The 240962-nt window shown below is 32.7% G+C and overlaps 7 protein-coding genes across 16 annotated transcripts in view; 2 read left to right on the top strand and 5 right to left on the bottom strand.

The window, feature by feature from the left end:
• fws (four way stop) overlaps positions 1-8878 on the bottom strand; it is an 11445-nt gene extending 2567 nt beyond the window's left edge. Inside the window, exons 1-3 of one of the 2 annotated variants that reach the window (XR_005869207.2) lie at positions 8312-8860; positions 4750-6487; positions 1-242 (exon numbers count right to left, since the gene is read on the bottom strand). The exon at positions 1-242 is cut by the window's left edge and continues 181 nt beyond it. Coding sequence is in view for 1 of the 2 variants with exons in the window: in XM_040727361.2 (XP_040583295.1) it covers positions 1-242; positions 4750-6487; positions 8312-8731 (2400 nt within the window). In the remaining variant the exon portion in view is untranslated. Of the gene's footprint in view, positions 243-4749; positions 6488-8311 lie in introns of both variants that reach the window. The other variant, XM_040727361.2, reaches the window with a different exon arrangement.
• A 319-nt stretch (positions 8879-9197) lies between these two features.
• LOC121131953 (serine/threonine-protein kinase PLK4) lies at positions 9198-12050 on the top strand. The gene is made up of 2 exons (XM_040727362.2): positions 9198-9895; positions 10081-12050. The coding sequence occupies exons 1-2, from the start codon at positions 9540-9542 to the stop codon at positions 11699-11701; spliced, it is 1977 nt and encodes a 658-aa protein (XP_040583296.1). The 5' UTR covers positions 9198-9539; the 3' UTR covers positions 11702-12050.
• Positions 12051-14545: 2495 nt separating this feature from the next.
• On the bottom strand, positions 14546-18934 carry LOC121131951 (polyubiquitin-A). Its single transcript, XM_040727358.2, has 3 exons — positions 18873-18934; positions 18525-18809; positions 14546-18234 (listed from the first exon to the last, which is right to left on the bottom strand). The coding sequence occupies exon 3, from the start codon at positions 18225-18227 to the stop codon at positions 14802-14804; it is 3426 nt and encodes a 1141-aa protein (XP_040583292.1). The 5' UTR covers positions 18228-18234; positions 18525-18809; positions 18873-18934; the 3' UTR covers positions 14546-14801.
• Positions 18935-29925: 10991 nt separating this feature from the next.
• LOC121131954 (uncharacterized) lies at positions 29926-32610 on the top strand. The gene is made up of 3 exons (XM_040727363.2): positions 29926-30253; positions 30340-31562; positions 31719-32610. Exon 3 carries the CDS (start codon positions 31756-31758, stop codon positions 32266-32268), a length of 513 nt encoding a protein of 170 aa, XP_040583297.1. The 5' UTR covers positions 29926-30253; positions 30340-31562; positions 31719-31755; the 3' UTR covers positions 32269-32610.
• A 7836-nt stretch (positions 32611-40446) lies between these two features.
• LOC121131955 (uncharacterized) lies at positions 40447-45033 on the bottom strand. The gene is made up of 3 exons (XM_040727364.2): positions 44897-45033; positions 44478-44683; positions 40447-40844 (listed from the first exon to the last, which is right to left on the bottom strand). Exons 1-3 carry the CDS (start codon positions 44951-44953, stop codon positions 40724-40726), a joined length of 384 nt encoding a protein of 127 aa, XP_040583298.1. The 5' UTR covers positions 44954-45033; the 3' UTR covers positions 40447-40723.
• Positions 45034-52224: 7191 nt separating this feature from the next.
• Positions 52225-182134, bottom strand: LOC121131956 (band 7 protein AGAP004871). Of its 6 annotated transcripts, none has more exons than XM_071894081.1 (10): positions 181861-182132; positions 123369-123450; positions 113036-113185; positions 94105-94131; positions 76308-76408; positions 70441-70507; positions 69164-69252; positions 65144-65403; positions 56701-56866; positions 52225-52645 (listed from the first exon to the last, which is right to left on the bottom strand). In XM_071894081.1, the coding sequence occupies exons 2-10, from the start codon at positions 123397-123399 to the stop codon at positions 52469-52471; spliced, it is 1068 nt and encodes a 355-aa protein (XP_071750182.1). In that variant the 5' UTR covers positions 123400-123450; positions 181861-182132; the 3' UTR covers positions 52225-52468. The 6 variants fall into 6 exon arrangements, with proteins under 6 accessions (XP_071750182.1, XP_071750183.1, XP_040583299.1 ...); XM_071894082.1 differs by lacking the exon at positions 94105-94131 and adding an exon at positions 127733-127846 and having other exon boundaries at positions 181861-182067; XM_040727365.2 differs by lacking the exon at positions 181861-182132 and adding an exon at positions 127733-127849.
• A 31593-nt stretch (positions 182135-213727) lies between these two features.
• LOC121131957 (N-fatty-acyl-amino acid synthase/hydrolase PM20D1) lies at positions 213728-237508 on the bottom strand. Of its 4 annotated transcripts, none has more exons than XM_040727367.2 (4): positions 237188-237508; positions 215491-216528; positions 214944-215430; positions 213728-214433 (listed from the first exon to the last, which is right to left on the bottom strand). In XM_040727367.2, the coding sequence occupies exons 2-4, from the start codon at positions 216424-216426 to the stop codon at positions 214258-214260; spliced, it is 1599 nt and encodes a 532-aa protein (XP_040583301.1). In that variant the 5' UTR covers positions 216427-216528; positions 237188-237508; the 3' UTR covers positions 213728-214257. The 4 variants fall into 4 exon arrangements, with proteins under 4 accessions (XP_040583301.1, XP_040583303.1, XP_040583302.1 ...); XM_040727369.2 differs by lacking the exon at positions 237188-237508 and adding an exon at positions 222973-223306; XM_040727368.2 differs by lacking the exon at positions 237188-237508 and adding an exon at positions 223070-223302.
• Positions 237509-240962: the final 3454 nt, after the last annotated feature.

A 240962-nucleotide genomic window follows, 5' to 3' on the forward strand; every position in this document is an offset into this window, starting at 1 on the left:
ATTTAGCATGACTGGATATGGATATGCGTAGGATTTATCATTTCTTTGTCTCGTGGAAGCGACATAGCTCTCCAAAGCACCTTGTATCAATTGGAGTCGATCCTTTTCTGAGGGATGATCCTCTAACCATTTAGAGTATCGTGTAATACTCCAATCTGCACTCTGATGAGGGGATTTGATATCGGAAGGGGCTTTGGAAAAAAGATGATGAAGAACCGTGCTTGCTGGAAGGACTTCACTCCCTGAATGAATAAATAATTGTAAAAGTTAGTTAAAAATTAAAATCAATATTAATATAAACATAAAATATATTGGACAAATAAATATCATAATCATTCGTGATGGACTCGAGTATTAATCAAAACTCGAAATATACGAGTATGGATTAATCACATCTTTAGTTGTAATTGCGTCGAAAAGAAGGGATATAATTGGTAATGATACAGCTAAGATTTTTTTTTACAACACATTAGTACAGTAATTTCTAGAGATGTATGAAATATGTCCTAGAGAGTGGGAGCGGCTTTTTCTTGTTGGCAATCTGAACTGATTTTTTATTTTTCAAAGCTGCTATCATTAATATTTAATTCTTGAGAAGTCTAAGTATTAAGTAGTATCTACTGCATGTGTTCATAAAAAAAATGAGTAGTAGACTCGGAGTAGAATTGAGGATCAACATCGGAGTGATTCCAGCCTATACCGGGCCAATTGTTATATTATACTCATCTCTATAATACAAATTTTGAAAGGTTTAGAGCTATTTTTTTTTTTACAATTTTCCTATGAGCAATGTTGTAGAACTAACTGTCGATTGCTAAGAAAAACATTGTCCTAGTCGCCACCATGAGCACAGAGTAGGAGAAGAGGATTGGATAGCAGCGCTACTCCGCGCAGGATTGTCCAAGAAGGCCATCGGGGAGAAGAATGGCGCCTCGAAGAAGATGATCTAAATATATCTCATGCATGGGGATGATTTACAATACCTCCCATGTATGGATAACAGAAAGAAAAAAAAATAAAGCAATTTTTGCCCTTAGCCCTAAATTTTTTTGGTCATTTGACTTTTCTTTTCCAAAATATTTAATATTCTGTAAATAATTATGATTTTTTTTCCCAAAAAAAAACAACAGTTTCTCAAAATTTTTGTAAACAGCTATGGATTTTTGAAATAAAAAAAGCAAAAAATATAATCTTTCAAATTTGTTGTGAACAGCTATGGATTTTTGAAAAAAAAAATTTTTTTAATTTGTTGTGAACTATGGATTTTTGAAATTTTTTCCCAAAAAATTTAATTTTCTGATATACCTATGGCAATTTGAAAAAAATTTAATTTTCATTGAATACCTATGGATTATTAAATTTTTTGTGAATAGCAATGGATTTTGGATATTTCTTTTTAAATTTAAATAAAAAAAACCAAAAATCAAGCCCCCCTCAAAAAAAAAAAGGGTCTATCACAGTCTCATGATGGCAGCTCTGAGAGAATCCAAATTTAGATGAGAGGTGAGGCAGACACTCATCTCCAAGACACCCTCAACGGCAAAGAGGGCTGTGATCAGAACTAGAGGAGGGCCACAAGGAAGCAGGCCAGAAATCAGCCTTATTGCTACTTCAGAAGTTTTGGTTCTTCTTGGCTGTATGGGCTATAATGGACTTCTTGATGTTGTAAGCAGTCCAAATGGAGATGCCAACAGACTCTACAGCCTTCTCGGGACTGATACCGAAGCGGAGTCACGAGGGTGGGCTGGAGGGTCTAGCTCTGTACCACCAAATTAAGGAATGTTTTTTTACTAGATTTTTTTAAAGGAAAAAAATTTACGCAAAAATAGGGGTCATAATTTTTTTAAAGATTTATTTTCTTTAAAAAAAAAAAAGGTCATTCAGGCAAATTATGCAGCAGAGCAAAAAATTTAATATTGGAAATTTTTTTCCAAAAAATTTAATTTTCTGTCAATAGCTATGGATCTTATAATTTTTTTCCAACAATTTTAATATTTGAAATTTGTCTTCCAAAAATTTTTGAAATTTAATTTTTTTTGAAATTTGTTTTTCCAAAAATTTAATTTTGGAGATTTTTGCTAATTACTATGGATTTTTAAAAGCTTTAAAAAAAATAATCTAAAAACTTAGTCCCTCCCTCTTTATAAAATATAAATACGGACACCCCTGGGTGGAGATCGTGAACTGTTGCCTTTTTTGTTGTAGCTCCGGATATTTTTACACTTAGAGCCATGGGATAAAAACAAAACTAGTATATTTTTGTTTCGACTATCGTTTGGTTGCGAAATGTAACTCTGTAATTAAAAATAATGGGGATAAAATCATAATGAAAATGCATCAGCAAGTTTTGGGTTCCCACTAAGTACAAAAACCCAATTGTAGGATAGATTCCTTTTAATCTTAAGAAAATGATAAATGTATTGTTTAATTACGAATCATTTGAAGTGAAAATTTGTGGTTGTACGTGTGTACAAAAAATAAAAATATTATTCGAACTCGATAGTTATAATTCGAATCCAACACGAATAATTATTCTTCTCCCCTCTCCCCCACGACGCAACATTCATGAAACTTTATATATGTATATGCGAAGGTACATCATATTTGAACAATATTGGGACAGGTGCAAAACAGGGATGAATATTAAAAACATACATACATTTAGTACAATAATAACTCCTATTCAATTGTAAATAAATATGTATATTGATGTTTGAACGGTAACGTCAATACGAGAATATTGAATATTCAATCCTCCTAGATAGTAAACAAAAGGTGGATTCTAGAATAGAAATTTGACAAAAGGGGTTAAACACAGTCCTGTTTAAAATATGTCTTGCCGGTATGTAAAAATAAAAGAAACGGAAATTGAACGTAGTCTAATCCGGACAATTTGAAGCTTAGCTTCCATGACGTTTAATTAGATCAGCTGCAATGAGCCGTGAAAGGAAGGAAATAAACACCAATCTCACACCATAGGGATAAATGATATAAAAAGGAAATTAAGCGATGTCGATCCTCAATTCTTCTCCGAATTATACAAGGACTTATACTTACAACTAGTGATGAAAATCGTGTGTATTTGAACATTTAAAAAAAAAAGAAACCGAAAATCAACATGGTAACCCTGAAAATTTGAAGAATATTTTGGAGGAGAGCAGCTACAATCAGCTGTAACAAGGAAAGAGGAGGATAAGAAAATAAACAAGGTCATTGGCAAGAATTACTCCGATGTCGATCCTTAATTCTACTCTAGGTCCAACAATGACTTAGAATTATAACTCTGCAAGGAATCCTTTAGGTTACTCTCCGTCTTTTATGAGCACACATTAATATTCAATCAGGTTTGGAATATAATTGAATGCAGTAGGATAATAAGTTTACTAATAATGACAATAGATGATTAATGCATTCTTTAAATTACCAATTCCAAAAAGCGGGCCAGCTAAAAAATACGCACGATTTACATCATACGATGTCTCCTTGTCAAGAATTAAATAAAAATAAAAACCCCTGTTGATGTTCAACAACAAAAAGTCGCTCCCGCTTTCTAAGACATATTTTATACACTTCTATCACACACAAAAATTGGAAATTTTTTGTCTTTCCGACATAAACACAATATTAAAATAAACGTATTCTAACCTCTTATTATGAAAAAAAAGAAAAAGTGCTCTAAAAAACATAATGGTTGTATAATAACAAATGATCAATGAACATATCCTACGCCAGAGTTGCATAAAATATGTCCTGCCGATATGTAAAAATAAAATAAATCTAAAATGAACGTATTAATCCTGATAATTCGAAGAATATTTGGGGAGAGAGCTGCTTAGCTGTCATGACGTTTCATTAGAACAGCTCCAAGCAGCCTTGAGAGGAAGGCTATATACCCCCATCCCACTCCTTATATAAATGAACGTATGAGCTGCAATTTGTTTGATGTCGATCCTCAATTCTACTCTGAGTCCCACAAGGACTTACAATTATAACTCCGCAACAAATCCTTAGGGTTACTCTCCCGACTTTTATGAGGACACACAAATGTTCAATACGGTTTTGAATGTAGTAGAAAAGGATATTCACTACTCAGGACTTAAATAATAATGACAACAGCTTAGGAAAAGAAAAGAGACTCTTCAGTTTGCACACTCAAAAAAAAAAAAAAAAAAATTGTTAGCTAAAAATGCTAACAATTAGTATCACTAATTATCTTATATATTAATAAACTAAATCTATATTATTAATACATCGTTTCTCTGTTCGTTGACACTTATTAATTCCGAGCAAGAGCCTAAAGCTCCGCTCTGGAAGAATCTTTAAAAAAAAGACAACTAGGAAGAAATGAATATGTAAAATACCATTAAAAAGTAAAAATTAGAAAAGGATTATTGACATTATGTTTAATACAAAACTGAAAATATTTTTTTTTTAAATCAAATTTAAAAAAAAAATAAAGAATGAAAAAGGCCCCTCACATTTATCTTTGCTCCAAGCGCAGCTCACGATAAAACCGGCCCTGCCTATTTAAGTCAATCATTCTTTTCTTTATATTAATTAATGTTAATAAATTGGATTTAATAATCATTTCATTGAATAGACCGTTTAAAAGTAGTTTTATGAAGGTTAATCATTTTGTTTTAATCGACGGTTGAATCTGATAGTAATCATTATCATCAAATAAGTTTTTCAATGAAACTGGTTTTTTTTTTGCAAATTGTTCGCATATGGACAAAAAATGATCCTTACCTATTTGTGGAAGAGAGTTGACCATGTCTTCGGGTTGAATGTAGAGTAGAGCTCTAAAAGCTCTCAAACGATCGTAACTGAGTCCAGAAGACTTAATTTTGGGACTCAATGGCTCTAATGTTAACTCTAGTTGAGCACAGTCTGACGTAAGGGCATGTTGAGCCTCTTTTGAAAGAGGTCGTACCAGAGAGGCATGAAGAATAAAGAGCTCAATCGTTTCGTCTACAAGGGGCTTGATATTGGAGGAAATGAATTCCTTACATAAAAAGCCATTCAAATAATCCACAGAGACACGAGAGATAAAAGCTTGAAGTTCCTTCATATAGAGAGATGATGTTGAGCTCTGCTCCGTTCCTCCTCCAACACCTTTTTTACTCAGTTCTGAATGAAGAGTTAAAATAATGGATTCAACGGCATCTCGGATAGAACTGAATAGAGGTGCAACGGCAGCATTGGCCACGACATCAATATGTGAAAGAGAGCTTTTAACAGTAGATGAATGATCCCAAGATCCAATTGTATTAAATATCCCAGACTTAAAGGTATGGAGCGTATTCACTATTTTTACATTTCTCTTTTGGCCACTTGTAGGATATCCAATGACCTGGGATGCCTCTCCATCCGTGACCAACAATGTCTCACACTTTGTTGCAAAAAGATGAACTCCCTGAACAATATTTTTACTAATAGCTTGACTGAGTCGTTCATCGATGGCTGAGATTTGCAATTCACTCGAAACAATTCCACAGAGTTCTGCAATATCTTCCTCAGTGGGTATATCTATATCAATACTCTGTGGAGTAGATCCTTCTCCATCCATGGCTCCACTATTACTCTTGGAAAACATCAGGTCAATTGGATCAAATAATCTGGACAAGGATCTCGACAAATAAGCTCTTTCAAATGATGTAAGAGTGTCACGAAGCGCAGTTGAGGACATTGAACTATCAAACGGATTTTTAAGAGGGACGGGTAGTTCACCAGGATGCATACTATAGGTTGCAGCAGATTGACAGAGTCGATTCCACAATCCATTATAAAGCTTTAACAACTTAGGATACTCTCCTTCCAGAGACTGTTTAATGAAATGAGAATGTCCAGATGCTGACACAAGGTTTTCACGGAGATTCTTGAGATTGGCTTCCCAAAAATCAGCCACTATGTTTCGAGACCCTTCCGACATGGTTTCAATAAAAGACACATGAGTCAGTGCATCTCTTTTTTTACAAAGAATCCTTTGAGTTGTGATTAGCTCAAGGGTCTTTGTATATACTGTCTCACTGATTCCCTCTACATTGTTCCAAAGAACGGCTCTAAATGCAGGCATATTCCCAGTGGGAAGCAATGAAGACGCTCGAACAGCCGAACCAGCTTGTTGACCACCACTTCCACCATTATGTCCTTGAGGAGCTGTATCATAGAGGGATTCTGTAATTTTTTTAGCATTTAGAGAATCATTGATTTTTTCTCCCACGTCCTTAATAGCTTTGGTAAGAACTTTCTCTCTCACGGCAGTTTCAAGAACACCCAAATTGTAATAGACATGAAGAGCAGTTCCTATGGAACTTTGATTTTGAGAACGAAGCCCTGTTTGGAGGAGACCATCCGCAAGACGCTCTACTTCATGACGAGCGCCGAGTACAAATCGTTCCTTTTGATCTAGGACTTCTATTCCTTCCAGATCAGGAGTCCAGATTTCAGACAATTCTGCTAAAGCCGCTGCAGCTCCCGCTATCTCCTATAAATACAAACATAATTATTATAAATCTATAGTCAATCAATCAAGTTGCTTGTTTTTCATTTGACTATATCTAAAACCATATAACACCATACACCTATATCATATTTGATAATTGAGTTTTGGAATCCTGAGTTAGAGCCGTTTGACAATTTTTTGGATCGAAAACTTCATGGATGCAATTCCAAATATGTAAGCAATGGATCATTAAATAAAAAAGAAATTGCAAATTCCTTACTGTTGACCTTCCATTGCCTCATTAAAAAATTGCTAAAAACATGTGTTTTTGAAAAAGTACAAATCAAATTTTAGAGGTAATGTTTAATTTTTTTATAAACAAAAGCAAAAACACTCAATCAGTTACTTTGAACAAAAAAAAGTTATCAATTTCTAACGAAAATCTTAGTTAAAAAATAAATAAAAAATCTTCCATTTTGACCGATTAAAAAAAACAAAATTTTGTTGTTCCTTTAAAAAATCCTTGATGGTAAAGGTTTAGATATACATATTTGATGAAGGAGGAGTGGCCAACCTAGATTATGTATAGGACATTACAGCCACATAACTTAATATGCCTCTAAACCGATCTATATTCGTCTCATAGAAGCTATTTTCTATTACAAGTCTGAAAGTTTTGGCACTCTAAACTTATTTCCCCAAGAAATATAAAAAACAATTATCATATCTTTAAATAATATTGATCTAATTTTTCCTTAATGATATTTTACAATAGTTATTTCATCAAAAACTAAAAAAGACAAATTGTCTGCACTTCTAGGCAGCTTACTTTATTGTAAAATCATTCAAAAGCATAAAAAAAGTCAACATATAAGCTATACAAACTAAAAATATTAATAGCCTTTTATATTCATTGATCATGAAAGGGGAATATTTTATCTAATTTTATAGAAGCCTTCTTATTTATACAAGGGCTTGTTTTTAAAAAAATGTATGGGTAAGAAATGTTGTTTTTTTCTTTGTTTTTTTGCATAACAATTACTAGACGAAGATGAAATGAAACAATTCTTTTCTTCTACTGACAAAATAAAGATGAAGCTGAATATGACAAAAAATGACCAAACCTAACATTGGTAATTGTACTTAAGTCCTATAATTTGGTACATATACTAAGGTATTCATAAAATACGAGTACTGATACTTGTGTTATAAAAATAGTACTAATGAATACTTATGTACTTTTGACATAAAATTATGAAAAATATTTCACTTATTTTGTTTAAAAATGTTTTAATAACAATACATATTTTCATCAATTGTAATAATATGTACTTATATCTAATAAATTTAAAAACTTAGGTAGCCGTTGACTCTGAACCTATTATTTATTTACGTCGGTTAGGAAATCGGCTTCAATCTGACAAGGAAATTTTTCAATTTCCGACGATATATGTTTTCTTTGCAATTAATTTCTAAGCATACTTCCAGTAATTTACTTCCTATAAAAGTAGGCTAACTCAAAAAATGGGAGCGAGAGAAAACAATAAGTAAATATATTATTGATAATACTTGCATTTCTACTTAAATACACCGTATAAAATAAGTCTTATACGTGTGCTTAAAATTGCAATGAAGTATTTGATTTAAGTACATTATAATTTACTTGGTCACATCCCTCTTTGGAACATGATTGTCAATACAATTAAAGATATTCTTTATGTACCAAGATGGACATATGTATACAAAGAGACGGTCACATATATAAAGATTGTATGAGTATTTTTGGGGGTACATTGTAAGTCAAAAGTCGTCCACTCCACCTATAAAACAATGAAAGATTCAAAAGTAATAAAGATAAGTATGCACCTTGGATGACTCAAGTTTTCCTTGTAGTTTAGTAATGAGCTGTAAAATCCTTATAACCCTCCGCAGAGAATCACATGCATTTTGCATCCGAGTCAAAGTTAATGTTTGATCGCGTATTCGAACATATGGATCCGATATTTTGGCTTTTATTCGATCCCCAGAAGCTTTTAACATGGATGATCGGGATTTAAGGGCCTCTGCAGAGGCTCTAAGATCCTTCAACTTGGTTGCAGAGTCTAATAATGAATCATAGCGTGAGGAAACTTCATTACGAATCCGACTTTCCACAGATTCGGAGGCTTTTTCTAACTCGGATAATGTTAAACTTCCTTCACGTCCTAAAATGACGTCGACAGCGGTTTTTTCGGCATCAAAGTGTGCTCCACCAATGATGGACTCCACGCGGCTTAGATTCACCATAGTAACTCCAATCCAGGGCAATCGGGATGTATTTAATTACTTATTTATTCCTATTAATAATTACAGGCTACACATCCTAGGATTGAAATATCAACACGCAACCTCTTGCGTCAACGTCACTTGATTTCCAAAAGCTAGGGATGCACTGAAAATAAAGTTTGTTTCATTATAATATTTCACTTGTCATGGGGGGGAGGGGAATAATAGAGTTTTAAATACAGCTAAGTCATAGATTTATCCATCAGTAATTAGATTAAAAGGAGCGATATATATAAAATTATAATTATATATACTAATATATAATTATAATTTTAAACTCGACATGCTATTCAATTGATTATTTTCTTTCTTTAATCTCTTATTAAGAAGTAAATCGATATTACATACGTCTTCCTTAAATATTAATAAATATCATGACTGATGGATTATTGATGTATTTTCCTCATCATTTAAAAAAAATATATCAGGAACTTTCCAACAGAGAGAGATCCAACCCGCATAAAAAAATAATTATTTAGATGATAAGATAAATCCTGTATAAATCATTCCTAGCATTTTGTTCATGAACGTGAATCAAGGTAGTCTAAAAAAGTAGATGAACTCATTGAAATGTGTTTATTTGATCGGAGACCCCACTTGTAGATTGAATCCACAAATAGTTAAAATTAATAAGTGTTGGATATATGAGTCAGGATCGAAGGAAAGAGAAGAAAAAAAAAGGGCGGTTGACGCTTGTGACGTCATGAAAATGCAAGTTTGATATTATTAATATTAATAAATATTCCCCCAATTTCAAATTTACAATGCTATGAATTTGATCGACTCGGAGGGCGGCCATCGTTACGAGATCCTTAGCCTCTTGGGCCAAGGTGGATTTGGAAAGGTATATCGTGCATTGGATGAGAACGGTCAGGACGTGGCCATCAAGGCCCTGGACATCTCCATCCTTCTCCGAACGCCTCATTTGAAGGAACGAGTGAATGAAGAAGTCCGGATTCACTCCAAGTTGAATCATAACTCCATTCTATCCTTTAAAAACGTGTTCCAAGACTCGACTCATGTCTATATTATCCTGGAATATTGTCCACATGGAGATTTGGCCGCGCATTTACGGAAAAATCGTGGGAAAGCCTTTGCGGCCCAGGATTGTCTTCGGTGGTTTAGGCAATACTCAAGCTTCAACCCTTTAAGCTCCATTCTTATTATCCAGTTCCTTTTCTTTCACTTTTTTATAAGTCAAATACTTCAAAAATGAAGTTTCATCTATCATATAGTTAGTAATTAATTAATATTCTTGATATGAATGGAGCTTAAACTAATTTATGATATATTCCCAATTCGACATATAGACAAATATTATCTGGAATCGAGTATCTTCATCGCAACTTGATTGTCCATCGAGATTTGACACTCGCAAATTGCCTCCTTGATTCAGGTTACAACGTTAAAATCGGAGATTTTGGCCTTGCGACTCAACTAAGGGCAAAGAATGAAGTACATAATACAATGTGCGGTACTCCAATATCCATTGCTCCCGAAATTGTGTCTCGAGTTCCTTCTGATCCTGAGCCTGCGGATGTATGGGGCTTAGGATGTATTCTCTATACGCTTTTAGTAGGAACGTCTCCATTTGAAACAGAAGGGATTCGTAGTACTATGAGGAAAGTTGTATGTGAGGAACCCGAGTTTCCTTCATCTTTATCAGTTGAGGCCAAGGATCTTTTGAGTCGAATGCTTAAAAAGAATCCCTCTCTAAGGATTTCTCTTAAAGACATTGGGAATCATCCTTTTATTCTGGGAGAGAAACTCACCTCTACTATAAAGAACTCAACCGCTTCTTGGGATAGTGGAATTGGAACGACGGGATATTCTGTCAACAATGCTTCGGATGTACGTCGCTCCTTTAATAAACTAATGAATAACCCCACTTCATCGCTTATTCGCCAGAGAAGCTGGTCGGAAATCTCTAGTATTCCAAAAGTGGATCAATCTCGAGAGCCTCCCTCGACACTGAGCATAGCTTCAGCACCTTCATCTAGTTCAAGACCCATTAGTATTGCATCCCCTCTTAAGGCACATCGCTTAAGACCCACTTCTAAGAAACATCAACTCAAAGTTGGAACTGCCTGTATTTTGAATGGGGCAGAAGTTCAATTGGAGTTTCCTCAAAAGAAGGAAGGTCACATCATTGAAACCTTCCTCGTCTCTCCGGATGGTAAAAACATTGCTATTTCATCAATAAAAAGGAGGGAAAACTACACCTATGAACTTCTACCCAAAAAATATTGGCAAAAGTACAACTATGCTGCTCGTTACATCAAATTCGTGCGAGAAAAGACTCCAAAAATTACCTATTGGAGCGATAAAGCTAAATTCCAATTAATGGAAAATGGACCTGCTGCTTCTTTTGAGGCACAATTCTATGAACATTTAGACTCTACAAAGATTGTATTTACCTCGCAAACAGGAATTCGACTTTCTACCAAGGATGGGGAAAGTCTGGGTTCCTACAGTTATCCCCTATCTCTAAAGGCCGATGACCCCAACGGAGAGAAGCTTAGGCATTTTGAGGAATTTCATACTCGTTGTAAACGCATTGAAGATCTATTAGAATCCAACGAAGCAACCATTGGCTCATCTTTTCCTTTAACAGTTGGTAAAAAACCACCTAGTCTTGAATTTGTAGATTCCATGAGTAATAATCCTCAACCCCCTATTATGAGAAGCAGTGTTTCGAACTTTTCTGTAAGAAGCCACGGAATACGATCCTTCTTCTCTGATCGTACAACACGAGTGGACTTTGAAGACGACACAAGAATAGAACTAGGCCCCGATGATGAAATTAAGTACTATAAAAATGGACGACTCATACCCTTATCCAAATATGAGTTACCTCATGAAGTCAAAATCAAATTAGCAAGGATTGATTCCCACATAAAGACCCTTCGCTCTAATCCTACACCTTCCTGACACACTTTCATTGAGGAAATAGGAGTGAAATAAATCAAGTCTTTGTTATTTTTCTAAAAGCATTAGAAAACTCAAATAATATGTACTTTGTTAAGACTCTTTTTATACAGTTTTTTAGCCTTACTTTATGGATTTAATGATTATTGATCAATGTTGAACTACTGCATATTATTATATTTGTTAGCCTTCGAACAAAAAAAAAGTACACCACAACAAAAAAAATATATATTTATATTATATGATTTATACGTCTTAATATGCTAATTAATTATGTTCTTAATAAGGGGATGACTGAGGAGTAAGGAAGTAAAAATTATTGTATACGTAAATATAATTTAAAATTGTTAAACGGATTATTTCTTTCCTCATCATAAGCCATAAGAGAGGGATCAAAATATTTCATGTGCAATATGATATGAGTAATACTTTATATAATTAATGATGTATTGGGAATTTCCTCTCTTTCTCCTGGAGCTATATTTTATACAAGTTCTATATCATATTTTAATTGTACGGGTCTGAAGTTTTTATATCCTTGCATTCATTGCCTTCCTGTGTCGTCATTAAATTTGATAGTTAATTATTTCGAATATTATAAATATATTATTTGTTTACAAGGAAAAAACGATTCTTAGTTATATTTACTTCTTACAGTCCACGTAAATTCCCAGTTACACATTCAAGCTGCTTTCTAATAATATAATATATCTGAGCGCCGTCCAAGGATATTTGACACACTTTCTTTTTACGTAACAAGGAGTGATAGTCACAATATCTAATTTATATTTACATTCCGAGTCTAGCTTTGGGTACTACTACCCCTCCTCTTATAACAATTTTGTAAGCCATGAATTTCAACACAAAAACAAGAATGTTGAACGAAAATCTGTCAATATATATTTGTACTTCATATATACATAGAGCCCAATGTTTCAATGACGTATTTTAGTAAAATATCTGCTTTATATTCAAATTTCTGGGATGTTTTCACATAACCAAGGATGTTAGCTACAGCGTAAAGGTTTCATATGATTTATGAGATTTAAGTTGACTTCGATCATATGGTTTTTCAACTGGTGCTGAAAATCGGCACAAACAAAAGTTAGTCGTCTAGGCCAGGGATTATTAACCTTTTTTTAGTGATGTACCACTTGTAAAATATTTATTTAACCAAAGTACCCCCCTTACCAGCACAAAGCATTTTTACCTTCACTGATGTACCACTTTTAAAATATTCAAACAAAATCTACAAAGGATCCGCGTACCCCCCATTTGAGAACCACTAGGCTACACCAAAGGTTCGCAAATAAATTATATTATTTGCCTCTGGGTTGAAGTTTATAGGGTTGATACGACCTTTAAGTCATTTATTTTCATAAAATTCAATCCAAACTTCATATTCATCTCTGAATGAAAGGTGCATTCTCTAGCTACATATTTTCGAACTCAAAAAATTTTGGGAACCATTCAAACGGGGGGAATTTTCTGGGGAAAAAATCCAAAAATTTGAAAAAATATATTATTGGAAAAAAAATTAAAAAACTGATTTAAAACATTACATTTCTTTAAAAAAATCAAAGCTATTAACAAAAAATTTCAAAATTTCACAGCTATTCCCAGAAATTTAAATTTTTTGGAAAAGAATTGTGTAGCTTAAATTAAATTTTTTTTGGAAAAAAAATTCAAAAACTAAATTTAAAGTATTACATTTCTTGAAAAAAAAATCACAGCTATTAAAAAAAAATTTCAAATATTAAGTTTTTTGGGGAAAAATTTCAAAACTCACTTATTCCGAGAAAATTTAATTTTTTGGAAAAGAATTGTGAAGCTTAAATTTCCTATATAAAATTTTTTGAAGAAAAATTTCAAATACTAAATTTTTCAGAGAAAAATTTCAAAAATTCACAGCTATTCCAAGAAAATTAAATATTTTGGAAATAAATTTGAAAAATTAAACTAAATTTTCTAGTAAAAATTCCTTGAGTAACATCCGCTTCAGCCCACCCCCTGCCACTGGTCAAGGCCAATGAATACTAAATATATGGAATCCTCTCAAATTTGTAGGATGATTTGAGGTACACCAAGATGTTTTAAATTTTCTTTTGATTTATGAGATTTGGATTGTAATCCTCCGAAGGATTAATCAGAATAATTTGATACTAGAAATATAATCTATACACAATTCAGAGAAAAATATTTCCAGTTTGCTTTAGTCTAGACATATGTTTAGATAAATCGTAATGTCTTTTCCTTTGCGTAGCTCATGTGAAATATCATCCACCACTTGCAAATCTGACCATTGTAAATCTTCATGTATTCCCAAAATGGGCATGATTAATTTTTTAAATGTAATTAATATGAAGAGTTTGGCATCTTTTAAAAATGATAAAAGTAGGAACCAAAATTGAAAGAGCATAACCAACACATCACAAATCAACATCCCACGACAGCAAAAAAAAAAAAAAAAAAACTTCAATCGAATCGATAGTAATATCCTACAAATGTACTTTTTCATTGTTATAATTATTTAAAAAGGAAAAAATATTCCTTATAAAATGAATTTGATTCGAGATATTTATCAAACTAAAAATAAAAGTAACATCTTATAACTATTAATACCTTTTAAGTAATGAGTGTAAGAGAAATGAAAGGAGTAACTGAAGGTCATGGAACAAAGAAAAATCAATTGGAGGGTTTATTAAAGGTTCTGTCATTATTTATTCAGTTGTGACTTATAAAATTAATATTTAGAATAAAAAAATTTAAGTCCTTTCATTCAGAAAAAGTTCCCTGATCAATTAGCGAAATGGATTTCTCCCAACGAATAATAAAGCTGCAAAAATATTTTCTGTCTTGCGATTATTTTTATTTCATCGATTTACTTTAATAACAATAATGAAGTAAAAGAGTAAAGAATCCATAATTAAATTTTATTTGTATCTAAACAATAAATAAAGATGTATCTATGAATATGACTTCGTCTGCAAATTCTTTTAATGAACCTAAGATTTTTACAATTTCAAAATAATAAAATCACAATTTGAAACAAAAAGAAATGCTTGTACTGATGACTTGAGTTGAGATTACAATTGGAATAGGTTTAATTTCCACCACGAAGGCGCAAAACCAAGTGAAGGGTAGATTCTTTTTGAATGTTATAATCGGATAAAGTGCGTCCATCTTCCAATTGTTTACCAGCAAAGATCAAACGTTGCTGATCTGGAGGAATGCCCTCCTTGTCTTGAATTTTGGCTTTAACATTCTCAATGGTATCAGAGGGCTCAACTTCCAAGGTAATGGTCTTTCCTGTCAAAGTCTTAACAAAAATCTGCATACCACCTCTAAGTCTTAAAACTAAATGCAACGTGGACTCTTTTTGAATGTTATAGTCTGATAAAGTACGTCCATCCTCTAATTGTTTACCAGCAAAGATCAAACGTTGCTGATCTGGAGGAATACCTTCTTTGTCTTGAATTTTAGCCTTAACATTTTCTATAGTATCAGAAGCTTCAACTTCAAGAGTGATTGTTTTACCAGTGAGGGTTTTAACGAAAATCTGCATTCCACCTCTCAATCTTAAAACTAAATGAAGAGTAGATTCCTTTTGAATGTTATAATCTGAAAGCGTTCTTCCATCTTCCAATTGTTTACCAGCAAAGATTAAACGTTGTTGATCTGGGGGAATACCTTCCTTGTCTTGAATTTTAGCTTTAACATTTTCAATAGTATCAGAAGCTTCGACTTCAAGAGTGATTGTTTTACCAGTAAGGGTTTTGACAAAGATTTGCATTCCACCTCTCAATCTCAATACTAAATGAAGAGTGGATTCCTTTTGAATATTATAATCTGAAAGGGTTCTTCCATCTTCCAATTGTTTACCAGCAAAGATTAAACGTTGTTGATCTGGGGGAATACCTTCCTTATCTTGGATCTTGGCTTTAACATTTTCAATTGTGTCTGAAGCTTCGACTTCAAGAGTGATTGTTTTACCGGTTAAGGTCTTAACAAAGATTTGCATTCCTCCTCTTAATCTGAGGACCAGGTGAAGGGTGGACTCCTTTTGGATGTTATAATCTGAAAGTGTTCTTCCATCCTCTAATTGTTTACCAGCAAAGATCAAACGTTGTTGGTCTGGGGGAATACCTTCCTTATCTTGAATTTTAGCCTTGACATTTTCAATTGTGTCTGAAGCTTCCACTTCAAGTGTGATGGTTTTTCCAGTCAGAGTTTTAACAAAAATCTGCATTCCTCCTCTCAATCTGAGGACCAAGTGAAGGGTGGACTCCTTTTGGATGTTATAATCTGAAAGTGTTCTTCCATCCTCTAATTGTTTACCAGCAAAGATCAAACGTTGTTGGTCTGGGGGAATACCTTCCTTATCTTGAATTTTAGCCTTAACATTCTCAATAGTATCAGAAGCTTCGACTTCAAGAGTGATAGTTTTACCAGTTAAGGTCTTGACAAAAATTTGCATTCCTCCTCTCAATCTGAGAACCAAGTGAAGGGTTGACTCCTTCTGGATATTGTAATCGGAAAGAGTTCTTCCATCTTCTAATTGCTTGCCAGCAAATATCAATCTTTGCTGATCTGGGGGAATTCCTTCCTTATCTTGGATTTTAGCCTTGACATTTTCAATAGTGTCTGAGGCTTCAACTTCAAGTGTGATGGTTTTTCCAGTGAGGGTTTTAACGAAAATCTGCATTCCTCCTCTCAATCTGAGGACTAAGTGAAGGGTGGACTCCTTTTGGATGTTATAATCTGAAAGTGTTCTTCCATCCTCCAATTGTTTACCAGCAAAGATCAATCTCTGCTGATCTGGGGGAATTCCTTCCTTGTCCTGAATTTTTGCCTTGACATTTTCAATTGTGTCTGAGGCTTCAACTTCAAGTGTGATGGTTTTTCCAGTCAGGGTTTTAACAAAAATCTGCATTCCTCCTCTCAATCTGAGGACCAAGTGAAGGGTGGACTCCTTTTGAATGTTATAGTCTGATAAAGTACGTCCATCTTCTAATTGTTTACCAGCAAAAATCAATCTCTGCTGATCTGGAGGAATTCCTTCCTTATCTTGGATTTTAGCCTTGACATTCTCAATAGTATCAGAAGCTTCGACTTCAAGAGTGATAGTTTTACCAGTTAAGGTCTTGACAAAAATTTGCATCCCTCCTCTCAATCTGAGGACTAAGTGAAGGGTGGACTCCTTTTGGATGTTATAATCTGAAAGTGTTCTTCCATCCTCTAATTGTTTACCAGCAAAGATCAAACGTTGTTGGTCTGGGGGAATACCTTCCTTATCTTGAATTTTAGCCTTAACATTCTCAATAGTATCAGAAGCTTCCACTTCAAGAGTGATAGTTTTACCAGTTAAGGTCTTGACAAAAATTTGCATTCCTCCTCTCAATCTGAGAACCAAGTGAAGGGTTGACTCCTTCTGGATATTGTAATCGGAAAGAGTTCTTCCATCTTCTAATTGCTTGCCAGCAAATATCAATCTTTGCTGATCTGGAGGAATTCCTTCCTTATCTTGAATTTTAGCCTTGACATTTTCAATGGTGTCTGAGGCTTCAACTTCAAGTGTGATGGTTTTTCCAGTGAGGGTTTTAACGAAAATCTGCATTCCTCCTCTCAATCTCAATACTAAATGAAGAGTGGATTCCTTTTGAATATTATAATCTGAAAGAGTTCTTCCATCTTCCAATTGTTTACCAGCAAAGATTAAACGTTGTTGATCTGGGGGAATACCTTCCTTATCTTGGATCTTGGCTTTAACATTTTCAATGGTGTCTGAGGCTTCGACTTCAAGAGTGATTGTTTTACCGGTTAAGGTCTTAACAAAGATTTGCATTCCTCCTCTCAATCTAAGGACCAAATGAAGGGTCGACTCCTTTTGAATGTTATAGTCTGATAAAGTACGTCCATCTTCTAATTGTTTGCCAGCAAAAATCAATCTCTGCTGATCTGGAGGAATTCCTTCCTTATCTTGGATTTTAGCCTTGACATTTTCAATAGTGTCTGAAGCTTCCACTTCAAGAGTGATTGTTTTTCCAGTGAGAGTTTTAACAAAAATCTGCATTCCTCCTCTCAATCTTAATACTAAATGAAGGGTGGATTCCTTTTGGATGTTGTAGTCTGACAAAGTACGTCCATCTTCCAACTGCTTTCCAGCAAAGATCAGTCTCTGCTGATCTGGGGGAATTCCTTCCTTATCTTGAATCTTGGCCTTAACGTTTTCAATGGTATCTGAGGGTTCAACCTCGAGCGTAATGGTCTTTCCAGTCAAAGTTTTGACAAAGATCTGCATTCCTCCTCTCAACCTCAGGACTAAGTGGAGAGTGGATTCCTTTTGAATGTTGTAGTCGGACAATGTACGTCCATCCTCCAATTGCTTTCCAGCAAAGATCAAACGTTGCTGATCTGGGGGGATTCCCTCCTTATCCTGGATCTTGGTCTTGACATTTTCAATCGTGTCTGAAGCTTCCACTTCAAGTGTGATGGTTTTACCCGTGAGAGTTTTCACAAAGATTTGCATCCCGAATCTAAGTAATAAGTGATAATAAAATTAAAATAAATGAATATCCAATTAAACAAAGAAAGCACAAATAATTTAAAATAATTTCCAAAAAAACATTTTGACAATTTTTTTATGTATTTACAGGTCCTTAATTTACTTTTTCTTTCTTTCAAAATGGCGGCTGGTACTTCTCTCCCTCATCAATTATCTAAAAATACTCCCCCCCACCAGACAAAGAAAACTACATAAATTAAATAAGAACCCCAATTATCCCCTTACGAATACAACATATCAAGTATAATTAAGAGCACTTACGATGTAATTTAATCTGAATTATATAGCAATAGGTAATTTTAATGAGGTATAAAAATTTTGGTCTCTTATATCTTTTCTACGTCCGTCTCCTTGAGCGTTTCCTTCTATAATGAAGCTAGCTTTTTGGAGAAGAATGAAAAGAAACCTTCCTGCTCTCATAAGCGACGTCACAAAGCTTCCTTACAAGCCAGTCTGCCATAAATGACATTTTGGCTGTCACTGCCTGATTCTTCTCGCTCGTTCTAGGAGCTGGGTTTTTTTCCCTGGCAGCCTGCTACTAATATGCTATAAAGAGAAAATAACTTGTAAAAAGAACAAAGAATTTATCTATTATTAATAAATTAGTACATAATTTACTGCTATATTTAATTATATAATTGTATCATTGAACTTTGATCGTAATGAATAAAAAGCTAAAGAACATGGCGAAAGAATTCTCTCTTGATTTTCCATTGTCATTTAGAGTAAATTTCATCATATTAGGCTAATAATAATATACTGGATGATAAGGAGGTAACAAAGAATTGTCGAACATAACATAAGTGTTATTATAAAATAAAAGAGAGTGGAATTGAAATGTATAGAGAAAGAGACCTTCTTTGTTAGAGAAATTGGAGAGGAGCAGCCATTTTGTACCTCTTCTAAATATTGTATATTTGAAATGACGGGTAGTGTACGCCCTAAATTTGACAAAATGTTCAATTTGAATAGGATAATATCATCAAATGAATACATAGACCATTTTCTAAGTGATATTCTCAAAGCTATTAAATTTATTTAGTACAAAGCGTCTGCCAAAAAATTATAATGTCACATAAATCAATATCCTCTGTCCATGTTACTCATGGGGATTTGCAAGGAAACTATTGATTTAAACAACTGTTTTTATATAATCACTTAGTTACAGCACGTTAGGACTTTGTTCTTAACAACGATCAATATAGTCTGCTGTTGAGTTATTGTTTAAAGTCCAAACGAAAATATATGACAATGATTCTGTAGTTCTTACTATTCATTACTCATTAATTTACCTATAAAAGCTGGTATGTATTTGTTGGGAAGTTTATACTTGGACAAGTCTTAATTGATATGTCTCATAATGTAGTATTCAATTAGTGTTATTAATAACACTGTCATTCATATACTGATTGACTAGACATTGATGCCATCATTTCCTTTGGGAAATGTTACTATTGCTCATAGTTAATAACTGATTTTACGAGTGAAATAATTATGGATGATGGTATGGTTTTCGTGAGATTGCTCTGGTCTCCAAATCCATTTTGGAAGTCTTGTCTTGGTTTCAACTCCATTAGTTATTATATGTAATGTCTTGCTTTTGTTGTCTGGACCAAGATAGTTCTTGTCTTATTCTGGAGTAAGATGTTCTTGACTTAAACATTAATCTGTGGATTATCGTACAATAGATTACTTTCATAAGAAAAATCAACTATTAGACCACTAATATATCGAAACTATCTAATGCAATTACAATTAAAGTGTAGATTACTGTTACCTATCCTATTATCGTCAGCATGAAATAAAGTCCTTCTGGAATATTCCATCAATTAGTCTAAACAGATGTCTCGTTCTAATCATTACTCGACCCCTGATCATTACTAAAGGCTTGAGCATATCTCACTTTCACATAAGTTTATATTTTTAGTTGACGGGTATTATGATAACGGAAGAAAATACTATGGATCATCAATGAAATTTTCCTCAGGCTCTGAAAGATCTTGCGTCTCTGAAATCTCTTTTTAATTATACATCACGTATGCTGTTCCAAACTTGTGCGACAGTTTCTTCAAATAAGAAACTTCAGGAGCTCATTTTTGGTTCGTATGACAGTGATATTAAACGAGAAGTGACAAAGAATCGTTAATAATATTAGTCCCTTATCAATAATCACCTTGATTGCTGGGCTTGATTAATTGAGAGAAAAAATATGAACATCAAAGAAACAAGTATATTTGGGACCTGAACCTTATATGAAGTCTCCGGCTCAAAATACAACATCTTTGTATATAAACACTGCAATGCCATGCCCCCTTAAAGTGTTCAAATTTGACACAATTGTACATGACTCCCATTGAGGAAAAGTCAAAAAATTTCATAACGGATAACAGTATTGTGTTCAACAAAAAAACTAAAACGGATCAAATTGACCCTTAACAACCTAACACAAGGTTTATAATCAGGGCTCGATGGTTGTTAAAATATGCCATTTAGTCCAATCAAAGACAAGAATACAAAGCGCTTTACGGAATATGTTAAATAAATCGGTTGGTTCTGCTATTTAAATAGTGTTTGGCGCTGGGATATTTGTCTTTAAAAAATATATTTTGCTTATAAATCATCCTTAATATTTGTTGTCAATGTCTATTCGACATATGAGACGTTTACATATGGGAATACTCATGATTTGACCCCAAAATTGCCGTTGTATATGTGGTATTTAAGGTACGGCATTACGTAGCCAAACGGGCTCGATACAGGCCACCCAACACTAGTAACTAGTTTATTACTAGCCACAGACTAGCGTGTCTGTCCCACTCCGGTTATAATGCTTCATCTGATTTTTAGGTTTGCAACATGACACAAGATAGTCAGGGGTGTCTGTAGGGCTTGGTTTTTGGAAAAAAAAATTGAAAAATTAAATTTTTTGGAAAAATTTTCAAAAATTAAATGACATACATAAATTATTTTTTTTTTTTAAAGTTTCAAATATTAAATATTTTAGAAATCTGTAAATTCAAAAATCTACAGCTATTTACAAAAAATTTAATTTTCTGGAAAAAGATTAAAAAATTTAATTTATTACGTTCATTTTTTTCAAAAAAATGAACGTAATAAATTTTCTTGTACGAAGCAAAAATTCCTTAATTCTGGGAGAGCTACAGCCCATCTCCTGCAGAATCCCCTGATAGTATAGTATAAAATATTCGATAATAACTTAGCGTACATTCACATGCATATGTGTTTGTCGTTAGATATGATAGGAACGTAAAACAAGTTACTGGCAATAAAGACATTTACGTAATGATTATTGAATAATAATCTACATTGCTGACTAATTATTCAAAATCACTAAAATGCTTCTTTGTAAGGTCTCCTATTTTATCTCGTCTAACAGAGAGAAAGTGTAGTCCGATGTGAGTTCCATTATGTTATGTAATATATGTATGTTACTATTTTGATTATTTCAAAACGTATACCCTCCTCGCTCAACGATGAAGGACTTGAAAATATAAAAGTTGTCCCCCACAGCTGGGGAGCTTCTGAACAAAAGAAACGAACCGAAAAAAGTCCTATAAAAAAACCTGTATACAAATACTTTATTTGCTGCATTGTTAAAAGAGAAGAAGATCTCTATGCACTTACTGTCTTAATAAAACAACTCAAATGTGCTTGAATATGTTTATAAATTACCGGTAGTTGCATAAATACGCGGACTATTTGTGGCAAATAATTAAATGTGTAATAAAATTCGTATGACGGATTTTTTTTGAGAATTATATAATAGAGAATTTATTCTGGTATAAAATTTAATATAATTACTGAATATAACCGCCATCAGTTGCTATGACACCCTCCAAGCGCCCGCGGAAGGCCTTGCACACATTGACGATGTAATGGTCTTCCATGGCTGCACATTGTTCATTGACGCTGGTCTTCAATGAGTCCAAATTCGGGTGGTGGGTAGCACAGGCTCAATTTGCCACCACACACTCTAGTCAAGGGGATTCAAATCAGGTGATTGAGGTGGCCAAATGTTTTTGTTCCAAAATACCAGAGGTATGGGCAGGTCTTTCAGATCTTTTCCCTCCTTGACAAGCTTCTGGACCTTGAACAAAGTAGTCCTGGATAGTCCAGCGTCCTTGATTATATCCTTGACAGACCTACCGGCGCTGAGGAGAGTGGCAACCATACGACGTTTGGCCTCGTCATTCATCGTAAACGACTTTTTTTGATGCGAGTAAGAAAAATAAAAACAAAGCCAAAAGATTTACCGAGTTACTTGTGCTGGAACTTTTTATTTTCGGTCACACAACCTCGAGATATAAGCGTTTAAAAATTAGTCTGCGTATTTATGCAACTACCGGTATGTATCCATGTGGGTTAATATTAATGATTTTTCAACAAACACCCCTGTAACTGCACTTTCATATTTGGTTCAATATAATCACAGGCAAGAGTTTAGCAATAATGTTAACCTCCTATCTACGTTAGGGCGGTTTGTTTGTCAGCTTTTTTTTCGAATTTTGATTAGGGCTTGTGATGAAAATTTGTCATATAATAATGAATTTAAAAAAAAAGTATATTTCCTTACAACATGACGACAATATTTCCTAACGAGCTCTAATCAAAATTCGAAAAAAATTGAATAACAAACCGCCCTAATCTTAGAAGGGATTCCAATTTCAAGGCACTTTCTACTTGTAATAAAGTACTTAGAAGGCTATATGACTAGTGTTGTTTCAGTCCTTATTTATTCGGTCCAGTCCAGTCTTAGGATCCTTAAGACCGTCCAAGGTGCTAGAGAATATTATTATTCACTACAATGAGACCGACAGTCCTTCGGACTGTCAGTACTAGAAGTGATTAACAGAAGAAGAAATAAAGTTGAGTCCCGTCATCAAGGGCCGAACTGTATAAGCTCTAGGACTCATATGTAGGACTGAACTAGACGGTATCGCAGTCTTCAGTCATAAATAAGGCCCAACACAACACTAGGTATGACTTGTGTCGGTCCTGATTTATTTGGTCCAATCCAGTCTTAGGATTGATCCTACTGGTCCGAAGGATCGGTCTTACATCTGTCAGTATTATAATTGATTAAAAAAAAAAAACGAAGTTAAGTGCCGTCATTAAGGACGGAACTTTTTAAGTTTTCAGAGCTGAAATTGACCGGAACGAGACTGAACAGGACAATGACTAAACTGAACGGGAATGCAGTTTTTAGTCCTAAATAAGAACGGACATAAGAAGTAGACATGACTATAAGAATATGATGCAATAATCAATTAATTCTTTGCAAAATTAAAAGGTCAACATTCTCATAGTTTTCTTCTGAAGATGAATTTTTTCTTTAACATTTAAGGGATATAATACCTTCATTAGAACTATTATTTCCGTTGAAAAAAACCCCATGTTGAGAGTGCCCCATAGAGAAAGAGGGAATCTATTTATTACATATTATGTGATATGTTTAAATAGTATATTAAAGAAATTTGACCCAAACCTTACTAATAAATAACTCAATGAAAACTCAATGAGAGAATTGATTGAGAAAAAACAAGATGACTCATATATATATTTAAAAGATTAAAAATCGGAAACTGTTTTGTTTAACAACGATTTTTTGTTTGAATCAAAACTTGTTCAGCAATCTAAAAATTATATAATTTGCTGTATTTACTCAATATAACCGCCTTTGCTCCGAATTACATTATTCAATCTCTCAAGGACAGCATCGCATTTGGCATGGATAATGTCCTGGGACAATTTGATCCATGTAAGCTTGATTTTGGCCTTTAGCTTATCGAGGTAGCTGTGGTAGGTGAGGACAACCACCCACTCCAGAATGGACTATATCGTACATTCAAATCTATGAAAAAGTGGCTATATTTCTTTATCTTAAAATGTCTAATTTAATTGCAACATTAGTCATATCAGTTACAGGGAGGTCCGCCAGATTATATATTATATATAGAAATATATTTTTTTTTTGGGGGAGGGGGCTTTGGTTTTGAAATTTTTCTGAAAAATTCAATCAAAAAATTAGAAAAATTCACAGTTGTACAGAAAAAATTAATTTTTTTTTTAAAAAAGCTCAAAAATTAAATTTCAAATATGAAACTTTTTGAAAAAAATTAAAATATTCAAGAAAATTAAATTTTTTGGATAAAAACTGAAAAGTTTAATTTAATTTCAAATATTATATTTTCTAGTAAAAAGCAAAAAAATCCTTAATTGGGGGGGGAGGGGCTACAGCCCACCTCCTGCGGACACCTCTCATTTACCAACTATTTATAGACACTATAATTTCATTTTGATCTATTGAAATTACTTACTTAATATACATTTACAAGTGACGGAATTGTATAGTATCCTTGAATTATATATAGTGCTACAGAATGATTATTAATTAGTTTTATTTTATTTTAAAAAGGTCCAAAAACTAGACTATTAATATTATCGACCATCAATGAAATATTCAACGATTGTGTGTTCCTCATTACAGTACTCTAAATCCTTCATTTAAAATGCATTGTTTTGGAGGAGAAAACTTAGAGATGATTAAATTAGGGTTGTTACAATGGAACGATTGTACTAAAATACATTTTCTATCTAAAAATCCAAATAAAGGTGGAAAATGCAAAAAAATATAAATTAAAGTAAATTTATTTATATAATTTGGACATCACTGGTAATATGCTACTAAGACATGAATTGATACGTCCCATAAACAAAGATTTAAGGGAGCATGAGGGTTGTTTACTTATTAGGAGTTTGTTTACATAGTCGTGATAGTGGCACCATCTTGCATTTATTATTTTGTATTATCAGAAGTGGACACACTAATTGTTCATTAGTGTGTTAAACGCTTATTTTCTTGGACATTCCGGTATCGCTAATCTCACTAATTTTGTAGGTTTACGGGCCCACTAACGCTAATCCAGTAACAGCAATCCAATATTCAAATTGTTTTAATGCAAAGGTATGTCAAATGACCCACCGATTACCAAAAAACCGTCTAGGTTCATAACAAGAAAGGCATTATGGATATTCAGAGAAAAGGGATGGAGCTGTGTATTGTTCTTGATCTAAAACTATCTTACGAAGGCTAACAACCCCCTCCCCAGCGGCAGTGGAAAAAGTATTAAAAATTGTTCGAAAATAAAACCTTTTAAACGGCCAGCACCCCCACTCCCACAAAGTGGATTGTTTTGGGTAGTATAATTTTCATGTATTGTCCTTGATACTTCTTCCTTCCTTGACCTCATGGAAGTGGCGCTAACAAGGCGATATGACCGAGGGAACGGGCTCACCAATATACATTTGAAAATTGGATATTGGTGAGCCCATTAAGAACAAACTCAAATAGTTACTGAAACTATAGGCTCATATATCAAATCTTACAAAACCAGTAAATCGGTAAGTAAGTAAGTAATTATAGGATTAGCGTTCTTACAACTTTAATGTTCCGCTAATCCGTTAATTTTTTCTTAGCATACTTATGGAGTATAATCATTTCATATATATATATATATTCGTTTGTAAACGAAGCAACAGAGAGTGACGCCACCTTGTAGCAAAATAATGTAACTACCTGAATAATAATATTATTTAATTAAGAATAAAATGTACCTGTGTTTTGTCATAGGTACGCTCTCAAAATTCGTTTGAGCATACGCCATTTTTTAAACAACAAGCTACAGACCAGTGATGTATATCCTGTGAATTTTTTAGCTGGCCCGTATTTGATTTTGTTTCTAGAATTGGTAATCTGAAGAATGAATTTTCTTGGACTTTGCAGTTGTCATTATTATTTAATTCCTGAGTGGTGAACATCCTTTCCTGAATGTAGTCAAAACCTGATCATACATTCGTGAGTGCTCATAAAAGACGGAGTGTAACCCTGAGGATTTGTTAAGGAGTTATAATTATAAGTCCTTGGTGGACATCCGAGTAATTTTTTCCAATTTTTTTGTTTATTTCCTTTTCTCTTCCTTTAAGCTGAAAGCCCATCTCTGGTATTTTTATAGTTCTTTATTTATTACGACAACTATGTACATACATCTGCGCCATCTTGCGGATATTGATGTGGGTTTTTTTTCGTTTTATTGATCCTTGAATTAAATAGGATATCAAAAGAAAAAGAGAGATAGTGAGGTTTACTAAGTGATAAGGGTATAGCACCTACTTGCTATTACATTTATCACTCTTTTTTTGCTCTCGTTAGACGCTGTTACCATGCCACATACTCTTAAAATAGCATAATTAATTTATCATTTATTCAAAAGAAATAAAAATGAATGCGTTTCCTACACACGTCCTTTTCCAGTATTACTTCGTAACTTATCAATCAGTAACGACGAACGTCATTAAGAAATGAGTAATTCAGTCATGATGATAACATGTAATAAAAAAGGGTTTATGACGACGTTTGAAACTTAAATTACATCGTAAATACTTACATGTGCTATCTTCAATAATAGTAAAGAACAAACTATAATTACGTTCCGTAATTTCAAACAAGATTTTAAAAGAAAACAAACAACACATCCTATTTTGCGCAATTGAATAAAATGAAAACAGTGGATCTGTTACGACTTATCAGGGCGCCCGGAAAGCGTGGGTTGGAGGGCCCCACCCAAATAAAGGAATTTTTGCTTTTATTAGAAAATCTGTATAAAAATTTCTAAAAAAATAATATTTGAAATTGTTTTTGAAGAGCGATGGGGTTTTGAAATTTTTGCAGAAAAATTTGATATTTAAATTTTTTTCTAATAATTAGATTTTTCAAATTTTAATTTTGTATTTTTTAATTAAGTGTCGACGTACTTTACTTTAAAAATTTAATCGAAAACTTCTCATCAAATCCACAGTGTTATCCTCCTTTTTTTTCATAGGCACACTCACACGTAGCTACTCAATGCTTAGATGTTCGATCAGAGGTGTATAAAATATGTCTAGAAAGTGGGAGCGTCTTTTTCTAGTTGACAATCTTTAACATGCTTTTTTTACTTTTAAAAGCAGTTATCAAGCATTATTTAATTTTTAAGATGGGATTATATAAGTATAAAGTAATAAGTGGCGCATGGGTTCCTGAACGACGGAGAGTAACAATGAGGGGTTTTTCTCTGGAGATATAAGTGTAAAGTCCTTTTATAACTTGGAGTAGAATTGAAGATCGACAACGGAGTAATTCCAGCCTATATGTCCTTCTTATATACAAAGTGGGATTAGGTCTGCTTGCAGCTGCTCTAATGAAACATCACAACATCTAAGCTGCACTTTTTCCAAACATTCTGGAAAACTACGACAATTTTCGGTTTCTTTTATTTTTACATGTCGACAGGATATTTTTTATGCCCCAATCCAGATTTTATCTCCTCAAGAATAAAAGAACAATAATTACAGCTTCAGAATTATATATATATATATACAATGATGTAAATCCGGTGTGTTTTTTTAGCTGGCCCGTAAATTTGTTATAGGTAATATAAAGAAGGAATTTTCTTTTCCTTAGCAGTTGTCATTATTATTTGATTCCTGATTAATGAAAATCCTTTCTTAAATAGATTCAATTATATTCAAAACCTGATTGAACATTTGTGTGCGTTCATAAAAGACGGAGTGTAAGCCTAAAGATTTGTTGTGGAGTTATAATTGTAAGTCCTTGTTGGACTTAGAATAGAATTGGAGATCAACATGGGAGTAATTCTAGCAAATGTACTTGTTTATATATTTTTCTCCTTCCTCTCTTGTAACAGCTGATTGTAACTGATCTATTGAAACGTCATTATTCTTTTTCTCCTCCAAAACGTTCTTCAAATTGCAAGGGTTACCATGTTGATTTTCGGTTTCCTTTTATTTAACATGCCCATTTTATACTAGATACGAGTGATGCGTAAAATATGTCCTGCCAGTATGTAAAAATAAAAAAAAGCGAAAAAGAACGTGGTAATCTTGACAATTTGAAGAACATTTGGGAGGAGAGGAGCCAAGGGCGTCTGCACAGGGTGGGCTGGAGGTGTTGTATCCCCCCTAAGTTAAAGAACTTTTGATCAAAATTTACAAAAATGTATTTTTTCAATTTTTTTACGAATAAATTTATTTTTCTGTGAATTGCTATATATTTAGTACATTTTTCTCTAAAAATCTTAAATTCAATTTAAAAAATCAAATTAAAGAATTTAAATTTTTTTCTAAAATTTTTAATTTTTAATAAGCAGATTTTTGAAATTTTTCCCAAAAAAATTAATTTTTTGTGAATAGCTATGGATTTTTGAAAAATATTGCCGAACAATTATTGATTTTGTGAACAACTATTGATTTTGAAATTTTTTTGCAAAAAATTTAATATTTTAAAGTTTTTTCGGAGAAAATTATTTTTTTTTCTGCATGGTTGTTGATTATTGAAAATGTTTTCTAAAAAAATTAATTTTTCATATTTTCTTTGAAACTTTTTTGATTTTTTTTTTTCCAAAAACCAAGCCCCACCCCTGGCAGCTTAGCTGCCATTATATTATCTGCAATTAGTCGTGAGAGGAAGTACATACACACGAATTGCACTCTTTACCTAGCAGGAATAACTCCGATGCCAATCATCAATTCTGGTCCGAGTCCAACAAAGACTTACACATTTATAACTCCCAAGCAATCTATCACTAGCTAGTACTTTATACTTATATGTTATCTCTTTCAAAATAAAATAATAAGGATAACAGCATTGGAAAATAAAAAACCCTGTTCAGTTTACCAACTTTTTAGAACATTTTATACACCTCTAGTACACGTCTTGAGCAATTTCAATTCATAATAAAATACACTTTTTACGATATTGCGTGAACTTTGTATGAAAAGTTCCGTCACTAAATTTTCATCCCTTAATAATTAATTGAATTCACATTGGTTACTAAATTTTCTATCATATTGTATACTGTCATGCCATTGACCATTAAATTAAGTATTATGGGCAATGCCGTTAATTTAGAAAATAATAATACTTATTCCAACCATGAGGCTCTTGTTTGTACGTCGCATGATGATCCACTCTGCAAAGAGTCAAAACAAGGGGAGAGGCGATTATAAGAAGGGATTTGGGGACTTTTATCTTCTTATTATTCTGGTTCTCAAAGAAATAAGACAAATTTTCGAAATGAATTTCTAAATTAAATACTTGACTTAGGCTATTTTTGTGAGCTATTTTTTGTTCTAACGCCTCCAAATTAGTAAGAAGAGTTGGTAAGCAACTACCTGTGCACATTAATCTTGCCGTATTTCTATGAGTAGTTGGATGCTTCAGCCATAGCTGACGTCTCGGATAATGTTTTCTACTGATAAAAATGCAGTGGAGATGTCCATATAATAGTGTATATCTTATTAAATCCCTGTCAAAATTTGGGTTATTAGGCAAAGGTTTTTACTCCAAAAGGTTGGTAAATTAAGTATGTAATAAATATATTTTATTGAATAAAAACTACACACTATATCAATCCTCAAAAAATAAAATAAATAAAGCCAATAACCACCCCTGACAATAATAATAATAATGTGAATCTCACTGAATGAAATGTATTGCGTACAATACTTCCATTGTATAGCAAAATAATGTATCTAATTTTAATCAAATTTTACCGGAGAGGCAATTTTTTTTGAAGCGGACCACACATAATCAGTTAAGATAATTCAATAAAGTTATTTTCTAAATGGTTATTAAGTACTATTAATTTATTAAACTTATTAAGTTTAATAATTTGTAAGTTTACTTCACAAATTTCCAACGTGCTCCATAGTCTATACAATCACAATTCCCAAACACTTCACAAGTCTAAATGATTATGTTGGATTGAGTATAGTTACTAGCCGTGTTAGTTCATTAATCAGACTTGTGAATAGTCAATGTCATCAGAGAAAAGCGTGACAGCTGTGAGATGTTGTGTGAATTGTCGTTCCTCGGTTACGAGTACATAAACTATTTTCCGAAGCTTATAAATGTATGTATAAACAATATTTTCATCCATTTCATTTCTTATTCATCTAGTTAAATATCTTATATTCCAAATATTTTCTTTACACATAGCACAATTATTTACTACATATAACTATAAGTTAAATCTATAATCAAAGTATATGGACTCAAATGACTCAATAGTACTTTTATTGGCTATAAAACATATTATTAAAAAAATAGTATTGTGTGTTGGAGTCGGTGAGATTCAAAATACTGGAGTCAATGTTGGAGTTGGGCATTTTATGTACCAACTCCGTAGGCCTGGGTCTTTTTCATGTTGTCAATAAATGTACTATTCCTTGAGATATAATCATAAATAAAATGTTATCGAAAAGTTTATTTTAATTTCATTAAAATATACGTCGTATTATAGAATTCATCTTGTGTACAAGTTGCAACTTGTATAAGCAAATTGTACAAGCTGCAATTTCTTCGTCATAAAATGCATTATTTAATTACAGCATTGGTAATTTTAAATACCAACTATTAATGTACACTCTCATTTCATTTTGATCCATTCAAATTACAAGGTTATTTGTATTAACCTAGAATAGTATAACTGTGGGCATTTAAACTTTATAATGTTCCACATAATACTTAAATTATTTTAATTTGTATTAGAATAGCCAAAAATTACAGCGTTAATGTATCGATTATCCAGTCCATATTCAATTATTGCATGATCCTCCTCCCAATTACTTTAAATCCTTCATCTTATTTTTTGGTTGCAACTTGTACAAAATCGCAACTAGTACACAGCAATAATATAATCAGAAAGAGGAAATGAACGTTCATTTACGAACCACACACACACACATCGAAGGTCGTTCATTAAAAATAAGGCTTGATTGGCGTAAATGGAAAGTGTAGACTACAACGGAAAAATGGCCTATAAAACTATATAATAATATTATCTATTATCAATAAGCAACAATTACGTATTTAAAAATGTGATCAGGGGGGAAGTTTGTGACAAGTTCCTATCACTGTGTGGATAGAAGAATCAATTGGGTTTAAAACATGAATTTCTAGAAATCAATGACAATGTACGTTGTGGTCCGTTGATTTGCTATACCTATCTTTACGAGCATATTAAATAAGTATTTTGTGGGAGACTCACAACGTGGGGTAACCTACTGTACAAAAAAGAAAGAAAGAAGGAAGGCGTCAGCTGACAATAACAACAATTATTGATAGAAATATTCTACACGATCACAGTGTAGGGCCACTTCATACAAGAACTTAGGCAGGGTAAGAGGTCGTGGTGAGCCGTAAGGAGAGTGTATCTGAAGGTGAGAATATTTGTAGCTTCAAAAAAGGGGCCCAAGTGGACATTTTAGGGTGGAGAAGCTTATGGAACTGACTTTATATTAAACGAAATCCTCTTTTTATTGTTTATAAAATATTTTTCTCTTTTTGACAGTTTTTAAAATTACTTTTATTTTAAGATCTAGATCCAATAATTTTCTTTATAACATAAACATCATGTTGAACTATCCTTTGAAATCAAGCAGTACGGAGATGTGGCTTTACTCCAACAATGAATCAGATACAGGACGTTCTTTGCCATCGTGTATTCAATTACCTCGGAACCTATCCGAATTCCAACCGAATTTATGGCTTTCTGACCAAAAGCCTATGGAGGAAGTTGAAGAGGATATCTTTGACAAATGGCTCTTAGTGGATCCTCTCAATAAGCCCTGCCAAACAACCACCACGGCTATTCCTTCAAATGAAGTTAACTCTGTTCAAAGTATTTCCTACAAAACGTCTGTACCCGAATGGTTAATGGGTTACGTTCCTAGTGAGTCTGGATTTAATGGTTCTTCCAATTCAACCTCTGCCTCCTCCGAGTGCAGTAGTATTGAAGTTCTTGAGTCCGGGTTTTCAGACTTTCACCTCGTGACTGTATCTACGACTCCCAAGTCCTCATCCAATGAAGCCTCCTCCTGTTTCTATTCAAACTTCAACGATAACAACAAATGGCTTTGTAAATAATATAAAAATGGTTCATTTTTTGTACCCTTGTAATACACTTTTTATCTGTGATACTGAGAATAGTTTACAGAAAACCAAATATTTCTTTTATTACATAGTAATAATTGTACCTTGTCAGACAACTTTACTTTCCTATAAAAAAAAAATCTTATTTGTCGTTTAGACTTATGGAAAAAATTAATTGAATGATAAATTTATATAGTACCTCATCTCACCTAATCCTCTATTGTATAATATTTTCCAGATAGCTTTTTTGTTACATATTTAAAAAAAAACAAAGCAGATTATTTGTCTCATTGATCATGAACAAATCTATTTCAATAAAGATATACGTTTATAATAGACCTGTTATTTCATTCAATGCTTTTAAATGCTTAGCATTTAAAATAAAGCATTCTCTAATATTCATCTGCATCCTCGAAAACTCAAGTGGCCCCCAGGAAAAGCACGGTAATCGAGCAATTTCTGCTGTTACGTGGAGTGTAATCAATAAGAGAATTAATTCCTTGTTAAATTATCAGAAATCAGGTTAAAACAAGATAAATCTACGGGATAGTTATCCTCGTTTCTACTTGTTAATATACTAAATTGATGTATTGGAAGGAATATCAGCTAGAGTGGGACTCGACGTTGATATTCTACATTAGTATTACAATGCCTCGTCAGCGAGAATGCTCCTATAGTGATGCCGAGAAAGGATTAGTCAAACTCCCCCCAGAGGAGCTTATAATATGCCTCTCCTGTGGCTATGATCACTTCTACACGAAGAAAGAATACTGTCCCGCTTGGGAAAAGAAATGTCTCCGTTGTTCGAAAAAGGGGCATTTCTATGTGGGGTGTGATATGGAACCTTGGACACTTCCTCCCATTATTCATCAGTACATGTATAGCTTCAAGGATATCCAGGCAGCAGTTCGTCCTAAGAGGATAGAATGTTCCATATTGGGTGAAGTCTATGTTTCAGCTATTGGATTATTTGATAATGCGTCCGTCATGAGTTTCTCATTTGGAAGTGTGGAGTTCTTGAATTCCATGGGTGGGGATATTCACAATTTATATACGAGTAACATCGAGGTTTTTAATATTTGCGAACAAAAGCTTTTATACTGCTTCGGCTACTTGCCTATTTTTTTTCAACGTTCCGGACGAAAAGTTGTTACCAATGTCTATATTTTTGAGACGCCTCATCTTTTAATTCTCAAGGAGAACATTTGGAAGATCTTGAACCAATAATTACAAATTTCAGTGATTCAGTTTTTTTTTACGAAGATGTCTAATTGATTCGGAGTACTTAAGAAGTCTTTCTTGATTATTTTACTATACAATATCGAATAAATGTTACTGCAATTTTCTTAATAATATATTATGTTTCTAATATGTGTATATCAGGATTGATCAAAGGTCCCAGGTTTGTTGGAGACTAAGGTAGATTTCTAGTCCTTCAGCTACATTGATTGACAAATACTATTGAGGAGATGTGGGAAAAAGTCCTTATAATGCGAGTTGAATATTTTCATCGAGTCCTGTTCAAGTCCTCAGAAAGTGGAATATATTTATAAGAGTATTTATTATCCAGCGAAAAAATTGAAATTACTTTTGATTCCAAATCGAGTCGCGAGTCTTAGCTTTCAATTTCAAATCAAGTTTAGACACCCAAATATAGGGCAGTAATTTACCATTTTACTTAATCTGAATAAATAAATAATTTTTGTTATTATAAAACTTGGTTGTTTAATACCCAAGATTGACAACATTCACCAATTTGACGTTTCATGGAAACCTTCTTTAGAGTGTTAACAGTGATGAAAATCCGGTGTAGTTTTTAGCTGGCCCGATTTTTCTTGGAATTAGTAATCTGAAGAATGAATTTTCTTTTCCTTAGCAGTTGTCATTATTATTTAATTCCTTAGTAATAACTTCTTTTCTTAAATAGTTTCAATTATATTCAAAAACTGATTGAACATTCGTGTGTGTTCATAAAAGACGGAGTGTAGCCATGAGGATTTGTTGCGGAGATATAACTGTAAATCCTTGTTGTACTCCGAGTAGGATTGGGGATCTACATGGGAGTAATTCTAGTAAATGCCCTTGTATATATCCTTTTCTTAAGGACTGATAGGACCGGTCCTAAGACTACTGGACTGAAGCGAATTAATTAGGACCGTCATTGCACTAGTCATAAGCATGATTCTCTCCTTCTTCCTAAACATTCTTCAAATTGTCAGGGTTACCATGTTAGTTTTTTGTTTCTTTTTTTTCGAACATACCCATTCTACACTGGATTTTTATCATTAAGTATGAGGGTTGGTTGTAAGGAAAGTTCGCCTCCAGAAAATTTGCCTTGGGTAAGTTTATTGTGGGATTACTCGCCCACAAAAAAAAATATCGTAGGATAAAGCTCGCCGTGTTTAAGAATTGCCTTCCTTTATTTAATATAAACTAGAGTAGATTTGCCCTGTGTTACCCGGGACAAGAAGAAATTAAAATTAATTTTGAACTCTTCTGTTATATTTTAAAAGGAGATTATTTGGTCTAGAGAAGAAGAAATGTTCAAGTTAAACTATCCTTCGCTCATCTTCCATATTATTGTCAAAAATCCTTTGTCTTATTCTCTCTTTGTTCTTTTTTTCTCTTCTCTAAATGTTATAATCTCCTTATAAAAAAAAGTTTACAAAAGAAGCATACTAACAAGCAGCAATAAACATTCTTAAAATTTCACTATCCTTATTTTATGTTTCATGTTAAACAGAATCATTCTTAATTTATTTTAATTTCTTAATGTCTCCGGGAACGGCGGATTTGGGGAGGGCTCCAGCCCCTCAAACCCATCCCCTACGGATGCCCCTGATAATTGTTAATCTAAAGGCTGATCAGTCTCGAAAAATGAGCAATTTTCCCATAAAAAGAGTAAAATGAACCACTTTTCGCTCACAAATCCAAGCAGACTCTTCACGTTATATTAAAAAATAAAAGAGGTTAGAGTTGGAAATGCATAGCATTTTTTAATGTGCGAGTTTTGTTGTTGGCAGTCTGTATCTTTCTTTTTATTTTATCAGGCATATATTATTACTATTTCATTCTTGAGGAGAGAACATACAAGTTTTAAGTAACTACGTTTGAGTGTGGCCATGAACAATGGAGAGTAACACTGATAATTCCTTGAGAAGGGCTCTTTAGAGAAGTCAATCAAGTGTATTTTTCATTTTTTGGAATTGTTAATCTAAAGAATTAATTTTCTTTTTATCAGATGATGTCATCCAGGGGCGTCAGCAGGATTATATATATATTTATATATATATATTTTTTTTTTTTGGGGGGCTTTTTGTAAAAAAAAAAAAAAAAATCCAAAAATTAAATTTCAAATTTGTGTAAAAAAATTCAAATATTTAATTTTTTCCAAAAAAATAATCAAAAATCCACTTCTATTTCCAAAAAATTAAATTTTTTTGAAACAAAATCAAAAATTAAACTCCAAACATTATATTTTTTGAAAAAAACATTCAAATATTACATTTTCTAGTAAAAATTAAAAATTCCTTAATTTGGGGAAGGCCCCTCCAATACCCCCCCTCTGCAGACGCCCCTGTCATTATTATTTAATTACTAAGTTGTGAACTAATTTTTCTACCACATTCAATTATATTTAAAACCTGATTCAACATTCGTGTGCTCAAGAAAGACGGAGTGTAACCCGGAGGATTTGTTGCGGAATTATAATTTCATGTCCTTTTTATACTCAGAGGTGACGTCGAAGTAATTCATTCCAATGTCCTTTGTTATTTTCTTTCTTCGTTTATCCTCCTCAGCCCTTGTGATAGATGATTGTAGCTAATCTAAAGAAATTGTCAGGATTGGCATGCTTATTTTCATTACTAGTTATTTACAATATTATTAAAGCAAAGTTAGTTTGTTCTTCGACGCCTAATAACTCCAGACAATTTTGGGTACTACCGTTATGAGTAAAATATGTGTGAATAATGCTTTGAGCCATACGGAACTCGTCAAATACAATAAAATAATCTAATGACTAGAAATTTTACAGAAAATAACAGATGATTTGGAAAATCAAATGTGAACATGGGTATAAGCTTTTATAATAAAAGTAATTACAAGAATAAACAAGAAATAGGAGATCCAATCTAAGATAAAATGTTCTTTAAATCTTTTAATTTTAGCAACTGAACAATAGGGCGGTTTGTTTTTTAAATTTTTTCGAATTTTGACTATGGCTATTTCCATATTCATGTGCCAAATTTCATTGTCCTACGAGGGCATCTTTAGGTCCCACATCACACTCCTTACTTAGTAAATATCGATAGAAAGAAGACATTTTTAGTGATTTTACATAAAATGACTTCGATAGACATTTTTTTAAACTATAAATAGTGTGTTGCAATTTCTCGGACTAGCTGTAATCAAAATTTGAAAAAAGTTAAAAAACAAACCACCCTACTGAACAAGTCCCATATTGATAAATATGGGAGATTAATAATTATTTGCTGAGCAAATAGAGAAGGAATTGAAAGATAAGATAATAGATTATCCAACAGTTTCAGAAAATATATACAATGAACATAATTGAAATGTCACATTCATATTATTAAAAAAAATGGCAAAAACGAAATCAACAGTTTCTAGTCGGATAAAAATACTATTTGAGTCAAATCAATTTTTTGACGTTACATTCTTGGTGGAAGATGAAATAGAGGATTGTTCCAAGAGGATTTCTGCCCATCAACTTATTCTAACATCTGCCAGTCCTGTATTTGAACGGATGTTCTATGGAGACTTTAAGGAATCAAAGAAGAAAGAGAGTGATCTTGAGATAGAAGTCCCAGATGTGACTCCTTTCGGATTCATGGAAATGTTGAGATGGATATACACGGATGAGACTACATTAAGTCTCAAAAACGTATGCGAACTTCTCTATTGTGCTGAGAAGTACAATTTATATACTCTCAAGGAAAAGTGTATTTCCTTTATGGAGGGTGTTTCTTCGGCGAACTATTGTTCACTTCTTTTATCAATCGAAATTGCACGATCTCATTCATTTGGTTCCTTGGATTGAGAGTCGTATTTTATTCTACCCATCCGATTGTCTATCCAAGGACTCTATTCTTCAAATCAAAGACCATCAAATCCTCAAAGATCTTTTATCGTCTGATAAACTTAATATGGATGAGATTGATGTCTTTAAAACTGCTCTCCACTGGGCATCATCTCAGACAGAAGATAAGAAGGGAGACTTGAGAGAGATCCTGGGATTTTGCTCTCTACTCCATTCGGTTCCCTCTTTTCTCTTCTTCCCAATTCAGCGATGAAGCAATACCATCAAAACTACTTAATGATGAAGAAATGGCAGATATTCTGAAATTCGTTACCAAGAGCAAATCAAGTGTTTCCAGTAACTTTTCTATTAAATCCAGAATACGTGAATGTGATAGATTTGGGAAAAACAATTTGACTTGGGGGAGTATTAAGCCTCTGAGGCACTTCATTGGATTTATCGTGGATAAACCCATCAAAATTTATGGCGTTGGAGTAATACCACCTTTTTATCAAGTTTCAAAATTAACTGGAAGTATGTTCCTGGAGAAAGTTAATACGATGGAGAAGGAAGCAAAAGTGTGTTTAGCTTCAAAATCATTTGTGGTAGAATTTAACAGAATATTATTGAAGGCAAGGGTTGACTTTGATGAACCCATAACAATAAAACCAAAGTCTCATTATAGAATCTGTCTTAAATATGAGGAATCGCCATTCAATAGGAATAATTGGAGTGGAATAAACGGAAGAAAAACAATTATAGCAGATGGTGTTCAGTTTGATTTTGTGCATGGTTGTAATAGTGATTTATATGGCAAAACTATTGAAACCAGTCAAATTCCAAGCATTATCTTTAGTCGACTCAGTTAAATTAAACAAACTTGAAATAAATCTTTATCTTTCATGTTCCTTTTTATTTAAAAAAAACAAATATTATTTGAAATTTCATTTTTGGATTTTTTCTCCAAAAAGTTCAATTTTTCGTGAATAGTTATGGATGTTTGAAATTTTTTCCAAAAAATTATATATTTTGAAATTTTTTTTTTTGATTTTTCTGCTCAAAAACTTAATTTTGGGATTAAATATATATATATTTAATCCTACAGACTACCTTGAAATAAAGTTTATATTATCTTAATCTCACAATGTAGTAATGTTACTTAACAAATGATAAGAAAAAAAAGTGATAATAATTTTTTGGTGGACTAATAATCAATTTAAAGAAAAAAGTAATTGTCAATTCACTGTCCATAAGCAAATCGTACCACGCCCGTAAGATGTCCTTAAGGCATTGTTACTTGCAATCATTTTTGGGTTATTAAAAAGAAATTGTTTCGCAATTGATCAGCCTTCATACGCTGTATCATTGGTTGCGATACGCCAAGAAACAACGAGAATGGCGGCAAAAAGACAAAGGATTGCAGATCAATGATATTTCTATACAAAGAGAGTGGACTAAAATACACGCACTCCAAGATGTGGCTTATGGAGCATATTAATCAAGGCGCCTATATGTAAAGGTGAGTCCACAAGGATCTTCTAAGGCAGTCTGGTTGGAGCTAGCTGACTCAACTGACGAAGTGACGTCACTGTTGCGGCAGTTCAGATACTTTCATTGAAGAGTGCACTAATTTGGATCTGTTAAGCAAAAATGGCATCATCTCGAGGTTCAAAGCGTGTTTGTGCCATGCCCTGCTGTCCCAATCCACGGGATGCTCAGTATTTAGCATTTCCTCAGAAAAATTTGATGCTCCAGCGTCTTTGGATCTCAGTCTAAAGGAGAAAAGATCCAATTAATATTAAGAATGCTAAGATTTGTGATAGACATTTTACAGCCAATGATTTTGAGCAGGCTAAGCTTCTTGACTTAAAGGCCAGGAAGAAAGTTAAGAGTGATGCAGTCCCCTCACTCCATATTAAATTTGCTTCTGCCAGTTCAGAGGAACCCAAATCCTCAAGAGATATTCGTAAGGAAACTCGCGAAAGGAAATACCTTCTGAAACAACTATTGGAAGCAAGTAAGGTCCAGGAAACCAGTATGGATTCGGAAACAGAGACTGATAATGAACGGCTCATGGGAATTTTAGCTGGATCAAAAAAGAAAAAAAAAGATAACTTTGTTATCGGTTGCGTATACCGAAAGGAAGAACAGATGCATGCATTGAACGAAATGTAGCTGTCAGTTTTGTCCACGAAAGTGAAGGAAATTTTTTAGGTTCCATTTCAAAAGGGAATTTTAATCTCTATTAGTTCAAAAAAAATAATTCTTTCAAAGTATCAAGGATAATGGAAGAAATTAATTTTAACCAATCATCTAAATCAAGATTGTCTGGAGAATGTATTCTCACAGATTCGTGCCATAACAGGAAACAATAATCATCCATCCCCAGTTATGTAAATCCTGTGAATTTTTTATCTGGTAAACAATTCTCAACAGTTATTTCATAGTCGGATATAATTTGACAACTACTACCAACTGATTTTGGGCCATTTTTCTATTTCTTTTCAGAGGAAATTTTGCGTTATACAATAAAATGATTACGTGTTTGTCCAAGCCTAATAACTCCGAGTAATGCTCGGTATTACCGCTAGTATTGTCTATGCTCAAAACCTGGAACAACCTTCAGCTGATAATTTGTGAGTCATCAGAGAGGAGAGAAAATAATGACTCTTTTTATTATTTGCTGTCTACTCTCGGGGGCGCTTGCAGGATTATTATTATAGTGGTTTTTGGATTTTTTGAATTAAAAAAAAAAATTCATAGATATTCAAAAAAAAATTTAAACTTAAATTTACAGAATTTATTTTTCTAAATCTTACATTTTTTTTTTTTTTCAAATATTACATTTTTTGGAAAAAAAAAATTCAAAAATCCTTAGCTATTCACAAATTTTTTCCAAAAAAAAAAATTGTGAATGTAGCAGTATTATGTAGCAGTGCAAAAAATAATTTTTTTGCACTGCTACAAATTTCCCGGAATGACCTTTTTTCAAAAAAAATAAACCAATTTTTTACCTTTACGTAATTTTTTTCATTTTTTTAAAGCTACAGAACACCACTCACTTTTTCTTTAAAGTTTTTTTTTCAGTATTTACGGATCATGTTAAAAAACATTATAATAAAAACTAGATATTTGGAGTCCATTTTATTTAAATTTATTCATAATTACTTAATAAACAACCAATTAATTAATATATATTATATTTTGTAGCATCTATAAATGTATGTATCTGAAAGACCCAAAATATTATAAAACAATAATTATCATAGCAAGAAATAATTAAGCTGAAAAAACAAACAAAAAGAATGAAATGATGAAAAATTTAAGATGTTTGGTGAGTCAAAATGAAATGAACCTTCCCTCCCCAGTTGTAAATCTCAAGACCACACAACACTCAAACCTCCATCCTTAGCCGAGACGTATTCTCCATTTCTTATCGGTTTGCTTCAGATCAAGATCCTCTTCGTCGTTCTCTTCCAATCTTTTAATCATGTGATCATAGCTTCTTAGGACCCGGAGGTACGAATCTCTGAAAACATAAATGTATATGTACTAGGGGTGTACCCATTAATTGGCTCTATAAGGCCGAAATTTCAAAAATGAATTTTCAAGTATTAAATTTCTTGAAAAAAAAAAAAATTCAAATATGAAATTTTTTCGAAAAAATTTCGAAAATCTACAGCTATTCAAAAAAAATTTATTTCGTGGAAAAAAAATTTCAAATATTACATTTTTGAAAAAAAAATTTCAACTGTTCACAAAAAATTTAATTTTTTTGAAAAAAATTTCTAACATTAAATTTCAAATATTAATCTTTTTGAAAAAAAATTCATAAGTTTCAAAGAAAATTATTTTTTCAAATTGGAAAAAAATTTGACAAATTAAATTTTCTCGATTTTTACATTGCATCTTTTGAAAATTTGGAAGTTGGGGAGGGGTTACATCCCCTCCAGCCCACCCCTGCAGAAGCCCCTGATATTTATATGGATACTATCAAGGCTAATAGAAATATAAGGTTAGAACATCATCAGATCGGGCTTGCCAGAATTTTCAATCTGATGTATAGTACTGACTGCTAGGCAACAAAGGCAGGTTTTGAAAATAACACAACACATAGTCTATGACGTCAATATTGCTAGAATTTTCAATTTAATGTATCGTGCCGACTTTTGGGCAAGAAAAACAGATTTTGACGAAACACGCAACCATTCATCTACTATGACGTCATTATTAAAAGCGTGGTGGAAATCAAACGTCAGTCGTACACTCGTTATAGTATAACTTTGTATTTCTATTAGTTTTGTATACTATGACATATTGGAGCTCCTTTTTGGAGCCAAAGTTACCCTTACCAATAAATAAAATAGACGTCGTTTAGACAGATTCAAAAAAAGAACAGAGGGGGTCGGGGGTGTTAAAGTACTTAGAAAGATTATAAAAATTCGCTAGTTTGCATAGGAAGTTTAGTTGGAAGTAACCATTTAGAAATGACACCATTTTTAGTGAGTATATACATTTGAAATATATCATGAGTGGCTCAAAAAAGTCCGTAACGGTTTGAATTTGGGTTTACTCTGAAACCATTAAGTAACTTTCTCACTAAATATTTCTTTCTTGTATTTTGGGTAATACTATTGTTTATCACAGAACAAAAGTCCAGTTCATATTGTCTGGGTCAAGTTCGAGTGGTCAGTATCCGTCACAGATCCATTAAAAAAGACACGAGGCTGGACTCGTGTACTGGTTTATTCATATTTCAATTCCTAAGGTAAGCATATAAAACTCAGTTAGGAACTGAAGGCAGGACAAGACCATTTGATCTCATATGAGCCAACCCAGGAAAATAATAGAAAATAGCGTTTTGGTAGTGTACCAAATAATTTAATTTTGTGAGGCATTTGAAATGAGATCAGAGGCCGAGGAGGCCGAATTTAAATATCTAACAAAGGAGCCAATCAAAAATGAATTGACTCCTGAGCACGGAGAGTAATTAACTTTTTAAGATTAAAATTTATTAAAAACTAATTACGATTAATAAATTGATGTATTTTTTTACTATCCATAATTAATAAAAAGTTAATCATTAAAAACAGTAAACAATTTGTTAGTTGTGTATGAAATTCCTTTATACATAATTAGGAATCGGTATGGAATCGTCCATAAAGATGTTATCGGAACCGGAATCGGGCGAAAATTTTGTATCAGTACATCCCTAATATGTATACTTAAGGACACGAAAAATTACATGCCAATCATGACAATTTTGGGAAGAGGCCAGCTCATAACGTATTATTAGTAGTAATAGGACTATTTGCCAAAGAGCAATTTTCCCGAAAGTCGAAGGCTAAATTGGGACATTTTGTCTAAAAGTAAGTTTTTACAAAGGTACCAATATTGAACAAAAACGAAATTTACAAACTTGGTTTCAATACAATGTCCCACAGAGGTCACATGCTAAAAATCAGTTTAATCAATTCAGCTATTTTGGAGTCTACAGTTAATAACCCCACTGGTAGATATACAAATATACAGTGTTCTAATTACAGTTTAGTTATTGGGGAGAGGTTGGAGAGTAGTTGATTTGAGCGACTATAAAAGACTCGCTATTAATAAGGTTCCCTCGCAAGAAATTAGACAATTATCTAGTAAGAAGATGTGTCAAAAATCCTAATTCATATTTACAATAAACATATAACTTTAGGTTATAATTTCTTTTAATAATTGTGTCTCAAATAGTGTGTTCTAGGGCGCAAGCACAGATGTAACTAGAAGGGTACTATGGGCCAAAAAATGCAAGTGCTCCAACTAAAATAGGCACAATTTTGACAAACAAATATCTCAAGGTGAAGCTATAGAATTCTGGATTTTTTCTCTTTGATATCGTTCTGGATAAAAAAATGGTCGTGCGATTAAATTATGCTGCAGAACATTTTTTCCCCCAAAAAACAAGCCCCCCTAAAAAAATATTATACAGCAGACGCCCTACATCTAAGTTCCTGTGCTTAAGGATCCTGTATATTTTTAAATGCACAACTCAGATCTGTAATTAATTAGAGGTGGACAACACGTTCGGTAGAAGGTTTTCTTTCAGAATCAATGCACGTGGATTTGATTCCCGGTTGCTCCTAGAGATAAGTCAGTATGTAAAAAATACGCACGCAGGTATTAGGGGGTGAAGGGGAGTGAAAAGGGGTTTAAATTGCTTTAATAGAACATATAATTAGGGAAGGGATCTGTGTAAAGAAAAAGCTCAATTTAGTGATTATAAAAGGAAAACGTATTTTTGCATGTGCTATTTCCTCTTTTTTTCATAATTTAATAAGTCCTGGGATGATGGCATCTCCCTCTGAAGCAAGAATTATCGCCTATCTTTGGTGTAAATTAATTTAAAATTGCATAGTAAAATAAATTTAGATGATTTCAAATATAACTAGAATTGACACTCGGTAGAGCACAAAAGGTCCGCCTATAATCAACATCCTTCAAAATTTAATAGCTTTAAATACTCGTTCGATACATAATCTTCGTACTGAGTTTGATCAAAATCGATATGTAACTTTTCTCTTAATTTTGGTGACTTATTAACAAAGGGAAGTAAAAACATAACCTCTCTTCAACTTCATTGGTGGAAGTAATGGAAATATTTTCCCTGCGAAATTTCTACCCAAAAATCATGTATCAGACAGATGATATTAACAAGGTTCTTAATTCAGGGATGTCATATGCCTTCTCCACGCACTCTTATAAAAATCCCACCTCTAGCTGTTCTTAGATGATGTTTACCGAATAGGAACATATAAGAGGGGTGGGGAAAACATACCAAAAACTTGCGTACATATTTTGTAGATGGATCCTTATGGATACTGACTTCAAAGGTAGTCCTTACGTGAGATGAAATCATTGTAATACAGTAATTACTTCATCTGTGTAGCTCCATCAATCCGTCAGGTGAAAATTGTTAAATATATATATCAATATAAATGCTCAATAAGTTGTCTTTTCTAATATTTGTGCTAAAAATAATTTCAACTATTGGGCTTTTATTAAAGTAAAAAGATGATTAAAAAGTTCCCAAGAATAAATAAATAAAAATATTCCTCTCCTGAGATTAGTAACAATATCCTACCATTCATCGAGTTTGGAAATATCAGCAACTACTTACTTCCCTTGTGGAGAGTATATGAGGGATCGTCTATCCAATGGTTGACTACGAAGCATTTGCGCATAGGCCCATAATTGTTGATTCCTACTCGGATGGTTGCCATATGAAGGAACATAGTTTTCCGAGTTGATATAATTTACTGCATCCGATGTTCGACGCATTCTTGGAAGAGTAAGTCCACGGGAGTCATCTGCGATGACTAGAACCTATGTATGTACATAATATTTTGTATTAAGTTATTTGTGAGGGGCGTGGCGGAGTGGCAGGGAGGACGCCTGGGCGTCTATGGGACGTCAAATTAAATGTATTTTATAAAAAATACAAGAATAGATTTATTTTTTTAAAATACTTTTGGAAGTTTACTTAGGGCCTCCCTTGCAAAAGTAGGGGCACTACGCCACTACTTTTAGAGTTCTTACACCTAATAAGATGATCCAGTATAACCATATAATACTAAGAAAGGAGTTGGAGGACATGCTGTTCCTCAAAAACTAAGTCAAAGTACGTTCATGTCGGGCTCCTTTTATAAGAATAGGATTCTTTCTTTCTTTCTTTCTCTCTTCTCTTTTATTTAGCTGTTGTTAGCATTCATTTTATGTACTCCTATCTACATATTAAATATACATTCAACGCAATATACAATTAAGATACTTCTTAAATTTGCTTTATGGGCTTTCAATAAAACAAATACATGACACCTACCTTTTTCCCATGAGATTACCTCACTTCCCCGTACACGGAGAGTAGTGCTCCCTTGAGAATTGCACAATCTATTGTCCTACGTGACACTTATATTTAAGATATACACAATATATCACTTATCTATGTTTCCCATTATATGATGCTAATGGTTAAATGAATGGTCTTTCGCTTTGGTGAGTATACAGGGTGTGCAAGCTATGAATGGCGTGAGTCTATCTTGAGCAAACTCGGGAACTAAGTAACCTTTTTTTGTTAGATACCTTGTTCAAACTTACACTAGTTGGAAAAAAATGGAATCCATGGATGAATTTATTGTCCCAAACATTTGGAAAAGGCACAGAGCCCTCCTTAAAATCCGCACCGGGAGCAAAAACACAACAATTAATGGAACCCAGGGACTCGGTAACACGTTCGTTTGCAAGGTAAGGAGGAAATATGGGGCATTTAAAGTTGATTTCAGGAAAATCCAACCTGAGGTCAAAAGTAGAAGTGACTGTGTCGGAATTCGTAGGCAGAATCCAGTAAATCGTCAATGAGGACCCAGGGAAGCCCATCAGGGTAATTATCGAGAAGTTTGCCCGTTCGAGCCGCTGATTCAGCTCTACATTCACAAAAACGTATTTACTACTTATACAAGATGTGAAATGGCAAGATCTTGACAAAAAAAGGTCAAAGAAAAGCGCTTAAAGCCCTCAAAAGCTCCTCAACTCTCTCAAACACCCCTTCAGCGAAACATGCTCGGGGTTTTCTCGGACGAAAAAAACTTTTGCCAGGACCAAAAGATCAACAACCAGAAAAACAGGTGGTTGTCCTTCTACCCCCAAGGATTGCCCCGACGTCATGCAGACGAAGTTTCCACCCTACGTCATGGTGGTTGGGATGATAAGCTCCAAGGTCACAGGCTCGACACTGATGCCTAAATGGACATGTTAGAGATCAAGGTGTATCCCTAGATCGACATTTGCTAATGAAAGACCATAAATATGGCAGCAGGAATCGTCTCTCTGCCGCACCAACAAAAAAAAATTATCAAATGGATACAAATCAATTTTGACGACTACCTCTTGCCGGACTTTTGCCTCCAAACTCCTCCGATCTTAATCTGATGGATTTTTTCTATTGTAAGATGCGATCGAACGATTTACCAACCGAATCCCTGCTGCACCAAAGACGAATTAGTCGGATCAAGAAGAATCCCCAGGATTTGCCAAGAGACCAAGTTGCTTTACTGGCCCCTTCAACCTTGTAAAAAGACTGTAATTGAGGCTGGAGGTGAGTTGATTGAATAAAACCAATTAAAATCCATAAAGCTTTCAAAATTTAGATTTCTTTTAAATCTTATATCTGTTTAGAAAAAAAATTGCGTTTAAAAAAAAATACTTTTCGCGCCACAGATAGCTTGCACACGCTGTACGTCATCCACTCATGAGGCCCCATCTACTAATGTTGTGTGGTTTCTTATCACTAGCAAGGGGCATGAAAGTTTGGTTCCCTTCGAAAGACATTTGAACTTTAGTAGGCCATAACTCCATTTAAAATGAGCCGATTTCATTTTTTTTCCAATTAAAATACTTCAAGAGTACCAACTTCAATTCATATTTTATAAAAAAAGCATATCTTTCCACAACTTCAATTCATATTTTATAAAAAAAAGCATATCTGCAAAAAATGTAATGAAAGCATTATTGCAAAATATAAAAATGGCACCTCAACCATGCTTCCGAACTAACTAGTATAGAACTTTCAATGCAAAATTTTGTAGAATTACTTTATTAGAAAGCAGAAAAGCTGGCAAAACACGACTTCATTGGTGAGGCACAAAGTAAGTTTTTGAATATAAAAAAAATATGAAATTATCGAAGGTGAATTTGTTGTAATAGGAGACCTTTCCGAAAATTATAACATTGTAGTGCCGGATGCTGCTCAATGGTTTTCATTGGAATTCTTTACATGCAACGACACACACCCGGGTCTTTTATTACAAAACAAAAGGGAATCATTGTCATGACTCATTTACAATTATTTCCGACTACAACTGCCATGATGTAGTTTCAGTAAATTTGTTCCAGCACAAACTAATTAGATATTTTAAGGCCACGTTCGGATTGACCGAAAAAATGTATTACTTTTCTGACGGCTAACAGATCAATTGAAAAATTGTTAGACATTTTTAAACCTGATATGTCACATAGTGGATTTTCATATCCCTACTGAGTGTCATTTTTTTCGTCTCTAGTCAATGGACCAGCGGATGGACAAATGAAAGAGAAACCATAAAGAGAGTCTTCACCGCCCATACGTGAATAAAATCACAAAACTAAATCAGTTGTTCGGGTTTATTTCTAACTGTTTAAAATCAATCAAGTGTGATTTTTGTACGCATGCTGACTACAAAACTGAGCGGATTTTTTTAAAATAAAAGGTTGAACAATGCAGATCCAGAGTAAGTACTCAGAAGCTTCATGCATTAAAACTTGAAATGAATACATCCCTGAGAGTTCGGGAATACAACAATGCAGCTGAGTTGAGAGTGGAATTATTGGTTCATACTGGATACTACTCTGAATAATAAAAATCGAAAATCTGTTATATATAATTTTATATATATAACAAAAGTTATATTTTAGTTCTTTGAAATAATAAAATATTTTATTTTGATAAATAGGATGAATGATTCAAATACAGGGAGCGGGGATCAAATTGTTGCCTACTTTAAACCTTGATAACTTGAAGACGACATTATCAAATAAAAAAGCGGTTACCAAATAGGAAAGCTATTCTTGTCAGCTGACGATACGTAGTTCAGTTAGCATCATGCCGTCATCATATGAGGAGATCAAAAGCTATAAATGGAACGAGGAGCTTTCGAGGTCCGCCGTAGTCATGGCATTGGTTAATAATGGAGGTGAAATCTCCAATTCAACGATTGCTTCAACCTTAGGAGTGAATTTATGGACTGTTCAGCGTATCCGTAAGAAGCTAGAGGAACCTGTGATGCTGATGCCACCATAAAGAGGGCACCCAAGGAGGAGAGCGCCGACAGGAAGGTCAGGGACGCCGACTTTGTCGACAAGGTGAAGAAGATGGCTGAGGATTACCCTACCAGGTCCATGAAGGCCGGAGACAGGCCCTGGGTGTGGCAACAGGACTCAGCACCCTGCCATATGTCCAAAATCACCATGCAGTGGTTAACCGAGAACTGTTATGACGTCGTAACCAAGGATTTGTGGCCTCCTAACTCTCCCGACCTTAATCCTTTGGACTATTTTGTCTGGGGCTATGTCGAGAGACATACCAACAGACATCCCCATAGCACCAAGTCCACCCGGATGGAGGTATTCGGCAACATGGACAATGATATAGTCAGAAGAGCCTGCGGCCGGTTCAGAGGCTGTATTGAGCCTGTTATTGATGCCAACGGTGATTATATCGAATGAATGGCTACTCTATACCTATATGCTCGTCATAGTTTTGATTTTCAATAAAAAAGTTAAAAAATGTATATTTTGTGTTGTTTTTGTAGAAAAATATTTTGGCGACAATTTGATCCCCGCTCCCTTTACATATATTACAAGTTAGAGGGTTAGAGGGGATAGAAAGGAAGAATATCACTGAAGTATATTTAAAAAAAAACAAACATCGGAAAGTACTATAATGACGATTATGACCTTATCCAGTTCTAGGCATAAATAAAGGTGATCCCATCGAGATCCCACTCTATTTTTTTGCAGACCTTAGAATATGAGTAGCTTAAACTTTGTAGACAAAATTAGCAATATCTATTTTTCAATAATGTCTGGGGCACCATTTTTTATATTTTGCAATAATGTTTCCATAACTTTTTTTTACACATATGCCATTCTTATATAAAATATAAATCAAAGCTAGTACTCTTAATAGTGTTTAAATCGAAAAAAAAATGAAATCGGCTTATTTGAAATGGAGTTATGGCTTACTAAAGTTCAAAGGTTTTTCGAAGGGGCCCAAAATTTAAGGATCTTCCAAACGGGCCCTCGCCCCTTCACAATTCTAAAATTTTACGTATGTTGTTTCTTTGATGAGATCGACATCCTAACCAAAATTTATCAAAATCGGTTGTGACCATGTTAAAAATTTCCAAAAAGTGTGTTCACTTGACATGGAATGCCCCTGGGGGTAAAATGCTTTGGGATATATGGTTCAGGGGATAGATGGCTCGGGGAGTGAAATCCTAGGGAATAAAGGCATGGGAAGTAGTCGCTCTGGGGTAATTGAGGAGGGTAGGTGCTAAGAACCCTATAACCGTTTATTTATTTTAATTTGTAAACCCATCTTCCTGCAAAATAATAAAACTCTCTGAATGATAATATTATTTAATGTAAAATATAGGGGCAAGTTACTCACATAGAGATTGCTGTGAAAATTTTGCTTAGTATGCATCATTTTTTTTAAAACAACTATTTCAAACTACAGACTGCCACAAAAAAAGAAGACTCGATCTCTTGTGACGTTATTGAGGCGTTTCTTCCATTCGTCAAATGGCTTTCAGAATATATACAAACTTAACACCTGCATTGAATAGTACTAGTTGCCAATGATAAAGAGTGATGTTTATCATATGTACAGAAAATCCCTAAGAATGTCTAGATTTGTACAAATTTTTTTGGTTGATCAATTAGGGACGATAAAAGTAGGATAATTGCAGAAAAATATTTTATTATCTCCATTGTAATAGCTAATTTTTATCTACAATATAGAAATACAATTGTATAACGATGAATTTACTTATTTTTAAAACATTTTAGGATCAGATATATACTAAAACTAGATAATAGAGGGATGGAATTATGATAGACAGTAATGTTTAAGTCCATTTATTTTTTGGTTCCACTTTGACATCCGCTAGATCACTTTATTTTCCTTAATATCAATGAAAAAAGGGTTTTTATTAATATATAAAACTCGTTTGTTTATGATTCTACCAAAATGACCAACATCAACTATGCTGACGTCATGTAATAGCAGGTGGTCCGTTGAAATCTGAACACTTACTAATTTAATAATTAATAAAAGAACTTGAAATTAATTGAAAACAAAACAAACCTGAACTCTCAACTAACATACAAGTCAAGAAAATGACATTTGAACGTGATATACGAATTTCCTTTCGCACCCTCTAAGCATTTGAGCGTCTCCAGGACCACTGTCTACATCGTCAGCAAGTCAAAAACGTTCGGGAAGAAGAAGGACTCTTTCGAAAAGGCCAAATTGGACCTGGAGAAATTAAATAAAACAGCCCAGGCCAATCCCTTTAAGTTTGCGAGGGCCTATGCAATAGATCTCGGGATTTCACACCATACTGTCCAGAGAGCTATCAAAAAATGGGTGGAAAGACCATTGTGAGTATGGAGAATCCACTTTTGACACCAGCAATGAAAAAAAAAAAACCTTCTTCTTTGTTGCACGAATCTTTGGAATTTTTTTTTGAACACTTTTGGACACCCTACACCCCCTTGACTACACCTTTTGGGCGCATGTCGCATGCCTAACGTGTCCGTCATCTAGCCGTCAAAGCCACTGTTAGCCAGCACTGGGATACTATGCCAGAGGCCTACTTCTGCAGTGGTGGTAAGCCTTCTGCTGCCGCCTGGAAGCCATCATTGCCGCTAAGGGGGGCTACATCAAGGATTAGGAGAACTCAGACATACATCTACATATATATTATTTATTGTGTTGACATTCTATGGTTAATTAATCAATTATATTTTGTAGAAGTTTAAAATTCAAATTGTTCAGATTTTAATGTAACGCTCGGTATATATATACTAAATTAGTATTGAAACCTGTACAGTGTTAGGTACATGTGATAATATTTATCAATCTACAAGTCAGGACCTCAAAAACAGATTGGGTATTGGCCGCGGATCCGAATCTTCCGGAGGCTCTTAAGGTAGGTTTCATCATTAGTTAAATACAGGAAGTATTTTATTCATGTAGATGCAACAGGAAAGGCAGTCCAATAAACTTGGGAATGAGTAGTCATGAAAGAACTCAATTATTTGGCAACTATCTCTGACAATGGTTGTTAGCTAATATTCTTAAATGTTTGAATTGTAGTCATCTAACAGGTGTAGATAATTGTAGCAAAATCATCCATGTTTAGTTTTAAGCATAATTTCAATTAAGTAAAGAGTTTTTCGCTAAGAGTGCTTCAACTTTTTAATAATAAATAAAACACAAAGAGTTAAAGATTTTGGTAAATTTATTTTTTGGGTACAAAATTTATCTAGCGTGACCACCACGAGCGCTGAACCCAATTTTCCACTACTTTTTCCAATAAATAAACAGAGATTGCACCATTTTACGATTGATACTTTTTCTGAGCTCTACTAACATAAGCCGGCTTATTGGTGTAGACCAATTACTTCACGTGACGCAACTGAAAATAATCAAAAGGTGTTAAATTGCACAATCTAGGAGAGCAATCAAGTGGTCCATTTCTCGAAATAACGCGCTTACCAAATTTGTTTTGCAATAAATCGATTGTAACGTTTGCTGAGGGACATGTGTCACCGTCTTGTTGAAGCCACATGCTTGCCAAGTTCATACCTTGCAATTAGGGCCCAAAAAACTCTATTTCCATTTACAGTAACATGACAATTATCATCATCACCGAAATCATATGGGCGAATGATCCCTCCAGTTTGAAGTCCACAACAAACAGTAATGTTTTTTTGGGGTGTATTGATATCTCCTGAAGTACTTGTGGATTTCTGCCTGACCAATATCGCATATTCTGCTTACTAACAAAGGCATTAGCGAAAAATGAGCTTCATCACTAAAATGATTTTGAAATAAAAATCAGTTTTGCAATTAAACCTTAAATTATAAAAAGCTGGGCGGTAAAAAGAAAAAATATATATAGTGTCGTTTTATGTCCTATTTTCGACACACCTAGCGGGGGAGAAAAAGTAAGCTTGTAGTCTACATATTTGAACAAGTATTGGTCACGTCCTCTTTGTTCCGTCATTTGGTAGTTAGCCTTACATCTAATCAATGAATTAAATTATTAACGACTCATCTTTATTGCTAAATTCATTTCAGTTGAATAAATAGTATAATTTAATCATATAATAAGATGGAATAAACTAATTGTATTAAAAATCTAAACCTAAAAAGTAATGAATATATTGATAATAATAAATAAAGATCCTTGCTCTCCATTTTGTATTTTGATAAGAAATAGGGATCCTTATATAATTATGATATAACTCCAAATAAATCTTGAAGTGTCTTTAGATTTTGTATCTCTAATCAAAAGTCGTTTCTCGAGGAGGAGGTGGCGTAGGTGGCCTGGAGGCCACCTCTGGGGAGGATCTTCCTCCTCTGTTACCCATCAAATGAGACACAATGTCTATTGGAATTGGGAATACGATTGTGGAGTTCTTCTCTGCTGAGATGTTATTGAGGGTTTGTAGATATCGGAGCTGAAAGAAGAGAGAAAAACAGGGTTATACTTTTTTTTTTTATTATTTGATCAAAAAAAAAAAAAAAAAATTTATATTTAATTTGAAAAAAAGTAAGTTGAAAAATTAAGTTTGTTTGTAAATAATTTGAAATTTTATTAAACAATTTTATTTCATTTCAGCTGTTGTAGTGTAAGGACCACTCCTACTACTGACAAATTGTATTAGGAACTAACTGATAGGCCTGCAGGCATCTTTTTTAGTGCAAATACACTACTTTATAGACAAACTTACAATTAAAAAGGAGCCCGAATAAATATTAGTTAAGTTAATCCTTAAAAGTAAAGCCCTCATCGTCAGCCGACTAACTATCAGCCTATTCGGGAAGATGAGTTAAGAGGTATCATCGTAGCAGCTTCAGCCCGCTATGTCTCTCTCACAATGAAAATTCCTAAATCAGGATGTGAGGCATGGAATTTTGCAGGGGAAGAAATCCAGTACCTTCCATCAAATTCAGGGAATCATCGAAGTATTTTAAAAAGGGTTTTAAAAATTTTATCAAATATTTTTCATAATTCTTAATTTGCATGTTTACTGTTTTTTTTTTAAAGATGGATATTTAGAATATTAGTTGAAATTCTACCCCGGAGCATTAAATATAAACTATACTGTTTATTTATGTAATTTTTAAACAATTGCTCCGGTTTATTTATATATATGTATGTTCTATATAACATATAAACCAAATAAAGAATTTTGAAAAATAAAATTTAAAAAAATATTGTTTAAGTTCCAAATTTATAATTTCTATAATATAGAAATGAACAGATTAAAAATAAAGTAAATGGCGGAATATGAATAAATTTTCTAATTATTTTACAAGTTGTTTTTTTGTATTTTATTAAATTTATGATTAATAAAATATTTTTATCGACTAACAATAGCATAAAAAATTCTAAGGAAAAATAGTAAAAAGTGGACATTTTCACATCATGGCTAGATTTTTTTTGTATGAGCGGGAGGAAAAGGCGGGAGCAGGACATATGGTACACCTGAATGAAGGCCTTTGTTAATATCAGCTGCCTGTTATATGATTTTTGGGGGAGAAAATGAATTATTTCTATAAACCTTCTCCATTTAAAATCGCATGTGTGCAGAGAAAATATTATAATTATTTATATATTTTATAAAACATTTTTAAATCAATTTATACTAAAGATAGGGAGAGTAACGTTTAGTTGACTCTTTCTCCAAGGTGTCCCATACATAGTAGTCTAAGGGCTCATATACGGGTAGCCCAGGATGCCACAATTCCTTTTGCCCAAAACATAGAAGTATTAATAATTTTTGTTTTTTCGGAAAAAATCCGGTTCCAAGGTTATTATAAATATAATTAAAATAGTGATGTCAAAGATACTATGAATCGTATCATTTCTAGTAGTATCTGCGTTAATATACTCCGCTGTTATACTCTATGACGTCATAATCAAATTAAAAATTATAGCGAGCCCGATTACATGATGATCTAACCTTGTATTTCTATTAAACTTGATCCGGTTCCAATTACTTATTTTCGACAAACAGCACCAATTTAAAATGACACCGGATCTATTAACATTAATTAAAGCTCTCTAGCAAAATAATCTATGGAGTTATTGAATCCTTGTGCGCGTGCGTCCGGCAGTGAGGCATACAATAATGTCCACATGGTGTTCGTATTCGAATGGCATCTCAAAGATTTTGCACTTTTTAATATACGGTTTTGTCAGTTAAATCTAATGAGCACACTTTAATAGATATAGGTCTCAGGGTTGCCAAGATATTTAGGTCTAAACTTGTTCCGGATTTAAAATCCCCACCCTGTATGTTATTCAAGCAAAGTGTGTACGTTCGTCGACGCCTAATAACTGCGGGCAATGCCAAGCACTACCATTAGTATTGTAGAAGTTCAACTTGCAATTGTGAAACTTTTCTGCAAGTACAATTTTGTTCGAATTTATCTGTAACACCCTGTATTTGATTTTACGTAGTACCGAGATAAATATTACTTTTTTGCAAAGTATGCTGGTTTAAAAAAAACTTTTTCTTCCTATTTACTGCATTAGACATATTTTAACTAACTATTATTTTTTGAAAAATAAGTTTTCAAAAACGATAAAATTTTTTGATTTAAAAAAATATATATTTAGATTATGCATTGTTTATTAATTTTGAGAAAATTAAGAGGTGATTTAATTATCTTTTAAATCAAGTACTTTGGTTTTTTATTATAGACTAGAGGAAGTAACAGGTATTACCCAGATATATAAGGCGTCGATTAAGATACAAATTTTGCTTTAATAATATAGAATATAACTTCATCTTTTTTTAATGTATATAAAGTACTTCCTTTTTTTTTCTTTTTTAAAATGAGTTAAAACTAAACAAGATTTAATTCATTTTATAAAATACTTTTTTTATATTATCCTGTAGATATAATTATAAACCTTAACAAGCAAAAATAAGTAGAAAAGGAACAGAATGCAATCTTTATAGAATGTCTCACCAGTTTGTTAACTTTATACTATCTTGGAACCTTTCTTTTCCTCCAAAAAGAGGAGATATAATTTACCAATATTTTTGCGTACAATTTTTTTCATTTTTACCAAAAAAAATATTAGTACAAAAAACAAATTCCTTAATTTGGTGTGGGGGACTACAGCCCCTTCCGCCCATCCCTTGTGGACGCCCTTACAATGTCCTTTTTTGTTTCTTTTTCGTACATACAGCTTACGATTTATTGATCTATTAGTATACCGGTAGTTGCATAAATACGCGGACTATTTGTGGTAAATAATTAAATGTGTAATAAAATTCGTATGACGTATTTTTTTTGAGAATTATATAATAGAGAATTTATTCTGGTATAAAATTTAATATAATTACTGAATATAACCACCATCAGCTGCTATGATACCTTCCAAGCGCCCGCGGCAGCCTTGCACACATTGATGATGTAATGATCTTCCATGGCTGCCCATTGCTCATTGACACTAGCCTTCAATGAGTCCAAATTCGGGTGGCAGGTAGCACAGGCCTTCTTCTCAATTTGCCACCACACACTCTAGTCAAAGGGATTCAAATTAGGTGATTGAGGTGGCCAAATGTTTTTGTTCCATAATGGCATGTTGGCAGCGAGCCAATCCTGAGTCATTCCAGAGGTATGGGCAGGTCTTTCAGATCTTTTCCCTCCTTGACAAGCATCTGGACCTTGAACACAGTAGTCCTGGATAGTCCAGTGTCACTGATTATCTCCTTGACAGACCTCCTGCGCGGAGGAGAGTGGCAACCATATGACGTTTGGCCTCGTCATTCATCGTAAACGACTTTGTTTGAAGTGTGTAAGAAAAAAAAAAACAAAGCCAAAAGATTTACCGAGTTACTTGTGCTGGAATTTTTTATTTCCGGTCACGGAACCTCGAGACATAAGCGTTTAAAAATTAGTCCGCGTATTTATGCAACTACCGGTATATAGGTAAATAACTCGGAAGTATTAAAGTTTGGTTACGTTACTCTCCAAGTCCAGAAAAATATTCCCTACTGATAGTAGACTTTTCTCCCTTTTGGGAAAGGGTTTTTCAATGCTTTCGAATTAGCTTCACGATACTTTGCAACTAAAGGTACATTTGTATCAAGCGAAATATATATGTATATATATTTGACAGTTGTCGATTATTTTACTGCTAATGTGTATTACCCGTAAATGAATTTTTTTGAATAACAAATTTATGTTAAATGATAATAGTATTATATAACTCATGTAATTTTTTAGAGAATTTAAGTGTATTTAGGAATAATTTATTGTTGCAGAAATTTCTATAGAATAAAATATCGAACAAACTTGAAAAAATACATTAATTCTATTAATAGAACCAAACTATTTTACCGTACCTAGCCGCGTAATATTAAGGGTGTACCAAGGTTCATACTAAACCGTAGGTTTACTGTACCGTCCCAGCCCTACAAATACTTTTACTCCACTAAATTCGATTTATCACGAGTTCTAGCTAGATAGTAAGTGGAAAGAATTAACTCACTTGAAGAGCGGCAGGGCTTGCAGCAATCACTTCTGCTGCTTGTGCTAGAGCTCTTGAGGATTTGTGTTCTCCTTCTGCGGCTATGACTTTTGCTCGTGCCTCACGTGCAGCCTCTGCTTCTGCAGCCATGGCTCTTTGAAGCTGTTGTGGAAGCCGAACGTCTTTTCTGAAATGAGAAAAAATAAATTCAAAAAGGCTAATAAACATTAATCAATATTTTAGTAGCCTTGTAGGTGGAGAGATCAGAGTTTCTTATAAAAAATAATGTTATTGTCAACACAAAATGAATCTAGAAAATAATCATAATATTCCCAAACTATTTTTAACCTTATAATTTTTTTCCTTGCAATTCGATTACTGCTTCTTTACATATAAAATGCAATCTACGTTGATGGTTTGAAAAGTGCGTGCAAAGTCCGAAAGATGGCACTACTGGTGCGTATTGAGGTTATTTTTAGTTAGTAGCATCTCTTGAAAGAACACACACCAACTTTCAGGCAGATCGGCCCATTTATTTCTGTTTGGCATTCGTTTGAATAGAGGAAGTGGATTGATTTTCAAAAAAAAGGAGGAAAAATATTTTTCGTATTTTGAATAAACATTACTTTATGAAAGTCAAAAGGCCTCAAGAGACTTAAACGAAGCTTGATAAACATTATAGGGACTCTGTAACTTCGATTATAATAGTTTATAAGTAGTTTCAAAATTCAAGCTCACACCTCAGCATTCAGCAGTTGTGGTCTCAAAATTAATGGAAATAGATTTGAACTCTTTTCACATACCCCATATTCTCCAAACTTGTCTTCCTTGGACTACTATTTCTAACCAAATTTGAAGAAATGTCTGGGGAAAAAAGATTTATTTCAAACGAGGAGTTGTTTGCAGAAACAAATGGCTATTTTCAGACTTGGACAAATCCTATTATTCGAAAGGGATCAACAAACTAAAACAGCGCTGGACGAAGTGTATGAAGCTAAAAGGTAACAATGTTGAAAAATAAAAAAGGTATACCCCAGATAATTAAATAGTTTCTATTTTTGCACGTACTTTTCAAACGACCCTGGTATTACATAAATATTACATTTTAAATTGATTTTTTTTTCTTCAATAATAGGATTAAATAAATGCTTATAATGAATATAATCTTTTTATAAAAGCCAAATTTGACAAATATCTTTTTAATTTTTGAAAGGAATCATTTTTATTTATAAATGACAATCAGTTTACTTCTTTCTCTAAAATAATGACATTTTAAATTTTCATAAATAAAAAAAAAGAATAAAAATTAATAACAGTGGGGGAGGGGGAATATCTCCTTGGCCCTTTGTTGCGGGCACCACTGTCAATGTTGACTTGATTTACATGATTCTTCTATTTACTCCCCCCAGAAGTTGGAACCACTTGTTTTTTTGTTCCTTTTGACATGTTTTAAGACATATTTCGGTTCATCGGTTGATATATGTAGTACATCAACATAAAAACAGCCTTGAAAAAAAAAAAAAAGATAAAGTCCCAATTGTTTCTTTTACTTCATAAGAGGTCTCTTCAAAAAGTAAAGTGACTTATCACTTTTTTGCAGGGAACGTACATTTGGTATGCTTATTTTTTTAATTTTTTTGTCTTTGTACACTTGCTTGGAACATATATTTACTGTTTCAGCTTTATAATATGGCTAGTCTGTTTTTGAGAGGTATAACAGTTATAAGTATTTTGCGTTTTTGGCGATTTTTTGCTATTGGAAAACATGGATCAAAGAATTGGCGCCAATTTGAAAAAAACAAAAAAACAAATGCATTACTCCAAAATACTTTAAATGCTGACAATGTAATACTAATAGTGGTCTGAGTATAAAAAAATGTTTACAAGTGGTACAAACTCGTCAAAGATGGCCGGGAATATGAAAAAAAACCGAGCCTCGCTCTTGACGCCCAAGCACGTCAAGAACAGATAAAAATGTTGAAACAGTGAAGAAAATTGTTTTTGAAAACCGTGGAATCAGAGAAGTTGCTGAAGATGTTGTTGACATATCAGTTGGCTCGTCCCATAAATTTTTTAGAACGTTTCGTGCATGATACGAGAGTCAGCTAAGTTTGTTCCGAAACTGCTTAATTTTGACCAAAAGAATCTTGACATACGCATTGCTCATGAGTTGTTGAAATACGTCAATGAGGATCCTGATTTGCTCAAAAGGGTCATGTGACTTTGTCTTGTTCCCAAAATTGAATAAAACTATGAAAAGACGGATATTTGCAATGATTGAGGAGATAAAGACGTCATCGTTGGAAGAGCTCAAGGCTATACCGAGAAGTGCTTATGAGAAGATATTCCAGGATTGCAAAAAGCGTTGACACAGTTGTTTTGCATTGAAGGGGACGACATAAATATTGATGAATAAATAAATATTTTTCCTAAAAATACAAAGTAGAACGTGTGTTCAAAAAGTTTTGAACACACGTCGTATACAGCTCAATATTTAGTAGACATGTTCGTGTCAATTATAGGCCATGTATTCAAATTACTGGGATGAGTTAATATAGCCAATAACTTTAGCTATAGTTTGAATACTAAATTTGATTTAAGAGTCCCGAAATGGCACCTTTCAAAAGCCATTAATCTGTCAATTTCTCATTTATTCTTGTATCGATAAATTTTGGTTTCTTTAAATGTAATTTGAGGGACAACTAATGGGATTATAAGAATAATTTTTGATGGAAATGGACGATACTTTGTCGAAGAATTCACATATATTCCACACACAATTTTTGAGAAAGGTTATCCTGCTTGCTTTTGTGTTGACAAACTACATATCACAAAAATGTTTACTTTAAAAGGCCTTCTTTGATTTATGATTCTCTATTGGTCTACGATATGGCCTTAGAAATGTAATTATCTATCATTTATTTCTATATAATTGTAACTGAGAACATTTAAACGCATTCTTAGGCGCCTTCCAAGGATTATTTATAATAATTATACTTTAATAGTAGAAATGGAAGTTAAATCTATGCAGCAAAATCTTAACTTGATATGCCTTGATTTTAATAATTACATTATTATCTCGAAAACTATCAAAAACAGACATTTTAGACAACAAAATAAAAAATGTTTTTCTGGTCTACAATTTGGTTTTTCATTTTTAATTCATCATTTTCAAGCATTTTTAAAATTTAACCGGATTTTTTATGACCTTTGATTTTAATTTGCAGGTTTTTTAAGGATTATCACGAATAATTTGTGCGTAGAAATATTAAATTTATTATATAAAACCTTCAAGATTCTCTATGAAAATAAATTGATGGCAAAAAAAAAAAAATCTCCCTGAAAACTGATGGGTTTGAAACCGTCAACTATGTTAAACTTTTGACTAGTCTCAATGTTAAGGATGTAATTTTTGTATGGCAAAATTACAGTTTTATTCTCTACTTACACTCTCAAAAAAGGGGTTGTTTTTCAAACTCAATTTTAGTCAAACTTTTCTGATGCAAAATTATAAAAAAAAAAAAACAACTAACATTCTGGACAAAAATTTTAAATCAAGATAAATTTCCTTCATTTTAAGTACTAATTTTTTGTATGAAACATTTGTGAGTATATTGTTAATCCGAGGAAACGTTTGAGTAGTATCCGAAGTATTTCGTTGTCCTACAACATAATTATATCATTGAAACTTTTGGATCTCTTTACAAATACAGAATGTCGTTACAAATCATTTTCTAATGGATATAGAAGTCAAAAAACGCACTTTGAAGAGTGAAACTTTAGAAAAATAATTTTTTCATTAAAATACAAGAGAAGATCAAATAATTAGTTTACTCTAAAATCGGACACCCTAGTACACACGTTAAAATAAAAATTTAGAAGAAGTTGACCTTTTTGTGACCTTTGACCTTTTTTATGACCTTAAAACTGTACTTTATAAACTTAAAATGTTATATAACTGTTACTTTAACCATGAAAAAGCTTTAATGATGATAACCTTCCTGTGTTTCTTCTTATTATTTTGAAAATTGATTAAAAAATATGGATTCATGGATAGAAAAGTAATTTTTGGGATGGGGCGGGGTTGGCTGGAACTTTTTTTTCTGTGTGCTTCAAAGATCATTTTGTATCTAAAAAATTGGTCTAAAATTTAATTTGCTCATTTTTACATATATGACGTGACCAAAAATGTGTCTATAAAATCAATAAAAAGCTCCAAGCATTTTTTGGTAGATGTCTTTAGTAAGCTATATATCACGATTAATACGTTGCATCACAAAAATCTTAAAGTATGCTGAAAGATTAAGCGTATATTTAAAAATAAGTTCATCTACGGTTTTCTGTTTGGTAAAGCCAGTTGTGTATTACACCGTTCCAAAATGGAAGTAAAAAAAGAGAACATTTGACACATTCTTCAGTGTCACAACGACTAAGGTGAAGCATGTAGGTAAAATTATAGAAATCATCAAGTTGGACAGGCATGTGAGCACTTATTCCAATGCCAAGGAACTAAAGATTAGCCAAAAAAACCGTTTGGAACCATCTAAATCGCATAATCCTAAATATGTTAATTTTTTGTGTCAAAATAAAGCGAAAAAAGCTTCCCCTTTATGTTTAAATAAGACCGATTTATTTTGTATGATCGATCCAGACCGAAATTTTTTGATGGATAGAATTAGTTCCGTCCACTAAAAATGATAAAGGTCCCAAACCGATCTTGGATTTAGGTACCGAAACTCAACACTTATATATACTAAATTGAACTCAACATATATTTGAAAAATCATGTGTAAATATTATGTACTTAAAATCTGCCAAAATAAATTATGTATATTTTGACATAAAACAGTACGTGTAATGTTTATTTATTTTTGCAAGTTATATCTTTATGCAAAAAGCGATTTAATACAATATTCATAGAGAAGAATAAATGTTAATCAACTTTATTCTTTAAATAAATTCATACATGTGCTTTCTGAAAATGTATTCCGGAGGAATATCAATTACTTTTGTTTTGTTAAAATTAGTTTCTCAAAGGCGTAGGAAGCTTTTAGAAAATTGCTATTTTGAGTCAGCTATGGACTTGAAGGCCAAAGAAATGGTTATGAGAACAATTTTATGACGTACATTAAAAATTTCAGGGAAATCCATCAATTGTTTTAGGCGTGATTTCAGGACTCACACACCCACACAGATATTCGAATGTAAATTATACCAGGTGTAATAAATGTAATGAAAACTTCTAAAAATGCGTTAAATCTTAAAGTTCCGATTATTTGTGAATAGCTTAGATTCTAAACCTTTGATTGATTGTACACATTGTAAACAAAAATTATGTATATGTTTCAATAGAGGTAAGAAGAGCCATCATAGTCAATTTAATCCTCGACGAGATTGAGGCTGATGGTGGCCAGATTCATAATTAATGTGCATTGTTATAGTAAAAAATATTATAAAATAAAATTTTCTATGTACAACATCATCCTGATCAATTATGAGTATTTTAATGACTACTTAGAGGGAGGTCTTAGTAATTTTTCTACATCCGTTAGAAAGGATTAAAGCCTTTCGTTCACATAATCGTTTCCTGTATCTTGATGGAAATACATATATGTATATTTCCATAACTTAGAAAAGTATTGGTAAATATTAGAGATGTACCGATACTTAGATATCAGCCGATTCTGATATCATCTTTATGAACGGTTCTGATTTTGTTTCCTTATTATGTATAATTAAATTTCATAAACAAATACCTTAGTGTTTTACTTTTTTTAATCGTATTTTTTTATTAATTGACAAAAAAAAAAAGCATAAATATATCAATCATAATTAGTTGTAAATACTTTGAAGTTAAAATGATTTAAAAAGTTAGTTCCTCTCCATGCTCAAGTGTTAATTTATTCCTGTTTGGCTAATATATATTGCTGTAAGTACTTTCATTTTCAATGAATGGACCTGAATTTTGTTATGCAGGTCTTTTATTAGTAGTCCCTAGTTTTAAACCTAGGTTGATCGATACCAGAGGTCACAATACGGTTTTTACTACGGGCCTGATAACTGAAAGAATGACGAGTACGGGCCTCATAATAATTCTGTTCACTACTTTTAAGCCGGAACAAATACTCTCGGAAAAAAGACGAAAAACTTAGTTTAGCATTCCATGTTAATCATGGGTGAGATGTATATAATGAACCAAAAACCTAACCAACCAATATGTTTATTTACTAAAAAGTTATCAAAGAAGTGACGTTAACAAAAATATTTTCAGATCAGACATAGTGTGTACAGATGCGAATCTCACAAAATAAGCAGCAACAAAAGTTAGTTAGATTTGGCATTCAAGATATCATCAATGTTTGGTTTGGAATTGCTACGCCCAAACAAGAAAAATACTTTCAAATGTTCATCAGCCAATTGCATTTGATGTGCAGATTTCACACAATTTGTTTATGAAAATGTTTGGCTGGAAAAGTTTTTCAGTTTCGAAAGGTCATCATCAAGCAAGGAGCTGTAAACTGCAAAAAGTTTTACTTCTTGTTCAAAAAGTCGTTTGCTTGCAATTAAATGAGGTCCAACTGTAGTTCAACTAACACATATTCAAGGTTACACTCGAAAGGATTCTGGAACAAAAGAATGTCACCCTCAATTATGTTAATATCTTCAAAAATATTACTTCAAGTCATCTTTTTCGGAAAGTATACTGCAATTGTATCGTAAAACTCTTTGAAACAGGGAAAATGAGAAGAAAAAAAAATCTCTCCAGTTGTGACTCAAACAATGACAGCTTTCTCTGAAATCCCCTGATGATTCTATAAAGATCATAGGCGAGATTATGCTATCTGAAGTTTCAAGTTCAATTCATTCATATGGGATATAATGTCGACCAAAATGGCAACTTTGACAGCCAGGTAGGATCTGACAGCTGTGGATCAACTCTATTATAACAAGCGATATGTCATGTATAATGTTGGATCGGTCTAAAAAAACGAAAAAGATTGCAGTCTTTTCAGTCCGATCCTAATAAAATTTGTTAGTCCTAGAACAGGTCCTCATCAGTCTTTTATTGTAAATACAGCAGCTGAAATGAAGTAGTGACTGACTATGTCCTTTCAGCTACTCAGCATAACCTCTTTCAAAGGGACAAGATACCTGAATTTGAAATTAAGATGTGTGTAGCTAGAACTTAGTATTAGAGTTGATATCCTTGTAATGCAAAAAAGAGAGCAAGGATAAGGCGGGAGCGAGGCATATGGCACACCTGAATTAAGATCTTTAATTAATATCAGCTGCTTGTTATATAATTTTGGGGAGAAAATGGATTACCGTTATAAAAAGGAGAGCCTTCTTCATTTAAAATAGATCCACATGAAAGATCACAAGGTGAGAGTTAATAAAAAACAATCTCCAGGTTCGTGGAAGGCTTCAAAAATCACATACATGTACTAGGGATAGGTCTGGGTAATATCTGGACCATCAATATACAAAATACATCCATATTAACTACAAAAACGGGGTCCCCGATGGTATGTTCAAAATAGGGAACATTTTTTTATTGCCTTCAACATAGTCTTTTTGTAAAATCTTAAGTTCACCACAATTGAGACAATATTCACATCCCTAAGTAACAATATTGATTATTTATTGATTTATTTAGCTGGGCCCTCACAGTATTCCTAAAAAGTTTAATTCTAATTTGAAACTTTATAAGACGAAAGAGAATACAGACGTCATTGTTTAAATAGAAATAAATCTTATCTTTTTCTGTAAAACGTCATTTTATGAAATAAAGAGACAATTATTTATAAAAAGTTATAGGAAAACTTACGCTCTTCTAATAAAAAGTCTATATAAAAATATAATAAAGCATTCTTAAAATAAAAGCAACACCTACATTCGATAAATATTACAAATTTTTTTTACAGGAAAAGGCAATTTCCAAATGATAATTATATTATCAGTATTAGAAAAAAAAAAACTTCAAAATATATTTTTATCTAATAAAAAAATCATCAAGGAATGTCTTTTCTATGAAAAGAAAAGGTTTAAAAAAAGAATGCTTTTCCCAAATATACTCATATTTTTAATGTTCCTTTAATTGATTAGATGGACTTGCACTGATTATGTATAAGTGAACATTATAGTATTACTATTAATCCATCTACACAAGGACTTTTTGGGTGAAATCCATATATATAATTCATATTTCTTTCTCTAGGAATCACCTGGGCGGCAACATACACACATTAAGTTAAAGAGAATAACTTCTCCCGAGCGCATTGTCCATAATTATATTATCAATATTTGAAAATAGCAACAAAAAAAATATTTTTATCTAATAAAAAGGTCATTCAAGTGAATTTTTTTACAGGTTATCAAATAGCTTTTCTCCCTCTTAAGAAAATTCTTAGTTACGACCTGGGACATTATACAATTCTTAAGCAGACAATAATTAATTACTCACACTTCAACACGCTCAACTTTGACTCCCCACGGATCTGTGGCCTCATCCAGAGTAGACTGCATCATGGACGCAATACCTTCTCTCTCTGAAAGGATGTCACCGAGGTTCTTTGTACCAAGGACGTTACGAAGAGTAGTGGCAGCTAAAAGACGTGTGGATTGACTATAGTCGTCAACATTGGAAATGGCACTTATTGCATTTGAGACTTTGTAGTACATAATGGCGTCCACATGAACTGTGACAGAGTCTTTGGTCAAAATCTGTGGAAGAGATTCATAAATTAGAAAAAAAGAAAGTGTAGCCTAAAAACATGTTGTACACACTAATAAGTTGTCTACAGATGGTTAATTTGTTGAGATAGGATTGATTTGTAAGAGAAGGAATATTTAAATTGGCAGCCTGTATACCGAAATACTTGTACACTGAATAATTTAAAGTCAACGGCCCTATTTGCTGCAGCTGAAATATTTTTGACGGCTACAGTATATAATACATGCAGCCTGTCAGCAAAGGCTGAAGCGCGCCCGGTACAAATAGGGTAAAAGAATAGAGAAATGACAACAATCACATAACATAAGTTTAAAAGGTCATTCGTCATATTTTTTGGAAAAAATACACAATCATTAGATTCAAATAGGTGAAAGTATAACTATACCTAAAAAAGAGGCCTGTAACAGGCTTGATATTGGAATTATATAATTTCATAAAATCTGATGTATGAATTCGACAGACTTGAGTATATATTTGACTATTTAAATTAAATAAATACTTTTTTTTCTTGATAAAATATGGCAAATGGCCTTTTGAACTTATTTTATGTGTATGAGGGTCAGGAAGAGGCGGATTGATGCTGAGTTATTATTGAGTTCACATACGAATGATGAAATAAGAAACAAAAAAGAATAAAGAGCACACGCTTCGACTATTTTTCCTTTTCTCATGGCTAAACTTAGTTGTTTTTTTTTCAGAAATCCCTTCTTTAGTTATGTGATTGTCGTAATTTATCAGTAAAGAGCGCACTTGCGCCTTTGCTTAAAGATTCCTTGTATTATATGGCTAGAAACGTGGAAAATAACTGTCTACCGGCGTGTATAAAATAATATTAATAATAATCTCAGTTGTCTATCTGTAATTATCCCTCACTTGAGAATTTTAATTCATTAGGTCTGCCGTTTGGTAGGAAATAATGAATTAAAAGAAAACACTTCATAATTATGTAACATAAAATTTGCTTATATGACGTCATTTCCCTTCCTTTTATATACCAGCTCATAAGCTTAATAATGAGTTCATTAAAGCCCTCCTTGCTTTGTTTATAATGGAACTTTGGATACATGGAAAGTCGATCGACGTCCATTTGTCACTTGAGTCATAGATCCTTTGGCCTTCGTCTTATCTGTACAGATTCAAATTTGTCAAAAATAATTGTTCAGACTAAAATTGGTAATTAAAAAAAAAAAAAAAATAGTGAGTATGGCCAATATTTGCTGAAATTTCTATTAATGCATTTAAAAAATGTTTAACAGAATATATTCAGGCTCTAATTTACTATTGATAATAATATATTGAAAAAATGACTCATATCGGAAAAGAAAAAAATGCCTTCTTTATTCCAGATATCTAGAGTTTTATGGTTTAACTAATATATTTTTTTTTTCAATGGTTGCAAGTGGAGCATTTATATGATAGGAACTGTAAATGATAATATCCCTCATGAATACGCAATGTTACCAATATATATACCATTATAATTTCCTACATACCTGTAGAATGTACGTCTCTATATACGGTAATAATACCTCTGTAATCCTACTCAACAAATTTCCCATATCTAAAAATTATCGAGGGCCATTTAAAATTTGGTGTAATGTCAAATATTATTTGGTTTGTGGTTGAGATGGAATTGAGTTTATGGAAATAAATAAAAATAACAGTTGTCCCAACTATGATTACTTTGACAGTTTATTGCTTATTATTTATTGCCAATAACAAGTAGCTCATAGAATTAAACAAAGGCACGAGATAGCAATTGCATGCGTGCTCACTCATCTCAACTAAAACCGTAACCCAAAATATTATATCTATATAGAGAAATATATATTTGAGTGTATTTTAAAGCGTGCGAGGAGATCTGAATGTACATTTTGGTTAACACCCTGCATAATTAATGTGAGCAGAAAAGTTCGTGGACTGACACATAGATGGTACTACAAAAATTAAGTCATATGATTCTTAGTTAGTGTCAAGCTTCAAACTATATGTGTACATGTTTGTCAGCTGTTGGGCATTTGGTTCGTGAGATATAGTATTGTGAGTGAAGCAACTTTTGTTATCGGTAACGAAATGGACACAAAATAATTTTGTAAGTTAGTGAAGGGCAGATTTGGTCACTGTGACTTTTTTTTTCTGTTTGTAGACCACAAAGGAATTCACACTGGTAAAAAAAAATCATAGGCAATGAAGGGGTAATTGCCAAAATGGAGGCCTAATTAGAGGCTAAAGATAAATTGTACTATAAAAATACCATCAGAAAGTTGTATTACAGCTGTAATCTTTGTATTAGCCTCGATGGGTATTAAATTTAGTAAATACATGCCAAATAAATTTGTTTTACTAATAGAGATAATAAACATAAAGGTGAAATTTTTTGAAGCCGAAAGTTAGTTGACCAAAACAATGGAAAATATAGCTATTTAAACATCAATCACTCCCGATCTTTTATGGAATCATCTTATACTTCCATAAATTGGAAGAGTTCCATACAGAAAAGTATAATAAAATATAAAATACAGAGAGGATCGAACATAAAGATAATTGAAGCACCCTCTATGGTGTTTAACTTCTTCTTCACACACCTCACTTTATGTTTTTATCTTTATGGGTTTACTATGCTAACCAACGAACTTTTCCACTGACATTAGAATAATCCTTCATCAAGTGGCTCTTATTTTTTTCCTAATTCTTTCTGGGATGAAGGGTAAAACCCAGAAACACGTAGTGTTGAGACTTGGTCCCAGTTCAAATTTTTGTCCCGGCTCGATTTTAAGTGATCAAGTTTTCGAGACGAAACTTCATATCGTGGATTACAACTTCATTTTCTTAGAAAAAATATAATTCCCCCTCCTCGAATGTACTGTTAAAAGGATGACGTGGGATCAGATCAAGACTGATTTGTGTGACAAATAATTTTGCTACAAGACTGTTCCAGAACAATATTTGACCAAATTAGTTAAAATTGAGTTATGCATATCAATTTGTTATAAAGTTAAGGTCGATTTATCTTCGTTCTGTGTTACCTTCAGATTTGACCCTGACCTCTCCAAATTTAATGGCCTCATACTTTGACCATATTTAATCTTAGCACCAAGTTTGATCAAAATCGATCTGCCACTTTGACGTAATCCTGGCGACTAACATACAAACAGGAGCAAAAAAATAACCTTCGTTCAACTTTGTTGGCGGAGGTCTCATACAGGTTTAATATTTTTAGAATTAAGGCCAACAATAACTAGAATCGGGACTCCGTAGAGCGCAAAACCTCCTCCTAAAATCAAATTGAATTAGGTCTCTCAATTTGGTCAAAAGTTATGGTCGATTATGCAATTTCTACATTTTGTGTTACTTTGATCTTTGACCTTTACCTCTCAAAATTTAATGGCCTTTTACTGTGACCATATATATTTGCACCAAGTTTGATCAAAATCGATCTATAACTTTTGCTGTAATCCTGGTGACTAACAATTAAATAGAGGCGAAACAGAACCCCAGCTCAATTTTGTTGTGGAGGTAATTGCAGTCAACCTCAGAGCGTTACATCGACCGGCAATAACCTGAATTTCATGGTTACCATATCGTGTTTGATGTCAACAAGAGAACATTTTGACAGGCCAACTGCACTCAAACATGCTTCTCTAAATATAGTAAATACCAAAAATAATGATATAATAATATTTGACACGATACCAAGTTTTAAATGACACACTCGTCAATGGTTGAATCCAAAGCCTAAGCAAAACTTACTTCTTGAGGTGGAACGTCGAATGTAAGGGTTCGCATATCTACTTTTTGATAAGAGTCTACGCATGGGACTATGAAGAATATACCAGGACCTGGAAGTATCGTTGGTTATGACAATACATATAATGTGGATGCACTAAAAAGCGTTCTCTCATACGTCACAGATTGGATAATAAACGGGCATGTTAGAGGAATAGTTGTTGATATGGTTATTAGTTACAAAAGTTGTCCAAAAATAGTGATTCTATTCGGCATATTGATAGGGGAGTCGGGAGGTTAAACACTTTATTTTTTATGGAAGGGGGGGGCTATAAATGGTCTTATGTCTTCTATTTCCTATTCTGACAGCCCAGGAGTCTACCCTACATTATATTTGTAAACACTATGTTTGTAAAATTCATCAGTAAAATATTATTCTTGATATCGCTAGTGACGTAATTAAGAGGGTGATTATTATACATGCCTAGAATCCCTCTTTTTCAACTACTCTAGTTATTAATCAAAATGAACAAATTTCCCTTAAAAAAAACTGAAGGAAAGTACACTTATTGGCTTTCAAAATAGAAAAACACGGAACTGTTGTAACTAATATAACCCGTTTTTTTATTGTTTATGCTAAAGAGACACTCTAAGGAAAAAGGGGTCAAAGTTAATAATAAAATTATAATCTGAAATTCTGATGGGTTTATTAGGGATAGTATTTTTGTATAAATAAATTACAGTTTAATTCTCTTCGTGGGATCTACAAAAATACCATGCCTAATCATTGTTGATCTATTTTTTGTTCAAAATTGCTTGAAAAAAACCACACATATTTAAAGTAATAGTGTTTGAATTTCGTTATAATAGCCACTTTTTTCGGTTTGATCTGATTTGATTATTTCTATATCGATTTGGACTGATATTTCGGTCCAGACCCGAAGACAGACCGTGAACAGAAATTTCCTTTTCTAAAACAAGATCGTACTTTTTCTCTTTTCTCAATAATATGGTACTGGATCAAAACCAATTTTTCTGTTGAGTACAAGACCATTCCAGACAGAAGTTGGACTGAACTAGTTTAAATTATAACGGTTTCAGACTGGTCTAAGATTTTCAGACCGAAACCAAGCACTATAAGAATTTTGTTTTTGTTTAATATTTGTCAATGTTCTTTTAGCCTCTTACTTTAAGAGTCTCTTTAGGTTATGCCCTTCTTCAAGATGACCGACTTCCAAGAATGATGACGTCACGTGAAAACGCTCAATAGGGGCTATTATTTATAGGGAAAATACTCTTACCTCGTGCTCCACCCCTGAGGAGCCGACCTAATCGAAAGATAACGACGCGTTCATACTCTTGGACGACCTATGAAAAAAAAAATACAATTATTATGTTTGGATAGATGTGTGTATTAGGACGGTTTAAAATTACGATTTTTTTCGAATTTCGAACACTGCTACTACGGAAAAGTTGTCATGTTGTAAAACAATAACCTATACAAAATTTCATTACTCTATGAGGTCATTTTTAGGTCAAACAACCAGTTCAAAGCCTAGGAAAAGGCAAAAATAAATTATTTTGTCTTAAAGGATTTAAAAAAAAACAAAAAAATTACTCTCGATTTTTCATAAATCTTTCTGCTATACATTTTTCTAACCCCTTTAAAAAATATTGCTAAAGTTATTACCTAAAGGCTGAAGAAAAGTTGTAGTACGTATTGTGGGCACCTTTTATTTAATAGGTTGGGGAAAAAGTAATTTCGTATTTTTCGCTTTATTTCAATGCTTTAGAAAAAGTATTACAATAATCCGATTTAAGCCAAATATGGCTACTTGTTCGATAACTTGGTGATTACGAGAATCCAACTTCATTATGCCCTTCACGTAGAACCCCTTGTCCCTATTGGCAAAAAACTAGATATACTTAGTTAAAAAAAGGGTGGGAAATACGAAATTACTTTTTCCCCAAATCTAATATGTTTTAAACCAGTTGCAAATTGTACAATTTGCAACCAATGAATGAGAAAAATAATTTTAAATAAAGGGTTTGCATTATTTCTTTTTATGATATAATGCAATAATGGGATATTTCATCATGGATGAGCGACCATTTGTGGTGTCATTTTTGACTATTTTAATAAAAATTACTCATATTTATTTGTTTATTTCGACCAGAGGCGATAATCAAAATCTATAAAGGTCGACTTATTTTATAAAATATAAAATTTTTCGTTCTTAATAATAGTGAAACATTTATAATACAAGTAAAAAATTTGACAATGCAGAGGGAAAAAAAATAAAAAAAGTGTCACACAAAAAACTAATTTGCTAAAAACTGCTTGAGGTCAGCCTCACTTCCCAGGCGAAAGCAAAAAGGTATTTTGTTCCCAAGAATAATAGATTTGTAATAGAAACTATACTTAAAAATGCCAATCTTTGGTTTTGGTAGATAGATGGCCCTATTAGTATTCTGTGGCACAATTTAAACTCTAATGGAACTGAATCTCTGAAAATGTAGGAATTTTTCTGTGATTTTTTTTTTTTGACGAAAGACTTTTTCAAAAATTGAAGACACTAAATTTGAATTTTCTATAAATATTTATATTCTGTTGTGACATTTTCAAACTGACACAAATAAGAGGTTAGTTTTATACGTCGATAACAATAAATATTCTTCAATTTGTGGAGGCTACAGATCCTTCAGCCTCCTTATGGATGCCTCTGTTTTAAGTTGACTCTTCCACCTCAGTGGTCATGTGGTTCATGGATTTTCCCATAGGTTATTTTCTTAACGGAGAAATACACACCACAATATTTTTCTTTGAAAAATTCATAGCTATTCTCAAAAAATCATTTTTTTGAAAAAAAAATTTAAAAATTCAATTTCAAATATTAAATTTTTCGCAGAAAATTAAACTACGCCTTGTGTGTATAACCACAGGCACTTATACCCACCAGCCGTAATCGAAATTCATATAAAAGTTGACAAACTAGAGGGGTGTCCGGAAGTGGTGGGTTGGAGGGGCTGTATTTCCACCACGAATTAAGAAATTTTTGATTATTACAAGTCAATTTAATATTCGATTTTTTTCAAAAATGTAATATTCGAAATTTAAATAAATTTTTCAATTTTTTTAATTTAGTTTTCTGTGAATAGCTATGAATTTTTTCAAACAAAATTCCAAAAGTTTAATATTTGAAAGTAAATTTTAAATTTTTTTTTTCAAAAATTGAATTTTTTGAAATTTTTTTGAGAATAGCTATGGATTTTTCAAAAAAAATTCCTGTAAATTAAATTTTTTGAGAATAGCTAGTAGTTTTTCTAACAAAAATTTTCAAAAATTTAATATTTAAAGTGAATTTTGAATTTTTTGAAATTTTTTTCAAAAAAAGTTTATTTTTTGGAAATAGCCATGGATTTTTCAAAAAAAAATTACTATAAATTTAATTTGTTGAGAATAATTATGGATTTTCAAAAATTTTACAAAAAATTTAATTTTTTGAGAATAGCTCAGTATTTCTCAAAGCTTTATCCCAAATAATTTAATTTTTAAATCTTTCTTACAATTAATTCTGTATTTAAAAAAAAAAAAAATCCCTATAACGAGACCTCCCTAAGATATAATCCTGTGGATACCCCTGAATTAACCTTTTTTAAAACACAACAAGGATAAATTATGAAATTCTTCGAATATATTATTTATTATTATTTATTATAATGGAAACACAAAATATGTGAATAGTTTCTTTTCAAACATAAATTTATTCAATACAAACTTTATTTGCATTGTTGTTTTAAGATAAAAATTAGCTGAATAATTTAACAACAACACAAACTTTATTCTCCATTTTGAAAAAAGAAAAAAAAAGAAATTCACAACCTCCATTCGTTTTTATCTTTAAACGAACAGGGAACAAGAGGGATTCATCTATTTTTATTTCATTTTTAACAATACAAGGCGTTATTATGTAATATAAATAGATTAGGTTGTAAATTGTAAGCATTTTGGGCCTGTAAAAAAAAAATCACGGTAACCTTTACATTGCACAGCTGTCATGACGTTTTATTCAATTAGCTGCGACATGCAGTGAGATAAAGGAAATGAACACAAATCCCTATTCTGTATCTAACAGGAGCGTCCACAAGTAGTAGGTTGGAGGAGCTGTAGCCGCCCCCCAACACCAAAAGATGGAATTTTTGCTTTTTACTAGAATTTTTGATAATTTCTTTTAATGATTTATTTTTTTGTAACAGGTAATTCGTGCAAAGTATGCATCAGATGGGGGAAAAAAAAAAAAATTCAAAATTTTTTTCCAAAAAATTTAATATTTGAAATTAACAAACAAAAAATTTGATTGTTCAATAGTTTTTCAAAAATAAAATATTTTTTTGTGAATAGCTATGGATTTTGCATAGCTAATTTTTAGACGTTTTTAAAAAAAAATTAATATTTGAAATATTATTTTCAATTTGTTTGTGGATAGCTGTGGGTGGATATTTTAATTTTTTTCCAAAAAATCTATCTAAAAAGTTTTTCGAAAAAATTTAGTTTTTGAAATAAACATCCAAAAACATTTAATTCAATTTTTCTGAATGGCTATGGATTTTGCATTTTTTTTTTTTCAAAATGTTTTATTTTTAAATTTTTATTTGAAAAATATTATATTTGAAATATTGTAATATCAAATTGTTTGTGGAAAGTTGTGGACATTTGATTATTTTTCCAAAAAATTTAATATTTGAAATTTTTAGTGGATAGCTAGGTGTGGATTTAAAAAAATATTTGTTTAATATTTAATATTTGAAGTTTATATCCAAAAAATTTAATATTTGAAATATTATTTTTCAATTTGTTTGTGAATAGCTGTGGATATTTGATGTTTTTTCCAAAAAATTAAATATTTGAAATTGTTTGTGAATATATAAAAAAAAATTCGAAAATTTTTATTTTTGAAATTATTTTCCAATAACATTTAAATGTTTAATTTTCTGAATAGCTATGGATTTTGCAATTTTTTTTCAAAATGTTTAATTTATTTATTGTTTTTTCAAAATGATTAATATTTAATTTTTTTTTCAAAATATTTAATATATAAATATATTTTTCTAAATATTGAAATTTTTTTTCAAACATCATAATATTTGAAATATTACAATGTCAAATTGATTGTGGAAAGCTGTGGATATTTGAATATTAAAAAAAATATATATACAAAAAATTTAATTGTTCAGTTTAATTTCGATAAAAGTAAAAAATTCAAAACATCATATCTCCCAAACTATCAATTTAAATCGGATAAAATTTGACAGGAGGTAGTTTCTACCCACAGGCATCAATTTTGTTAAGTTTCATCAAAATCAGAGAGGGTAGGATTACAAATTATGCTCTTTTGGGTGATTTGGGATGGAATGACCCAAACATGGGAACTTTTTTTGTGTAAAAAATGTCAGTAATGATGTTCTGTCCCCAGCAGGTGGTTTCACGGAGCTAATACTGGTAAATATGACGTGTGCTCAGATTAATAAGCACACTTTGCACCAGGGTCTTCGATCTCATATCGAGTTATTTTTTCTTTCGAAATAAGCTTATTCTCAACATCAACTCATGATAAATTCATATTTACCGTGATGGGGTTTCTTTATTTTTTACTTTTACTTTTTTTTACAAAATTAGTATAGGTTAAATACGGGCGCCCCAAAAACCTTGCCTTAGTTTTTCGGTAAAAAGAACACTTCTAGACACGTCTAGACTTTCAATTTTTTGCACGGATAAAGTTACGAGATCAAATTCTCATATCAGACAAAAAAATTGCTGGAGATTCAATGGATTCATGCTCAAACATTTAAATAATTATATTAATAAATTTCATACTTTTTATTCGATTTTCTGAATCAACAACCCAAAAAACATATATTAAATGTTTTATCAATTTTAAACTTCTTGTTGTTGAAGCTGAAAAGGCTCAGAAATGCAGGTGCGCTCCCTTGAGAATCCCTAGCTATGCATCCGGAATGCCTAAATTTCAAGAAGTCTATTACAGCAAGGGTATGGTTTCATTCCGGATTTCCATGAGGTGCAAAGGAGTCTCATCGGAAACCAAGGCTTTAGATTTTGCTTGACTAAACTCTTAAGTCTTAATAGTAATCAGAATAACAAAGAATGATGTGTTACATCCTCTAGAGCTGAGAGCCATTGTTATTCCTGCCGCAGCAGGACATGCTTCTCTTTCGTTGAAAGTTCCGTCTATATGAAATAATTTGGTGACTTTGGCTGGAGAAGAAATTAAGTACCTTCCGTCAAATTTAAAAGACAATTTAAAGGCTTTAAAAAGGATTGTAAGATAATCTAAAATTTAAATTTGAGACTTGTTTATAAGATTTCTATCAATTATCTCAGTTTTATTGTGACTAGCGTATTTTTTTATTTTACCTCTGATACCATTAATTTTACCATTTTTGTGTATGTAAATTTTGGTAATATTGTGATGTAATCTTACGCCAAATGTTTATTAATATATTTATTTTACATAACCGCTTCTGTATTTAAGTGTAAGAACGGGGGAAAAATCCATTACTGCCCCCATACAGCCAAGAAGAATCAAAACTTCTGCAGGAACAATATGTCTGACTTCTGACCTACATCTACCCTCTTCCAGCCTATACCTCAACTCCAAGGACTTTGCAGTTTGGGAAAGAACCCTCTTCCACACCTCCAATCTAAATTTGGAATGCCTCCGAGCTGCTATAATGCCAGCATGGTACGCCATGGACACAGCCTTAATCCTCAATAACTTCCACTCATTTCATCGGCTTGTCAAGGCTGTTATTGCTTGTGAAGTAGAGTATATTATACTAAAATAATACTTAAATATAGTATTTAAACATATCACAAATTGATTTTTATGGAATCATTTCTTGATTCCATAAAAATCACGTTTTTCGTTGTATCGTTAAGCCACTGCACGTTTTGGGTACCCACTCTTAATGCTTAGATGTTTTTTTCTCCAAAGATGAAAGGATAATGATAACAGCTGAAAAACACTCTTCAGGTTGTAAATCACAACAAAATTCAAGGGATAAAAAAATGCTCAGGATTTCCATCTTTTATTTTCAAAATGAAAGAATTGACCTAAATATGTAAGGTAAAAGTGTATAATGATCTTACCTTGACTGCAAAACATAGGGAGAATGGAATGGTGACGAATACAAGAACAATGCTCATAAAGGTTATTAGAATAGCGCAGATCCCTGGGGCTTCATCACATGCTGGAAAAAATAATGGATTTTCATAAATTTAAAATTGTTTGGTATTTTAAGTTATGTTAATTTTATTCCGATAATAATTGTCATCCAAGTAAATAGAAATGTAATTTATTTTTAGTTGAGTCCTGTTGCTAATTTTTGCATTAGTTGAACTAAAAATAATAAAATATTATGATTCATATTTTTATCTTTTAGTTGGGACTTGTATTGTAACCTTATAGTCCAAAATTTATGTTAAATTCTCCAGTAATAAGAAAGTATAATTTAAATCTTACATGAAAAAATTAGTTCCTTCAATCATATCAGTAGATATGAAGTTATAATAATTAATTTGAATACACACATCTACACTCAAAATCAGAGTTAAAGTGTCCAACATAACTCCGATTCTATAACAATTTATACTTGTCCTGTTAGTATTGATTATAGAATCACGAAACCTCGCACATTAACAATTGGTCCAAAATACTTTACAAAGAAACAGCAAATTTTGTTGTACTGTAAGACACAAATTACTGACGTAGACCAAATCAAAATTGACAACCAAAAGTGCTCTGTGGCCAGTCTCTGGTATAAAATAAGCCGATATCTGTAAGTATCATTAATTTAAAAAAAAAGCTTTCGAATGAGCAGGTGTCTCCACAACCCAAATTACACCTCTGGAAATCGAATTAGTGATTATAGTAATTAAGCTCAATGTCTGGTCCAACCACACAGTCATCAAGCCAATATATGAGACTAGGAGATGTGACCACCAGATAACCAAGTAGATGAGGTAATACGTAAAAAGTATTCAGAATATCATCAGAGTCCTCAAGGTCAATGAAGGGAAAGGCCGAATGAAAGATGGGCGGAGTGAGGCCCTTAAGCTAGAAGGTACACCAATATTAAGGCTCTCAAGGAAAATATCACGGTACCTGGGATACTATCTTCGAGCATCTATTCCCCCAAAAAAAAAAAAAATATATATTCTCGAGGCGGTTTTTTGGTAGAAAAGTCTATTAAGTTGGAGTTTTTGAGCAAGGTAAATAGGAGGATTATATTAAAGGACATAAAGATAACGGTTATTGTGTAGTCTGGGGAGCGGTTAGATGGACTTTTCTCTATAATGGTTCAAGTATAGGATAATCACCAACCCTCTTTCTCTTGGTAGTATTTACGGCAAAGACTCATTACGATAGGATCTTTTTTTTCTGCAGAAGGGAACTAGAGACCACGTAACATTTTCTACAAAAATACAGCGAGTCAGGCAAAATATGGGACCATTTGACCCAAGTCCGAAACCCGAAACATAAAAGATTTCTTTGAGTAAAGAGGTTCCAGAAAGGGAATTAATTAATTTATCATTACTAAATTACAGTGTTTTTTATATAAATTAAGAAGTAATAAAACTTCCTTGTCAGATAATATAATTTTAACAGTTAAAAATATGATAAATGTGTTGTTTGATTGTGATAATAATATGAACCAAGCAAAATAAATATGTTTGTATGCACGTACAAAAAAAAAAAAAAAAAAATATCATCCTTGGTTTAATTGTTGTCAATCGTAAGCCTTTTCTGTATGTTAAAAACAAAATCGAAACTCACCATTGTGACCCTGACAATTTGAATAATGTTAGAGAGGAGAGCAGCTGAGCTGTCATGACCTTTCATTAAATTAGCTGCAAACGGCTATAAAAATAATATGAGAGATAAACACAAACCTCAATCCCTATCTAGCGAGAATCTAGGCAGTAGCAAGGTTAATACAGATACAAGGTTATACCATAATGTATTTGGGCTTGCCAGAACTTTCAATTTGATGTAGAGTACCAATTGCTGGGCAAGACAGACATATTTTGACGTCATAGAGTATAACAACGGTATATTAACAGCATATAATACTAAAAATTATATGATTCATAGTAACAGTACATACTCTCTGACGTCAGTATTAAAAAGCGTGGTGGATGTCAAGCATGAGTCGGACAAACATCATGGTATAACCTTGTTTTTCTATTAACTTTGGGCAGTAGATAATCCAATATCGATCGTCAATACTCCTTTGAGCCTAATATGGAGTTACACTTATATAGTAATGAAAATTGTGAGTATAATGAGTCTGTTAAAAAACAAACAAAAACGACGATCAACATGGTAACCCTGGGAATTTTTTTTTTGAAGGAGATCAGATATAATTAGCTATGACAAGAGAGGAAGGAAAAATGGAACTAAACAAGGACATTTGCTAGTATTACTCCGATGTCGATCCCCATTTATATTCTGAATCCAACAAGGAATTTTAATTATAACTCCCAAACAAATCCTATAGGGGGTACTCTCCGTATTAAGAGCAAACACGGATGATCAATCAGATTTTGAATAGAATTGAATGGAGTAAGAATGGAAGTTCACTACTCAGGAGTTCAAAAATAATGACAACTGCTAAGGAAAAGAAGATTCATTTTTCTGATTACTAATAAAAAAACATGTTAGCTAAAATATGCACACAATTTCCATGACTGCACATATAACTCCCAAGTAAATTCTTAATATTACTCTTCGTCTTATTGAGAAGTATACGCCCTATTTGTTACTCTAGATGAAAATAATACTGTTCTGCAGTATGTTAAAAAAAAAAGATACCAAAAATTGTGGGGGTCACCCTGCTATTTTGTAGAATGTTTGGCAGTAGAGCATCATAGCAGTAATGATTTTGTAATAAATAGGCTTCAAACAGTTGTGAGAGTAATGAAATAAACCCAAATCCCAACTCCATCTCAAGCAAGGACATAGGCTTTAATTATTCCGATCAGAATCCTTAATACTACTTCGAATCTAACAAGGACTTAAAGTATTAACTTTCCAAGTACCAACAATTGTGATCACTTTTTATTGCATCCGAACGAATCCTGATTGCTTCTCTCCGTAATTTAAAAAGGCCACACACAAGTGGTTACACTTGTTACTTAGATGTTTTCTCTTCAATAATGAACGAATATTGATAACAGCTTTAGAAAATAAAAAGCAACAAAATGTACCCAAAATTTCGGGAAATGTTACTTTTTAGTCTCTAAAACTTACCCTATTTTATGTATAGGTAAAAGCTAGGTTAATAGAAATACAAGGCTATACCAAAACGCTTCTCCTACAAACGTTTCAATTCCACCACGCTTTTTAAAAGTGACGTCAAAGAGTATAACTGTTACCCGCCTGAACAGAGTATAAATGTTACCAGTAGCTATATTTCCCCTTCCTTGACTGTTAATGTTAGAGTACCGTTGTTATACTCTATGACGTCATAATATGCCTGTCTTGCCCAGCAGTCGGTACGGTACATCAAATTGAAAATTAACCTAGGAGAAAAGTATGATATTAAACTTTTAAATAAAAAGGAGTAATACTCAAAAATACAAATGCAAGTGTATTTTAATTATGGTCTATAGGGTGTATAAAAAAAGACACACATTATTTTGACCTTATTCTCATGAATAAGTATGAAATGAAAAATAAAATGCACTGTCTATGTTTTGTTGACAAAAGTTGTATAAAAAAATATCAATCAAAAATAACCATTATGGACATTGGACGACGTCTGGAACCAAATCATTATTCAGGAGCGTCCATACTTAATTTAGGAATTTTTACTTATTAGTATAAAATTTTATCGTCATTCTGGTAAATTATAATTTTTATGAATAGCTATAGATTCTTGATTTTTTTTCCAAAAAAAATTAATAGTTGAATGATTAAATTTCAAAAAATTATATTTTTTCTGAATAGCTGTGGATTTTGGAAATTTAATCCCAAAAATATAATATTTGAAATTAAATTATTAATATTTTTTTCCAAAAAATTTAATATTTGCTATTTTGTTTCTGAATTTATTTTCCCAAAAATAAAACTTTTAAAATCTATTTTCCAATAATTGAACTTTTAAAATTTATTTTACAAAAAATTTAGTTTTTCAAATTTATTTTACACAAATTTATTTAAAATTTATTTTACAAAAAATTTAGTTTTTCAAATTTATTTTCACAAAAATAAAACTTTTAAAATCTATTTTCCAAAATTTATTTTACAAAAATTTAGTTTTTCAAATTTATTTTACAAAAAATTTAGTTTTTCAAATTTATTTTACAAAAAATTTAGTTTTTCAAATTTATTTTACAAAAAAGTTTTCAAGTTTATTTTACAAAAAATTTAGTTTTTCAAATTTATTTTACAAAAAATTTAGTTTTTCAAATTTATTTTACAAAAAATTTAAATTTCTATTATTCACTGTGGATTTTTGAAATTTAAAAATAATTAATATTTAAATTTTTTATTAAAATGAATTCCCCCCCCACTCCCCCTCAAAATATAATCCTGCAGATGCCTCTCTGATTGACATAGCTGGAAAAAATATGAGCAGCCATTATGTTAAAAAAAAACCCGAAAATTTATGTGGTTTTATGCCTTATAAAAATCATATCATATTTCTTATGTTATCCCTCCATTAATTTGATTTGGATTTAAAAAAGATATATTTTTTGTTAAGTCACTTTTTTTATACACCCCTGTTTGTACCTTATTTAAGGCCTATGCGGTATTTACCTACCAATGAGTGAATGATACGAGTAAACCAGGCATAAACAGTTGTTATAACATAATATGTAGCTTTAAGGACTTTCTTATTTTGCATGTGAGGACTGCATAATCATAAAATATTGTTTGATTGCCTCTCTCTTTTTCTTTCCTCAGGTAGATTTACCTTGAGCAATTATGATAACATAATCATAAATATAAGAAAGGTACTCTTTGACGTAATTACAACTAGTGTTGGATTCAAGTAATAATCGAACTCGACAATAACTCAATCCAACACGTATCATCAAAAACTTGAGATATTGGAGTACAGATTAACTTCATATCAACTTGTACCTACACTAATCCTACAATATTTTGAAGCAGAAGGATATTCATTGAAGTAATATTGTTGTGTCAGTCCTTATTTAGGACTGAAGACTGCGGTCCCATCCAGTTCAGTCTCGGTTTGGTCGAGTTTAGACCTTAATAGTAGTCCTAAAACTTTTATATAATGTCCTTGATGATGTCACTCATCTTTATTCCTTATTTTTTTAAAATCAGTTATATTACTTACAGTCTGAAGGACCGATGGTCTTAAGGACTGGTCCCAAAGACTGATAGGACCTTTCCTAACACTTAACTTTCACAAGTTATTGGTAACCTCCTTTCATTAATAATAAATGGGTGTAGATTATTGAGGTAGTCAAATTGACTTTAATGTCGAACTAATTAAATTTGATCAATCCAATAAAAAAACACTTTTCTTTGTCTGATGCTTTCACTCTAATTTCACTTGACTCAAATCCTCGAATTCGACTCAATATTTAACTAGAATGAGCAGTTGGGAGAGCACAAACCTCAACCTAAAATATTTACCTTAAAATATATTAAGGAATACCACTAATTTGAATTGGGTAGGCAGATATATTTGTTTAAAAGGTATGACCAATTTTGGGTTTGAAAATTTTGTGTGAGCTTCACATCTCAAAATTTAATGGTCCCTTACTTTAAAAATATATATACATATATGTATAAACTATCGTTCAAAGTTTCACAAAAAAAACAACTACAGCTTTATCTATAATAAGGTTTTGTGTGATCTTGATCTCTCCATCTTCAATGCCCTCTTACTGTTGACATTTATAACCTCCTAAAAGTTTCTTCCATATCGATAACTAACTTTTTTAATTAGACTGGTTACAAACAAACAAAACTAGACGAAAATATAACCCATGGTCTACTAGGTTGGCGGAGGTAATCACTAGATTCGACATTTTGTAAAAAAAAAAAAAAACTTCCGTTGGAAATTAGAAAAGAAAAAACGGGTGTTCACTTTGCTTTTTCTACTTTTATTTAATAGGCCTTGTTAGTGTTCACTTTTCTCTCTGAAGTAAGCATCATTGCCTGTTTTTGATTGTGTAAATTGTTTTGAAAATGTATTATAAAATAAATATATATGAATTTAAACATAATTATGATATATGAAATTAGCATTTTTGCTATTTAAAATGTGGAAGGATCTCCTCTTTATGATAGCAATTCATTTTCTCCCTCAAAATCATATATCAGGCAGCTGATATATATATATTTTTTTAAACTCAGTAGTATCATATGTCTCACTCCTGCCTTCTCCTCGGACTCATTTTTTCCTTATAAACATTTTAGCTCCACTAAAAAGTAGAGAAGGCTATTTTGTTCATTATATCAAAGGTTTTTGTGGTGTTAATATCTTCCCCTGAAAGAAGAATTCTCGCCTATCTTCAATGTAAATTGATTTTTTTGATCATATATATATAAAATGAACTTGATAGCTATAACTCGAATCTAACACTAATTACTAACATTCTTATATATACTGTATAATCTTTGCTCATTTCACGTTTTCCCTTTGTTGAATTGGGTATCTCAACCAAAATAAGAAAAAGAAAGGTCCCTTTGTTGTCGCTGTCAATATTGAGTGACACTCTATAGTATGTAGAACAATAAATATCTACATTTGTAGGTCAAACAATGGACATAAAATACAGAACTTTATTGAACTTATGAACATATTAAACATTTCATATCTCCCAAGCCAATAAACTTTCCAATCTATTTTTATTTATTTAAAATCTTTTTCTAATATTTGGTATTTTATCAAAATCAGATAATATTATGTTTTAGATATTCAAAGTAAAAAAATATGATCGACATCAACCAAATATTTATATAACATAACTTAAAAACGTTTATGTTATATGTTCGGAATTATCACTGGTACGATGAATTTAGAAGAGATGGTTCTCAGTTGTTTAAAACCAAGTTTACAGACAACAAAATGAGTGTTGGGAGCTGTGGCAGTAACACTACGCTGCCATATTTCCCTCGGATGTTATAAATGTTCATCTTTTTGACCTCATATCACGTGTGTGATTGATACTGAATCTGATCAAATTGAATAATGGATTTTAGGTATTCATAAATCGTTCATTATCATTTATGTAACACTTTTTTATATATGTTATTTTGTTATATCATTATTTTTATGTTATATACTTGTGTGTCTTTTATGGGTGCTCACACCATTGGTTCTAGGAGGCTAAATTTTTGGGGAAGTCACATAATAATTCTATATTTAAAACACAAGAATGTTTTTTGGAGCTCAATGAGACTAGATAAGGAGTTGAGCTTAAATAAAAAAATGGACTGGTGTCTCCTAGAACAACTATAAACATAAGTTTTCTAAATTAATTCAAAATAAAAAAATTGTTTATATTGCACTTTCGTTTTTTTTTCAGGCGCAAAAAAAAAAAAAAAATTTTCCATGGATTTTTCATGTAATATTAGATGGAATAAAATTTGTTGAAATTTGTTTTGGAGATTCATTTGTATATAAATTTGCCGCACAAATTTATATATTTAAATGAAATATCTATCTTTTCCTGGATAATTTTTCAATTTTTATTCAATTTTATTCATTATATGTAAATTTTCAATTTTTAAGAAAAAATGCCAGAAAATAACGCAGTTTAGGCATAAAAATATAAGCCTTAACATTACGTTATAGTACTTTCAATATACCAATTATGGAGGGTTAATTTTTAGACTGCATTATTCTCCATAACTTTTTTGGTTTTGCAATTACGATTTTTTTTTTGGTAGTTTTGAGTTTCTCTTTACAATTAAATCAATGTTATTAACTACTTTTTTTTTTACAAAATTATTTCACAATAGTTTTTGTAATTTTCATTGCAAATTCCGATTTGGCACTTTTTTGACAAAGATGAAAAAAGAACAAATTGTTTCTTTCTTAGTTTATAGCACATTTAAAAAGAATCATAATATAAATTTAATGTAATATACAGGTGCTTGTTAGAATAACAGAACGCTCATCCGAGCAACCCAGGTAACCCTTTGCTTGTACGTATATAAAACAGTTCGGATTAATTTAAATTGATCCTATATCTGTGTACCACATAGATATTTTGTCCCGAAAATATATGATGACAACTTTGTTTTACTTTTGAATTCAGTTCCTGATAGTTTTTATGTCGAGAAACATGAAAACTAGGATTTCTGGTTTTGTTTTCCTACAGATTGTTTTTTTGAAAAATATTTTGTACAACATCTACAAGATTTGGTGATATTTTTCGCCTTGAAAGATCGAAACAAAAGAAAAAAAACAACTATTTAATATACCCGTTGGTCCATTGAAGTCTGAACACTTACTAATTCCATAATTACGTAAATGTGAGTGATTTAAATTAATTCATATTCCGATATATTTAAGCATCAACAATTAGTTACAAAACAAGACAAACTGGAGCTCTCCAGCCAACGTATAGGTCGATAAAATGACATTTGGACGTGATTGACAAATATCCATTCGCAAACTCCTGGACGCTATGTGTATCTTTTTTGAACAAAAGATCTAAATCAACTTCATCAATAGACTACAGATTATTAAGAGATTTTTTTGGTAATTAAATTTTGAAGAATGATCACGCAAAATATCGAAATTGAGCAATTATTATTTAAAGAAAAATAAAGTTTTATATTTAAAGTAATTAGTGTTTTTTTATATTTATCAAAATTTATTAATAATTTTTTCTATTTTATTTGGTGCAAAAGTATTTCACCTTTGTTTCAAGATTCAAAGGGTTTTATTCAATAGTTAATTTTGGTCCAAATTCCCCCTTCCTCTAATTGCTTGTTGTTAGAATCTGGCTCCCTCACTGAATCTGTATTCTTTACTCTGATTTCTACCTCCAAAAAGAGTCTTTAATAAAGGAAAGTTTTTGCAGGTGGATTCTCCTTCAAAAAATATCATCAAAAGCTTTTGTGTAGTCTAAATAAATCATAGCTTTCTCTTTTTATTTCATACTATTTTTTGAAAAATGAGCTCCTTCTACAGTCACCATTGTCTTCAGTCTGGGCCTAAAGACCTTGTACACCTAGATGGGGTAGGCATTGGACATTAAGTTTGTTGCCCATAAATCGGAAGGGGTTTTATTTGCACCAACCTTGAGGTGTCATGGTTCGCGGTAGCTGACATTAAATCAGGGCTTCAAAACTCTTTATCACCTCCTTGTACTCGTGAACCTTCAATGTCAAAGGTCACACCGGTAAATAAGTTATGTTGTGCCTTCTACTTCTTGTCTTCTTCGCGAGGCTCTCGCCGCTGTTGATGAGCCTCATAACCTTTCAGACAAGCGGAACAGAGCTATTCACCATTTCTGCAACCTCCTTTACTGATTGATGGGCGTCGTTGTTCGTTGATGTATTGCAACCAATGATACGGTGTATGAAAGCTGATAAATTATAAAATCATTTTTTATGAATAACCCAATATCGATTATAAGCAATAATGGCTATATAAAGCTCGTACGATGACGCAGTACGATGTCCTTACACACACTGTAATGATTTAATGTACTGAAAAGAAAGGCTCCTCATTGATTTAATCAGCTTAAGTAACATGAAAAAACAAAGTATAGAAATATAAAAGAAAATGACTTTTTGCACCAATGAGTAATTAAATAATCAATTTTTTTATTAAATGAATGTGGACTTGTGTAATTAAGTTAAAAGGAATTAATCAAGTAGCTTTGTAATTAATTAGAATAAAATGAATATTGATTATGTCTGTCTAACTAAAAAAGGCCCAAAAATTGATTTGTAGAATACAGATTTGATAATTTTTTGAACTCAAGGACAGATAAACATTGCCGTCATCCAAACAATGAGGCTCTCAAAGTAATGATAGAGGACTACATCTGCTGCAGGTGGCAGGCCTTCTGCCGCCGGCTGGAAGCCATCATTACTACTAAGGGCAGCGAAATTAATCATTAACCAGGGTATGACACACATCTATTTATAGTATCAATTTTATGGAAGTACAATGGAATGCTGATCTACAATTCTCTCCTCTGACGATAGAAGTTGAAGAGAAAAAGGAAGACAAAGCCTGCGTTGAGGTAATCTTTTGACGTCACTCGTCATGACTATTGTTTTGTTATAAAAGGTACATCAACATAAACACAATCTTGTACAAAATCAAGAAAAAGAGGAAGATCCCAAAATTATTTTTTATGTCATATGATATGAACATATAACCCAATATTTGATATACATATTTGTGTCAATTTGATTTTTTGTATTCAAAGTTCTGGGTTGGTTTAAGATATTCAAGAATTGTAGATATGGTTTTCTATTTTTATTGTATTTAAAAAATAAATAATGGACCCGATATGGCCTTTCAAATTAAATCTGTTAATTTTTCATTTTTTAATACGTGAGGATCAATTTTTCTGCAAGGTTAATTTCTTGATACAATCCCCACTCAATTTTGAAAAAAATAAATAAATATATATACATTTTAACCTTCTTTTGTGTTGTCGGCCTCATATTTAAAGTCATTAATTGGAGTCAAGGATTTTTTAGATGGATATTTTTTACACACATAGAAAATTATTTCTGGATTGACTTTCTCATTGTATTGAACATATTTGTATATATTAAAAAAAAAAAAAAAAAGACACAGGAACATTATTTAAAAAGTATTGTATTTTAAATGATTATTTTTCGTATTTATACACATATATATATTTTTTACTATTAAGGGCAAAAAATCGTTAGCAAAGACATTTTCTCATTTAAAAAAAACATAACTTAAACTTACTTTCAGCAACTTGAACAATGAAGAAAATTTAAAAATAAAAGAAAGTTAAATAACATGTCATGTTATATAAATTTTTAATTTAATTTACCCCCATCTCCCCTTTATCAAAATACCCCCCACACACCATTGATTAAAGAATACTAACAATATAGCAGACTTAATAACCTTTAATCACTAAATTACATCCACAGGGGCACCCTCAGGATTATATTTACAGGGTAGAGCAGTGAAACGTGGGCTCGAGAGATGGATTTAGATATACATCAATAATTTTATATTTTCAATAATAGCGGGGAAAAAATAATGTTAACTAAACAAGTAGACAAGGTTTTTGCAAAACTTTTTTCAATGAATATGGCCACCTTCATTATCAATTACAGCCCTTAAACGTCGCCTGAAGGCCATGCAGGAGCTGATGAGAAACTCATCTGACAAGTTGTCCATGTAGACAAAATGGAAGACTCTAGTGAGTCCACATTTAGATGTAAATTTCTGTTGGTTTCCCTCTCCAAAGTTCCCACATAGAAAAGTTCAGTGGGTTCAAATCTGGTGAGGAAGGGGGTCATCTCTTTCGACTAGAATCGAACCATGTTATCCGCACGTAACTTTTGGCACTTGGGGGACGTTTGAGAGGGGGTGCCACACGTAGTTATCCTCTGGGTATTTGGTCTGCAGCCATGGCAAGATGGTATACCTACGCACCATATAGTAGGCCTTCTGGTCAATTTTCTGTCCGCCTTTGAAAAAGAACAGAGGTATCTTATTTACATCAAAGCCCACAACGCCGAGGACCATTGTTTGGGCCGGATATTGGGTATGGTAAACCCTTCTGACATCTTCTTTTGGGCCTGCAAGCCAGCAGGTTGTTCGGGAGGCTTCTGTAATTGATCAACTGTGATTATGCCCTCCACTTCTAAAATCCTGGAGAGGTCTTCTCCATTTTTTTTTTCATCTTGGCAAATTTTAAAAACCAGGCTCTTAGAACACTTAACAATGTCTGTAATCTTCATCACATCAACTTCAGGATCTAGGAGATCTGAGATGCACTGCCTTTTTTCTCGCTCTTGATGATGAAATGATTAGTATAGTTTGCTTATGTAAAAAGGACGGTGGAAACAGAATATCAAAAAATAATCACTAAACCTTTCCAGGTGAAAATAAATATTGATAAACAGTCCGCGTTTTGTTGCTCTACCCTGTATATACATATATTTATTTTTTGTATGAAGAGTTTGGTTTTTGAAATTTTTTTGCAAAAAAAAAAAAATCCAAAAATTAAATTATTTTGAAAAAAATTTCCAAAATTAAATTTCTAATATTTAATTTTTCGTTTTTTTTATTCAAAAATCTACAGTTATTCATCTAAAACACCTGATTTGTAGTTTAAATAAAGAAGTATTTATTTCGAGAAGGTTTTGTTAATTTGAATTTCTGTACAATTTGATTGATAAAATCTATTCTCATAATTCAAAAGTTTCACTCTTGTGTATTTATAATAGCATCAACTTTTGCTTCCTTCAATATAAAAGGAATTTTCATTAAGGCTTTTAGGGCATTTCATTATGAGTTGATACAATTTTTTCTAATTGTCGTGAAAAAGTATTTAAAAAGTAACATTGAAAAAATTGCCATGGAGGAAAATTGCCCGGGAGAAAATTGCCTGTGTTTTGTTCAAAATTCATGATGAATAATAAAGCATTATAAATTCGCTTCGAGGGGGTTGACATCAGGGGTGAAGGGGGCCGAAAGTTAAAAAAAAAAAAAAAAAGAGTTCAAAAGCGTCTTGCAACGAAGGAGAATGGTTTCTTTCATTACTGATGTCAAATGTGGCCTCTCCACCCTCAGAAGGCCTTTTTCACCCACTTTTATGATAGCTCTCTGGACAGTCTGGTGGGAAACCCCAAGATCTTTTGTCATCATGGACTTAAAGAAATTGACGGGGCTGTTTTATTTAATTCCTATGTGTCAAGTGAGGCTTTTTTCACAGAGCCCTTCTTCCTTTCCAACGTTTGATCCTGGAGACGCACATTGAGTACGAGTGTTATTTTCTCGAATTGTACGTAAGCTACAGAGCTCAAGTTTGTAAGTTGTAACTAATTCTTTATGCTTGAATATATGGATATGTGAATTAATTTTAATCACTCAACCTTCATTAATTATTGAATTAGTAAAAGTTAAGATTCAATGGATCGCCCAGTACTTATAGTCGTACTCTGAAATCAATTCCAAAAAGCTTTTTTTAATGTTTTTTTGTTTTCTTGAAATATTTATATGTATGTTTTAAAGAAAGTAGCGTAGAAACAATCCGTCTCACCTTTTACCTTCGTACTTTTTTACCTTTTTAAAAGATATATTCGAGACGTACATACAAGTATATATATGTTTTCACTAATAAAACAAATATATCATTTAAAAGGAATGGATGCTTTTAAAGAAGGGATTCTCTTTGGAAACAAAAAAGTATAGGTACATACGCTTCTAATATATAGTTGTATTTCTCTCTATTGAGGTATAACAGTGTCTCATTTCCCGGGAAATATCCGGATCTCAATAGTAAAAAATAAATACAGTAGAATTTCAGTATTTCTTTTTAAATTTTAAAAAGATACAGGTCCCTCTGTCTAAAATACAAAACTTATTTTGAAAGCCTAATAGCCATACCTTTATTTATAATTATGACAAAAAAACAACATTCTAACTTAATACAATACAATCCCTCCACATATATTCCAAAGGTAAAAAATAAAATAGTAAAAACAAGACAAAACGACAATACAAATCACAGCTTTTTTTCATATTTTTTAATACAGAAATTTAAAAATCCGAATTAATGATCATTCTTGGAGAAATTTGCCAAAACGTCTAATAATTAGGATGAGAGTATAGTAAGAAACTATAGCGAGAAACTAGAAATGTCCGTACACATTCCCTATGATTGTGATCAGATAAGTCCTTTGGTACGAATGTGGGAACTTAAAATAAAAGATAATCTACAAGTGACAACCTCAAAAAACTGATTGGGATGTAGCACGGATCCGAATCTTCCTAGGGCTTTTAAGATGGAGGCCATCATCAGCAAAGTGTCGGAGATAATTAATTCTTCTAGATACAACATGAAAAACCTTCCAACAGATTTGGACGGTGTAATCGATACAAAATCCAAGACTTTTTAAATAAAGTCCCATTATTTTTCACAACCAGAATTTCTTTTAAATATTTTGAAATACTGGAAATATGTGACCATAAAAACATACACAAATATTTATAAAATATTTAAGACCTAATCCTAAGTGTATTTAATATGCCAATATAGTTTTTTTTTTAAATATTTATAACGTATCCATCAAGTCTGTTGCCAGATGCTTTTATGCCGTAGATGCAGAATTGAATTTTGAGGATCACTCTGTGATGATATACTTAGAAAGTGCCGAGTTGGTTCTTTTTCTGAACTGTAGAAATCACAGTGTTCCTGTCACTCTCAATACGCGAATCATTTTTCAGATGATGTAAGGAGATTATTACGTACTCATACTGGCGTAAGGAGTGGAGACATCGACGTTTCGTTTTACTACATCCAAAAAGTAATGGAACCATTATCTTCTAATTGATTTTACTTTATGTTTTATTGGATTGGAGATCCTTTAAACAAGGTAGTTTGCATCTGTCATTCTTCGGGAACCACATTAGCTTTTTAAATGTCAATGTAGCCGGAAGATTTGGATTTCCAATAAATTTCACTTCATTTTGTCACAAGCGAAGGATTCACTTCTATAAATGCATCAACTCGAGTTGTATTGAGGCCACAACATACATTTTTAAATGATACGTAATTGTCCTATTTGTTATATTTTGATGATTAAAATCCAATAACTTATTATAAACTATTATTTAAAGAAACTGTAAAAAAAAAATAAAAAATAACCAAAGTCAACCAAAAAATAATAGTTTCAGATTCAAAAAATTGGAGTAACACAGAGCTGGAATTCTGGAGCTATCACCATTAGATATCTCCAAAGTGCTGGGCTGTAACCCGTCTACTGTGTACTAGGTGACCACGAGAGACGTACCAAAAAATTCCACAAGGTCCATATCGAGACCAAAATAATTGTTTGAGGCAGTTTACGGCCCCATTGAAGGTAGAAGAAGCAAGGTGACGTTCACTTGCCTTGCTCGTGAATTTGACAGTAGCCAGACCACCATTCGTAGCTTGGTGAAGCAAGACTTAATGCTTACAAGATAACTCCTCGTTAGCGTTCGAAGCCTTTGGATCGAGTTAAGTATATACCCCGGTGCATATATCCTCCTTAACAAGTTTGAAAAGCAAGACTCTTGGTCTCCTCTCAGCCTCAAATTTTCCCATCTGGACTTTGGTATTTTTTGGAAACTCAAGAAGAAGCTTTCAGGAATCCAATATACAACAAAGAACTACCGGAAGCCCGCCATAATCAGTGATTGTGTCTTTGTGGACTTGAGATTTGTAAAGAACTGCTGTACAAAGTATTGCTCCAGTTTTTCATCCTACTGGAGTAACACATTCCCCTCAGTTAAGTTCTCATTGATCCAAGGAATGTGGTTGGACTTGATTTTGGCCACGTAGTTCATTGGGAACCAGATGAGAGGCGTGCACACAGCCTAAGAATAATCAATTAGGCAAAATTTCTGCTTGTTGTGATAATGTCAGCCCCTTTCTCGTGATTTCCAAGTGAAGTGATCATTCTGACTATTAAAGACTGGCTGTTCCTTCATCTTGAAACGTTACTCACCCTCCTTCTTGAGGGTGCTGAACTGGCATGGCCTAAATGCCAAACTCTTCATCATGGCTTTATATGGACTTCTTTGCTTCGTCATCGATCCTCTCTTTGATGTCCTTGGAGTTACTCGTGGGCTTGCGACTGTCTCTAACTGATTTGTCTAGGCTGCAACATAATTCAACATACTCATTGATCCAGTAACTGTCGACCTTGCGATCCCAATCTGCCTAGACGATGGTGTCAATCACACCTAGGTTAAAGCGATTATTATTATTAGATTAGTTCCCTCGCTGTCACAAGCTTTATTTTGCTTTTAATCAAATATTAAGCAGTCAAGTCTCAGCTGTCGTCTCAATTTTTATTGAGACAATCACGAAATCTACCCTTACAGGGCTACAAAAGTGTTGGGATTATTTTGTTTCATGAGATACGTACAGAGCGGGGACTTAATCACGAGGTATCACTAGGTAACCCAACGACAGCTGAAACAAAAATTAAATGTTTTGTTTTTTATCCACTGTGTCTGAATGTAAAAATGTTGGAGGAATGCCAAAAAAGGCAAGGCGTGTGCAGTGCTGTTATTTGTAAAAAGGCTGCAAAGACTGTTGGCATCTCCATCCGTACTGCCTATAAGTTCAAAAAGTCCAATAGAGTTTCATACGCTCAAGAAGAACCAATACTTTTGTAGCAGCAATAAGGATACAGGAGAACGGAATCCCGGGACATCGGAAACTCTACTATGTATATAAGTATGTATGTATGTACCTCCAGAGAAATGGGTAATTGAAACACGCACATAAATTGTTTCAAGTCCTAGTGCTTTGTATTTTATTATTATTACATTTAGAAAAACGGGGGAAATGAAGGCCTTGTATTTCTAATTTTTATTGGAAATAAATACATTAAATATACTTTGAAATGTAGAGAATGATGCAAAGAAATGGAAAGTGGGGTTCTATATCTTGGACAAAACCAAATATAGGAAGCATATGTGCCCTAGATTGTGGAGTTATTCCACTCCCAAAGATATTGGGAATTAACAATATATTTTAAAATTAGCTTAAAACATTTACAAAGATTTTTTGTCATTGCATTTCAATCTGATACAAACCGGCCAATTTTGCCCATAAAATAATTCATAATCTCTATTTTCCAATTGTGTAATTCACTTTATAATCATTATACAATTTTCCAATGTATTTTCTTCATCACTACACCTATATGATGGCAAACAATTAAATTTATTTCTTCAGGTCATGTTGTTATACTTTTGTAGTCCTAACAGCTTTTTAAAAAACTAATACAACCCTTGAATAAAATTTTGAAAGCCTGTCTAATAATAATTTATATTTTTTATTATAAAACTAGGTAATATTACTGTGTAATCCATTAAAGGAATGAGTAAAGACCATTCGAGCTATGGTTAATAGTTTTTTAATTTGACTCCTACTCCATTTTCAATTGAAGACAATATCTTTATAAAAAACCAACATTTAATATTTTTTAAAGTTAATGTACTGTTTAAAAAAGTATTATAATATAATAAATAGCTTTCTTTAGAAAATAATGGAAAACTTTGTGAAATTTTTCGAAAAAAACGTCAATTACCCTGAAAATAGTATTGTTATATTTGAATACATATATGTTTATACATTTTAAAAACAATTTGCATCAACCATAGGCGAGAATACTTACTTCAGAGGAAGAAGTTAACACCAGAACGATCCTTTTATTAACAAATATAAAAGAGCAAACGGAACAACTGATTTTTGATTAAAAAAAAATGACATCAGTAAAGACCAAAAGTAAAGTCAAAACCAATAATAAAAAACATAAGAAGGCAGCAAATATATGATACGTCATAATCTCCAAGAGGTCAAATTACTGGTGATGGAAATGCTTGTATGGTATTTACTATTATTGAGACTCGGTCTGAGATCAATTTTTTCTTTTACGATCTGCAGGGATATTTCGGTATACACCGAAAATCAGACTGTGACTAAAATTCAACCGAAATTAATATTGTAGATCGAATTATTACATATTTTCCCCCTACGAATTTAATATCTTTAATAAATGACGTATGTCCAGATCAAGACAGAATTTTACTCAAAACTGGTCCAGACATAATTATTTAAAATAATTAGGATCTCATACTGATCTAGGATTTCCAGACTGAAACCCAACATTAAATATTACTTGGATTCTGATTAAATAAAAACCTAATATAAATCTCACCCCATCTTGACGCTTTGGGCTCATCCACTGCAAAAAAATAAATTATATCTTATTATTATATATTTGTGGAAATGTTCCATTCATTTTCCACACATTACGTAAGTAATGGCAAATAATCAATGACGTATTTGGAATGTTAAAAGAAGTGTAATAATATGTAAACAATATATTAGGTTCGGAAAAAATTAATTTTTTGATTCCCACCCTTCCTTTTTTAATTGAATATATATTTTTCAGTATTGACAACATCAGTGGAAGTGTATGCTACAAACGTGTTTTGAACAGTATTGCGCTTCAATCGTGAATTATCGTCATTGGAGTATGGAGCTCACAAAGGAAGAAATTCGCCATATTTTACGTTTTTAAAACATGACAGGGAAAAACGCGTCGAAAGCAACCAAGAAAATATATGAATATGGGGCCAATACTATTTTGGTTCGTGTTGCAGAACAGTAGTTCGAACAATTTTATTCTCGCTCAATTCTACCTTCTAATGTGAACAACTCTACAAAAAAACAAAACATCATCAAGGCAACGCCAGAAGCTCCGGGATGGGAAGTTCTCATGCATCCAACCTACAGTCCAGACCTGGCACCAAGTGACTATTACCTGTTCCGGCCTATGACCAACGCGTTTTGGGGTACATATTTGGACTCAATAGATACTTATGAAAATTGGTATTCAGATTTTTTTAGCTAAAAGGACAAGATCTAATTATTTTATGTCATAATATTTATAATTAATATATAAAGTTCTTTTAATTTCTTAAGACATGATTGTTTTCATTCAAGTGCCTCTTTCATTTCATAACTATTCAACTAAAAGGAGGGGAAGAAAGAGTGCATGATCCATGTTTAGGGCATTGCTTGACACGTTATTACCTCTATTGTATCATGCAACCTATTCTTCCAAAATAAGCAGGAAATAAGCCCCGAAATCATTTGACTGTACTCCCATACTATTATTGTCGATAATAGAGTTTATCCACCATTTTGAAAATGCATTACATATACGTGTATGTTGTGTACAATTTGCATATAAGAAATAAGATACATAATTTTAAATGAAAGTTTTGCAGTACTTAATACAGCATTAATATTTTTTGCATTTATTAAGCATGGTAGACATTATTCTAACCTATGCAAAAGTATTAATAAAGTTTTTTTTGTCTAAAGCCACACTATGGAATAAAAAGTGAGAATAACATATGAAAATTTGGATTTTTAATTTCGGAAAATGAAAAAATAAAATAAAAAGGATGCGCGTTATACGCGGATCATCAAATTTTCCTAGTTTTTCCCGCTCCATAGAACAATTTAAAAGAAAAACATTAAAACACTTTTTATAGGTTAGAAGAATATCTATCAAAAATATTTTATGCAAAATGACTCAAAATGTCTTCTGAGTGTCTATGTTTACTAAGAAAAGGGTGTTTGCTCTTTTTAATAATTTGATAGAGATGCGCGACCTAAAGATAACCTTTAAGGGTAATACATAAGTAATTTTTATACCATAGCCGTAATCGAAATTGGATAAAAGTTTATAAAGAAACTGGGATATATATGCTCCCTTTTTTTCTTTTTAATATGACGCGCACGCTCGATTGAATTGTTATTTATTTATCGAGTATCTACGTAGTCACATGTTCATTCCAAAGTTGAAAGAGAAATACAGGTATACAACTTTGCTTTATCGATAACTAGTACTTAAAGGTTGTTTGGAAGAATTTTTATTAATAGGAACGAATCATATTTTATTCCCTATCCATCCCAAAAAATAAATCACTCAAGGAACTTGCTGACTCCTTCAAAATAAAAAAGACTATCTATAACTATATAAGAGAAAGATGATTTGAGATAGTATTTACATGTCATTAGGGGTTTTCTAATATACAGTAAACAAAGGAATAAAAAGGTCAATCCTAAGATGAAGTTTTTTGATTTCTATTTATTCGTCATCATTTATGGTAATTACTGGTTTTTTTATTGTTATTATTATCGTCTCTTCTTTGAAGGTCACAAAGTTTTGCTTTCCATTAAATTGCCTAATAAAAGTCACAAGGAATATATGACTTGAAAGTGGAAAAAAACTTTATGTTTATTTTGTCTATAAAAATGATTCAAGTTCAATTTTCTACTTCTCCCGATGCAAAGTACAGAATGTGTTATATCCATTCAATCCAATTATAAGTTATTGATCCTCTCTCTTTTATGGGAGATAAAGGTTGTGTTAAATATTAGAGAGTTCCGTAAAGACTTGTTAGTTCTAAGACAAGTTTTCTATCTGTCAGGGACGCTAAAAATGACAACAATTGGAGTTGTAAAAAATATGTGGAGTGGGATTTGGGTTCATTTCCTTCCTTTTACAAGGGCTTGCAGCTTTTCTAATGAAACGTCATGATTGCTAAGCTGATTTTCTTTCAAACATTCTTCAAATCGTCAGTATTACGATTTTAGTATCGGTTAGTTTTTTTTACATACCGAAAATGCTAACGGCTTACAAATCCTACGTCATTGAATTTCATAACTAGATGGTGATAGTCCCTACTAAAAACTCTAAAGAGACTCTTATGAAAAAGGCGTCACGCCGGTTAAAATAATAATGAATAAAAAAGAATTACCTCAAACATGTTTGTTCATTCACATATCCTCTATTAAAAAAATGACTAGGGATACGTCCTTTTGTAGAAAGCGAAGATAATAAAACTGTAATATTTATCATAAAAAAATACCATTCCTAACAATGGCACGAGATAAAAGATCTACATAGTGCATTTTAATTATTTTAAACCTATCAGTATTTAAGATAATAATTCTTTCGTTAGAGTTTCTTTTCCTAAGAAAAAGCTTTATATGAACTCTGATTTGTTTCCATCTCGTGTCAATTTTTATTACAATTATAATCTGGGATATCTATAGAAAAAAAAAGTTATAAAAGATATTAATAAAAAAGTATTAATTAGTTTTTTCATTATTTTTGATAGATCTATATTGTGCGCAGAGATGTTATAAATATTCACTTGTGAAACTTTACTTAAAAGGATTAAAATGGACTTTTGATCAAAGATTTAGTTTTTAAATAAAACAGTAAAATAAATAAATATTTTCTTTAGTATATCTGAATACTTTTGTCCATATATGGGACATGTTCATATTTGGGTGGCTCTGATTGTGTACTTAGAAAATCAATACTATATCGTTCATTTTTCTACCATCTCAATCGGTTTTAAAAGTAAAATTATATTTTTGTACCAAAAATGGTAATATTGGAGTGACATTCTTAGGTGGCCCGTAGTTCTAACATCCTGCATACATATGTCATTTAAGTTAGGGAATGGGATTTGTGTTTACTTCCTTTTTTTCATTCCTGCTAATGAAACGTCAAGACAGCTCAGCTGTTATTCTTCAAATTATTTGGGTTACAACTTTAATCTTTCAATTCTTTTATTTTTACATACCTTAAGGATATGTTTTTTGCTGCATCACGGATATTAACATATATCTACAGCTGAGTAGTTTGGTAAAAAAAACAAAAAAATCTACTTTTAGAAATTAGAAAAGGAAAAAAACGGTTGTTGCGTTTGCCTTTTCTTCTTTCTTGTTTGTTATTTAATCGGTCGTCGTGGTGTTAACTTCTCCATCGGAAGTACGCATTATTGCATATTTTTGGTGCATTTTTCTTTTAAATTCATAATAAAATTAGTATGAAGTATAATTACATCATTTTCGTGGTACTAATACTGTTTTAAATGCAAAAGGTTCTCCTCTGAATAGTAGTAATTCAATCCCCCCTCCCCCCCCCCAAATAATCATATAACAAACAGCTGATATTAACAAGTGGCTTAATTCAGTAGTACTATATGTGTCTCAATACAATCCTTCTTCTCACACGCTTATTTCCTTGCAAAAATATCAACTCTACGTACTACTATGAAGGGATGTATGTAAAGAAAAAACTAAGCTTAGCGATTAGAAAACAAAAGACGGTTGATACCTGTGATCTTTCTTATTTCTTGTTCATTATTTAATAGGTCCTTGTGGTATTAAATTCTCCCTCTGAAAGAAGTATTCTCGCCTATCTTTGTTTAAATTGTTTTAAAAATGTATACTAAAATAAACATATATAATTATAACTTTTTATTTAGGTCAGTCTAAAGATAAGTAGAGTCTACTTAATTTAGTCATCAACGACCGAGGTTTAGAGGATCAATCCAATCTTCACTGACTCTTTACCGCTTATTTATATATATATAAAATGAGATCTTTGGGGCACACTCAGGACAGCCTACACTCTGCTTGTTACAGTTGCCTCCACAGAGACGAGCTTTTCCATACTCAAATAGATGAAAACAGGAAGAAAAATGATTTAAAAAAAAATGAATTGAATTGGAGGCCTTCCGGATCCCAGATAAAATAGTAATAATGTTTAAATAAATTGCAATGACAAGTGATGACGTCAAGAAAAGTCAAATACATCACTAGAGTTGAGTTCTTGGTAATGAATGAAAAAACTACCTTTAAAAATTAGAAAAGGAAAAACGGTTGTTTCGTGTACTCTTTCTTCTTTTTTATGTTTATTATTTAATAGGGGCTCTTGATGTTAATTTCTCCCTCTGAAGTAAGCATTATATCCTATTTTTGCTGTAAATTCTTTTAAAAATGAAAATAAAATAAATATTAATTAATTTAAATACTAATATAATATTTTCCCAACAACTAATGCTATTTTAAATGTAGAAGGCTCTCCTCTTTATAGAAGTAATTCATTTTCTACCCGAAAATCATTTAACAAACAGTTGATATTAATTCAGTCGTACCATATGTCTCACTCCTGCCTTCTCCTTACACTTTTTTTCCGTTACAAACGACTCAACTCTACTTAACTCAATCCCACAAAGTTATTTATACACAAATGTCTATAAAATATTTTATGGAAAGCGAGAGCGATTTTTCTATTGGGCAATTTGAACAGGGTTAGTATTTACTACCCCTGCTTTCATTACTATTTAATTATTGATAAGTGTACATCTAAGTATAATGTGTTAAGTCCTAAGTTTTCGATTTCTTTTATTTTTACATACTTGCAGGTCCGTGCGCAGAAAACTTCCCTGGGAAAATTGCTCGGGAGAAAACTGCCAGTATTTTGTTCAAACCTCATGATGAAAATAACACATTATAAATTACCCTCAAGTGTGAGTAATATTATTGCAATATAGGAGTAACAGGGGGGGGGGGACAAATTGTTTAGGGTCTCTTAAAATATGGTTGAATACGCTGTGTCCTCAAATAGATCCGGGGTTAGTGTGGGATTGCTAAAAAAACCCGCCAATATATCCCAGGAACCTCTCTAATACCAAAAAAATAGTTCTAAGCCCTTGGGTTGCTGCAGGTACTAAGGTGTACCACTGGATTCTTAAAAATCACCTCCAGTTCATCCAATACATCTAAGGAATCTCTCGCCATTGGTTGTATGTGATACTTTGGCGGTGGTTTTTAATTATTCCAAACTTCCCTCGGGATCCCCAGGCCTTTAAACTAGTTTGGAGTGTTAGAGGGGTACCTTGGATGTATTCGCTGATGTTTTTAACAATCCCGCGGTACCCCCGGGACACTGGTTAATCCGAGGCTGGAGAGTATTCAACCATATTTTAAGAGGCTCAGGCTTTTTATTCCCCCGCCTCCCTACTCCTCCAATATTGCAATAATATTACTCACACTGAAGGATATTTATAATGTGTTATTATTTATCATAAAGTTTGAACAAAATACGAGCAATTTTCCTAACTTTTTGGAAATTTTCTCCATGGCAATTTTTTCCAGGGCAATCTTCCACGGACAATTTTCCCCAGGGAAGTTTTCCTAGTACCCTGCAGGTCATATCTATACAACTGGTATCCCTGACTAAAGGACAGTGTGGAATGGGAGGTAAAAAAATAATATAAACCATATAACCAGACCGAGATAGAACTGGTAGGGACTGCAGTCTTTAGTCCTAAATTAGGGGTGGTACAAGACTAGGTGTGATTAATTTTTATTTTGATGTTCCCTCTTAAATGAGAACATCTTTGGAAAATAAAAAAAAAACACTCTTCAGATTCCGAACTAAAAAAGAACGTTGCACGTGTTAAGGGTATATTTTATACAGTTCTATCTATTTATATCATTATCAAAGTATAAATACATAAATTTTCTTTGATTCCCTATCTTTATTAGTAGTCCCATTAAGTAAGTAACGAAGGAATGAAGGTAAAAGCTCCTAACTCATAACTTTCCAGATAAATATGTTGGGAAACGACGCACGTATCTCTAAAAAAAAGAAAATAGGTTAGAGCAAGAGGATTACATACATTCGGTAGCGTATATTTGTAGATGAATATCGGATATTTATGGACAATGAAGGACCATAAATAAAGAAAAGCCCATAACTATGTTAATGATCGAAAAAGGGAAGTTATAATGTTTGTTGAAGGATATTGTCTGTGTGTAGTTTCCCCTACGAGAAAAGGCTCATAGAAAAAGCCTTGGAGTGTATTTTCGTGAAGGAGGGAGGGGGAATGCCCCTCTATACTAAGGGGTTTAATATGTAATTATATGAATGTAGAGAGACACTCTTTGATGTAGAAAAATAGCCATTTGGGCCCTCTCTATCCCGTCAAAATCTCAAATTTTAAATACTAAGAGAAAGTCGAATTTCTGTCGAAAAGTTCAAACATCTCCCTGGTGTCACATAGTCACTTTCCTTCCAGCGCGGATTTTATCACATTTCCTAATGTTTCCAGTCATAATTTAGGGGGTTACCATTTTTATCGTGCTGGTACACGTATACTTGTATATATGATATTCGGAGAAGAGTTACTCTCACGGAGTGAGTCAAGTAACAAGAGTTTATATATGTAGAAGGGTGGTATGAAGATGACAGCACTCGTAGATAAAAGCTAGTCACATCTATTTAGCATCTGTTGACAGTTTCTCACCAAAGTTATAGATGTCTTAGACGTACAGTTTTTGTCTAAGAGTTGTTTGAGGAAGTTGATGTGAGTATTTTTGTGAAAATGGACTAAATTGAGTATGAAGCTGTCATTCAGTATTTGTTTGGAAGTGTAGCCTTTAAATAGATTCAAACAATAGGAGATATATAAAGGGTTGTTGTGTTAAAGTTTGACGCGGCTATGTCAATCCAACTCGGTGTAAATGAGCTAAAAATTGTTTCTTGAATAATTATTTTGCGGGAGAAAAACGCGGAGTACTATTTGCACGGATTACAGAGTTGGGAGCATCACTGGGAGAAGTTTTTACACGTAGTTACAAGGAGACTATGTTGAAATATAAAAAAATTAAGATATTTTTTTTTGTATCATTGTTGGTCGGAAACTTTTCAAAACACTCTCGTATAAATATAGTGCTGTGTAAGGACTTATTTATTTGGTCCAGTCCAGTCTTAAGATCGGTCCTATAAGTCCTTCGGACTCTCAGTACTAGAACTGATTTAAAAAAGAAGAAATATAGTTCAGTTTTATCAAGGATCGAACACTAAAAAAATATATTAGATAGGATTTGTATTTTTATATTCATTTATTTTTCATTGAGGTCTTCGCTTAGAATGAGTGTTATTTCATACTCAATCATTGATTAAATTATCAATTCCATGTATATGATAATTAAGCTACCATATGTTTTTGTTTTAACCTTTTTTCCTTTCCTCTTTGAAAGTCGAGGTTGAGATTGGATAAAAAAGGTAGTCGTGATGGAGCGTTTTGATGTGGCATCAACATAGTTGATGTCGGCCATTTTGCAAGAGACATAAAAAATTCAGTTTTCTAACAATGAAAACTATTTTTCATTAAGTACTTGTGTGCTTGGCATGCCAGCAGCAATAGGTACATGTATTAGCTTTAATTATCCTACTTTTCTTGGGCCTAATTAATAAGAAAAATAATTAATTGTACAAATCAAGCCATTTTTAGGAATTGTTAGTACATATGACTTTGATTTAGTTTAAATATGTGTGTTTATCATTGGGATCAAGTAGTATTTAATTACAGTGTTAAGTCTTTTTTGGTTCTGAAAGCCATTTGATGGAGTTTAATCAAGATTTATTTGAAATCTGTCCATTTTATATAGTAAAAATGTCAACTTTGAGACCCCAAAAGGACGTTTCCTTGTATTATGACGCAATTTCTGACCTCAGTGAAAGCACCTTATATAAATGATTATACGAGACTACACAATTCAATATGTGTATGTGTTCCAATATTTCGATGCATTTGCAATGGGTAGCTTGAATGTCAAAATTATTTGATACTCTTAAGTAAGATAAACTCTTTTTGATAAACACGTTTTATCTCTTAAAAATAATTACATTCGTAGGTTGAACTGTCCTTATATACCAAGGCTGTCAAACATACCCCCAAGGACCGGATTTGTCCCACCTATATGTTTCCTACGGCCCAGGAGAAAAATCTGCATTATAAATATACGCGAATGAATATACTGTAACTTTCTTTAAAATCTGAGATTCCTTTATTGGCCGCATAGAACGCAGGGTGTTAGTACTCATTGACAACATGAATGCAACGACGTGATGGAAATAACATTATTAGGTGGAAGTATTTGAGTCTGTTTAGCATCTGTTGGTGGTAGTTGCATTATTGATTTTTCCTTTAGCCTTGAACCCTCGTCAGCGAAATGTCTTTATCAAAAAGGATAAAATTGGACTGAGAGGTTAATGAAAAACTTGTGTGCTTGGCATGCCAGCTGCAATTTTTGGAATCTAAAAAAATACAATATTTGACACAATTATGAAACTCAGCATAGTGAAAATATAACAGCTTACAGGAGGAATAGAAAAAGTAAAAGGTAAATAAAAGGATGATGCGTTCAAGGAAACAGATAAACTGTTTTTATCCGGAGTTGAAAAGCCAGTTACTTAATTGCAAGCCAAAAATAGTTTTAGCACCAAGGCCTTACAGTGATATTGAATTCGTTAAAAACTGCATGTTAATAGTTGCTCAAATTAAGAGTGCCTTGAGACTCTGTGACTAATAAAAAAACAGCTACTAGACTTATAGTGATTCAAAAAAATAATTTTACAATGGTTTTACTGGCCGACTTGTGTGAGACGTGATTAATCTACATTTGGACTCCAAACCAAAATGAGTTTAACATCCCTGCTATAAATAATTAAAAGCTTTTGACAACCCCTTCCTATTTTTGAATTGACATTTTTTGCTGTTTTACCCCTGAGACAAAAGACATCTTTTGAGATCAAGACCATCATGAATAAGTCATTTAGATATGAAATCCAATCACAAGCCATGTCAGGATAAAAGTGCTCAAGTTTTGGAAAGTAAAAGATCTAACTTGTCGAAGATATGGATCCTCTACCCAAATTTGAAATTACATATTTGAAAGATTTGCAACTTGACTTGATCTCACGATCCAATATTCTCGACTTGGACTCAAACTGGTTTCGACAAAAAATACTAATGGACTTTTCCTTGCCCACAGCTGTTTTGAGTATCTCAACTCATCCCAGAAGTTTGAATACAAAGCCTATAATTGACTGAAATAAGTAATGAAATATTAAGTTGTATTAAGGCATTAGTATTATAGGTGATAATTATGTACGACAGTTAGAACAATTATGTGATATTATTTGTATATATGGCTCAATAAGATAATTATATTTAAAAAATGTGAAAACATCCCTGTTAACCCTATAGGAGCTGCTTAATTAATTTACCTATCACCAGTATCAGTAGCATATAGATATTAGAAGAAATATTTGATTTGGATACATATTTGATATTAAATATTAAATCTTGGGAAAAATATATAAGCATATTCAAGTAGGTTCATATTGTATTTGCATGAACAAAATTTCTAGATAAAATATCATAATTATTAGTATGATTGCTATTATTTGTAATAATTATAGAAGCAATGTAGATGTTTCCAAATATCGGATGGTACATTGATATCTGAGCACTTACTAATTTAATAATAAATTAAGTTTGAATGATTATCCTTTAATATAATGAAATATGTATTACTTTCAAACTATTAGTTACAAAACAAAACAAATCTGAGCTCTCTAAGTTACGTACAAGCTGAGAAAAGGACACTTGAACGTAATCAATAAATTTCCATTTGTGCACTCCAAACAGTTGGGGATCTTCAGGACTGCTGTCTAAGTCGTTAGCAAGTAGGAAACATTTGAGAGGCAGAATGGCTCTGTCAAAAAGGGCAAAGTGGAGCCAGAGGAGTTAAAGAAAACAGCCGAGGCCAATCTACTCAAGAGAGATGTCAAAAAGCGGGTGGAAAGAGCCTTGTGAAGGAGAAGAGGCCACTTTTGACACCAGCAATGAAAGAAACCCATCTCCTCCGTAGCAAGACTCGTTTGAAGGAGTTTTGAATGAGACTTTTGAGTTCTTTTGAACTCTTTTTTGACACTTTTGGGCCCCCTTCAGCCCCAATGCCAAACCCCTCGACTACACCATTTGGGTGCATGTCGAGAGGAGTCCTGCAATGTCTTTCATCTAAACACCAAGGCCTTCAAAGCCACTATCAGCCAGCACTGGGACCCCATTACAGAGGACTACATCTTCAGCGAGTACCAGGTCTTCTGCCACAACCTGGAAGCCATCATTGCCCCTAAGGGCGGCTACATTAATGATTAAGAGAGCTCAGACACACATCTATTTATTGTATTAATTTTTGATGAAGGTCTATAGTTAATTAATAAACTTGAATATCCTGTTGAAGTTTAAGATTCAAAGTGTAGAGATTTTAATGGCCCACTTTGTATTACATCTGGAACACCCAAATTTCGCCTTTCCCTTTCACATTGGACATTTGTAATGTCTTAACTGAGGGATAGGCCTAATAAGGCGAAATTTCATTATTGCCTTTCAAGTTTTTGCTATATGCTTCTCTCAAAAATAGATAGGGACCGGGTCAATACAATATTATAATATATTATAAACGAGGCGGTTTTAGCATTGTTCTAGCATTCATGATTCACTCGGCTTGAACAGCAGAAGCACTACTGACATGTTGAAAGTAGGCCATCACCCTTTTCTTCATCAATTTATCCCTTCATAGACAACTGTTATCAGGGTTGTCCTAAGGATTATATTTTTGAGAGGTTTGGTTTTTCGATTTTTTTTGAAAAAAATATCCCAGAATTAAAATTAAAAAAAAAAAAAAATTTTAATGTGAAATTTTTTTCGAAAAAAAATTCACAAAAAATAAAAACTTTTGGAAAATAATTTCAAAAACCCTCAGCTGTTCCCCAAAAATTGATTTTTTTTGAAAAACAAATTCAAAAATCCCTTGCTGTTCACAAAAAATAATATCTTTTGGAAAAAATTTCTAATATCAAATTTCTTGGAAAAAATTTCAAAAATCCCCAGTTGTTCACAAAAAATAACATACTTTGGAAAATAATTTCAATAAAAAATTTTCTCAGAAATTTTTTTCATATTATATCTATAGGGAAAAAATTTGACAAAATTAATTATTAGAAAAAAGATTTGAAAAGCTTGATTTTGTATAAAAAATTTGAACAATTAAATTTAAAAAAAATATAAAAAATATAATTTTTGGAATAAAAAAGTTTGAAAAATATTCAATTTTCTAGTATAAAGCAAAAAACTCCTTCAGAAGCCTCTAGCCCACCCCCTGCGGACACCACTCTGGTTATTTTATCCAAAAGATCAAATCAATACTAATAAGTCGTTGTAAATTTATTAAGCTATTGCCTGTAACGGGTTAATTGGAGCTTTCTTGATTTTTATTTAAAAATTATGTTTATGTTGATAAATACCGAATGTGTTTACATGAAATCCTCATTTTGAAATTATGTATTTGTCAGTTTAACTTTTCTTCTTCTGACAACTGCATATTTGAAAGAAAATAAAGAAATATGTATGTGTTTTTGTGACCTAGTGAAGGATTAAGAATATAAAAGATGGATAAAGAGAGGGGAAAGGATAGAAAAACCCAGAGAGAGAGAGAGGTTTTGAATATACATATTATATAAGTAAAATAAGTTTTATTTTATTCTACGAAAAACTTTAAAAAGAAGTGAGTTGAATTAACAAATATCACAAACGATCAAAATGAAACAAACTCTCCCTCTAGGTGAATGTATCATTGCCAAGTTTTTTATTCCATTATATTTTTGTGAAATAGGGGCTTCCATCTTATGTTATATTCATTTATTGCGTGGAAGAAAGGATTTGATTTCTACTCTTTCCCTCCCCCTTTCAATCTCCAAATGATATGGCATCATTGGACCATGTTTTATTCTAACGATGATTCAACTAGGTCAGCTGTAGGGTAGACTGGGAACAATTTTAATAATCAAGAAGGCTACAGTCTTAAATAATCACAATTATATAATGTAATGGAAACTATTGTTGTTACTAATATTATATCACGCAACCTTTCCGCAGTATCGTAACAGAAAAATGCTCAGAATCATTTTGTATTTAATAATGGAATGATTAATTATTCATGTATAATTGTTAGGAATTGTTCACAGCTAAATATGAGCTAATTATAATTCAACCAATCAACTATACCAACAATGACTAAAATGGCCACCTTTTGCCTCCACCATGGCCTCCATCCTAGGGCTAAAGACCTTGCAGGTCTTCTTCACGTATTCCTCCGACATTTCAGCCTACTCCTTCTCCACGACAGCCTTTAGGTCATCCACATGCACATATAGGTGACACAGACATTCCTCTCGATGGCGCCCCTAGATCCCATAGTCAAGATGGTTGCAGTCTGATGAGGACAGGTGCCACATTGACCAGGTTCAGAAATTCGCCATGTTATATGAATGCGACAAGTTATTGGTTGTAACTGATCATAAACCACTGGTCAAATTACTGGGAGACAGAACATTGGACTAAATTCCCATTATGAGTTTGTTTAGACTAAAGTAACGAACACTAATGAGAAAATTCGAATTTGTCCATTTTCTGGGAGTTACTCATGCAGTGGCTGACTCGACATCCAGGAACCCAATTGCAAACAACCTTCGGAGCAGGAAGAAGAGAAAATACTGATGGATTTGATAGATTTAAAAAAAACAACATGCAGGATTACATGGCGTAGGCTTGTTGAGACAACAAAGAACGATCAAACATCATTGCCTTTGTTGGAATTTCTCAAAAGTGTAGGAAATAGGGAAGGTTTGGCTGAGAAAAATCCTATACGTGAATTTCTTTATGGAATCTATGGGGTCATAATCTATTAGGATCGAGTCCTTGTGCCAAAAGATCTTCGTATTGAAGTATTATCAGCTCTTCATTAAGATCATTGAGGTGTGTCAGAAATGACGAGTCTTGCATCATCCTGTGTTTTTTGGTCTGGTATTACAAAGATGTCCTAGATGCGTGAAATCAATGGAAAATATGCAATTCAATTTCCCCGTCGCAAAATAAACGCCCACCAATCATGCCCAAAGTTACAAACACATGTTCACCATTCCAAAATATCGTAGCCCATTATTGTGGAAGGCGAAAAATGTCAGGTCGTTACTGACAGATTATCCGGATGGACATAGATATTTGGCACATCTGTAATAAATTCAAGTGGCTCAAGAGGACTTATAATGCACCTAAGATATTTTTGGACAATATTCAGAGTCCTAGAAGAATTGTTGAGTGATAATGGACTGAGTTTGTGTGTGGAGAGACAAGAATCTTTTAAAAAAAGTATGGCATCACTCATAGAACATCTTCTGCCTACTTTCCACAATCAAATCTAAGAGCTGATGTCGAAGTACAAAAAGTCAAAATAATGTTGTATGATAACATAGGACAAAATGGTACCTTGAATACGGATGCCTTTTTGAAAGCTATTCTAATGATCCCTTGACTGGGATATCTCAAACACAAATAATTTTTGGAACACATTTGTCTGGTCTTGAAAAAACTTATCCTTAATTGTCTAATTTACAAATTGATTCCAAATGGCAAAAGGCTTGGGATTTAAGGGAAAGAGCTCTTTTTAGATTAGAGCTGTTACTGTCCACGATAAATTAACGATTGATCGAGATTAAAAAAAAACAAAAAAAACCTGAAAGATTAGCGACCTAGTGCTGATTAAAAAACAATATGGGGTTCATCCAACTAAATGGGAATGGACAGCTAAAATGTCGGAAATCATGGGGGTGAAGAGATATGATAGTCTGAAGTATCCCTGATGTCACCTGATGAGAAGAGAAGAAGGAAAAGGCGCGTTATTTAAAAAGAAAAAAGAAGAGTCATCCCTGATTATGAGAAATAATATTGATATCAATGTGGTTTTAGTTAATTAATAATTATCTATTTATTACACTTATGTTTAATTGTAAGTTTGATATATTTATTGAATTAATTGTAAAAGAATAACTGAAGTATTTATATTAGAAATAATCATCTTGAAGTATATGACGTGTTCAAGTGGATTTTTATTCAGTCTTCATATCACATTCGAGTTTTTTTTTTTTTTTTGTCTTTGTGGTTCATCTCAAGGCTTTTTTTGTCGTTCCTCAGCTTTTCACATTTATGTAAATTTTGTTTGAATAAATATACAATTTATATATTTACTCAGTAGCACCTTTTAACATGGTTTTCCATTTCGGTTTCCATTTTCCGTCATTTTTTATTTATTGACAAGATAAACTGATATTGAAAACTACATATACAAATTGTATGTATCACCATCTTGGTATTTTATTGGTATACATATACATTAGGGTGGTTTGTTTTGCCACTTTTTTCGGTATAGGCTGGTGACATACTCGATATACACCAACAAGTCGAATAAAACGGACTTTTCGGGTTTTTTCTGTAAGGAAACGATAGAATCTTCGTTCCCCCTATTTCATTTCTGTGATCGAGTGAGATCTCTATTGTTGATGGTGGGAAGTATTATTACTGTTAGGTTTAACATAAGTCTCAAGGCGTAGATTGGCTCATTGCTCTTGCAATGAGAGGAGAGAATGTCTTTAAATTAGAGTGTATGGTAAAAATGCTTGCAGATCAAAAGGGCTTCTGTTCCAGCAGGTCAAAACACAACCATCGCGAGATATATAGAAACAATGGACTCTTAAACGCTTACAAATTTTATATTTATATTTTATACAGGTAACATTTACTCCATCTTTTAAAAACTTGTCGATTTTTAATAGTTTTTAAATAACTTGAGAAAATTTTATTTTTTATCAATTTATTTTTTTGTAATTGAAATTATTAATCCTTGGAAAATAAAAATTGTGGTGAGTAAAGATTTGTTGTCATTTAGTAAGAACAAATGTGATTCACAATTTCATTATTTAATACTGTTGGTTGTCTTTTGGTTAGAACAGAGGCGTTCCCTCATTTCATCAATTGAGGTGGGGGGTGGGGGACTTATCTCCAAAAATTATCAACAGCGTTATCTAAATAGTAGGGATGGGAAGATTAAAAACAATCCCGATACCGATGCGATGCTAATAAACATTCCTGATGCCGATTCTTTAATATTTTAAATCATTGTTAAAAAATACCTTTTTGCATTAAATTTCTAAGAACTACACTTGATAAAATAAATCCCCTACCTTCATTTAATGCCAATAATATACACATTAACTAAAGAAAGGCGATTCTAATGCCCGGTGATCTTTTTCCGAGAGCAATTTTCCCCGGGCAAGTATTCCCACGTCAAAATTTCAATAGGGAAATTTGACGAGCTTTCTTAGATCCTTTAAAAAACTTATTCCCCTAAAACAACTATATCTGCACTGACCGCATGCCTTTATAAAACTTTTGTTCAAGTTTAGTTTCCGTTCATTTTGTTTCCTCTCAGTTTTCGAGCGTTTTTTATCATCAATTATTGTATTAAAATATTTATAAAATTATAGGATTCAAGTAACAAATTCACATAGCCGTTTTTTATAAATTGACGGATATATTTAATAGTTTTTTTTGCCATAACTTCGAAAAGTAATAAATAGTCAAATACCAGTAATAAATAATAGTACATAAGAATTGGAATGACAAATGAAACATTGTTTTGCAATGCCAATTCCAGAAAAAACACCCGATTCTCCGATTCCTGATTAATTGTTCATTCACTAGTATATGAGTTTATTAAATATATATTTACAGCGTTGTTTAACAACGAACTTTGAGGGCCTGCGACAGCTGTGCATAAGCAGGTAAGACATTGTGTGTTGTTTTGGCGGATAGCCAAAAGGGTTTGGCGTTAGTTAAGAAAAATCGATCAACGAAGTATTTATTCCACAATCGTGGAAAAAGTAGAGTTTACTTGTTGCAATCCGCGCCGGACGACACAATGTTTAGATTGCAAACTTCATTAACCAAACCAGGCCGTTAGTCTATAGAGTCAAGAAGGAACTGAAAGAGACTGAAGTGACTATGAGTCAACAGCAAATCCTACTGTCCACAAGATGACGTCATTTTCTTTTTACTTTGTTGGATCCAGTGTTTGGCCTCATAACACATTGAAAGTCAACCCCATGGAATATTTTGTGTGGGGCACAGTTGAGCGACACACCAATAGATTCTCCTGCAGTAAAAAATCCGAAATGATGTTCAGTATCCGGGAGAAATCCCGGAATCTGTCAAAGGAGACTGACATGAAGACCTACTCCCATTTTCGAGCTCTAGCCAAGGCTGTTATTGACCGCAAAAACGATTATATGGAATAATAAAAAAAATTTGTGTATGAAGCTGCCATTTAGAATTGGTTTTTATTAAAATCGGATGATTATTTTAGGTGCTCGTTGTTGAATATATTTCCCTACCCAATATATCTGATCAAAAAGTGGCTAGCAACGTCACACGGCTGGAGATCTCGATTAATATTTGAAAAAAAGGTAAATGTTCTATATTTATTTAATAAGGATTAAAAAAAAAAAAAAAAAACAGTTATCTCTATTTTCCATAGACATTTTTCTAACCAATATTAAGTATGATTTTTTTTTTTTCTTCATCAATGTAAACTAATTTTGAAGCATCTTTTTTATATCATAGAAATATTATGAAACAACCCATAATTTTTCCAATAGATGGCTTTAGTAATGTGTACCTCGCGTTGTATAAGTGCGATCAGTGTAAAGTAGATAGTCTTAGAAAGGATAAGATTTCCTACTAAAAAAAAATCTTTAACAATTTTGTGATTCTTCCCCTCAGTACTTGTTTGAGTGGTCGTCAAAGAAGGACACCAGAAAATAGAAAACTCCACGCTATTTTACAATTTCTTTTCGAACAAAGTGAAAACGCAAGCCTTAAAAGTGAATAGTGTTCATAGTCTGGATTCCGTAACAGGCAGTCACGCGGTCTTTTGGTTGATTCCCTTAGGGTAATATTTATGTCAAAGATGATCCACTCTCTGGTAGGTCAATTTTTCAAATATATGGATAACATAATTAAAACCGTTGAGTCCGAACGTCATGTAAGGATTGCTTTGATTGTCAAGGAGATAAATATTAATAGAAAAAAAAATCAAATAATTATAATGGATTTCTTACAGCTACACATATTAGGTTCAAATTATCTCAGTTTTTGGACCATAGGCTAGCTTTAGAAAACAACTTGTTTTATATATATTTTTTAGCTTAACAAATAGTCTATTAAAAGTATTTTATAAAAAAATAAACAATAATCCTTCATTTAGAATTTTTATTGGCTAAATAAAAAATGACCGCCTTTTTTAAGAAAGTTTGATTGAGATGTTTGACTTAAAGACGTCATTATAGAACAATACAATTTTGCAGAAGGTATATTCTTAACGGATGAAATTTTTTTTTTGTACTAGTCGTAATCGAAATTCGAAAGAAGTTGACAAACCGACCGCCCTAATATCTTTTTTTTAAAATAGAAAAAAAAAACCAGATTTATGTATTTTGTTATTTTTGATATGGTCTTTTCCCTTATTCTTTTTTTTTTTTTTGTTAGTAGTATCATTATTTTACCTTCTTTCAATCTAAGAAAAAGCAATGGCTTTTTCTTAGCCAATATACCTATTTTTTTTATAGACTTTTTTAACACATATTTATAGTTATCAATCTGTTAAGATTTCCTCAGAGTTTTTATAGCTATTTATAACAGTAAAAACAAAAATGGCTATATAATTTATATTCTCTTTAGGCCCCATTTACAATATAACCAGCTCTACATGTGCAGGGGTATCCGCAGGGGGTGGACTGGAGGCGTTGTAGCCCTCCCCCCCTCCCAAAGGATTTTTTGCTTTTTACTAATTTTTTTTTTAAATAATCATTTTCTTTTCTAACAGAGTTGTAGAACCGTAGCAAAAAAAATATACTATCATAGCTATTATATAAATTAATTATTACATATTCCAAAATTGGTCTTTATAAAATATATTTTACATTTTAGGTTAAGATATAAAATCAAACTACCCATTAGAGGTATAACATTTTTATAGACAGTAAGGCCCTTTTATTTCTTGGTACCATTTTGACGTACAGTTGTTCACTTTTTTTATTTAATATTAATGATGTAAGGCTTTTCATTGCTATAAAGCCTGGTTGTTCATACTTCTCATAAAATGGTCGACATCAACAATGTTGACGTCATATAAAAACGCTCTATAAACAAATCAATCTTGTGACAACAACTATTTTGATATTAACTATAGATAAATATAACACATGGACTAAAAAGTTCCGAGGCTTAAGAAAGAAAACACGTGTTTTCCTTTCAACATGGGCTTTTTAAAAATTATTATTAATTAATAGGGGAGTCCCTATATCCCTTTTCAAGCCATTGTATAGCTAACGTCTCTAATGACAGAGCTCCGGTACTAACAGAAAATTAGGTTAATTAAAAAAATTAGTGCCTGGATCTTTTGGTGAAGCCCTGGACTTTTCAGTTCTTGTGTTACGCATATATTTTTTTGTCACTTACTCGTTTCTTCAAAACTCTTGTCATCTCCACCATTGTTATTGGACATGTTGTTATCGTTATAGTCCTCTTGTGTGGAGACGGCGTTTATTAGAGGACGGCCTTTAAAAGGTGGTGGACAGGGGGACTCTTCCTCTTGGAACTGATGATCACCTGAAATACATAAAGAAAATTAGATTAAGGCAGGAAATTTATATAGATATGGCCCCATCAACACAAAAGCAAGCTACTGTAAGTTTCTCAAAATTGAATTTGGATTATTTTTGTATTATCAATTTCTATCAACAAAACAACCAGATTTATCCTGTGGAGACTCCGATAAAGGAAAATTAAGGCACCAAAATTCATTGTCATAATGAAAAACTTAAAATTGGATGGCTTTTATTTGAAAGGGCCATATTACCGATAAATTAAATATCATAAATCATTTATAGCATCTACCTCCTAAAACCAAATATACACATTTTCAAGCGGACTTTTTATTATACATGATTATCCTGATAAATTGATAAAATCTTTTAAGGCTTATAACGGATGGAGTAAAACCATGTTGTTGTTTTTTTGTGTGTGTTTGAATGCTACATTTGATAACATTCAATTATTCATAATAAAATTCATCCCTGTTGATAACCTTGGCCACACGGCGCTGGAAGCTTTGGCAGGGCCGGGTAACCTCTTGGGATCCAACTTTGCCATATTACGGATATTGAACTTCTTCAGGGGCTCCACAGACGAATAATACTTGTCACATGCCTCATACTTGACTTTACCCATTGATAGAAATTGCATGGGTTCAGGTCTGTGCTGTTTGCGGGCCAAAAATCTGAGCTTCAAAAGGGTGGACATTTTGTGGCCTAGTCATCCTGTTATTTTTCTGGTCTCTGGCCCGGTGATTTGTCTTGTTAGAAGGTATAATTTCTTCCATGGGCTACTCCAGCTATCCAAGGAATGCAAATTAAAAGTGCAGAATCAAAACCAGTACAAATATAAATATGAATTAATTTCCATCACTCAAGCTTAACTAATTGTTGAATTAGTAAGTCAATGAAGTCAAAAATAAATTGGAACTTTCGCCTTTTTTAATTTTTGTTCGATATTTGGCTTATGTGGACATATTAAAATTTTTATACTGTAGTTATAATGAGGATTTTTTTTTAAGATTGTTTTTTTATTCACTAACCACATATGTATTGTATATAACGAACAATATTGTTTTTTATTTTTTTTCCTATGGGATCAAGATTTAAATCCCAATTTTTATTTGAAATAATAAAGGTTTATTTCTTTTCTTCACCTTTCATATATGTATGTCTATAGTTTCTCGTTGTATTGACTTCCGTTTCTATATTCGCCTAAAGGTTTAGGCAAAAAACCGTTAAATCTTAAGGTTTTTTGCCCTCGTTTTAGTTATTTTAATATCAATAATAAATCATTTATCCAAGGCTTGATAAGATAATTTGATGAAAGATCTCAATGCTTTGATAATTGTGATGGTGTATTTTAATTGGTTAATTACCTGCTTTCATCTCTGCCCCTATCGTCTATGGAATGGACAGGTTCATCAATTTGAAACTATTGTAAATGTTTACTGGACTGCAACTCAATTTGACTGACCTGCAATCAAATGATGAATTGAAGTATGAAACGAAGAAGCTCCATGGACAAAGAGTTCGAAAGAAATTATTCCCTTGCACTCAGTCTACGTAAGTTCTCGCCTTGTTCGTTCCTAGAGAAGAAAATATACGTTATGTATATGGACTTCAAAGAAAATTCCCATGTTATATGGAGTAAATTTAATATTTACTTATACTTAATTAGTGCAACTCTAATTAAACCAATTCAAGGAACATTAAACAAAATAGAAAATAAAGAACGAGTTCAAGTCATCATCTTCTACGGAATAATTCAAGATTAGATTTACACCGAGATTAAGTAGCTTCTAAAATAATTGGGTCTTTGTGTTTGAGGAATGTTAGCACCAACCTTCCTGTGTGAGTCTGTTTTCTCTGAATGTGTTAAAAATAAATATCGAACTAAACTCACTCATGAGAACTTAGATCAGATAATGAGGATTGCTACGGGCAGTCTGAATGTGGACTTTAAAAATATAGCCCAGGATTCACTTGCTAATTACATTAATTAAAGTTATAATATTTTTAAATAAAAATATTCAAATGTCATCTTTGATTAGGTTTAATTGTTTTCCCTAATAATTATTATACAGGTGTGCGCGCCTAAAACTGAACACTCCTTTGAACTTTACACCATACACATATTCGTGATTTTATTGAGTTGAAACCGGTTTATACTTCGAGGCAAGGGTCTTGACTAGTTATAAACAAAACTCCAGCAAAATCTAAATAGCAAAAGCCAATAATATGGAGAGACGTCAAGTCCTAATTTTGGAACTTTCCGGACGGGGAAAAACTCTCACTGAAATTGCAAAGGTTCTAAACTGCAGCCGCACCACCGTTTACAGCATGGTAGCCAAAGGGACTCCTGAGGCGACCACAAGATCTAAGTCAAGGCCTTGAAGGTCGGACAAAATGGTTGCAGCCGTGAAAAAGTATGTCGACGACAAGAGAGGCAAGGTCACCGTCAGCGGCCTCTCCAGGGAGTTCAACGTCAGGAGAAGGACCATGGACCAGCTAGTTAAGATAGATCTTGGTCTTAAGGTCTACAAGAGAACCCGTCGTCAAGCCCTCAAGCCTGTAGACAGGGAAAAACGCTTAAAATTTAAAGGAGTATTCAGTTTTAGACGCGCACACCAGTACTTCCTTTATATACATATTTAAGTGTGACCGGTAATTTCATTCCCAGTAAATTCATTCCTTGTAAAATTCATTCCCGGTAAAATTTATTCCCAGACATTTCATTCCCATTTTAATATTTAATGACGTTATACTGTCAAAACCAGTTATATATATATTTATATACTACCAGTTGTTAGTTTTTAAGTATGTAGGGAGGCCAGGGCAGTCGGCAATGGAGAAAACTGATGACTTATGATGGATAAGACACGGATATGGACGAATTATGGTGTTTATGAATTAGAAATAACGTCATAATAAGACTTAAATAGTGAGTAGGACTGGAATCCCAATCCTTGGATATTGTTCAGACCTAGGGAAGTAGAAATAAATGACGTCATTACTCTTCCCTGGGATCGTCTGCCATTACCACTACACCCTCACGTCAATTTCATCACACCCCCATTCCTCTTCTCACAGTTCAGATCTATTTAAATATTTAGTAAGATTGTTTGGGCCCCTCACCCTCAATCCCAGGATCACTAAGACTCACCTACTTTAAGTTCATCTCTGGATTGAAATCCTATTATATCCATATTTAAAGTGGCCATGAAATGTCTGGGAATGAATTTTATAATGGATTAATTTACTGGGAATGAAATGACGTAGCACCATATTTAAGTATTTATAATCACACTCTATAAATTAATTATCTCTTTAATACAAGCATTAAGTATATGTTATATATCAGTTTTAGTTAAGTTAATACATTAATATCCATTTAAAAATGGTTTATGTGCAAATCTATAATATAAAAATGTTTACAAAAATAGTATGATCAAAATTCTCACTAGTGGACAATTTACACAGTAAGTATATTTTAAGTGAACTTTACTCGTTCCAACTTTTTTTAAATTGTATTCTTTATATTAACTTTTACAATAGGAATAAAAATTCTTTAATGGGGGGGAGGGGCTACATCCCTCACCCCCTGTGGGCATCCCTTTCTATCTTGAAATAGGAAAAAGCAGAAAGGGATATCCTGTATAAGTTGGCCCACAAATTATTAAAACATTTTAATAATAAGAAAATAACTTTACCGGATGAGAGATAGAGAAGCGATATTTCCGAGATATTTGGACTTTGGAGCATCAAGAAAATAGATAGATGGAAGATTTAGTTATTTAGAGGAGGATGTGAGTTTGTCGGGGGGCATGGAGGCAATCCGTGGACTGAGAAATGAGATCGGAGATCATCATTTTGTAATCCACTAAAACTTTTTCTTATATTCACCACGAATCATTGATGTATAACTGTTTTATGAAACACCTTGTACAGAAGTTGTAAATCCCCAGATTTGTGTTCTCTATTCCCATTTAACTTGAGGGATCTTTATCGATATATTTTATATGACATTTAATTCCCTTGCATCCTTTAAAGTATAACTGAAGGCAAAAAAAAAAAAAATTGATGTTATCTTTATTCATGGTGGATACATGAAAAAATACTTCGAGCCCCCTCCCTCGAAATAATCTATAAAAGATAAACTCAGTCTCCTCTACATAATGAGACTTACTATCTTCTTTCATCGTTCTGCATGCTATATTCTTATTACTAAAAGGATAAAACAATTGAATTGCACCTTTCCACTGTCTGCGTCTCCAATTTCGAGACAGGAAGAGAAAATATGACGTACGGGCAAACTCATACAATGTATAAGCTAAATTAAGCTGCTCTCGTTCCAAACATTCTTCAAATTGTCAGGGTTACCATGTTGTTTTTCTATCATACCAGAGGATAGTATTATTTTCCTCTGTGGTAATGATTAGTGATGAAAATTGTGTCTATAATGGGCATGTAAAAAACCCCCCAAAAATCAACACGGTGCCCCTTACAATTGGAAGAATGTTCTGGAGGAAATCAGCCACAATCAGCTGTGACAATGGAGGAGAAAGAAAAGCAAATAAACAAGTCATTTGCAAGGATTAATCCACTGTCAATCTTCTCTGAGTCCAACAAGGACGTATAATTATTACTCAGCGACAAATCTGTAGGGAAGCTCTCCGTCTTTTCTGAGCATACACGAATTGTCAATCAGGTATTGAATATAATTGAAGCTATTTAGGAAAGGAAGTTCACTACTCAGAAGAAATTAAATAATAATGAAAAATAAAATTGATGCTTCAGATTAACAATTCCAAAATAACGGGCCAGCTAAAAAACACACAGGATTTAGTCATGACAGCTACGTTGCTTTTCTCAGGGCGGATTTTAGCGTGAGTGGGGCCTGTGCCAAAAACTAATGTTTTGTTCTTAGGAAAGGTAAAATCTTCTAAAGATGTTTTTTGTTTTTTTTTAATGTTGCCATATTTCATTTATCTTTTTATTTAGAAAAAAGGTCAATTTGTCTTATTATCTTTCCTCTTTAAACTGTCTCTGGCTTTTTTTTACATTTTTAAAATTGTAAGGGTTACCATTTATTTTTAGGTTTTTTTAATCATATCGACAAAGAGTTACAGAAGTTAAAAGAAAATAATGGTAAGTATTTTGACAACTTTTATGAAGAATTCATTCATTTTTTCCCTGTACCTGTAATGTTTATTCCTCTTTCTTACTACTGATATGATTGAAGAGTTCCTAAGTAGAGCCTTACTACACCTTACTGCCTCTCTAAATACCTTTACCCCCACCTCATCTGTCATTCTTTGACATTTACTCCTGAAGTTGAAAAGGAACATATATATTAACATTTATTTTACTTTTATATGTGACTCGAAATAATAATAAAAACAAGAACAAAAAAACAAAAGAAAAAAAAAGGAGTTATTTAGTATTTCTGGTTTTTGTAAGCCACTCACCATATTTTACAAAACTTAGTTTTTCACATTTCCCGGGGAATCATTTTTTTAAAAATATTGCTTTAATTTCTCATGTGGAGTTGCGATTAGTATCATGTCAGTGTTGATTTAGAACAAAGGACCCCTGACTAGTTCCACTTGTCGGTCCTTAAAGAAGGTAAAATCGATCCCACGTTACGTCATTACTGGTTTTTTTCCTTTTTTTAATTATTCTGTAATAAATGAAGTTGAAATTTTTGTAAGGAATAGAAGTTCGCTATGATAAGGCGAATGAAAGACATATGGTACACCTGAATTAAGAACCTTGTTAATATCAGATGCCTGTTACGGGGTGGTCTATTGAAATTTGTACACTTACTAATTCAATAATTAATTAAGGTTGAGTGGTGGAAATTAATTTATATTTCGATATATTAAAGCAGAAACTATTAGTTACGAATCAAATCACATTTAGCCTATATAGATTATGTACAGGGATTGGAAGCAAAACGAGGACTGAATGACTGATTTGAGAAAAATGTCAATAATTTTATGAACTTTTTTTAACAAAACTTTGAGACACGACTTTTGTGAACATGTTCACTCAATATGGTCACCCTCAGCAAAAATTACAGCCTCCACACGGCGGTGGAAAGCCTTGCAGGAGTTGATGATGAACTTCTCGGACAAGTTGTTCCATTCCTACACAATGGCGGTTTTTAGGGAGTCCACGTTCGGGTGAGATGTCCGATTAGTCTCACTCTCCAAAGTGCCCCACAAAGCAAAGTCTAACGGGTTCAAATATGGCGAAGATGATGGCCAAATGTCCTTGGGCCGAAAATCAGTCATGTTGTGGGAGCAGAACTTCTGGCATTTGGTCGATGTGTGTGAGGGCGTACCATCATGGGTCCACACATAGTTGTCCTCTGGGTAGGTGGCCTTGGACCATGGAAGTTTGGTGAACCTCAGCACCTTGTAGTAGGCCTCCTGGCCGATTTTCTCCCCAGCCTTAAAAAATAAAGGAGGCATCTTCTTGCCGTCGGACGCCATGGTACCCGGGACCGTTATTTGAGCCGCATGTTTTGTACAGAACACCCCCTTGACCTCCTCTTCCCAAGAAAACGGTCGTTACGACAGTTGTAGACCTGATCCACGGTGAAAATCATCTCGTCAGAGAAAATTTTTACTATGGAAAAATTTGCCTTGATTCCTCGTACGAACTTTCTTACACCTCTGCAGTCTCCTTTCCTTCAGAGTGTCCGTCAACAGGTAGCAGAGGACAACCCCAAGTCCTCCTTCACAGTCCTCCTGATTGTCCCCGTGTCCACGTCAAACTCGTTAGAGAGAAGATTCATGGATTTTGTGGGGTCATCCTTGATCTTCTTCTCTTCTTCTTCAGGTCCAACAGAATATCCTTTGATGTAGTGTCCCCCACTTCCTTCTTTCTTAAAATGAGAGGTCTTTTCCATCTTTTTTTCATTTTGTCCACCTTGAAAATGAGGCTCCTGGAGCACTTCACAATGTCCATAATCTCTTCCACTTCAATTTTGGCATGCAGAAGTTCTGATTTCCTCAGCCTTTTTGCTTCTTGCTCACTCATGATGAAAGATTTAAGAAATGATTATTATTGTTTACTTATGCAAAAAGAACAGGAGATTCAGAATATGCAGGAAAAAAATCAAAAAACCTCTCTATTTTAATTACATAATTAGCATTTATTAAAAGTCCACATTTTCTTTCCGAACCCTGTATAACTTGAGAAAATGACACTTGCACATGATCTACAAATTTCCCTTTGGAGATTTCATGTAGTTGAACGTCTCCGAGACAACCGTCTACGCCATCAGAAAGTCTGAAACGTTGGAGAGGAAGAAAGGGTCTGTCGAAGAGGCCAAACTGGGCACAGAGGAGTTAAAGAAAACAGCTCAGCCCAATGCCTCAAGTCCAAGAGGGCCCATAGAAGAGATCTCGAAGTTTCATTCCAGACTATCCGGGAATTTATGGAAAAAGTGGGTGGAAAGAGCCATACGGGGGTGAAGAGGGCGCTTTTAACACAACCAATGAATGAAACCCATCTCTTTCGTTGCAAGACTCTTTTAAACTCTTTCTACAGGCTTGATGCCAACCCTTTGACCCCAAATTTTGGATACATATCGAGGGGTTGGCCTGAAGTGTCTGTCATCCAAATACTGAGTCCCTCTAAGCCACTGTCAGCCATCACAGGAACGCCATGACAGAGGACTCCATCTTCAGCTGGTACTAGGGCTAACCCCCACCCCCTGGAAGTCGTTATTGCCGCTATGGACGGCTACATTAATGATTAAAGAGCTCAGACACACATCTATTTATCACATTAATTTTGTTGAAATTCTATTGTTAATTAATAAATTATATCTTGTTGAAGTTTAAAAGTCAAAGTGTTCAGATTTTAATAAACTACTCGATATATGATTTTGGAGGAAGAAAATGAATTATAACTACTTTAAAGAGAAGAACCTTTTACATTTGTAGTAGCATTAGTGTAATACTTACTGTCATTGCTAAATATCATAATTATATTTAAATTCATACATATTTATTTAATTTACACCAAAAATAAGCCAGAATGCTTACTTCAGAGGGAGAATTGAACACCACGACGCCCTGAAAAAGAAAAAAATTGGAAGAAAGAACAAACGCAACAATCAATTTCCCTTTTCTAATTTATAAACCTAGTTTTTCATAACTAAACTGTCAACTCTAGTTATATAACTAAGGTAAATATTGTCCGGCATCAGTGTTGAGAGTCGGTTGTTACAGTGGCTTAGTTCCTGGCTGACGAATAGGATACAGAGTGTAGTGATCAATTCCACTGTTTCTGAGCCTAGTGACGTTACTTCAACTGTTCAACTAGGAAGTGTACTGGAGCCCACGCTCTTTGACATTTACATTAACGACTTTGTTGATAATTTTTCACAAGATACATTCTTATACGCGGATGATACGAAAATCAAATGTTCTGATTTAAACTCTGTCGACGATGTCTATAGTAAATTTATTAGCTAGAGTGTAACTTGGAGAATGCCTATAAATATTAATAAATAAATGTGTCTTGCTTCCTTCTCCAAAAAGAGTTCATCCACCCAAGTCTTAAGGTGGTAAATTATTACATGGACTTAGGAATCTACATCTCTCGTGATTTGAAATATAAGAAGCATATTCAATACATTATAAAGGAGGTCCATCGAAACCTGGGAATTATTAAAAGAAGCTTCAAAACTCGTTACCCTTTGTTTATCCTAAAACTATATAAACTTTATGTCCTCCCGATTTTAATGTACGGATCTGAGATCTAATCCTTCAAGAAACTACTTGATCGATTCCTTAGAAAAGGTGCAAGCCAGGTTTGTGTTGTTTTTTTCCCTTCATTGAGAGATAACAGAGAAATACAAATGCAAAATCAAAAGACTTACCCCTCATCACTTTTATCTCATAAACGTGCAATTAAAGATATGATTACACTACACCGAATTTTAAGCAAAAAGATTAACCTATATCTCCCAACCTGGATACTCAATAAAGGCTATCTGTTCCACAAAACAGGACTCTCCACTCAAAGCACCATCTACCTACCAAAACCAAAGATTGACAATTTTAAGAATAGCTTCTATTACAGATCTATTACATGTGTGCGCGTCTAAAACTGAACACTCTGAAATTTTTAAAAATAGTTAAATAATTCTGTAATTTTTAAAGTGGTCGACCAATTAATTTATTTAACATGAAAGATGAAAGTCTTAGACACATGTCTATTTAATATGGCCGCCCATGTTCTCCACTATCAACTCCAGCGTGGACCGGCTGCATGACTTGGCGATTAAGCTCTGGTCGAGGTTGGCAAAGGCATTCTTGAGGGCATACTTCAGCTGGTCCTTGGACTTGTATTGGACTCCCAACAGCATCCCCTTTAAACGCCCTAACACTCCAAAGTCAAGCGGCGAACAATCTGGCGAGTGAGACCTTTTTCTTAAGTTTGTTGAGAAGAATCTTCAACCTTGCAAGGCGTTTTTCCTTGTCTACAGACTTGAGGGCTTGACGAGGGGTTCGCTTGTAGACCTTAAGGCCAAGATTTTTCTTAAGTAGGCGGTCCATGGTCCTTCTGCTGACTTGAACTCCCTGGAGAGGCCGCTGACAGTGACCTTGCCTCTCTTGTCCTCGACATACTTTTTCACGGCAGCAACCATATCGTCCGACCTTCAAGGCCTTGACTTAGATCTTGTGGTCGTCTCAGGAGTCCCTTTGGCTACCACGCTGTAAATGGTGGTGCGGCTGCAGTTCAGAACCTTGGCAATTTCAGTGGGAGTTTTTCCACGGCCGGAAAGTTCCAAAATTGCGACTCGACGTCTCTCCATATTATCGGCTTTTGCTATTTAGATTTTGCTGGAGTTTTGTTTATAACTAGTCAAGACCCTTGCCTCAAAGTATAAACCGGTTTCAACTCATTAAAATCACGAATATGTGCATGGCGTAAAATTTAAAGGTGTGTTCAGTTTTAGACGCGCACACCTGTATTCTTTCGAACAAAATACATTTTTGCTTTCGCCAAGGAAGGGATGCTGATCTGTGTTATAAATGCAACAATATTATTAAGAACGATAATTTTTATATTATATAAAATAACTTTTATAGACTTTGTTTATCGCCGCTAGTCGAAAGAAACAAAAAAATTACTCAATACTAATATTAAATATACATGCAATTATATCCTACCTTTGGGTGGAAGAAGTGGAGTACCATGCATCTTTCATCCCCATATGATGTCAACTTGCCTCCTTGTATCGGTCAAAACAAACTTTTAAGTAGAAAAAAGGACATAGATAAAGCCATAAAAAGGTCACAAATAAGGTTAAATAAATAATGAACATTGACATAAATATTAATATTGAATACCATCAGTTACTTTCTTGCTCATAAAGTGGGCTTTCTCGATCAAAATTTTAACTTTATTGTAGAAAAAAGGTCATGAATAATGTCGAAAACAGATCATGTATAACGTCAAATAAATATTAAAAGTTTACCAAATTCCCAATTTAATATTAATATTCAATACTATTGCATGTGTTTCTTTAACATAAAGTTACTTACTGGGATCAAAAAAAAAATTAAGTTTAGAGTAGAAAAAATATCAGAAATCAAGTCGAAATAAGGTCACAATAAAGTTAAAAAAAATATTGATATAGTTCATAGTTTAATATTATTAAACTATTGTTCCTTTTTATTGAATAAAGTTACGTTTCCTTGACTCAAACGAACTGTCGAGAAGGAGTAGGGTCACGAATAATGATTCATCATTGAAATTAATTTACGATTGTTATTGCATTTTTTTATAAAAAATTTCATTTATATGATGAAATAGATGTATTTATAATTTAAAATGACCATTTAAAGAATATTCAGTTATAGCATTATCCTCTCTTTACGAATCCTACACTTAATTCTTCATTTAAAATAATTTTATGGTTGTAACTTGTACAATTGTTTAAACAAGGTGCAACTTGTACATGGTATAATCAGGGGCGTCCGCAGAGGGTGGGCTAGAGCGACTGTAGTCCCCTAGTAAAATTAATATTTGATTATCTTTTTCGAAAAGTTCAAATATTTGAAATTAAATTTTTGGAATATTTTTCAAAAAAGCAGTGGATTTTTGAATATTTTTTCAAATCATTTAAGTTTTTGAGAACTTTAAATTTTTTAAAGGTTTTTCCATAAAAAGCAGTGGATTTTTGATTTTTTTTCAAAAAATTTAATTTTTTTTTTAAACTTAATTTTTTGAGAAATGCTGTAGTTTTTTTCTTCCGCCAAAATTTAAATATTTGAAATTTAATTTTTGGAATATTTTTCTACAAAAAGATGTGGATTTTTGAATATTTTTTCAAAAAATTAAATTTTTGAGAACTTTAGATTTTTAAAGGTTTTTACATCAAAAGCTGTGGATTTTAAATTTTTTTCAAAAATTTAATTTTTGAAAACGCTATAATTTTTTTTTTTTTCTGCAAAAAATTTAATATTTGAAATTGAATTTTAAGAATATTTTTCCAAAAAAGAAGATGTGGATTTTTGAAATTTTTTTCAAAAAAATTAAATGTTTGAAATCTTTTTCCATAAAAAGCTGTGGATTTTTGAATATTTTTAAAAAATTTAAAATTTTTGAAACATTTGATTTTTGAAAGGATTTTCCATTAAAGCAGTGGATTTTTGATTTTTTTTTTTCAAAAAATTAATTGTTTGAGAATAGCGATAGGTTTTTGAAAATTTTTCAAAAAAATTAAATATATGAAATATAATTTTTGAAACGTTTTGTTATAAAAAGCTGTGAAATTTTAAATTAATCTTTCAAAAAATTTAATTTTTGAGAAATGCTATAGATTTTTGAAATTTTTCATAAAAAATTCCAAAATCCAAGCCCCCTTCCCCCTGAAAAAAACAACAACAACAATAAATATATAATCCTTCTGACGCCCCTGAAAATATTAAACATTTTGTTCAAGGACACAAAACAAGAAGAAAAAAGCAACACATATCTATGATTGTTATTTATAATTAATGAATTAATTTTTGTCTTATTGCCTTTTTCCCAATATCACTCGCTAATTAAGTATTTTTATTTCAATATCTTTTGAAGCTCCTGAATGATTCTCATTGTCACGTGTTAAGGATTAAGACTACAGATCCCATATACAATATACAAAGGAGCAAATTTTTCAGATAATTTGTTTGTACATTATAACAAAATGTCTTACTAATGTTTTTTAAGTAGTGATAGACTTTAGGTCCAAAAATTTTGAGTTTTAGACATAAAAGTCAGGTCAGGGGAGTTGGATGGCTACGTCTGGGGGTCCCTAAAGACTGGCAGATTGTCATTCAGACAAGTTTGTACTTTCTTGAGCTTGTGAGCAGATGCAGAATCCTTTTGAACAAATAAGGCCTTCCTAATGTATGTCTTCTTGGCCATCCAGGGATTCTCAACACACTCTCTTCCCCCGGTTGAAGAAGTGGATCAGGGTATCGCCCTTGCTGCTACCGATGCCAAAGACCATGATGGAGTCCATATTTTTTGTTCAGAAGGTAACTGGGACGTCTGCTTTCTGTTTGGTAAACCAACGGTCATTCTGTTGATTGCGGGATCGATCAACAGTAAAAATTGTCTCATCTCAGAAGAACTTGTCATTGACATCGACTTCTAGCGTTTGAAAACCTTTCTGCACATCTCCAAACTTATCTCCATGGTGGTCAATATCAAGAAGTAGCCTTTTGTATGTGACAAAACCCATACTTTTGACGGCCTTGCTCATGATGGAGCTATGCACGAAGCGCTTTTTAGCTAGCACATACCCCTGGATTAGATTAGATAGAACTCTTCAGCCCTGCTTTGAAAGTAGAGTCCCTTTCTTTCAATGATAACTGTCTTGGACTTTTTGGGTGATGTTGCAGGAGGTCTCCAGCTTCTTAATGATGAGATCAAAGTTTGCTTTAATTGTAGTGCACGACCCCGTATTATGTGAAATTAAAAGAAGGGATTGATTGACGATTTCCCTTTATCTTAATTTCCTTATCATTGTATAAAATAATGAAGCAAAAGTTTCTTTGAGATAAAACAAGTCGATAGTCCGTAAAACAAAAATAAATTATAAAGTATTTAGGGCAATTTTTTGACAGTTTTTATTAGGATTATTATTTTCATTATCACTACGTATTTATATATATATATATGGCCTATATTAGAGAATATTATTATAAACATTCTAATAATAGCATATGAGAGATTATTTATTTGATAAGGGGTCGGTTATAAATGATATATATACCTACCATTACACATGAACTAATATTAGTATGCTAGTGTTGAGACTCTATTCTTGATCGAATATTTGGCCTGCATGTCATATTTTCTCTTTCTATCTCGAAATTGAAGACAGCGGATGTTCAGTTATAATATAGATATTAAACTATATATTGGAAGTGGATTCGCATTAGAATTGTTCAATTTGCGCTTTGTTGCACTTGACTAAATTATTTCCTTATTAAAAGCTTAAAGGGGACATTAGGTCTCTCTGTGGTCGTTGAGGATGTTGTACGAATAAAAAATGATTTGGTTGCCATTGGATTTCAAATCATTCAGCAATTTTCTTCAGTGTGTAGCCCGTGTGGCCTTCATTTTGTCTGTAGGGATATGTCATTTGTAAAGGCGGTATGACTTCATCATTAGGTAAGTATTAATGTCTCCGAAGACTGTTCACCGCCTAAAAAGGCGCTTTTTGGGAAGAATGTTAGTCAGAGTCCTTCACAGACCGTTTCAGGCCTACAACGAATCTGGGACTGCATATGAGTTTTCCGTACATATCGGTTTTATTTTATTCAAATATCATAGTGTATCATTGGCCTCAAGTAGAATTCAATACAAGTGTTACGTCTTTGAATGAGATGGAGTTTAATGAATTTTTAATTGGATATTGCTCCATTTTACGTAGTAATACCCCGCAAGATTACGTTTTATTCAATTATGACGTGAGTGAAACTTTGTACATATGACCCTTATGATGCATCCCGCCCTTTAAACGGTTGTCTAATTTCCTTACTACCCAAAGAATAATAATCTTCTCAATAACATAGAAATAGCAAAACGCATCCAAAATAAATCAGTATTGATTAATGCTTTCTCTTTTAAAACAAAAGAGGAATTATATTTTGAGAAGAATCATTATTTATTATGATGAGAAGGGGAAAACAAGGGGAAAAGATAAATGAGATGTTAAGGAAAACAAATGATTAGTGAGGTAATCACTAGGTTAATTATATCATCCTCTATACAAAAAAATAATGAATTAATTAAAGAATACCTGACATAAGAGGGAGAAGGGGGGGACTTTTAATAAGATTTTCCCTTCTTTTTAAAAGGAAAATGTCAAGAATGATGATCTAATATGTTGCTGTTCCATAAAGGGAAAGGTGTTAATATCATTGTTGGATTTTGGTTAGACATGGGTTGGTACATTCGGCAAAATATTCAATATCTGCATCGTATCAGAGAAAATTCATAGAACTTTCGATATTTAATATAACCATACTGATATTACCTTGTATATTCTGTTGACAAGGTGAAAATGGAATCGCTATAGCTCATAGACTACGCGCTCGGGAGAAGTTATTCTCTTGAATTCAATGTATGTATGTTAGCACCTAGGTGATTCCTAGAGAAAAAAATATACTTTTTGGTTATGGATTTCACCAAAAGAGTTATAATTTAGATAGAGTAAAAGTAATACTATTTAGTTTACTTAGACTTAATCAGTGCAATTCCATTGAAACAATTAAAGGAATATTTATAAAAAAAAGGTGAATTTATGGAGGTTGTGTAGTTGATCCCCAATTATACTCTGAGTCCAATAAAGACTAATAATTATAAATCTACGATAATTTATTTAGGTTACTCTCCGTCTTTTGAGCACACGCAAATACTCAATCAGGTTTGGAATTTAAGTAAGTGTTGTAAATAAAGAAATTAAATAATAAAGACAGCAGGAGAGAAAAAGAAAATTCCAAATAGAGCGGGCCTGCTAAAAAATAAACACAATTTACATCACTAGGTATGCCACTACCCAGAAGATATAACTAAAAAAATGCAATCCACGCTTATTACCGAACTCTTCCTGATATCCATGGAAATTTTCCTGCTAGAGAACATCTCAACCATGAGTTTTCATTTTGCTTTCAATTCGGCCATTTTGTCAATAGACAATATCTTTTTTTTAATAAAACAAATTTCAAAGTACGTCGTACATCTCCATCAATAACAAAACTTTCTTTTACACGTATGAACATGTGGGGTATAACTAATTTGAATAAACCAAAAGGTTAAAAATGATAACATTTTAGCTATATGTGATTCAATTGAACCATCTTACATTTTAAGACAAATAAATTGCAACTTGTACAAAGTCACAACTTGTAATTACACAACACATGCTTCCCAGATTCAAAAGGAAACAAACAAACAAGAATTTGTATGGAATCAATCATCAAGTCCTTCTGGCTTCTGTCATGAGCCAAAAGGAGAGTTGAGTGGTTGGCACAATGGAGTCGAAAGAAACAAAGAGAGGCAGAAGAAGAAAAACATCCATAATAGGGGGAAAAAACAAAAACAATAAAAGTTATTATTACTTTGAGTAAACAGATGTTGATTTCTTGCTTTATATATACATTAGGGTGGATGGAAAATCAGAATGCCAGAAATTAATGGGCGGGGGGGGCATCAAAGGCCCTTATGTTATGTTCTTTCATTTTTTGTCTATTCTCCTAAATGTGTGACTTTTAGTGAAAAATGCGCGTAATATACAAACGCAGCCACTTAAGTGGGAATCTGCAAATATCGTCTTCATTCAGCTACAAATGTTCTACAATAAAGCGAATATTTCTAACCTTTCGGATCGTTAGTTTGGTAGATTAATACTTGATCTCCCAGTTAAAGCAGGAAATGACGACGTCAAATTCCAGGATCTTGTCGGGGTAATCAAAATACTTTGAGAAAGCTAGTGAGTCTGAAAAAGCACGAATTAACAGGACAAACATTTTGTTTATTGGTTATTAATGCTATGAAAAAGATTATTAATGAAGAAAATAAAGCATTTTTGGCATCATTTAATCAACTTTGTTTTATTAATATATATATATACATATATATGAACTCTCCATTTATTTTCTTTTTTATTATGACGGACTGAGCCTTAGCTACACACGCTCGTTGCTACTTTTTTTCTTTATCATGAAGTAATTAGGAAAATTTAAGATATTAAGTATACACTCAAAAAGGAATCCTCAAACAGACAAAGAGACTTTGCTTTATTTATATGTGTGCCCGGTAATTTGGCCTTAAACTATTTTGCCTCGAGGCATTTTGTCTTAGGAAGTTATGCCTCAAGGATATTTCGCCTTGATATATAAATAAATGAGATTTATACGTGGTTATTGTTCATTTTGGGTTGAAATTGATATCACCTTTGAATTTTTAAATCAAGATATGCTATGTTGATTATTGTCAATGTTTGTTTTCTGTTGGAATAATACTCTTGCTTCCTTCTATGCTTGTTCGTCAATCTATAAATCTTTTATTTTCTAACGGAGAAGTGATTACCAATTCCTCTATTCAAATTGTTGCCGTATTTATTTATTTTTGTTTTATTTATTAAAATAATTTAACCATCTACTTTGCCCCTGTTTCGAATTAAATACATAGAGAGATTTTGTTGCTGTATGCAATAAAATTTAGGGACATGACTTCACTATTTTTTCACTAGAAAAAACCATTTAATGCGTTTTATAGTAATACACATTACATATTTTGATTTTAAAAAACCCCTGGGAACATCCATTTGAACCATAAATGAACAATAAAAACGTATAAATATCATTTATTCATATATTAAGGCGAAATATCCAGTAGACAAAATGGCTTTAATGCAAAATGTCCTAATACAAAATAGTTTATGGTAAAATTACCAAGCACCATTAATATGATAGTTTGTGAATTTATTAAATATTTTTTTATCAGCGCCAATTAGTAGTGGGGTCCATTGCCCAAAGCTCAATCCCCCACTAAAAAATATATATAACCTAAATTTATATTATAAGCAATCATATAACGGTGTTGATAATTTTTGGGGATATGTCTCCCCAAAATGATGAAAGGTATCAACGCCCCTGCCATTTAGGGTCAGAAATTTGATTATTTCTCGGGAAACTTGACTTGTATTCTTTGCTTATAATAAGTATCAAATGGTTCTAGTTTTGTTCATATTAAAAAATAAAATTTGTAGGTTCTACAAATGATATTTTGTATTTTCACTAAATATTTTGTTAATTTCATCTTTATGCCTCAAGAGCGCAAACAATACCTAATATTTCAACTTTTTTACTATAAAAATAATAATTAATCATCAGTAATACCTAATAAATAGTTACTTCTAAAAAAAAATTAAGTAGAGTAATCTTGTTTTTACGATAATGGGAAAAGGATTAGTCATTCTCACAAAATAAGCGGTCAGGCAACCGAAATAAAAAAGTGATCTTTTGAGCAGATGACCTCTTAACCCATGCTTAGTATTTTGGAACAATTCAAAGTTAAAAATAATGAATAAAAGAATACAATGAAGGATATTATTTACGTCTGGGCAGTAATGGTCAATAGGATAACATTCATTGGGTATAAAATTGTTTATATACATATAATGGAACTACTCGGGAATGAAATCCCCAGTCACGTAAAAGAACACACCCTAATGTACATAAATAGTTTATGTTCTATTCATATGTACATATCGATGAATGAATGTTAGCTACAACAGCCTTGTTGCTCCTTATTTATGATGATGATGGACCGTAGCTTGATTGTACAGGATGGTCCAGATAAATAATAGTTTTTGGATTTTTTTCTTTAGAAATAATTAAAAATTTAATTTTTGGAAAAAAAAAAGTTCAAATATCTAATTTTATATATAAACTGTTTTCAAAAATCACTGACTATTGACGATAAATTAAATTTATTGGAAAAAAATAACAAAAATCCACAACTGTTTACAAAAATTAAATTTTTTTAATTGAAAAAAGTATAATATTCTTTGCTATTAACAAAAAAATTAATTTAAATTCACTGTTTTTCACAAAAAATTTAATTTTTTGGAGAAAAATTGCCAAAATCAATAGCTGGTAACAAATAAAAATATTTGTTGGAAAAAATTTCAAAAATTATCAACTGTTCTCAAAAAAAAAATTGTTTGGAAAAAAATTTAAAATTAAATTTTCAATATTAAAATTTTTGCAAAAAAAATTAAAAGAACATTAAAACAAAAATGGAACATTAAAACAAAAAATTAAATATTAAATTTTCCTGTAAAAGCAAAAATTCCTTAATTTGGGGGGGGGTGTAAATACTAGTAATCAATAACAATAAAGAAGAATCGGAATTGCAAATTAAACACTATTGTTCCGATGCCAATTCCCGAAAAGATACTCGATTCTCCAATTCTTAATAACAGCCCCATCACTAATAATGAGATGTACCTTTCTTGATAACCTCGGTCACGGGTAATGGGCTTATTCAGGGCCTCCACAGACAAATGATACTTACACAAACCTCATGTTCGATCCTCCCCCAGAGATAGAAATCGTATGGGTTAAGGTCAAGCTATTTTCAGGTCAAAAATCCGGGGTCCATAATTAAGGACATTTTGTCGCCAAGACATCCTGCACTTTTTTTAACCTTATTAGGGTGTATTGTCTTAATGGAAGGTATTATTTCTTCTTATTACAAATCCAGGGAATGTTAGTTAAACGTGCAAATCCATAACGCGTACAATAGCAAATTTGGATCTGCTTGAGGACCAGTTGGCCTGCCAATGCTTCTTAATCCGTGTGGCCGAGACTATCAAAAAAGGAGGATCTCATTTTGAATAATTGAATGTCATTTAATATAGCTCTGAATTAATAAAAATTAGCTTCTTCGTTATAAGTCTTTAAAGAGTTTCCCTATTTATCTGGAACACCCTGTATAATATGATTTGTCACTTTGTCCTTTGTTGAGGACATCCTTCTGAAGAAAAAGTATGCCGTGGGTGGATAAATATCCAAGAAAAGAGGGGAAACAAAATAAAAATGAAAATAGAATGGAAAGATATATAGGGGTCGTTTCTGCCTTTTTTTCAAGGTCACGTCGTAAAACTATATTATAATTAATGATATGACGGATCCACATTTTCTCAAAGTCGGGTTGGTTTTGCATCTTTAGTTAGATAATTATTCCAACTATGGAACTATTATGCAATAACAGTTGATAATTGTTCAGAGCTCAATCAGAACTAATTTATTTCCAACTGTTGTGACAAGAATATTTTAAGTACCTTCTTCTTCTTACCAACATATGATGGGGTGAAGAAGGAAATACCAATGTGATTTTACATAAAGCAGATACCTTTTTGAGGGATTAATAATTCAATTCATACCATAATCGGAATAAAAGTTAGACCATAGTGCTTTTATTTACTTTAAGATCTACACAACTAATAATATCAAGAACACTAATTGATAGCTTACAATCAAATACAGTATATATTTTTGTGTTAGTGAGGTAATACCACCTGGAATAACCACACGATGCGACTGTTTATGCATGTGTGGCTCCAAGCAATAGTCAAGATAAATAGAGATATACATGATCCATAAAAATTCGAGTAACCAACAGCTAGTTTGGGTCTCGTATCTTTTTGAAATAATACAAGATTACATATATTGATCCCAGTTTCTTCAAATCCGGCTCCAAGGCCTGTAATTTATCTAGTTATATGAAGTTTTGTATGGGCTCTTATGTAGGACCGAGGACTGTGGTCTAATAAACTTCAGTCCTACTTTTTGGTATTATTGGATCGGTGTAAAAAGCTATATAGACTGCAATTTTCTCTGTGGGGTCCTGATTGATTTTGTCAGTCCTAGAACCCACCTAAATATGTATATTCCAGTCCCAGGAACTCAGTGTCGCTGAAGTGAAAATCGAGATGAACAAAATAATCAAATCTTTACTAATGATTGAACCATTTCTTGAGTCAACGTCTGCTCCCTGTCTCAGAGAGAGGCTTAGAATTTTATGACTCCACAGAGGACGACGTTACTTTTTTATTTTGTAAACTTCACTGCACAAAATATTTTTGACTTTAATTCATACTCAATGTACGTTTGCCTCGCATTGCCTAGGGCAATGAGCAATTAAAATTAATTATTATTCCGCCATATCTAAATCAAAAAATAAATACCATAATTTTTCAAAAATAAATCTCGCTGTATGTTGACGTTGGTAGGAATCTTTGCATCCACCTTTATAAAGTGATTGAGTAAGTTTGCCTGGGACATTAATAAATTAATAAAATATTACAATTGAAGTCTCGTTCGTTAATTTTTCATGTTATTGTCAAGAATCATTTGTTTTACGCTCTCTTTTTTTTCTCTCTCTCTTTTCTAAACCTTACAATCTCCTTTTAAAAAAGTGTGCAAAGATACATACCAACGTCTAGGAAGAATCATTCATAGAATTTTACTGTATTTTTTTTGTTTCATGTAAATAGTCGTTTGTTAGTTAAAAAAATCATATTAAAAAAATTACTTTTTTAAGGCCTTCATGTCCAAAAAAATGCTAACCAGAACAATTTATTTTGCCTTAAAAACCAGCATGAACAATTTTAGGAAAAACTATCAATTGGTTTGGCTGTGATTCCAAGACTCACACACACACATAGACATTTGCATTTATTATATATATTAAATGGGGGCCTTACTTATTAATAAATTATCCTTTATTGAAAAAATAGCCGAAAAAAGGGATTTCTCCGATTTTTCCCAATAAAATAAAGTTGCTATACCAGCTTTGTATATAAGAATATATAAATTGTATACGAAAGCAATGCCATTAAGTAGTTTTTGTGGTTGTAATATTCAATCTTTATTTTAGGATCAATTAGCTTATTTAATAAAAATGCCTCGTTATCCACAAAACCAACTTTATTTTATGTACTTTTCTCTTCTTGGTAGTGAATAAATTCACATTTATTCTACGTTTCTTTCATCAAATGTTGAAAAATTACCTTCCAGCAAACACCAAGTTCATCCAGGGTTTGCAGACGTCCCTCAGTACATCCAGGTAAGCGTCCTTGGACATGCTTTGCCCCTTGGCAAAAGAAGTGGTGGGTTCATAACATTACCCTCGCCAGAAACAACGAGGAGGGCATGGAGTGCAGATGGAAACTAAGTCCTTCCTATGATTGAGATATCCTACGGATCGTATGCAATCTACCTGCCATTTTTCTTGCTGACCTTGGCATCTAGCACAAAAGATCTTCTCACAAGAGAAGAATCGAATTCTTCTAGCTGCTCCATGGTTCAAATAGATTAGAAGATTCGAACTTTGCTCAACTCACTTGACCTTCATAGGCTCCGGCTGTATCTGTCTGACCTTTAAGACGTAGCTTTTTCACTTCTAGTCCCTATTGACGGCGTTCCTGATGGTGTGTGGGTCCTACGTTTATCCTACCAGCCAGGTTCTTCATGGAGATGCAGGGGTCGCTATAAATCATATCCTGCAGCCCCTTCAAAATTCTGGAGTACGTTTATTTGCTCTCAGAACGATCCCGAGTCTTCCTTGTAGGTGTTCCATAACATTCAGTCTCCTTGAAAGCCTTGTGAATATCGTATATAGTTGATTTGAGCAGTTTCGTAACTTAATAATCCATTTGGGCGTACACCCGGTACGTAGGCATACAATAATGGCTGTACGATGTGCGTATTCGGAGGATATCTCAAGGATTTTGTATTTTTTAATACAGTTTTGCGGGTTGAATCTGATGAACACACATTTATATACATGGATCACAGGATTGCCAAGATATTGAGGTATAAACTTGTTCTAGATTTAAAATCCTCTCCTTCAAGAGCCTTTTCCCCTCCTCAAAAAGTACCAAAGTGGAGGAAAAGAAAAAATTACACCAAGTAACAGATATGTTTATGGTACATCAGATAATTACATAGTTATTTACTTATTCAATTATTCACTTGATTAATCTTCTTTTAGTCAACTTCCTGTTCCATATAACATAGTTATAGGAACATATCCCTACAATACAATAGTTGATTAGATTATAGCAATAAATGGATTCCATAATACAGTCTACATATATTTGATACAGTTTTATTCCTACAGTGTGCGACAATATAATTTCCTTTTTCCAAAACAGAATAAAACAAATTTCATATTTGACAAAAGTTTTATTTTTTTATAAAGAAAGTCAGTGGCGTCCACAGAGGATGGGCAGGAGGGCTGTATCTATAGCTTAGAAGCTTTATTTGATTTTTTTAAGCTTTCAGGGTCAACGCAGGTTTTTTGACACTTATTCCACATAATGACCGTTGAGAAGCAGTAAATTAGAGTATCCTTTTTCCAAAATATTAGGTCATTAGTTGAGAACACGTGGTGCTAACAACAATGGAATCCAACAACATTAAACCGTCCATCTAGTGGAAAAGAATAAACGTGGTTATGATGATTTGCATCGGCTTTAAGGACTGTCACATGATGAAAGGTGCCTGCAGGCTATTTGTCTTTTCTCTTCTTTTTTAGCCCACAAGTCCCAGATGTGGCTGTCCAAAAACTTCCAGGGTACTAAACCAGTCCCAACAACTGGCCTCTAACAAACCCCGATTGTACTGCGACTAGGTCATCGCCACTGAGGGTGCCTATTTTGAGTAGAATTCGAAGCCAGAAGCCACAACTTTCAAATAGCTTTTGAATCGTTTGATTTAATCAAGCATTAAAGATTTTAAGCATTGTTTTGTAAATTTTTTGAAATGTGCCAAAAATATCGCGTTGACCCTGTATATTAGCCCCAATATGCCCCTTTAAAAAAGAATGTTATTTTCACATTCTTTAATTGTAACAATCAATTTTGAATATTTTAAATACAATTTGGACCACAGCCAATGAGTTAGAAAAAAAAATAGATAAAAGACATAGACAATAATGTATCGAAGAATACAAATGTAATCCACACACAGTTTTAAAAAAATCATTCTATCTTGGCTTTGTGTTGGCAAGCTAGATTTCTCTAAATTTTTAAGTATTTTACTCGGAGTCAAAAATATTAAAATATGTGGAGCTTCTGTAATTCTAGTCACAATATGTATTTCCTTCACATTTTTCAAATGATATCACCAAAAAACAGATCCGTAAGATATTAACGGGATATCGTCACTTTTTAGATAGCAGTCCTCGACACTTTTCACTTCTCAATTAATTTGTAATGTAGATGGGATCGTTGTAGGTTTAGAAAATACAGGATGAGGATTTTAAATCCAGATAATTTTAGGATAAAGTATGGGGTGGTCCATTGAAATCTGAACACTTACTACTTCAATAATTAATAAGAATTGAGTGAATGAAATTAATTCATATTCCGATATATGAAATCATAAACAATTAGTTACAAAATGAAACAAATCAGCTACATACTAGTAGAGAAAATGACACTTGAACGTGATCGAGGAATTTCCATTCACGCACTCCATGCAGTTGAGCGTCTCCAGCACCATTGTCTACGGCAAAATGGTTGGAGGGGGGACTTGACCCAAATGAGTAAAAGAAAACAATAAGTAAATAATATCTTCTTGAAGTTTATTATTCAAAGTGTTCAGATTTAATGGACCACTCGGTATATTGAAATTTTTTTTCAAAATATAATTGGAGTAATTCAGCTATCCTTTGATCTTACATGTAGTGGCCCATAGTGAAGTCAACCACTCAAACCAACCATATTCAGCTTCAACCTGGCCCTGAACTTGGTACAGACCTTGATCAGCAACTCCTTGCCCATGTTCGCACCTACCTCAAGGATGGAAGCCCGAAATGAGTCAACAGTTTTACTTCCCCTTTTATTGGACTCTCTCCAAGAAGTTCATATCTGGCAAGCTAGAAGGGCACATTTTCTTTGCCCAAAAAATAAAGGTATTAAATTCTTTGATTTTTTCTCAATAAATTCGGTTTCAATTACTCGATTTAGAAAAGCTGTCCAAATTTAAAATTCTAGCATGACAACAAATGATCTGATGATTACTTTCATCAACAAAGATATCAGGGTTGCCAAGATATTCAGGTCTAAACTTTTCCGAATTTTAAATCCCTAACCTGTCAATACTAAAAATTCGGCCTACCTTTGATGGAAAAATAATTTTATCAAATAAAAATTATCTTTCATTGATTTATTTTTTGTTTCATTCTTAAATGATTTTTTTAAATAATTTCCATTTAGAATCACATGACTCCGTTTATATTTGAACAAATGTGACAAAACTTTTGAATATGAGACAAAAAAATTTAAATAAACTAAAAATTATATAAAATTGTCTATAACTATTATTAATAATATAAGCAACTACTCAATCACAATTACTTTAAATAATGAAAAACACCGTTTAAAACAAATCAAATTCCAAAGCTTAAAGATTACAAAGTTTTAAAAATATACAGCGCTAGAAAGTTTATTTTAAAATTTATAACAAAAAATGAATACCCCATATATTCATTTAAAATGGAGCAAAAATTTATACACTCCATGAGAATAACTTTTCAAACTACGTGCGGTACATAAATATCAATTCCAACTATTTTTTCTAAATACGTAACACTCAAGAAATAGACCTGAGGTCAGGCATATTAGGATTAAAAGAAAAATACAATAATTAGGCAACATTTGATATTATTTGGGGTGTATCTGTTTTTAGAATTTGCCTAAAGCAGAATTCTTTTTGTTTTTTAGAATAATAGACAATTCTTTGAAGGGAATTTGGAGCCCAGTCATATATATTGATTAAAAAAAGTTTGTCTACATGTATATTTGAAGGGGAAAAAAATCATTCTGGATCCAAGAAATAAGAATAAGGGGTTTGCATGTAGCATTGAGAGTGTATATATTGTGCACTGTATTTAGTGATCCCTGATGTATATCATATATATATATATTTTATGTATAACGAATAACAAAAGTGTTCTTGTGTACAAGATGTGCTGCGCTGTCTGTACGAGTTACAACTTGTACAAGGAAATTGTACAAGTTTCAATTTCTCCGTCTTCAAATCCGTTATTTAATTACAATTTTCAACTTGCGTCATTTTCATTACTAACTATTCATGGACACTTTTATTTCATTTTGAGCTTTTCAAATTATCAGGTTATTTGAATTTATGAGTAGTAAAACTGTGGGCATTTGATCTTTATTATGCGCCACAGAAGACTGGTATTTTTGTCCTTTCTATCAAAATTTTAAAAAGAAATGCAATATTAATATATGGATCATCTAGGGAATATTCAATTATTGCATGATTCTCATCCCAAGTACTGTAAATCCTTCTTTTAAAATTATTCATCTCATTTTTTGGTCGTAACCTGTACAGATGATGGTCAAATTAATACAATCTTGCAAGCGTTTTCATATAGTATTGAGCGTGTATACTCGGTGTATTTTCATATATATTTTTCCCTTATGTATATCATATATATATTTATTTGGTATAAGAAATAACAATATAGCTGTTAGTTATACAGGGGTTTTGCATTGAGCATGTGTAGCTAAGGCTTAGCCAGGTAGCACTCTAGAGACTAAATAATTCCATGACTCAGGATTTTTTTTTGTAGCTGTTAATATTATTCTTTTATTCTTGAGGAGAGAACATCTATGTATCGAGTAACTACGTTTAAGGGTTCTCATGAAAAACGGTCATAAGGTTAAGGAGCCTGTCTTCTTTAGGAAACTTAGCACTCCCAAGAATTTAGAGGAAGAAGCCTAGGATTTTTTTTGACATAGAGGCACAAATCCCCTTTTGCAATGATCGTTTTTACTACCCTTTAAAAAGAGTAAGAAAATATTTTATTGTTCCTAGACCCCGGCATCTTAAAATGGCTTTGATTTAACCAACAGACGAAGCTCAATCTATTCTATTTGTTAATACTATTTATATTTCTTAGGACTTCGAGACAAATGGAGTAAAATAATTTGATTTTCCCTTATGTATATATCGGATGGTAGAAATTGACCCTCCAAATTCAGATCTCTATCATTCAAAGATTGTAGTAAAATTTTTACTAATATATCGCATACCTTTATGGATGGTAGGGCTGTCAACATTCTGTAAAGATTCGTCGCCATCAAGGGTCGGGAAAAGGGACCTTTGAATTTAATCAAAGATCTATACTTATGGGATTCTAAAGCAATTGATTGTGTTCTATTAAACTGTAAGGCATTAATTGCTGGAATGCTTACAACTTATGAGCCAATATACCCTTAGGAACTTGGAGCAATTTTTGTAGTATCCGCTGCTAGGCTTACCAACCTTCCCTTGAAATTTCCCAATGCAGATGACACGTCCTAGATCCGGGTGACAAAAGAAGTGAAATTCTATACATTGGTATACCTCCAACATAAAAAGATACTAAAGTCAATCCTCAGAAGCTGTAGGATTTCTAACCCGGACTCTTGATTGCTCGTATTTATTTTGGTTTCAATTATTTTTATGGATGTGTGTTATATGTATTTGTTTAGATAATGGCTTTGTACATATAAAATAACCGTAAGAAAAAAAACGGCCATTAATACAGAGGATTTTGTGGGTTGATATCTTTTATATTTTTTAAGCAAAGTTTGTCTGTTCGATAACTATTGATAATGCTACGTACTACCACTACTCCTTAATAAATAGAAAATGTGTTTTTTTTAAGATATGTGACCCATCAACACAAAAGCAAGTTATAATTATTTTTCTCAAAATTGAGTGTGGATTGCATTCAACAAACCATCGTCAATAGCTTTCGATAAATTATTCTGATTAATCCTTTGAAGGATTTAATAAAAGTAACAAGACTTAATCAACAAAACGAATTAATTAGAAATGGATATATTATATTTAAAAAGGGCCATATAGGAGCCAAATATATTAATATCAATGAAATAAAGGCTTTATGATATATTGTACATTCTTGGAAATCTCAACTCATTCCAGAAATGTCCATACAAAGCTTATTATTGATCAAAATGTATTCATGTACATTATTTACAAATATGATATAAAATATATTTTTTTTTTCTGATTTTGTTCAAGATTGTTGTTGTATTAAGTTACAAGATTATATAATATTTATGAAAAAAAGTATGAAGGAAAAGTTTTTTTTATAGTTTAAACATTATTTTATTTGTTAATCAATTGACCTCCACGTCTAATAATGAAGGAAGTAAATAGGATTAAAGATTAAGTAAATTTAAGAAAGCCCTTTGCTACGTATAGAGTCGAAAAATAAGCATTTGACTGTTCCTCTTATAAAAAAAACGGCCCCACCACATCGAAGTGAGGATGAACAGAGCCATGTATTCTGGAAATATTGGGAGGCAACCTTCTTCCTGCAGGGCAGGTCCGCTGACAATGTGTCGTGTAATTGGTCTTCTATCAGAAACAAACTAAAGGTTGTTCCTCTACAAAGGCAAAAAATGTTGACTTTAACAGATTGAAAGAAGGATGGAGGTCCTTTCTTGAGGAAATTTTGGGCAACAGCCTCCTTGTCTTAGAGCAGGGCGCTGAAACTGTGCCTTGTAATTGATCTTCGAGCATGAAAAGGCTAAGACCTGTTCCTCTGCTAGGGGAAAAGGAGGACTTCTCCGCATTGAAGGGAGGATGTAGGGTTATACTCAGCCAGATCTTGAGTAACAGCCTCCTTTTCATACAGCAGGACACTTACAATGTGTCGTATAATTGGTTTTTCTACATGAAAATGGTAAACGCTACTTTTCTGCTAAGGAAATGGGACGTCTTCACTGCATTGAAGGGAGGATGGAGGTCTATACTCCGCCAAATCTGGGGATATGTCCTCCTTTTCTTAGAGAAGGTCACTGAAATGTGGCCATGTAATTGGTCATGTCTTTGACAATTTTGGGGTAGGACACCGAAAATGGCTCATATGTATAATGTGTCTTTCAGCACGCAAATGATCCAAAACAGACAGATATAGAAACAAGCAGAGGCTTCAAAGGATGAACATTAAGGTCAAGGAGTGGCATTCCTGGGATGCAAACCTCAATTTCATGTATATTTTTTATCAGTTGGTAAACTTACAAAATCAGCAAGTGATCAAATACTTATTTATATGGAGTGAATTCTGATTGATTCCTAATTGATTGGCTTTCTTAAGGTGTTGATGAAAGTTATGTAACTAATACTATCAATAACAGGAGGAAAAAAATCAGTAGAGGGGCAGGAGGAGTATAAGAAATAGGAGGAAGTAGAAAGGAGTTATTATTAAAAGAGGAATGAAAAAAAAAGTTTCAAAATTAATTATCAACATAATTTGGCAGAGAATATGAAGTCAAATTTCTTTTGGCATTAGAGTTAAACACATATATTTTTTTGATCTTTTTGTTGAGATGAAATTAGAAAGTCTAAGGTATAAAGTCCATTTGCGTAAGGATTTTTTTTCGAATTGAGGATATAGAAAGGTAGAAAAAAGTAAATATGTTTTGTTATTATATTAAAAAAGAAACCATCGCATTTTACCCTATGTTCTTTTCATATTAAAAAAAAAAATCTAGATATTTGGTAAAAGGTTTACCTTGCACGATGCGATCTTTATCTCAACCCTTTTAACAAAAAACGACCAAAATAACTTAGTTGTTATCTAAAGAAGATTGGGAGATAACAGCCAAAAGTCCATGCAAACTCAAAAGACTTGGCTTATGCACTCCATAGCAGAATTTCTCAAAGTGGATGCGACGGAAGACTGGGGTTCCACCAGATCGAGGGATGATAAATAAATATAACGTTTATTGCAGGAACAACAACTAAACGATGTCTGATATATGGGATCGAAATTGTAAAACTGATATATCGGAAAAGATATCTAATATATGCATTGTATTGGCATCGAAAAAATTCTAAGACCTTCGATATTTGCTCCCCTATTTTCGATGACGTAATAAAAAAAAAAGGGATTAAATAAATATGATTGTTCAATTTTTTGTAGTCAGGGAATGCTTAATACACAGAGCATTCACACTTAGTTGAATAAATGCACAGGTTATGAGCAGTGACGCATAAAAGAAAATGAACATGGTAATCCTGATAGCAAGAAGAATGCTTGGGAGAAGAGAAGCTTAGTTGTCATGACGTTTTATTAGATCAGATACGGCAAGTTTACCCAAATCACACTTCTTATATAGCAAGAACATATAGACTGGAAATACAAGGACAAGATATTACTTAATACTTAAATGTTCCCTTCTCAATAATTAAATAATAATGATAACAGCTTTAGAAAATAAAAATCCTGTTCAAATTACCACTAGACAAAAACCGCTTTCACTTTTTAGGACATTTGTGGCTCGTCAGCACATAAGCAATCTAGAATCATTTGTATCAAAATGGAGCATGGATTACGTTGGTATTCTTCAATGAATTATTGTCAAGTACTATCAACAAATTTTATTTATCAACCCTTTGGAGGACCTGCAAATTCCACTTAAAGTAGAAAAATTGATTGTCATAATCAAAGAATGAAACATTGATAGATATTTGAATACAAAGCCAATAATTGGTAGATCCATTTAGGTATGTCTATGAAATATTGCAGGACCGGTAATTTCTTTCCCGGTAAATTCATTTCCGGACATTTTATTTCCATTTTAATCTTTAATGACGTCATTCTGTCAAAACCAGTTATATATATATACACTACCAGTTGTTAGTTTTTAAGTATGTAGGGAGTCCCGGGAAGTCGGCACTGGAGAAGACTGAGGACTTATGATGGATAGGACACGGATATGTTTATGAATTAGAAATAACGTCATCATAAGACTTAAATAGTGAGTAGGACTGGACTCCCGATCCTTGGATATTGTTTAAAGCTTGGGAAGTAGACGTAAATGACGTCACTACTCTTCCCTGCGATCATCTATCATTACAAATACTTCCTCACATCAATTTCATCACCTCTATTTCTCTTCTCAGAGTTCAGATCTACGTAAATAATAAGTTACATTGCTCGGGTCCCTCATACACTTTTTCAGGATTACTTAAACTCACTTACTTTAAGTTCATCTCTGGATTAAACCCCTATGATTAACTAAATTTACATCCTTAAAGTGGAATTTAAATGTCTGGATATACATTTACAGGAAATGAATTTACTGGGAATGAAGTTACTAGGCCTGAAAAGACAGGGAATACATTTACTGGGAATGAATTGACCTATCACCAAAATTTTGGGCTATATGTATAAGTGAAGAAAATAATTATATTGAGATTTTCTTCGTATCTTGATTTTTGTTCTAAATTGTTGTTATATTGACGTACAAACTATGTAACTATGATATTGTAAATTTGTATTAAACTATTTAACTATGTTTTTGTTTTTTTACAAAATGGTTTTTTAATGGTAATCACGATTTAGTGTGTGTAATAAATCCCCCCCCCTAATGAGAAGCACGGTAAGGCTACAGGCTACTTACAAATTCACAAACACATATGTATGCATCAATCAGGCATTAACTAATGTATTCGTATAGTAATAAAACGAAAAGCAAAAACATAAATTGAAAGGAAGAGTCAAATTTGCGGAAAACGTCTGACATACGTGGCTTTCTAATTGGATAATTAATTTTCTTTCTTCTTGATGACGTTGTTTTATAAAGAAGATGATGACTTTATTTTTATTATTAATATTATTTTTTCTCCGTCAATGGGGGGCTTCCTCTCTTTTCATTCTAAGAAAGAAGATACAGTATAAAGGTAGGCTCATTTAATATTGATGGGGCCGCTGTATCTAATTTTTAATGAAAAGCAAATCAGCGAATATGTACTTAAATCCCAAGATTAATTTCTTTTCTGCTTCATTAGACATCATCAAAGGAATTCTTAATGCACTGCCTTATATAATTATGTAAATACATGCAAGAGAGACGGTTGTACAAGCCAACATATCTGAAAGTTAAAAATACATTGCAATTAGTAAATAATTTATGAAAGGAATATAGTTCTCCGAGTTTGATATTTAATTTAAGTGCTCTAGAAGGAAAATTCACCGAAATATAATTTCGCCTAAACATTTTTAATGTCAAAAATTGGATCTCTAATTGTGATGCACGTGTAGTCCGTGGCTTCACTCAAACTGAGTTATTTCAACCTGACAATTTTAACAAAAATGGTTGATACATCCTTTGATAGTTAAGTTTATTTAGAACTTTAATATGCGGGATGATCTCCTTCGAGCAGTTTCCGGCCAAGTAAAAATAGTGGGTCACTTTGCGTCGCTGTTCTAATTCGTAAGACTGGTAGCAAAACTTTTTAAACAAATGTTGTGTGTAATTTTGACAGGAAAAAACAAAAGTGAGTTGAAAAAGCCGGTGTAAAGAACTCACACGTGAAATAAATACTTCTGAGCACCTCTGTAGTGTTGGATTGGTCCTAGGACTGATTCCCTGAACAGTCTCGCCCACGCCCCTTCAGCCCTTTTATCAGTTTGATCTTTTTTACAACCGTTATTCGTACTAGCCATCTTTTTATCATCTTCACTCTGAGCTGGGATTGAATTATTTAAAAACAAAAAAAATAATAAATGATAGCTAGAACGTATATGTTCTTGGTCCACAGCTCCTACTTTAAATTACAGGTATTTCATGACTATACAGGGTGTCCACGATAAATTGGAACTACTTTAAACTTCATCCAGATCCATAATATGGATATTCGGGGTTAAATCATACTAATATAAAAGGTTGCGTGAACAATACACTATAACTTCCACCACAATCGTTTTGACAACAAACAATAGTCATCATGGAACAAGCAAGGAGAGACGCCATCCTCGAATTGGCTCGCGCGGGACACAAGCTCTCTGCTATCTACAAGCTTCTTAACTACCCCAAGACCACGGTGTACCGGGTCTTCAATGCCTGGGAGGTTGAGGGGAAGGTCTGCAGCAAGGCTCACAACATGAGAAGTTACCGAATCCACACTCCCCGCTTCCTTGAAGGGCTCCGGAAGTGTATCAAGGCTTCGCCGGGGACTTCCCTGTCCAGGTTGGCCAAGAACCGTGGAGTGAGCAAGCAGCTGGTCTCCAAGGCTGTGAATGAGGACCTCGGGTACAGGTCATACCGAATGGCCAAACAACACATCCTCACGGCATCCATGAAGGCCACCAGGCTCACCAATGGTAAGCGTTTCCTCAATGACCTGAAGAGCCATGGAGGAAGAATCATCTTCTTCTCCGACGAGAAGAACTGGACTGTCGACAGAAGCTACAACGTCCAGAAGGACAGGTGGCTTGCCAAGGAGAGAGAAGAGGCCCCTGTGGTATTCACCACAAAGTTCCCAGGCTCCATTACGAGGGAGTGGAATGCTGTCGATTCGCGGATGTCATCAGGGGATGCAAATCCTTTAGGGGCAGGATGGAGAAGATGGTGGCTGCTGAGGGAGGACATGTTGAATAAATTTATTGTTTAATATCAAGTCTAACTTTTTCATATTAACAACTACACTCCAAATTCCATTTTTATCAAGTAGGTTGAATTTTAAGATAGTTCCAATTTATTGTGGACAGCCTGTAAAGTATAGATAGAGCGAGGAAGTGTTTATTGAGAAGGTTGTTATCGACTTCAGATGACGTCAGATGTTCTTTGTGTATTTATACTATAATTATCCATAAAAAACTACATATTTCTTTTTTTCATGATTTTCACGGAAACTATAAGTATAACAGCATCATACAGCGGGGGAATACAGCTGAACGTGACCCTGTTCGACACTACCGTCCTCAAGCAATATATACTTATATGTATATTCTTGTCTCTTTAAAAAAGGTTATGCTGAATAGCTGAAATGACATAGTTAGTAACTCCTTCCTTTTACCTGCTGTAGTAACCGTAAGAGGCCGATAATGATCCGTCCTTATCAATCTATATGAAAAAGGTTATATTGGACTGCTGAAATGACGTATAGCTGGTACCTCTGTCATTTCTGCTTGTGTAGTTACTGTAAAAGACCGATAATGACCAGTCCTAGAATTGATAAATTTGATTTGGACTGGACTGAATTCTTTTTAGTTTTTTTAGAACGATGCACATTTTTTGCCTTTGTTTGACCCAATGTTTGGCCTCCAAAGTCAACAGACCTCAACCTGATGGACTTCTTTGTGTGGGGTGCAATTGAGCAACACACTAACAGATCCTTCTGGAACAAAAAAAAATAGATGATGAGCAGGATCCTGGAGGAACTCTGGAATCTGCATAAGGAGACTGCCATCAATACGTTCTCCCGTTTCCAAGGTCTAGTCGAGGCTGTTATTGAATAATAATAGAAAAAAATGATTCAGTGTTCATTTGGCATGTTTTTTTTAAAATTATGTTGGCTGATAAATAGAAATTGCAACCCATTTCACCTTTTGGGGAGTATTATAATCATTAAATATTTGATCCCCCTACCCATATAAATATACATAATCTCTAGGATTGAGAAAAAAGATTGGAGAATTGACCAAATAATGTGTGAAAAAATATTTTTGTAACATATTTATATTACAATACAATCTTCACTCCTCTATTAGAGTACGTATATGTAGTCAATTATCAGTTGATTAACGTTCGTTTTAGTAAGTTTTTTGTTTGAATACATATACGTGAATATGACTCTTACTAAATGGAAAGAGTGAAACCAAAAAAAGGTCGAGTTACTTTATACCTCCCATACTTATTAGCGTTTAACACGCAAACCTGCAAAAAAAACAAAAAACAATGCGGTTTTTTTAACTGACTTGAAAAAAAACAAAAAAACAGAAAAAACCTCTAAGCCTGTAGCTGCTTTGTACGAAGTAATGAATGCTCATAAAGTGGAAGAAATAGTCGCTATAACTCCAAAAAAATATTGAATTCCTTTTAGGAAAATTCAACACCAAAAACTTTATTTACCGTTCCTATAATTGGTCAAAAAGATTTGCTCCAATTACGTATAAGTAAACATTATAGTATAATAACTACTCCATCTGACATAGAAATTGTCTTTGAAGTCCATATATGTACATAAAGTATATTTCCTTCTGTAAGAGCGACCGTGAATCGAACTTACAAAAGTTGAGTTGAAGAGAATAATTTCTCTTGAGCTCGTTGTCCACTGACCTAGTCGCTCTAAAGATTTAAAATAAACTAAGGGAGCGTGGCAGTTAACTTGAGAAGATCAGTGATCCATAAAATATATCCTGTTGGTTTGTACAAATAAAAAAAAACGAAAGTGAAAGCAGTCTTCTTGACCATTTGAAGAATGTTTTGTTAGAGAGCAGTTTAGCTGTCGTGACCTTTCATTAAATCAGCTACAAGGAGCTGTGATGAAGGGGTGATAAGGAAATAAATCATAAACATTTAAAAGAATGACTTCGATAAATCATTCATAAGTGCACACAATTGTGTTGACTTTATACTTAGATTTTCCATTCTCAAGAATTAAATAATAACAGCTTTGTATAACAAAAAACCCGTTAAACCTAGCTGTCATGACATTTCATTAGCTCAGCTGCAAGTACCTTGAGAGGAAGGAAATAAAAACTAATCCACCTCCGTATCTATCAAGTACATATGGAGGGAGGAATCTTCCTGATGAAATCCTGAAATTCTACTTGGCATTCCAACAACGTAACTCCCAAAGACTTCATTATTCCTCTCCGTCATTACTGTGCACAAACACTAGTCATTACTTTATACTTCGACGTTCCCTCCTCAAGAATTAAATAATAAGGATAGCAGCTTTGAATAATAAAAACACTGTTCATGATAGCTGTCGGACGTTTTATTGGATCAGCTGCAAGCTGTCGGTCTGAGGAATCAAATAAACACAAATCCCACTCCTGATATACCCAGAAAATGTAGGCTGGAATGACTCAAACGTCGATTCTATATTCTACTCTTTGACCTACTAGGACTTACACTCGTTAATACTCAAAAATTAAATAATAATGAAACAGGCATGGAAAATTATAAAATCTTGTTCAAATTTCCAAGTAAAAAAAACAGCTCTTACTTTATAGAACATATTTGATACACCTCTGGTCATGCTTACGGAAGGTGATATTTATGAAATGATGCCATAAGGAGCATGATGATGCCATAAACTCCTTATGTGACTTAACTGAGGAACAATGCATAAGACTGGATACTTGTATCATTGATTTAAACCCTACTCAAGTATATATCGTGCATATTTACTAGTGAACAACAAGATATTTTTTTATTCTTCTATTCTTTCCCCCTTTCGAGTTCGTAATTATTTTGTTACTTATACTGAACAATGTAATTTTAAAAATAGTAAAAAAGGGGAAAATTGCGGAATACGTACTGTGTACGTTTAAGCTGATTCATTTAAAATAAAAAAAGCAGTCATCCATTGTAGAAGAAATTGTTTTTCAGACGGGAGTATTTATAGAACAACAATGTCTATATATCTAATTGGTGCAACCCCATCTAACCAATTTGAAAAAAAAACCAATACAAATAGTTTATTTTAGAGTTATTTTTAGAGATTTGAAAGAATTGTCGATTTCCCTGTGAGTGGTCAAACCATGCCTGAGGTAATCCAATAAATAGAGAGGCAGTATACCTGCTGACAAATATCGCTATATATCCTTGTCTGCTAATTAATGACGTTTGTGTACGAGGTGTATTCAAACAGTAATTGATTTTTTCAAATTTCGCGGGCAACATACATTTTGTATGCTTAATTTTTTTATATGAGTCCACTCGCTACGAACATATATCTACTGTTTCAGCTGTATGATATGTTTAGTTTGTTTGTAAGAGACGCAATGGTTAGAAGTATTTTGTGGGTTCGGGAATTTTTTTTGCTATTGAGAAACATGGATCAAAGAATTTTGCATCAATTTTGTGTAAAAAATGAAATTAAATGCACACAAAACCCTTGGAATGTTGATATTGGCATACAGTGAAAATGTTTATAAGTGGTACAAAATTCTTCCAAGATTACAAGGAAGATGCTAATGATGAGCCTAGCTCTGGACGCCCATGCACGTTGAAAACTTTGAAGTAGGGAATATATATATGTACATATATTTTTAGAAATAGTCAAATGATTATCAAAGAAGTTGCTGAGGATATTGACATATCGGTTGTCTCGTCCCATGATTTTTTTAATGTTATGTGTATGATACCATTTCTAAATGGTTTTATATCAAATACTATGAATTTATTAAACTTATTAAGTTAAATAAATTAAAAGTTTACTTCAAAAATTCAAAACATGCTCTTTAGTACATACAATCACACTTCCTAAACATCCCTTAAGTCTAAATTATTATTGTTAGCCATGCTAGTCCATTACTTAGTCTTTTGAACAGTCAAAGCAAAACATTGGGGTGAGATATTGTCTGTATTGTTGTTCCTCGTTTACGAGTGCATAAATTATGTTCAGAAACTTATGAAGGTATTAGCAATAAATAGATTTTGATCCATTTCATTTCTTGTTCATCTTACTAAATATCTTATATTCCCAATATTTTCTGTATAACTTGCACAATTCTTTCCCCCATATAACTATTAAATCCCTATAGCTATCAATTAAACCAATATTTATTGTCTATAGACTCAAGTGAGTCAATATTACTTATATAGGATATAAATATACTATTAAAAAATGTGTTTCAGAGTCAATGACATTCAAAATAATGGAGTTGGAATAGGGCATTTTCTGTACCAACTCCGCAGCCTTGGTGAATAAATATTCGTAGTGAGTGTACTAACATCAAAAAATTTAAAAAATCTATCATACAGAATATACGTTTCCTGCAAAATTCGAAAAATAACCTTACTTTTTGAACACACCTCGTAAATAATTTTTTTTAAATCTACGCTCACCGGGATTCAATAACTTTTTACATGTCTCAAGTCTCGTTGCCTGTAGAGCGTTTTCACATGATGCTATTATGGTTATTGTTTTACACAGCCCGACTTGACCCATTGGTTCTGCAGGATAACATTAAACCTGAATCACTAGTATGTATACGAGGTTGATCTTATCTAGTGGTATAATAAATTTAAATTTTGAAATTTATTCCTCGATAGTCCTTAAACTCGGTGAAAGTTCGGTTTTGGAACTCAATTAAAAACAAAACAAACGAGAGTGAGGGAAAAGGAGCAACAAAGGAGATAAATTTTGAAGTTTCTTTCACACAGCATGTCCCCCGCTTAGGTCAACTTCAGTGAGACATGTCTTCCGAATAAAAATCTAGACTGAACCATCGTCTTGGGCATTGTGCCCAGCACAGGGGAAGTCTGCCCTCCCATTTTTGTGGAGAGAAAGGCGCGGCTCAATGCAGATGCTTACATCGAACTTTTAAATAAAAAAAGTTATACCTTGTGTAAGAGAAAAGTTAGGGTAAAACCAGACAACAAAGACTCAGGCCTTCCCCAGAGACAAGATTTCAATGGCTCGAACTCTAGGACTCAATGAGACGTTCGTTTGCAAGGTTAGGAGGGAATTTGAGGCCTCTAAAAGTGATTTATAGTCAATAGCAATGCCACACCTAAAAAAACCAATTTTGAAGACTTTATCTCGCCGAAATTTTGTCTCGAAACTCACCAGATCTGAATCTGATGGATTTTTTTTGTGTGTAGGACGGAATCGAACCACAAACTAACCGATTCCCTTGCACCACATCAGATAAACTTATCCGTCGGATCAAGTAGGAATTTCAAGTATAGTCCAAGGAACCAAGTGGAGACGGCTTACTCGCGCGTTCAGCATCGTATACATACTCTAAATGAGAGTGGTATTGAATATATAGAATAAATCAGACTCCATCAAGTTCTCAGAATCTAGTTTTTTTCTATAAAATCTTATTACTGATTGGAGACAAAATTGCATTTGATAAAAAATCATTTTCACGTCACAGATACCTTTGCTCTTCCTGTATATTATCATAAGTAACAAAGCTGAATAATTGATAATTTAGGGGTGAAATTATTTCTGTTAGGATTTGGTGGAATTAACGGACTAATAGAGTTTTAAGGGTTCGAAAATAAGACGATGCTATGACTCCAAGGAATCGAGAAGAATACGATCTAAAGTCTATCAAAAAGTTCTAATTAACCTTTCAAGAATTCCAGAGACTGAGTAGCGAGCTACTATTTCCTCACACCCGATGTACACATGGGTTATGCTGGGAACGGATTTTATAAATGATCACTTGGGGAATTATCTCCATCTTTAGCGGCAGCACATAGGATTATTTGAAAAGGTACACGTCATTTTCATCCACTTCCACCATTGACAGAATTCTAAAAAAAGTTTTATTTTAAAAAACCTCGTGGAACCAAAACAGTTAGAATACCTTATCGAGGGCCATTATCTCCTTTCACGATTTGAGCAACGACTCAATGTTCAACTGTGGGAAATTGTTTTATCAACTAAAGAGAGCTGCAGACAATCACATGATGCCCATTCCATGGTATTTGAGAATGTCTTTTGCATTAAATTATAAGGAGGAAGCTGACAAAATTTGCGACAAGCTTTTAAAAATATTGGGCCTGTCCATGTTGTGGAAGATGATAATCATGGGTTCAATTTTAAAAATAAAAGATGGAAATCGATTCACTTTGCATCTTCAAATATCGTCAAGATGTATATTCTTCAATGCTCCTTGCAAGGACTGTGGAAAATTGTTTAATACAATTATTCATGCTTTTGCAGACTCTCATTCAATACATACACTGAAAAAAATCATATTGCTTAACATAGCAGGAATAAGTGATAAACTCGTGACTGCTATTCTTATATTCAGACTCACTTCAACTATGTCGAGTACTCCTACAAAAACTCGTGCCCTAGAATTGGCTCTCTCGAGCTGTAGAAGTAGGATAGCAGAGAAGCTGACAGAAGGCGTCCCTATCCAAAATGAAGAATTTAGAACTATTTTTATTTCAACTGCTGCAAGATACTCTGTCTTTGCCATTAAAATTCCGGATTCTTCTAATCTAACGTGGAAGTACACGGGGGATTTGATACGCTACACCCCATATGGTTCGAAAGACAATATGACGTTTCTTCGCCGTCTAATACAGATCCACAGACAATTTAAAAAGTTTAGTGCATTCAATGCTTAATTGTTGTCTTTTTGTCTCCATCCTAGGTTATTTTTTTTTTAGTTGTATGATTTTTGATAATTTTTATTCATTTGTTTTCTACCTGATCCTATTACAAATTTTATTGAAGATTTATATGAAATGTGATAAACTACTACAAAGTATTTTAATTATCGTTTGACTCACCGTGCTAATTAACTGCTGAAATGACCTTAGTTTAGGGTTTTAATTGTCAACTAAAATCTTTATTTATATATGTAACTTCTCTAAACGAATAAAGTATTTAAAAAAAAAAAGAAGAAGAAAAATATTTTTTCGTTACTGTTCTTTTTTTTTTATAGAATATCCAGGTTTAAATAGAGTTGTTTATATGTTTACACAAGAGCCAAACCTTCAAAAATCGCTCTCAGGGCCAAGACCGAACTAAAAAGCACATCACTGGATATATAACCCTACATTGAAAGTATTATTTATAGAGACAATTAAATAAGTGATTGCTTTTTTCGAAGAGTAAAAAAAAGTGTTTATTGGAAAGTACAAAAAACAAAACAAACAACTTATATTGTCACTGCAGTATAATATATAATTATTTCTGTAGCTTTTTGGCTAGAAAAAACAAAGTAGATGATATGATTTATGAAGGATTCGTCCGTGCATAAGGCAAAACATTCATGAAAAATGTGTTTATAACTACTTTTTTAGTGATTTTTGATTTGATATTTTATTTTATTTATAATTTGTGATAAAATTACTTTAAATCAGTTTAAAATAGATTTTAATGCTGGAAATTTCATTCACCCAATTCACTTTTAAGTCGTTTTTTTTTTTTTTTTGCTTTGTGTATTTCACTTTAAAGTGTACACATTCTACAAATGTTATATCAGCTGTTATCCTATATATCACAGTCAATCTTATCAAAGCTAATGAGTACATTTTATTACTAAAAGTTCATTAAAAGATTTTAATATTTCATAAAAGTTTTTTTCGAAAGTTAAATAACAATATTTTAGCGATAATAATCACAAATTATGTCGTGTTGATACACAAGTTTAATTTTGTTATGATTAATTAGCTTATTTGGAGTCTATGACAACTGTGTATCAAGAAATGAAATTTGCTTAATATTTGGTGTATGCGTTTAACTCTAGACCCACCCACATTTTGATCACTTCATTTTAACAAATGATTGTCAACAAGGGACAACCAATGGACAAAAAGGACCGAATGTTATAAACGTGAAAGCTGTTTTCAATCATTTTTGTATGTCATATTACACCTTTAAACAGGTTTGTCCAACAAACTTTCTTTCAAGGATAAAAGAATAAAAAAGATTTTTTTTTAACAAGTGATCGGCAAAATTTTAGCTCTAAAGATGAGGGAAAGTCACACTGTGTCTCCCACTGCCTTAAAAATCCTCAACCCGTATTGCCACCTCTTCTAAACCCTTCAAGAGTGTAGCAAGCTGAAAAATATTGCATCATAAAAATGCAAATTGTATTTGAGGCAATTTCCTTTTAATTAAAGAAGCTTACTAATTACAGGGACCCCTGGTTCCAATATATATACATCACTTTAGATATCATACAATGTAAGGTCATCCGTGCAGGATTGACACAGGCCAAGAATGACAAGGGTCCAACACAAATTGTAAAAAGTAACATTAAGGAAACTCTGATTCAATATGAAGTTAATACAACTTGACCCCGTAATAATCATGAGGAGACCGTTGACTGACTCAAACCAAAAAAGGTTGCAGGTATAGAATTGCCACATCCTCTCTTTATACTAATAAATCAATCAAGGAGTGATTGTTGTACATACTTAATTCTACTTAGAGTTCGACAAGGACTGTTACTTACAACTAGTGATGAAAATCGTCTGTATTTTGGTAATTTTCAGAAAAAATGAAACAGAAAATCAACATGGTAACCTTGCAATTTAAAGAATTTTTTGTAGGAGAGTACATTATCTTTCATGACTTTTAATTAGATAATCTACAATCAGCCGTGACGAGGGAGGAGGGAGAGAAGGAATTAAACAATAATTACTACAATGTCGATCCTCAATTCTACTCTTAATCTAAAAAGTACTTACAATTATAACTATATAACAAATCCTCAAGTTTGTTAGTCTCCCTCCATTAATAGCACCCAAGAAATGTTCAATCAGGCTTTCAATATAAGAAAAGGAACTACTCAGGGGGTCATCTGGAACGATAGGTGGATCGAAATTATCGAGGTTTGGGCTAAGTCGAGCTCCAAGGTGTCGGGTTACAGGGCATCTAGCAGACTTTTCGTCCAAAATATGAGAATCTATACAACTAAGATACTTATGAGATCTAAATATATTTAAAACATCAGCGTAATAACTAGTTAATGAAGTCAAATATCACTTCAATCAAATCCCGATCAATTTAGTAAAAGTGCATTAATTTGAAACTTTACATATTGATACACTTAGATCAATGTGTTTATGACTTTTCGATCAAAAAACGCACAATTTTTAAATTTTTAATATTTGAATTTTGTTGATTAGACATTATAGGCGTATAACGTATATTGTAAAAATATATTTGTAAGTAAACACTTATAAAATATGACGTCATCGATTAGTTATTAAAGAATTAATGTCAGGCTGGAAGGTCTAGGGGACGGGCTTTTCTTAAAAATATAAGAATAAGGATAATCAGGCTTTGGTGCTATAAAATGTTGTTGCCTGTCTCAAATGATTGAGACAGGTTTGTTTGAAAGGAAAAGCTACAAAATTCCCCATCATCGATTATCTCATGAATTTCATAGTGAAAAACATTCCATAGTTATTCAGTGACTTAATAGCTAGTACACATGTTTCTCCATTCTTTGCTGAACATGGAGACTCACAATTTTCGTTCAAACTGGGCATAACTGTGTTGGAGATGCATACCGACTTCACTATCGTTGACCATTATGCTTGCCCTAGTCGTGCAACAATCTTTCTTCACTGATGAGAAAGTCCGGGATGGGTCCTTTACCTGTAAATCCAAGCGAGTTTTGGTCCATACTCTGCCAGCCAGGACCACAGCTATCCGAGAGATTATGATAAATTACCTACAGACGACAGGAAAGCGGATTTCCAGCCTAAAAAAGAACAAAACTCACATGAAGGAACTTCTGCTCATCTGGAACGATACACGTATCCACATTGCCAATGACACCAGGCAGTTCTTAGCACGGAAAAAGGTGAAATGATCAAACAGAGTCCCTACAGTCTAGATCTTCGTCTATTTTCTTCTGTAAGCTGAAGCACCTGCTCTGGGATTACGATTTTGATAGCTATGAAGACTTCACACGCGTCGTTCAGTGGATGATGAAGTTAGTGAAAGAAGAGGAGCTCTCCAGGGAGTTGTGGGAGTTGGGGAACTATTGCCATGACATTATTCGAGCTGGAGGAGACTATGCAACATGATTGAGTACTTTTTTAAATTGTGAATCTAATTTCTTGTCTTCCTGGGGGAGTCTCAATCATTTCGGAACAATCTAATAAAATAAACATTGCTGATGTTACAGCTACAAAAACCTCACGCTTTTCAAAGTTCATATTTTTCAAAACTCCATCAGAATATACATATAACATTCCATGAAAATCAAGATAAGACTATTCTGCACAAATATATCAGCAATTTGACTCCAAAAGTAGAGGAACAAAGATTAAGGAACGGTAAAGGAACTCATTCCTAATGTTGTTCAGTCATGCAATAATCTTTGGTTTCATAGAAAAAGGACTATGTCGATACAAAGTACAGTTGTGCTGTTATTTTGGTCCTTATTGTTTGCAAAGGCATAGGAAACTTGAGAGTACATATCTACGTACATAAGTCGCAATGTTATATATACTTTTTTTTTTAATAACATGGTGTTTATTGTATGCGTAGGTAAATTTGAAATGCCTGCAGCATTATAAATCAACCTTCAAGGAAAGGAGAAAATAAAAACATGGCTTTCTTAATTAATAACATGTCCCTGGATCCAATCATTCAGAGTGTTTAGAAGGTATTTTTTAATCTAACCTGGTTAGCCTGGTTTAACCTGGTTCATACTTCTTTGAATCTACATTTTATATTCAATACTTTTCAGTAATCTCCTGACACATTCAATTAGATTATATGCAACACATTCTTTATATCTTGACAATGTCTTGTCTAGGACTTTTTCGTATATTTAGTAGGGGTGTACCAAGGTATCAGAATCGGCCTTTTTTGAAGTATCGGAATCGATACCTGTACATAGTGTGTACACATTTTAGTATTTCCAATTTTTCAAGAGTAAAATAAAACGAGAGGCTTTGTGAGGACATTTATTTAACAAAATCATCTGAAAATAGTACTTGGCATAACTTTTTTCCTAATAATTGCCTCAAATCATTCGATCCATCTTTGCCGCTTGCTCAAACAATCTCAAAAATGTTTCAAAAGTTGTTTTTTTATATACAAAATCGTAGCTTTTTACACCCTATAACGTAAACCGATTGCATTTATACAGCACGAGATACACATTACTCAAGCCATCTATCGGAAAAATTATAGATTTATTTTACTAAAACTAATATTGTATGCAAGGTTTTAGAACGGCTTGACAATTGAGTCTTATCCAAAAGAATCGATTACATTATTATTTTATATCTATTTTTGTACAAATCGTTACCTTTATTGTATCACGCAACCTTTTCAACAAACATAAACAGAAAAAATCTCATAAGCAGTAGCCAATTCGCGCCAACTATGGAACTATTATTCAATAATTGTTAGTAATTAAAATGAGCTAATTCTAATTCTACAAATCGAGGCTCAGAATACTGATCAATATAAAAGAAAAAAAACCATCGAGAGCTGATAATAAAATAAACAGTATAGTTTGTGTTAGCGGGGTAATACCACGTATATTCTAAATACATCAGTGGTTGACAACCTCTTGTCCGTGGTCCAGATGAGATATTTTATATATGTTTAGAGGAGTTTCATTTTTTTAAATTAATAATTATTATATTTCCTTTCTATAGATATTTAAATATATACACACACTATAAATTAATTATCACTTTAACACACGCACTAAGTAAATGTAATATATCAATTATACTTATATTAATACAATAATATCCACTACAAAATAGTTTGTGTGTATATCAATAACACCATGCAACAACATTTTAGTCCGCAGGCTCAACCCTATATTTATTATAGTTATTTAAGCCGTATAACACGATCATTAAATGATATCGGTTTGGCCTTTAAAGCCTTTTTACACGATGTCATGAAGGGATTACTATGACATTACATTAATTAATTAAGGTAATATAGGTATGCAGTGAAATGTAATCCTTATTCTTGTGACTCATAAGGGATGGTGAACTCCTTAAGTGGCATAATTGAGGAACAATGTACTTATCATTCATTTAGAGTTACTATAAACTTGTACGAGGTATGCATAAAACATGCCCTCCCGCTATGAAAAAATTAAGGAAACTGAGAATGAAGGTGGTTTATTTGAAGAATATTAGACAGAAGAGCAGTTTGGCTGCAATCTACGAAGAGGCTTGATGGGAAGGAATTAACATTAATACCACTCCGTATTTAGCAATGATGATATGATGAGGTTCTATTAAATCAGCTGCTCCGTACTTAACAATGGTATAGGCTAGAATTACTAAAATGGCGATCCACAATTCTACTCTAAATTCAATATGAATCTACAATTATAACTCCCGAACGGACCCCTATTGTTATTTTCCGTCTTTAGAGATATAAATTACTTAATACTTAGATGTTCCCTCCTCAAAAATTAAATAATAATCATAGCAGCTTTAAACAGAAAAAGAAAAACTCGTGTTCAGGTTGCAACTACAATAAGTATTGCGCTCTTTTACGGTCCTATTTTTTACAACATGTACCTTGTTCAAACAATTTTCCCCACGTTTTTTTCTTTCTTTCAATGGATGCTCCGAGCCTTCAATTCAGGGTAGTAACAGAGTGGGGACCCAAAACTTCCAATAACACCACTTCAAAAATGTGATTTTTATGGACTCAAGTAAAGACAACTCAAAACCAATTTGTGATATATTTAAATAATATATTTAGCTATATTTTGCATTCAATATCTCCTCTTTCAAAAGCAATTAAAGCCTGGATACGCCGGCGAACATATTGACAGTTCTTGACGATGAAGGCCGTGTACATGACGTACCACGTTTCATGATGGAAGTACGGAGTGAATCTAAATATGGATGAGAGGTGCAATAGACATTCTGCTCCAAGACGTCCCATACTGCAAAGTCCAGGTGGTTGATATCAATGCTGGTAGAGGAACGGAGGCAGGCCATATGTCAGCCCTATTGTTGCTGCAGAAAAATTGGTTTTTTTTGGCTAATACCAATGGAGATACCAACTTTGGTGCAGAAGAGATCACACACGCGTTGCCTTTTTTGTTAATGCTCCGAAATTTTTACACTTAGAGGGATGGGATAAAAACAAACCTTGTTTATTTTTGTTTCAGCTGTTCATTGGTTGCGTATTTAAAAAAATGCTACTGCAATTTTTGAATCCCCACTCTATATTTTTCTACAAACAACTGAAAATGAGATTAATCAGCATATACTCCAATGTTTGAGTTTGATCATTTGAATTTAAGGTATTTTGCTATTTTGAGTTTGATTAATTTATACAAAATTGACGACTTGAGTAAATTTGAGTTTTTTTGTTTTTTTTTCGAGTTCAAATAATACTCCAATCCAATACTAATATTTATATAAAAGTATATGGAATATTAATATTTGAAAAAAACTCAATGGACTCTAGGACTTTCTCCCGTATAAATAAATACAAAGTTATTTATTAATAATAAAAAACTTTTTAGGAATATGTCCGTACAAAACGACGACTGTGTACATGACGACCCCTTAGGCTGTTGTATCTACTTGATAAACATTTCTTCACAGTCCTAGAATAATGATTTATATATGTATTAAGTATGTAAATAAATGATATTATATTATAAAGTTATTAACCGTCGATAGAAAAAGAAGCTAAAAGGATTTTTTAACAAATTAACTGTATATTTCAGATTTTTTATTCGTAGAAAAAAAAAATTCTCGTCCATTTCTAACAAGAAATTATTCTAATTAATCCCTTGCAGCAAATCGTTCCCCTTATTGTATAACGCAACCTTTCCTTCAAACAGAAATAGAGAAATCAGTTGGTAGTTAGCCAAATATGTCAATCATACCAGCTACTATCCATCTTTTAATTACTCCCAGACTATTGTAGTCATATTATCATTTCTCCACAATTTTTAAATTGATTTATTTCTATATTAAAAAAGCAAAGTTCTTCCCCCTATAGAGTGCTCCAAAATGTATATCATAACCACATTTTGAATAAATTATGTCTCTTTTATTAGGAAACACTCTAGAGATTAATGTGCTTATCAGTCATACCAATATTATTCCTTTCTATATCGAAATCAGAAACAATGGCAGCGGAAAGTTGAAATTCGATTATCGCAACCTTTTAATAATTAGTAAGTAATTATCTTTCCCTGAAACGACGTAACTTAATAGACAATGAGTTTGAGAAAAATTATTCCATTGAACTCAATATGTCTCGGTTATTCCTAGAGAAGGAAATATACTTAATGTTGATGGATTTTGAAGACCATTCCTAGGTCAGACGGAGTAATTGTAAAACTATAATGTTTACGAATAATTAATCAGTGCAACTCTATCCCGCTAAATAAAGCAACATCAAAATAGCAAAATTTGCTAATTGATCTCTGGCCTCATCTACAGATCGACTCCAAGTTCATCTTCTTCCTCGTCCCCAAATACTTCATAAAAGACAAACTAACATATCCTTCCAAATAATGTGACCTTATATCTTCTTTCATGATCCTACAAAAAGCTAATTGTCCGAATATCTCGAAAGAGTCGAAATCCTTCATATAATATACTCTTCACTTTTCACTGCGTCCCTTCATTTGACAAAGGTAGTTCCTCATTATTAAAATTAATAAAACCCTAATTGAATTTCAACTTTGCAATGTGACTGTCTCCAATGTTTTGAACAGAAATATAATGTATGACGTGTACTAGAACAGTTCTGTCGCCGCGTCATGTTAATTACCGTTTTGTCATGCATTTGTGATCCCCATAATATTATCCACAATATTTGGCACAATCCGATACTGAATACCAGCATTGTTAAAGTGACTAATATAGGATCAAGAGTGTTAAAAGAGCTTTCTATTATTCCTCCCGATAAATCTCCATCTGGAAGACCAGTAAATCCCAAGAGTTAAAAAATACTTTGGGTAACTATAGATCCTAAATATGAACCTCACTTGAGAAAGTACAAAGGTGGTCTGAAAAGTCTTCCAACCTCAACGTGAAGATGAGAGCAGTACTCTTAAATAAATGCTAATGACATTTATCAAGAATCAGTTGCTCACCAAAGTTTCAGCCAATTTGGATGCGCAGTTGTTATGTAAAAGTCGTTTGAGTGAATTGATGTGATTGTTTTTGTCAAGATGGACTAAATCGAGTATGAAGTCATTATTTAATTGTTTTTCAATGTATAACCTTTAAATAGATTTAAACAATAGGAAACATAACAAGGTTTTGTTGAAATTTGACATGTTTAAGTCAATCCGACACGGAGTAGTTGAGCCAAAAACAAAAAGTATCTCCTGAACAACTGTTTTGTAGAGAAAAATGCTCAGAGCTATTTGGAAGGGTTACAGACATGGGAGCATCGCTGGGTTGAAAAATAAATTTAAAAAATTCAGAAAAAATGCTCAGAATTTAGCTTTATACCAGATGAAAATGAAGAAAAATGAAAATTAGTAAGGAAATAAAGGCTGATTGGTCTTTATAAGAACGTGACTCATACAATGTACCCCAAATGTAATCCAATCTCAATTATCAAAAAATCGTTATAGCTTTTTTCTGTGTCAAGAAGCCACATATTGTAGTATCTACCTACATAAGTAAATAACAATTTGTATATATAATTTAGGATATGTCCCATGGGACAACAAATGTAAGGCGGATCAAAGGACCTACATACAAACAGTGAACGTAAGTAACTTAAACAAATCACATTCACTGTAGGGAATGTTTTTTTTACCCCTGCTTTTCCCTAGAACAATGTATTATTTATTTTGTAAGCCTTGACACGTGATATAATCATTTTTTGACGAGAAATAATTAATATTTTTATGTAGTGTTTTTTAAACAAATAAACACGGAAGAATTCATACCTTGAGAGAGATGATATCAGTCTACATATGTTTACATTTTAATTCTTTGTAGCCGACAAATAAAGATAAAAAATGAAAGCCCCTTTTTTACGTATGAGAACGAGGTCTGATTAATGAACAACACAGTATTTTTTTAATATAGTAATAGTGTAGTGGTTTTTTATCGTCGGACTTGGGGGGAACCTCGTGTCTACTACCAGGTGCGGCGAAAATTTTGTTACACTTTCAATCAAGAACTTCATCAAGATGTATTTGAGCAACCAGTTGTAATAGGATATGTCAATAAAATAAAAATTTCGTGTCTTGGCTACACTAATCATAGATGTAGCCCCCCTTGGCAGCAATGATGGTTTCCAGACGGCCACAGAAGGCCTTGCACCCATTGCAGATGTAGTCCTAGGACATGGTATTCGAGTGCAGGTTGACGATATCTTTGAGGTTGTTGGTATTTGGGTTACGGTCGGGCAGGCCTTGGACTCAACATACACCTAAAAAGTTAAGTGCAATAGGTTGGCATCTGGTGAGTAGGGGCCACATTTTCTTTGGCCAGAAAGGTAAGTTGTTCTCCAACCACTTCTGGGCCTTTTTGGATCTGTGTGCAGGCGGGCCATTCTACTGGAACACCACGTTCATGTCCGGATAGTTGGTCTGGACCCATGGTAACAACTTCTCCTCCGTTGGTTTCTTGCCAGCATACAAAAGTGCACAGACCGAAATGTTTTGGTCACGTTCATGTAGTATTTCCTTGGCTTCTAAGACACAAAGGAAGATCGACTTTTTTTTCATTTTTGGTTTATTTTAAGTATTTGACCTGAACAATTTTAATGCATTCACAGAAATATTGATTTATGTAGCATAAAAGAAGTGTAAAGATTTTTTTACTGCTCCCGGTACATAGTTATTTTTTATTATATATAAATAATGTTATCTGATAATTATTATGTTGTATTTATTAATTTTCAATGCATTAATGCTTTGCAAAGCGCTGTAAATCATATGACCAGACGGTATGCGTAAAAAAAAGAGGATATAGACATGGTCATTCTGACAGTTTGAAAGACTGAAATTTGCTATAAAATTTTCTCCTCAGATAATTTCATCTTTCGTCATTTTTCGCGAAAAAAGGGAGTCAGAAAATTTTATAAAATTGAATCAAAAGTAACAATCAAATTTTTTTTTTTTAATTGGAATGCTTAGGAATAAAAAAATTAGATGATTTTTTATAATAAGTCAAAAAGAATAAAATTGAAAAGATTAACTTCATTTATTGATTAATATATCAAAAGTTGGATAAGAGCCATTGTTCATATGTACAATTTGTACTATATTATTATTTTTTTTTTTGGTTTCTTTAATTGGTCTTTACTAGCACTCATTAATTATAAGTAAACATTATAGTATTAATATTTACTCCATCTGATCTAGAAATTTTATTTGAAGTACATATACATAAAGTATATATTTCCTTATAGAGCAGAGATTTATAACTTTTTTTTTGTGATGTACCAATTGTAAAATATTTATTTACCACAAGTACCCTCTTACCAGCCAAAACATTTTTAGTTATAGTGAAGGGGGCGTCCACAAAATTGTTTTTTTTTTTTTTGGGGGGGAAAAAATAGTTTTTGAAAATAAACCAAAAAATTAATTATTTTTGGGAAAAAATTCAAAATATTATATTTTATCGAAAAAAATTTCAAAAACTCACAGCTATTAAAAATAATTTGGAAAAAAATTTCAAAAATCCATATATACTCACAAAAAAAAATTATTTTTATGAAAAAATTTCAAGTATCCACATCTAGCTTTTGAAAATAATAAAACACAGCTCAGATTACCAAGAAGAAAGAAGCCTTGCACGCATTTTAGGTCATATTTTCTAAGAATCTGTTAAAACATATATTCAAAAAAGACTTGAAATCAGCACAGATTGAAAAATGTACACAAAACAGCGACTATCCTGTTAATATTCTGTACATGATTTTTAATAATACTACACTTCAACAAAAAAAAAGAAATTAAACTTGGGAAATTGGTCCGTAATATTTCTGTTTGAATAATTATTTGTCAAAAATTAACAAAACTGCTTTTTAATTGTACTTATTGCATAAAAAAGCTTCCTTGCTACATTGCCATAAGTTGGGTTAAAACAATTATGAGTTTAAAATATAAATGGTAGTTTGTTAAAGTTTGAAATATATAATTAATAGAGCAAAAATATTGTATTCTTTTTGCATTTTTATTGCAAACTTTTATTGGGGAAAAATCTGAAATGGGGTAATACCCCCTCCTCCCGGAAATACGTGCCTCCCCTCTCTTTTAATTACCATATTTGCAATATGATGCGATCCTTATTGACTCTTTTTCAGAAACAAGGAAGAAATTTTTTGTTCATTTCAATGCTTTATAAAAAGTGTTACAATTATCCGAATCAAACCAAATATGCACAGTTCTGTTTGATAACTACCTGCCAACAATAATCAAACTTTATAATACACTTTTTGTTGAACCCTATGTTCCTATTGGCAAAAAACTTGGACGGGAAAAACGAAATTACTTTTTTCCCCAACATAATGCATGAAAGTAATTGTTATAGTTAGCCAATTACATCGAATGATCCCCCAACTATTTGGTATACATATATATACCGGTAGTTGCATAAATACGCGGACTAATTTTTAAACTCTTATATCTCAAGGTTCCGTGACCGGAAATAAAAAATTCCACCTCAAGTAACTCGGTAAATCTTTTGGGGTTGTTTTTGTTTTTCTTACTCGCATCTAACAAAGTCGTTTACGATGAATGACGAGGCCAAATGTCATATGTTTGCCACTCTCCTCCACGCCAGTAGGTCTGTCAAGGAGATAATCAAGGACACTGGACTATCCAGGACTACTGTGTTCAAGGTCCAGAAGCTTGTCAAGGAGGGAAAAGATCAGAAGGAGGGTGTTCGGACCAGCAGACCACGGAAAATCAATGTGGATGAGGTGAAGGAGGTCTTCACAAAAACATATGGCCACCTCAATCACCTGATTTGAATCCCCTTGACTACAGTGTGAGGTAGCAAATTGAGAAGAAGGCCTGTGCTACCTGCCACCCAAATTTGGACTCAGTGAAGGTCAGCGTCAATAAGCAATGGGCAGCTATGGAAGACCATTACATCATCAATGTGTGCAAGGCCTTCCGTGGGCGCTTGGAGGGTGTCATAGCAGCTGATGGCGGTTATATTCAGTAATTATATTAAATTTTATACCAGAATAAATTCTCTATTATATAATTCCCAAAAAAAATACGTCATACGAATTGTAATACACATTTAATTATTTGCCACAAATAGTCCGCGTAATTATGCAACTCTTTTTTTCTTGAAGAATATATACGTATAAAGTAATCACCCTTACCTGAAAGACGAAAAGTTCCACTGAGTATTCCTACCTATCTATATCATGGCCAAAAACGGAGTGGGGTATGTGTTGCTTTCCTTCATCTCATAGCTACTAGCAGCTGCTATAATGTAACGTGTTGACAGCGAAGCTGCTCTTCTTCCAAACATTCTTTTAATTGTCAGGGTTACCACGTTCATTTTCGGTTTCTTTACTACATAGCCCAAATGCAATACCCAATATAATTTACAACATTGATGATTGATTAGCAAGTTATATGTGTGAGTCCTTGTTGGGCTCAGAGAAGAATTGAGGGTTGACATTGGATTTATTCCTGCCTATATCATTACTAAATAAGAAGCGGGGTTTGGGCTTATTTTCATAATCTGCTAGCTCCTAGCAGCTCATGTAATGACACGTCATAACAGCTATTCCAAACATTATTCTAGTTGTTAGAGGGACCACGTTAATCTTCCATTTCATAGAAGAAGATCATACTATTTTCAAATTCCCACTCTTTGTCATCTGACAACCTTTTCTACGATAAAGGAAAGAAATAAAGGGGTATGCGAGAGGACCCATAGTGCCGAGGTCTCGGGAATAAAAAACTTATACCTACCAAACTAAAATATCTAGTATTATATGTAGTTAAATAACATGTGATATGAGACCATCAATTTACAACTTCCATAAAGAGAGGATTCTAAGATCTTAGAAGACAAAACATTGTATCTACAAACGAGGCCGGCTTTAGACCACTGCAACGACTGCGGTCACAGTGGTTTTCACAATTTCAATAAGCCTCCCGTTTGGTTGGAAAATACGCTATAGTTTTATTCTCCTAAAAGAGCATTTGACAAAAAAAAATATTTTAAAAACAGGAAAACTATATGATTAAAAGAAATATCCACTAAATTTATCAAAAAAGACCTCTTGAAAAAGACAATAAATAGACATTTTTCTTTCTAAAATAAAAAAATGATTGGATAAAAATTGTGATGTATTCAGGGCCCGTTTCAGGCCTAGAAGGAATGTAGTAGTACGTATTTAATCACTCCGCGACTTGTGGGTTTTCACTTATATCCCCCTCCTTCTTCCGGCAGTTTTAGATGTCGTAAACTGTACGCTTTGGATACCCGAGCATTTTCTTTGTGTGCATTATCCCGTACCCCATGCAAGCTAATTCAATAATTGTAATAAATTATAAAAAATAAACCTCAGGATGAATTTAATCAATTCAGGCGTCTCAGTTGCAAACTCATAAATTTTCTACACATGAAAGTTACAGATAAAAAAGTTTACACAGTGAGGGGTAGGAGTGGATAATTTATGACTCTACACCTCGCAAAACTATGTACAAACAAGCAGAGATTGTGTCATTCAGAATGATTTTTGAAAATAAGAAAATAACGCAAGTTAACAAAAATTATACGTACTTTCTCAAAAATCCTTCAAGTAATTTATGTTTCAAAATAATTGAACTCAAATGGACTTTGCTTTCTATACCCATTAGGAGCAAATATTATTTTTCCCATTGAATTTTAAATATTTACGCTTGCGTCGATTTTTAATAGAGCATCAAGCAAAGTAGAAATATATCTCATTGCACTATGGAACCTTCCTGTACGGTTTGTCGTTGAGTCTTTAAGTCAATTTTTTGGTTGGAGTGTTCGGCAATGAGGCAAAGTGGAACTATTAAATCATACTCCACAAAATCCACGAAAAACGATAGAACAATAGGAAGTGCCTCATAGAGCAATGAGGTATAGTGTTACTTTGATCATTGATCCACCAAAAAACAGCCTTATATCCTATATAACTCCCAAATGCGTCTTGTTAAGATTATTTTAAAATGTGGATATATATTAACCCGCATATAATTAATATTTACGAGTGCAAGATGGAAGGAATAATTAATACAAAATTTAGATGACGTAATTATTTTTCTTGATTAACTGTGGATCATGTAATTAAATAGGCTTAATCCTTGGTTTTTCTTCTTTAGATTGGATTGTATCATTTAAAATGTAGTTGAGGAAATAAATAATTGATCCATTTATTATTTTGTAAGTTTGTTCACGGAAAAATAAATAAACAGTCTATAATTTTAATTAATTGGTTATTTTAATAGTGAGAGACTTTATATAAAATTAAAAAAAGTGTTTGGTGGAAGAAAAATTGAACTCAAAAACACCGACCATATCGTTCAGCCTCGGTGTGGAAATATTATTTTTTGGTGGCGTTTCTCTACTAAGGGGTAGGAATACTTCGCCTCATCGAAGGGTGGATAGACGGGACCCTGTACCCTGGAAATCTTTGGTGACAACTTCCTTTTTATCAGAGCAGTGTACTGGAAATGTGACGTGTAATGTAGCTTCCACGCACTGAGGAGAAATTAGTATCCCGAACTCAATGTGTGTAGGTTCACAACCCGGTCGTTCCCCAAGAAGGAAATATACTTTATGTATTGTATTTGGTCTTCAAAGACGATTCCTTTGTCAGATGAAATAAATTTAATATTTTATGTGTACTTATACTTAATAAACTCAACCCCATCTGAACAATAAACGGAACCCTCAAATAAAATAAAAATGTGTTCTAGCATGACAATGATCCAAAATACAAGGGTATTTGAACAAAGGAGTGGCTCAAGATGAAACACATTAAGGTCGTAGAATGTCATATCTAGTCTCCAAACAACCTCAATTACCTCTTCATCTAAAGTATAAAAATCTCTTGAATGTCTTAATAAAACTGTAATAAATAGGAGGAAATTATTGTTTAAAATATTTGTCGTATTCTGGGCAAGGAAATTTTTCACATGGCAAGTAAAAAAAAATGACTAATGGCTATTTTTAACACCGTTAAGCCCCGTTTATAAGAGGGGAAAAAAGCAGAAAATTGAGAGTTGACATGAAAATACATTCTAATTTCTTGAATCTAGTATTTTTCATATCTGGAATATTAATTATAAAATGATTCATATTAGAAATTTAATTTAATTTCTCAATTTTTTTCCAAAAATATAATCTTCTGTGTATAAATATGTATTTTTTAAATTTGTCTCCCAAAAATTTAATTTTAAGATTAAAATTATAATAATAATAATCCTTGGGACGCCCTAGTAGAAAAATAAAATGATATTATTTAAAATATGAAAGAATAGGAATTGTCTTTGGAATTGGAGAGACAATTTCTCGTTCAGGCAGAGTAATTGTTGTGCAATGGTAATAAATACTACTTAATCATTGCAACTCAATCTGAGCAATTAAATACAAAGTGAGAAATTTTCTTTAAATATGCCCCATATCAGTGCCAAAAAGAGTATCTTTAATCAAATGAATGTTTTAAACTATAGCTTAAATTCTCGGGTATCTTAACTCATATCACAAATTTGAAAAAACAAAGCCTATAATTGTCTTAATAATGTGTCGATGAAATATTGGCCTCCATCTATAGTATACAATATCAAGTAACAAAATTAATAGTGATTTTTTCCTTTCCTTGATTTTTTTTTTCAGGATTGAAAAATAAAACATATTATTTATTTTTCAAAATTTTCATATATACAACAAAAATAAACTTCAACTAAAAAAATAATATTTGAGTAATTCGACCTCTACGACTATAATGATTACTTGATTTAAAAAGTAATCATACCTTAATTGCATATACATATATATGTAATTAGGTCATTCAGGCCAACATATGCACAGGAGGGGTAGGAGATGATTTTTTTTGTCTACAAATAATACTTAATCAGGTGGAAGTTTGACTACAATGCATTTAAATAAAAGAAAGTGTATAGAAACAATGAAAAATGTTTACATAGACCAAAAAAAACACCTTTTTCTTTTTTAACAAATTTTTTATTGAGTTACTACTAATAAAATTAAATCCTTCAACTCATAACATAATCGGAACTTAGTTTTAGTTTTTATTTGACTTACTCCCACGTCATTACCTTTGTTACATCACGTGACCTTTCCTTCAGAAAGAAATAGAAAAAGGCCACAAAACCAATCAACATAAATGTTCAGCCTAACATTGGGAAGGAGTACAAACAGAAATTGAAACAATGTTTTGAGAAAGCCAAAACCATAGTCGGCACGCTACAATTTCATCGATTTGTTCCAAAATATCAAACTCAAGTTTGAAAAACATTCAAACTGAGCAAACAAGAATAAGAACCAAAAATTGTCAGTTGAGTTGTTGTGCAAAACTATGTTTGTGCTATATATCACGAAAATCCATGGATTGGACTTGTAGAGGATATTTCCGATGATTTTGGCTACTATTTCATCAATTTTATGCATCCACGTGGCCCAAGTCAATACCTCAATTGGCCAGTGAATGTGGATATCTGCTGGATTCGAGAATCAGACATTATCGCTGTTATAAACTCTCCATTCGTTGCGATCCTGCTGCAAGAATTTGCTACCAAATCAGTAACAGCGATAGTAATAGAATAGCAAATCTATGTATGAAGTGGAAAAACCAATGAGATTGTTACTTACATGAGTCCAGACCGACTTTTGATAAAAAATACATTTCTCTATGATTTTCGTGTGCTACATATTATCTCGATGTATTTTATATAAGTTATAAAATATTGTCTCGTGAAAATGTATGATTTTCTCATAATATGAAATATAGTCATCATATAGAGCTGAGATGAAAATGATGTAATATTTATCAGTGATTTCTATATTTTGCAACCCCTGAACTTCAGCTCAAAATAACACGAGAACAAGGAAAAATACCCTTCCAGTTTGTTGATAGGTTATAGTAAACACTATGAACATTTATTTACATGCAAGGTCAGGCCAAGATCACAAGGTATTCAAGGTCAAATTATAGTTTCGAAGGTCATCACCCCTTCTTATATTCCAAATCTGAAAATGATACTGGAATTGGTTTTCTGGCTCTATTATCTTTTCAATTATAGTCCATACATCGATGTTGGTCAAGTTGTTGCAGAGATAGGGGGTTTTTAAATTTGGGGTCCAGGTCAAATTTGTCGAAAAAGTCAAAAATTCAAAAGATCATATGTTCTAAACTATTGATCCAAATCAGATAAAATTTCACAAGAGTCAGTTTCTACCCACAGGCATCAATTGTGCCATCAAAATTGGAAAGTGTAGGGTTACAGCCCTTGGGTAAACCGAGGTGGAATGACCCATTTATAGAAGTTATCCAATTCTCCCCAAATCTGGAGTTATTAATCAATCATTGTTGGGAATTAAATTTACGACGTTTAATCAAGTGCAAATTATAATTCAACCAGTCAACGTACAGAAAACTGATGGGGAGAAAAGAAGTAGAAAAATTAATAGCTGACCATAAACTGTATCGTTGTTATTTCTTGGGGATTTTTGAAGATTCTTCTTATGTGGTGTTATTATTATTTTTTAATCCCAAACAAGTAGTTAATCTATATTTTCTCATCAAGATTGAGAAAATAATAATAACTGCTTTAGAAATAAAAATTAATACGACGCTATGACTGATGAGCCCCACGGAGTACTTTTGTCTCTAGAGCACTAATTGGCTAAGCCTGAATAAAATATATTAACATATTAAATAAAATACTATGTATAATTTTAAAAGTAGGTCGGGAAAAAGTAATTTCGTATTTTACGCTTTATTTCAATGCTTAATAAGAAGTCTTACAATCATCCGATTTAAGCCAAATATGCCCTTATCCTTTATTTAACTTATTACCAACGAGAATCCGAGTTCATATTGCCATTTTCGCATAAGCCCATGTCCTTATTCTCAAAAAAACTTAGACAAACAATTTGTGCAGGCCTCTTTTGAGGCAAAGTTTGTTTCCTCAAACGCGTTGGGCATAGACAGCCATCAGTTATAGTCACTTGGCGCCAGTTTCGGACTTTAGGGCTGATACATGGAAAATTCCTATCATCCGAGCTCCCGGAGCTTCTGGGGGCTCATCAAAAATGTGTGCGGCCTGGCGTTGTCTTGATACAAAACGATTCCTCTTAAATTCATCAATGTTGGGGCTACTTCTCTTCGCCAGCTTCAAACGGTAGAGTTGTTCACAGTAAAGAGCTGAATTGAGCTTCAAAAGAATTCTACAGGCAATGTTGTACAATACTAACCCAAATAGTATCGGCCTTGTGTACATGGGAATTTTTCTTGGTCGTATTCGAAGTGTTTTTCCTTTCCCAGAAGTAAAAATGTAAAATATGGCGAATTTCTTCGTTTTAGACATCCATACTTGTTGCACGTTAATTCACAACTGATCCAACCAAGCGCAATACTGTCGCAAAGCGTTTGTAGTGTATTCTCACACCTTTACAATGTTTGATCGTATGATCTAATGTGGTTAATAATTTGTTTAAAAAAATGGGGTGAAAAATACGAAATTACTTTTTCCCCAACCTAATATTTTGAAATGTATCATTAAATGAATATGTATTACATTTTAAAAATTGTAGAGAAATAATCCGGCCATGAAAGTCTGTGAGTACTAAAGAAATGCATAGCAGTTGGTGTGATTGACTTATTTGGCTTATTAACACATGATTTCGTTACTTTTTTCTGTTCCTTTTGTGGATAAAGGTTGCGTGATACAATTAAGGTAGCGACGTGCCGTCCCTCATAGTCTTCTTCATCCCCTATTTTCCTTTCTTTCTTATTCTTAGAGAGCCGAACAGTGTGCCGGCTAAAAAGCAAATACCACCAAGGAGGCATAGAGTAGTGGCCTGGGACCACACCCGAATCCGGTCATGGAAGACCTTGCTCGTAAACCATGGATTGGAAACCATTGGTCAAAAATGTGCATATTCTGGTCTTACAGACCTATATTTGAATATTTTGTATTCATACCAACAAAGTAACAAAAGTATGTTAGTCCGAGTGTAAAAACGTATTCAAGGTGAATGTGTTCATATTCGAGTGAAAAGGAGGGGGGGAATCTGCATTAAGGTTTTGTTGTTCATTGCCTACCAAGTCAATCTAGTTGTTTTTTTTTAACCGCTATTATTATTATTATGATTGCTAATAATAATTATATGCAAGTTTGTGACGCATAATGACTTTTTGCTTTCTTTCAACTATGTATACTGTTAAATACCTTCATTTTTACGAGCCAATCAATAAGCCACCAATCAATAAACAAATTTCAAACTCCTTCCACCTCATTATTTCAAAATATAAGATCCCGTAAAATAAAATCCATTATTTTTAATGGATTTTTTAAAACTTTTCCATTAATATTTATATCCTTGTCAATCAAAACCGTACTTACATGACGGTTGTACTCGACGACTTTCATCATTTTATCCGCATTTTCGACAATTGGGCTGCCAAATAGATATGTCTTTTTTTTACATCAAAATTACCGGAAGGGAATCGACAAAACCAAAATACTGCATGATTGGGGATTTCAACAACAGAACCATAAACACTATTCACATTTTAAGGCCACCTGGCTACCGTTCTACCCTTTATCAAAGGCAAACTGTAAAATATGGCTTATTTTCTCATTATTGACACGCGCTCAAACTATACTGAGTCAAATAATTATAAAAATGTCTTTAAGTTTTTTTTAGTACGGAATCTTATCTTTCTAAGCCAATTTAGCATAAAACCATTGCAATTATACAACGCAAGATACAGATTGCAAAAGCCTTCTATTAGAAAAATAATTGATTTATTTTTACTGCAACTACTTTTAATATGGTCCCATGGCACAATAATGATTTAAATCTGTATGAGCTGATTGACACAATTTATTAATCTATAGTAAAGATTAAAAAATGAAAAAGAAAATATATCAATACTATTGAAAAGGACAGACAAATGACCTTGTCCACTTGCTTTGCAAGTGGCTCAGCTTCTTCTTGGATTTTGTCCCAAAATGTAGGTCAAGATATTGTCCTTGTTGGTACGAGAAAACTTCATCAGATTTCCTTCCAACTATTTCTTATATGGAAAAATTCAAGGAGGTGTGAGGTCAGATTTGGTGAAGAAGGTGGTCAAATCATTTTGTTTAAGTGAGTTTAAATTTATTTTTACACAGGGATTATACTTTCAAAGTATAATGAGCTGGCGTTTTATAGTCCAAAAGGCAAACATCTTAGTTTTAGAAGGCTTAATGCACCTATGTAACATTTGCCTTCAAAAACTACAAATAGACCTTGTCATACCGTATGGAATCCTTTGCTTGTGGAGTATCATGATTTCATTCCTTAATCTTTCAGCTTCGACATGGAGATAAATTACTTTTTTTTTTACATTTAAACAACTAATCCTTGTTATCATGTAAAAAGAAGCTTCAATCTTTACATATAATGTGGGGATATTTGTCATTAATATATATATATAACCTGGTCTAACGGCCAATTGACACAGATAATTAACTTGGGACATGTGTAGAAGCAGGTATCTTACATAGTATTAAAATAATTTTGTGTGTGTGTGTGATGTACGTCCCGCGTAGAAACACAATGATAAAAAAACATTTATTTCAAAAACGGAGACATATACTGACTTTAGACAAAAAATAAAAGTTGTTCAGAATTATGATATATGTACATAAGGCCATCTTTAGTTCTGATCAACCCAGATTCCTGGGCTCTAGAGGGCAAGTTTGATCTTTTCTAATAAGTTGACTTTTTTTCTAAAACAAGATCGATTCCCCGTGTCTGAAAGTTTTGTTTAAGGTATGGGTTGTCGATTCGAAAATGGCAAAAAAAAAATTAAAAAACAACTGAATTATTGTACTTACGGAAAAACGGAGAACGCATATTAAATACGAATTAAAAAAGAGATATAAGAAGTTGATGAGCGAGTATATCTAAGTATGTATTTTCAATCTTTATTATGGTTGAAGAAGGAACATGGCAAGTTAGCAATGACAAGGACAATAAATAAATCACAGGGTCAAACATTTGAAAAAATTGCTTTATATTGACAAAAATCAGTATTTTCCCATAGACAATTATATGTTTGCATTTTCAAGAGTGTCAAAAGGGAGCTTAGATTTGATTATATTTAAATTAATTGGACAAAGAACAACTAAAAATGTTCCATACAAGAAGGTTTTACAATAGAAATTTACCTATTATATAACTATAGTTTATAATAAATCGTTTTAGTTTAGAATTTAAACATAATTAAGCTTAATATAAATAAAATCTTTTTAATTTTTCATTGGCTATCTTTAAGAAAGCGTGTTTATGCTACTTTACTTTAATATTTTATTACTCACGAATATTTTGTATATACGAGTATATATAGTCTTAATTACAAAGAACCTTCGAAAGTACTGAATAAGGCTGTACTCCAACTAAGTTACTAACGATGAATCCCTCATAGAAGCAATAGCAGGCAAGGGGACCATTTGATCCCTAATTTTTTTTTAAGGCAATATTTAAAAGTTGGATCATAATGTTTTGCAATCAATATATGACGTCATTTGTATTAGCTGATATCCCTGGTGATGAATTAAAGCGTAGGGAAGCAAACTATTTATCATCCTATGTGATGTGAACGTAATCATTCCTTTTTGAGTTTTCGAGACAAATAATGACGTCACAAAAGCTATGAAGCACTTTGTTTACAGAGTCATACATCTTATACAAAAGTAATCATACAAAAATAGGACGATTCGAAATTACCGTCAACTGTGATGGATGTACAGAATCCGACCAAAACTTGTAGTAGGGTTTGATTACGATTTTATCTTTGTTAAGTTAAAAGGTTTCATTATACAATCAAACAACAATACAAAAATAAACACATTTTGTTTTGATCCCGTGTCTGTAAGTGTAAAAATGTAGGATCAACTATAAAAAAGACGACGCGTTTGTCATTTCCTCTGCGCTGGTGTTTTCTTCTTCTGTGCCCAGAAGGCTGCAGACCGTTGGCATTTCCATCCCAACTGCCTATAACATCAAGAAGTCCATAAATAACCCCCCCTCCTTCAAAAAACAAGAGAGAGCCATAAATTTTTACAACAACAGTATGGCTTACTCCTGCTCTTGTGGCCCTGTTCCAGCCTGGATCTCAACCCTTTGGACTTAACAGTTAGAAGAGTCTTGGAGAATAATGTGTGCTGCACATCTAATCCAAATTTGGACAGTCAATCTGTTCACTAGCGTATCTATATGTACTCTTATTGTTTGTGAAGAAGGACATATTGAATACAAAATATACTAAATATGCTATTCAAAAATCACAAATAGGTTTTGAGTTTGTGCTTCCTTGATTCCATACAAATTCCGTTTATCGTAATTTAATCAAGCTACTGTAAAGTTTAAGTAAACACTCTGTATGATTAATGACAAGGTAGAAACGTGTACTCGCAAATAAATGACGACCTAAATATTTTTGCATTAATATGTGTTTATTTTTTAAATTGATGTTCCGGGTAGGAGTCCACGGGGAAGATTATTAGCCGTACTCAATCCTACCCTCTACATACGAGTAATTATTGAACTTATATAACGTCAAACCTAGTAGAACGGCTACTTTTTTTAAGCGGTTCACCGGTTTTTATGGTCATATCTGATTTTCAAAATTTAAAATCCTTACAAAATAAAAAACTTGCTGAAAACTAGGGGCCACTTGCACTAAGGGTTCGCTTTTTTGGCTTCCCTTTCCTGACCGCTTATTACAGGTTTGATATTATGTAGTATATATAATAACTAAGTAAATAGCTTGTTAAACAAGATTAAGATTATTACATTTACTTTTTTTTTTTTAAATGTAGTAACATATATAAGGAAAAAAACTTGTTAATTCTTTCAAGGGCTCTTGAATCTATTTTCTTTTCTTTCTTTTGCCTGAATACGTTAAAAAAAAAAAAGACATCTTGGAAAAAAGATTAGTTTATTTTTTCTTTTTTTAGAAAAAAAGAAAAGAAAAACTATTGATTAGGTTACATAATTCATTTAAGGCCTTTTTTTGCTCCTTAAAAAGATAATCAAGGAAAGCTAATTGAAAGTTAACTTTCGAGATACTTAACGTTTTCATACACAATACCTGTATAAATATGTTGTGTACAAGTTATAACTTTGTATAAGTTGTAGCTTCAGCAGATTATTTAAGTAGCAACAAAATATATATAGATGTGCAATGTTTCCTAATTCTACCCCGGAAAAGGGTTTTTATTGTTCTAACATTTTTGAGGAATTTGTTGAATTTTTGAGGCAAATTTTATTCAAAATTTATATTTCCTCAAATTCTGTGTAAATAAAGGCTATCAATATAAATTTGTTAAAATAAAGCAGAATCCAATTAGTATACGATAATACAACTGAGTCACGAGTAATAAGGACTTATTTTGCATGAATTAGTACCACCTGTTCATTCAGACTATTTATTACCTGCACGACAGAACAATTTGCCTGTCCCAGGCAGTGAAACAAGCCTTAAAGAAAATCCATCTATCGAGTAAATTGACCGTATAAATTTGGTATTTATAAACAAACATACATAATTTTTTTTAAAAGTCAATCTAGTAAATAGATTATGTTTATGATCATAGCAAAATTTGTATATAGAGACTTAAATATTTAAAGTTAAATATCTCAGTTCAAAAATTGGTTCAGGTAACTAGTTTTCTAGCTGGGTTAACGATATGTGATTTTTTAGTCTGACTCTTATTGTGTCTTACTGTTTTTATTTTCATTCTCTCCCCCAAACCTCTCAATCGGTCCATATAGTCAAAATATATTAATGTGGGCAAAATTATAGCATTTCAGTGGACTTCAGATATGGACGCCCTTGGTTCTCAATATTTACTGATGACGTTTTTATTTTTAAACACAAATGAAAGGCAAACTTACCGTGAAGAGTGCCGTATAGTGGACCAAATAATGGTTCTTTTGTAAATAACGTATTTAGAATACATTAAATATTAAACCAGTAAAAGTTATTTGGAATAGAATTAATGCTATTAAAAAAAAAATCAATATAGTCTAAAACATTCAGAAGCAATGACTACCATTAAATACTAATTAAAGTTTTTAATATTTTGCAGTGTGGAGTTTTATTATGAAGGGGAAAAAGCAAAAGGGTGAGATTAGTAAAGGTCAATCATTGATTTTTAAGGGCCACTCTAATGTATACAAAGGGTTTTCACTGACGTCATAAGATCCCTCATAAGTATACGCCTTTTGAGGACTCAAAAATTATATTTGTACTTTATAAAATAAACAAATTTCCAATTTATCTCAATCAGCTTTATTATTGACATCAAGTAGTCTTCAATAGAGGTTTTAAGAATTTTTTTAATTCTTAAAGTGTGTGCACTGAAAGTGCTCAGGTATAATTTAGCAGGCATTTCTTCTTCCTTTTTATTATTATTATTGTCCTTACGAGCCTCGTTTGATGGGTTTTGATTTCTTCTGTTTGGCACTCGTTTGAATCGAGGAAGTGGGAATATTTTCAAAAATTGGACGAAAAATAATTTCCTATCTTGATTAAACAATATTTTTATGAAAGACAAATTCCCTCATGAGACTAAAAAGAAGCGAGATAATCATTAGGGGGACTCTGCACCTTCGATTAGAAGAGTTTATAAATGGTTTCAAAATTTTCAGAGTGGCCATATGGGCACAAGTAACGCTGAACGTTCTGGACGCCCTGTTGAGGTTACCACTCCAGAAATCATTGATAGAATCCATGATGATGGATGACAGAAGAGTGAAGGTGCAGGATATTGCAAGCACTGTGTACATCTCGAGTTGTAACCCTATTTTCATTAATTTTGTGAGCTCAACTTCTGAGATGTGACCTGGTGCATTGCTGTGATGGAAAAGTACATTTTTGTAAGCCAATGCTGAGCGGTTTTTTTTTTGCAGCTCGGTTCTAAAACGGTCCAAACCGCAACTTAAATAGTTTTTCCCTTTTCCAAATAGTCGATGAGGATTATTCCTCGCAAATCCAAAAGACAGTAGCCATAATCTTTCTGGCCGATTTCTCGATTCAAACAAATTCCAAACAGAAAGGAATAGACTGATCTGGCTAAACGTTGGATAGTGTTCCTCCAAGAAATATTAATAACTAAAAATAACCTCAATAACGATAGTAGTGTGATCTCTCGGACTTTTCAAACAAATTTCTTTTGTAGCAAATTTATAATTTAAAAAAATATATAACAAGTAACATGCATTAATAATAATCGAAAGGATAAAATTATACGTGCTGAATAAGTGCGTAAGGACTTTAATGGTCCCACATTTAACTGTTAAATGCTTTTTTTAAGCCTGAAAATAATTTTTTTAGGTGAAAAACGATTCATAGAAATCATGTAAAAAAATTATAAAAAAAGATTTTTTGAATATTTTATTCTTGTTATTATTAATTACCAACTCAGCGAGTTTTCTTATGCAAAATAATGCAAAATTTGAATCACACGTACTTACTTTGTTTATCATATAAAAGAAGTTACAAATTGACCCATTACACATAAATATTATATAAAAAGGTGGGTTTTTTGTATGTATTCAAGGGTTAAAGCGATTTGGTGGAAAGTGATATTTGAATTAGATTGGAGCGATATATCCTAAAAATCCCCATGGAATATCTAATTTAGTAAATATATATTTTTGATCTAGTAAGGACGAGAAAAGTAACAAAATACTAGAAACATATCCAATTTTTTCTCCCATTTTAATAGTTAATTTATTGTCTACAATACGAAAGTAAGATTGTATAACGATGTAATAACATATTTTTAATACATTTTATAGGAATATAAATTTTATAGACATTAATGATTCAGTCCTTTTATTTATTGGTCCCATATTGACATCCAATAATTCACTATTTTCCTTCATATTAATGAAAAGGAGTTTTCATTTTTATAAATCTTGGTTGTTTAGACTCCCAAAATGGTAGAAATCCACAATGCTAACGTCACGTGAACACGCCTTATAGGTCAGTATGTAATAAAGGGGACAAACGACAAAAAATAAATATTAAGCAAACTAAAAAACACAACTGTATAAGACATAGGCGAAGTATGCCTTCCCATTTTTGTGGAAGAAGGATGCAGATGCTACCTTTGGCCAAAGAAACATTCGGGGACAACTTTATTTTCACTCAAGACGACAGAGCTCCGAGTCATCGCTCTGCTAAGGCTCCGGCCTTCCTCAAATACTACATTCAAAACTTTTGGGACTCCAACATGTGGCACCCCTCTTCCCCAGACACGAAACCCTTAGACCACTCTATCTAGGCATGTCTGGAGGAGAGGTTGCGTGCTACTCCTTACAGGAGTGCCCATTCTCAAGAGGCTTTCCTCAGGAAGGGTTAAACCAAGCTCAAGTATGACTACATAGTGCAGGTCTGCAAGGGAATATAACCCTCGTATTGAGGCAATTATTCGTGCAGAGGGCTCACAAAGTGAATGAAAGTTGTGCCGAGCAGTATTTTCAGATGATTTAGTAAAATAAATGCCTTCACTAAGCCTCTCATTTAAATTTGACTCTTGAAAAATTGAAAATAATAAAAAGTGTACCATTAGATAAGAGCAACCCTGTAGATGACTTCACTCATCAATAATGGGTAGATAGAAGTTCGGGTACAACTTTGTTGACACTCAAGGCGGAGCTCTGGGTCATCCCACCGCTGAGACCTGAGCCCTCCTCAGAGACGATATTCCGGACATTTGCGACCACAAAATGTGGTCACCCTCTTTCCCACTTAATTTTTTTTTATCATTATAACTTGGTTTTATGTTGACGAGCCACATATTCTACATTTTATTTAAATTACGACAACTCATGGAATTATCAGCATTGGATTGTACATTAATTGTATGTCAAAAAAATAACATTTAATTTAACGATTTGTTCATTAATATTCTGAATTCTTTTTTTAATAAGTGTTTGTATTGTTTCAAAATAAGGGGGAAATATTATGTTAATTGTTGAATCATGTTATGTACAACATTTAGGTATGTTCATGTAATTTTTTCTTACTTCTTACGCTTGAGTAATCAGGCTACTAGTAGTCAGTTTGTCTAAAATGGGATGAATAATAAATATTATTATTAATTATCTCATTAAATCGTGACCGCTGTGGCTAAAATATATCCCTTGTTTTGGGACTTGAAACATTATTTATATTTAATTTAACTATATTTACTATTAATTTCTATAATAGTTCATTAATCATTATAAAAAAAATGGAGTCCGGATTTTATTTGTTTTCATCAACAATTAATTATCAATTTCTATCGGCAAGTTATTCTCATTATTCCTTGAAATAATTAGAAATTGATAGATTGTTAATCAATGCAAATCAAGTATCAAAAAAGGGCAAACTATAGTTATTATTAACTCATCTCAAATTAAGTAATTTTTTAGAGGTTAAGAGTAACTTTCTGACAATCTTATGATGTAGCAATGATGTACAACACATAGTTAGCTGTCGATTGGTTAAAAAAATTGTACTAGTAGCCAGTATGAGCACACAGAAAGAAAAAAGGATTCAGATCCCAGAGCTCCTTCGCGCAGGATTGTCCCAGAAGGTCATCTGAGAGCAGATTGGTGCCTCGAGGAAGAAGATTTACAATGTCTACATGCGGTAGAAGGTCGAAAAGGACATAAGACACTCTCCATGATAAGGTAGGAAACCTTCCATGTCTGTCAACCGTCTAAACTCGACCTTGAAGAAAAAGCCGAATCGCTCAATTGCAGACATGTGCAGGGAAATGAAAAATTCCCCATTAACAGTGTCCAGGGCTCTAAAAAAAAGCAGGAGGAAAGTCTCTGTCACGTATTCCTCGGCCTCTGTTCACATAACACCAAAGAAAAGTCCGTGTGGAGCGTGCAAAAAAGATTCTGAACTACCTCTAGGGAACCTGTGTACTCATTGTGATCTTTTCTGATGATAAAACCCTTACTATTGACCCTGTTTTCAACAGGCGGAATGACATTTGAGGATAAGAGCAGCGATATCTCTCCCCCACCAAACAGACTGCTTCAGTGATGATGTTAAACCTCGTTACATCCTACGGGAAGTACATTAATCCCGTATGATTCCCTTTAGGATATAGGCTGAAGGCTGATAAGTACGTCAAAATTCTTGACACCAATCTTATCCTATGGATGAAATCCATCGTTAACAAATCTCCCTGGTTGTTCCAACAAGATGGAGCACCTGCCCAAACTGAATTATATATGTATAATACTAGACGTTTGAGTAATTACCAACTATTAAGTTGTACCATTCCTTTCATTCTGATCTATAAAAATCGTCTTGAACATTGACATCGCTATCATAGAGATCATTCACGACCTCTAGTCTATCTTGGGTTTTTCCTGTCTCAGCTGCTGCCTAGCACCCTATGAACTAACTTCAAAAATTTAGAGGCCTATCATTTCTTAGTTGAACGGATTCACGGGCAACGTTTGGGACAATTTCTATCAATCAATATTGTTCAGAGGGATCGTTCTTAATGGAGGGAGGGGGAAGAGGTCGAAATACGTTACGTCACAGTAAAATATGGATTTTAGAAAGTAATTTAATGATAGAACAATTCAAAATATTTGTGAAAAGGGCAATTTCGTGAATAAACTTCTGAATTTCCTATTAAATAATTTAATTAAAATGTATTCGATAAACAATTAGAGTAAAAAACAAAAACAATTTAGTATTAAATGTTGGGTCAAATCTTTTACAGTAGTCAAGTAGACCACTTGTCACTAGTATAATATGTAAAGGACAATTGTTTGTTGAATTTATCATTTGACAGTTCATGGTGCTATGGAGTCTCTGGTTATTATTATGCAATAATTAGGTTGTAATTTTTGATTGATATTTGTTTTAAAAGAGAAAAGAATTTGAAACTTACCGATTTTTTGTTTCCATTTATTTATGCGGACTCTTAATTCTATATATTATATACTCGTATACATTAAAATCATGTCACTTGCGTCTTTAACAAAAAAATAATAGTGTGTGAGTCCGGATGAATATATCTAAACACATTCAAATTTATTTCTTCTTTTTTAACTCGTTTCTTCTCTTGTTCCTTCGTTCATGTATATTTTTCTACTTCAGGAGGAAAAAAATAAATTCCCTTGTTATACGAAGGAACGAGGAGGGTAAAACTCTGTTTTCTTTGTGTTTTTTGTTAGCGCGCGAAAAAATGTTTAGATACATATTTATTAGTTGATCAAGAATGCCTTGCAATACGATTTGTACTCGTGCGGTGGATATTTTATGAGTAAGCGTCTGCTCTCTATGGTCCGCTTTTTTTCTATGGTGCTTTTTCCTTCTCTCCGAGTTTTAATTGTATTTATGAAAATATATATACTATTGAGGTGACATGCGAGAAAACGTCGTGTTTTCCTATTTTTGTGCCCATATCACCCCCTCCTTCCCACCTTGTCTACAACTACTACTCGTGATAATTGTACATTGTCGATTAGTCCGTTTCACGGTCATCTGTCAATACACAAGCAAGTCTGAATGTTTTTTCTCAAAAAAGAGTGTAAATTACATTTGTATTCTTCTATGCTGAATCATCGTTAATTTCTACAAACAAATTATATTATAAATCCTTTGAATACGTCACAAATTGTCTTAAAGTGGCCACAATTGATCGTCACAATACAAAAAATGATACTTTAATATATATTATTTGAAAAGAGGGGCCCATTAAGCCTCATAATTCAAATACAGTTTTTTCAAACTATACTTACAATTCTATGTTATCTACACTCATCCAAAAAATTTGAATATTTTCCTTGGACAGGTTTTCATCAAAGGAAGAACATTACCTCTATCCTCTGCTAGCCAACGGTCATTTTTTTGGGCTGTAGGCTGCATTTAAGGTAAAGTTTGATTCATCAATGAATATATTTATGAGGCTTAAAATTTGATTTACAAATTTGACAGATTTTCTTGCTTCTTTGAAACCTAATGCCCTTCATCTTTGTGGTAAGAAAGTGACGCCTTCCCTTTTAGTAGGGCATCAAGTCTATGTCGTCCTTGATGCCCCTGGTCACCGTCCTCTTACTGATAGACCTCCTCTGAGTATGAGGAGCCATTAATATGCTAGGATTTGCTTTGATGGACCTTTCGAGTCCAGCCAAGAGGTGGCTTGTACGCTTTTTGGGTTTTTGTGAAGAACATGAGGAATGGGAAAGCTCATTAACCACCTTCAGTCACTTGGAGACATTATATACGGGGATTTTGGCATATTTTGGGACTTTTATGATGTCTTTAGTATCGTTGCTGGCCTCAAACAATTCTACAATGACTTTACGTTTATTTTACATATATAAATAACTAATGATGAAAATCCTGTGGACAATGGTATTGTTATAAAAAAAGAAACCGAAAATGAACATGATAGCCCTGACAATTTGAAGAATGTTTTGGAGGAGAGAAAGAATAATGCCCATGACGTCTCCTTAGATTATGATACTAGAATGATTTCTTTCAAAATTGCATATGGATTACATCAACTTTAATCTTAAACTAATTACCCTAGTAAACAAACTTTAGCCCTTGGATTGAGGTGGTGTATTCCTGATTGCTTTTTCCTCACGAAAATATGAAAATAACCCCTAAATATATTTTATTGTGGTCAAAAGAGATATTTATATGTCTGTTTTTATTGTAATCACACATGAAATCCAAAACGGTCTAACAAATCAGTCTGAAAATTTAGCAAATAGATTTTTAAAATAACCAAACATGTTCCTATGATATTTTTTGGGACCTTTAACATAATTAAGAGGCTGTTTTTGACTAGAATAATTTTTTCTACGTTTGTTTCTGTTTCATGCCTTTTTTTTGTCTCTTTTATTCTACATTTATACTTTGTTTCTAATTCCCTCTATTAAGCCCTACAACGTGGGAACCTTCTGCTAGTATGTACACATAGAGCGTTTTCATGTGACGTCAGTATTGTTGATATCGGCCATTTGTGGGGAGATTTTGCAGTTTTATAAGAATGAAAATACTTTTTTTTTACACATATGAAGGAAATGCTCAACAATTTGATGTCCAATTGTGACGTATAAATAAAAAGACATTTGCCGAATTGCTTATAAAAAAATTACCCCTCTAGTCCCAAGTTTTATTATATATTAGCGATGGAATCCGGTATTGCCCGGAATAATTAGGTATCGGGTAAGATACAAATTTTAATATAATAGACAACTTCCTAAAAAAATCATACATGGAGGATTATTTTTTGAACAGTTTAAACAACAAGCTAGAGACTGTGACACCCTTTCCGGATAATATATTCTTTTGGATTAGCTCATATCCTACTTGTTAAAGATTGTGTGGTATTGGTTTTATTTATTCGGTGCAGCCGAGTCTGGGAACCGGTCCTTCTGACTGTCATGAATATAACTTATTTAAAAAGTATATATATATATAATTTGAGAGACGTCATTAAGAACCGAACTTTATAAGTTTTAGAACTGATATGCAGGACTGAACTCCCAAATTAGTTATTGATGACAAATTGATAAAATATATCCCAGTTAACATAAACCCAGTGGTATGGTGGAAGGATAATTTAAATAAATTTCCAAGCTAGCTTGTCGATACATCGCAACTACAGGTACATCAGTATCAAGCAAAATATTGTTTTCTACAGCTGGCTATATTATGACTGCTAATCGGTCTTGTTTATTACCCCGAAATGTATGAATAATATGATGAAATAATCCGTCTTTACATTTTATATCAAGCTGGTTTTTTTTGATAAATTAAGTTTATTCGTAATGAAAAGAAATTATTAAATAATAAAATATCGAAAAAAACCTGAAAAGTACATTAATTCTATTTAAAAGAACCATTTTACAAAATAAGGTACCGAACCACATACCGTCCCATCCCTAATGCTTTCTGTTCATTTTTGAGTGCAAGAACGGAAAAATCAGAGAAAGGATTTCCTTTGGCTGTTTATAGCTACTGATTTGCCGTGAGATGAATTTTTCTGCGTGAGTATTTTCGAGTTTGTAAAAAAATAAAATAAAAATTCGAGGAACACTTTTTGTCCCTACAAAAAACCCTTCGTAAAAAAAATCATATTTTTTAAGCAATAAAATAACTTGTGATTATTTTTTTTTCCTAAGTTATGTTCCAAAGATTAATCTAAAAATTAGTTTTAACTAATTGAAATCGTGGTCACAAGCATACTAAAACAATTTAAATAGTCAATACATCAATATTTTGTCCGGCTATAACTTAAAGCCAATATGGTTTTGGTGGCACTGGAGCTTATAAACAAATATTACATTTGAAACGAACAAGGATTTAGGGTACACATTACAGAAAAGTTAAAATATTTGTACCTGCAGGAAAAAATAAATTCTAAATTTAACAGAGAAAGGCAGGATTATATACATATTGGTTTGTTTTTTGTTTTTTTTTGTCCGAAAATTTTTAATTTTTCAAAAAAAAATTCACAACAGCTACTCACAAAAAAATTTCAAAAATTATATTTCATTTATTAAATTTTCTTGTAAAAAGGAAAAATTCCTTATTTTAGGGAGGGCTACCCCTTTCCTGCGAACTACCCTGAAAATCCGTCAGTCCAGGAAAATTTACATATTGTAATTCTTGAAAATGAAAGATTATATACATATACAAATTTGGGGGGGGCGTTTTTTTTAATCCAATTTTTTTTATTTCAACATCGTTGTTTCTGACTAAATTATTATATTTTTTTAGTTTTTTGCATTACTTTAATTTATAGACTCAATATATTTTTATGTAAATTTGTAAATGGCAGGCCTGAATTACTTTACAGAAGTTTAATCCCTTTGTCCCTTTGCAATAGAATAAAAAGCCATCCTTATCCAAGAAATTGAATCATTTGTAGTTGGGATTGTTTAATATTTTAACCAAATAAAAATAATAAAGCTTTAAAACCACTTGGGTATTCCCACTGGTTAAGAACTATGGTTAAATATGGTTACTACTAAAAATATCAAGCGGTTATTAATATTTTTGTCATTCTTGTGGAGAGAACATACAAAATACTATTTTGCTATAAGGGGCCTCAATAAGATTATTTTTTTTGGAGGGCAGGGGCTTGGTTTTTGCAACTATTTTGAAAAAAAGTAATTAATATCTTCTTTTTTTTAAGAAATTAATTTTTTTGGAAAAACAGTTCAAAAATTTAATGTCAACGATGAAAATTTAAAAAAAAAATCTCAAAAACTCGCAGCTATTCACAAAAAATTATATTTTTTAGAAATTTTTTCAAAAATCCACAGCTATTCACAAAAAATTATATTTTTTTGGAGATGAATTTATAAAATTCACAGTTATTCACAAAAACGAATAATTTATTCCTTATCAAATATTAAATTATTTAGAAAAATTTCATAAATTAAATTTCTAATATAAAAATTTTTCAGGAAAAAATTTCAAAAATATATATTTATTCAGAGAAAATCATACTTATTATTTTTTTTAATTTGAAGAATTAAATTAATATTCAAATATTAAATTTCTTGAAATAAAATTTCAATTATTAATTTTCTCGTAAAAAGCAAAAATTCTTTCATTTTAAATATCATTTTGCCAATGCCGATACAGATTCCAGAAAAAAAAACCTCGATTCCAATTAATTGTTCCATCACTAGTTAAAACAATTACCAATTGATTTTGGACCTACTTTAAAGTTAACTAAGTAGGGAAATAAAAACCTTTTATCTTTATATATATCACAATTCTTCTGCCAAGACCACAATAACTCTGAAAAATTATTGAAATATAGATTTGCATATATAAAGCTATAAAAGGTAGGAAACCCCCCAGACAAGGATATTAATAACAAAAAAGATATAAAAACCTCATTAAAATAAAAGATAAATAACAGCTCTGTATTTTTTGTCAGCTGTTGATCAGTAAAAGTACTACACATACGTAGTGTTGTGTCAGTCCTTATTTAGTCCTTGGGACCGGTCCTTAAGCCTGTTGGTCAGTGCATAGAGAGGTATGGCAATTATTTGTTCAGCCATATTTTGTTAAAGTAAACTTTCTGTGTGGGTCACTATAGAGAAGAAAACCAACACAACAGAGCATCTCAGATCTCCTAGATGCTGAAGCTAGGATTGCAAGGATTATGGATATTGGGAAGTGCTCCAGGACCCTGATTTTCAAGGTGGCTTAGATGAAGAACGATGGAGAAGACCTCTCGGGAACTTCAGGAAGTTAAAGGCACAATAGAAAGAAGAATACGGTGTTCCTATCCACCTTTGAGAAGAAGAGGATGGAAACCCCACCAAATCGATTATACCTCCGCAACGACTTCTCTGTGGCTGCTATGACCAACAGGAAGGCCGTGAAGGGCAATTTGGAATCTCTTTCATACACGAAGACCCCAGTTTACCTTCTAACAAAGATCATGAAAGCCATGAGGCTCGATAGATAAAGAGGCAAAGAGATGTGGTCCCTTTCTGCCCAGATTTGAATAGGCTGGACTTCTCTGTGTGGTTCACTATAGAGGAGGAAACCACTCAAAGATCCACACGTAAATGTGAAATTACTGAAGGCCCCCATTGTGGCTGCGTGGAACAACTTATCTGAGGAGTTTGTCATCAACTCCACCAAGCCCTTCCAGCGACGTGTTAAGTGCAATGACGAATGTTGTAATTCAATAATGCATTTTATGACAAAGAAATTGCAACTTGTACAATGTGATTATACAAGTTGCAACTTGTACAAAACATATCTTAACAATACATATACAATGATTTAATAATAAAGACAATAATAATATTATTTAAGAATAAACTGTTTACCAAGAAGTAAGATACAATTGGGTAATTCAATTAGTATTAGGATCCTTAACTATATATACCTAATCTAAATGAAAACAGTTTCTTCTAGGGAATGATTTAACTGGCTAAAAGTTAGTTTAAAATATATTTAAAATATATTGTTATTACACTCGATTCTCCGATTCCGATAAATCCTCTAATCGCTTTATGTTGTGGCCCCCACTCCCAGGCTTCTGTTCATAGCTTCCATCAGTCTCAAACGCCTTCCTGGTCCTCCAAACAGTGAACCTGTTCACTTCCACAATCCTCACCATCATACAAATAGGAACTTCCGCGAGTATGACGTAAAAAGGAAGATCTCAAGACTGCTCTTTCAAGCAATCTATATTTCATTGCCCTATGTTTATTCCTTTGGAATTTATTAAAGTTTGAATATATTTTCTCGTATGCAAACTGTACCAATATCCAATAACAAATATCCCCTAGGCTCAATTTATCCAATTCGTGGAAGAAAGAGTTTTTCCAACATTTTCACATACCGAACTGAATTCACTGTCACTCTAAACTCATTTTCTTCGAAAAACCAAGGACCAACAATTCCAATGAAAGTAATTGCACACACACTGTGACTTTAGATGAAAGCAAAGGTCTTTGATGCAATTATCGGTGACTCGTATCAGCCCAGTATATTTTGCTGGTTGACACATCCAGTCCAATGAAAATGTACTTCATCACTCATGTAAACAATTAGGTCTTCGGGAACGTTTTCGAGTAGCCCCTCACATGCGTTCCTTTGTGGGGAAAAATAACATTCAGAGAGTTCCTGCACAATCGCCATCTTGTAAAGATGGTAATGAAGATCATCGTTAGGTAGTTGTCTCACTCAATGACCGGAAAGTTCAAGGTTCAGGCATGTTTGCGCGAAGAACGTAGTAGGGATTGAGAGTTCGTACTACCTCAATATTCTCAAGTGATCGGATGTGCCGAAGTACTTTAGTTCTTCTTTCTTTCTTTTTTTTTTTTTTTTTGTCGTACTTCCGGTTTTCCTGAACGTAGTGACTTATATAATAATTGACTTACGGACAGAAACAAGGCTTTTCGAAAGGAGGACTGGGTTGCATCTCCGACAGTCGATTCGAAAGGTAGGCTTCGACAGCAAACACATGTTTCTCACTACTCCAATGCATGAAAGTAACTAACTGTATTTCTTAAAAAAAACTTTAGAACCTTATCTTAAGAATCCAACCACCCTCATTGTCCTATTAATTCTACAACCTGATTTCCAGGCATTACAAAATAAGAAATTAGGTTGTCGCAACCTGTATGATGTAAAAATTGAACATTTTCTCCTTTTAATGATTTTTATTTGGAGTGTGTTTTTTTTTTTTTTGTTAATGGACGAGATAATAACTTTTTGACAAAAAAAAAATGTTCCTTCAAAGTAAATATATGTATAAATTATAATAGTCCCATTTTGTACAATGAATTAAATATAATTTGTATCCTCTGATCAAAAAAAAACTGACAAATCCATGAATGGATTTTTATAAAAACCTTTGAATATGTTTTGTAAACATATACTTAATTCACGGGATTTAACTAAAGGATAAAATGTAAAAGCTGTGAAAGTTTATGATGTATTTTATTTTCTTTTAGAGGGGAGCTTCCAAGCAAAACAAATTGATATATATATATATTATATACATGTGTGTGTAATAGCATGAAAATAGTTTAAAAGTGTAAATTAAGAATTCTTGGAATTTATTTGTTGTTATTCTTGAATTATAATTTTTTTTTTTCGTGTAGAATTAAGTTTTAATTTAATGTTGGCATAAGTTAATCTTTACAATGGTTATATTGGTCCTTAATACAGGATTAAATATCAATTTTTTCTCGTTTGTTCATTGATATCTGAACTCTTACTAATTCAATAAGAAATGAAGGTTGAGTGATTGATATTAGTTCGTATTTCTATATATTTAAGTATAAGAAATTAGTTACAAAATGAAACAAATTTGAGCTCTTTAGCTTACGTACAGGTCGAGAAAATGACACTTGAACGTGATCGAATAATTTCCATTCGCGCACTCCAACCAGTTAGGCGCGTCTCCAGGACAGTTGTCTACGCCGGCAGCAAGTCTGAGACTTTGGAGAGGAAGAAGGGTTCTGTCAAAAAGACCAAACTGGACCTGGAGAAGTTAAAGAAAACAGCCCAGTTCTCAAGTTCATGTGGGCCCATGCAAGAGATCTCGGGGTTTCACACCAGACTGCCAGAAATCTATCAATAAAGTGGGTGTGTAGAAGCCATTTTTGACATCAGCAATGAACAAAAGCCATCTACTCCGTTGCAAAACTCTTTTGAATGAGTCTTTTGAGGTTTTTTTAACTTTTTTTTGGCACTTTTGCCCCCCCCCTCCCTCCCTACAACCCTGATGCCACCCCCTCGACTACACATTTTGACTGCATGTTGAGGAGAAGGCCTACAGTGTCAGTCATCCAAACGCCCTTCAAAGCTTCTATCGGCCAGCACTGGGACGTCATGACAGAGAACTACATCTGCAGTGGGAAGCCAAGTCTTCCACCACTGCCCAGAAGCCATTGTTGCCGCTAAGGGTGGCTACATTAATGGTTAAGAGAGCTCAGACACACATCTATTTATAATATTAATTTTGTTGTAATTCTATTGTTATTTAATAAATACTATCTTGTAGAAGTTTAAAACTCAAAATGTTTCGATTTTAATGGACCACTCAGTGCACTTTAGGTACTTTTGGGAAAGTGGCTAATAGAGGGGAAGAAGCGAACAATGCCGTTTACGCTTAAATAACTTGTACAAGTAGATAATTAGATACTTTTATTAGCACTTACTCCATAAATATATAAGAATTAATGCAAGTAAGTACTCATATAATGAGATGAAAATGAGATTCTCTTGAATTCAATGTGTAGGGTTGTATATCTTAAGCATTTTGTAGCGTGCGAGTTTTTTTATTTTTGTTAATCTCAAAAGGTTTTATTTTGATTTTCTAAAGCTTGTACAATTATTCTATTATTCTTGAGGAGAGAACATCTAGGTACAGGGTAAATCTTATATAATGGTACACATTTTATTAATTTCAATCCGGAAGGCCATTGGTACAAAATCACGGAGGAAGACAATAAGACATCTAATCTCTGAACCGAACAATTTTAGACGGTTGGACACGGCAAAATAGATTTTAAATTTTATCAAAGCCAAAAAAAAATTCGGGGAAATTTTTTACTTTTTTCTGATGAAAAAATGTTCACCGTTGGTGCCACTGTGAATAAGCAGAACAGCCGCTAAATCACAACTGAACATCCAAAGAATGTCTCAGCTTCAGTGAGACATGTCTTCAGAACAAAAAGTCCAGTGACCAGCACAGGCGAAGTCTACCCTCCCATTTTTGTGGATCGGCTCAATAAAGATGCTTACATTGAACTTCTGGATAAGATAGAGCGACATTGTGCCAGATAAAAGTGCGGGAAAACTTTGTTTTTTACTGACGACGGAGCTCCGTTTCATTACGCCATTAAGACCCAGGCTTTCCTGAGATACAACTTTAGGAATCTCCACATGTGGCCTCCCTCCTCTCCAGACACGAACCCCTTGGACTACTCTATCAAGGGGAATCTAGAGGAGAGGGTGTGTCTCTAAAGACTTCCATCAAGAAGGAGTGGACAAACCTCGATTCTGATTACTTCTGTGTCAATGACGCATCAAAGTGTCTAGTTCTCTGCGATCTCAAAAAGTACCACTCCTTACAGCATATATGATAAAAAAGTGACAAATACCTCCTCAATCAGCTTAAACACGGTGCAGCTCGCATGGTTATCATTTTTTCCGAAAAGAAGACGTTCACTGTCAATCCAATGATAAAAACCAAGAATGACCAGTTCATCAGCTCTTTAGACAACAGGAACATCGTACAATGGTACGTATGGTAGCCAAGATAAAGTACACAGCCAGTGCGGTGATGATTGAATTCATTACTTCAAATGGCAAGTGCATGCCGCCTCTCTGGTTCCTGATTTTGTATAGGTTATACACAAGTCCAGCGAGATTTCCCAAGGGATCTGGATTTGTCTTTTAACAGCATGGATCCCTCGCCTAGAAAGGTAAGATTATCTAGGAGTGGTTGGAATACAACTGTGAATTCTGGAAAAAGAATTCCTACCCTCTCCAATCCCATGGATTATAGTATCTAAAACGTGCGAGGAAAACTGTCCTTGGGAAAATTGCCCGTGGCAGATTGGCCAGGAGGTAAATTGCCAGTTAGGAAAATTGCACGTATTTTGTTCAAACTTTATGATGAATAATAACACATTATTTATTCGCTTAATATTATTTATTACAAATATCTAAACTTGTTTGTTTTTTCTATCCCCCAAGGAAGTATCTTCAAGTGTGAGTAATATTATTGCAAAATAATTCATAGCACTTTTTTTAATTAAATCCAATTTTCTAAGGAATGGATCTAGATGATTGGTAAGGGGGATGGGGCAGGAGATAAATAGCTAATTTTGAATACCCTCCACCCTTGGGTCGGCCTGAGGGTAGTGTGGAATAGTTAAAGAAAAACCAGCCCTCCTTACCAATCCTCTCGATCAATTTCTTAGAAGATTAGATGGACTTAAACAAATGCAAGTAAATTGTATTGCATTAATATTACTCACACTTGAAGGTATTTCCTTGGGGGATGGAACATACAAATATATTTGGATATTTGTCATTAATAATATTAAGCAAATATAATGTGCTATTATTCATCATGAAGTTTGAACAAAATATGGGCAATTTTCCTAACTCGCAATTTACCTCCTGGCCAATCTGCCACGGGCAATTTTCCCAATGGCAGAAACCCATATTGAAAGCACCTGCAAATAATTCTACTGTCAACTGGAAGCTGTTACTGATGCCTACAGTGGTCATATTTAAGGATAATTATCCTATACATATATCATTGCTATAAATTAAATTTTTTAAATTAAAAAAAAAAAAAAAAATTAAATATACGCGTTTAATTTTAAAAGAAAAAAGAGAGACAAAGGAAAGAGTCAAGTATATATATATATATTTATTTTTGAAGGTATATGTAAACAACACGTATATTGGAGGGATCCCTATTTGTAAAATGACATGTAAGGAGGCAATTAAATCAATGGTCTCCAGCCAGTGGTCCGGACCGCGCACGAATGAATTAGTTATACAGGTGTACGTGTCTAAAACTGAACACTCCTTTAAATTTTACGGCTTGAGGGCTAGATGAGGGGTTCTCCTGTAGACCTTAAAACCAAGATCTTTCTTAAATAGCCGGCCCATGATCCTTCTGCTGGCGTTGAACTCCCTGGAGAGGGTGCTAACGGTGGCCTTGCCTCTCTTGTCCTCAACATACTTTTTCACGGCAGCAACCATTTCGTACGACATTCGAGCTTTGACTTAAATCTCGTGGTCGCCTCAGGAGTCCCTTTGGCTACCACACCTTAAACGGTGGTGCGGCTGCATTTCAGAACCTGTGCAAATTCAGTGAGAGTTTTTTCCCGGCCGGAAAGTTCCAAAATTGCGACTCGACGTCTCTCCATATTATCGGCTCTTGTTTCACTGTTGCTATTTAGATTTTGCTGGAGTTTTGATTATAACTAGTCAAGACCCTTGCCTCGAAGTATAAACCGGTTTCAACTCAATAATATCACGAATATGTGTATGGTGTAAAATTTAAAGGAGTGTTCAGTTTTAGATGCGCACGCCTGTATATACTTTAATTGTTATTTAATTCTGGAAAGAAGTTATATGTCTTGTTACACCCTTATGTACATGTCCAAGGATTAAAAAAATAGATTTATTTTCATTCTAAAGCCCACATCTGTCAAAATAATGATTAGTAAAGCTTTTCAAGGATCGATTATTAGTACAAGAAATGGACAGGGCCGATTTCTTGTTTAATAGCCAAATTAAGAGTAAAAATGGTTGGGATATATCACTTCCGTCCCAAATTCCCGAATTTCGGAACAAAGAACCCATAAACTACAAAATTAGGACACCTAAAAATTCTATTGAAAATATCATTATGACAATTAAAGCGACATGTACTGTTAGACTTGGAAATTTTGAGCTTTTGCTCGCGTGTAATTTTTTTTCTGTAGAAGGTTAAGGATTTTTCTTTTTTTTTTCAAAATACCAAAATGAACGCTTCAAATTTGAAAAATATTGATTTAAATTCATATTGTATTGATCTATTGATGAAATAAATGTATATAATAATTGTCACAAAATTTAAAATGACTTCAATTGAAGTCGAATTGGTAAATTGGGTCTTAGGGTATTACATAATCACAAAATGGTGGTAATTTGTGTCTCAGAAGAACATACTCTGAATCCCCTACTTTTGGGGGGTGGGGATTAAAACCAAATTCAAATTTAAGCCCTACTTTTCGGATGCAAGAGCATATTTTTTTAAGCACTCGAGAAAAAAAATGCAGGCAAAATAAAAACTCTACTCCAAAAATACTTTTTCACCCATGAACGTGTATTTTTTATTCATTTTTCAAAGTAATGAGAAGAAACTTGGAAATGTCCTGATCATTAAAGCCTTTTCTATCCTTAAAGCATTAGTTATTTAACATTTTAAATTTCAGTTTTAAGGGCATATAAAAGGTCAAAGGTCAATTTTTTCTAAATTTTTATTCTAGTATGTGAACTATAGTGTCCAATTTTTCAGGTGATAAGTTAATCTGATCTTCCGCTTTATTTTAAAGAAAAAATTATGTTTGTAAAGTTTCAGGCTTTTAAGAAGCCTTTTTTTTCTTCTATAGTCATTTGAAAGTAACTTTTTTTTAACGGTATTCTCTATTTGTAAAGGATTCAGAAGTTTCAATTTTAAGGTTATGTAGCTGAATATCAGAAGTTTCAATCTTACAGTTATGTTGTTGAATTACACAACAGTTCCTTTGCTCAAGTGATACATAAGAATAATATCCTTATTCTTCATTTTGAAGAAAAACAAATTTTAGCCCAACAAAAATCATTTAGATACTCAAAGGATCAGAAACACTGTACCGACCTTCAAATCATTAAAAAATTGAAACTTCTAAAATTCAGCAACATTTCTGGGGTAGGGTTTTTTCCCCCAGGGATCTTTTTTTTCTCGAGTACTTAAAATATGTTCTTGCTTCTCAAAAGTAGGGCTCAAATTTAATTTGCTCATTTTCAAAAATTAAACTTCTTACTACAATGAAGCATATGTATCCAAAAATGTGGAATACATTTTTTCCCACTCTCTTAATTCTGAATTTTCAATGGATAAACGTCAATCGAATCCACTTGGATTGACAAGATAAGGAAGACGGGATGACAAATTATTGTCCATCTTATATAAGTTAGTGGGGAAATGGATTTTGTTATATATGTATACTGTACAGAGCAAAAATGTCCGGAAAATTATTTCCTATTTGGTAACAAAAATGATAAAATATCTGACTAATCTGTTCAATACCCTTTACTTACAAATTTTCCCGGACATTTGGGCAAGAAATACATAGTTAAGATTGTTGAGGGAGGTTCACTTTGTTCGTCGTAAAGAATTTGCCAAAAATATTGGATTAGGAATTAAGAGTGTCCAAAAGAGCAAAATACCGACTTCATCAGCATACTAAAGGCTAGGGATAGGGGAGTTTGCGGCAGAGCACAGGGGCTTGACCATCATCATTTATACTGTGAACATGCATATTGTATATACTAGGTGGTCTATAGAGTTCTAAACACTTACTAATTTAATAATGAATGAAAGTTGAGGGATTGAAATTAATTCAATTTTCGATATATTAAAGCACCAACAATTAGTAACAAAACAAAACAAACTTGACCTCTCTAGCTCACGTACAAATTGAGAAAATGACACATGTACATACATGTTCGAATAATTTCTATTGGCGCACTCCAAGTAGTGAGGCGTCTCCAGGACCATCATATACGTCGTCAGCAAGTCCCAAACGTTGGAGTGGAAGAAGGTCAAACTGGACCCGTAAAAGTTAAAGAAAATAGCCCAGGGGAATCATCTCAAGTCCGTGATGTTTCATGCAAGTAATCTCGGGGTTACACCAGACTGTCCATAGAGCAATCAAAAAAGTATGTGGAAAGAGCCTTGTGAGGGTGAAGAGGCCACTTCTGAGTACAGTAATAAAAGAAACCCATATTGTCCGTTGCAAGACTCTTTTGAATGAGCCTTTGAGTTCTTTTCCACTCTTTTTTACCACTTTGTCTCCCTACACCTCTGATGCAAACCCCTTCGACTATACTCTTTGGATGGATACAATTCCTGCAATGTATGTCATTCTAACACCAAACCCTCATATCTACTGTCAACCAGTACTGGGATACCATGTTTTAGGCCTTTCGCCGCCACCTGGAAGCCATCATTACCGCTAAGTGCAGCTACATTCAAAATTAAACGAGCTCAAACACACATCTATTAATAGTATTAATTTTGTTGGAATTCTATTGTTAATTAATAAATTATATCTTGTTAAAGTTTCAAATGAGAAATGTTCAGAGTTTAATGGATCACTCAGTAGGGTTGAATTGGCAATCTGAAGAATGGGTTAAGGAGAGGGGGGAGTACACACATTGGTGTTAGTCGTGGTTTTTACTGTCTGCGCAATTTACATGTTATTGAGATACATCATTTAATTGATTTTAAGGGGAAGTTCTACACTCTACCGAGTGCTCATTCTTGTTTATTTCGGTTTCAGCTGTCGTTTGGTTTCGTAATGAAACCTCATAACTAAAACCAACGGGGATAAAATCGTCATTAAATGTTACTGCCTCTTTTTTGGGCCCCACTCTCTATAGGCTTCCAAATAGGCATTTTCGTGAACACACTCTGTAATTGTATATAATACATTAAAATACTACTCCTATAGGGATTCCAAACATGTATTGTAACGAATAATATATTTATATACAAATATATATTCTAAATACGTATCTGGAAATACACTGATTTTTCTATTGTACATAGGTATTTGAAGATATCTTCATAGTATGTATTCTTATACTTTATATTCCTGAATAATTGTTTGTGGAGTTAAATTATGTATAATGTGTTCTGGAAAATGTAGGGGAGATCGGGTACAGTTTGCAATATTTGATTTTCTGAAGAATAAAGAGTGTGTTCCTTAGTTGTTGTCAGTGGACGTGGAACGTGGATTGAGCTTGAAAATATCAGGTTTTAGGCTTCATGTGGGATGGAGGGGGGATAGTTGGACTGAACGCCCCTGTACAATTTAATAATTAGGCACCAATTTTGATGCCTCATATAATGATAAACTTGTTTCAATTGGTTTATGAAATTTCACACACATTTTTTTTTTTCCAATTTATAATATTGGAGTTTGGTTGATTAGATATTTTAGGCTTTTAACGTATGTCGATACAAAATCAATCATAAAAATACGACCTAAAAAGATATTTGTATGTGTGACACTAACAAATGATCAATAACATTAACTGGAAGCTTATTTTTAATAGGTTATATTAGTTGTAAAGGAAATTGTTTTACATCAAAAATAAATATCATGCTGATAGGTTAGGCCCATGGGCTTTTTTGGGATTAGAAAAATGAGATTTGAACGGTTCGAGTAATTTTATTAGGACCAGACTAATTGGATTGCAGTCTTTTTCAGTTTTTTTAGACTGATTCAACACTATCCCCATGTCATATTTTCACTTTTTATTTCGAAATTGAAGACAGCGAAAGGAGATAGTTGAAATTCAATCCTCGTGACCTTTTTAATAATAAGGAAATATCTTCGCAAAGCGAAGAATATATTATTATTGTCGGAGGAGAGGAATCTCGACTCAATCGATCACAATTACTTGAATAAGTTTCCACGTAGGATAGACAATCTTCGGAGTTTGCAGAGTAAACTTCTATCTATGTATGAGATGTGGTCAAAAAGTAAGGTTACTGTACAAATTTCATAATATGTTTAGTTTCTTTGTGAGAGGTAAAATGGTTATTTATTTGCGTGTGCCGTAAATTTTTTGCTATACGTCCTTTCAAATATCTCTTCAGTTTTTTAGTTTTTATTTCATAACCATATACCCACGATTCGTCACCTGTTATGACCCTTTTGAGCAAATCAGGATCATCATTGACGTCTGTCACCAGCTCAATAAGGATACTCAATTGAAAATTATTTTCGTCAAAATTAAGCAGTTTCGGAACAGAATTATCTGACACTCGTTTCATGCCCAAAATATACCAAAATATTCATGGCAATGAGCCAGCCAATATGTCAATAACTTCAGGAATTTCTCTGACAGTCATTCGACTAATTTTCACAATTTCCTTCACTGCTTGAACGTTTTCAACGTCCTTAGGCGTCCAGAGCAAAGGCTTGTCATTGGCATCTTCCTGGCCATCATGTAAGAGTGTGTACCACTTATAAACATTGTTTGTACTTAAAACAGTTTCACCGTATGTCACTGTCAACAATTCAAGTGTTTTGGAGCACTTAATTTCATTTTTTAAACAATATTTCATGCAAATTATTTGAGACATGTTTTTTCAATAAAACAATAAATTCATGTTCTTTTTCGAATGTATGTATTAACAAATAAAAATAGAAAAATCTACCATACCAAATAGACGTTAGGCGCGAAATTTGAAAAGTCAGCTTACTGTTAAGAACAACCTTCGTATGTTACTAGTAATTTTCTGTTTACAGAGTTAATAGATTTGATGACATAGAAGTTCCCCTCCATGATACCTATTACGATCATTCTGTAATTATACTGTAATGGTTCATGGTAGATACAAGAAAAAGTATTACTTAATGAAATGTGATCTCCTCTGGCCTCATCCTACAGTCCACGGATCAACTCTCAGTCCCTCTCCCTTCTGGAAAACTTCATAAGAGACAAACTCACAAGTTCCCACATGTAATGAGACCTTTCATTTACTTTCCTGATCCTCCAAAGTGACAATTGTTCGAATATCTCGAAAAAGTCGATACAATAATATATATTCTTCACTTTGTAAAGTTATTTTCTTCCTATTTAAAGATTGCAAATATTGAATTTCAACTATCCGCTCTCGCTGTCTCTGATTTCGAGATAGAATGAGAAATTATGACCTGCGGGCAAACTTATACACTGTAACCACAGTTATTATCCAATATCTCAAACTTTCTTAAACTGTTGCAACTCCTCTAAATGGTAAAGATTGTAACTCCTATATTAATTTAGAAGGAAGAAGATAAAAATGCCATATTATATATATCGAAAAAAGATAAATGAAAAATCAGTGGATAATCGGGAAATTATAAAACTGTAGGGATTATAAGTATTGAATTTTCTGGTTGTTAAATATTTAGAGAAATGAACCAAGGAGGGAAGAAACTATAAGAGAAAGTCATTAAATCACTGGAGATAAATCCATTATATCTGAAATAATTTTATGTCAGAGTTAAATTATATTTTTTTTAAATATGTTCAAATGATGGAATATTTAATGTATTGTGAAGAAATTAATTAATTAAATTAAGATAGATCATCTATTGTATTTAATGAGTACCTAAATATGAAGTAATGTATATTAAGCAATGGAGAGGTTGTGTGTCTGTAAAATAAAGTTGCGTTCATTTTTCTTTGCAAATGTATTTATACACTATGCTCATCTCGTTACTTAGTTATATTGTATCAGACAAACTTTCTTCTAAAAAGAAAATGGATTTTATTTTATTTGATACTGTATTCTAATATTACGTAGTAATATTGTATTAAAAGCGTAGCAATGCATTTGTATCTCTATATGATAGCCAAAATTTCTTCATAAATACGGGACTAGGTACTTTTGCCTGGAACTATTTTGACTCAGGACATCTTGTAATAAACAATTTTCCCTTAAGGATTTTTCGTCTTAATATATAAATAAGTATATAATTATTGCCCATAATTTCAAAATGTACATATTATCGAACTCTCATTATGTAATTAGTTTGGACCAGAGACAAAATAGTTAATAAAATTAATAGAATAACAAGAATAAAAATAAAAAAACAGGATAACGATTTTAGCCGAAGAGGTGCTAATTTTCACATCGTTATTAATCCTTATCAGACATAATGCATCATTCATGTTAGAAACAACTCATGGATGACAAACAAGCATAAAATAAGAAATCATAATTCCATAATTATTTCAACGGAAAACAAGCATTTAATGCATTTTATAGCATTGAATATTACATATTTTGATTTAAAAAATTCAAGAAGAACCTCAATTTCAATCAATAATAAACGATGTATCAACCACATTTATTTATATTTTAAGGACAAGTATCCTTCAGACAAAATGACTTGTAGGCGAAATGGTTTAAGGCAAAATGTCCTGAGGCAAAATCTTTAAGTCAAAAGTACCCAATATATATATACGACGAAGGATCAACGAGAAATTGTATTCTTCTCTTTGTAAAAAACGAACATAAATATTGCATTTCTCATTACTTGGTTTATTTATCAAAAAAAAAAATGAGTGAAGGAATCGACAGCTGACAAGAAAGCACATGGTTGTTTACATTTATTTTATCTCGCAACCATTCATTCCTATTAAACATTATTTATTGCATTGGGGTATTATATAAACCGAGGGTTATAAAAATGTTTTATTTATTCTCTTACACTGACACTATGCCAAAAACCTTATTGGCAAAAACCACTTTGTCTAATGCCATTTTGCCCGAACAGGCACATGGCCGATAAAAATAATAATAAATATGTTTCATGTTAATTTCGTCTGCGATACAATGTAATTATTAACTAGACCAGTGGTTCTCTATCTTTAATATTATGCTTGTTTGTCAATCCATAAGTCTTTTATTACAGTGGTTCCCAAAGTGGGCTTGCAGGACACAACAAAGGGCCAGTAAGATAATATACAAAAAATGAGAATATAGTTTAAATTGACATTAGTTTGAGTGGCATCAAAACATAAATAACGACGAATGTACATATTTTTTATAAGTATCCTCTAGATCATTTTAAAAAGTATTTCCTAGTAGAGAGTGTTCCACAAATACATAACTGAATACGCCCATTTGACCGCCACAACTAATCTTTTGTCGTCTGATATGGTAGATGTGCTAATCTAACTTTTATGTCACCAAACACAGAAACCCCGATTTTGATTCTAAAAAAATTGACGAGTTCTGGATTTCTGTGATGAATGAGTACTCACTCATAAAGCAGCTTAAATTTAATTTTGCAATTAAGTTCAACTTATTTATTTGAGAAGACATTTTGCGTATTAACTTGTATCAAAATAAATACAGAATGCGGCTACACGAGGAGGATGATCATCGAGTTGCTGTCTTCAAAATGAAACATAGAATAGACTTGTATTGCTCAATGCACAGTGTATCTCCGTTTTATTAAAATCTCGATTCGTTCATAAATCTATTTTTATATGTACAGCCTGTTATGCGAGTCTCAATTTTTACTTTATTTACGGCAAAAAAAGAGAATTGATTCCAAATTGTACAAATATTGCTAATTTTATATTTATAACCTAAATTATTTACCTCCGGGCTGAATGATATAAAGTTGATATGACCTTTATGTCGTCTATTTACATTGACTGATCGACATCGGGGTAATTTTTGTCACTGTTTTTGTTTATTTTCTCCCCCACCCCCTCCTTGTCACAGCTGATTGTAGCTGATCTCCTCCAAAACATTTTTCAAATTGTTAGGTTTAACATGTTGATTTTCGGTTTCTTTTTTTAATATGGTCATTATAGATACATACGATTTTCATCACTATCAATCACTCCAGATCTTATATGAGATCCCTGAAAAAAAAAATGAAATGTTCCATGAAGAAAAATATAGCCAATTTGGAATTACTTACCGAATGAAGCTCATATTTCATGTCGGATTTGTCGCATTAAGTGTTCTTTTAGTCCCCCGGCTAGAGTAAGATGCCACCTATAATCCTCATCCCATATTAAGAGCGTGTATATTTACAAAAAAAAGTCAAATTAATGTAAATGATGAATATAAGTATAGCAAGCCATACTTCAACCCCTGTAACATATCCCTGCTCACTGTCGATCATCCTAAAGGACTCTAGGCAAGGAGTGGACCCTCAAGGCAAGGAAGATAGGATTTAGTAGTTTTCAATTCTGATTGGCTTAAAATTAGAAGCTGCAACATGTTCCTCCAGACACGCAGCGAGTTTGAATAGGCCGTCTTCCCTTAGTGAAAAGAGAAGAAGAAGGGCGACTACGTCACAATAATAAAACGGCATTATAGGTCAGTGTTAGGAACATAGTCTTCCTTGTTTTTAGATTGAATTGTTTATTTATCCCTTAACTGCTCTTTCCCTAGAGTCCTTTAGATCATTCTACTTTCAACAGCAAGTTTATAGAGAAATACACAGGTAACCCCGTCCCTTGTGGAAGAATCATAGTTTAATTATTGGAGGATATTGGTCAACATTTCATCTCCAAAATCAAAGAAAAAGTAGAAGGGAATGTTTTTACGTAGCTGTCGATGAGACGAAAGATAATCATGAGTGATCAATTACAGCTTTATTGATTGGTACTTTGGGCAGTTATTTCCTAGCTCCTCCATCAACGTGATTGGCATTCAAAATACTAATAGAAGGAAGCCTATCCTTAAATGTTAGCATGCCTATCGTTGAATAGCTACAACAGGAGTCGGCAACCTTTTGGAGAGTAGGGGACAAACAGCTATATAGTGGCATGACAGAGGGACAAACAGCTATAGCTGCTGAGTGATCGTGGATATAGAATACCTATATTTAGATGATAGTCTATGATAAGATAGAGGGCCGATCAAAATTTACCGCCGAACCGGTGGTTCCTGACCTCTGTGCTACGACATTATATCAAGCTAGAGGCATTCTATAATAAATAGAAGAAATTCCTATCTGAAAGTCCAGGATATTATTTATTCCAAGATCTAGCAAGTGTTGAATATTAAATTTATAGCAACACTCTCATAGTAAATTACGATGTAGAGAGAATCTTCAGCATATTGAAAGTCATCCATACCAAATTTTTGATCAAGACTAACAGAAAAAAGTATTAAAAATTTACTAATTCTCAAATGGAACTTTGAAATTACTTATTTGTAGTAATAAGTATTTATTTTTCAATGATTAGTCATAAAACATGATTATATATATACTTAATCATTATTACTTCAGTACTACTGTAAGATTATCAATGACTTATAAGCTCCGAGAAATGGTGTTATGAAAACTAAATAAAGGCTAGAACACCTGCCTAAATGGTCTCAACAGCCGGGGTATTAGATTTAGGCTTAGCTATATAATTAGGTGTTGCTTTTTATATCAACATTATTATGTTACAAACCTTAATTAAGGCCGGAGCAGCTTTCTTAATGTTCTTAATAAAGAGTCTTATCCTTGGACGTAATTAAATTGATTACCTATTCCTCTAAATCTCCAGGATGACATATTAGAAAACTACATTAAGTCATGAATAGCTGCCTGAACTGTCACATTATGGAGTCTTAGTCTACTATTTAAAATAAACAATTAAGAAATAAAAATTTTAATACATTAATTAACTTTTCTGTTTTATTCTTTTTGGAGGAACATCCGCCATGCAAGAAATTAAAAGTAGGATTCTAACAGCTATTCAAATTAAGATTACTACAGAAGAAATATTTGATTATAATATTATTTTCTATTAAATATTTATTGTTATTTACTGTACAGGGCAGGGCAGCAAAACGTGAACTCGATAGAAGGATTTAAAAAATACATCAATAATTTTATATTTTCAATAATAGGAAAAACATTATATTAACAAAACTTTCTGACAAGCTTTTTGCAACACTTTTTCACTCAATATAGGCACCTTCATAATCAATCACAACCTTTACACTTCGCCGCCTCAAGACCATAAAATAGCTGATCACAAACTCATCTGACAAGTTGTCCCATGCAGTCACTATGAAGGACTTCAATTAGTTTACCTTTGGGTGTGAGGTCCTCTTGATTTCCTTCTCCAAAGTATCCACATAGAACAGTCAAGTAGGTTCATAGCTGGTGAGGAAGGGGGTTATATATATCTCTTTTGGCTAAAATCGTGCCATATTATCTGAGCATAAATTTTGGCTCTTGGCGGACGTGTGAGAGGGGGCGCCGTCCAGAATTCACACGTAGTTACCCTCCGATTATTTTGTCTTTAGCCATGACAAGATGGTGCACCTAAGCACCTTATAGTAGGCCTTATGGCCGATTTTCTGTCCATCCTTGTAAAAGAACAGAGTAATCATCTTTCCATCAGAAGCTACACCGCAAGAACCTTTGTTTTGGCTGGATATTTGGTAGATCAAACCCCTTGGACCTCTCCTTTTGTTTCTCCAAGCCAGTGGGCGTTCCAGCGGTTGTGAAACTGATCAACTGTGAAATCTTCTTAAAGGACAAAATTTCCACAATTGATCCATTTGCCTTGATCCATGTGAAGATTTTCTTGCACCTCTCGAGCCTCCTGGCTTTCAGCCCCTCTATCAGAAGGTGGCATGGGATCTTTGTGAAGGAAACTAATCCCAAATTGTGCCATATAGTACTACTGATGGTCCTAGAAGCCACAGAGAAGTCGTCGGCGAGACAATTCATCGACTTAGTGGAATACTCCTTTATATTATTCTACAAACTTAACAAGAACTTTGTATCCCTTTTTTAATTATTCCCTCCACTTCTTCACATCCTAAAGAAGTCTTCTCCATTTTTTTTTTTTTTTTCCTTCACCTTAAACAAAATAAAAACCAGGCTCCTAGGGCACTTAACAATGTCCGTAATCTTCATCACATCACTCTAGCATTAAGGAGATCTGAGATGCGCCTATTTTTTGCTTGTTGTTCACTCATGATGATGAAATTACTAAATGATTAGTGTAGTTTGTTTATGTAAAAAAGACGGTGGAAACAGAATATTCAAAAATAATGACTAATCCTTTTCATAGCAGTGAGAAAATAAACATTAATTAACAATCAACGTTTGGCTGCCCTACCCTGTATATTTATCATTTATTAATAATTTGGAAATATATTTTGTTTGACTTTGTTTATTCATCATTTGCTGCGTTATTAATAATTATTTGGATCCATCTATTTGTTTAGTTTTGTATATTTAACTTTAATTTATTATTAATAATTTATATAATTCTTTCTTGTTTAATCCTTTCTTTGGAACTACAAATACATTTCGAAATACTCTATTATTTTTTTCCTTTAACAATTTAGTAATGCCATGGGAATAAAGTTCATAATTAATTATAACGAGTATAACGTAACTTCTACCTCAATTTAAAATATTTAAATTATTTAGCAAATAGTTTTATTGATAACCTCAAAATGATAACAAGGTATGGAACTGATTATCAAAACATTATTTTAATCAATGGTACCATAAGGACCCCTTCTCCTTGCGTTGTTGCAAAGATCCTATCTCTAGTAATAAGTTGTACTATACGTATGTTCAGTGATGTAAATCCTTTGAATTTTTTAGCTGGCCCGTTTTTCTTTTCTTTCTTTGGAATTGGTAATTTTAAGACTGAATTTTCCTTTCCTTAGTAGTTGTCATTATTGTTTAATTCCTGAGTTGTGAACATCCTTTCCTAAATGGATTTAATTATATTCAAACCCTGTTTGAACGTTCGTGTGTGCTCATATAGGAAGGAGCGTAACACTGAAGATTTGTTGAGGAGTTATAAAAGTAAGTCCTTGTTGGAATCGGAGTAGAATTGGGGATTGACATTAATAATTAATTCCAGAGAATGTCCTTGTTTATATCTTTTTCTCCTTCCTCTCTTGTCACAGGTGATTGTAGCTGATCTAATGAAACGTCATGAGTATTATTCTTTCTCTCCTCCAACACATTCTTCAAATTGTCAGTGTTACCATGTTGATTCGTAAGTACTTGATCTCCGTTTCCAGAAGCACAGGAGTAAAAAAATTTCAAAACTCCACAGCTATTCACAAAAAATAATTTTATTTTTTTCAAAAATAATCAAATATTAAATATTTTGGAAAAAATTTCAAAAATCCATAGCTATTGACAAAAAATTTCAAAAATCCACAGCTGTTCACAAAAAAAAAATGCATAAATGATAGTAAAGTATCTCAGTTTACAAGTTGAATCCGTTTCCTAATAATTTATATATATTTAAAACACGTGAATATTCTTAATTTATACTTAATGAAAGCATAAATTAGACCTGATAAAATGAAAGTTACTGGTAAGGATCAACAAGGACATCCGCAGGCTTATATTTTTTTGGGGGTAGAGGGCTTGTTATTTGGAATTTTTCTGGAAAAAAATGAAAAAATAAAGTATTTTGAAAAAAAATTATATAATTATTTTTATTTTTTTTAATTATATATCAAATATTAAATTTTTTGTAGAAAAATTTCAAAATCATTAACTTTTCACTAAAGATTAAATTTTTTGTAAACAAAATTCAAAAATCTACAGCAGCTTACAAAAGATTAAGTCACTAGTAAAGATAAATAAAGGTGTCGTTTATTAAAGATTGAGCCACGAGACGATTTTGACTCTGGCTCGGGTAGCATCATTAAAAATTTGGTGGAAACCGGACGGGACGTCAAAATTTTGGAACTGGTATATCCCTACCATTGTTAGTAGGGTTGCATCGGTCCTCTCCAACGTACCGTCCAGTCATTATTATTGGTCCTTGAAAAACATTTTTTATTTTCTCTAATATAATAAAAAAGTACTAATTGCTAGATGTGGTAAAAGTCCTTATATCGTAAGCTTTATCCGAGTCTCAAGTCTTTTCTCATACGTCCAAGTCCTTGAATATTTTTATGGAGTCCAATAAGAGTCCATAATATACTCTACGTTTTAACATTGACATTCTCAGAAAAAAATAAAAAAAATATGATGTCTAATAGAATTGAAAAGATATTGGATTTCAGAAAACATCAATACATTTGTCCTCAAATTTACAAATTACATATTAATTCATAAATAAATGTTACTTTTTACATAAATCATAGAATAAGGATCTTGTTATTTTTGGGATCATTCAAATAAATTTATCCCTTTAGATATTTAGGGGTCAATGGATATGTTGTCATGTTGTTTTTGTCAGCTGATGTAACATATAAAGAAAAGGGATTTATTTCGGGAAAATTAAAAATAATTAAAATTAGAAAATTATAACTAATATCTACTTATTTTTCAGTCAAATATGACCACTAGGGTGGTTGTTTTTTCAACTTTTTTTATATTTCAATTACAGCTAGTTTGGATTTTTTTTGGAAAAAAATCCTAAATCACCCCCCCCCCACCCTAAAAAAAATATACAGATAGATATAATATAAACCGGCAGTCGCCCCAGATAATAGAACCATTCCTCGCACCCTTTTTCTACAATATTTCAATATTAGATGCATTAAGTCAATGAAAATGTGTAATTGATGTTAAAAAATAGGGACTCATAATTTTGAAGGTAACTGCTAATTCAACTTCCGTTTTGGGTATATTTGTACCAACGTAGTTTTTGTTATCGACCCTCCACGTGTGCTTCCTTATCCCAGTAAATTATATTGCGATCTTACGAGTTGAAAAATCCGGAAGATGTTCTTTTGTATCACTTGAAAAAAAAAATAATGAAACTTTTGAAATTCAGCAATATAGCTTTACAATTGAAACTTCTGAATCCCTTTCAAAATAGAGAGTGTCGTTAAAAAAATTACTTTTCAAACTACTATAAAGGTAACAAAAACATTTTTTGAAAACTGTAACTTTCCAAACATAACTTTTTGATCAATATTCAACAGAAAAATTGAATTGACAGGTAGACCTAAAAATAGATCACTCCTTTTCGTCACGTTTGACATTCAATATGAACATGAAACTATTTTTATACGACATAAGATCGAATTAACTAAAAATGGGACATCCTATGTAGTAAACACGCTAAATACAGTATATATTTTTTAAAGTTGACCTTTTTGTGACCCTTGACCTTTTATATGACCTTTAAAATATACTTTATAAATTTAAAATATTATAAAGCTATTGCTTCAAGTATAAAAGGACAAACGATCATGACATTCGTGAGTTTTTTTTTCTTGTTACTTTGAAAATACGTTAGAAAAATCGCCCATTCAGGATTGAAAAAGTAATTTTTTGGGTAAGATGGTTTTGATGATAGATTTTTTTTTATCTACCAAAATACTACCAAGGTATGTATGTGTTCATTAGAAAAGTTGGGCTAAAATCTTATTTGGCCATTATCATAAATTAAGAATCCAAGCCGCCGTGAGATCAAGGAAATACACACAAACCTCACTCTGAATATAACAAGGAATTACTCAGATATCGTTCCTCAATTCTACTCTGAGTCACCAAGGACTTTCACTTTTAACTAATGATGTAAATTGTCTGTATTTATTAGCTGGCCCGTTTTTTGGAATTGGAAGAATGTTTATTCTTTTCCTTTCCTGTTGTCCGGAGAAGTGAACTTCCTTTCCTAAATAGATTCAATTATATTCAAAACCTGATTGAACACTGGTGTCTGCTCGATTTGTTGCGGAGTTATAATACTCAGTCCTTGTTGGACTCGGAGTAGAATTGAGGATCAACATCGGAATAATTTTTGGCAATATCCTTGTTTATTTCCTTCTCCCCCTTTCGTCACAGCTGATTACAATTGGTATCATGAAACGTTACGACAGCTAAGCTACTCTCCTCTAAAACATTCTTCAAATTGTCAGGGTTACCATCTTGATTTACAATTTGTTTTTTCTTTAGCATGCCCAAAATACACACGATTTTCATCACTACTAATAACTTCTGAGCAGACCCTCATTGATACCCTCCGTCTTTCACGAGCACACGCTCTAGTTATTAATTTATACTAAGTTGTTTACTGATCAAGTAAATTAAATTTAAATGAGCTTAGGTAAATGAAAACTCTGTTTAGATTGCCAACGAGAAAAAACTGCTCCCGCTTTCCAAGACTTATTTTATACAGCTCTATTGATTAGGAGGAAATAATTGTCCTTTTAACAATGTTCACAAGCGGAAACCTACAAGGCTAAAATGTTTAAGGCGAATCCTTGGATCTAATAAATTTTGTTTTCTAACGTAGTAAAAAAAAAAAGATAATCCATTTAATTCTCGTTTTGGATATTATATAAAGGAAATTGACGGATTGTAATATGTTCTTCTTTAAAATATAAACCTTTTATCAAAGAAAGATGACTTAGAGAAGTATTTTTAAAAGGGATATCAATATTTTTACAGATTTGATTTATATTCTTGCTCCAAGGTTTCTACATTTATAGTCAGTCCTACTTACCGCATATAGAGTGTAGATGTAAATAAACTTAAATATGACGTTCATGCTAATATAGGACATCTTGCAACCTTGTGTCAGTTTAGTTAAAGTAAACAAATAGAGTAGGGGAAAAGTGGGTAATATGAGGCCATGAGTAATATGAAACACTTTAATATATATAATATAATTCATTCTGGAATGACTATTTTTTTAGATGTGACAGAAAATGACGTCATTCTTCAGCCATTTTAAATTCAGTCTAATCGTTCAAACATGGAATAATGCAATATAGATGTGGTATGTATGTGGTAATAAGCATTTGTTTCTAAGATGATGATTTTTTTAGTTAGATACTAAAATATTTGAAATATCTCTTTGGGGTTATATGAGACGACGTACTAGATGTTAGAGCATCAGTCCACTCCAGAAATCACTCTTGCTCAATTAAAAATGAACGGCACTCATTTTTACAGCTGTATTCGAATTTGACAATTTATGAATGCAATTAAATTGAATATATTGCAAGTTCAAGTGTGCCTACGATTCCTGACAACCATATATTATTTGCAAAAGCTTATAATAATCCAAATGATTGGTTTAACCAAAGTAAGTGTGTCAATAAATTTTTATTTATCTTTTCATGTGCCTTGGGTTCAAAAAGTTGTGAAATCCCTGTCTTAGGGGACATATATTTAGAAGGTTTCGTGCAGTATCATCCAGTCATTCCTTAAAATTAGATTCAGCTTGTAAACAGGTTTCTAATGTTTTTGAAATTATGCTTAAGTGAGATTTGTAGATCTTATGTCAATTTACTACATTTAAATAAGAAAAAAAATCACATTTCAGTTCGAAAAATGATTTTGTATTTTCCAACTGTATCTCCAGAAATGAAAGAGCTGGACGTATCTCTGGGGGAAGGGATAGCTGAGTCTAAGCAGAAGTAGTAACAGAAAAAGTAATAAAAAACTTTTATAAATGGGCGAAAATTCGAGCGATTTTATCGCACTGCTAAAATGTTTGTTGTTATCTAAAACAATATGCAAGTTCCCGCTCAATAATTTTGAGTGGCATTCAAATAAGTGTCGCAAGCTAATACTTTGCTAAATGGCGTAATATGCCCAAGAAACAAAGGCAGGCAGGGGGAAGCAAACGCTAACATTTATTCTTACTCTAACTCCAAAGAAGCCTTCCCCAGAAAAATGCTGTAGTCAAGTCACAACTTAATCAGTGACAAGAAAAATAAATCGAAAGGTACTGGAATATGCTTTTTTGCATTGATTTGTCAAACATCATTAGAAGGTATAGGATTTTTGTACATAATATTAGGTTAACCTGTGTAAGTTTGGAAGAGGTTGTGAATTTGGCTCTTATACATAATGATACCTTCCATTTAATTTCGTAACCCTTCAAAGTGCTAATTATCCGAATAATATCCTTCTCTTCGTCCGTTCAAATATTCTTGACTTCACTTTGCATTCTTTCACTTAGTGCACCAAAGTTATTTACTTATTAATAAAAGGTTGCGAGAATTTAATTTCAACCATCCTCTGTCGCTGTCTCCAATTTTGAGATAGAAGGAGAAAGTATCACGTGACTCAAACTTATACAGGATACCCTAATATACCTTGTTTCTACATCATTATGTTAACAGTATTTAAATAAAAACAATCAACCAATTTAGATTCATTTATACTCATGCAACTTCGATATTACACTGAGCATGGGGTAATATGGGATTTTTGTAGATGTTCAAAAATGGGCTCTAACTTCAAAGATGTTTTTGTGTTATAGATCAGTGCTGTAATTAGAATAATTTGATGATCCACTCCTACCTAGCTCTTAAAGGTTAGCAACATGACTATATACTCATTGAAAAATCCTATTTTGATTCCATGATTCTAACAAACAATGAGTCTATGTTTGACTGAGCTTTTTAGAGCTCACAAAGATATGATAATAATAACTACATAATGTACTTTGTAAACCGCAAAATGATGGCCTCATTTACTCAACCATTTATGGGATTGTTTGAAAAATAATCATAATACAATACCTCATGATTTCTGATGATGAAATAATGACTGACTGTTAGAAATGAATTCATTAACACTCCATAATTATATAAGTATATGTGATTTTACATCTGTTTACAGAGTACCATATCCAATTTTATTACATAATTCCCTTTGTGATGAAGTCAATGACTGTCTTTATATCCTGGATTTATTATATTATAGAGTGACCAACTTTTCTCGTCTAATGTTATTTTCAAGAAGGTTGCAAAGACTGTTGGCATCTCCATCTGGACTGCCTACAACATCAAGAAGTCTATTAAGGCCCCAAAGAGCCAAGAAGAACCAAAACTTATGTAGCAAACCTATTCATTTTTTGATCGAGGGTGTGTAAATATGTGAACATAATTGAGATACATGTTGTATTGATTAATTATTATTTTAACTGCCTTGTCTTCTCTTTCCATTGAGCCTATTTTTTTTTCTTCTTCAAATAGGTCTTTATTTATTCACACATGCACACACGCACTAAAAAAATAAAATATTTACACATTTGTAAAATGAATAAAAAAAAATTTGTGTTTAGAATAAAACATAAATAAACATTATAGTTTAAAATTGATTTGAGCCTATTTAGACTTTTAATGCTTTAGACTAAACTATAAAGTATTTTTACGTGACGTTAGCATTGTTGGCCTGAACAACATATGTTTTATAACAATGAAAACCCTTTTTTTTATATTCAAATTAAGGAAAATAATGATCAATTGGATGTCAACATAGGACCAACAAATAAAAGTCCATTAAAACGTTAACCCTCTAATACCTAGTTTTATTATATATACATAGGACACTAACCTGTAAATTAAATGTGAATGTATGTGTGCGTGTCTGGGAATCACGGCCAAACCAATTTATATATTTTGCTAAAAAATTTCATGTAGCTTTTTATGGCTCCAGAAACGGTTCTGCTAAGAATTATTTTGGTCTTGAAGGCCATGGCGGTCTTCAAATAACGCTTTTCTAAAAACCAATTTTTGGGTTAACAACTTACTATTTCATATAAAATATAAAATAAAAACCGTAAAATTCTAAAAATTATTCTCACTGGATGTGAGATGTGGATCTTTGCAGTCTTTTAAAAAAAGGAGATTAATAGAAGAGTGAATAAGACAAAGGATTTTTGAGAATAATATGAAGGATAAGCGAGCGATGGGTTAACTTAATTATTTTTCTTATATATGCCTTTATTCTGTTAAACATACAGTGAGAATCATTCTTAAAATACTAAGGTCTACATTTCTTATTGTCTCTGGCAACGCTGGGCAAATCTACTCATCTCATTCTTTAACCCTTTAACGTCCTCACCAAAAACACAACAACAATCAATGTTGTTTTTTAACAGACCCCAAAGGGGTTTATTTTGTAAAGGCCTAACTCAAACGTGCATGATTTTTTATGCATTGAACTAAAAGAAAATATATTTCTATGGACATATTGAAGATATGGTGACTCAAAATGTACTCTACCAAACGGTCGAGCAATGGATTAAAGGGTTAAAAAAAGTGCGCACAACATGGAGCCAGAATCAATCTTAAAATTTTATGATATATATTTTTTTACGTTATATGAACCAGAGGAGTTAAGAGATACATTTTAATTTCTTAATGTCTAGGCAACGCCGGGCAAACCGTGTCGATCTTCTTTTTTTTTAAAGTGGCTAAAAGACACATAACATGAGACGAGAATAATTATTTATTTATTTTTCTATATAAAGATGAAGAGTTCAGAATTAAATTTTAATTTCTTAATGTCCGGCAAACCCCGTGCATATATACTCCAGTATCCACTAAAAATAAGTTATTATATCGTTATATAATCTTATTTCCATATTGTAGATAAAAATTATACGATTACAATGGAAAGAATAAGATATTTTTCTCCAATTATCCAACTTATTTCATCCTTAATCGACCAAAAAATAACAAATTTTCTACAAATTTAAGAATTTTGAGTGATATATAGTCCATATTACTTTGATTTAATTCAAATATCAGTATTTATCATATACTACATCAAGTAGTAGTATTCAATGTCGATGTTAGTTCTTAATTAACACTTGAAGCTAATTGATGGAGTGTAATCAGGGGCGTCCGCAGACTTATATATATTTTTATCTGTTTGTTTGTTTTTGGGAAGGACTTGATTTTATAAAATAAATTAAAATTTTAGGAAAAAAATTCCCAAAATCCAAAGCTATTAACAAAAAATTAATTTAATTTTTTTTTAAAAGTGCAAATATTAAATTTTCTAGTAAAAGCAACAATTCCTTTATTGGGGGGGGCACAGCCCTCCAACCCACCCCAACGGACGACCCTGGTAATAAAGATTTATTAGAAATTAGTTCATTTCATGTAGTTCAAATATCTACTTTGACTCCTCAGGAAGGTGTCTCCTTCAATTATGATACAATTCATGACGTCAGTGAAAATTTTCGATTTCTATTACGAGGAATAATTAGCTTCCAACTTGCAAGAAAAATAGTTTTGCATATATTATATATTTGTCATTTAAGCCTAAACATAGACTTGGCCTTTATTACTAACAATAATAATTAATTAACATTATTATAATATAACGAATTTAAAAGTGACATTATAACAAATAAAGCGTAGACACTAATAAAGATAATTTCCTCTAAATGGATCAACTGTCTCATAAAAAACTTTTTTCAATGTATATAGTTATATAAATTTTTTGTTCCGTCTATAGTAATTAATATACTTTTTTTTATATATACACCAATGATTTTTACAAGTAATAAACAAGTAATAAAAACAACAGCTGTGAGTCATTTCATTAATTATAATAGCACAAAATAGATTAATTATTAAAATTATTCATTCTCAGTAAGCTCGTAGTCCTTACACCCCTCTTCATCTTCTAAACATTCAACAGAGGAAGATGTCACGTTCCTGTTTTCTTGAATAGGGATTTCTTCTGTCACAGTTTCTGCCTCGACTGTTGCATTGAGCGTACGATCCGCAAAGTCCATCAAGGTATAGTAAAATTCTATTTGTTTATTATAGTTTTTAACTGAGATTTTCATCAATCCCATGGATTCGAGTAAATTCTTTTGATGTGACAATAAAGGGAGAGAATCGATATATACTATTTGTCAGATCCAAATAGTGTCGAGAATCCGTAGCTCCAACCATGGGTCCAGGGGTTATTAGAGTTTCTGGATATACGGATTTGACTGCATTTGCTATATTTGTAAAAAAAAATAAAGAGTGTATGATCATGGAAGAATAATTTAAATACTATGTGAAGGGATGTAAAAATTGTATTAATCCTCGTGAGTGTAAATCAAAAAGAAAAGAATATGTTTGAACAACTTTGAAAAGACGGAAGGTGTAAATCCTGTGTATGTTTTAGCTTGCTCTTTTTTCGGACTTGGTAATCTAAATAATAATTGTTCTTATTCACATCTGTTGTTCTTATTATTTTTGAATGTGCTCATGGAAGACGAAGAGTAAACTTGAGGATTTGTTGCAGCTATAATTTTAAATGCTTGTTGGACATCAGAGTAATTCTTACTAATTGTCTTGTTTTTTTGTTTTTTTTTGTGTGCGATTACAATAAAAAGTCTGATTAAGTAGGGGGGTGGGCACAATAGTCAAAATAAGTTCCGACGCCACCCTAGCATATAATTTTTATAATATGTTCACGAGGATTTCGTCAATTTTCACATCTCTATTTATGAGGTCAAAATTACCTAAAATTTGAAAAGGTACATGATCATTTCCATATTCAGATACAGGAGAAGGATCAACATGGTGTAATACATTGATCGTGACGCGCTCATTGGATATAGTGTCGATGTCCCTTTGTAAGACGGTTTCCAAGTCTTCTCCCTGATATATCCGATGATTCACGATAGCTTTAGCTACACCAGGAATAACATTGTTCTTTACTCCTGCATCAAATTTTGTGAGTGCAGTTGTGGTGCGTTGAAGTGCATCTGTAGTAGGATTGAGGCTTGCAATATAGGAAATAAGAGGACGAAAGAGCCACAAGTTTCCTAAAATTAATTTTCCAACAAAGCTTGAATGTGGACGAAGGTAATTGACCATTTCCTCTTCGATTCCGTTCCCAAAGCGTGCTGGCTGTTCATTGTATTCCAAATTGGACATGGCTTCACTGAGTATTCCGATAGGTGTTTCGTAAGGTGGAAATGATGAATGGGTTTGATTGCCTTCAACCTATGAATAGTAAAAATATCATCAATACAAAGAACTGAATATGAACAACAACTTTCTTACCTTCAACTCTAGATCAAGCATTCCTTTCTCCATAACAGAGATATAAGCAAAAGGGCTTTCAATTGCAGAAAAGAACTTATCCAATATCAAAGTACCTTCATCCAGGATGAAATGTAATGATTCCCCATTTGATTCAAGTAATTCCTCGAGTCGTTTTGAAATGTACTTGGCGCCTCGTCTACCTCCAACTTCCTCATCATGACCAAACGCAATATAGACGGTTCTTTTGGGTCTATTCCCTTCAGCCAGAGCAAGGTTCAGGGCTTCCATAATGCCCATAACTGCATTTTTATTATCAAGTGCACCACGGCCCCAAACATAGTCCTCATCTCCTTCATCATCCAGCTCACTTCCTGGTCCTATATATCCTTCAAATGGTGGATGAGACCAAGAGTTCTTCCCTTCAGGAACAACATCAAGATGTCCACAGAGCAAATAGGGATATTTAATTCCAATAGGATCCTTTCCTTCAATTCTGTAGAGAAGACTGTAGGTATGAACACGTTCGACAGTCACATGAGGACTATCATAGAGGAGTGGAAATGATTTTTGAAGGAAACTATGAAACTCAAGGATTTCCCCTGTCTCAGAATCATTTTCTCCATAGGAGACAGTTTTGTATTTGAGAGCCTCACTAAGTCTTTTAGCTCTGTCGTAGCGTACGTCATTACTAGGTTGAACATATGATGGAAGACCTCCAGTCTCTTGTATAATACTGGTATTTAATTCAAATGGATCCACAATCATGAAAGCATTAAACACTAGGGCCAAAAGCAGTCCAACAAGGATTAATATTGGAATGCAGAACACGCTGCTGCAGCAAAGAATGGACCGTCGATTGCAACAACGCTTGGACTCTTTTGATGTTTGATATCTTTTTCCATTCGCATTAGAGGAGGGAAGGATATATCCGTTGTGTGTTATGGATTTAGGCATGATGACTGATGGGCGTGGTGGGAGAGTAACTAATTCCGTTCCGTTTCAATGGTATTTTGTTGTTTTCATAGGAAGGGAGGAGGAAGCCGTTTTTAATAATTTCTGAAAAGTAAAGAAAAATGAATGTGATTTTCGTGCAAAATAGAATACATTTAAAATTATTATTGTATAAATATATATGACATCTGAAGGGCACTACAGGGTGCCCCAGATAAACTGGGAAATTCATTAAAGGTTAATAAGGAACGAATTATCCGCAGGATAATAGATATACATTTTTGAGGGGGGAGGGCTTGTTTTTTAGATTTTGTTTGTCAAAATAAATCCAAAAATAATTTTATTTTTGGATTTATTTTCAAAAATCCATGGGTATTCACAGAAAATATAATGAACTAAAATTATTAATTATTAACTTTATTTCTTCTTTTCAAATAAGTTCTAGTACTAACACTCCAAAAGGCAGACATTCTTAATCAGTTCCAAGGACTGATATGACTGGGCCTAAGACTGGATTGGGTCCAATTAATAAGGACTGGCACAACACTAATGTCACCTATCTTTTAAAACTCTGTAAAAGAACAAATTCAATCTATACCATCACAATGATTTAAAAAACTTGCTTTGTTGCCTTTTAGAAAAAAGAAAAAATGCTATGTAGTGGCACCCTGTACCAGTCAAGTTTTTGGTTCTAGGTAATTTTGTCTGGAGCATTTTGGCCACCTACAATTTTGCCGCTGGTAATTTTGCCTAGATGATATTTTGCCGCTTGACATATTTGCCGCCTTTTTATTTTTTTTATATTATCGGTTCGAACATTATTGTTGAATTAATTATTTCATCACTATTTTTTTTTTCTTCGCCTAGCTATTTAATTAATCAGATCGAGATGCAACAGTAGAGTTTGAACCGATAATATAAAAACATAAAAAGGCGACAAATATGGCATGCGGCAAAATCTCCTCAAGTCAAAATTACCAGCAGGAAAAATGCAGATGGTAAAATTACCGGTAACACAAGCTTTTATAGTCCGGAACAAAATTTCTTATCATATTTGGTAATAATTTATTTATTTTTAAACCAATCAAATGTGTATAAATTAAGTTTCAAGTGAATTGGGGGAATCTCCAAAATACGTTTAAATGTCCTCAAATTTGACATGTGATAAGTCTTTCAAAGTGTGACAAATTTCTGAATATACTTATCAAGTTCGGTCCTTGATTACGTGACTCAACTTTATTTCTTCTTTTCTTAATCAGTTTTAAAGTACTGTCGGTAGGAAAGACTGGTACCTAAGGCTGATAGGATCGGTTCTAAGAAGATGTAATGGAGAAGGAAATAAACAAAGATATAGGAAAGAATTACTGCAATGTTGATCCTCAACTCTCAGGGGGCTTGGCTTTTGGATTTTTTGAAAAAAAAAACGAAAATTACAACTTTATGGAGAAAAAAAAAAAACCACAATTTTTTTAGAAAAAAAATTCAAATATCCACAACTATTCTTAAAAAATTTCAAAAATTAAAAAAATATTTGTTTGTCAAAAAAATTCCAAAGTCCAGATTTAAAAAAAAAATTAAATTTTTTCTTAAAAAATTCCAGAAATCCATAGCTACTCTCAAAAGATTAAATTTTTAGAAAAAAAAATCAAAAATTCAGAGCTGTTTACAAAAAATGAATTTTTGTGATATAAATATTCTTAAATTAAATTTCAAATAAAAATATATTGTAAAAAAATTTCAAATATTAAATTGTTCGTAGAAAAATTTCAAAAATTAACAACTAGGCAGAAAAAATTAAATTATAAAAATCCATAGCTATTCTCAAAAATCATCAAAAATAAAAAGCTGTTAGAAAAAAGCTGAATTTTTTTGGAAAAAAAACTCTAAAATTAAATTCCAAATATAAAACTTTGTATAAAATATTTCAAATATTAAATTTTTCGGAGAAAAATTTTAAAGATCCATAGCTATTCACAGAAAATTAAATTTTTAGGAATTTTTTTTTACAAATTCAAATAAAACTGAGCTGGAAGGGGGACTGCAGTCTTCAGTCCTAAATAAGGATCGACACAACAATAGTAATGCATAATGATAACAGCTGAGGAATAGAGAATTCATTCTTCAAGTTACCAATTCCAAAAAAAGGGCAAACTAAAAATTACACCTTATTTTCATAACAATACTTTGTGTTACTACTTGAAGTGTATTTAAAGACATCATACTTATATTTTGACACGAGCCACTATACACATCATTGTCACTTAACAAAAAATCATTCATTTGATTGAGCATAGAATTCGAGGGTGTAGGGGAAAAGGGACCGGAAATATATTGTAAATACGTATTCCATTATTTTTACGATCCGTGAGTACAGACTACATTACCTGAGCAAAGACATATTATATTATACACAAGGAATAATAACAAAATTGAGGCTGCAGGTGCATTTAAGTACACATGTGGTCTATCAACATAAAAACAATCTTCCACAAAAGATCAAGAAAAGGAGAAATCCCAATTTATCATTTTACTTCATACAGGGTGGTCCATTGAAATCTGAACACTTACTAATTCAATAATTAATGAAGGCTGAGTGATTGAAATGAGTTCAATTTTCGATATATTAAAGCATACGCCATTAGTTACAAAACGAAACAAACTTGAGCTCTCTAGAAGTCAAGAAAATGACGCTTAAACGTATATCAAGGAATATCCTCTCGCGCACTCCTAGAAAATGCATGCGTCTCCAAGACCACTGTCTACGCCGTGGGTAAGTCCGAAACGTTCAAGAGGAAGAAAGGCTCTGTCAAAAAGGCCAAACTCGACCTGGAGGAGTTAAAAAGAACAGCCCAGGCCAATCCTCTCAAGTCCATGCAAGAGATCTCGGGGTTACACACCAGACTGCCCAGAGTTATCAACCCCCTGCCCCTACAGCCCTGATGCCAAACCCCTCAACCACACCTTTGGTTGAATGTCAAGGGGAAGGCCTGCAGTGTATGTCATCCAAACACCAAGGCCCTCAATGTCAATGCCCGTCAGCACTGGGACACCATGAAAGAGAACTACATCCGCTGTAGGTGTCAGGTACTCCCCCACCGCCTGGAAGCCATCATTGTCACTAAGGATGGCTACATTAATGATTAAGCGAGCTCAGACGCACATCTATTTATAATAATAATTTTGTTGAAATAGTATTGTAAATTAAAAAGTATATCTTGTTGAAGTTTAAAATTCTAAGTGTTCAGATGTTAATGGAGCACTCGGTAGAATAAATGAAGGATTTACAGTACATTGGATGAGGATAATATACTATTTGAATAATTTCATGGATTATCTATTTCTTAATTGTGCTTTAGTAATACAAATTATTAAAATATAAGCATGATTTGACACAATGTGAAAAGTCCATAGTTATATTACTCATAAATTATACATAACCATAGTGGTTCAATAGATCAAAATGAAATGATAGTATTAATTAAAAGTATGATATTTAAACTATCAATGTTGTAATTAAGTAACACTTGTACACAACAATTATTGATCCAACCGTTATTATTTATCCATTTTAACACACAAAATATTGAGGTCCATAGCAGGATCCTGGGTGAACTAGGAAACAAGTTTATTAACTATTAATTGAACCCAAAGAACATGTTTTAGTTAATATATCCGTCCTCAGAATAGATGCTGAGCTCCAAGTGGTAGCAGAAATTGGCTGAAGACCTTGTTTTTGGATCAATGAACAAAAAAAAATTTAGAAACAAGATTTGAAAAATAAAATTTTTCTGAAAAAAAAAAAAAAAATTGAATTTTTTTTTTTTAGAATTAAATTTCATATATTAATTTTTTTTAAATTCATAATCTACAGCTATTCCCAAAAAAAAAAAAAAAAAAATTAAGTTAAATATTAAATTTTTGGGAAAAAAATTTCGAAAATTCATAACGATTCTCAAAAAAATACAAAAATCTATAGGTGTTCACAAAAGGTTTAATTTTTGGGAAAAACATTTCAAAAATCAAATTACATATATGGAATTTTTGGGGAAAAAATTGCAAAATCCATTGCAACACCCAAAAAATTCAAAAATCCACGGGTGTACATACAAAATTTAATTTTTTGGAAAAAAATTCCGGATTAAATTAATTTCAAATATTACATTTTCAAGTAAAAAGCAAAATTCTGTAATATGGGTGGGGGGGGGCTACATCCCCTCCAGCGCACCCCCTGCGGACGGCCCTTATTTTGAGAAAAATAACTCTAGCTTGCTTTTGTATTGACGGGTCACACATCTAACAAGACTTTTTTAATTTTTTCAACTCTTAACGAATAATAAATTCATTCATTAGAAAATACGCTATTGAATGTTAATATTGTACGTAATACGTGATCCATCAGCACTAAAGTAGCAAGAATGATTTTTCTCGAAATGTAATCTGGATTATATGTATTTGTACTCGTCGACGAATAATTATCATCAATTAATCTCTATAAATTACGAGGCATCGGTCTTTTAAGCAGAATTATTGATATTTTACAATCATTGAAATGTAAATAAACCGATAAGAACGGTTATAATTAGATCAGATTCTCATTTAGCAATTGCTGCATTTCTCAATCCCCGTACTACAATTAGTGATGAAGTCAAAAAGTGCAAAGAAATATTGAACAGAGGAAAAAGTGAGAAAATTATATATCTGGAAGGGTCCAAAGGACATGATAATATGACAAGAAATGAATTTGCAGATTACCTAGCTAAAATAGACACTAAGACTCAAAACCAAAAGCTAATTGTTGAGCATTTCAATCTTGATTAAGTGGTTTCTTCTACAAAGGAAGACCAAAGTATGAAACATACACACATGATGCTCAAAGAGCCAATGCCAAAGAGTATCAAACTTGAACGTGAGAAGATGAAACTTCTAGTACAATCTTACATAGGTCACGGGCTATTTCTTGCCCACCAGAGTAAATGGAAAAATATAAATGCAATCCCTGAGTGCAGACCATCTTATAAACAGATGTCCTGTACTCTCGTATGAAAGATATCAAATAATCAAGAAGAAATTGCAGAAGTTAGTCTTCTAAAATTTATGAAATGTTCAAAAATGAACAGAATTGTTGATAAATATTTTCATACATAACTAGTAATCAGAATCTGCTATAGTAGCACATATACCCAAATTTATGACCGTGTTCTTTACCTTATTTTCACATGTATATCTACGGTAAACGGTAAACAGCAATAAATTTGAACTAACCTATCTCTACAATTTATTCAGTTGAATACTTTGGCTACGCCGCATATTGTATTTAAAGTAGTAATCATTCATGGTCAAAATTACAGAATTATAAACCAATGTATTTTATTTATATGGAGTCATATGATCGGGGCTGAATTAAGTCTCATAAATAAGATAGAAGGTTTTCAAGTATAAATAGTATTCTTGGATATCTCAACCCATCTCATATATTTTAAAAGGGTCCACAGGCTGTAGTTGGAGCATTTAAGTATTTGATCCCTTGTCGATTATGTAATTTTAGCCACTCATAAAGAAAAGAACGGTCTATAATTTTATTGTTAAGACTTATTTTAAGAGTAAGAGGCATTATATGAACAATGAAAAAGTGTTTGTAGGTAGAAAAATGCGGAGTATGAACCAAAGAAAATCAGCCCCACCGTCAAGCATTAGGGTGGAAACATTATTTTTTGGGAGTGTTTCACTGAATGCACAACTTCACCGCATCCTCCGAGAAATTTGGTACGACAGCCTCCTTCCCTCAGGATAGGACACTGAAAATGGCTCTTACAACACGACAAGGGTATAAAATGATCGAAGGGAGAATAGAGGTCCATCCTACATGGAATCTTTGGCGAAAACCTCTTCCCTCAGAGCAGGTCACTAAAAATGGACCGTGTAATGGGTCTTCCAGTACGATAATTAGCCAAAATACATAACTAACGCATCAAAAAAAGTGACTCAAGAAGAAGCACATTAAGAACATAGAGTGGCCTGGTCCAACCTCCGGTCCTCAATTCTATATAAAATCTTTACTGTGTGCAAACTTACAAAATCCACTGTGAGCTTGCTCATGAGATTGAGTAATGATCAAAGGTATACATTATTAATATATTAAATAAAAAGATGGATGGTATAACCATCGTTATACATAATATATATTAATTATCCATTAAAACAGAAGGGTTCTAATTTTATACATTTAGTTCAAAAGTATTTCTAGCACAGTCTTATTTTAAAACGATTAGAAATGATACAAAATGAATAGGAGGACTCAAAGTAACGGAGGATTGACTCATATAATTATACTTCCATATAACAATCATTTATAGTCTGGTTATAATGAGGCTTACATAGACATAGAACAAAGGCCGAGTAAAACCAGCAATATTAAATAGAGTCATTTGTGCCAACAATTATCAATAGGGATGTTCACGCAATAGGAGGAGGATCCAATTATCAGAGAAATTAAGCATGATACAATCCAGAGCAATATATAATTTAATAATAATAATAATAATTAATTACTTAGTTAGTTAGTAGTTACCACGTAGATTATAATTCGATTGGACTCCTACGGCTACATCCCTGGAATCTATCAATTATCAACACCCTCCTCTCTTACCTAATTATACATTCGTAATTATTTCAAAAGATAATGATGGACTAGGCGCACCAATGGTAGCAGCACACTTTAATATAATATCAATTAACAAATAAATAAATGATATTTGACGACGATGAGAAACACAGCCACCCGCACGAATCACAAATAATTTACAACTGTTGCTCCTCGAAATATAACAAATACATGATAAACAAGAAAATGTGAGTGTGCTCCAGGAGCTCCTCTAGGGTAAGCAACTGCGGAGCCAAAAGATGCGTACGTTTGATTAGGAGGATGGAGAAGGCGTGAGCCGCTAACAGGAGAAATATGATATTAGGATTTCTTGTATATATTGTGTACAAGTTGCGATTTTGTACAAGTTGCAACAAAAAAATGAGATGAATAATTTTAAACAAAGGGTTTAAAGTACTTGGGATGAGGATCATGCAAAAATTGAATATTCCATGAAGGATCAATATACTAATGGTGACAACTATTCGACTATTCTAATACAAATGTCTAAATTATAAGTATTTTCTGACACATTATAAAGTTCAAATGTCCAACGTTATATTACTCATTAGTACATATAACCATCTCATTTGAATAAATCAAAATTAAAGTAATCATAATATTAATAGTTGGGCATTAGAAAGACCAATGTTGTAATTAAATAATTGCAATTTGTATGATTCACTTATGCAAGTTGAGACTTGTACAGACATTGCAACTTGTACAACATATTCTATAAATAATTATTCAGTGAACATGGAAGTGATTAATGAAGAAGATAAGGAGCGAGATCTTCTTTTGCCCTGAACTTATTTTGACAGAAGTGCAAAAGAATTGTCTCATATAGAGCGTTTTATTATGACGTCAACATTGTTGATGTCGGCCATTTTGAAGATGGCTTAATTAAACAACCAAGTTTAATAAGAATGAAAACCCTCTTTTCTCTAATATCTCTAACGCCTAGTTTTATTATATATTAAACCTTCAAATGTATTAAAATTATGATATTACGTTGTTATACTATCTTATTTCTATATTTCAGATAAAAATTAACAATTACAATGAAAAGAATAAGATATTTTTCTATAATTGTCGTATTTTTCTCGTCCCGAATAGATAAAAAAATAACTAATTGTTCATATCTAGACATTTTACATGATTTTCAGTATCTGTTAATTTGATTTAGCTCAAATATCAGTTTTTATGAATGGCTTTATGATAAGTTTCATGAAGATTTACTGAAAATTTGTCCATTATATGCAGTAAAATGATCAAATATGGCCCTCAAAATTAAACAACCATATTTTAAAAGAGTTATAAACAAGGGAAGCCTTATTTTTAATTTAAAAAAGAATTAAAAATAGAAATACAAGTTTATACCCTAACGCATGTACAACTGATGTTTGACTTCTACCACGTTTTTAATATTGACGTCATAGTAAATGAGGGATTGCGTGTTTTGTCAAAATCTGTATTTCTTGCCCAGCAGTCGGTACGATACATTAAATTGAAAATTCTAGCAATAGTGACGTCATAAGTAAAAGAGGTTGCCTGTTTTGTCAAAATCTGCCTGTCTAGCTCAGCAGTCGGTACAATAAATCAAATTGACAATTCTAGCAAGCCCGATTACATGATGGGCTGACCTTGTATTTCTATTAAACTTGGGGACACTGGACATGGCCAGATCAGTTTTAGGAGAGGAAAAAAAACATTGCTCTTTTCTGATGAAAAAAATACAATGTTTCAGCGTCCGGAGGAGGGGGGGAGCTACAGCCCCTCCAGCCCTCCCGCCGGACGTTTCTGTTGGATGGTTTACTTTTGACAGATAAAAGGGATTGACGTCTTTTGTTGAGCTCCGCCATTTTCTACTATTCACAAAAATATTAAAAAAATTTACTTAGAAGAAAATTCTTTAAAAAATTTTGAAAAATTGTTTATTCTTAAAAAAAAATAAGGATTGTGTAAAAAAAAAAAACACTGGTCGTCTTATATATACAAAAATAACATGAGTCTTCCTCTTCCTCTCCTGATGCTGTATATATATATATTTTTTTTTTTTTTGAAAAAATTTAATATTTTGAATTTTTTTGCAAAAACAAAACCAAAAACACAGCCCCCACCTCCTAAATATAATCCTGCCGACGCCCTGTGACTGAAGCTAAAAATACTTTTTACTGGTAAATGATTAAATATGTATTAAATAAATATTTTACAAGTGGTACTTCACTAAAAAAAAAGGATGAGAATCCCTGTCCTATAACCCCAATATTATTTTTAACTCTTATATTGATTTTTGTGAGGAAATAAGGAGATATTTGTGGTGCTAGGTCATAGGTTAATGAAGATTGTTTACTATCGAGCACATAATGTTTTGTAATAGGATAGATAACAAAATATCTAGGAATAAACAATAATTATTTATTGCGTCAGTTAAATCCTTGTTATAAAATGAATGTTCAACCTTCTAATCGGATAATTTGAGTAATTATATCCCTCTTTTTATTTTGAATGAAAATTAAGAAACACAAGCATCTAAAGATTTTAACTAACATCAGTTTCCCGAGATGTTAATGTCTCAAAAGATAAAACGTTTTGATACAGAATCCTTGGCCTGAATCCAGTGGCGTCCACAGGATTATATTTTTGGAGGAGGGGACTTGGTTTTAAGATTTTTATTTGGAAAAAAATTAATAATTTTTAGAAAAAATTCACAAAAGTAAATATTTCCGAAAAAAATGTGATACATAAAATTTTTTGGACAAAAAATTCAGTTATTCTGAATTCTTTTTTTTTTTTTTTTAAATTTCAAATATTCTTTTTTTTAAAACAAATTTCATATATAAAATTTTTTCGAAAATAGTTTCAAATATCAAATTTTTTAGAAAATAATTTCAAAAATTTAGAGTTATTCTCAACAAACTAAACTTTTTAGGAAAAAAACTTTCAAATATTAATTTTTTGAATAAAAAAATTCAAATATTACATTTTTTGAAAAATAATTTCAAATATCAATTTTTTTAGAAAATTATTTCAAAAATTTAAAATTATTCTCAACAAATAAAACTTTTTTGGAAAAATCTATCAATTATCAATTTTTTTGAATGAAAAAATTCAAATATTACATTTTTGAAAAATAATTTCAAATATTAAATATTTGGAAAAAACTTTTAAATATAAAATTTAAAATTTTTTTTCAAAAAAAAAAAAATACTATTTTTGGAAAATTATTTCAAATATTCACAGCTGTTTACAAAAAAATTCAAAAATTAAATATCAAATATAAAATTTTTTGAAAAAACATTTCAATTTTAATTTTCTTCTAAAAAGCAAAAATCATTAATTTAATGGGGCTTATACAATTTAATCTTTAATTCATTCTTATTCTTCTCTAAATATACAGAGCTTTGCAGATAAATTGAGAATTTATTATTATATTGATAGCATTGTCATTTAATTATTGATCAAATATATTGAAAATTTGTCAAGTTGTTGCCATGGATCTTGTGTTTTGATTTATTGGACCTCCTTCAAATTCAATAACCTTTGTGATCCTTGGCCTGAATCGTGCGGCAGCCTTGATTACATGATCAAATAGGATCATTCTGCAGTTCTTGGTGATGCTAGCTTTTATGGAGTTTACACTGTATAACAAGAGCGTTTGCTGACTTGTTATTGGTGGATGGTCCACAGATAGTAATCGAAAATGTTCATATCTGGAATATTGCTATGGCAAATTTCAGCCTTCACTAAATACAGGACCCTCTCCGATAGGAATGACATCATTTCTTTAGAGAGATGGCATAGGACAGAATCCTGCACATGTACCACATTGAAGATCAGGAAGGCGTTTGAGGGTGATTGCAGCAATGAACAGAAGCCAGGAAGTGGGGACCAAAACATGTTAGAAGTAAATGAGTGCCTTGGGAGAAAGTATTGAGACAAATTCTCAAAGCGCGATGCGCAAGCTCCCAAATAAGCACAAAGTTAGTGAAGGGACGATCAGGAAGTACCATGCCTCAAGATGTACGACCGTAGAATGTGACAGCTCATAACAGTAACGGTCACCAGATTGACCAAGACCAAAAAACACTTAAATTAGATGAAAGGTGATTTCTGGCCCTGGACAATGTGGCCTTCTTCCTCACCAGATCTGAAGCCACTTGACTAAGGGAAATGGAGCGCCATTGAAACCAAGGCCTGTGCTGCCGTCCACATAAATACTGTTGAGCTGAAGCCTTTTATTGTGCGGTAGTGGATGGCCATGTCTGATCATTATGTCATCGGAATATGCAAGGCCTTCCAATCTCGAGTAGAGGGTGCAATCAAGGCTAAAGGTGAGCAATTTGAATTTTAATGAACCAAGATTTGTTTTTGTTGTCGGCTATAGCTCATTTTTGCTTGAACACACTTGCTATATATTTTATTACTTAAGTAGTCGTTCTAATCTTTACTTCTTTACTTGTTCCCTGTATGTACATTGTGAATATTAAATAGGAATAAAGTATCTCTAATCAGTTCTAGATGGGAATCTGAAGTATTAAGACGTTCATTTATTGATCATAAATCCTTGATTCGGTATTCCCGTGGTTCCCCTTTAGGAATCCCTCCTTCTCGTGTCACTAGCGTGTCTGGTGCCTTTTGGGCCTACCCTTTCGGCGACGAGGAAGATAACTAATTAGTGATTTATCATCATTCTTAAATTCGTATATGACGCCCAGATAAGGGAGAGGGTTTCCGAAATTGACAAAATATGAAATGTTTTATGATGGAAGTGGATGTGTTGACTAATGGCAATGCATTAGTGAGCGGCGCTCTTGTACGGGAGCACCTTAATTGTTTTGAACAAATAGATGAGAGCAGGAGTGCGCCCATCATTTTTGAACAGCGATAAAATTGCTCGAGTTTCGCTCATTCATATAAGTTTTGATTGCTTTTTCTGTTTCTACCTCTTATGACATAACATCAAAAAATTTGAGAGATATAGAATAATTAAAAAATTGCAAGAATATATGGATTAAATTAAATCTTAAGATGAGCTCAAATCCTGACTCTGCAGTCGTTTGACGAGTTTGCCTTTGATGTAGCTGGCCACTTTAAGAGGACTCCGTATGCTTCTTCCTCTGTGGATATACCATTGGAAGAGAAATCTTTATTACTTGTTTACGAATTTCCACACTGAAATACCATTTCCTTATATTTATATGTAGTAAATTGAGCTAAGATCTCAAAATCTGTTGCAAACATACCTTCAAAAACTTGAGTAACATTATACCAGCTCAAACTTATTATACCAGGCTTATTATAATAAAAATTAAATTTTTTGAAAAATAATTTAAAAAAATCTACAGCTAATCACAAAAAATTATTTTCTGAAAAAAAATTTCAAAAATCCATAGCTATTCTCAAAAAATTAAAGTGTTTGGAAAAGAAATTCTAAATCTATAGCTGTTTACAAAAAATTAATTTTTTTGGAAAAAAGTTTCAAAAATCCACAGTTGTGTACAAGAAATTAAATTTTTTCAAAAAAAATTTCAAAAATCCATAGCTTTTAACTAAAATTAAATTATTTGTATAAAAATATCAAAAATTTAATGTTTAAAAATATATTTTTTTTTTGAAAAAATGTCAATTATTAAAATTTTTGGACAAAAATTTCAAAAATATAGCTATTTACAGAAAATTAAATTTTTAGGAATTTTTTTTTCGAAAAATTGTATTTAATTTCAAATATTAAATTTTTTGAACTTTTTATAAATTAAATATATTTAGTATAAAGTAACAATTCTTTAATTTGGGGGGGGTTACATAGCCCCTCCAGGGCACCCCTTGTGGAAGCCCCTTCAATTCTTGTCCGAGTTAAACAATGACTGACACTTATAATTCACGCACTAGGGATAACTTTATACTTGGATCTTATCTCCTAAATAATTAAAGAATAATGATAAAAGGCTTGAAAAGTGAAAAAGCCGTAGATTGGTAACTACGAAATCTCGCACGCGAATAAAACCTTAAAATTTACGACTCTAGACATACAATAATGTTTTTGATGTCGTTTTAAGTTCCATCATTCGAAACGTTTTTGGTGTTTTGTTGGACATTCTTTATTTTCATCGATACATATTATACCACATCATTTCCAAGGCATAAATCGTAAAAGATTTAAACCGAGTGATTCTTCAATTTGTTTGATACAACGTGTAATTTAATTAATTGCATATAATTAAATGAAGCTTATATTATGAAATAATTACATGTAGTATTTTTGGGAAGTTCTTGTAGAGGTAAAAACTTGGGGAAATGGGTTCCTTTAAGAAAAACAACAACACTATTTTCACCGATTCAATAGAAGTCCAAAAAATAATTGATTAATTACTCCCTGGTACTCTACAGGACTGGCAGCAAAACGTGGAATCGAGAGGTTCCTGGCCTTCATGTCTTCTGTCAGAAGGTAGGGTGGGTTCCTTGTGTATGAAGGCAATTTTAAGTTGCCCTTGACGGCCCCTTCTGATGGTCCTAGCAGTAGCGTAGAAGTCGTTGGATAGGCGATTCATCTATTTGTTGAGGTTTTCCAAGTTGGATATGATCTTCGAATCCCTCTTTAAATTGTGCCCTACACTCCCTACTTTCCTGCATAGGTATTCGCCATCATTCTTCACCTAGGTCACCTTGAAAACCAGACTCCTGGAGCACTTTAAATTGTCTATAATCCTAGGAGATCTGAGATGAACTGCCTTGTGGCTTTTTCCTCACTCATGTTGACGAAATGTTTATTATAGTTTGTTTATGCACAAAGGATGGCCGAACTATTATGTCAAAAACTAATCGCTATACCTTTCTATATTAATCGGAAAATTAACATTAATTAATGGTCCACATTTTGTTTCACATCCGTCTAAAATATTAATCAGGGATGGGATGATTAATGAGAATCGGGTGATTTTTCTGGGAAGGGGATCAGGAAAATAAGGTGGTATTTCCGATTCTCCTATTCCGATTCGTATTTTATTACTGTTATTTAACTATTTATTACTTTTCAAAGTTGTAAAAAAATTAAAGAATCCGTCAAGATACAGGAAACGACCATGTGAATTTATGAGTGTAGTCTTATAAGTTTATAAAATACCGTAATAAAATTATTTATGATCAAAATATACTGCAAAACTGAGAAGAAACAAACCAAACACATACTAAAGATACACAAATTGTTATTTTAGTGTAGTTAGTTTTGTAAATGTAATCTAGTATCGTAACGACCTTTTACTCTGCCGGCTTACCTTTTAGACTCGCTAGTAATGCCGTAACATCGGTCGACCTACAATTGCAAAAGAGTATTTATTTCCAAGGTTAGTAGAAATACACGGTTATACCATAGCGCGTGTAACGACTGATGTTTGACTTCCACCACGCTTTTAATATTGACGTCATAGTAGATGGGTGGTTATGTGTTTTGTCAAAATCAGTTTTTCTTTTCCAGCAGTGAGTACTATACATCAAATTGAAAATTCTAGTAATAGTGACATCATAGACTATAAGTGGTTGCGTGTTTTGTCAAAATCTGCCTGTCTTGTTCAGCAGTCGGTACAATACATCAGATTGAAAATTCTAGCGAGCCCGATTACATGATGTTCTGACCTTGTATTTCTATTAACTTTGCTTATTACGCTCTAACTTTTTATAACATTTAAAAAAAATATTGGTTTTTTGGTGAAACTAAACGCTGTTTTTGTATGTAAACAAGCCCATAACGAATAAATATGTTTCCTTTTCCTCGGAAAACGTTTCTGTGTGGATGGGTACGTAAGGAAATTTGAGGTTAAGTAATAAAAATTAAGTCAACTCAATAAAATATAAAATAGACTCGGGGTTTTTTTTCGAATTTGAGAATCGACTCACCATTTCAGCCAAGTCAAAAAATTCTGGACTCAAGGTTAGTCAACAATTTTTTGAGTCGTGATAATACTGCATATACGAAGGGTGATCAAAAAGTAAGGTGACTGTTCAAATTTCTCGGGCAACGTACATTTGGCATACTAATTTTTTGTTTGATTAAAGATATATAATATATTTAGTTTGTTTGTGAGTGGCATAATGGTTAGAAGTATTTTGTATGTTTGCCGATTTTTTGCTATACATCCTTTCATAGGTATCTTCAGTTTTTTTGGTTTTTTTTTTTTCATAACCCATGATTCGTCACCAGTTATGATCCTTTTGAGCTAATCAGGATCATCATTGACGTATTTCAACAGCTCATGAGCGATGCTATCTCAATATCCTCAACAACTTCTCTAATAGTCATTCGACTATTTTTACAATTTCCTTCACTGCTTCAACATTTTCAACGTCCTTAGGCGTCCAGAGCAAAGGCTCGTCATTGGCATCCTTCTGGCTATCTTGGAAGAGTTTGTACAATTTAAAAACTTTTTTTTATACTCCCAACAGTTTCACCGTATGTCATTGTCAACAATTCAAGTGTATTGAAACACTTAATTTTATTCCTTACACAAAAGGTAAAGCAAATTCTTTTGATCCATGTTTTTTTAGTAACAAAAAATTGTCAAATACACAAAATACTTCTAACCATTATGCCTCGCACAAAAAAAACCACTAAGCATATTATATTGCTTTATTTTACAATAAATATATGTTTTTTTTCGAATGTACTAACATAAAAAAAATCTAGCATACCAAATATACGTTGCCCGCGAAATTTAAAAAGTCACATTACTTTTTGAACACACCTCATAAATGAGGGGTTACAATTGTCTCCACTAACGAAGTTGAATGGAGGTTATATTTTGCCTTTATTTGTCTGTTAGTCACCAGGACAACGGCAAAAATTACACATCATTTTTGATCTAATTGGTTAGGAAGATTATATATGGTCACAGTAAGAAGCCATTAAATTTTAAAAGATAAAGGTTAATGTAAAATAAAATGTTAAAAACACATAATAAACCAAAAATTAAGGTATAGATCTCAAATTGATGTCTTTATGGATGTTTAATAAAGATGCTTTATATAGGAAAAATGACTATAGTTGGAGGTTTGCACTCGACCGAAATGTGACATTTTAGTTTAAAATGTATTTTTGCTTATAAGAGGAAAAAAGGCAGGATCAATTCAATTTTCAAAGGAAAAAAATTACAAACATGATTAGGCATTTTCTCTACTTCAATAAATAAATTTTTGCTTTATTCTTCCACTATAGAAGCAGTTTAAAAAAAATATTTTTAGGTGAAACGAAACGCGTGTATGCAACCACAAAACGGATAAATATTCAACGTTTCCCCCAGCAAACGTTTCTGTGTGGATGGGTCGGTAAGGAAATATGAGGTTTAGTTATAAAAATAAAGCCGGATCAATACAACATTCAGTAAACTCGTTTTTTTCGAATTTGAAAATCAATTCACCATTTAAGTAAAGTCATTAATTATCAATAATTTTTTGAGTCTACACAACACTGCATGTAAATGAGGAATTATAATCACGCATGCCATCCAGGTTGAATGGAGGCTAAGTTTTTAATTCTGTTTGTTTGTTGATCACCAGGATTGCGGCAAAAGTTACGGATCGATTGTGATCTAACTTGGTACGAAAATTAATTATGGTCACAGTTAGGAACCATTAAATTTTGAGATGTCAAGATAAAGGATCAATGTAGCACAAAACGTTAAATTACATATCGACCATAACTTAAGAACATATCAAGGTCCAGAGCTCAAAATGTTGTCCTTACGTAGGTTCAATACAGAGGCTTCATATAACAAAAAGTTCAATTTAATGCTCTTTAATGCAAGTTTATGCTCTACGAAATGCCCGTTCTTGTTATTATTCAAATGGTCTTGAAATTAAAGAAGAAGAAAAACACACGATAGTAAAATCCAGACTGATCACATTCTGATTATAAAATAAAGTATTACTCTACAATCAATCCCATTTCATAGTCTTTACACACAAAAATATTTCTCCAAAAAAACATATTGACATCCTAATAAGACTATGATCATAAAGTTATTTAGTGTGACAAATATTAAATGACTATTTAAAAGCGTTTAAATAGAATCAATGTATCAACTATTTATAAATATGAAACTTGTTTTTTCTATCAATCCTAATGAAGGCGGAAAAATGATACTTATAATTTTTAAAAAGTTGACAAGTAGAACATGAAGCTAAGTAAACTTCTTTTTTCTTAATTTAAAGGCCTGAAGACAATATTGAATACATGGGCTGAACAATCCTGGGTTTCACACATAGATGGTGCTATTTTTTTTCTTTTTTTAATTTGCCTCTTTTTCAGTTTATACCAACCTTTTAAAGGCAGCTGTCAAAATTTCATGTCAATTTGTCCTTTAGCTTGTGAGTAATTATACTAAGTGTGAGGCTACTTTGGTTATTTCCAAAACAATGGATCGAAAACAAATTCGTATTTTAATTTTACTATGCTTCTTGATTGAAAAAAATACCGTTCAAGCTAAGTTATGACTTGAAAAGTGGTATGGGGACTCCGCTCTATAATGTTTGTCTTTTTTGACCTTTTTCCTCTTCAACGTTTAGGACATGCCGACGGCGTAGAGGGTAGTCCTAAAGACGTCCAACTGCTTGGAATTTGTCAATCAAGTGTCATTTTTTCGACGTGTACTATGTAAGATAGAGATCTCAGGTTTTTTTTGTGTGTTTTTTTTTTAATAGAATCCAAATATCAATTAATTTCAAGTACTCAACCTTCATTAATTATTGAATTAGTAAGTCTTCAGATTTCAATTGACCACACGGTATTTTCTTAAATAAGATATTCACGTTATACAACAATTACAATACAATTCATATAATCAGAAATTGAATATTTAATCCACGTTAATTCCAATTTACATACATACTATTTGGCTATCTCCATCATTGATTGATGACAAGCAAATACCGCCTACATGAAAATCAATTAGGAAATTATTCCATATTTTAAAGACTTGCGCCTCGAATTGATCGGACAATCAAGGACTCGAGACTTCACAATGACTCGAGTCCATGTTTTGAAGACATATGACTAGACTTAATCTTACTATCAAAGACTCGTGACTTTAGAGCTAAGAAAGATATTTTTTTTTTTTTTTACTTTTCAAATCCAGAAAAAGAATTTCATGGATTTTAGACCATTTTAAACAAATTTTACACCAATTGTTTCATTTTTTTCAAAGATATACACAAAGAACTCTTCAATTTTCATAGCATTCAATTTATTCAAAGTGTAAATACTTAGAATATATTGCCCATAGATATAACAGGCCTTAAACTTATGAAAACACTGTGGTCACTGTGGGCTCGCACTTCTATTCGGCCCCACGTTTGATTGAAAAAGGAAACTTGAATTTTTTTTTTTAAAAGGTCTTGACACTTTATAAGTTTGTCCGTAGAACATAATTTATCGTTCTATCTCGAAATTGGGAACGGCGTCAGTAGAAAGTTGAAATGCAATTACCACAACATTTTAATAGTTAAAAAAATCAAGGACATGGACTTCATTATTGATTTGCAGTATGATGACTTTTTTTGACCTCTGATAATAATAAGTTCAATCAAAGATATATAAATGTAAATGACACATGCGGCACTTGCCATTAAGAGTCACAACTATAGTTGCATAATACATGTCCTGCCGAAATATAGGCTGGAATAACTAAGATGTTGATCCTCAATTATACTCTCAGTTTAACAATGACATACAGTTATAATTCCCTTCATGGTTAATCTTCATCTTTCATGAGCACCCGTACTAGTAATTAGTGTTGTGTCGTTTCTTATTTATTCTGTCCAGTTCAGTCCAGTTGATAACCAGTTCTATGAGTCCTTAACACCGGTCCTTCAGACTGTGAGTACTAGACCTGATACAACACAGAAGGAATAATGTTAATGACATCATCAAGGATCGAACATTTATAAGCTTTTAGAACTGATATTCAGGACTGAATTGTACAGGACCAAGACTGAACTGGAAGGCACTGCAGTCTTCAGTCCTATATATGAACGGACATACACTACTAGTTATTATTTTATACATACGGGGGTGATCTGAAAAGTTTCTCACCTTAAAAAGATACAATATATTTTTTCTTATTTTGTTATATTCGTTAAATGTTCCCAACTTTTTTGTCTGAAAAATAAAGGTTCACGATACATATTTTTGTTTTTGGGACGATCACTCCGAGTTGAATGGACTTACAGGGTGGGTGTCCATGATAAATTGGAACTACTTTAAACTTCATCCAGATCCATAATGTGGATATTCGGGTTAAATTATACTAATATAAAAGGTTACGTGAACAATACACTATAACTTCCATCACAATTGTGTTGACAACAAACAATAGTCATCATGGAACAAGCAAGGAGAGACGCCATCCTCGAATTGGCTCACGCAGGACACAAGCCCTCTGCTATCTGCAAGCTTCTTAACAACCCAAAGACCACGGTGTACCGGGTCTTCAATGCCTGGGAGGTTGAGGGGAAGGTCTGCTGCAAGGCCCACAGCATGAGAAGTGATCGAATCCACACTCTCCGCTTCCTTGAAGGCCTCCGGAAGTCCATCAAGGCTTCGCCGGGGACTTCCTTGTCCAGGTTGGCCCCTGGAGTGAGCAAGTAGCTGGTCTCCAAGGCTGGACCTCGGGTACAGGTCATACCGAATGGCCAAACATCACATCCTCACGGCATCCATGAAGGCCACCAGGCTCACCTACGGTAAGCATCTCCTCAATGACCTGAAGAGCCATGGAGGAAGAATCATCTTCTTCTCCGACGAGAAGAACTGGACTGTCGACAGAAGCTACAACGTCCAGAATGACAAGTGGCTTGCCAAGGAGAGAGAAGAAGTCCCAGCGGTCTTCACCACAAAGTTTCCGTCTCCATTACGAGGGAGTGGAATGCTGTCTATTCCGTGGAAGTCATCAGGGAATGCAAATCCTTTAGGGGCAGGATGGAGAAGATGGTGGCTGCTGAGGGAGGACATGTTGAATAAATTTATTGTTTAATATCATGTCTAACTTTTTCATATTAACAAATACACTCCAAATTCCATTTTTATCAAGCAGGTTGAATTTTATGATAGTTCCAATTTATCGTGGACACCCTGTAGACGCCTCATATTTTAATACAATAAGTCTTTAAATGTCTGCTATTGTTTGAATCTATTTAAAGGTTACATTTTCAATATTAATGTTTAATGACAGCTCGATACTCGATTTTGCCTATTCTCACAAAAAGCCTCGCATTAGATTAACTCAAACCACAGTTACATAACAACTGCGCGTCCAAAATGCATGAAACTTTGGTGAGTAACTGTTAATATATACTAGGTAGATTTAACTAGCTCTTATTTTCGAGTGCTTCCATCAACACGTTGAGGTGGGAAACTTTTCAGACCACCCTCCTCGTAGTTGTTCCGTTCTTAAGAATTAAATGTTAACATTAATAGATTAAGAAAATAAGAAATATAGTTCAGATTCCCAACTACACAAAGCATCTAACTCGTTTGAGGTAATATTTTATACAGCAATAGTCATAATTAATAGATACCTATGCAACTTCCTTAATCAGTATCTAAGTAAATCACTCATCACCAGTAAAGGTCAATCAAGGCCGGGGCAGGGATACACGTTATTCCTGCTATGATTAATGAGGATATATTTGCCACACCCTCTGTCTGTAGGAGAAAGAAAGTGAGAGTTTTGAAAGTACTAGGGATAAGTGAAAAGCAGGCAAGAAACATCAACTTTCTTCACAAAGAAAACTACGAAAAATGGGTCAAGACTCACTCCCTAAGTAATAGGATAGGTACGTCTAGAAACGGGTGATAATTGTTCATCCTCCCTCCCTTCCATGGTTCTATAAGCTGAAAGACATTCCCATGGTTACGAACAAGCAATATGATTACTTTTATTTTATGAGATCAAATTACGATTGTATTTAGAGATGATTTCAATAATCTTATATAATATAATTGAGGTTGCGTGACTGTTTTTACAAATGTTGAGAATATTTATACTCCGGGCTCGTTAATCAAATTAATTAATCAAAACATAAATTCTAATATGATATTTATAATGAGATCACGAAGAATTCTCCATGGCTTACCCACTGCTCATAATACTTTATCTTAGAGGCACAACCATGAATCACTGTATAATACACCACACCATATATTAACCCCACAGGATAGCACACACGGGAGAGTTTGCGACTAAATCCTAACTCCTCTCTGTTTGATTTTGTAGAGTACTACAATATATTATATTATTTTGGACTTTTGCCACGACTAACTACTACTACTAGTGAGGGGGGGGGGGAATAAGAAAATTTAATATTCAATTTTTTTCGTACTCATTCAACATGTTTTCAGAAATTGCCAAAATTGTTTGCAGGAGTTGTACTAGCGTGTGTATATTTTGTGAGTATGAGTGTCTATAAAAAGACAACTTGAAATATCAGAATAATGTTCCATATAGTATATTTATTGTATACTATAATTATATTCAATCATGATAAAAGCAACAAGACACAAAATAGCAAAGAGTTGAATGAATTTAATGGGGCAAAATGAGTCAAAGAGATTAAAATACAAGTAATAATACTTTAGGGAGCTTTTTTCCAATGTTTTTTTTTTCTTCTAAAGTTGTTATGAGTGATGAAAAACGCATTTCATTTAGTTATGTTTAAAAAAAGACACTAAAAAATCAACCAGGTAACCCTGACAGTTAAAAGAAGAATTCGGAGGAGAGCTGCTTATCTGTCATGACGTTTCAATAGATAGGCTACAATAATTTCTGACGATGAGGAGGGGGAGAAGGAAATAAACAAGGCCATGGGTAAGAATTACTCTGATATCGATCCCCAATTCTACTCGGAGTACAACAAGGACTTACAATTATAACTCCGCAACAAATCCTCAAGGTTACTCTCCGTCTTTGATGAGCACACGCTAATGTTCAATCAAGTTTTGGACATATATGAATCTATTATGGAAAGAAGTTCACTACTCAGGAATTAAATAATATGACAACTGCTAAGGAAAAGAAAATATACAGTTGTAATCCACCTTGGATATAATTTAGTTTACGTTTCTATATCAAAACTTTTTTAAATTCAAGCTCGATCCAAAAATTGTTAATGTCAAAATTTTCACAAAATTATTTTTTCTTTCCTTTAACAAATTAAACCATATAAAAAGTGATCATAATAGACGAAGAGTATCCTTGAAGATTTGATGCAGGGTTTTAATTGTAAGTCCTGGTTGGACTAAGAGTAGAATTAAGGATCGAGATCGGAGTAATACTTGCCAATATAATGTTTATTTCTTTCTTTCTTTTCTTAGCTGATCTAATAAAACGTCATAACAGCTAATTTCTTCTTCTCCAAAAGATTCTTCAAAATGCCAGGGTTACCATGTTGATTATTGATTTCTCTTTTTTTAACAAGTAAAACTAGTATTGAATCGGTCCTACCACTGATTTCCTAATCAGTCCCCCCCTATCAGTATTTTTTTTTTACCATCCAACTGTCCTAAGGACCGATACATCGTTCCTTCAGTCCTAGAGTCCTTGCTATCTTTTTATTTTCTGCACTCCTAGCTAGGATTGCAAGATATAAACACAAATTTAATCATGAATGATAGCTAGAATGTATAATAATAAGTTCAACTATCTGGTCTCTTGAGAGAGGTTATGTTAAACAACTGAAAGGAATTAGTAACTATGTCATTTTATCTGTTGTAGTTACCATAAAACACCAATAAGGACCGATCCTAGGACTGACAAAATTTATAAGGATCAGACTGCAGTTTTTTTAGATCGATCCAACACTAATGATAACAATACTGGACTGTTTGGTTGGAGAAAAAAAAATAAGAACATTTATTTTCTAATAAAAATGAACAGAACGTATACTGAATTTCGAGAAAGATTATTATTCTAGGTTGGTTTTGTGTTGAGGAGCCAAATATTCAATCATTCGTATCCTCTAGTCCAGATGTATCTCAGTTGATCCACATTTACATATTTCTTGATTTGTTATTCCTTCTGGGAAAGAAGTTTGATCCATAAATAGAGCACATTATGAAAATATCTGTTTTGTTGTGTGTATGAGGAATTTTTCATTGCCCCTATTTTGCACAACAACAGGTGTAAGTGTATAAGTGAAAAAAATATGACAATACTAGAATGCAATAATTTTTGTAGTTACAGCCTGAGGAATCTTTATTTTTATTTTCCAACGGTTTATTCTTGAAGGGATAACATATCTGGTGTATCAAAATACAAACAATCTTCAATCTAAATCAAGAAAAGGAGAAATTCCTAATTTAATATTTTATATTTGAAAGCTTCCGACCTCAACGTGTAGATGGAAGCACACGTCTAATTAATAATCAAACGTGACATCTGTAATATCACTGTGCTGACAATGTGTTTCATCCAGGAAACCAAGAAGAAACTGGAGAATTACAGGAACTCTTGCTGGACTTTTTCGATGTCCCATAGGTTACAGTAGCAGATGTGAAAAAATCCCAAGTTTTTATCTTAAAATTAAAGTTCACCTAAACACGGATTAAGAGCGGGTCTAAGCAATTTACTCATAAGTAAAATAGCATAGTATATATTATCTTATGAAAAACCAAAATTCAGTAAGATTAAGGACGTGGAGTCATCGAGAAAGTGCGCGCCATCATTGACCGGTCCAAGACACCCTGAGTGTGGCAGCAGGACTTTGCATCCTCCCATGTCTCCAAAATGTGTCTTGCCTGGCTTGAGACGAACTGCTACAACCTTGAGACTAAAAAATGCACTATTAAAACTCCAGAGATAAATTACTATTAGTTTTATTTATTTATACGAGAATAAGTTTGCCCAGCGTGAAAAACCCAGTGGCTCCCCAGCAACCCCGATCTTAATTTGATGGATTATTTTGTCTGGTGCTACCTTTAGGCCCACATTAATATAAGTCCCAAACAATTAAGGCAAGTCTTGTGGCCGCCATCAACGAGCACTTCGTATCCATGCCTAGGGACCTCTTCATCAAGTCCTTCTCCACTTCAGAGGCCGTATCGAGGCTGAGGACAATTATATCGAGTAAACCTCAAGAGACATGAACGACAATGTCTCTTTTATTTAATTTTTTTTTTTTTTTTAAATACGAGAGAGGGCGTGGTTTTCATCATAAAGCCTGGCCTATGATATAATTTTTGGGAAGGATTTAGAAACTTTTATGGTAATCAACCCCCCCCTCCTCCCAGAAAGGTTCGTATTGACGCCCAAGGACGTGACAAAGACGAGAAAAGTCCGAAAATTACTGCCCTAAATTTTAAGTTGTGGAATTTTTGCAAAAAGAAAGAAATATCTCGTAATATGAGATCAAGTATAATATATTTAAATACATTATACAAACTTGATCTCAATTTTATGCGAATAATTTTTGCACAGATGTTGAATGTGGTATCAAAACATTTTTAAATATGTACATTTAGGGTGGATTTAATTCAAGATTCAAGTTTGGGATTTATGTACAGATTTAGGTCATATTTTTGAAGACTGACAAATGAATGGGGCATGAACGTTTTTATGCTTATTGGTCATTCGTTTACATAGCCGGAGAATGTGGCGCCACCTTCTGGCTAATATTGCTTATCAGTAGTTTGTTTACCTATTAAATTACTAGGGATAACAGGGCCGTCTGGAGGAGGTGGGGTTGGATAAGTTGTAGCCTCCCCCACCCCCAAATGAAGGATGTCTTAAATAAAGTATAGTTAGGAAATATGGATACAATTTTTTTAAGGATTTATTTTCTAAATAAAATCGATCAAATTATATAGTTGAGAAAAAAAAAATATATATATATATATAAAAACCTTTGGTCACCC

The sequence above is a fragment of the Lepeophtheirus salmonis genome, chromosome 1 (assembly GCF_016086655.4).
Source record: "Lepeophtheirus salmonis chromosome 1, UVic_Lsal_1.4, whole genome shotgun sequence".
Classification (NCBI taxonomy): Eukaryota; Metazoa; Arthropoda; class Copepoda; order Siphonostomatoida; family Caligidae; genus Lepeophtheirus; species Lepeophtheirus salmonis.

Bases quoted from the DNA above. Each gene is read 5' to 3' on its own strand.
- LOC121131957 (XM_040727367.2), bottom strand. From the start codon at position 216,426: ATGCCTAAATCCATAACACACAACGGATATATCCTTCCCTCCTCTAAT. The intron at 215,431-215,490 runs GTAAGAAAGTTG...TACTATTCATAG, and splicing joins TGCTTGATCTAGAGTTGAAG to GTTGAAGGCAATCAAACCCA. The intron at 214,434-214,943 runs GTAATTTTGACC...TTACAAATATAG, and splicing joins TGTACCTTTTCAAATTTTAG to CAAATGCAGTCAAATCCGTA.
- LOC121131955 (XM_040727364.2), bottom strand. From the start codon at position 44,953: ATGTCCTCCAACTCCTTTCTTAGTATTATATGGTTATACTGGATCATC. The intron at 44,684-44,896 runs GTAAGAACTCTA...GTACATACATAG, and splicing joins ACTGGATCATCTTATTAGGT to GTTCTAGTCATCGCAGATGA. The intron at 40,845-44,477 runs GTAAGTAGTTGC...TTATGTTTTCAG, and splicing joins ATATACTCTCCACAAGGGAA to AGATTCGTACCTCCGGGTCC.
- LOC121131954 (XM_040727363.2), top strand. From the start codon at position 31,756: ATGTTGAACTATCCTTTGAAATCAAGCAGTACGGAGATGTGGCTTTAC.
- LOC121131953 (XM_040727362.2), top strand. From the start codon at position 9,540: ATGAATTTGATCGACTCGGAGGGCGGCCATCGTTACGAGATCCTTAGC. The intron at 9,896-10,080 runs GCAATACTCAAG...TTCGACATATAG, and splicing joins GATTGTCTTCGGTGGTTTAG to ACAAATATTATCTGGAATCG.
- LOC121131951 (XM_040727358.2), bottom strand. From the start codon at position 18,227: ATGCAAATCTTTGTGAAAACTCTCACGGGTAAAACCATCACACTTGAA.
- LOC121131956 (XM_071894081.1), bottom strand. From the start codon at position 123,399: ATGCATGGTACTCCACTTCTTCCACCCAAAG. The intron at 69,253-70,440 runs GTAAGAGTATTT...CGATACTTCCAG, and splicing joins CCTCAGGGGTGGAGCACGAG to GTCCTGGTATATTCTTCATA. The intron at 56,867-65,143 runs GTGAGTAATTAA...TTCTCATTTCAG, and splicing joins AAAGTTGAGCGTGTTGAAGT to AAAAGACGTTCGGCTTCCAC.